Raw genomic sequence first — 288358 nt, 5'->3', positions numbered from 1 at the left:
CCATCGTAGAAGTAAGAACTATTGGAAGACAAGGAGGGCTGAAAGATGTGAAAGAAAAATGATCCCAAACACCTTCTGGGTCTGATTTAATTTACAACCTCATTCTGGGAGGAAATGAAAAAAATGCATAAGCAATTTTCTGATCAACTTTAATGGAATTAACACTTATTCTGAGAACCAGTTGTCCCCCACTTAGCTGACTATCAGTCAAGAGTCTTGTGACCAATAATCAAAACTTCTTTTCTTTCTCTTCCTTGTTTAACAATGATGATTTAACATTCTCTTTACCTACAAAATGCCCTGCCAAGACTTACTCTTTGAAATGATCACAATGGGCCTTTTCTTTTGCAGCAAAATCATGACAAGATTCCAGCACATGCTTGTAACTGGAGGGTTGTAGAGGAGGAGAGCGAATGCTTCATTTATAGATATTTTAAGTCCTAGTTCTATGGAGCCTTTTGTAACATAAAAATAATAATTAAAAAATAATTACTAAAGTAATACATGTCCACAGAAAGTAGAAAGCATAGGAATCTTGTTTTCAAATCATCTTTATGCATTATTTTTTTCATTATTTGTATTTCTTTCTGTGAATTTTCTGTCCTTGACAATTTTTCTGTTGCTTTGCTGTCTTTTTAAAATTCAGTGGTTGGAACTTTTTATAAATTAAGGCTATTGCTCCAGATCAGTTGACCTTTCTAGGTGGGAGCTTGCTTTGTTACTAGGACCTCTGCTTAGATTTGGGGTCTCCTGTATTTCCCCTCGTGGACTTGTTTTACTACTCTCAAAAGCTGACTGCTCTTCAGCAGTTGCTATGCATCAGGCACTGGTCACCTTGGCCTCCTAAGAAGACCATCTTCTGCTGCTGCAACCTTGGGGGTGAGCACAGTACCTGCCACATCGCAGGGAATAAATACCTGATGAATAAGGATAGCAATAAGTTTCTCGAATGATGACTATTTTTCAGGAGTTACTAAGTATGTTGCAAATATTATTTCATTCAAATTCCTCATAATAATTCTATGAGGTAAGTGCAGTCACTGTCACCATTTTACAGATGAGGAAACTGAGCATAAATATTTCACCTGAGATCCCACAGTTGGAACTGAGATTAAAACCCAGTTCTGTCTTACTTTGGAGTTTAAACTTTTAATTATGATGCTATCAAGAGAATTGTATCTAGAAGAGAACTTTTAGACTTGAGGCATAGACATTTGATCCTGTGAAGAAATCAGCCTTAATGTGGTCTCACATCAAAAAGTTTATCCCCCAAAGTTATTTTGAAGCAGTTTTTTTTTAAATGAAATTGAGAGCATTGCATTATACAGCTAGAAAAATTCCAGACCATAAATTTCATGTTTCTAAAAACTCCTGAATTATAATGCCAGGCTGAATTTGGCAGGGAAAGGACCCAATGGAGGCTGAAAAGACCCTACAGGTAATAAAATGAGCTAATGATCCAGACTAGCGTCATGAAACTACCCACGAGTGTAAAAAGGCAAAGTGAGTTTTGTGGAATTAGCTCTTACTTTGTTGAGTTTTCATGGTGGCGCAGACTGAAACCTTGGTCTTACGTTATAATCAATTTTTGTAATACAAGTTCACTGAGATCATCTTCCACTGATGAGTGCTGATGTGTAAAATCCTCTTCCTATAGGTAGAATCAAATTCTTAATTGACTTGGCCAATTTAGATTGAGTTCACTTCTGTAAGCAGAGGGCCACCTTCATGGTCACCTGCCACTTTCTCAGCTCAGCCCTGGCTGACTTGATTCTGGGATCAAGCAAAGAGAGGCCTTATTCAGAGCCAGCTAACTCCTGTTTCCTGGGATACTTCCAAGGATGGCTCCATTTGCACTGCTTTGCAGCCCAGGGGGAAAAAGTGATTGGCCACACAGACAGGACCTACAAACTAACTCAAAAATAGGAGCACTGCTTTGGCTACTGACAAACAGCTGCATTTTGCCCATCTTCTTTTCAACTCATTTTCTTTATTGCTAGTTGGTTAGAATGTATTTTGTGTGTTTTGTGGAAAGAACACAGGGCTACGAATCAGAAGATACATGTCCTTATCCTGTGTGATTTAGGACATTTCAATTTCCCCTTTTTAAAAAATTTTATTTTATTGAAGTATAGTTGATTTACAATGTTGTGTTAATTTCTTCTGTACAGAAAGGTGATTCAGTTATATATATATATATATATATATATATATATATATATATATATATACACACACATATATATATTCCTTTTCATATTATTTTCCATTATGATTTATTACAGGGTATTGAATATAGTTCCCTGTGCTATACAATAAGGACTTGTTGTTTATCCATTCTATATACACTAGTTTGTATCTGCTAATCCCAAACTCCCACTCCATCCCTCCCCCCTCTCCCTCCCCCTTGGCAACCACAAGTCTGTTCTCTATGTTTATGAGTCTGTTTCTGTTTTGTAGGTAAGTTCATTTGTGTCATATTTTAGATTCCACATATAAGTGATATCATATGATATTTGTCTTTCTCTTTCTGACTTACTTTACTTAGAATGATAATCTCTATGCCCATCCATGTTGCTGCAAATGGCATTATTTCATTCTTTTTTACGGCTGAGTAGTATTTTATTGTATATATGTACCACATCTTCTTTATCCATTCCTCTATAGATGGACATTTAGGTTGTTCCCATGTCTTGGCTATTGTAAACAGTGCTGCTATGAACATAGGGGTGCCTGTATCTTTTTGAATTATGGTTTTCTCCAGATATATGCCCAGGAGTAAGATTGCTGGATCATATGGTAGTTCTATTTTTAGTTTTTTAAGGAACCTCCATACTGTTCTCCATAGTGGCTGTACCAATTTACATTCCCACCAACAGTGTAGAAGGGTTCCCTTTTCTCCACACCCTCTACAGACTTTTTGATGATGGCCATTCTGACTGGTGTGAGGTAATACCTCACTGTAGTTTTGATTTGCATTTCTCTAATAGCAATGTTGAGCATCTTTTCAAGAGCCTGTTGGCCATCTGTATGTTTTCTTTGGAGAAATATGTATTTAGGTCTTCTGCCCATTTTTTGATTGGGTTGTTTGTTTTTGTTATTGAGTTGTATGAGCTGATGAAGACATTTCAATTTCTGAGCATCAGGTTCCTCAACTGTAAATTAGGGATAATAATATCTTCTTTGTGGGATAATTGCAAAGATCAAATGAGAGTGTGATTGAAAATACAGCATAAAGCTCTATGCACTATATGAATTTTTTTCACGCATAATTTTATTCCAGTTTTACAACTAGGAGCTTGAAATTCATTGAGGTTAAGGCTACACCTCTAATAAGAAACAAAGCAAGGATCTGAACTAAGTCTAATTCCCGAACCTCTGATCTTTTTTTTTTTTTTTGGATCATTTTTTAGCATGCTGCCTCCTTAAACAAATTCAAGTTGTTATTGTGACTATAATTTTTTTAACCATGTATGCTAGAAATGTTTAACCCTGACTTCAGGAGTCCCATACAACACTCCACAGAACTCAGCCTCAGTTCTCCCTAAAACCCAGCAAAGAGAAGGTACCCAGGTCTAGACCTCCTTTGGTTGCCGATTTCTCATAGACCTGAAAATGGGGCACAACGTACATGTGTAAATGCCTGTTACAGTGGCACCAGTGGCTATTACTCAGTGTGCTATTTTAACACTAAACAATTCAGAGTGAAGAACACATCCTGTGTTTATTCTTTGCCCATTGTACTCCTGTGCCCCTACAAATCAAGATCTTATAACAATAAGTGGTTGCAAGTGGCTTTAGAGAGTCCTTTTACCAAGATGATACAATCGGATACTGCAGCCTCCTGACCCTAACAAAGAAGAATATGCTTGTTGTGTGTCCGATGAAGTTACTTATGAAAAATAATATCTACTAGGAAAACCGGAAAAAATACTTCAAAAGGGGAGGAAAAGAATGAGATATTTACCTGCTTTCTTGCCTGACAAATCTCCTCCAAGAGTTGACGTATATCTTAAATTTGGGGAATCACAGTTTCTTTACGAGGAATAAACGCTTCTTTGTTGATCTGGTTTCTCATTGGGTATTTTTCTTGCATCTGGCTGTACAAATTCTATTAATTAACTGACTCCTTAGTCATTCCTCAATTGTTGCAATATGGAAGGTTCTGATTAGAACAGCTATAACTAGCAGGGTGGGCAGGGCAGGCAGGCATACAGTTTACACATGCAGCTTCTAAAATGTAAAAACGGAAGGTAATGCAGTCTACTACTGCTGGGCGAGCGTCTTCAGGCAGGTCCTTTCCCTCACCGGCGACGACCTGAGCTCTCCTTCTGGGCCAGCACCTGGTGCCTGGTGCACGGGAGAGTCACCCAAACCTCCTTGAAAGGGGCCACTGGTAACAGAAGCTCAGAGGCCAGAGCAGGGCCATGTGGCCAGCTCAAGGACTGACACGCAAATTCGTGAAGCGTTCCATATTTTTTACCAAACGTAAAATAGATAGCTAGTGGGAAGCAGCCGCATAGCACAGGGAGATCAGCTCGGTGCTTTGTGACCACCTAGAGGGGTGGGATAGGGAGGGTGGCAGGGAGACGCAAGAGGGAGGAGATGTGGGGACATATGTATATGTATAACTGATTCACTTTGTTATAAAGCAGAAATTGACACACCATTGTAGAGCAATTATGCTCTAATGAAGATGTTAAAAAAAAAAAAAGTACCCATTTCACTTCTGCCAGCTGGATGAATGAGTGCCAGTCTTCCCTTACCCTTGCCACTGTCATATTATTCTTTTTAATACTAGTCACTGTCTTGGGTTTGAAAATGGTATCTCATTGAATTACTTATAAAATTTCCTCTGTTTTAAGCGAATAGTGAGGTTGAACATTTTTTTATATATTTATTTAGTATTTGCCTTTTTAAAAATAATTTATTTATTTTTATTTATTTTATTTTTGGCTGCATTGGGTTTTTGTTGCTGTGCGCGGCTTCCTCTAGTTGCGGTGAGCAGGGGCTAGTCTTCATCGCGGTGTGTGGGCTTCTCATTGCGGTGGCTTCTCTTGTTGCGGAGCACAGGCTCTAGGTGCGCGGGCTTCAGTAGTTGTGGCTTACGGTGCCTAGAGCGCAGGCTCAGTAGTTGTGGCGCACGGGCTTAGTTGCTCCGCAGCATGTGGGATCTTCCCGGACCAGGGCTCAAACCCATGTCCCCTTTCATTGGCAGGCGGATTCTTAACCACTGCGCCACCAGGGAAGCCCCTAGTATTTGCCTTTTTCTCTTAGAATTTCTCCTTTACGTTCTATGCCCATTTTTCTATTGATGATTTCCTCCTTTCCTTATTAATCTGAAAGACCAGTTTTATATTTTAATAATAACCATTTTTCACAAATGCTACAAAGATTTTCCCCTAGAATATCATGTATCTGTTATTTTGCATGTGTGCATATTTAATCAACAAAAGTTTTTAACATTTAGATTGTGAATTTTATTAATCTTTTTAATAATATTTTTCACCTTGGTTGTTTTGGTTATAATAGATTTCTCCATCCGAAGAGTGATTAGCCAGTTCTTTTGTTTTTATTTTGGACACTTAATTTATTTGGAATTTATTTTGGATTATACTTAGAATTGAGTAAGGATCTAACTTCATTCTTTTTTCAAAGAGCTAACCAATTTTCTCAAGATCATGTAGTGAACAATCTACTTTTATCATATATTAAATACTGATGAATCCTCAGGTTGTTGGGTTTTTTGTTTTGTTTTGTTTGTTTGTTTTTAATTTTTTTGCTGCTCTGCACGACTTGCAGGATCTCAGTTCCCCAACCAGCGAATGAACCCAGGCCCCGGGCAATGAAAGCCCGGAATCCTAACCACTAGGCCACCAGGGAACTCCCCTCAGGTTTATTTTTAATACAGAGGCAAAGCAGGGCAGATAAGCCCTTCAGGACATGGCAAGGGCTGTTGTCACAGCCATGTCTCTTCCTATAGAGTATGACTACAGACTAGAAATGAAGGGATGAAAGAGGTACAACTTTAAAATGTAGATTAAAAAAAATGTAGATGGTTATTTTCAAGTGTCTAAAAGATGCTGAGATATAGTTTTCTCCCAAATTTTCTTTGATGTGTGGTTGGTTTTAAAAATGTGATCCCAATTTAATGATTACACATAAATTACATATACATTTTAAAATTCTTTTTCTTACTAGTCCACACTAGCTCTCCTCATAAATAATGTATTATTAAGGAAACTCTTCTAGTATAATCCGTTTGCACTTGGTTACAAATGCATAACAGATAACTAGGTTAAAGCTAGAGAATCATTGTTGGGATTTTTAAACTCAACTGAAAATAGGGGAGAATATATCCCTTCTTCCTTCCATTAGGACCAGTGCTAAACTACCTAGTAACTGACAAGTTTTATTTTAGTGACCCTTAGAGAAGATTCCATATCATCTCTTGGTTTAATCCATTTCAATACTGAATGATTTTCATTGATAAAGAAATCTCTCATGCAGCAATTTAAACTGTTTCTCCTTTTTTAAAAACAAGATATTGAATATAGTTCCCTGTGCTAAACAGTAAATCCTTGTTGTTTATCTATTTTATATATAGTAGTGTGTATCTGTTAACCCCACAATCCTAATTTATCCATGCCCCCCCCCTTTCCCCTCTGGTAACCGTAAGTTTGTTTTCTATGTCTGTGAGTCTGTTTCTGTTTTGTAAATAAGTCCATTTGTATTATTTTTTATATTACACATATAAGTGATATCATATTATATTTGTCTTTCTCTGTCTGACTTACTTCACTCAGTATGACAATCTCTAGGTCCATCCATGTTGCTGCACATGGCATTATTTCATTCTTTTTTATGGCTGAGTAATATTCCATTGTGTATATATACCACATCTTCTTTATCCATTCACCTGTTGATGGACACTTATTTAGGTTGCTTCCATGTCTTGGCTATAGTGCTATAGTGCTGCAATGAACGCTGGGATGCAGTCTAATTTTCAAATTAGAATTTTTGCCTTTTATGGGTATATGCCCAGGAGTGGGGTTGCTGGATCATACAGTAGCTCTCTAATTTTAGTTTTTAAAGGAACCTCCATACTGTTTTCCATAGTGGCTGCACAAATTTACATTCTCACCAACAGTGTAGGAGGACTCCCTTTTCTCCATTCCCTCTCCAGCATTTATAATTTGAAGATTTTTTGATGATAGCCATTTTGACCAGTGTGAGGTGATACCTAACTGTAGTTTTGATTTCCATTTCTCTAATAATTAGTGATGTTGAGCATCTTTTCATGGGCCTGTTGGCCATCTGTATGTCTTCTTTGGAGAAATGTCTGTTTTGGTCTTCTGCCCATTTTTTGATTGGGTTGTATGTTTTTTGATATTAAGTTGTATGGGCTGTTTGTATATTTTAGAAAAAGAGCCCTTGTTGGTCACATCATTTGCAAATATTTTCTCCCAGTCTGTAAGTTGTCTTTTCATTTTGTTTATGGTTTCCTTTGCTGTGCACAAGCTTATAAATTTGCGTAGGTCCCATTTGTTTATTTTTGCTTGTATTTCTTTTGCCTTGGGAGACTGATCTAATAAAATATTGTTACAATTTATGTCAGAGAATGTTTGCCTATGTTATCTTCTAGGAGTTTTATGGTGTCATGTCTTATATTTAAGTCTTTAAGCCATTTTGAAGCCATTTAAGCTTTTTTGTAAACTGAATACTTAATAGTGACTTTCTTCAGGCTATTGTCCCTCAGACTTCACTTCTTTAGATTGAAGAATCCCAACCCCATATGCAGACCAAATCAAGATACTTTCTCTTATATTTATCTGGTGTTCAAGAACATCTGAGGAACTAGTGACACTAATTGAGACCCAGCACACACACACACACACACACACACACACACACACACACACACAAGCATGTGCACATGCAACACTCTCTCATTTAAAAACTATTTAAGATTGACTCCAAATTTTCCATTTTAATTTTGGCGAAATGTCTTTTTTTTGCCTAACCAAAGACCAACTGTAATACACTGAATTGGCTTTTCATCTTAGTGAAAAATCTGAGCAAAGCCCAAGAGGATCCCTTACTGTAGAGGGGGCCTGGGGTTGGCTGTGGGGAGGCGGAGGATTGCCAGGCCATGTTTGTGGTGAATATAAGCTCCTAGCACTTGCTGTCATCGTGCACGGAGCTCTGCTCTGAGCCCAAGCTTTCAGGAAGGAGTTTATCCTTTCCCGGGGAGAGAGAGCAAACAAATGACACATCCATGTTAACAGAGAGGATGGATCCATAAATAAAGAGTCACAGCTGTAGAGCTAGGTGCTTGGGCATAGGAGTGGCAAATGACATGAGGCAGAATTCATGAATTCCAACTTGAATTTGTTGTAAAGACAGATTCAGTAGGTTTAGAGGCTGTATTGTAGGTCAAGGGACCTCAAGCCAAGAACTGGGCACAAGGGAGGTTAGTCACATTTAGGCTGTCAACAGCGTGCCTTACCCAGGGCCCAGACGCCTCGCCAGCCTCGTTGAGAAATGATTTCATTCCCTGGGCCAATTTTCCTTCACCTCAGCTCTTCATCCATAGCTGCCTGCCTTCTTAATTCCTACGAGGGTGCGGGGGAGCTTTAGGTTTGGGGCCCAGAGACTCTCTATGTGGAGCCAACTCATCTCAGGTGGGTCTTGGCTGAAATGGGACGATGCCTGGGGTAAGAGAACTAGGGAGTTCAGTAACTTTACACTCATTGCCCAGTGAAAATTGCCTGAGCGACTGCACAGGTGTCCTGCTTCCCGTTTTATCCCTAAAGTATAGATGTTCCTTGAGAGCTCTCCAATTACACCCACTTCCCAAGAGGTAAGTCTGGAACCAGCACACACTTGAATCACCTAGTTTAAAAACTGTCCAGATGAACATATCTCCACAGTATGAACCGTGAGAGCTCCAAGGTGGCAAGCTCCAAGATGGCAAGCCAAATGTGTGGGTTTCTTGGCAAGCTAACATTTTGGCACTCCTTCAACTAATATTTAAAAAATGCTCTAGACTTTTCAGTTCGCTGGTTGAGGGAGATGCCAAAAGCTCTGGCAGAGAAGGAGGACACGGGTGGCAGGACACAGCATCTCCTCTGTTGACCCAGCAAATCTGCCCTGGCTGCACTTCACTAAGGAAAACAAAAGCTTAGTAATTAATTGCCCTTGTCTTCCTTAGAAGGTGGTTAGTTGGCCAACTATTTTTATTCTATTTATAAAGACGCCTCATAGAGGTTCTAATTCCCAGCCCGGGTGGCTATACAAGAACTTTATGCCTTTGAACCATATACAGCACTTTTTTCTCTGAGAGGAGTTTGGTGAATACAATTTTCACCATCTTATTATATTTCCAGTTTTTTTTTTTTTCTTCTTCTTTAAACACATACATTGGGTCTCTTGGAAATTACCCTACTGGCCCATGTCTTGGTGTAATCTACATGGGTAGAGCTTCACATGGGTCACCTATCGCTCTATTACTTTTTGAGCTAGCTCAGTGCAAACAGAAAAGAATACTAGAACAACTTACTTCCTAGCCAATTCAAAGCAATTTACAGAACGCTCAATTCCAGGTTTTGTTCTCAAATTATATCAGACAGGCAGGAAGTGTTTTTTAGCAGGTGGCTTAGACTCTGAGGGATTGTTTTCTTTTAGGAAGCAATCTCTTATCATCAGTAAGCTCGAGGCCCCAGAAGAGGTCTTTGTTACTTTAACTTGGGCACGTGGTGTTTGTCCAGCTGCTCTGACCTTTCATGGTGTGAGGAAGGCAGTGGGGAAAGGGAAAGGCAGCAGCCCTTGAAGGCAGACCTAGGGAGCCCTCTGGAGGGGGAAGCAGCCTCTGGACAGAGCCAAAAACAACAAAGCGTGTCTGTGTTTTCCCATCCCTAACTGATGAACCCACTTCAAGGTAGTGACAGCAAAAGAGCCACCCAGTAGGAAGTTTGTTGCATGGTCTTCAGGGAAATAAGGAGATTGTGTGGGCCCCATTTCATCAAGAGAAGGACTCAATACTTAACGTGGCCAGATCTCCAAGTTTACCTGAAGGACAGACACCCCCAGGATGTCGTGGATGTCCAAGCCCTTATCCTGGAGGCTGTGTGGATGGTTTTCTGGGCTTTAGGGTTCAGGCCTTTTCAAAAGCATTGTAAATAAACCAACACTGCAAGAGGTCAAAATTATTTCAATAGGGTCAAGAATTCCTAGTTCAGGCAAGTCAGTTAGGGGTCCTAAAACTGGTGATCAGCGGGGTGAATTCAGTCTGTGATTGGCTTGGTTTGCAGGGTGCTTAAAAAACAAAAAATTGCAAGCCCTGCACAAAGACATAATCATAGTCTTGCTGAAGTTCAGGATTTCGATGGAGACCCACAAGGCGTTCCTTGAGGAAACACATGATGGGGCAGGTTTTCTGCTAGAACGGTTGTTCAGCACACTCCTAAGCCCTGTGGCCTTAAAATAAGTCGCAGAACAAAATAGCAGTGGGCTCCACCTTCGGAGTATTTGAGCCTCTCCCCTCCTGAGCGTGGCTCAGAGCAAGATTAAGAGAATCTCGTGTTGGCAGCAGATAAAGGGATCAATGGAGGCAGGAGCAGCTGAGGCCTCGCGGAAATTTACAAAAGCCTGTGAGACGTGGAGCGAGCCTCCGGAAGGGACAGGAGGGAACCGGACCAAAAGAAAACATCTGTAAAGAGCTGTGAGGGCAAGTGAGCTGCGGAGGTTGGAGCAGGCGCCTCCCCGCTTACAGAGCAACCAAGCAGCTGCCAAAGCAAACCTTTCTCCACTTGGGATTTCTTTTATTGTCAGGCTTCCCTTTCCAGGGCTGCCAGCCTTTGAAGTAATACTCAGTGTTAAACGTTAGGGGGATGCACACGTGAGACGGCCTTTGAAAAAGCCTTGGGGAAGTGGCTAAGCTCGGCAGGGAGCAGCTGCAAGGTGAGTAGGACAAGGAAGCCGGGAAGGCTTGTAGGGAGACCGTACTGTGTTGGAAGAGAGAACAGGTGGCTGAAAACTTAGCCATGTCGGGGCTTCTTAAAGCACCAAGCCCTACAGCCCGGCCCAGGCGTCCTACTGCAGCGTGGCCCTAGGGACCTCATTCCCGTGCCTGCCAGGGTGGAAGAAGAGTTAAAATGACCTCAATGACTGTACCCCAAACTACTAAGGATCCTTTAGAAACAAGATCCTTTGTTGGTCTATGTTCGTGAATAAAAAGTAATTATTTGAACTTTTAACACTAGCAAAATCTAGTGAGTAAGGTATAGGTGGCAGAATAATAATAAGGAATTCAATATTAGTTCCTGCACTGCTTTCCCATCGGACTCAGAAACATGGAGCTTATACTTGCTCCACTGGGGACTTGCAAGAAACAGAGCAGAGAGGCAAAGAGAAAAGCAACTTTGCTTTTTAGGGCAAACCCTGGGCTCTGATGTAACACTAGAGAGGTTTACAAAGGGGGTATGAATAGACAAAGCAGGTACCTCATCGGCCCTGCCACTAACCCCGATAAAGAGCTTTGAGCCTAAAAGAGGGAGAAGAGTTTGCAGTTGAGGAAAATGAAAATGTAGCATGAAGTCCTTGTACTGTGCCCCTATATGCTGAAATAAACCCTGTGCAAAGGGTGACATGACCAAATGTTTCCTGATGCTTGGGGGATCCAAAAGTAGAGAAAACTCACGCCCTGATTTGAGGTCCGTATGGGGAAGGCCAGCAGGACAACGGCGTGGAAGAGCTGAGCAGGAGAAGGCTGTAGACTGGCCCCATCTGAAGTGCGGGTGGAAGGCGCTCCAGAAGGTTTTGAGTGTAAGGAAGTTAACTCAGAAAGAAAGAGAGGGAGCAGGTCTGCCGCAGTCCAAGTGAAGGACCAAGCAGCAGAAGGGGGGAGGGCGCTGCCAGGGAAGGTGAAGGTCACTGCTGCGGTCTTGGGGGCATCACCAGCCCAGGGTGCTGAGTGGCAGCAGGATGGGTACCCATATGCCGATGAACTTTCCCCATTTCCAGGAGCGAGACCCATGGGTGGTAGGCCAAGAACTGGACTGACTCAGGTGACCCTGGGTGGGTGTTGGGACTGCTATAGAAGGAGCCCAGAGTGGACCCACTTTCCTCCCCTAAGGATCCCACTCAGTATTTTGTATAAGCCCCCCGGGAGTTTAGGATAGCCATCAGAAAGAGGAAGGGGGAGTTCCCGAATAGAACGAAATTCCAAGTTAGAAAATACTGCAAAGTCACTGGCCAGGCCTGAGAAGGCCCAGAAAGTAGCCCTCGGGATGTGGCAAAGAGAGTTGGCTCAGCTCTAGGAACCAACACTCTTCAGGGCCCCAGGGCAAGTGGAGGAAGTACTTCAGTAAGAGAAAATACAAATGAACTTGTCAGCCTTCCTATTAGATAGCGCTAATGCAATAAATCGTTGCATAATGAAGAATCATTTAGTAGTAATGGCAAGTGCCCATTTTCTTGCTTCTCTTCAGATTCCAATTCATGGATGCAAAGGTATTCACGGAGTATTTGCAACAGTGGCCCTGGGGGAGCAAGGATCATGTTGCAGTATTAGACGATTCACATTACTTTTAAATTTATAATACGTTGTTACAGGTCAGTGGTTCTGGGGAACCCTGAAGTCCCAGAGACCCTTTCAGGGTCTACAGGTCAAGGTGTTTTTTTCTTAATACTACTAAGACTTTATTTGCCTTTTTCATTCTCATGCTTTCTCAAGTATACAGTGGAGTTTTCTAGAGATTGCAAGACAATGTCATGTCATCATTGCTCTGGGAGCTAATGGAATGTGTGCTTATATATTCTGTGTTTTAAAAACTTCCCAATATTAATTCTAACATGTAAATATTGATAACCCACATTAACAAAGGTGTTTTGGAATCCTCAACAACTTTTAGTAGTTTAAAGGAGCCTTGAGACCAAAAAATTTAAGAACCTGTGGTCTAGGTATCACATGAATGAAAGTAAGATACTAATTCTTACATTGGCAACTTGATGGACATTTAGTACTAGAACTGCAAATGGTTTTATTTTTATAAAAGTATTTAACATAATTGAATTAAATTTACAAAATATTTTCAAAATTCAGCTATATTTAAATACATTTTAAAAATTGTTAGTTGTTTGTTATAATTTATATTTCCCTTTCAATTTAATATCTGCTTTAAATATCTTAGAAGAAAAATAAATTTTTAAAAATATAAATAAAAGTACCTAACACATTTTTTGTATTTCCACTAAAGTACTTTTAAAATGAAACTGTATGCAAATTGTGCACACTTTGAATAAAATTACATTTTAATTTTAATCCGTCAGGTATTTGCTGTCAATAGAACACAAGTTAAGTAAGAATCTTCTTTATAACAACAGATGAGGTGGTCACCATTGTAGAAATAAGCATGAAATAAAGGCAAGAAGAATACATTTTATGGAATAATGTAAAACTAATTAATTATTAATTACATGTATTTTAAATTTATTAGTCATACAGACATGGCCAACTCATCATCAGGACACCTGTACATATGCAATAATAACTAAATTCAGTAGTTGTTGATATTTTAGCAACTTTCAGATACTTATAAAACATAACTTTATACCCAAATTTTGGTTTTGTCATTATGAAGGTACACTTGCTACATGAATGTATACCTGTGAAGAGCAGTAGCATATTCTGTTTAACACATGAGATGAGGACATCTATACTCTTCCCTGGGCCTCACGGAAGTTAGGGCAGCCTGTGTATTTTCAGCACCTCACTGATTCCTCTAATAACCCTCTAACATAGATTTCCTATCCCTCCACTACAGATAAGCCAACTGAACATTAGAGAGATTAAGACTCAACCAAAGGCATCCATCTCATCAGTGCTGGGGCTTGAATTCTATCACGGGTCTGTCTGAATAAGAACCTATAATGTTTAACAGTTAGACATTTGTATGGCAAACAGAAGTAGAATCTGGGACACCCCAGAGGGTAAGATGTACATCACAGGTGGTGGGGTTTTTGTTTTGTTTGGTTTGTTTGTTTAAGCATTAGTTTTTTCTGAGTGTAATGTATAGCTCACTGAAAAAATTTAAAAATCAAATTAAGGAAATTATAGAAAGAAAAACTGCACAACCACCTGTAATCCCACCCTCTAAACTGAACTACTTTAAAAATTGTGGGGTGGTGGACATTTCTTCCAGAGGTTTTTTTCCTCTGCTTTTGTACACACATGCACACACACACACACACACACACTCACACACACACACTTTTTAAAATGTGATTGTGTTGTAAATTCTGTTTTATAACCCGACCTCTTCTACTATTTTGTGACCATCTTTCCATTTGAATAATTATAGATTTACATAACTATTTAAGGATTGAACAGTATTCCACTTTTGTAGATTTGCCAGCATTTACTTAACCTCTCCCATATTGATGGATATTTAAACAGTTTCCAATTTTCACTATTACAAACAATACTTTGAGTCTTTGTGCACTTGTTTAATTCTTTTCTTTGGAAAAATTTCTGAATACAGAAATTGGGTAGCACATCTTAAGACTTTTGAAATATTCGCCAAATTGCCCTTTGAAACCGTTGTACAAATTCGTGTTCTCACCAGCACTGCTTCTGAGCATGTTTCCGCAAACCCTTACCAGCTCTGAGCATTCATTTTCTCTTTAATCTTTGCCAGTTTCACAGACCACTGTGAGATCTCAGGATTAGTTTAATTTATATTTCTTTGATTACTAGTGAAATTAAACATAGTTTATGATGCTTATGGGCCATTTTTAATTCCTTTATGAACTGTTTTTTAATACTCCTGTCCTTTGCCTATTTTTCAGTTGGGATAACTGGCTTTTTTTTTTTTAATTTAATTTTATTTATTTTTTTATACAGCAGGTTCTTATTAGTCATCAATTTTATACACATCAGTGTATACATGTCAAATCCAGTCTCCCAATTCATCTCACCACCACCCCCACCCCCTGTCAGTTTCCCCCCTTGGTGTCCATACGTTTCTTCTCTACATCTGTGTCTCTATTTCTGCCCTGCAAACTGGCTCATCTGTATCATTATTCTAGGTTCCACATATATGCGTTAATATATGATGTTTGTTTTTCTCTTTCTGACTTACTTCACTCTGCATGACAGTCTCTAGATCCACCCACGTCTCTACAAATGACCCAGTTTTGTTGCTTTTCATGGATGAGTAATATTCCATTGTATGTATGTACCACATCTTCTGTATCTATTCGTCTGTTGATGGGCATTTAGGTTGCTTCCATGACCTGGCTATTGTAAATAGTGCTACGATGAACATTGGGGCGCATGTGTCTTTTTGAATTATGGTTTTTCTCAGGGTATATGCCCAGTAGTGGGATTGCTGGATCATATGGTAATTCTATTTTTAGTTTTTTAAGGAACCTCCATACTGTTCTCCATAGTGGCTGTATCAATTTACATTCCCACCAACAATGCAAGAGGGTTCCCTTTTCTCCACACCCTCTCCAGCATTTGTTGTTTGTAGATTTTCTGATGATGCCCGTTCTAACTGGTGTGAGGTGATACCTCATTGTAGTTTTGATTTGCATTTCTCTAATAATTAGTGATGTTGAGCAGCTTTGCATGTGCTTCTTGGCCATCTGGATGTCTTCTTTGGAGAAATGTCTATTTAGGTCTTCTGCCCATTTTTGGATTGGGTTGTTTGTTTTTTTAATATTGAGCTGCATGAGCTGTTTATATGTTTTGGAGATTAATCCTTTGTCCGTTGATTCATTTGCAAATATTTTCTCCCATTCTGAGGGCTGTCTTTTCATCTTGTTTGTAGTTTCCTTTGCTGTGCAAAAGCTTTTAAGTTTCACTAGGTCCCATTTGTTTATTTTTGGTTTTTTTCCCATTACTCTAGGAGGTGGGTCAAAAAAGATCTTGCTGTGATTTATGTCAAAGAGTGTTCTTCCTATGTTTTCCTCTAAGAGTTTTATAGTGTCCGGTCTTACATTTAGGTCTCTAATCCATTTTGAGTTTATTTTTGTGTATGGTGTTAGGGAGTGTTCTAATTTCATTCTTTTACATGTAGCTGTCCAGTTTTCCCAGCATCACTTATTGAAGAGACTGTCTTTTCTCCATTGTATATCCTTGCCTCCTTTGTCATAGATTAGTTGACCATAGGTGTGTGGGTTTATCTCTGGGCTTTCTATCCTGTGCCATTGACCTATATTTCTGTTGTTGTGCCAGTACCATACTGTCTTGATTACTATATCTTTGTAGTATAGTCTGAAGTCAGGGAGTCTGATTCCTCCAGCTCCGTTTTTTTCCCTCAAGACTGCTTTGGTTATTCGGGGTCTTTTGTGTCTCCATAAAAATTTTAATATTTTTTTCTTCTAGTTCTGTAAAAAATGCCATTGGTAATTTGATACGGATTGCATTGAATCTGTAGATTGCTTTGGGTAGTATAGTCATTTTCACAATGTTGATTCTTCCAATCCAAGAACAGTCCATTTGTTGGCATCATGTTCAATTAATTTTGTCAGTGTCTTATAGTTTTCTGCATACAGGTCTTTTGTCTCCCTAGGTAGGTTTATTCCTAGGTATTTAATTCTTTTTGTTGCAGTGGTAAATGGGAGTGTTTCCTTAATTTCTCTTTCAGATTTTTCATCACTAGTGTATAGGAATGCAAGAGATTTCTGTGCATTCATTTTGTATCCTGCAACTTTACCAAATTCATTGATTAGCTCTAATAGTTTCCTGGTGGCATCTTTAGGATTCTCTATGTATAAGTATCATGTCATCTGCAAACAGTGACAGCTTTACTTCTTCTTTTCCAATTTGGATTCCTTTTATTTTTTTTTCTTCTCTGATTGCCAAGGTTAGGACTTCCAAAACTATGTTGAATAATAGTGGTGAGAGTGGACATCCTTGTCTCGTTCCTGATCTTAGAGGAAATGCTTTCAGTTTTTCACCATTGAGAATGATGTTTGCTGTGGGTTTGTTGTATATGGCCTTTATTATGTTGAGGTAGTTTCCCTCTATGCCCACTTTCTGGAGAGTTTTTATCATAAATGGGTGTTAAATTTTGTCAGAAGATTTTCTGCATCTATTGAGATGATCATATGGTTTTTATTCTTCAATTTGTTAATATGGTGTATCATATTGATTGATTTGCATATATTGAAGGATCATTGCATCCCTGGGATAAATCCCACTTGATCATGCTGTATGATCCTTTTAATGTGTTGTTGGATTCTGTTTGCTAGTATTTTCTTGAGGATTTTTGCATCTATATTCATCAGTGATATTGGTCTGCAATTTTCTTTTTTTGTAGTATCTTTGTCTAGTTTTGGTATCAGGGTGATAGTGGCCTAATAGAATGAGTTTGGGAGTGTTCCTTCCTCTGCAATTTTTTGGAAGAGTTTGAGAAGGAGAGGTGTTAGCTTTTCTCTAAATGTTTGATAGAATTCACCTGTGAAGCCATCTGGTCCTGGACTTTTGTTTGTTGGAAGATTTTTAATCACAGTTTCAATTTCATTCCTTGTGATTGGTCTGTTTATATTTTCTATTTCTTCCTGGTTCAGTTTTGGAAGGTTATACCTTTCTAAGAATTTGTCCATTTCTTCCAGGTTGTCCATTTTATTGGCATAGAGTTGCTTGTAGTAGTCTCTTAGGATGCTTTTTATTTCTGTGGTGTCTGTTGTAACTTCTCCTTTTCATTTCTAATTTTATTGATTTGAGTCTTCTTCCTCTTTTTCTTTTTTTTTTTTTTAAGACTTTCTTTTCATTTATTTATTTATTTATTTATTTATTTATTTATGGCTGTGTTGGGTCTTCGTTTCTGTGCAAGGGCTTTCTCTAGTTGTGGCAAGCGGGGGCCACTCTTCATTGCGGTGCGCGGGCCTCTCACTATCGCGGCCTCTCTTGTTGTGGAGCACAGACTCCAGATGCGCAGGCTCAGTAATTGTGGCTCACAGGCCCAGTTGCTCTGCGGTATGTGGGATCTTCCCAGACCAGGGCTCAAACCCGTGTCCCCTACATTGGCAGGCAGACTCTCAACGACTGCGCCACCAGGAAAGCCCCTTCCTCTTTTTCTTGATGAGTCTGACAAATGGTTTATCAATTTTGTTTATCTTCCCAAAGAACCAGCTTTTAGTTTTATTGATCTTTGCTGTTGTTTTCTTTGTTTCTATTTCATTTATTTCCACTCTGATCTTTATGATTTCTTTCCTTCTGCTAACTTTGGGTTTTGATTGTTCTTCTTTCCTAGTTCCTTTAGGTGTAAGGTTAGATTGTTTATTTGAGATTTTTGTTTCTTGAGGTAGGCTTGTATTGCTATAAACTTCCCTCTTAGAACTGCTTTTGCAGCATCCCATAAGTTTTAGATCATCGTGTTTTCATTGTCATTTGTCTCTAGGTATTTTTTGATTTCCTCTGTGATTTCTTCAGTGATCTCTTGGCATTTAGTAACGTACTGTTTAGCGTCCATGTGTTTGTGTTTTTTTCGTTTTTTTCCCTGTAATTCATTTCTAATCTCATAGCATTGTGGTCAGAAAAGACGCTTTTTATGATATCAATTTTCTTAAATTTACTGAGGCTTGATTTGTGACCCAAGATGTGATCTATCCTGGAGAACGTTCCATGTGCACTTGAGAAGAAAGTGTAATCTGCTGTTTTTGGATGGAATGTCCTATAAATATCAATTAAATCTATCTGGTCTATTGTGTTATTTAAAGCTTGTCCTTCCTTATTCATTTTCTACTTGGATAATCTGTCCATTGGTGTAAGTGAGGTGTTAAAGTCCCCCACTATGATTGTGTTACTATCAGTTTCCTCTTTTATAGCTGTTAGCAGTTGCCTTATGTATTGAGGTGGTCCTATGTTGGGTGCATATATATTTATAATTATTATATCTTCTTCTTGGATTGATCCCTTGATCATTATGTAGTGTCCTTCCTTGTCTCTTGTAACATTCTTTATTTTTAACTCTATTTTATCTGATATGAGTATTGCCACTCCTGCTTTCTTTTGATTTCCATTTGCATGGAATATCTTATTCCATCCCCTCACTTTCAGTCTGTATGTGTCCCTAGGTCTGAAGTGGGTCTCTTGTAGACAACATATATATGGGTCTTGTTTTTGTATCCATTCAGCGAGCCTGTGCTTTTTGGTTGGAGCATTTAATCCATTCACGTTCAAGGTAATTATCAATATGTATGTTCCTATGACCATTTTCTTAATTGTTTTGGGTTTGTTTTTGTAGGTCCTTTTCTTCTCTTGTGTTTCCCACTTAGAGAAGTTCCTTTAGCATTTGTTGTAGAGCTGGTTTGGTGGTGCTGAATTCTTTTAGCTTTTGCTTGTCTGTAAAGCTTTTGATTTCTCCATCGAATCTGAATGAGATCCTTGCTGGGTAGAGTAATCTTGGTTGTAGGTTCTTCCCTTTCATCATTTTAAGTATATCATGCCGCTCCCTTCTGTCTTGTAGAGTTTCTGCTGAGAAATCAGCTGTTAACCTCCTGGGAGTTCCCTTGTATGTTATTTGTTGTTTTTCCCTTGTTGCTTTCAATAATTTTTCTTTGTCTTTAATTTCTGTCAATTTGATTACTATGTGTCTTGGTGTGTTTCTCCTTGGGTTTATCCTGTATGGGACTCTCTTTGCTTCCTGGACTTGGGTGGCTATTTCCTTCCCATGTTAGGGAAGTTTTCAGCTATAATCTCTTCAAATATTTTCTTGGGTCCTTTCTCTCTCTCTTCTCCTTCTGGGACCCCTTTAATGCAAATGTGGTTGTTTTTAATATTGTCCCAGAGGTGTCTTAGGCTGTCTTCTTTTCTTTTCATTCTTTTTTCTTTATTCTGTTCCACAGCAGTGAATTACACCCTTCAGTCTTCCACACTTATCTCTTCTTCTGCCTCAGTTATTCTGCTATTGATTCCTTCTAGTGTAGTTTTCATTTCAATTATTGTATTGTTCATCTCTTTTTTTTGTTCTTTAATTCTTCTAGGTCTTTGTTTAACATTTCTTGCATCTTCTCGGTCTTTGCCTCCATTCTTTTTCCGAGGTCCTGGATCATCTTCGCTATCATTATTCTGGATTGTTTTTCTAGAAGGTTGCCTATCTCCACTTCATTTAGTTGTGTTTCTGGTGTTTTATCTTCTTCCTTCATCTGATACATAGCCCTCTGCCTTTTCATCTTGTCTGTCTTTCTGTGAATGTGGTTTTTGTTCCACAGGCTGCAGAATTGTAGTTCTTCTTGCTTCTGCTCTGGCTTTTTAAAATTGATTTTTAAGAGTGTTTCTTTTTAATTTTATTTATTTATTTTTGGCTGCGTTGGGTCTTCGTTGCTCTGTGTGGGCTTTCTCTAGTTGAGGCAAGTGGGGGCTACTCTTCATTGTGGTGCACGAGCTTCTCATTGTGGTGGCTTCTCTTATTGCAGAGCACGGGCTCTAGCTGCATGGGCTTCAGTAGTTGTGGCATGTGGGCTCAGTAGTTGTGGCTTGTGGGCTCTAGAGCACAGGCTCAGTAGTTGTGGTGCACCGGTTTAGTTGCTCCGTAGCATGTGGGATCTTCCCGGACCAGGGCTCAAACCCGTGTCCCTTGCATTAGCAGGCAGATTCCTAACCACTGCGCCACTAGGGAAGACCAAGAGTGTTCCTTTTTTAGAGTTACTTTAGCCTTTAACCTGCTTTAAAGCTTTAGAGTTACTTTAAAAAGATGGGGGTTTTTTCTTTTGATAAACAGATTAGTAGTGTGTGTTTATTATAGAAAAATTAAAACCTGGAAAATACAGAGAAAGTAAAGTAAAAATGGCCCATTGTCCCACCACATTTTCTTCTTTTTTAAAATGTACAAAGTAAAAAGTGAATGTTCTCCCTTTCCTCTTCTTACAGCTCTGTCCACCTTCAGAATTCATCCTTTAGACAGAATACTTATTTGTATTTTAAAGATAAAGATAAGCTTATAATTTTTCTTTCAACTTTATCATTGTCATCATCATTATGAACATGAAGAAACTTTAGAATCATTTCTGTGGAGTTTTTCTATTATAATTGCTGGCTTTTCTTAGAAAGGCCACTTATACTCCCAAGGATGTATAAATAACGAACTCTATATTCTTTAGAAAATGGCTTCATTAAAAAAAAATTAACCCTTTAATTCTTCTGGAATTTATTCTGGCATATGGTGTGATGTAGTCATCTAACTCTCTATTGGTTAAATGGTTATTCACATCATATATTGAATTGTCAGTCCCTTCTGAACTGATTTCAAAAGTCACATTCATCATTTAATTTTTTTTTTTTACATGCTTTTGGACTTTATGTTTTGGCACCAGTTTTGCAATTTAAAGATCTGGCAGGGCAGTTATAATTTATTACTCTTGTTTTTGGAAGTATTATGGCTATTCTTACTAGTTCATTTTTCAGATGAATTTTTATTGGTAATTATGTTAAGCATACATATATTAATATGGGGATAATTGATGTCTTTTCATTAATGACTGTCCCCATTCAGGAACACAGCATTTCTCTCTAGTAAATTAAATCTTGTATGTTCCTCAGTAAAGTGCACCTGGATGTTTTTTGCTAAATCTATCCCTGGGAATTTTGTAATTTTTATTATTTAGGTCTTTTTTTTTTTTTTCCTACCAAGATATCTAACTGATAATTGTTGGAAAGAAATGGAAAGTGTTTTAGAAGAGTGAATTTGGGGATATTAGTCAAAGGAAGTGAAACAGAGCCAGGGCACTGTCACAAGTGAGTGTAAACATACCTTGCCATATGGCACATCCTGTTATTGAGGAAAGGTAAGTGCAAGCTTACTGGAAACTGAAATTTATGCCCTTCTAATCTGAGCCATCAGCTTCTGAAAAACAACTTTTTTCAATGTTCTCTAGAGCATAATATAATTTGAAAAAAGTTTCAGGTCTTCTTTGATGCCTGAGGGTGTGTTTTTCAGCAATTTCTTTTCAGGCTGATGAGAAGGAACTTCAGATCCCCAGGTGCTGTAGCCCACTAGGCCCCTACCCCAGGCTGCTCTATGTAGATAGTCCTGAAGGCAGGTTTATTTCCTTTGCCCCATCTAATGTCTCATCCCAAACTTTACTCTCTCAAGAGTAATGAAATTAGCAAAAGGAAGATTGTGTTTATCTAACAAAAAGTAGGAAATATGTATCAGTTGGGTGAGTTTTGTCTTATTTTAGATTTCAGGGTTGTGTCATTTGAAACTTCTGTAGACCAAAGATACCACCAGTGTTTTTTAAAACAAGTCACAGACGAGAGAACATATTTAAAATTTATGTAATCCAAATATAGATTATAAAAAGACCACAAAATGGTACTCATGCAAATCAGTAGGGAAAAAAATTACCAGTTATGAAAATGGGTGAAGGATTTGTTAAGGCAGTTCACAGAGGAGCATACCTGAATGGCCAAAAAGCATTTGAAAAGATAAAATTCTTTACTCATAATCCTGGAAATCAGAACAGTGAGCTATGGGACTTCTTTGGTGGCACAGTGGTTAAGAATTCACCTGCCAATGCAGGGGACACAGGTTCGATCCCTGGTCTGGGAAGATCCCACATGCTGCAGAGCAACTAAGCCCAAGCACCACAACTACTGAGCCTGTGTTGTAGAGCCTGTGAGCCACAACTACTGAGCCCGCGTGCCACAACTACAGAAGCCCGTGTGCCTAGAGCCTGTGCTCCGCAACAAGAGAAGCCACTACAATGAGAAGCCTGTGCACCTCAACAAAGAGTAGCCCCCACTCGCCGCAACTAGAGAAAGTCCGCGTGCAGCAACGAAGACCCAATGCAGCCAAAAATAAGCAAATAAAATAAACAAATTTTTTAAAAAAGAAAAGAAATGACTATGTGAAGTTTAATTTTTCATTGTCTAAAAACTGGGCTTCACTAAAAATATATGCTAATTTTCTATTAGACTCCAGGAAGAAAAATCGTGTCTTACCTAAAAAACTAATAAAATTTCTTTCATTAGGCATTAAGAACTACACTATTCAGATTCCCTTTATGCCTGGGCTTTTAGGAAGCTAAAGCTAATGTAATGTTTGAATTTACCGTCTTATTCTAGATCCTGATCCTAGATAATTGCCTTTCCATTTCCCCTATATGGTTTTTGATTTTCATTTCTGATTTATTTGCTGCTGTATTTGCAGTAAATAAATGTACATGTTTTGTACATGTTTATGTGTTCTTAGATCCATCTAGAAGGAAATGCATTTTAAAGTAATAAGCAAGTCGATTGAGGAATGCATGAATGGACTGATTTATAAACCATAGATTATATTAATTTACCCTGAGAAATATGACTGCCAAATAGGCATATTTTGTCAGCTGGTCACTGTACTTGTTTGCCAGTATGAGAATCTACTTAAGAAAAAAATTTCCAGCAAGAAGATTTCTCAGTGAGTGCAAAGTCAGTCTTTCCCAGGATAATTTATACTATGTGACTTCCAGATGACTTTTCCCAAAATACAACCCCAGTTTTATTATATACCTGCTCAAAAACCTTCAATTAAGTAGACATTCCTCAGCTTGGCATCTTATATGATAGTCACCAAATATTCTAGCTTCTGTGTCTTATGTTCCTAACATGTACCCTCTGCCTCAGCCAAACTGGAAAACCTGTAGTTTTCTGAGCACCATCCACTTTCCCATATCCATCCTTTTTGAATACTGCTTCCACCGCTTTCATACCTCCCCTACCATAGAATCTTACACGTACGTAAATGTCCATCTCAAAAGTCGTCTTTTGAGATGACTTTATGTTATAAAATAAAATAACATTTCATTTTTTAATAAATTATTTCCATCTGCCTCTGTTCTTTTCTTGAACAAATAGCTCACCCTTACTTCTAAAGTCTAGTCTCTTTTCCCCCGTTAATTATATTTGGCATCACAACAGCTCAGGAACCCAGCTGACAGAGAAAGAATTTTTCTTGGAATGGGGCAGGGGAGGGAATGAGATGGGAGTAGCTTGGAAGGCAAAAGCAGAATTCTCTTTGATTGTTGAAAGAGTGAAGGAAATTGCTATATTGCAATTAACAACTTTTTTTCCTTTTCCATTCATCACACTTTTATGATTATTTGATTATTGTATAGCATGCCCCACTGGGCTAAGCTCTCGGAGAACAGAATCTGTGTTCATTCCCTGGAACACAGCAGCCCCTCAGAAGTCTGATGCATGAGTAAATGAGGGAGGTCATGATGAATCAAAGAAATCATGCTGATTAAGCACTTGATACGGTGCCTGGCACATAGCACCGAGCACAGACTCGCTTTGGGTATTATATCCTTCCTTTAATCCACCTTCTTCTCTAGAAGAAATCCTTCCTGTGCCAATTTTACATCTGTTTCCAAAGCTCATCCTCAGGGCCCCTTCTCAGGAAACCTTCCCAGAATATCCCTTCTGGACTAGGAGTTTTACTCAGGTGCCTCCACAGCTGGCTGCCCTTCTCACTGTCATAGGATTAGCCAGTAACATATCTCTCTCCTCACCGGATTGTAACCCCTCCGGGGGTCAGTGACCAAGTCAGATTTGACTTGGAGTCTCCAGTGCCTGGCACACTGCTTGAAACATAGCAGGTGTTCAATAGATGTGTAAGGAATATGATTAAATCACAGTTTCTCTTAGATATGTTGCAACATGGTTTCCATTCATTTCTTTATGAAATTTGGGAAATACTACATTTATTAGTAATATTTGCAAACCAGCTCGGAGTTGCATTACTTCAGCATATGGCTAATATCATTCATTTTATGTGAAATCTTTCTAGCTTCAGAATGAAAGATGATATATTCTGGTGACCTTGTTCCCAGGTGAGGGAAATCTGGTCTCCCCTCTGCACTGGGTAAATCTTTTAACCTGGCTTTTGAGAATTCAAATACATGGAAGCATAGGAAAGGGATTTCCTTCTCCAGTGAGTTGCCTAAACTACCCATAGCTAAGGGTTGTTGAACATATTTTCAAAGCTCTCCAGTGCTGGTAATGACAGAGTTTAATCACCTTTGCAGCTGAGTTCTGCCTTAGGTCAAAGAGGACTCTCTTGTTGCATTCTAATCCAATTTTGTCTGGTTTTCATCTTTGTAGAGATGGAGAAAAGCCAGCTAGCCTCCTCCTCCAAATAAACCATCCTGTTCTCGAAGAAAGTTATTAAATCAGTCCTTGGCCTGCAATTTTCAAGGCGAAGCCAGTTCAGTGTCTTTAACATTTCCTCAGAGGTCTTCTCCTCCATCCTTTTAATGGTTTTTGTTGTTTCTCTTTGGACCTTTTCCAAGTCCTCTACAGCTCTCTAGAAATTCAGAAACCAGAACTTGACTCAACATTAATAGGGGCCTGACCAATATTAAATATAGAAAAAAATGATAGGTTCTCAGACTTTGCGTGTCATACTCTGTCAGTACGTGTCAGGGCAAGAGACATTCATTAATCCAGACATCACTAAAACATCATTTGAGATATTTTAAAACACGGTTGAACAAGGATTTACCACTTTAAAAATATCTTTTTCTTCACAGAAAATGTAAAGAGATGCACAGAAAGATATTTAAAATGCTTACAACAAAATACTATTTTAAGCATTCATTAACTGAAAAATAACCGCTATCACACATTATAAGCTGTTTTTAACTTTTTACTAGACCGAGTTGTGTAAGGAACTCTTTTAAGCATTGGTTTAGTAAACTAGATTGTATTTCTGTGAGTATTTGAAGGTAATATTGTATTTTGACACTCAAATATATATCTGTACCTTAGAGCTTTTATTGATTAAAATTGCCTTCCAAATTTCTTAAAATTAGTGATCTTTCTGAATCAAAAATATTTATTACGTCATATTTATAAAAAATTTTATATCACTTATCTTATACATTTTTCCCTCTTTTCTTATTTTGAATGTTTATTTGTGGAAGATTGCTCCTCAGAATAGATTTTCACATTCTAGTTCCCTGATTTACCTGGAGATATGATCTAGTGTGAAAAGTAACTAGCCTTTGTTGGCATCTCTCTGAAGAGATGAGATGAAGAGAGATGGAGAGAACCAACGAGTGGTTGGGTTTTAAGGGTCTCCCTGGTGTAACTTTGCACTGTTCTCCAGTGCCGCCCACCCACTTTTTGACTTTTTCAGTTCCCAGGTGGATAAGAAATGGATTCAGAGACAACTAACCTCTTTTCTATAAGATTCCTAAATTTTGCTACTGATTTCTAAATTTCCACATCAATTTCTTTTGTTCTTCTGAGGATGACTCCCCCCAAGTATTTCTGTTACCAGATCCCTTCCTGTTCTTTTAAAGTCATTGTATATATGTATATCATATTATGAAGGCTTTGTTTGGGTTCATGAAATAATTTCTTTAGATGTGTTTTTCCTTAAGTCAGTTAGATTCTGCTTCGTTTAGATTCTCTTTTAGTTCCCCTAAAATCAGAGTCCCACCCAAGGACTTGGGTGCAGGTATTTTGTTTGGTAGGTTATCCCAAGGAGCAGAAGGGAGGGAAAAGGGAGAGTGGGACAAGGAGAAGGGAAAGTCAGCGTAAGGGTGTATTATCAAGGTCCAGCTGCAGGCAATGGAGATTCAGTTTCTGAGATTCAAGGGCCTTTGAGGAGCATGTGAAGTTCCTCCTGGGATTGTCCCTTGAAGGACAGGAGGCTGGAGTATATGTCCGTCAGCATCCATCCCTTCTTCTTTGAGGATTGCTCCCAGGAGGGTTAAGTGCACAGGCAGGTGTTCTGGGCTGACAGATGCACAGGCAGGTGTTCTTTGGCAGATATTGGGCCCTGAGGGTACCACAGGTGGGTACCTGAGGAGGTCCAAGCCTGCATGGAACTGTCCATCGGCCTTGCACTAAAATTAGAGGTGGGATGAGGAAATGCGACCCAAAGCCCAGGCCCCTTACCTTAACAAGCCTTCCGTATCATGAATAGGTATGATTTATAAGAGCCCAGAACAAGTGGGGCCACTTGATGGGAACGTGTGCCCATGATGGGCTGCCTAATGAACAACTAATTGCGCTGGGAGTTGACATTTGGGGAGTGGCTTCTGATCTCCTTGGAATTAAAAATAATCAGCTTTAATATGAATCTACACCAATACAAGGGCACTTTCACCAACAATGCGATGAAAATAAACCTCTTTTGCCTCCTCCCCTCATGTCAGCATAAGAAGCAAGAATCACATAGAAACCAAAGATGTTCAGAGAGACTCCTGGGAGAGAACGCAAGAGCGAGCTCCATGGAGCAACTCAGCCTGACACCCAAGGACCTTGCAAGGGCTCACCTGTAGTCCTGGTCCCCTGTTGTTCCATGCATCTGGAGCACCATTTTTATCTGAGAAGGAAGATTTTATTACAGTCACATGAATAGAATATTTTTTCATTAGAAAAGATGTTAAATTTATTTGTATAATTAAAGCAAATCAACCAGTCAGTGCTGGTGGTTTAGAGAGCTGTGTGTAAAGAGAGATGGTCAGCGTCTCTCTGTATTCTTGGATAGTATTTCTCAAACCTTTTTGGCCATGACCCACGACAAGGCACACATTTACATGGTGACTCAGCAGACACATACATAAGTATAAAATGGAAACAAAAGGTCCACAAGGTAATAATCCTTACTATGTGCTCTGGTAATTTCTATTCTATTCTTTTCTATTCTGTCCTATTTGTTCTATTTCATTTTTTAAATGCTAGTCTAGACTCACTAAATTGTTCATATGACCTATGGTGAGCAGGTCACATACTGCAGTTGGAAAAACACTGCTCTAGGGCACTGTAGCTTTGCACTCACAATTCCTCAACTGATTTGTTTCCTTTCATGTCATAAATCAATGTATGTATAATTTGTTGCCTGCTGTAACTGTGGAATTGGTTTCCTATCCAGCCTTTTCCCTCCTATCAAATCTTTTTCCTCCAGCCAAGAGTGTAATAATGTAGGATATATTGTTTTGGACACACTGGAAACATTTCTAAATCCTTTGGTGCTTCATTCTAAAATGAAACCTGTAAAACCGTAAAACTTACAAATGAGGGTCCTGCATCAGGATGCTTTAAGTTGTAAGTAACAGAAATCCTGCCTTAAACTGTCTTAAATAGTATACAAATATAGCATCTCATAATGAGGAAGTTCAGAGCTAGGCTTGGTTGACTCAGGGGACTTCTGATGTCACCCAGGATGCTGGTTCTTTCCACCTCTCAGCTCTGCCAGTCTCCAGGTTGGTTTCATTCTCAGGCTGGTATCAAGATGTTACAGATGTTCCAGGTAACGCCTCCAGACACAACTCATCCAGAGGAAAAAGAAGGTGACTCTCTTCCTGTGGTTCATTTATGGAGATGCTCCCAACAGATGTCCTGCCGTACCCCGTTGGCTATCGTGAAGGTCACATGTCTTTTCCTAAATTAATAGCTGTCAAGGAGGATGTGATGACCCTTAAACAAATCAATTTATGGAGGCGAAAGAGACACCTGCACAACTAAGTCAAAATCCCTGAAGTTATCTTCAATTTCTCCCTTTTTCTCACCTCCGTATCTAATTTGATACCAAATCCAGGTGATTCTTCCTCTAAATATGTCCAGTATCAGAACATTGCCCACCGTCTCCTGTGCTTTCACCCTGATCCAAGTCACTATCATCTCCTGCCTGGATATCGCCATAGCCTCCAAATTGGTTTCCTTTCTTCCTCTCTTCACCCCTTTGATCTCTTCTCAACACAGAGTAACCTTCTTGAAACAGTAAGTCGGGTCACGTGACTCCCCTGCTTAGAGCTCTAACTGCTCCTCAGCTCACTAAGCGTGGCCTTGAGGCTTTGTACCAAGAGCTGGACACGGAGGAGTGAATGAAACAGACATGGGGCTTACCTTCTTTCGAGGGGTAGGGATACACACAAGCCAATTAAATAAGTAATATATGTAGTGGAGTAGATGGTGATAAGTGTTATGGATAAAAATAGACAGGTCCCTCACATCACACGGTTTATATTCTAATATACTTGAAGGACCTGGTACAGAGTAGGTTTCTGATATGTGAGAGCTACATTAGTTACCTTTTCATTTAAAAGTGACAGGAACCTAATTCATACCTAATTAAGCAAATCTGGAGAAACGTAAAAGCGGGTCCAGCTCCAGGCCCAGCAGGATTTAGAGGTTCAAATATCTTCAGGAGCCTGTTTGTCTCCACTTTTCCCTGCATTGGCTTCATTCTCAGATACACTCTTACCAAACAGGGGCAATGATGGACACCATGGCTCCAACTAACGTTTACTGTCCTAGCAACCTGGTAGGAAGAGAAGCTACCACAACTTTCTAGCCACACTCAAGCCAAATTTTAAAAACACAGCCCCAAATAAATTATTAACCTGAATGTCAATTTCCTTTTCTGTAGATTGAGGGCATTAATAATAATACCTATTTCACAGATCACTGTAAGGAAAGTTTGCTTACTGTATCTAAAGGCCACTTGCATAGGATTTGGCCAGAAGAGCACAAAATAAATATTGACTCATTGTTAATTTGTTTTCAGGTGTGGGTGTATTGATCCTAATTTCTGCTTCAGAGAGCTGTCGGAAATCAACAAATTTTATCAATGCTTAAAATTAGTACTTTGTTATGCATTATCCTGCCCTGTGGCTGTTTTATGAGAACATTTCTTCGGTTGTATTGCAAAGTCTTCCTTATGAAGTAAGGTAGATAAGAAATGAATTCGTTATCTGAAAAACCTGGGTTCAAATCCTGCTCTGGCACTTAAACTTGTGGGATCTTGTGCAGCTGATTACCTTCCATGAGACTCACTTTGCTTATTTGTAAAGTAGGGTTAGTGATACCTACTTCACTGGGTTGCTGGAAGGATGAAATGAGATGATATTTATTATTTCCCTAGCACCGTGGCAGGTTCAATATACAGTAGCTTGAAGCTATGAGCCTAGGATGGTGTCCTCCACACAGTGACTATTCAGTAAATCCATACTTGGAATTAGACACACATTCTAGACCCTCAGGTTTGGTGACCCACGCCTGAACTCTTGGGGCAGCTCTGCTTCAACAGATATTTTTGCAAACTCATTCTTAAGAATTTCCTTGGACATGAGTTCTGAACAGTCAAGGTTTCAAGCCACTTCTTTGGTTTAATAACTATCAAAAAGATGTTATTTCACTCTAGTTTTTCTTAAACTAAACTCTATCCCACGTCAATAATTATCCTTCCCTGTCATTTCTCTCATATACTGTACTTCATTTTCTTTTTTTATCAAATTAAGCTAAGAGGCTGTTTCTAAAGGGCCCCAGGGTGAGGGGTAAGTGCACTCGTGCTCTGACTTCTGAAATCACGAAAGGGTGGCTTTGAAAGGGGGCAAAGTGATAAGATGGCATTTAAGGACAACATGTGACTTGTGTGCGGACTGTGTGTGGAAGGGGCTCGTGTCACCAGGCAGAAAAGCAGCACTGACATTTTGGCACCAACTGGTGATATTGTCATCTTCTCCATTCACTAGGTTTCTCTTTTTGTCTATTTCGTCTTATTCAAAAAAGTATTTGTCGAGCCCGTATTATGTACCAGGCTGTGTGCTAGATTTGGGGCAACGCAGAAACACAAGGCACAGCCTCTGCCCTGAAGAAACCTGGAGTTCTCAGAGAGAGAGTTGACAGGCGGATGTAGACAGAAGGGGATCCTCATGCGAGAAAGACCTGGAGTGAGAATGCTGGGCACGCATGGGGGTCAGCGAACATGGCTCTGTTTCGGCTGGAGTCCACGGACTGCAGGAAAGGGAGTATAAGAGAACAGGGCAGACAGTAGGGTGGGACCCTATCACGTGTCAGGAGTTGGGACTTTCACAGCGAGGATACTCCTCCAGGGCTATCAGAAAACATCTACTGCCCGCTGCACCACCCTGGTCATTGCCATGATGAAGCTGAGCAGAGGACAAGCCGAAGCTGTGGCAGCTCTTCAAGGGCAGTCAGTTTGCCATGTGCTGGGGCTTTATTCCTCTTGTGATTTGCTTGGGATTTAAGAGGCATGCAGATCCTGAGATGTCTAAACCAACCATTTTGAGCCTGCTTTGGTGATAAGGGACAATTTGGTCTTCTGGATGTGGAAGCAGTCAATAAATAGGAACAACATGGAAGGTGTGTGCTCTGATTAGGATAAGAAATGGCACATTGTTCAGATGTTCACCACTTGGATGGCACAGGGATCTTACTTCACAGATACATCTGTGGCAGAGTGGAACTCCACTGACTTCTTTATGATGGATTGTATCAAAACAAATATTTTTGACAATGAAAAACCAAATAAAAAACCCATCTACCCAGCCTCCCTGTCTTTAGGCTAATAAGGAATTGTCTCCATTTGACTAACACAGGCAATGAGGTTCAGAGATGTTAAGTGACTTTCCCGAGGTCACACAGCTTCCATGGGCCTTCTTTGGGAGAATGAAGCAGCTCCCAAAGCCGTATCTTTTTTTTTTTTTTGATTAAAAAAATATATTTATTTATTTGGCTGTGCTGGGTCTCAGTTACGGCATGTGGGATATTTAGTTGTGGCATGTGGGCTCTTAGTTGCAGCATGCAGGATCTAGTTCTCTGACCAGGGATCGAACATGGGCCCCCTGCATTGGGAGTATGGAGTCTTAACCACTGGACCACCAGGGAAGTCCCCCAAAGCCACATCTTTGATTCCGCTTTGTTCTAAAAGAAAGGGTATGTATGAGTTACAGTGGGATTTTTATAACCTAATTGACCAATAAATTTCATAGATAATGACAACTACAAATATTTCTGTATTTCTTTAATATATTTGCACTCAGCTCAAGGGATAAAAATCTCAACAGAGACACTGTTTAGATTTCATTCATTCATAAACACCCATTACATAGAAAGCACAGGGCTAGGATTCTTCAGTGAAGAATAAACAGTACATGCTTTCTCTTCTACTTGTATGCATACTAATGCAATCCTAAATTGAGTTCTGTATTCCATCAAGGTAATAAAACCTATCCATTTTGACATTGAGCTGCCCATTATCCAATACAAAGCAATTTCTTTTTTAAGACAATTTTTAAAAAGTGGTTTTAGGTTCACAGCAAAATTAAGGGTAATGCACATGAAACAGGAGGGAAGGGGGCAGGGCACAACCTTTAGAAGAATGACACAGCCCAAGGACATGACATAAACTGATTAGAACCAAATAGGTCTAAGATGGTCGAAGAGTTGACTTCCACTAGACCTTGAGCCTCAGTATACCCTCATTGTAACATATCAGCAAGCTAAATGACACATCCACAGGTGCCATGACAGTTGCAAGGCTGACCATAAAGGTCAAAAAGTGGGTGGTGGCCCAATTTCTGGAAATCCCCACCCCTTCCCCAAAATAGCTGAAATATTCCTCCCAGTCATTAGCCTATGAAATTACCCACACCTATAAAAACTGACAACCACATACCCTGGTGCAGCTCTCACCTTCTGAGATGGCCCATACTTCCTGTGGAGTGTGTTTCTCTCTAAATAAATCCACTTCTTATTTATCACTTTGTCTCTCACTGAATTCTTTCTGCGATGAGACATCAAGAAACTGAGCTTCATTAAGTAATAAGACCAGGTGTGTGATCTCAATTAAAAGACCGTGGGTTCAAGTCCCAATCCGAGTTACACGGTTTCATACAGAGATTATACCCTGCCCCTAAATACACATAGTTTCTTTGGTTATAAACTTCCCCCACCAGAATGGTACATTTGTTATAATTGATGAACCTACATTGACACATCATTCTTACCTGAAAAATGGGTTCACCTCTTGGTGCTTGTTGAGCCAAAAGACACGACCAAGCCAAAGATCAGGAGAAGGAGGATTTATTACTTGCAGCCAGTAAGGAGAACACTGGGGATCTTTCCCACAGCAGTGTCTCCCGAACAGCAAAATCGGGGAAGTTTTAAGCTAGGGGTACATGCATATTCATGAGGGGGCTTGGCTGGTCCACAGAGTCCAAGCTTTAGTTGATTGAAGTCATGAGGATCAGAGAAGGCCTATATCATTATCCCTTAGCTTCTGTTGTTCTGGTGGTTGAGCACTTCAGGCTAATCTTTACCATTGAAATAGAACTGGGAGTCTTTACAACTGATATATTATCTTTGCTATTGTTACTTCTCTTGCCTGATTGCATTCTTTTGTTCCCTAATATCATTAATTACTGAGATTTGTTCAAAGGCAAGCATTGAGGCCAGATTTAGCTCACAAAATGGCTTAGACCAAAAATGGCTTCTCTTATGTCAAGCCATAAGAGAAGTGGTTCTCTTTCTCTGGGACCCCCTACCTTACCTGCTTACATTATCACTCAAAGTCCATGGTTTACATTAGGGTTCACTCTTGGTGTTGTGCATTCTATGGGTTTGGACAAATGCATAATGACACATATCTATCAATATGATATCATATAGAGTATTTTCACTGCCCTAAAAATCCTTTGTGCTTCGCCTATTCATCTCTCCCCATTCCCAACTCTTGGCAATCAAAAGTCTTGTTACTGTTTCAATAGTTTTGCCTTTTCCAGAATGTCATATGGTTGAAATGATATAGTATGTAGCTGTGATATTGTGATTTATAATAAGAAATATATGTTTGGTCTTCATCTAGTTTCTGTCACAGGGCTCCTAAAACCCTTGGAATTTGCTAAGTGATAAGAGCAACAAATGGATCTTTTGTTATGTTAATGAAATGACCCTCGGACTGCACCTAAGGCTGGTTACCAGGAGAACCAGCCATGGGATTAGAGGGTTGGAGCTTTTAGTGCCACCCCTGACCTCCAGGGAGGGGAGAGGGGCTGGAGATTGAGTTCAGTCACCAATGGTTTAATCAGTGGTTCGATGGTCAATGATTTAATCATTCATGCCTACATAGTGACGCCTCCATAAAAAATCTCTAAAGTACTGAGAGCTTCTGGGTTGGTGATTATGTGGAGGTGCTGGGAAGGCGGCTGGAGAGGGAATAGAAGCTCTTCACCTCTTCCTCCATTGCTTGCCCTATGCATCACTTCCATCTGGCTGTTCCAGAGTTACATGCTTTCATAATAAAACAGTAGTCTAGTAAGGAAACTGCTCCTCTGAGTTCTGTGAGCCAGCCACTCTAGCAAATTGATGGAACCCAAGGAGGGGTGGCTGGAAGCTTCAATCTCTAGCTGGTTGGTCAGAAGCACAGGTGACAACCTGGACTTGCAACAGGTGTCTGAAACAGTGTAGGGGATGGTCTTGTAGGACTGAGTCCTTAAGCTGTGGGATCTGATGCTCTCTCTGGGTAGATAGTGTCAGAACCGAGTTGAATTGTAGGACATCCAGCTGGTGTCTGGAGAATTGCTTGTTGGTGTGGGGAACATCCTCCCCGCCCACTTTCAAACTGGTACCAGAACCTGGAGTAGTCTTTTCAGATTGGCTTCTTTCCCTTAGCAATATGCATTTAAGATTCTTCCATGTCTTTTCATGGCTTGATAGCTCATTTCTTATTAGCTTTGAGTAATATTCCATTGTCTGGATGTACCACAGTATATTTATCCATTCACCTACTGAAGGACATCTTGGTTGCTTCCAAGTTTTGGCAACTATGAATCAAGTTGCTATAAACATCTGTGTGCAGGTTTCTGTGTGGATATAAGTTTTCAACTCCTTTGGGTAAATACTAAGGAGCACAACTGCTATATCAGGTGGTAAAAGTATGTTTAGTTTTGTAAGAAACCAGCAAAGTTTCTTCCAAAGTGACTGTACCATTTTACATTCCCACCAGAAATGAATGAGAGTTCCTGCTGCTCCACATAGCCACCAGCATTTGTTGTTGTCAGGGTTTGATCATTCTAAAAGGTGTACAAAGCAAGTTTTAATGTAAGGAAAACAAAATTTTATCTTATCTCTATCTCCATCTACCTATATATCTCCAAAGATTTAGTGGCAAAAAGATAAACTTAGGAATCTGACTGCTAAGGATTCCTGCTCCATCACTTCCTAGCTATATGGCCTTGGGCAAATTATTTAACTTCTCCATTTCCTCTTTTATAAACAGGCCATGGTAATGGAAGTCTCATAGCATTTTGAGAGTATTGTATAAAACAACATATGTAAAGCACTCAGCAGTGTCCAGTCACACAGCAAGCACTTAATGAGTACACATCCTTGTCTCCTCCCCTTGGAAAACACGTGGTTCCGGTCATCTCTCTGTATTATGATAGCACTTCTCTCTTATCTCACCATTGCTGTCAATTACTAACATGACTAGACTGGACCTTCTGATTTTTCAGGATTTTTTATTTTTTTTATTTTTTTTATTTTTGGCTGTGTTGGGTCTTCGTTTCTGTGTGAGGGCTTTCTCTAGTTGTGGCGAGCGGGGGCCACTCTTCATCACGGTGCGCGGGCCTCTCACTGTCGTGGCCTCTCTTGTTGCGGAGCACAGGCTCCAGATGCGCAGGCTCAGTAGTTGTGGCTCACGGGCCCAGTTGCTCCGCGGCATGTGGGATCTTCCCAGACCAGGGCTCGAACCCGTGTCCCCTGCATTGGCAGGCAGACTCTCAACCACTGCGCCACCAGGGAAGCCCTCAGGATATTTTTTAACTTATTTTACAGAATAATGGTGAACTTAATCAAAGCTATTGCCTTTTATTTTACTAGTGGCTACACAGCCCATAGAATATAACTTAAAGCAGTATAGAATCTAATACTAGATGCTCATTTCATGTAGTATTCTTTTAAATGAATTAATGAACAACTTCTCCAATTTGAAGAAACTTCTAGATTATTAAAAACCCATCAAGTAATAACATTGTCCTGACAGTTTACAGATTCCTGCTTAGATCCCCTATCCTGAAACATGTTAGAACTCATATTTTTAAGTTTCCGTTTCTAAATGTGATATCCTTTGAAGGGAGATTATTAAGTTGCTTCACATTAGGAACATAGTACGTAAATAAGTTATGCCCACATGCAGAATGTTTTCCATACAAGAACTGCAAGAGGCCTACCAGAAACGATCGCAAAACCTCCATAATTATAACAAACCAATGGAATGAGCAATGTTGGTGGCATAGGAAAGGGAGCAAAGAAGGAAACAGAACTTAGAGAATTGGTTCAAACCTCAGCCAAAGGAATTAGGAAACTGGAAACTTGATGGTCAAAGCAAGATTTGCCTTTGTTTACTTCTCAAATAAAAGTAAAGGAAATCATGAACAGTGGGAAAATTCCTTCCACCTCCCCAAAGGGAGATAGAAGGGGCCTAGGAAGGCTGTCATCTGGATTTATAAATAAGAAACTGCAACACAGCCAGTTTTACTGCCATCAAAATGTGAGCTCTTTCCAAATGTAGCTAATGATGGGTACATTGAGCTGAGACAACTTAATTCTAATTCCAGAACAGACACCTCAAATGCTTAGTTTTCCTTATCCTGCTTTTCTGTTACTGCCATAAATGGTGTAAATAGTACATTCTCTTCTTTGGGAAGAGTAACAGGAGTGATGGTGGTTTGTTTTTCAACTCTTCTGTTTGTGTTGATACCCTTGACCAGGGAGAAATCTGCCAAACATGTAATGTGTAAGGAATTCAACACGCAGCTTGAGGCTGCAAGTTCCTTGAGGATAAGGACCGATCTGGTGCTCTTTTCACATCCTTCAGTCTCTAGCTTGTGGATGTGGGGGAAGAGTCCATAGAACCTGGCATTCAAAAGAGAATTAGGGAGGGGTTCCTACAGGCCTGGGGCCATCCTCACCCCAAGGATCACAGAGAGTTGTTTCTACCAACCGAAGGAGGCAAATTAAGATGTGGAGTCAGAGGAAGGCCCTTCCCTCACCTGTGCACTTCACAAGCAAATTGCAGAGAGAAGGTGGTAATTAACCCTTCAAGGAAATCCTTTCCTGAATTTTGGCATCCTAGGTATAATATCCTATATACATTAAACATTTAGACTGATTTCCATTGACTTTTCTGCCTTGGTCCAACATGTAGCTAGCTGTGGATCCTGGGACCACCATGGTGGCAGACTGACATCCTCTCTTCTTCATCCTTCAGAAGATCCATCTTTGGGGCTCTTTCTTCTCCTTCCACCCCTACTCTTCTTTTTCTTCCTCCTTTCCCTCCTCTTCTTGCACACTCATCAAATTCAGCATTACCATTCACTGTTTTTCACTTAAGATGCATCTTCATAATTGTAGACTGTCATAATTCAATTGGACTTTAGGGTGGTCTTAACAGATCAATGGCAGTCAAAGTAAATGTGAGAAATTAGTCATTAAATGCTGTTGTATAAACACCTCTGGTGGCAAAAGGAATAAATTGTGGCATAATAGTTAGGATTTTTTGAGACCCTCGTAGGTGCCAGAGAGGCAATGTGCTAAGTATCTATATTTATTGTTTTATCCAGGCCTCACATCACCTGATCAATTAGCTACAATTATTCCTATGTCACAAATGGGAGAACTATGGCTTAGAAAGAAACGCAAAGTCACTTGCCCAAGGTTGTGCAGCTAATAAGTGATGGAGCAGGTTTGAACCCAAGAATTTTGATTCTGCAACTTAGACTCTTAATTACTACGCTATGCTGCATTACTTCCTTGAGGGGAAATTAGGGGCACCATTCTTGTTTTATTCCCTTGAAGTTTCAGTTTTTTGTGTTCAATGGTCTTGTCACATCAATTTTTTTTTAAAGTAATGTGAACTTCAAGTCTGAAAAGTTGTCTCAAAGTTCTTTAATTATGAAAAAAATCCTTGTTTGAGGATGCACTTCTGTGAATCTTTTCAACCATTTTCTTTTGACTTAGCCATCTTACTTTATTCAACACAAAATCTATAATTTAATACTCTGCTTCAGCTTCTTCTAAACGTTCCATAAACTGTGATGATTGTTAGGACAGAAACAGGAAGAAAACTCAGGATCTTAAAATTGTTTTCTTTGTAACGTGATGAATCAGACTTGCAAAGTCCACAGCACAAAAGCTCCTGATAACGCTAATTCTGTGGAAGGGGTGCATACCACCCCCTTTTTGAAAACAAAACTTCCTCTAGATGTTTGTTCTATTTGTGGCAGATTTTCCAAATTTAGACTAATGTTCTCATTCCTTACTGATGTGTGGGTGGAAGCTTTCTTAAGTCATACAAACCATGATAGTCCCATATCTATCACTGGAAGACCTTAAGTCAGTCATTTAATTCTTTGAGTCTGAGTGTTTTTACTTTTCGAATGAAGTGTGGTATAATGAAGGCACCTCTAGATCCGTTCTCCGCCTTTCCCCCTCTACTCTGTGTCCTGGGGTCTTTATTGACCACATCGGTGGTTCTCTTGCCTGCTGACTTCCTGTTGGGCTCAACCAATGGGAGGTACCAGCAGAAGGTCAGAGGAGAGGAAAGCATATTTATTTGACCAGCTCCCTTGTTCACAGTGCATGGCAACAGCCACATTCCTCTCCCAAAGGTCGTCGCCTCTCCTACAGCCTCAGCTCTTAAGTTCCAGGAACCACTCCCTCCCTTCACCCTTCCTCAGCCAGGTCAGCAATGGCTTCCTGCCTATGTTAACCCTATCCTCACCGGGCACTCTGATACAGAAGATATGGGTTTAGGTAAATTCTAACGTTTCTTCTAATCCTAAATTAAGTAGAATCCCTTTTTGATATGTCCTAGAAAGATCTTTTCTTTTGAGAAGGGAGATGGTTTTCATGCCTAGTTGATAGAATGTATTCTGATAGGAGCCAGCATATGTAAATGAGAGGATATTGGACTGGGAGTCAGGAGATCAGCAGTGCTACTAAATAGGATACAACTTTCTTTCTCTTTGTAAACAATTGTAGTAAAATAACACATAACATAAAAATTACCATCTTAACTTAAGTGAACAGTTCAGTGGCATTAAGTACATTCACATTGCTGTGCTACCATCCCTACCATCTGTCCACAGAACTCTTTTCATGTTGCAAAACTGAAACTCTGTGGCCATTAAAGAATCACTGTTTTCCCTCCCCTGAGCTCCTGGGAACAACTGTTCTACTTTTTGTCTCTTTGAATTTTTTGACTCTAGGTACCTCATATAAGTGGAATCATACATATTTGTCTTTTTGTGACTGATTTATTTCACTTAGCATAATGTCCTCAGAGTTCATCCATGTTGAGCATGTTTCAGAATTTCTTTCCTTTTAAAGGCTGAATAATATTCCATTTTTTGTATACACCACATTTTTTGTATCCATTCATCTGTCTATGCACACTTGGATTACTTCCACTTTTTGGCTACCACAAATAATAATGCTATGAACATAGGTATCCAAATAATCATATTCAAGTCCCTGCTTCCAATACTTTTGGATATATAACCAGAAGTGCAATTGCTGGATCATATGGTAATTCTACTTTTAATTTTTTAAGGAACCACCATCCTGTTTTCCATAGTGGCTTCACCTCTCTGCAGTGTACAAGGGTTCTGATGTCTCCACATCCTCACAAACACTTGTGATTTTCTGTTTCTTGTTTTTTGTTTTTTAAATAGTAACCATCCTACAGGTATACAGCTTTGAATCAATATTTATTTAGCACCTGTTCATCCATTCACTGTGTTAGGTACTGGAAATACGACAAACAGACTCTGCTCTAATGGAGTTTATAATTCTAGAGGGAAGAACAGACAAAAACAAACAAATGAAATAAAATAATTACAAATCTTGAGAAATGCTATGAAGGAAACAGAGATGAGGCAGATAATGATGGAGACCTACTTGTGGGGAAAAAAAACCTTTTATGAAGAAGTGACATTTAAATAGAGATATGAAAGAGCTAGCTAAGAGGAAAGAAAGCATATAGAAAAGAGCAAGCCAGGCAGGGGTGGCAAATGTGCAAAGGGCTGGAGTGCGGGAAGAGCTTGGGGTGTTCAGGTTGCGGAGGGGGCAGCAGTGTTACTGGATGGTGGAGCGGGGAGGCACAGACGTGGAGAGGACAAGGTAGGCACCTTGTTGTTCAGGTCCTTATAAAGCCACTTTTCAGATCTGGGATTTTATTCAGTGTTCAGTAGGAGGCCATTGAAGTGTTCCATGGGAGAATTGCATGCTCTGAGCTTTGGACTAAACATTGACCTAAGCTTCCGCTCACTAGGTGTCTTCCCAGGAGCCCTTGCAGCTTCGGGGCTGTGGGTCACTGGCTCCTGGAAGCCGCGTTGTGCAGGGTTAAGGACTTATGCTCTGGGGTCAGGTATACTTGGATTCAAATCCCCCTTCTACCACCTACTTGCAGTGTGACTTTAAACAGGTTGCTTAAGTTAGCGGTCCCCAACCTTTCTGGCACCAGGGACTAGTTTCGTGGAAGACGCTTTTTCCACGGATGGGGCGGGGGCAGGGGTGGTGGGGGCTCAGGCGGTAATGGGATTGATGGGGAGCGGCAGGTGAAGCTTCACTCACTTGCCCGCCGCTCACCTCCTGCTGTGCAGCCTGGTTCCTAGGGGAACCAGGGGGTTGGGGACCCCTGATTTAAGCCCTCAGAGCCTCAGTTTCTTCATCAGGAAAATGGGAAAAAATGGTACTTTCTTCATAAAATTGTTTAAGGATAAGATGAAAAAATATATGTGAATCCCTTAACACAGTGCCTGGCACACATTAAACTCTAATAAACATTAGGTATTATAATTATTATAATCTTTCATTCACTCATTCAACAAGCTTTTATTGAGAGCATATTGTGTCCCTGGTTCTGAGCTAGGTGAGAGGGTTAAAAAGATGAGACCATTGTCCTGGTTTTCAAGAAGCAGCAACACATCTAATTATAACACAGAATGCTAAGTGCAATGGGAGACGTAAGGATAGGACATTATAAATGCACAGAGAAAGTGCACTCAACCTAGACTGGGGATGGGGACGTAGAAGAGTCCCCCTACAGCAAGTGATAACTGAGCCATGTCTTAGAGAATGAGTTGAGGGGGGGTGAAGGACATCTAGACAGAGAGGACCACATGAGTGAACGGAGGGAGACAAGAAGCAGCATAGAGTGCAAGAGGGGAACACGCTGCAGTTCGGGGGCTGCCAGGATATTAAGCATTGGGATAGGTGGCCCAGAGAGCCAGACAGAGGTGAGATCATAGAGATCCCTGTATAATAGGCTGAGGAACTTGGAGTTTACCCTGTAGGCAATGGTGAACTATTGAAGGATTTCTAGCCCTGTACAGATTTGAGTTTTAGATAGTTCATTCTTGGCATGTGCAGAAAATGGATGTAATTGGGAAAAGAATGAAAGAAGGGAGAACAAGTAGGAGACAACTGCAGTAAACCAGGCAAGAAAGAGACAGTGTGAGTCTGAATAAGATCATTGGACATACGGATGGAGAAGACGAGGCAGATTTTTTTTTGTTTTTGTTTATTTTTTCACACACACTGTATTTTATTTTTACAAGAGATAAATAAACTGACACCAAGCATTGTAAATGGATGACCAAAACAAAAGCAACAATGATTGCAATTACCAAACACGAAACACACTCATACTATGTCATAATATTGACATTCAGTCCAGTAATCCTCCACTGTAACAGCTCCTTTACTTTGCAGTGAAAATTGATTTGTATATTTTTTGCCTCTGAGTCCTTGTGGGATTTTTTCTTTATTCAAACAGAAAGTCACAAAAATTATAATCATTCTCATCAGTTCACTCAGTCCCATGTAATTAATTTTTTTTATCTTGATCTTTTGTTAACACTTTTATGAATTCATCAGTTTTCCATTAGAGTTCTGAAAATGCTTATTCATTCAGTTCAACAGTATAGTCAGTTACCAGAAACCTGTACTTGTCAGAGTCTTTTCAATGAATTCCTTGAAGATGAAACCCTTTTATAGGAACATTTTTGCGAAAGCATCAGAGTACACCCAGAACTATCTGTAAATGACAAAAGACTTAAAAATGACCACGGTTAAAGATTTGATGAAAGTTCATAATAATGCAATTGACAAGGAATTTGGTTATTTCTGATATATACAGTTTAAAGTAATAACTAGAATTATGACATAACATTAAACCAGAACATATAAGATTTTTAGAAATTTGATGTCATGTCTGAAACATTTATATTAACATATTTCCATACAAATAACCCAAAGAAAGTTTAGTATTAGTTGTTTTATTCTTTGTTTGTTTATACTGCAGGTTCTTATTAGTCATCCATTTTATGCACATCAGTGTATACATGTCAATCCCAATCGCCTAATTCCTCACACCACCATCCCCACCCCACCACGGTTTTCCCCCCTTGGTGTCCATACGTTTGTTCTCTACATCTGTGTCTCAACTTGTGCCCTGCAAACTGGTTTATCTGTACCATTTTTCTAGGTTCCACATACATGCGTTAATATACGATATTTGTTTTTCTCTTTCTGACTTACTTCACTCTGTATGACAGTCTCTAGATCCATCCACGTCTCAACAAATGACCCAGTTTCGTTCCTTTTTATGGCTGAGTAATATTCCATTGTATATATGTACCACATCTTCTTTATCTATTTGTCTGTCGATGGGCATTTAGGTTGCTTCCATGGCATGGCTATTGTAAATAGCACTGCAATGAATATTGGGGTACATGTGTCTTTTTGAATTATGGTTTTCTCTGGGTATATGCCCAGTAGTGGGGTTGCTGGATCATATGGTAATTCTATTTTTAGTTTTTTAAGGAACCTCCATACTGTTCTCCATAGTGGCTGTATCAATTTACATTCCCACCAACAGTGCAAGAGGGTTCCCTTTTCTCCACACCCTCTCCAGCATTTGTTGTTTGTAGATTTTCTGATGATGCCCATTCTAACTGCTGTGAGGTGATACCTCATTGTAGTTTTGATTTGCATTTCTCTAATAATTAGTGATGTTGAGCAGCTTTGCATGTGCTTCTTGGCCATCTGGATGTCTTCTTTGGAGAAATGTCTATTTAGGTCTTCTGCCCATTTTTGGATTGGGGTGTTTGTTTCTTTAATATTGAGCTGCATGAGCTGTTTATATATTTTGGAGATTAATCCTTTGTCCGTTGATTCATTTGCGAATATTTTCTCCCATTCTGAGGGTTGTCTTTTCATCTTGTTTATGGTTTCCTTTGCTGTGCAAAAGCTTTGAAGTTTCATTAGGTCCCATTTGTTTATTTTTGTTTTTATTTCCATTACTCTAGGAGGTGGATCAAAAAAGATCCTGCTGTGATTTATGTCAAAGAGTGTTCTTCTTATGTTTTCCTCTAAGAGTTTTATAGTGCCCAGTCTTACATTTAGGTCTCGAAGCCATTTTGAGTTTATTTTTGTGTATGGTGTTAGGGAGTGTACTAGTTTCATTCTTTTACATGTAGCTGTCCAGTTTTCCCAGTGCCACTTATTGAAGAGACTGTCTTTTCTCCATTGTATATCTTTGCCTCCTTTGTCGTAGATTAGTTGACCATAGGTGCGTGGGTTTATCTCTGGGCTTTCTATCTTGTTCCATTGTTCTATGTTTCTGTTTTTGTGCCAGTACCATATTGTCTTGATTACTGTAGCTTTGTAGTATAGTCTGAGGTCAGGGAGTCTGATTCCTCCAGCTCCGTTTTTTTCCCTCAAGACTGCTTTGGCTATTCGGGGTCTTCTGTGTCTCCATACAACTTTTAAGATGATTTGTTCTAGTTCCATAAAAAAATGCCATTGGTAATTTGATAGGGATTGCATTGAATCTGTAGATAGCTTTGGGTAGTATACTGATTTTCACAATATTGATTCTTCCAATCCAAGAGCATGGTATATCTCTCCATCTGTTGATATCATCTTTAATTTCTTTCATCAGTGTCTTATAGTTTTCTGCATATAGGTCATTTGTTTCCCTAGGTAGGTTTGTTCCTAGGTATTTCGTTCTTTTTATTGCAATGGTAGATGGGAGTGTTTCCATAATTTCTCTTTCAGATTTTTCATCATTAGTATATAGGAATGCAAGAGATTTCTGTGCATTCATTTTGTATCCTGCAACTTTACCAAATTCATTGATTAGGTCTAGTAGTTTTCTGGTGGCATTCTTAGGATTCTTTATGTATAGTATCACGTCATCTGCAAACAGTGACAGTTTTATTTCTTCTTTTCCAATTTGTATTCCTTTTGTTTCTTTTTCTTCTCTGATTGCCGTGGCTAGGACTTCCAAAACTATGTTGAATAATAGTGGTGAGAGTGGACATCCTTGTCTTGTTCCTGATCTTAGAGGAAATGCTTTCAGTTTTTCACCATTGAGAATGATGTTTGCTGTGGGTTTGTCATATATGGCCTTTATTATGAGGAGGTAGGTTCCCTCTATGCCCACTTTCTGGAGAGTTTTTATAATAAATAGGTGTTGAACTTTGTCAAAAGCTTTCTCTGCATCTATTGAGATGATCATATGGTTTTTATTCTTCAGTTTGTTAATATGGTGTATCACATTGTTTGATTTGTGTATATTGAAGAATCTTTGCATCCCTGGGATAAATCCCACTTGATCATGGTGTATGATCCTTTTAGTGTGGTGTTGGATTCTGTTTACTAGTATTTTGTTGAGGATTTTTGTATCTATATTCATCAGTGATATTGGTCTGTAACTTTCTTTTTTTGTAGCACCTTTGTCTGGTTTTGGTATCAGGGTGATGGTGGCCTCATAGAATGAGTTTGGTAGTGTTCCTTCCTCTGCAGTTTTTTGGAAGAGTTTGAGAAGGAGGGGTGTTAGCTCTTCTCTAAATGTTTGATAGAATTCACCTGTGAGGCCATCTGGTCCTGAACTTTTGTTTGTTGGAAGATTTTTAATCACAGTTTCAATTTCATTCCTTGTGATTGGTCTGTTCATATTTTCTGTTTCTTCCTTGTTCAGTCTTGGAAGCTTATACCTTTCTAAGAATTTGTCCATTTCTTCCAGGTTGTCCATTTTATTGGCATAGAGTTGCTTGTAGTAGTCTCTTAGGATGCTTTGTATTTCTGCGGTGTCTGTTGTAACTTCTCCTTTCTCATTTCTAATTTTATTGATTTGAGTCCTCTCCCTCTTTTTCTTGATGAGTCTGGTTAATGGTTTATCAATTTTGTTTATCTTCTCAAAGAACCAGCTTTTAGTTTTATTGATCTTTGCTATTGTTTTCTTTGTTTCTATTTCATTTATTTCTGCTCTGATCTTTATGATTTCTTTCCTTCTGCTAACTTTGGGTTTTGTTTGTTCTTCTTTCTCTAGTTCTTTTAGGTGTAAGATTAGATTGTTTATTTGAGATGTTTCTTGCTTCTTGAGGTAGGCTTGTATAGCTATAAACTTCCCTCTTAGAACTGCTTTTGCTGCATCTGATAGGTTTTGGATCATCGTGTTTTCATTGTCATTTGTCTCTAGATATTTTTTGATTTCCTCTTTGATTTCTTCAGTGATCTCTTGGTTATTTAGTAACGTATTGTTTAGCTTCCTTGTGTTTGTGTTTTTTACGTTGTGTTCTCTGTAATTGATTTCTAATCTCAAAGCGTTGTGGTCAGAAAAGATGCTTGATATGATTTCAGTGTTCTTAAATTTACTGAGGCTTGATTTGTGACACAAGATGTGATCTATCCTGGAGAATGTTCCATGCACACTTGCGAAGAAAGTGTAATCTGCTGTTTTTGGATGGAATGTCCTATAAATATCAATTAAATCTATCTGGTCTATTGTGTCATTTAAAGCTTCTGTTTCCTTATTTATTTTCATTTTGGAGATCTGTCCTTTGCTGTAAGTGAGGTGTTAAAGTCCCCCACTATGAATGTTTTACTGTCGATTTCCTCTTTTATAGCTGTTAGCAGTTGCCTTATGTATTGAGGTCGTCCTATGTTGGGTGCATATATATTTATAATTGTTATATCTTCTTCTTGGATTGATCCCTTGATCATTATGTAGTGTCCTTCCCTGTCTCTTGTAACATTCTTTATTTTAAAGTCTATTTTATCTGATATGAGTATAGCTACTCTGGCTTTCTTTTGATTTCCATTTGCATGGAATATCTTTTTCCATCCCCTCACTTTCAGCCTGTATGTGTCCCTAGGTCTGAAGTGGGTCTCTTGTAGACAGCATATATATGGGTCTTGTTTTTGTATCCATTCAGCAAGCCTGTGTCTTTTGATCGCAGCATTTAATCCATTCATGTTTAAGGTAATTATTGATATGTATGTTCCTATGACCATTTTCTTAATTGTTTTGGGTTTGTTTTTGTAGATCCTTTTCTTCTCTTGTGTTTCCCACTGAGAGAAGTTCCTTTAAATTTGTTGTAGAGCTGGTTTGGTGGTGCTGAATCTCTTAGCTTTTGCTTGTCTGTAAAGCTTTTGATTTCTCCATCGTATCTGAATGAGATCCTTGCTGGGTAGAGTAATCTTGGTTGTAGGTTCTTCCCTTTCATCACTTTAAGTATATCATGCCACTCCCTTCTGACTTGTAAAGTTTCTGCTGAGAAATCAGCTGTTAACCTTCTGGGAGTTCCCTTGTATGTTATTTGTTGTTTTTCCCTTGTTGCTTTCAATAATTTTTCTGCCTTTAATTTTTGCCATTTTTATTACTTTGTGTCTCGGCGTGTTTCTCCTTGGGTTTATCCTTTATGGGACTTGCTGTGCTTCCTGGACTTGGGTGGCTATTTCCTTTCCCATGTTTGGGAAGTTTTCGACTATAATCTCTTCAGTTATTTTCTCGGGTCATTTCTCTCTCTCCTCTCCTTCTGGGACCCCTATAATGCGAATGTTGTTGCGTTTAATGTTGTCCCAGAGGTGTCTTAGGCTGTCTTCATTTCTTTTCATTCTTTTTTCTTTATTCTGTTCCGCAGCAGTGAATTCCACCATTCTGTCTTCCACGTCACTTATCCATTCTTCTGCCTCAGTTATTCTGCTATTGATTCCTTCTCATGTAGTTTTCATTTCAGTTATTGTGTTCTTCATCTCTGTTTGTTTGTTCTTTAATTCTTCTAGGTCTTTGTTAAACATTTCTTGCCTCTTCTCGCTCTTTGACTCCATTCTTTTCCCGAGGTCCTAGATCATCTTCCCTATCATTATTCTGAATTCTTTTTCTGGAAGGTTGCCTATCTTTGCTTCATTTAGTTGTTTTTCTGGGGTTTTATCTTGTTCCTTCATCTGGTACATAGTCCTGTGCCTTTTCATCTTGTCTATCTTTCTGTGAATGTGGTTTTTGTTCCACAGCCTGCACGATTGTAGTTCTTCTTGCTTCTGCTCTCTGCCCTCTTGTGGATGAGGCTATCTAAGAGGTTTGTGCAAGCTTACTGATAGGAGGGACTGGTGGTGCGTAGAGCTGGGTGTTGTTCTGGTAGGCAGAGCTCAGTAAAACTCTAATCCGCTTGTCTGCTGATGGGTGGGGCTGAGTTCCTTCCCTGTTGGTTGTTTGGCCTGAGGTGACCTAGCACTGGAGCCCAGAAATGCTTTGGTGGGGCTAATGGGGTTATACCAAGGAGTACTTCCCAGTGTCCTTGTCCCCGCAGTGAGCCACAGCCATCCCCGGCTTCTGCAGGAGACCCTCCAACACTAGCAGGTAGGTCTGGTTCAGTCTCCCCTGGGGTCACTGCTCCTTCCCCTGGGTCCCAATGCGCACACTACTTTGTGTGTGCCCTCCAAGAGAGGAGTCTCTTTTCCCCCAGTCCTGTTGAAGTCCTGCAATCAATTCCCACTAGGCTTCAAAGTCTGATTCTCTAGGCATTCCTCCTCCCATTGCCGGATCCCCAGGTTGGGAAGCCTGACGTGGGGCTCAGAACCTTGACTCCAGTGGGTGGACTTCTGTGGTATAAGTGTTCTCCAGTCTGTGAGTCACCCACCCAGCAGTTATGGGATTTGATTTTACTGTGATTGAGCCCCTCCTACCGTCTCATTGTGGCTTCTCCTTTGTCTTTGGATGTGGGGTATCTTTTTTGGTGAGTTCCAGTGTCTTCGTGTCAATGATTGTCCAGCAGCTAGTTGTGATTCTGGTGTTCTCACAAGAGGGAGTGAGAGCATGTCCTTCTACTCCACCATCTTGGTTCCTCTGATGAGGCAGATTTTAAAAGTTTATCTAAGAGACTAAATTGGTGGGATGTGATGAGTTACAAGATGTGGAAGTTGTATGGTGTGGAGAGGAGTCCAGTACAACTAGAAGCTATAAAGTTGGGTGTCTGAGTGGATGGCAGACACAGAAACCAGGGGGAGAGCTTGCAATGGATTCTGCAAGATGGTGCACCGTGTTCAAGATGGAAACCATCATTTCCTCAGCCTTCAGGAATAATGGCTGCTGATGGCTCATGGAGGAGTCCTCTCTGGCCTAAGGGAGCTACTTTGCTCAAGGATATGCCCCGTTGCCAGGTGAAGCCCATTTTCAACGACTGGTTGATGTAGGGACACAAAGACTGGGTCTCCTTTTCTCATTTCAGGAAAACTCTGAAGGGCCATTCCAGCCCCAGAGCTCCGTTGAAGATCAGCTGAGGCTCATGTTGTGTCTGCAGCACACTTCAGCTTCTCCCTGTGCCTAATCCTCCTTCCCTCACTGGCCTCCAGGTGCTACACCCTAAAGCACTCCTCAGTAAATCTGCTCACAGATACCTGTCTCAGATTCTGTTTCTCAGGGGACTTGACCTGAGGCAGAGGGGATGATACTCAGTTTTGAATGAGTTGAGCTTGATATGTCTATAAGACCCCCAGGTGGAGATATCTAACAGGTTTCAGACAGCTAAGCCTAAACCTCCATATAATGCTGCAGCCTGGAAATAAAGATCTGAGAGTTATATCAGCACACTGGTGGTACTGGTCTGCAATCCCTTACCTGCAATTTCCAAATCCAAAAAAAAAGTCTAAAAATCAAAAGTCTTTAAAAAAATTCATTTGCTGGCAAAAGCTGATATGATCTGAGCACTTTTGACAGTAAAACATAACCTAAATGTACATGAAAACTATTTCTAGCCCTGGGAGTTCTCTGGTGATCCAGCAGTTAAGACTCCACGCTCCCAATGCAGGAGGCCTGGCTTCGATCCCTTGTCAGGGAACTAGATCCAGCATGCTGCAACTAAGAGCCCGCATGCTGCAACTAAAATATCCTGCATGCGGCAACGAAGATCCTGTGTGCCGCAGCTAAGACCCAGCGCAGCCAAATAAATAAATATTTTTTAAAAAATCAAAAACTATTTCTAGCCCCTTTAAAAATCCTACTTAGTGTGACTATTTCTGTGTTTTGCTACAGAAATATTCTTGTGTTTGATTAGAAGGTGCTATCCCAGGCTCTACTGGGCCCAGTATATAATTTTCAGCATATTTTCCTTATAACCTTTCTAAAATCTGAAAAATTCTGGATTCTTAAGCCACCTGGTCCTGAGAGTTTCAGATGAAGCACTGTAGACTTATAATTGGGAACATGAAAGAGGATAAGATCACCTAGGGAGAAAGTATAAATAAAAAAGCAAGCACTAGACAGGAAACAGCAGCATTTTGAATTAGTCAAAGGAAGCGTGGCCAACAAAAGAGAGAGAGAAGAAATGTTCCTAAGGTATGGTTAGTCAGGAGAGTGAGGAGTCCCGGAGGCCAAGAGAACGGAGAGCTTTAAGAAAGAGGAGAGCTGTCAGTGAATTCACATGCAGCAGGGGTCTAAGAGCCAGGAAGTTAAGACTTATCCTCCAGAGTTGGCAACTGGTGGTTGATTGATAGTGAGTGCAGCTTCAGAAGAGTGGTGCGGGCAGAGGCTCAAATGCAGTAGATTGTGGAATGAATGGAAAGTGAGGAGAGAGAGCATACAGTTGCTAGATGGCTAAGGGCATGTTATTTTAGCCTGAAGAAAGCCTTGGGCATGTTTATAGGGAGGTGGAGAGGAGCAAAGAGTGAGTGAGAGGTGGAAGGTAAAGGAGAGAGAGGAGAACCAAAGGGACAAGATGTAGGAGGAGGCAGGGAGAACTCAGGTGGGGTTGGGGCCGGGATTCATGTGGAGGAAGGGAGCATGAGGGTTGGTCTAGAACTGAAGGAGGGACTACTCACATTCTGAGATGAGAAGAAAAGGAATGAGAAAGGGATTAGATAAAGAAAAATGGGTACGTAGAAAGGGATAACATGGTTGGTCATCTCTGATGACTTCCATTTCTCATTGAAACAGATTGAACCATCTACTGAAAGTAAAGGGGATACAGGCTGAAAATGGATCTTGGGGAGAGGTGATAGTTTGGTGTAAAGAGAGGGAGTAACCAAGGAGAATTAGAAAGATGGGTAATTGGTGGTGTTAAAAAACCCAAAATTCAACTGAGTGAATTTGAAGATCTAATTGGCCTTATTAAACAATTCATGTATCCATCTAGCAAACAGAGATACTCCAAGGAGTTATACAGAATGGAAGGCTTTTATAGAAAGAAGGGTGGGACAAGGAAGTCATTAGCAAAAGAAAAATTAAAGTTTATTGGAGGAAACTAATAGTTCAGGGTGATGATGGCTTCTTATTGGCTGAGCTGTGGTGTTTTCCATTGACTGGGCTTGTTGCTGGGCAAGAAGAAAATCTTCCTTCCTTCTAAGGTGGTAAAGTAGAGACACCTTCCTGTTGAAGATGCAAGGTACTTCTTTCCCGTCTGGGGGAATTGATGACAAGTGGCAGGGCATGAGATCTCCTCTACAGTCTTTCCCAACTCCAATTTTAGTTGTGGTTTCCTCTATTAATTTTCACAGTTGTCTAAAATTAGAGAACATGGGCAAGGCATTAATGGATACAGTGGTGTGTGGTGTGATTTTTCCCCCCAGCCCTCAGCTTTATGCACAGAGGTGTTAATTAAACAACAAGATATCTATGTAACCATTAAAAGTCATCACAAAGAATATTTAATGGCAAGGAAAAATGCTTAAGATACGCTGTAGGGGATAGTGTTGGTAGCTTCCTGAGAACCCCCTGGCATTCATCTCTGTCCAGATCTCTGCTCCTGAAAGACTGCTTGCTGTGATCACATGAAGCTCTCTGCCTGAAGCTTTCCTCTGGCCAAGGAGCATGCTTAGAAGTCAATACTAGGGGAATGCCCATCGATTCCTAGGGGAATTATTGTTCCCTCCCCAAACTTCCCAGCCCTAAACAATTACTAATAGGAAGTTGGAGGTTAAATACTTTAGCTTCCTCTGCCTTCCTTGGGGACAATTTTGAGATGTTTTGTACTCTGTTTCTAAGTGTCCTCCAGAAGAACTCAACTCCAGTTGCAACACAGTGCCAACTGGATTAATTACACACAACTTATTGGCTTCCCTCCTGTGGTGATTTTTTTTTAAAGGTCCCAACTTCTTTGGCATTACTCCCATCAAGTGTATGGCTATGTGAGCAGACCATCTGGATCACCCAGCCCAGCAGAGCCTTCAGATGCCTGCAGCCCCAGTGGATATCTCTCCACTGAGCCCTTCCTGAATTCCTGATGCACAAAGTTAAATGCAAAATAAATGGTTCCATTGTTTTATACCATTAAGGAATAACTTATTACATAGCAATAGTGACTGGACATTCCCCTTCCCTGTATCTCTTCCCCATTTTCCTTCTGGTGTTTCCTGGGGTTGCCTTCAAAATACAGTATATGCTCTTTTTATCTTTTCTTTTTTAAAAATTTATTTATTTATTTATTTGTTTCTTTGTTTATTTTTGTCTGCGTTGGGTCTTCGTTGCTGTGCGCGGTCTTTCTCTAGTTGTGGCGAGCGGGGGCTACTCTTCGTTGTGGTGCACGGGCTTCTTACTGTGGTCGCTTCTCTTGTTGCAGAACATGGGCTCTAGGCGCATGGGCTTTAGTAGTTGTGGCGAGCGGGCTCCATAGCGCAGGCTCAGTAGTTGTGGCGACGGGCTTAGTTGCCCTGCGGCATGTGGTATCTTCCCAGACCAGGGATCGAACCCATATCCCCTGCATTGGCAGGTGGATTCTTAACCACTGTGCCACCAGAGAAGTCCCCACTATGTGCTCTTGAATCTTTATTTCGGAATTTGTTTCTGGGGAACTCAAACCCAAACCAAAACTAAACCCAACAAATGAACCAAAAAAACCCCCCAAAAAACTGTTACAAAATAATAGTATATCATAACCGTGAAAAAACAAAATAACAAGGGAAAAAAGGAAGAAATATATAAACATGTTAACCAGATTAATTTCTAAATAGGAAGATTGAAGTTGACTTTTATCTTTAATATTCTTTTTGTATATTCTCTAAGAGTTATAAGAGTTTCTAAGAGTCATATATCAATTTTAAACAAAAAACCTGTTTTATAAACATGGGAACATGAGTAATGTATTATGAATACATTTTTCTACAAAAATTAAAATTGAACAGTTTTCATGGTTAAAGTAAAATTTGTGTTCTGAAATTTTTACTTATGGTAGAACTCCTCCATCTAGCTTAATGAGCCCAACCTACATCCCTTGGACAGAGTGATTCTTGTATTATGTGACCAACATTTGCCAATCACAGCCGATTAAATCATGGGTTACCATATCTGACCCTCAAAGAACCAATCCATGATCTAGCCAAAATCCAGTCATCTTCTCTCTAGAATTTGGCTGGGAAATACAGTGCCATGTATACAGTGACAGGGCCATGGAAATTAGACATTTGAGGCCCAGTGGTGTCAGGATGGGAGTTGGCCTATGGTGAGCTAATGCCACATACAAGTTGAAGTTGTGTGGAGGGCAGAAGCCATGAGAAAGAGGGGATGCTGAGCTGCCACGTGGTGAAGGGCAAGTGCAAAGAGAGAGACAATGGTGAAAAACTCTCTTTCTATGTATGTGTGTGTATGTGTAGGAAGAGAGGTAGAAAGACAGATGGGTTTCCAGTTCCCATGAGGTTTGGCTACACTTCCTGCATTACATTTCCCTGAGATTCTATCATATCTCTTCATGATCCTTTTTACTTGCCTTTGTTTAAGGAGCTTCTGTTCTTCGTAACCAGTGGAACTAAACAAGTTCATTTCCCAAGACCAAAAAGCTAAAATAACACCAATGCTGATATTAATATTGTCTTAGTCCCTTAGGGCTGCTGTAACAAAAATACCATAGACTGGGTGACTTAAACAGCAAACGTATGTTTCTTACAGTTCTGGAGGCTGGGAAGTCCAAGACTAGGGTGCTAGCAAATTTGGTGTCTGGTGAGGACCTCTTTCCTGGTTCATAGAGAGCTGTCTTCTCCCTGTGTCCTCACATGGTGGAAGGGGTGAGAGAGCTCTCTGGAGTCTCTTTTATTAGGGCACTAATCCCATTCCTGAGGGTTGCACCCCCATGACCTAATCACTTCTCAAATGCCCCACCTCCTAACACCATCACATTCAGGGTTAGGATTTCAGCATTTGAATTTGGGGGGAACACAAACATCTAGTCCATAACAAATATTAATGTGAATTACTTAACAAGGAAGTATTAGTCGTATTCCTGTCTCATACATGAGACAGCTGAGACATAAGGACGTTTGGCAAGGCCAGTGGTCTGCTGGCTGACAAGAGTAGGGCAGGATTCGTGAGTGGGCAGTCTGGCTCCAGAGCACTTAACCTCTCTGCCATTCCATCCCACGTTCCTGTGATTCCACGCACTCTAGCTTGGGGGGCTGAGGCCGTGGCTCTTTGTTGAGAGCTCATTACAGGGTGCCGAGGAGGTAAAGATTCAAGGTTCCCAAAACCGCACAGCAGGTTGGAGGTCGCCTTAAGATACCAGCATGTGCATAGTGTGAGGACTGGCAAAAACCTCACAAATGGCATTTTGCTTTCCGTCCCCGCGCTTCCACTTTTCAGTAGTGCTTATTCATTTTCTACCCATCATCTGACCTGCAAACACACGATCACTCAAGAATATTGAGAATGAGAGGAAACTACAAACCACAAGAGGCCCTAGGCTGAGAGAAAGGCAAGGCAAGCTAACTAAGCATGGGACAGAGCTGTTGTGGGCACTATGTCATCATCAGTTAAGCCTCAGGAGGGCTAAGCTGAGCTTCCAGCCCCAGCTTAAGGGAGTAGGTGGGAGGCCCCAGGGCTTTCACGCATATTCTCTCATTTCACCCTTGTTACAACCCTGTGAAGTAAATATCATTAAACTTATTTTGGAGATGGGGCAAATGAGGTTCCGAGAGGGTGAGTGATTTGGCAAAGGACACACAGTGACTAATGGCAGAGCTGAGATTCTAAATCCTATGCGGTTTCCATTTCAGGATACTGTCTCTTCAGTCTAGTCTGCTCACATTTGATTATACGCTACCTCTTAACTCCCAGATTAATAGCATGGGAGCCAGGGTAGCAAATCTGACCCTAACAGTATTAAAACTCAGGTAGTTGGTTTTCAGAATGAACCTCAAACTGTGCCATATAGTAAGCAACTGCTTCATCCACCAGCATACAAGGCCAGCATGATCAGTTTCTTACAGAGGCACATATTTTCTGAACTTGGTGGCAATTTTTAAATTTGTAAATTGAGAGCTATGGTCAACCAGCTCAGATGTTTGCAGGGCTTTTCTACCCATTCCTAGCCTCACAGACAGGCAAACAGACGCACACACACACACCAAACAAGAAAGGGCATAGTAGGCGAGGAGGATGATCAATTCCTATCTGATAGCACCGGTTCCATAGCTAGTTAGAATAGCTCGGGCTTCCCTGGTGGCGCAGTGGTTGAGAATCTGCCTGCCAATTCAGGGGGACACGGGTTCGAGCCCTGGTCTGGGAAGATCCCACATGCCGCGGAGCAACTAGGCCCGTGAGCCACAACTACTGAGCCTGCGCGTCTGGAGCCTGTGCTCCGCAACAGGAGAGGCCACGATAATGAGAGGCCCGCGCACCGCGATGAAGAGTGGCCCCCGCTCGCCGCAACTAGAGAAAGCCCTCGCACAGAAACGAAGACCCAACACAGCCAAAAATAAATAAATAAATAAATACATAGAATAGCTCATCTTTTTCCAAGGTATCCATAACACTTTCTCCTGTTGTTAATTTTTTTTTGAAAGTAACAGAAATGGAATCTCAAAAATATGTAACATTAAAGGGTGAAGATGGAAATTTCTTTCCAGTATTTATAGTGAGGAGATAGGTTCTCTGCATAAATAACGAGCCCAGCATTTTTATGGAGTGAAATGAGGTCAGTCGTTTTTAAAAGATATGTCATTTCATACTTCAGCAGCTCCTGGGCCATTAAAAATGCAGCGCACGATGGTGAGTTAACGCTTGTACAGGACTGCCTATCTTTTAATCCAGCCTGAAAGTCAGCCCTGAAAGCAGTGCATTTAACAGGGGACATCAGTGACTCACGAACGTTCAGGAAAAGCAGAAACCTGCTGACATGAATGATCAGGAAAAAGAGAATGCAAAAAGAGGCTTTCTGACTTTTTTTTTTTTTTTTTGCGAACAATGACAATAAAGGGAAAAGACAGGCCTGAGGGATAATGAGGGAGGGGAGTGTGGTTTCCACACTTCTATGGCCTCAATCGGCTATAAGACAGAACTTCTGAGGTGCTGTGACATCCACAGCCAGGCTAAGCCACATAAGTATAACTTTTTTTTTTTTTTTTTTAAAAACCCAGTGCCTGGGCCTCATGCCTAGAAATTCTGTTTTAATTGATGTGAAGTGGGGTTGGGATCAGCAGTTTTTTTGTTTTTTGTTTTTTCACTGCACATTTTTTATTTATTTATTTTTTAAATTAATTTATTTTTGGCTGTGTTGGGTCTTCGTTTCTGTGCGAGGGCTTTCTCTAGTTGTGGCAAGCGGGGGCCACTCTTCATTGCGGTGCGCGGGCCTCTCACTATCGCGGCCTCTCTTGTTGCGGAGCACAGGCTCCAGACGTGCAGGCTCAGTAGTTGTGGCTCACGGGCCCAGTTGGTCCGCGGCATGTGGGATCTTCCCAGACCAGAGCTCGAACCCGTGTCCCCTGCATTGGCAGGTAGATTCTCAACCACTGCGCCACCAGGGAAGCCCCCACATAAGTATAACTTTTAAGGGGACTTCCCTGGCAGTCCAGTGGTTAGGACTCCGCACTTCCACTGCAGGGGGCATGGGTTGGTTGTATCCCTGGTCTGGGAACCAAGATCCCGCATGCTGTGTGGCGCGGCCAAAAAAATAATAATAAATAAATAAATAAATAAATAAGTACAACTTTTAAGAGCCATATTTTGGTCCCTGGGTGTCATGGCCCTCACCTCTCAACCATCAAGACCCTAACAGTACTGAGAAGTTTCTTGGGAATGGGAAATGACTGGGGATGGGAAATTCAGTGTGAAATAGTGGGAAAAGCATGATTTAGCTTCAGAGAGACTTACTTTGAAATCCCGACCGTACAACTTGCCAGCTGTACGTGGCGATGGGTTTGTCACTGGAGCTTGCTGAGCCTCGTCTATAAAGGTCACCAGACAGTATTTATCTAGCATCGGAGTGGGGAGTTTCTGGAACACTGTAGGTGGGCTTACTAGGCATCAGCTCTTTCATTGTGAGCAGTTGATACAAGGGTTGTTCCTGGATCTCACTCAGTGGCCAGTGGCAGAGCAGGCCCCAGGCGTTCATGCCCAGATATGGAGCTTGGATGTCTCCTACTTTCTGAGAAGGTTGCAACCTGCTGCAAATCTCTGCGTTATCAAGCTTTAGAAACCTGGCCTTGTCATGAAACGTGGCAAACTCCTGTTGGCTGTCTGAGGTGGGCCACTCAGAGGTGCATCCCTTGACCCAGGGGATCAGGTGCAAAGCCCAGCCTGGGGGACCAGGTACAAATTACTGGGTTCCAAAAGTTCCTTTGTCCGTCTGTTCTCAGGAGCCCAGAGTCGGCTTGGGGTTGGGGAAGTACCGACAAGGTAGGCCTGACCCTGCCCTCTTAGGGCCTACTATCTAATGGTTTGTTTCTGTGAGTGGCGGGGCAAGGGAGGTGCTGATAAACAGGCATTAAAGAAGCTGTTAGGTACACAGACCCCCAAGTCAGACTGCTTGGGTTGAAATGCCTCCATTTCAATCAGGGTGACCCAGATTGATTGTTGTGAGGATTAAATGAACTAATATATATATAAATCACTTCGAACAGTGTCTGGAATGCACAAACGCTGTGTAAGTGATTACAATGGTGTTGAGTATTACTGAGAGGGATGTCAGTGTGGTCTAAGGATTAGGGAGTGTTCTTTGAGGGAGTGCCATTCAAGCTGCGACCTGAAGGATGAGTAGAAGAGGGAAAGTTGGGTGGCTTCTCTTCCAGAGAGCAGGACTGTCAAAGGGGTGACATTAAGGGGACACAATAGAATCGTTTTGGTTGTTGTTGTCTTGTAGAAACAATGTTGTGAACTGAGTACCTCCCTTGTGCCGGGCACTGTTGGAGACGCAGGATGGCAATCTCAGCATCCCTTCCTCAAGGAGCTTACTAACCGGAAGAGAAGAATGGCAGGTAAGGAGGCAGGTGCATGAACTGAAGGCTGTAGGGACAGCAAGGGAGAAGCAGTTAATCACTTGGGGTATGAGTTAATAATGGCTTCACAGAGGAGGTGATGGCGATGGAGGAGGTGTGGTCACCGAGTAGGGGAGAGATGTTTCCTTGCGAGCCAAGGGATCAGTGTGGGCAAAGGGACGTTTGCTTACCGTGGCACGTTTAAGGATTAACGAGGACTTTCGGGTGACTGGAGCGAGGAGGGGTGCGGGAGAGGTGCAGCTGGAGTGTGGGGCAGGCTTGGTTAGAGAGGGCCTTGGAAGCCAAGCCCAGATGCTTGGATTTTATCCTGGAGAGAGTTTAGAAAGAGCACTCTGTCAGCAGTGTGGCGAGATGAATTGATGGTGGGGAGACAGGGAGCAGAGAGGAGAATTAGGAGACTGTCGCCATAGCCCAAGCAAGACATTGTGAGCGGCTGAACCCTGGGAAGAGAGGGCAGAGTGAAGAAAGGGGAATGAAAACCAGAGGCCGATCCTAGAGGGTTTGGCGACTGGGTGACTGAGGGGTGACTCTAGGTCCTGATGGGGTGACTCAGTGAATGGTGGCCTACTGCACAGCGCGGGCCTGGGTCTCAGTCACCCTGGGGAGGGCCGGACAGGCACAAACCAGAGAGAATGTACGCCTTCCAAAGGGCATAGCTGTGCTCACTGAATTAGTTACCTATTATTACTATGTAACAAATTACCCCAAAACTTACTCTCTTAAAACAAATATATATTTTCTTGATTTATACACGTATATTGTGGGCCAGGAATCCAAACATCATTTAGCTGGGTCCGCTGGTCCAGGTTCGCTCATCAGGCAATAATTAATGTGTCAGCTGTGTCCGTGATTTCATCTTAAAGCTCAGTTGGGAGAGGACACACATCCAGACTGATGGCGTGGCTGTTGGCAGGCCTTGGGTCCTTGTTGGCTGTTGGCTGGAGGCATCAGTTCCTTGCCACGTGGGTCTCTCCTTAGGGCAGCTCCCAACATGCCAGCCAGCTTCCCTCCAGGGCAAGCAAAGAAGAAAGAGAGAAAACAAGATGGAAATTAGTCTTTTGTAAGCTAACCTCAGGAGAGACAAAAACCAGGTTCAGCCCACACTCAAGGGGAAGAGATTTCACGGGGGCATGCATACCAGGAAGTGGGATCACTGGGGACTGTCTTAGAGGCTACATTATTTGCCTTGTGGGAACATTACCCAGTATTGCTAGTGCTTGATTTTTCAAGAAAAGTTGAAAAGTCAAAATTTTATGTGAAATCTTCCCATTTTTAAATACCGGCCTTTAATCCAAAAAGAAATTTTTTTAATGCTGTTGGTTAAATAAAACAGATCTCTCAAGCAAGACCCATGAGACAACCCACCATTCAGAGACCACAGCAGAAGGAGCAGGATTGGAAGGGAGGGAGCAGAGGTTTCCCTTGTCCTTCTATTTGGAAAACCAAGTCATTGTTAAAATGATTGGAGCCTGAGAAGTACAAATGCCAATCATTTGATCCAGATAGCTGTATTCATAGAGATTCTACAGTCATATTGGTAAAAAATGACTTGTTTTCATTAAAAGCAAGGCTTTGATCCCTGATCTGACAGCTGCACATCTATATAAAATGAGACACTTTGACACGCCCAGCTCTGATCTCAATTGGACAGGTGGTTTCCTGCACACTGATGGGACAGAAAGACAACTGAGCATTATTAGACAGGAGAGAATGTTCTCACACACAGGAAAACAGCTTTTTCCTTTGAAAAAAAAAAAAAAAACCCACACAATAAAGAACAGAAAATGACTGACAGAATCAGAGCTTCCCAAACGTCAAAAGAGCTATTTCAGCTTTACTCTGGCCTCTGTTAGGGAAGATTAGGGTAGTTTTTAGACAAGTATTGAACATACCTTGGCATTAGCTGACTCAGGGAGCAATTTGCTGGTAAAATAAGCCTGCTCTTGGAGCATGTCAAAAAGCTAAGATGCAGCTTGGGCTTTTTGTATTTAAACAAAGCAAACACCTTGGTAAAGCTTAATTTGCACACACTTGCTGAAAATTTTCGTTAAGCAGGAATACTTTAGTGTAAAACCTTCCTGCTCCTTCATTCAACAGATACCTACAGAGCGCACACAAGTGCTGGACGCTGGGGGTGTCAGGGGAAAGATAGCCAAGGCCACTTTGCCCCAATGCTCTACAGACTAGAGGAAAAAACAGATATTACTCTGATAATGAAAATATTATACAATTAGAAATATTTTAATATGTATACTCTGTTGCATGTTGCATCGGAGGAAGTAGAGGCCCAATGGGAGCTTTGCCCCAGGTGACCTAATTCAAGCCGGTGACTTGGGGAAGGCACCCACGGGACCAAAAAGGAGTAACAGGTCACCAGTTCAAGGTGGTGGGGTGAGAGCAGACTTTGGGTTGTTTATTATGTAAGTGGTAATATAGGAATTCGTTTTTACATAGTTCAATCCAGCTTTGGGTTTTTCTTTCGCTATCCAAATTATTATAGCACGCTGAAAAACAGCTCACGGCTGTAAAGTAGAAAATCAAACAACAAGATCCTACTGTATAGCACAGGGAACTATATTCAATATCCTGTGATAAACCCTAATGGAAAAGAATATGAAAAAGAAGTATATATATGTATAACTGAATCACTTTGCTGTACAGTAGAAATTAACACAACATTGTAAATCAACTATACTTCAATAAAATAAATTTTTAAAAAAAGTAGGACATTGGCATTTCTTTGAACACTAATAATAGTGGGCTCTTTTGCCCAAAGAGTGTTTTCATCTCACTTCTTTTATCACATAGAAGAAGCTATTTATTTTTTAAAAATTTATTTTTTATTGGAGTGTAGTTGATGAACAATGGTGTGTTAATTTCAGGTGTACAGCAAAGTGATTTAGTTACACATATACATGAATCTATTCTTTGTCAAGTTCTTTTCCCATTTAGGTTATTACAGAGTATTGAGCAGAGTTCCCTGTGCTATACAGTAGGTCCTTGTTGGTTATTTATTTTAAATATAGTTGGATGTACATGTCAATCCCAAACTCCCAATCTATCCCTCCCTCCCACCCTTCCCCCCAGGAACCATAAGCTTGTCCTCTAAGTCTGTGAGTCTGTATCTGTTTTGTAAATAAGTTCATTTGTATCATTTTTTTTTAGATTCTGCATATAATAGCAATATCATATGATATTTGTCTTTCTCTATCTGACTTACTAGAAGAGGCTATTTAAAGCCAAACGATGAGAGTAAATGGCAGGTGAGGTTGTGGAGCAACGTCCTATGACTGCTGGTAAATATGTAAATTGTGTAGCCTCTTTGGAAAACAACCTGACAGTTCCTCAAATCGAGTTAACACATCGAGTTAACATATGACCCGGCAATTCCACTCCTAGGTGTATAACCAGAAAACTGAAAACATAAGTCCACACAAAAACTTATGCATGAATGTTTATTCATAATAATCATAATAGCCAAAAGGTAGAAACAATGAAAATGTCCATCAGTTGACAAATGGGTTAACTCCTGTGGTATATCCTTACAGTGGAATATTACTTGGCCATAAAAAGGAATGAAGTACGGATACATGCTACAGCATGGATGAACCTTGAAAACACTACACTAAGTGAAATAAGCCAGACACAAAACAACATATTATATAATTCTATTTATATGAAATGTCTAGAATAGGCAAATCTATAGAGACGGAAAATGGATTAGTGGTTGCTTAGGGTTAGGGGAGGGAGGATGGGAGGTCATAGCTAAAAGTCACAAAGTTTCTTTTTGGAGTGATGAAAATATTCTAAAATTGACTGTGGTGATGGTTGCACATATCTGTGACTATACTAAAAACCTTTGAATTGTATAGTTTAGGTGGGTGGCTTTTATGGTATGTGAACTTTATCTCAATAAAGCTGTTGAAAAAGAAACCAAAAGCAGAGCACACGACAGGCACCCCGTTCTTCCTCGCCTGGTGTTGGAGCCAGCCAACCCCAGCCCTGCTCTTCCCTGTGAAGGTCCTTGGCCTTTGCCTTCTTTTCCTTCTCTTCATTTTTTTCCTTCTTCATCCATAAACACCAGAAATAACACTTAAGTGTCATTTTTTCCCTTGTTTTGAAATCTTTATCCATCAGCCTCTGGTAATGTATTTGAAGTGCGGTATCTTTAATTCGGTTTGGAATTGTGATGCCTTCCCTTCTGGGCTATAACCTAAGACCCTCAATTTCAACTTTCACTGCTTTTATTAACCATCCCCACGTATTTATATTTCAGCCTTTTTCCAGTGGCTTGAACCTTGCTCCTTCTCTATTTATCTATGGGATTCAGCTCCATGGCATGGCTGGTAACTCATCAGCCAGCCACAGTGATTAGTCCTCTTCTCTGGGGGCCCAGAGAGGGGATTGAGGTCAGATGTGACTGATCTGATGATCTCAATGGAGCCAGTGACAGCAAACATTTTAGATGTCACAAAAGATATTTGCTGAAAATTAAAGTTGGTGTTTATACAATAGACATGATCTAAGAGTGTTAAGTAAAAAAAAAAAAAAAAATTAAAAATTTACAAAACCACACAATTATTTAGCCATCCTATCCCCCCATTTAATACAATGAAATTCAAAATTTTACACGTGGCTTGTTCAGCAGTCTTGGCAAGTAACTGCAAGCTAGAGAATCCAAATGTCACAAATGTTTGGTTTTATAATGTATCCCATTTGTGGCCACAGATTTACCTTTCTACTCATGTATACGTATCTTATTCTTAAATTGAGTGCATTTTATAAACACGCACGAGATTGGTGATGGGAAGTCAGCCAAGAGTAAATGAGGAGTTCATGGGAAAATCTACTTACTTTCAAAATTTTGCTGAAGCTAATTTGCAAAGAGAATAACCCGCATGTGGACTATTGAGTGTTAGCTGTGTAATCCCCAAAGAGCAAAACACTCGGTAATGATTCCTATTGAGAGAGATTTTCTGCCAGTTTCTGTTATTTCAGGGATTTTACATATATTATCTCAAATTCTTACAGTAAACGTACACGGTGGGTATGATTACACACATTTTCTAGATGGAGAAACTGAGGCCCACAGAAGCTAACCTGCCCAATGCCATAGAGATGTTACCAGTGGAGCCAAGACTGGATAGACCTGGGTTTATCTACAGCACAACATCGTCTCCTTTGTCCATTCATTCATCTATCTGTTCAGTCCTGATTGTAGTGTACAAAGAACTGCCTCGATTGTGGGATAGTATCTGTGGGTAACAATTAACAAAACAATTCAAAGGAAGAACAAGTAAGAGGTTAACATCTTGATTGTAAACAGTTTAAAGGCAAGGCATAAAAGGAAAGGATTACTTCGCAGAGGCCAACGTCTCTATAAGAAGCAATCATTTTCTAAAATCAAAGATTTCTAGTCAGTAGGTGACAGCCTGCCTGAACATCCCATTTGGGTCTCTAAGTCACAGCTGTGACATCTCTCTCTCCATGTGTGCTGAGCTGCTTTAGATGTTAGTCTAAAAAGGTGATTTTTCTTTGATATGTAAAGTTCAAAGGAACTTTGTTAGACTGGAGTTTACTTACAAGTTGAATAATAGCATACAGGTGAAAAGAACTCTGGGTTGACTGGTAAGCTGTGGCTCCACCCAAACTGCAAATATTTGGGCAAAATCAGGAAAGTGCAAAATGACGAAGCAGCAGTGAAGGGAAATGGACCGCCCAGGAGTCTGGGTATGGACTTTGATGCCCTTTGGTTTTATTGTATAATCAGCCAAGACAAATAATAACCAAAGTAGTATTATTTTATCTCTCAGTCTCCTGTGCAGGCTAGATAGCCACTCAACTCATACAAACTACAGCTCTCAGAGTTCTTCTTAAGAGGACAGATCTCACCAATGAACTTTTTATTATTGTTATTATTATTATCACGACAGGCGTACTTCGTTGTATTACAATTTGCTTTATTAAGCCTCGCAGTTATTGGGTTTTTTACGGATTGAAGGTTTGTGGCAACCCTGTGTCAAACAAGTCTATTGGCACCATTTTTCCAACAGCATTTGCTCACTTCGTGACTCTGTCACATTTTGGTAATTCTTACAACATTTCAAACTTTATTATTATTGTTAATATCATTATTATTATTATTTGTTATGATGATCTGTGACCAGTGATCTTTGATGTTACTACTATGATTCACTGAAGGGTCAGCTGACGGCATTTTAGCAACAAAGTATTTTTTATTTTGAATTTTATTTTATTTATTTCTTTATATAGCAGGTTCTTATTAGTCATCCATTTTATGCACATCAGTGTATACATGTCAATCCCAATCGCCCAATTCATCACACCACCACCACCACCACACCCCATGGCTTTCCCCCCTTGGTGTCCATACATTTGTTCTCTACATCTGTGTCTCAACTTCTGCCCTGCAAACCAGTTCATCTGTACCATTTTTCTAGGTTCCATATACATGTGTTAATATACGATGTTTGTTTTTCTCTTTTTGACTTACTTCACTCTGTATGACAGTCCCTAGATTCATCCACGTCTCAACAAATGACCCAATTTTGTTCCTTTTTATGGCTGGGTAATATTCCATTGTATATATGTACCACATCTTCTTTATCCATTCGTCTGTTGATGGGCATTTAGGTTGCTTCCATGACCTGGCTATTGTAAATAGCACTGCAATGAACATTGGGGTGCATGTGTCTTTTTGAATTATGGTTTTCTCTGGGTATATGCCCAGTAGTGGGATTGCTGAGTCATATGATAATTCTATTTTTAGTTTTTTAAGGAACCTCCATACTGTTCTCCATAGTGGCTGTATCAATTTACATTCCCACCAACAGTGCAAGAGGGTTCTCTTTTCTCCACACCCTCTCCAGCATTTGTTGTTTGTATATTTTCTGATGATGCCCATTCTAACTGGTGTGAGGTGATACCTCATTGTAGTTTTGGTTTGCATTTCTCTAATAATCAGTGATGTTGAGCAGCTTTTCATGTGCTTCTTGGCCATCTGTATGTCCTCTTTGGAGAAATGTCTATTTAGGTCTTCTGCCCATTTTTGGATTGGGTTGTTTGTTTATTTAATATTGAGCTGCATGAGCTGTTTATATATTTTGGAGATTAATCCTTTGTCCATTGATTTGTTTGCAAAAATTTTTTCCCATTCTGAGGGTTGTCTTTTCATCTTGTTTGTAGTTTCCTTTGCTTTGCAAAAGCTTTGAAGTTTCATTAGGTCCCATTTGTTTCTTTTTGTTTTTATTTCCATTACTCTAGGAGGTGGATCAAAAAAGATCTTGCTGTGATTTATGTCAAAGAGTGTTCTTCCTATGTTTTCCTCTAAGAGTTTTATAGTGTCCAGTCTTCCATTTAGGTCTCTAATCCATTTGGAGTTTATTTTTGTGTATGTTGTTAGGGAGTGTTCTAATTTCATTCTTTTACATGTAGCTGTCCAGTGTTCCCAGCACCACTTATTGAAGAGACTGTCTTTTCTCCATGGTATATCCTTGCCTCCTTTGTCATAGATTAGTTGACCATAGTTGCGTGGTTTTATCTCTGGGCTATCTATCCTGTTCCATTGACCTAAATTTCTGTTTTTGTGCCTGTACCATATTGTCTTGATTACTGTAGCTTTGTAGTATAGTCTGAAGTCAGGGAGTCTGATTCCTCCACCTGCATTTTCTTCCCTCAAGACTGTTTTGGCTATTCGGGGTCTTTTGTGTCTCCATACAAATTTTAAGATTTTTTGTTCTAGTTCTGTAAAAACTGCCATTAGTAATTTGATAGGGATTGCATTGAATCTGTAGATTGCTTTGGGCAGTATAGCCATTATCAAAATATGGATTCTTCCAATCCAAGAACATGGTATATCTCTCCATCTGTTGTTACCTTTAATTTCTTTCAACAGTGTCTTATAGTTTTCTGCATACAGGTTTTTGTCTACCCAGGTAGGTTTATTCCTAGGTATTTTATTCTTTCTGTTGCAATGGTAAATGGGAGTGTTTCCTTAATTTCTCTTTCAGATTTTTCATCATTAGTGTATAGGAATGCAAGAGATTTCTGTGCATTCATTTTGTATCCTGCAACTTTACCAAATGCATTGATTAGCTCTAGTAGTTTTCTAGTGGCATCTTTAGGATTCTCTATGTATAGTAACATGTCATCTGCAAACAGTGACAGTTTTTCTTCTTCTTTTCCAATTTGTATTCCTTTTATTTCTTTTTCTTCTCTGATTGCCATGGCTAGGGCTTCGAAAATTTTGTTGAATAATAGTGGTGAGAGTGGACATCCTTGTCTTATTCCTGATCTTAGAGGAAATGCTTTCAGTTTTTCACCATTGAGAATGATGTTTGCTGTGGGTTTGTTGTATATGGCCTTTATTATGTTGAGGTAGTTTCCCTCTATGCCCACTTTCTGGAGAGTTTTTATCATAAATGGGTGTTGAATTTTGTCAAAAGCTTTTTCTGCATCTACTGAGATGATCATATGGTTTTTCTTCTTCAATTTGTTAATATGGTGTATCACATTGTTTGATTTGTGTATATTGAAGAATACTTGCATCCCTGGGATAAATCCCACTTGGTCGTGGTGTATGATCCTTTTAATGTGCTGTTGGATTCTGTTTGCGAGTATTTTGTTGAGGATTTTTGCATCTATATTCATCAGTGGTATTGGTCTGTAATTTTCTTTTTTTGTAGTATCTTTGTCTGGTTTTGGTATCAGGGTGATGGTGGCCTCATGGAATGAGTTTGGGAGTGTTCCTTCCTCTGCAAATTTTGGAAGAGTTTGAGAAGGATGGGTGTTAGCTCTTCTCTAAATGTTTGATAGAATTCACCTGTGAAGCCATCTGGTCCTGGACTTTTGTTTGTTGGTAGATTTTTAATCACAGTTTCAATTTCATTCCTTGTGATTGGTCTGTTCATATTTTCTCTTTCTTCCTGGTTCAGACTTAGAAGGTTATACCTTTCTAAGAATTTGTCCATTTCTTCCAGGTTGTCAAATTTATTGGCATAGAGTTGCTTGTAGTAGTCTTTTAGCATGCTTTGTATTTCTGCGGTGTCTGTTGTAACTTCTCCTTTTTCATTTCTAATTTTATTGATTTGAGTCCTCTTCCTCTTTTTCTTAATGAGTCTGGCTAATGGTTTATCAATTTTGTTTATCTTCTCAAAGAACCAGCTTTTAGTTTTATTGATCTTTGCTATTGTTTTCTTTGTTTCTATTTCATTTATTTCTGCTCTGATCTTTATGATTTCTTTCCTTCTGCTAACTTTGGGTTTTGTTTGTTCTTCTTTCTCTAGTTCTTTTAGGTGTAAGATTAGATTGTTTACCTGAGATTTTTCTTGTTTCTTGAGGTAGGCTTGTATAGCTATAAACTTCTCTCTTAGAACTGCTTTTGCTGCATCCCATAGGTTTTGGATCGTCGTGTTTTCAATGTCATTTGTCTCTAGGTATTTTTTGATCTCCTCTTTGATTTCTTCAGTGATCTCTTGGTTATTTAGTAACGTATTGTTTAGCCTCCATGTGTTTGTGTTTTTTACGTTTTTTCCCCCTGTAATTGATTTCTAATCTCATAGCATTGTGGTCAGAAAAGATGCTTGATATGATTTCAGTTTTCTTAAATTTACTGAGGATTGATTTGTGACCCAAGATGTGATCTATCCTGGAGAACGTTCTGTGTGCACTTGAGAAGAAAGTGTAATCTGCTGTTTTTGGATGGAATGTCCTATAAATATCAATTAAATCTATCTGGTCTGTTATGTCATTTAAAGCTTGTGTTTCTTTGTTAATTTTCTGTTTGGATGATCTGTCCATTGGTGTAAGTGAGGTGTTAAGATCCCCCACTATTATTGTGTTACTGTCGATTTCCTCTTTTATAGCTGTTAGCAGTTGCCTTATGTATTGAGGTGCTCCTATGTTGGGTGCATATATATTTATAATTGTTATATCTTCTTCTTGGATTGATCCCTTGATCATTATGTAGTGTCCTGCCTTGTCTCTTGTAACATTCTTTATTTTAAAGTCTATTTTATCTGGTATGAGTATTGCTACTCCAGCTTTCTTTTGATTTCCATTTGCATGGAATATCTTTTTCCATCCCCTCACTTTCAGTCTGAATGTGTCCCTAGGTCTGAAGTGGGTCTCTTGTAGACAACATTTATATGGGTCTTGTTTTTGTATCCATTCAGGAAGCCTGTGTCTTTTGCTTGGAGCATTTAATCCATTCACATTTATGGTAATTATCGATAATTATGTTCTTATGACCATTTTCTTAATTGTTTTGGGTTTGTTTTTATAGATCCTTTTCTTCTCTTGTGTTTCCCACTTAGAGAAGTTCCTTTAGCATTTGTTGTAGAGCTGATTTGGTGGTGCTGAATTGTCTTAGCTTTTGCCTCTCTGTAAACCTTTTGATTTTCTGTGGAATCTGAATGAGATCCTTGCCAGGTAGAGTAATCTTGGTTGTAGGTTTTTCCCTTTCATCACTTTAAGTATATCATGCCTCTCCCTTCTGGGTTGTAGAGTTTCTGCTGAGAAATCAGCTGTTAACCTTATGGGAGTTCTCTTGTATGTTATTTGTCATTTTTCCCTTGTTGCTTTCAGTTATTTTTTTTTGTCTTTAATTTTTGCCAATTTGATTATGATGTGTCTCAGCGTGTTTCTCCTTGGGTTTATCCAGTATGGGACTCTCTGCACTTCCTGGACTTGGGTGGCTATTTCCTTTCCCATGTTTGGGAAGTTTTCGACTATAATCTCTTCAAATATTTTCTCTGGTCCTTTCTCTCTCTCTTCTCCTTCTGGGACCCCTATAATGCGAATGTTGTTGCATTTAATCTTGTCCCAGAGGTGTCTTAGGCTGTCTTCATTTCTTTTCATTCTTTTTTCTTTATTCTGTTCCGCAGCAGTGAATTCCACCATTCTGTCTTCCAGGTCACTTCTCCGTTCTTCTGCCTCAGTTATTCTGCTATTGATTCCTTCTAGTGTAGTTTTCATTTCAGTTATTGTGTTGCTCATCTCTGTTTGTTTGTTCTTTAATTGTTCTAGATCTTTGTTAAACATTTCTTGCATCTTCTCCATCTTTGCCTCCATTCTTTTTCCTAGGTTCTGTATCATCTTCCCTATCATTATTCTGAATTCTATTTCTGGAAGGTTGCCTATCTCCACTTCATTTAGTTGTTTTTCTGGGGTTTTATCTTCTTCCTTTATCTGGTACATAGCCCTCTGCCTTTTCATCTTGTCTGTCTTTCTGTGAATGTGGTTTTTGTTCCATAGGCTGCAGGATTGTAGTTCTTCTTGCTTCTGCTGTCTGCCCTCTGGTGGATGAGGCTATCTAAGAGGCTTGTGCATGTTTCCTAATGGGAGGGACTGGTGGTGGGTAGAGCTGGCTGTTGCTTTGGTGGGCAGCTCAGTAAAACTTTAATCCACTTGTCTGCTGATGGGTGGGGTTGGGTTCCCTCCCTGTTGGTTGTTTGGCCTGAGGCGACCCAGCACTGGAGCCTACCCGGGCTCTTTGGTGGGGCTAATGGCAGACTCTGGGAGGGCTCACACCTAGGGGTACTTCCTAGGGCTTCTGCTGCCAGTGTCCTTGTCCTCACGGTGACACACAGCCACCCCCCGCCTCTGCAGGAGACCCTCGAACACTAGCAGGTAGGTCTGGTTCAGTTTCCTGTGGGGTCACTGCTCTTTCCCCTGGGACCCATTGAGCACACTACTTTTTGTGTGCCCTCCACGAGTGGAGTCTCTGTTTCCCCCTGTCCTGTCGAAGTTCTGCAATCAAATCCCGCTAGCCTTCAAAATCTGATTCTCTAGGAATTCCTCCTCCCGTTGCCGGACCCCCAGACTGGGAAGCCTGTCATGGGGCTCGGAACCTTCACTCCAGTGGGTGGACTTCTGTGGTGTAAGTGTTCTCCAGTTCGTGTGTCACCCACCCAGAGGTTATGGGATTTGATTTTATTGTGATTGCACCCCTCCTACCATCTCAGTGTGGCTTATCCTTTGTCTTTGGATGTGGGGTATCTTTTTTGGTGAGTTCCAGTGTCTTCCTGTCGATGATTGTTCAGCAGTTAGTTGTGACTCTGGTGTTCTTTCAGGAGGGAGTGAGATCACGTCCTTCTACTCTGCCATCTTGAACCAATCTTGCAACAAAGTATTTTTAAATTAAGGTATGTACATTTTTTAGACATAATGCTGTTGCACACTTAATAAACTACAGTATGGCATAAACATAATTTTATGTGCACTGGGAAACCAGAAAACTTGTGTGATTTGCTTTATTAGTATTTGGTTTATTGTGGTGGTCTGCAACTGAACCCTCAATATTTCTGAGGTATTCCTGTATCATTATTATTATTATTATTATTAATTTTAAAAGAGAAAAGCCATACCTATCTATCTCACTCTTGCACTGCCACTTGGGAAAACCTTTCCCTTTGACGGATTAAGAATGGAGATATTCCATGAAATGTTCCTTGCAGAAAAGTGGGAAGGCTGCTGACCTCTCACCCCACTCCATGTTCTAGGCTAGGGAACAGTGGTAGACAGAATAAAGACTCCCTTGTAAAGACATCCCGATTTTAATCCCCAGAACTTGTGAATAGGTTACCTTTTGTGGCATAAGGGACTTTGCAGATGTGACTAATTTAAGGACCTCAAAATTGGAGTTTATCCTGGGTTATTCAGGTGGGCCAGATTTAATCACATAAGCCCTGAAAAGTGAAGAAACTTTCCCAGCTGTGGTCAGAAAGAGATGTGCTGATGGAAGAAATGCTACATTGCTGGCCTTGAAGATAGAGAAAAGTGGCCACAAGCCAAGGAGTATGAGCAGCCCCTAGAATCTGGAAAAGCCAAGAAAGTGAATTATTTCCTAGAGCCTCCTGAAAGGAACATAGGCCTGCTGACACCTTGATTTTAACTCATGAGCCCATGTTGGACTTCTAATCTGCAGAACTGTAAGATAGTACAGAGGTAATTTGTTCCAAAAGCATGCGAAAATAAATACAGGCGAGAACAAATCAAGGCATTTAGAGAATTGGACCCCTTTATCAGCATATTCCTCAGCCTTACAGCTCCAGCAGCGGGATACTTCTTGGTGGGGAAGAACACCCCATAATCTCCAGCTGCTTAGACCAAAGTCAAAACCTATTAAAGTCGTTGTTACTTGTATTGATCTACTAGAGTCTTTGTTTTTATACTCACTAAAAACAGATCACATGTTAATGCCTTTGAGATTTATTTATTTGCCTTTCCTCTATCTGAAGATTTAATAGTGTAATTTAATTATTAACCAGAAGAGTACTCCTGTTATTATAAAGAAATCTACCCAATAGCTAAGGTCTCTTCTTATCTTAATGCCGATGCCTTCAGTTGAACCAAAGAATAGAAAACCAAACAGAATTTAGTGGGCCTACAAACATTATCGTTATTGTCACTGTGACAAATACAGACTTAGGCATTTTCCAATTTATTATCACCAATGCTAAAAACAAACCTTGTGTACTTTCCATTTATAAACATGTTAGGAAAATCATTTGGTCTGAAGCCCACATGAAAATAAGATACAAAGTAATAACTCATATTAATTTCAGTGGATAGGTTCTTATATCACAGACCTTTCTGGATTGAACAAAATGAAGTTCTCTGACTCCCTTGGTTAAAAAAATCAGGTAGACATCTTGTCTTTGAGGATCATCTTCTAGCCTTTATGTTAGACATAAAGGACAGAGAAAATGCTTATATTTTGGACTCATAGCTTATTATTTCCATCCACACTACTGAAACTGCACTCCTTCTCGGATGGGACTCGCACCCATTCACACCTCAGATTGGGACTTGAACCCATGATCCCTGACTTAGGAGGGGACTCAGACCCACTGTCCTTTTTTTAAAATTATTTTTTATTATTTTTTTATTTTTGGCTGTGTTGGGTCTTCATTGCTGTGCACGGGCTTTCTTTAGTTGCAGCTAGCAGGGACTACTCTTCGTTGCAGTGCGCGGGCTTCTCATTGTAGTGGCTTCTCTTGCTGTGGAGCACGGGCTCTAGGCGCATGGGCTTCAGCAGTTGTGGCTCACGGGCTCCAGAGCACAGGCTCAGTAGCTGTGGCGCACGGGCCCAGTTGCTCCTGGAATCCTCCTGGACCAGGGTTCGAACCCGAGTACCCTGCATTGGCAGGTGGATTCTCAACCACTGCACCACCAGGGAAACCCCAACCCACTGTCTTTTAATTGAAACTGCTCACCTGGTGTCAGGATTTACTGAAGCTCAGCTTCTTTTGTCTCCGCAGAGAAAGAATTCAACGTGAGGCAAAGTGATAGGCAAAGAGTCAGTTTATTAGCATAGGATGCTTGTGAGAGATACAAGTGGGCAGACAAGGGAGCACAGCCCCGAGAACAAAGGGGGCTACGTTTTTATAATCAAAGAAAAAGTGGGGAGAAGAGAAGACCATCTTCCTCATTTTGGGTAGATGTCAAGCCTTAGATCATTAGTTTCTCCTTTGCCCCTATATGGTCTAACTGGACTGTCGTGGCACTATTTAAATCATATGTATATTAGCAGAAGGGTGGTAACATAAACTAAAATGTGGTCATTCATCTCAGGTTTAGGTATAATGTCCCCTTTCACCTAGTTTCTTTCCCCTTTCACCTATATTTCTGTCTTGGCTACATGCAGAAATGCTATTCTTCAAGGACCATTAACTCCCTGACTTCGTGTAACAAGACATAGACCCCATATGTACTGTCTTGTGTTTTAACTATCAGGATTTGTGGCTTGAGTAAGCCTGGTACTTGAATGCGCCTGGTCTTCATTCAAGGTAGAGTAGATTATTGCTGGGTTACTGGATCTTTTCTGGATTGGTCATTAGCTTACAACAGTCTCCCAAACTCTGTTAAAATTCCCTTTCTGTCTTTAATCCCCTAGTGGGATTTCTAAACTATTTAATTATTCTATCACTATCAGTACCACTTTGCAATTCTTCTAACGATTCCTCTCTCATTTACCCACTCTCTTTCTACTTCATCACAGCCAACCATTGCCCCAGAAGGGTTGTCTAAACTTTATTCCCTGCTGCCAAAGGACAAATGATTAAAAATTAACTATGTAAAAAACGTACCTGTGATGAAGCTTTTGATCATTCATTTTAGCATCGTGAAAGGTAGGTTTACCATGAAGCAAATGAAATTTAAGCTTCCCAGTCCCTCTCATGAAGGGGTCCTTTCATGTATGGGCTCCTTGTAAGGTCCTGGGAAAGATCCTGATACATTGACACAATTATAGATTTTTGTGAACTTTGTAAAAAAGTTAAATACTTTTAGGTATCACACTGCAGTCAAGGACACAAGCATTTTGGGGATCTGGTTACGGGGCAAGTTGAGTTGGGAGCACAGTAAGTTTTGGCTCAGTGGGATATATTTATGAGGTCCCAGTCACTCCTTTATATAGTTAAGCTATTCCTGGCTGACCTGGTATAGAAATGGCTTCTGGATACTCTTCATGCCCTTGAGCCAACTTACCAGGCATTGTGACTTGAAGGACCAGGGTCAGAAATCATGTCAGGGTAAGGATGTGTCCTGCAGCACCTAACACTGGAAGTATGTGGGGAACAGAGAGAGCAAGGCTTGCAATGATCAGAGCCAGAAGCAATTCTGTGGAAAATTCCTGCAAGCATCAGATGTGTAAAATTATAAGCAGAGGATTCAGTTATCATCAGTGCCTCATCAAGGCAGAAATTCTCTCCTGTCAGGAATATATATGCTTGATAATACATTATATATAAACTCCAAATACGTTTTTTTCTGGAAATAATCTAAAATAGATTTATTAGAATTCCTGTCTTTCTTTCTGGCTCAAAATCCTGTAGCAGTGAGTACATCTGTGTGTGAAGTTGCATGTTTTATGCATCGCATTGTCAATAATGAAACACAAATGCTAAAGGAAGAGAATTTTCTTTTCTCTCTATTGAAAATCATGTTACTAACTTGGTGCCATATGAAGAGGTGATCAAAAAAACATGCAGTCAAAATATGTAGAAAAAAAGCATTGTGAAAGGGTGTGAGATAATTAAGAAACAAGAATGTTATATATTTCAAGATTTAGGGGTATTTGTAGTGTTTATCATCTTTCTAATATTTGTAATTTGTTTTAATTCCCTTTTATTATAAATAAATATTGACCTTTGTACCTAATTTTTAGTTTATCATTTGATGCTTTTAGAGAAGATTAACTTCAATCCCCACAAAACCTAGATCCACTCCTGCATCCCATTCTAATCATTGAGTACCCAAATTTGGCAGTCTGTGGTGGAGACCTTTATTGTTGATTGAAGGCCTTTGGTTTGCTTGGTTATCTTTTAGGTCTAAACCCCCTGGGAAAACAAGAGAAAACAAACTAACAAAACATTGCGATACCTCTGAGAGCAAGGTTTATATCCCGTGCACAGTTGTCAAACAACATTGATACACCCAAGTCCTTTTCTCAATCTTTGCTTTTAGGGGAGCCCAAAGTAAGAAATATGCCTGTATTTGTTTGCTAGGGCTGCCATAACAAAGAACCACAGACTGGGTGGCTTAAACAACAGAAAGGTATTGTCTGGAGGCTGGAAGTCTGAGATTGATGGGTTGGCAGAGCTGGTTTCTTCTGAGTGTTGTGAGGGAGAATCTGCCCTACACCCCTCTCCTATCTTCTGGTGGTTTGCTCTGGTCACTGTCATCCCCTGGCTTGTAGTTGCATAGCCCTGATCTCTATCTTCATCTTCCCATGGCATTCTCCCTGTGTATAGGTCTCTGTGTCCAAATTTCCCCTTTTTATAAGGACACCAGTCATACTGGATAAGGGCCCACCCTGATGACTTCATGGTAACTAATTACATCTACAAAAACCCTGCTTCCAAGTAAGGTCACATTCTGAGGTAATGGGGGTTAGGACTTTAACATATCTTTTTGCAGGGACATAGTTCAACCTGTAACAATGCCCTAATTTTTTTTTACTTTTCTTCATTATAAAAGCAAGAACAATAATGCCCAATGCAATACAATGAAGTGGTCATCCTATGTATTGCTATCGGGAATGTTAATTAGAACATTAGAAGCATAGAATTTAAGTTCATACTAGAATGTGAACTCCATAAAGTCAGGGGCCTTTTCTGTCTTCCTTTCCACTGTAACTTCAGCTGCAAAAATAGAGCTTAGCACACAACAGGTGCTCAACACATATTTGTTTTAAATGAAAGTATGATCTTAATAAGCCTATACTAAATGGTTAAGGTTTGGTAATGGTTAGAAACCCAGACAGAAGTGCTGCTAAATACCAGAATCTTGACTAAATAGATGGAAAGGGTCACACAGCCTAAAAATCTATCCAGATGAATAATTTAGGTCTTTATAAAAATAATAGAATTTGTTGAATATGATGGAATTCATACAATGGAACAAAAGCTATAATTACACTTAATTTCACTGTATAGAAAACATATGTGCACCATATATTCAGTAAACCACAAATAAGATTTCCAATTCCTTCCCCACTAAGGAATTGGTAAAAATCCTTACCCTAGCTAAATCTTTTTTCATTTTTCAAACTTTACTTAAAATTTCAAATCTCATAGAAACCCAAAGAAGGATTCTCTGATCTTCTGAGTTAGATTAGGTTCTCCTGCTACTTACTCTCACAGATTTCAAAACTTCTTCTTTGTTAATACTTATCACATTTGAACTTAAATGATAATTTGTGTTATTATTATTTCAGTCTTAGCTTTGCAACTATTATGTGTCCTATGAAAGATCTTCTTTGTCTTTTTCACTAAGGTAACCTCCAATACTTGCTTAGTGCCTGGCATATATTTGCTGCTCAATAAATAGTTGATGAATCAACTCATAAATTAATGAAAGAGTGAATGAGTGAATAAAGGAATATGCATGGAAGTGTGACTGAGGAAGCAGTCTCCCGTCTGGTCCGGATTCCTCTACTTTGAACTTCACCTGAGTTCTGCTACTGATCGTCACCTTCTTTCCTATGCTAGTTTTGCAAGAATGTCATTTTCTTTTATTGTAGCCCTTATTTCTCTGCAGAAAGTCTGTCTTTGCTTTGAGTTTGCTCAAAATAATAGTCTTTATCAATTTTATCACAAAAACTTGAAGGAAACTTTGTTTTCCTTCAGTAAACTCTGCAAAATGTCTCCTGCTGCTTATTTGTTATCAGAGGAACCTCCCTTTCAATTGTAACACCCTGGAGCTTTCTAGTCCTTTAATCTGGGTTCTCTGTGTTCCCTGGTCCGCCCACATTGTGTGGATGGAAGTTAAATTCTTCTTTTGGTGGACTGACTTACTGATTAGGGTCAGAGCTACAAAGAGATCCCCACTGGGCAGAAATATGCACACAGTGAAACTTCCTTTGTAGCATTAAGAACTGCTTCTGGCTGTAACAGGGAAAGCTGTTTTTCTAATTTAACCATTTCATGTCCACTGTATCTGCAAAACTTTTCTATTATTTCCATTTTGAAGCTATTATAAATAATCCTATTTATTTATTTATTTATTTTTTTGGTAAAACGCTTTCTCCATATAAGAATTATTTCTTTAAGATAGTCTACAAGTAGAAATGCTGGGCCATCTATTGAGTATGGACCTTTTTTAAGGATCTTGATACAAATTCAAGTTGCTTGTCTAAATGTATACCATCAGAACAAAAGAGGGCTCTCTTAAAGACATATTGTATGATATCACTTATACGTGGAATCTAAAAAATAAAATAAACTAGTAAATATACAAAAAAGAAACAGACAGATAATAGAGAACAAACTAGTGGTTACCAGTTGGGGGGAGGGGCAAAACAGAGGTATTGGAGTAGAGTTGATTTACAATGTTGTGTTAGTTTCAGGTGTACAGCAAAGTGAATCAGTTGTGCATACACATATATCCACTCTTTTTTAGATTCTTTTCCCATACAGGTCATTGCAGAGTACTAAGTAGAGTTCCCTGTGCTCTACAGTAGGTCCCTATTAGTTATCTATTTTTATATCCTATTGCTTTTCTTATCAGTTTGCATAAACTCTTTATGTAGAAAATATATCAACTTTGACATTTTATTGAAAACATTTTCCCATTTTAACATTTACTGTATGGTTTTTCGTGCATAGCATTTTTTATTTTTATATATTCAAATCTGCTGGTCTTTTGCTGTATAACGTCTTCTGTTATTTCTAAGCTTAGGAAATCTTCCCCCTTGTCGAAGTTTTATAAATAGATGTTATATTTTCTTTTTTTAAAATTTTCTCTCTCTCTCTTTTTTTTTTTTTTTTTACTTATTTTTAAATTGAAGTATAGTTGATTTACAGTATCATGTTAGTTTCAGGTATACAGCACAGTGATTCATTTATATGTATTGAACCTGGGCCATGGCAGTGAAAACTCAGAATCCTAACCATTAGGCCACCAGGCAACTCCCTAAAGAGTTAACTTTTAATCAGTCTAGAATTTACTTTGGGGTGTAGAATGAAGTGAGAAAACAATTTAGTTTTCATATTTCTTGACACTTGTCCCAACACTATTTATTGAATAATTTATGCCTGCCCAATGGTTTAATATGCTTTCTAATGGCATAATAGATTCTTATATAAAATAGGATCAATTTCCAAGTATCAAAAGCAAAATTTTTTAGACAAATTTTTCTCAAACTCCTGCTACATTTTATTAACTTGCTGCAAGGACACCAGCAAGGTGACTGAAACAAGTGTGCCAGTATAAAATGGAGGCATTGTATAGTGGAAGACAGAATGCTTACATAAGCAAATAGATTATTTTTAAGCGAGAAAGATTTCCTTTTCATTTTACAAGGTCATAAAAACATCATGTCCATATCAGTTGTTAAAAAAGAAATATGTGGCAAGATGGTCCATTATCCCAGGTGTGCATTAAGCTTTGCTGATATGTTTTAGAATGATGCTGTCAGTTAATAAAAATAAATCATTGATATTTTTGATGGGAGTTATATTAAACTACTTATTTGGCTTCTGAGACTCCAAATTCTCCCTGGTTCTCCCCTATTTTATTAGCTGCTTCCTTTCAGTCTTCTCTGCAGGATCTTCTTCCTTGTCTCAAACTCTAAACACTGGTGGGCCCTGGGTGTCTCTCTGTGCATTCTCCCCATGGATGACCTCATCCAGTCTTCTGCCTTTACATTCCAGCTACAGGCTGATGGCCTGAGAAGTTCCCCTGAGTTTCAGATTCATGGAAACTGCCTGCTCAACATCTCCACTTGGAGTTTGATGGAGGTTTCAAATTTGACATCTTCAAAACACAGCTCTTGATTTCAATCCCCCAACGCCTGCTCCTTTTCCAGTCTTCACCTCACCTCATTAAGTAACACTATGATCCAGCCAGTTGCTTCAAGACAAAAACCTAGTGGCCAACCTTGATTCTTCTGTTTCTCTTACCCCTCTTACTCAACCCATCAGCAAATCTTTTATGTCTACCTCCAACCTATATCTGGATTCCACTTTTGATTACTCTACCCCACTACCCAATACAGGCCTATTTTTTCCAGCCTGAATCATTGAAATACCCTCCTCATTGATCTCACTATTCCCCCCTCACCTCTACCTTAACCATTCTCAGCACTGAGGCCAAACAAATCTTTTTTAAAAATGTAATTATATCACATTCTCACCTGATCAAAATCTACCAATGGCTACCATCAGACTTAGGACAAAACCCAAAGTCCCTATGTGGTCTACAAGGCCCACATATGATCTGTCCCTCATTACCTCTGTCCTCATCCCCTACCAGTGACCACCTCACTCGCTCTGCTTCAGCAACACTGGATTACTTTTTATTCCTGGAAGACGTCAAACATGGTTCCATGTCTGGGTCTTTGCATTTGCTGTTCCCTCTGCAAGAAACACTATTCCTCGGGACAGCCACATGGCTCTCCACTGCACTTTATTCAAATATCTGTTTAAATGTTACTTCTTCAGAGGCTTTTAACGACCCCTCTATTCTAAACAGCATCCCTGCCCTTCATTCTCACTTGACCCTGTTTTATTTTTATTCAATGCATGTATCATTTCCTGACGTTGTATTAAAGTAAGACTTTGTTTGGTGTGTCAACTCCATAAATATCTAAACACCATGCGGGCAGAGTCTTTGTGTCACTTACTCCTTGCATGGTTATCCTCGGTACCTAGAATTTTGTTAGGCATATAGTAGGTTGACTGATGACAGTCGTGATTAAACCTATATTATTTTGAAAATACGTTAAATATTTATAGCAATGTCCTCCTGCTCAGAAACACAGTCTATTTTTCCATTTTCTCAAGCTTCACTAAATATATCTCAATAAAATTTTGCTCTTTTCTTTGCATAGATGAAAGAAATTATGCATTAAGGCTATTTCTAAGATGTTTTATATTTTTGTTGTTACTGTGCATGGGCTCTCTATATTCATTTTTTCTCACAACCATCTCAAATCGTTTTTTAGAATTACATATAAATATATATTTTAAAAGTTTCTAGCTTATAATTTCAATTATATTAGAATGCTTTTGATTTCTGTGTGTTTATCTTACATTCATCCCCTTGCGTTTAATCAATTTTTAAATTATTTCTTTGGACCTATATAATGACTTCATCCCCAAATAAATGTCTTTTTATCTCTTCATTATTAATAATATACTTTTAATTTTGTATTGTCATATTGCATTGGCTATAACTTTCAGAACAATATTAAGTAACATTCCTTCTTTTGTACATATTTTTTTTTAAATATATTTATTTATTTATTTATTTATTGTTGGCTGTGTTGGGTCCTCGTGGCTGCATGCGGGCTTTCTTTTAGTTGCGGTGGGCGGGGGCTACTCTTTGTTGCCGTGCGCGGGCTTCTCATGCGGTGGCTTCTCTTGTTGCAGAGTACGGTCTCTAGGCGCGTGGGCTTCAATTGTTGTGGCACATGGGCTCAGTAGTTGTGGCGCATGGGCTTAGTTGCTCCACGGCATGTGGGATCTTCCCAGACCAGGACTTGAACCTGTGTCCCCTGCATTGGCAGGCAGATTCTTAACCACTGAACCACTAGGGAGCCCATTTGTACATATTTTTAATGGTGATATCACTAATGTTTTATTATTACATATAATGCTGGCTGTTCGTTTTAATCTTATACTTTTTCTTTTTTTTTTTAGAACACTATCCATCAATAGAATTTACTAGTCATAATTAGACACAAAATATGAAAAAATGTCAAAAACATAATGTTGAAGAAAGTAATTCAGATAACATGATTACATCTGTATAAACCTCAAAAAGAGATACATTTATTCAATGTTGACAGAAGTCACGTCTTTGCATGGATGCAGCTAGAGAATGGAATGGAAACATGAAGGCAGCAGCTTAAGTATAGAGCATTATCTGTCTTTTATTCTGGATTCACGTTTAATTTTTGAAAAATTTATTGAGCTATACATTTATCATTTGTACACATTTCTTTTTTAATGTAGCTTTTCTACAAAAAGCTGAATATTAAGAGTCAGATTTTCTTCTATAACATGTGTTAGAGGAATATCAGACTTATTTATTTATTTTCTTATTTTTATTTTTTTGAATTTTTGAATTTTATTTTATTTATTTTTTAATACAACAGGTTCTTATTAGTTATCCATTTTATACATATTAGTGTATAGATGTCAATCCCAATCTCCCAGTTCATCCCACCACACCCCTTCCCCTGCCCACCACTTTCCCCCCCTTGGTGTCCATAAGTTTGTTCTCTACATCTGTGTCTCAATTTCTGCCCTGCAGACCAGTTCATCTGTATCATTTTTCTAGGTTCCACATATATGCGTTAATATACGATATTTGTTTTTCTCTTTCTGACTTACTTCACTCTGTATGACAGTCTCTAGATCCATCCACGTCTCTACAAATGACCCAATTTCGTTCCCTTTTAAGGCTGAGTAATATTCCATTGCACATCTTCTTTACCCATTTGTCTGTCGATGGGCATTTAGGTTGCTTCCATGTCGTGGCTATTGTAAATAGTGTTGCAATGAACATTGGGGTACATGTGTCTTTTTGAGTTGTGGTTTTCTCTGGGTATATGCCCAGTAGTGGGATTGCTGGGTCATATGGTAATTCTATTTTTAGGTTTTCAAGGAACCTCCATACTGTTCTCCATAGTGGCTGTATCAATTTACATTCCCACCAACAGTGCAAGAGGGTTCCCTGTTCTCCACACCCTCTCCAGCATTTGTTGTTTGTAGATTTTCTGATGATGCCCATTCTGACTGGTATGAGGTGATACCTCATTGTAGTTTTGATTTGCATTTCTCTAATAATTAGTGATGTTGAGCATCTTTTCATGTGCTTCTTGGCCATCTGTATGTCTTCTTTGGAGAAATGTCTATTTAGGTCTTCTGCCCATTTTTTGATGGGGTTGTTTGTTTCTTTAATATTGAGCTGCATGAGCTGTTTATATATTTTGGAGATTAATCCTTTGTCCGTTTATTCGTTTGCAAAAATTTTTTCCCATTTTGAGGGCTGTCTTTTCATCTTGTTTGTAGTTTCCTTTGCTTTGCAAAAGCTTTGAAGTTTCATTAGGTCCCATTTGTTTCTTTGTGTTTTTATTTCCATTACTCTAGGAGGTAGATCAAAAAAGGTATTGCTGTGATTTATGTCAAAGAGTTTTCTTCTTATGTTTTCCTCTAAGAGTTTTATAGTGCCCAGTCTTCAATTTAGGTCTCTAATCCATTTTGAGTTTATTTTTGTGTATGGTGCTATGGAGGGTTCTAATTTCATTCTTTTACATGTAGCTGTCCAGTGTTCCCAGCACCACTTATTGAAGAGACTGTCTTTTCTCCATTGTATATCCTTGCCTCCTTTGTCATAGATTAGTTGACCTTACGTGCGTGGGTTTATCTCTGGGCTTTCTATCCTGTTCCATTGATCTAAATTTCTGTTTTTGTGCCAGTACCATATTGTCTTGATTACTGTAGCTTTGTAGCATAGTCTGAAGTCAGGGAGTCTGATTCCTCCAGCTCCGTTTTTTTCCCTCAAGACAGCTTTGGCTATCTGGGGTCTTTTGTGTCTCCATACAAATTTCTAGTTCTGTAAAAAATGCCATTGGTAATTTGATACGGATTGCACTGAATCTGTAGATTGCTTTGGGCAGTATACTCATTTTCACAATATTGATTCCTCCAATCCAAGAACATGGTATTTGTCTCCATCTGTTTTGTATCATCTTTAATTTCACTCATCTGTGTCTTATAGTTTTCTGCATACAGGTCTTTTGTCTCCCTAGGTAGGTTTATTCCTAGGTATTTTATTCTTTTTGTTGCAATGGTAAATGGGAGTGTTTCCTTAAATACTCTTTCAGATTTTTCATCATTAGTGTATAGGAATGCAAGAGATTTCTGTGCATTCATTTTGTATCCTGCAAGTTTACCAAATTCATTAATTAGCTCTAGTAGTTTTCTGGTGGCATCTTTAGGATTCTCTATGTATAGTATCATGTCATCTTGAAACATTGACAGTTTTACTTCTTCTTTTCCAATTTGTATCCCTTTTATTTCTTTTCCTTCTCTGATTGCCGTGGATAGGACTTCCAAAGGTATGTTGAATAATAGTGGTGAGAGTGGACATTCTTGTCTTGTTCCTGATCTTAGAGGAAATGGTTTCAGTTTTCATCACTGAGAATGATGTTTGCTGTGGGTTTGTTGTATATGGCCTTTATTATGTTGAAGTAGGTTCCCTCTATGCCCACTTTCTGGAGAGTTTTTATCATAAATGGGTGTTGAATTTTGTCAAAAGCTTTTTCTGCATCTACTGAGAAGATCATATGGTTTTTCTTCTTCAATTTGTTAATATGGTGTATCACATTGTTTTGCATATATTGAAGAATCCTTGCATCCCTGGGATAAATCCCACTTGATCATGGTGTATGATCCTTTTAGTGTGGTGTTGGATTCTGTTTGCTAGTATTTTGTTGAGGATTTTTGCATCTATATTCATCAGTGATATTGGTCTGTAACGTTCTTTTTTTATAGTATCTTTGTCTCATTTTGGTATCAGGGTGATGGTGGCCTCATGGAATAAGTTTGGGAGTGTTCTTTCCTCTGCAAATTTTTGGAAGTGTTTGAGAAGGATAGGTGTTAGCTCTTCTCTAAATGTTTGATAGAATTCACCTGTGAAGCCATCTGGTCCTGGACTTTTGTTTCTTGGAAGATTTTTAATCACAGTTTCAATTTCATTCCTTGTGATTAGTCTGTTCATATTTTCTATTTCTTCCTTGTTCAGTCTTGGAAGCTTACACCTTTCTAAGAATTTGTCCATTTCTTCCAGGTTGTCCATTTTATTGGCATAGAGTTGCTTGTAGTAGTCTCTTAAGATGCTTTTTATTTCTGTGGTGTCAGTTGTAACTTCTCCTTTTTCATTTCTAATTTTTGATTTGAGTCCTCTCCCTCTTGATGAGTCTGGCAAATGGTTTTTCAATTTTGTTTATCTTCTTAAAGAACCAGCTTTTAGTTTTATTGATCTTTGCTATTGTTTTCTTTGTTTCTATTTCATTTATTTCTGCTCTGATCTTTATGATTTCTTTCCTTCTGCTAACTTTGGGTTTTGATTGTTCTTCTTTCTCTAGTTCCTTTAGGTGTAAGGTTAGATTGTTTATTTGAGATTTTTCTTCTTTCTTGAGGTAGGCTTTTATTGCTATAAACTTCCCTCTTAGAAATGCTTTTGCTGCATCCATAGGTTTTGGATCATCGTGTTTTCATTGTCATTTGTCTCTAGGTATTTTTTGATTTCCTCTTTGATTTCTTCAGTGATCTCTGGAATTTAGTAACGTACTGTTTAGCCTCCATGTGTTTGTGTTTTTTACGTTTTTTTCCCTGTAATTGATTTCTAGTCCATAGTGTTGTGGTCAGAAAAGATGCCTGATATGATTTCAATTTTCTTAAATTTACTGAGGCTTGATTTGTGACCCAAGATGTGATCTATCCTGGAGAACATTCCATGTGCGCTTGAGAAGAAATTGTAATCTGCTGTTTTTGGATGGAATGTCCTATAAATATCAATTAAATCTATCTGATCTATTGTGTCATTTAAAGCTTGTCCTTCCATATTCATTTTCTATGTGGATGATCTGTCCATTGATTTAAGTGAGGTGTTAAACTCCCCCACTATTATTGTGTTACTGTCGATTTCCTCTTTTATAGCTTTTAGCAGTTGCCTTATATATTGATGTGCTCCTATGTTGGGTGCATATATATTTATAATTGTTATATCTTCTTCTTGGATTGATCCCTTGATCATTATGTAGTGTCCTTCCTTGTCTCTTGTAACATTCTTTATTTTAAAGTCTATTTTATACTCCAGCTTTCTTTTGATTTCCATTTGCATGGAATATCTTTTTCCATCCCCTCACTTTCAGTCTGTACGTGTCCCTAGGTCCGAAGTGGGTCTCTTGTAGACAGGATATATATGGATCTTGTTTTTGTATCCATTCAGTGAGCCTGTGTCTTTTGGTTGGAGCATTTAATCCATTCACGTTCAAGGTAATTATCAATATGTATGTTCCTGTGACCATTTTATTAATTGTTTTGGGTTTGTTTTTGTAGGTCCTTTTCTTCTCTTGTGTTTCCCACTTAGAGAAGTTCTTTCAGCATTTGTTGTAGAGCTGGTTTGGTGGTGCTGAATTCTTTTTGCTTTTGCTTGTCTGTAGAGCTTTTGATTTCTCCATCGAATCTGAATGAGATCCTTGCTGGCTAGAGTAATCTTGGTTGTAGGTTCTTCCCTTTCATCACTTTAAATATGTCATGCCACTCCTTTCTGGCTTGTAAAGTTTCTGCTGAGAAATCAGCTGTTAACCTTATGGGAGTTCCCTTGTATGTTATTTGTCATTTTATCCTTGCTGCTTTCAATAATTTTTCTTTGTCTTTAATTTTTGCCAATTTGATTACTGTGTGTCTCGATGTGTTTCTCCTTGGGTTTATCCTGTATTGGACTCTCTGTGCTTCCTGGACTTGGGTGGCTATTTCCTTTCCCATGTTAGGGAAGTTTTCAACTATAATCTTTTCAAATATTTTCTCTGGTCCTTTCTCTCTCTCTTCTCCTTCTGGGACCCCTATAATGTGAATGTTGTTGTGTTTAATGTTGTCCCAGAGGTGTCTTAGGCTGTCTTCATTTCTTTTCATTCTTTTTTCTTTATTCTGTTCCGCAGCAGTGATTTCTACCATTCTGTCTTCCAGGTTACTTATCCTTTTTTCTGCCTCAGTTATTCTGCTATTGATTCCTTCTAGTGTATTTTTCATCTCAGTTATTGTATTGTTCATCTCTGTTTGTTTGTTCTTTAATTCTTCTAGGTCTTTGTTAAACATTTCTTGCATGTTCTCGATCTTTGCCTCCATTCTTTTTCTGCGGTCCTGGATCATCTTCACTATCACTATTCTGAATTGTTTTTCTGGAAGGTTGCCTATCTCAGCTTCATTTAGTTGTTTTTCTGGGGTTTTATCTTGTTCCTTCATCTGGTACATAGCCCTCTGGCTTTTCATCTTGTCTATCTTTCTGTGAATGTGGTTTTTTTCCCACAGGCTGCAGGATTGTAGCTCTTCTTGCTTCTGCTGTCTTCCCTTACTTTTTCTTCTATTAAAGAAATATTTTTTTCTATTTTTACTCTTAAAATAATGTTACTATGGATTGGTGTTGAATCTTATCAAATACACTTTAAGCATGTATAGAAGGAATTTTTTGTGTGTGTTTGATGTAATGATTTGATGTATTATATTAATAACTCTCCTTTTATTTAATGATTTCTACCCCCCTGACTATGGTGGCTTATTCCTTTACCTGCTGCATAATGAAACTTGATAATATTTGCTTGGCAAAATTGTGGCCATTTTATATCTCTCGATATGTATTGCTGGTTACCTTAATCCAGGGTTTTCTTGCTGCTCTTTCTTCCCTTTCCTGTGTACCAGCCATTTCACTATTTCTACCAACCCTTATTATTATTGGCCAATAGATAAAAGGGAAGAAACCAATACTCTGCTTCAGAACCTTGTCTCAAAATTTAAAATAGCCTTGTTATTATCTTAATGAGTAAAAAGTACCAGGTGGTGAATATCTATAGAGGAAGTTTCCCATCAAGCCGGGTTAGCAGGACACCGCCTTCCATTACAGATGAAGGCCTGTCCAGCCTCCATTTGACATTTGCTAATGGGAGCCACAATTTGTTGAGGGCCTTTCTTGTGTCGGGCACCTTACATGTACTATATTATTAAAACTTCACACCAATCATAGGAACTGCATATTAATATTCCCATTTTACAGATGGGGAAACTAAAGGAGGGAAGGGTTAAATAATACGAACCAGTTCAAACAGCTGTTGGGTGGCAGAGCTGGAATTGCAACACAGGGCTCTCTGGCTTCAAAGTCCACTCTCTTTCTATATAGCTACAAGGCTCACAGGACATTCTCTGAAAAAGCAATGGCTCAGTAAACGGGATAAGATATGGCCATAGATAACTACACTACAAGACAGGATATAATGACTGCCATGAAAGAGGGCCAAGCACAATGTTTTCCATTGTGCTTCAGATTCACTTGGAGTCTGGAGAGCCTTTAGGAAGGCAGTGGCATAGAATGGTGAGGAGGGTCTTCTGGGCTGAAAGAGTGGTTAAGGGTGAAGGCACGTAATCAGGAAAGCCTAGGACATGTGTACAGAAGAGAGAGCCATGCTCTTTGGTTGGTGTATTGTGTTCATGCTTCTATGTAATTGAAGATGAGGCTGGAAACTTAGATTGGGTTCCTACTGTGGAACCTAAAAAATGAAGGGGTTTATTTTTTTAAGGGTAGGCCATAGGGAACCATTGTAATTATTTAAACAAGGGGTTAACAAAGTCAGATTAATATGGATCGAAGAGGGTAAAGATGGGAAAATGAGAGTACTGTAAGTGGCTATAAACAATATAGACAAGACATAAAAGGAATGTGGTTGAAGAGTGGCAGTAGGAATAGGAGGCTGGGATCTGATTTAGGGTCAGATACAGGGTAGGTTTGTTAAGTTTGTGCAGATAGGATGCTGGGAGCACAGGAGTGGCAGAATCAAAGATGCCTTCAGGTCACTGGAAGATTTAGACACTCGAAGAAGGGCTGGGCCACTAACAGAATGAGAGATATTGGAGACAAGGCTAGTTGGTGGGTGAAGAGCTTCTGAAACACCAAGATGGAAGATGGATGGATGTCTCTTGAGAGTTCAGTTTGGGGTCATCTGCCTAAAAATGATAACTGACATTGTGGGAGGTCATTAATGTCTTTTAAGGGAATGGTCTTATGAAGGTTGGAGAGCTGAAGCCAAGCAGAGATTCTCAGTCCTAGTTGCACACCAAAATGACCTATGGATCTTAAAACAAAACCAAACTAAAATGAAGTAGCTGAAAAAACTCTGTCGCTACATCTGTTGACTCAGAATCTCAGGAGCCCAGATCCCTGAATAATTTAATAGGCTAATCTGTTAGACAGTTAGAATTGAGAACCACTGAGTAAGGGGTAGATATTGGCTGTAAGTAGGGAAGGAAGAAAGAGTGATACAGGTCTCCTTCCTAACCTGGAAAAGAGATGCGCCATCTGGGTTTCTCTAAATTTCCTCTTTCACGTCCTTCAAGCATCTCTTCAATTTGCAAATTTGATCAATATCTAGGTAATACTCTAACTGAGAACCTTCTGGTTGCTTTAGCAGGCATGCATCCCTCTTATCATTGAATGTTAAAGAATCAGAGGGTGTGGGAGCTGGAAGGAAACAGTTGTTTTAGTCCAGGGGTTTGCAAAGTTTCTTTAGCATGGGATACCTTTCAGAAAATGAAATCTTATATGAAACACCAACGTGGAAACAGAGAAAAGTAGAAGTGTTCTGAGAGAACCACAGCCTAGAACCCGCTTAATTTTCCCGCTCGCCCCAAGTGGGGACTTTAGAGAATTCTTCCAGATCAATATCTTTATTCCACCGGTTTGATCTAACCTCCCCCATTTCAGGTAAGGAGACAGGTTTTTGAGTAGTGAAGTAACTGATCTCACATGGCAAATGAGTTGGGGTAGATTTCCTAAGTCCTTATACAGTTTTCCTTCCTTCACAGGGTCTCCCCCTCTAACATCACCCTAAAAATCCATGTTCCATTTCAACAGAGAAAGGTGCGCAGGGAATCAAATTACCCACAGCAGCTTTGGTACAAGGTTAAGTGAGGGAAGAGGCTGCAGCTGCTGACTGCCCTGAATGATGTGCTTTATCTGCGAGGACCTCGTCTGTCTGTACTGCTCCAGTTTCTGCTCTCTCTGGTGATTCTGAGTGGCCTGTAAACTCGTTATCTCGCCAACTCAGGGAGATAAAAAGCCTTGTTTATTTTAAAGGGAAAGTTTCAGTGGTTGAAATTTTGTCAGCAGGATGGGCATGAAAAACCTTTTTTTACACATATCTGAGGAAAAAAGTGATGAGACCTAAGGAATTATAATTGAAGATGAGAATGGTTAAGTGTCTCTTGCATATTTTATGTGACTCTCAAAAGAGGCTACTCTGAGGTGTATTGGGCATTTAATATACTTTTGGCATCTAATGTATTCCTAATTATCCCAAAGCCATCTCCTGGCTGCAACTCAACTCCTTGGGAATGTTTGTCACAACAGGAGGAACCAAAAATTCTAAAGAGGCTGAAGTACTTTTCTGACTTTGAGGAGTGTTAACTTTGAAGTCCTGTATCTTCTAAAATTTATTCAGAAACTTGAAGGATTCTTCCCAAACAATTGCATCGAGGAGATTTAACTGTTATGCTATTTATTTGTACTATGCACCTTTGTTGAGTTGAGTTGCTAATATTTAGTCGTATAATCATGGCTTTAGATGAGATCATGAAAAGCTAGTCCATTTCTCTGTTACTATGCAGGAAAATATTCAATCACAGAAGACTGCATTCATCTTTTTAAGGAGGCTTGGAGCATGATGTTCCTTTTCTTAGTGCCAGGTGATTCTATAGGCTGCTATTTAACTCACAACTTCTTGTTCAAGTCTCAGAAAAGAGTGGTTGTTATTTCTAAATCATCTCCCAGCATCCTGTAAGAATATGCACTTCTTTCATTTCTGGCATCATTGCAAATTTTCTTCATCAATATTGTAAGGAAGGGCCTGGTCTTTGTGTCCATGGGGGAGGCAGTGCTCTAACTACAGATCCATCTTTAATTTATGGTAAGTCAGCAGCAAAACTGCCAGCTTAGAGGCTTTTCCCCAGCTGTGGCAACCTCATGTAGATGACTAAACCTCACAGGCTACTTGGCGTGGCGACTCATCATGCAGGTGCTTATCTTAGTACTGAGTTGTGTCTCTGAGTCCAACTAACGTTTATTCACGTAGTAGTACTAAAAAATAAAATTAAAAGTTTAATAAATGAATAATTCAGCTAACACATTCAGTCTTTAATATCTGGAAAATTCATGCTGTTAACATTTTCTCCCTGACTTTCCCTCCTTCTTCCTTTAATTTATATCAGCAGCCAGAGCAGCTGTGGATTGAAATACATATGTATTAATTTCCAGATTCCAGCCTTTGCTCCTCCTCCTCCCTTTCTCCTCTGCTTTTGGCCACTCCTTATCCACGGAGACTGGGGTTGGTGCCTGAGCCCTGCACACTGAGGAGACGTTTACCCCAGCTATACATGTTGTCCGGGGGCTGTGGCTAGAGGTATATAATTATGATAATGATAGCACATCTTGGATTTACAGAGACTTCCCAGCGTACAAAGTACACTCACCTTCATTATCCCCAGAGATGACAAGGCTTGAATCCACACAGGGCAACTCCCTCCTACCAGGAGACTCAAGGAACACTTTGAAGAATGTGCTGAACTTAGAATTTCCCCAAATTCCCTGGTGATGAGCATTACCTGAGCCCTTGTTAAATAATCAGATTCCTGCACCCCGTATAGACCTATTAAAAATGAACATCTAGGGCAAGGGCCTGGGAATCTGTGTTTATGACAATAGCCCTAGATGGTTCTCATCACCAGACAAGGCTAGAAAACACTGCTCTGGAAAGATTTCCATTGTCCTCAGTGGCTCAGTGCTGGCAGTCCTGGGAGGACCCAATGACCAAAGTGCTGGGCATTTATATGTTGCCAGAGGTATGCCAACAGCCGGGTGCAAAGAGAGGCTGGGTGCCAGAGATTCTACCCAGGCTACATCCTTGGTCCTAGAGCAGTACTCCAGATGGTGGTGAATCCTGAGGGACTGAGGAGTTAAGAGGAAGGGGCAGGGTGTCTCTCAGTAACAGCGATTGACCCCCCTTTTTTTTGGCTGTGCCACGTGGCTTGCAGGATCTTAGTTCCCTGACCAACTAATCGAACCCGGCCCCGGGCAGTGGAAGCCCAGAATCCCAACCACTGGAGCACCAGGGAATTCCCTTGACCCCCTCTTGATTGTCTTGGGCCCAACCTAGGTTTGTAGTTTGGAGGTGTTCTTCCTCCCGGGAGGGTTGACAGGTCCATTAGTATAACAGTATACAGAGCTCTTCCTCTACTTCCCAGAGAATCTTCCCTGTTCCAGATAGTCTTGGAGAGAATGTGGTGGCGACAGACCCGTGGGAGCAGAGGGGCAGGTAGAAGCTGAAGTTCTAGAAGCTGCAACTTGAGACCTTTCACATTTCTGGGGTTATATAAGGCAGCAAGGTGCTAGGGTTCAACCTGTTGTACTTTGGTTAACCCTAATTCATCATACTGAAGGAGGATGGTTCCTGTTCTAAACCTCAAATTTTAGTTTCCCATGGTGATATTAGGTATTTATAGAGCAAATTTGAGCATAAAATTTTAGATTCCCAATGACCTTATGCCTGTTTTATTTTTAGAGGATAAATGACCATTGAATTGAAATAAAACAAAAGTTAGCTTTTAGTTATAAACCATTACTGTGTATTTTATTTCTAATCACAATCTTGTCACTCTGGGATTGACGAATTTGAAGAAACATGGAAATTTATTGGCTGTGGCTGTGAATCTAGTGATGTGGAGGTGCTGGATTTATGTATGTTAATTTGATTCATATGCAAGTCAAAACATGCATATTTTTAATCAGCAGATGGTTTAATATGCTTTCCACACTTGTAAAAAATGAAAAGTACTGCGAGCTATTTTTTGCCTTGTCACTCATTCTGTTGACAGTATTTATGGTGAACCCAGTGAATGTGGTGCATTTGGGTACAAGACAGAGTTACAAACACAGTAGAAATTAAGTCCCTTTTGTAGGAGAAGATATGATAAGCGTGGACACAGATTTTGCTCACTTTATGCTTTGAGGAGTGTTTCTCTAAGATTGTATGTGTCGTTTGAACTTTTATGACTCAAGTGGATTTCTTGTATATTAGAATTTCAGAGCTGCTTTATAACTATTTTTGTTTGACCTTCCGTTGCCATTTTGTACTAAAGTTATTCATTCATTCACTCATTTATTCAGTAAATAATATGATACACCCAGCACATGTGGCATACTTGCAAGGCAATACACTACACAGAAATTTGATCCCTGCCCTCAAGGAGTTTGTGGTCTAATAGAAAAGGTTGCTGAGTGATTGATATAAAACCTCAGGTCATCAGCTTAGAAGGTAGCTAATCCTCTCACCACTGTATCCCCAGCTCACCTCAGCCATGTTGGATTCTCCTAGAAGGCTTGAGAGGGCCCAGAGCTCCTCTGGGAAGAGAGAAACACAGGTGGCTGGTCTCCTGTGTGAGACTGTGCACTAGAGAGGGGCCCCAGCTTCCTGATACGTCTTTCCAGAGAGTGTTTCTGCTCTCAACAGCCTTTGTTGTGTTTCTCCTGAACAATTAGCAAACAATTAAGTCTACAGGGGAAGCTCCTTGTTTAAAGGTATGCTTGGATAAATCCCTCTGTAAAACAGATCCTTTTATATGCAGTCATCTCTACATTTATTTTTACACTTCTATTAGATTTCCTAAAGTGAGGACACACACAACTCATAGCCTTAGAATGCATATATTGGACATTTAATTTTGATCATATTTAGACTTGAGTGAGTAACTTATTTCTATATTTTGAACTATTCTTCAGTTTGTTATTTCTTATAAGTGTAGACTTTTTTTATTGTGCTAAAATATATAGAACATAAAATTTACCATTTTAACCATTTCTAAGCATATAGTTCAGTGGCATTAAGTAGTCACAGTGTTCTGCAACCATCACCACTATTCATTTCCAGAATTTTTCATCATTGCAAACAGAAACTCTGTATCTATTAAACAATAACTCTTCATTCTCTTTCCCCTCAATCCCTAGTAATCTCTATTCTACTTTGTGTCTCTATGAATTTGCCTTTTTTAGGTACTTCATATAAGTAGAACCATACAATATGTGTCTGTATGTGTCCATCTTATTTCACTTAGCATAATGTTTTCAAGATTCAGCCATACTGTAGCATGTATCAAAATGTCCTTCCTTTTTAAGGCTGAGTAATATTCCATTGTATATATACTGTATTTTGTTTATCCATTCATCTATTGAGGGACACTGGGCTGTTTCCACATTTTGGCTCTCCTGCTGCTATGAGCATTGGTAAACAAGTATCTCTTTGGTTCCCTGCTTTCATTTCTTTTGGGTATATACCTGGGAATGGAATTGCTGAATCATATGTTAATTCTGTTTAACTTTTTGAGGAACTGCCAAACTGTTTTCCACAATGGTTATAGCATTGTGGTTAATTATAAATTTTAAAACTTATTCTTTCAGAGTCCTGAACTCATCCAAATAAATGATTCAGATATAAGACATTCAGTCTTCATAAATGGAACTAGTTTTTGTCCCTAGTAGTTGCACCTTAATGCTACTACTACAGAAAAGAAAGAAAAGAAAGGAAAAATAGAACTAGAAGAAGATTTTTTATGACTCTGTATCACACTGTACTTCATTGGAATTGTAGCACTTAGTCCATTCTGACCTGTGTCCTTACCTCTGTTTGTCCATTTCTTCCATTTCACTCTTAGGGCAGAAATTATGACTATAGGTGCCTTAATGGGAGATGTGCTCAATAAATATTTGTTGTTGAATCGATTGATTTCTGCCTAATAAAACCTAAATGGATATCTGATGAATCTGCTAATATCTATTCCCTGCTTCTGGACATTAAGTTCAATGTTCCACCAATTATAGTTCTATTGGAAAGAGATATATCACAGAAGCAAAGTTTTTAGACGGCAAAAGAAACCAAATGGTGAAAGAGGAAATTACTAGATATGATTAGCATGCCTAGTGTTAAATGGGGGCAGATTTTTATAAGGAGGTGAAATGCTTAACTGCAATATAATTTGATTTGGTGATGGATGAAAAGAAGGGTGGAGTTTGTGAGGTGGGAATGGAATTTTGAGATTGTTTGGAGGTAGGAGCGAGTTAGGAATGTAAGGGAGCATGCAAGAATGTTTGCCTTATGAGAAAGGAAACAAAGACCGATACGTGGTGGAAAAGGAAAACACTCAAGGGTTAGAGATACAGGGCAACGAGGTTAGAATCTTAACGGATAACCACAGCCTGGAAAATGAGATGGACTTGTTTCTATTCTGATAGAGGATTTCTCCGCACTATTTGGGGGCACTGGCAAATGGAAAATGTACTAGGTTTAAGTTTTTTTCTCTACAGAATGAGATCAATCATACAAAAATATTTGTTAATGAAGAAAATATATCAAAATATTGACAGTAGTTTTCTTTGGAAATGTTGTCATGCGGGAGTCTTTAAAATTTTTTTTCTGAATTTTCTAAATATTGTATAATAAGGATATCCTACTTTGGAAATCAGAAAAAAAGTTAACATTTTTCTCTGAAAGTGCAGTTTCAGAAGTTCACCTAGGACTTCCCTGGTGGCGCAGTGGTTGAGAATCTGCCTGCCAATGCAGGGGACACGGGTTTGAGCCCTGGTCCGGGAAGATCCCACATACCGCGGAGCAACTAAGCCCATGCACCACAACTACTGAGCCCATGTGCCTAGAGCCCGTGCTCTGCAACAGGAGAAGCCACTGTAATGAGAAGCCCGTGCACCACAACGAAGACTAGCCCCCGCTCGCCGCAACTAGAGAAAGCCCATGCGCAGCAACGAAGACCCAACGCAGTCAAAAATAAAATAAATAAGTTATATAAAAAAAAGTTCACCAAGTGTTGATTAGGAGTTTTTTGGTCTAAGCCATTGAAACAGGCTGATTTAATCAAGAGGGAAATTTACTTGGAGGAAATAAGCTAGCTTCCGGAACTAGAGGGAGGGCAGAAGAACCAGGAGGACCCTGAAGGTCCCAAGGGCAGCCTCAGACTTGTCCAGGGGCTGCAATGCATGAACTCCAGGTAGTTTTTGGTCTTTTCCTCCCTCTGTGCAGTAGCATGGAGGGAGCTTCTGACTGGCCAAATGTGTGTCATGCACCTGCCCCTGGTAAGGTGAGGGTAGGGCCTGGCACCTTGATTCAGAGGGAGGCCTCGCTGACTATTTCCAAAGCAGTAGGAAATTGAGGTGATATTTCCAAAAGGTGGAACAGCAACATCAACAAAATCAATGCCTGCGCTGTCATGTTTTGTGAAAGATAGAATTCATTTTATTACACAAGCAATTATAATTGATTTTTAAAAGTGAAACAACTGTGTTCTACATATGCTTGTTTAATCATATTTATGAGACAGATATGCTTTCTTTTTATGTTCTTCCTGGGGCCCTGAAAACTAGACTTCTTTAATGGGTATGTGTGGGCATGGGGCGAGAGGGGCACGGGGTGATACTGATTCTGGGGGATCCTTTGTTTTTTAGAGAAATATATATATTTTTTTAATTAATTAATTATTTATTTTTGGCTGTGTTGGGTCTTCGTTTCTGTGCGAGGGCTTTCTCTAGTTGCGGCAAGCGGGGACCACTCTTCATCGCAGTGCGCGGGCCTCTCACTATCGCGGCCTCTCTTGTTGCGGAGCACAGGCTCCAGACGCGCAGGCTCAGCAGTTGTGGCTCACGGGCCTAGTTGCTCCGCGGCATGTGGGATCTTCCCAGACCAGGGCTCGAACCCGAGTCCCCTGCATTAGCAGGCAGATTCTCAACCACTGCGCCACCAGGGAAGCCCAAAATATAATATTTTAATTTACTCACTTTTTGATGAAAGAACAGTAGGCACAATATTTGATTCATTAACTACAACAAATATTTATATTATGGCCAATTAAAAATGTTTTCAGTTGACCTCATTAGATAATGGATTTGAGGTGGGATGACTTGTTTTAATCAAGGTTCTTTGATTTGCAAATATGAGATGCCCACTCCAAAGTAGCTAAAGCCAAAATGGGGTGCAATGGAAGAATTCTATCTAAAAACTTCTTAAACCTCAAGGATAGGGTCCTCTTGAAGAAATCCAGAAATAGAAAGCCTTTAGCAGGGCCGGAAGCTTTTCAGAGCACAAAATGCACAACAGTTTGCGTGGCCCACGTTGTCAGAGGCTCTGCCCCTGTTTCTCTTGGTGTTCGTGCTTCCTTCCTCTTTCTGCAGAGAGAGTGTGAGAGCCTTCCTCCTGGAAACACAGGCCCCTCAGCTCTCCTAAAAAACATCGCCTCCATTTCAGCCACATGCAGGGATTCCTTTGTTAAGGAATCCCAACACGGAGAGAGACAGACTCTGGCGCTGGCCTGGCGTGGATCCACCCAGGCCTGTCAGCCGTGAAGTATGAGTGTGGTTGGAGGTGGGGAAGCATTTTGTGGTTGAGAAAGTGAGAGAAAGGGGTGGGTGTAAGCTGGTCAGACTGTGCTAAAGGTTCCCCCTGTATTGTTGAAGACGGACAGGAACAGTTGGGGAAGAGAGGAGAGGGGAGGGAAAAGGAGAAGAAGGGTGGTACTGAGAGAAACGTGGAAACAGTGGTGATGATTCAAGAAGAGAAAATCAAAGGGTCAGGAGAGAACACCAAAAGGAGAGTGTTTAAAACAGAATACTTTGAGCTGCATGAAACTGAAAACCTCTCTCACAGTGCCTTAACTAACAAGTTCTCTCCTGTGACAGGAAGTCCTGAATAGGCTGAAGTCAGCCAGGCAATGATGGCATGAAGCCTAGGTTCTTTTCACTTTCTCACTCTGCCATGCTTGGTATGGTCTTTCTTATCGTCAGGCTGTAGAGGACCCAGGTGTCACATCCAAACACAATTACATCCAAGGCCAAAAAGAAAACATCTCTTAGATGTGAGGAAAAACCCAGAAGATTCTCCTTATTGGTCAGAATTGTATCTCATGCCCATTTCTGAACTGAACACTGGCAAGGGCCAGGTTTGGCTCACCCATTGGAGCTGACCTTCCCAGGCCTATGGCTGTGAAAAGAGGGGGGACATTGGAACATTAGGTGGGTAGACAACCACCAGTGCTGGCCATAGAGAAGGAAAAGAAAAATACAGGACTAGAGGAACAGAGAGACAGACAGAGAAAGAGAGAGAGGAGGGAGGCAGAAAGTCGGTGGGGAGAGTGAAATAGAGAGAGGGAGTCAAGCTCACTCAATTTGGTGTCTTAGGTTAAAACGCTCTTGTCATATCTTGCTGTTCAGGCAACTATTAGAAGAACGTGCTTTACCTGTTCTTACTGCCATTTGAAAGGCTGATTAACTTTTCAGTAATTAAACTTATTAACCATTTTTTCAACCTCAGAATTATGAAGGAGATGGCTGTAGCTGTCTCCAGGGGGAAAATTACTCTCCTTTTTTTTCCTCCTTAAAATAGGCCAGAATTTATTGAGTCATGAAAGGTGGTGCTGAAATAAATATAATGATTACTTAGTTATTTGTTTATGTCTTTATTTATAATTTTATCTTTGTCATTGTAAAAGTAGTATAACCACATTAAATAAAAAAGAAACCAGAAACGTGAAAACAAAATCACCCACAATCCCACAGTTGAACAACCATTATTTGTCAAGAATTCACGCTTAACTTTTTTTCAGATAATTGCATACAATTTTGTAGATTGATTTGTTTTCAAAACAGGTATATCATATACATGGTACAAATTTTGAAAACAAACAAAATACATATATATTTTTTATATATTGAAAAATAAAGCAGGCCTCCCTCCCATCATATCTTTAGGTCTCTAGTCTGCCCCCTGCCCCCCAAACCACTACTACCAGTTTATTTTCTTCTATACATAGCCTACCCATTAACAAGGAAATATGTGCATATATAAATTTTCCACTCTCCTTTGCCAACATGCTTTATTATTATTATTTTTTACAAAATGGTAGCCTACTCTGTATACTATTTTGCACCTTGCTTTTTTCATCTAACTTTTATATTACTTTGAGATATTTCCACAAAATTAAACATTATAATGTATTCACACATTGCCACATACTCTTTAAATCATCCTCCTTTTTTAAAATTAATTTTTATTGGCATATAGTTGCTTTACGATGTGTTAGTTTCTACTGCACAGCAAAGTGAATCAGTTATATGTATATATATATCCCCTCTTTTTTTGGATTTCCTTCTGATTTAGGTCACCACAGAGCACTGAGTAGAGTTTCCTGTGCTATATAGTAGCTCTCATTAGTTATCTATTTTACACATATTAGTGTATATATGTCAATCCCAATCTCCCAATTCATCCCACTCCCCCTTCCCCCCTTGGTATCCTTAAGTTTGGTCTCTATATCTGTGTCTCTATTTCTGCTTTGCAAATAAGTTCATCTGTACCATTTTTCTAGATTCCACATATAAGCGATTAGAATCATCATCCTTAATGTCTGTAAAAGTTTTGAGTAAATGATTTATCCTTTTCTTTTTTTTTGGCTGTGCCATGCGGCATGCTGGATCCTAGTTCCCCGACTGGGGGTCGAACCCATGCCTCCTGCATTGGGAGCCCACAGTCTTAACCACTGGACCACCAGGGAAGTCCCTGATTCATCCATTTTTAAATAAATATTTATCAAGCACCTGAAACATTGGCAGGATGCTAGTAATTCTAAGATGAAAAGGAAATGGAGCACACCCTTGAAGGAGACGTAGCAGAGTGGAAGAGACAGGGAGGGAAACGAGTAATTACAGGTAGTCTCCAAGGGCCAAAATGGGAGAGTGTAGGAGGCCTTGTGGGGATGAAAGAGGGAGCCTGGAAAATGCTGATCAAAAGTGTTGAGGATAAGTGAGAGAAGAGAGCTCAGCTCACAGACACAGGGCAAGGACAGTCTTTCAGGTAGAGACCAGGAATGATATGTGTAAAGCAGAGAAACATGAAGTAGCATCGTGGTCCAGGTGGCTATAGGGAGTTGGGTATAGCCCCTACCTCTAGCATCTTTAATTTGTGGCCTAGTCTTCAATATAAATAATGCTGTGATATACAACTTGCAGCATATAACTTTCCCCATATTTTGGAGTATGTCTCTGGCTAGATTCCCAGAAGTGGGACCTCTGAATCAAAATGTAGGAGCACCCTGACCTACGACATATAGTCAAAATGCTTTCCAAATGGACAGTATCATTTTATAATGACACCCTCAATGTATGAGCAAACCATTGCTTATTATCTCTATATCTTTATCACTGGTTTGTTTTAACATGTATTTCTTTAATTACTATAAGGTTAATTTTCGCCATATTTTTATTACTATTTGATGTCTTTGTATGTGATTTGTTTTCTGTTTATACTCAATAACTGAGATTCTATATTTTACTTTAACTGTATGAGCCCTACTTATAGATATTCATACTTTTTTTTTTAATATTTGCTGTCACTTTTTTTCTTTTTTTGGTTTAGGTTTCTGTCTAAAACAATGTTTGACACATAGAAGTTTTAGGTATTACCCAGTCATATCCATTGATCATTTCCTTCTATTGCTTCTAAGTTGAGGAATACTTCTAGCCAGAGGTTTAACAAATAGTATTTTCTGGTTTGCTTTAAAAAATACATTTAACTCATAAATCCTCCTTGAACTTGCTTTTGACATATGAAATGAGAATTCAACTAGCCCCCCTGCCCCAAATTACCAGTGAGTTATCTGAACTTCCCCTTCTCTGTTGAGTTTTATTTCAAAGGTAAATCCTGCTTAGGGATCAACTCAGTCATCAATTGGATCTAATTTCTAGTCCTTTTCTGAGTTGTGTCATATCAGCTTAAGATAGACCTTTCCTTTGATTTATCCAGGAATCTGCAGGAACTGTTTTATTTATGTACAGAAAGAATTACAATATAGCACCAGTAGGCTTAGGTAAAGCTTGTCAGTGCCTTCCTGTTAGTAGGGAATCTGCGGCTAAGGGCAGACTTTACCTTTGAAGCCCACCAGGTTGGTGGTAGTACTATGCTGCGTGTTTTGGGTGGGTGGACGACACCTTTGAGGTAAAGAGGGTTATTTCATCCAAAGGGCTCAAGTCACTGTTAACCAGTGTCATAATTCTAGAACCTCCTGGTTCTTCCACCTTTGTGGGGACCCTGGCTCTTACCTGTGGCCTCAGTATAGCCCCAACCCCTCTCAAGGCCAAGCCTACTTAAGTGCGATTTATTGCAAGAAAAAGTAACTTCTTGCTCCTCCACGTAACAGGTTGTCACCTAGCTAGCTAGTTTTTGAGAAAAGTGAAGTAGTTAACCAGGGAAGCCCTACGACAAAGGTTCTCAAGCATACTTAAGTATCACGTGAGAGCTTAGGAAACATGCAGATTTCTGTGCCCAGTACCAGGTTACACGGGGTGGTACTGGAAAAATTTCCTGATCTCATCTCTTTGTAGCTTTCTGAAGCCTAAAAAAAATTCCCACAGATGTTTACACACAGTTCTGAGCGGTTCTTCATTCTTTTTCCATGAAATACTGGTACCCGCTTGTCAGCACCTGTGAAAGTGCTCCAGGCGGGAGGCAGATACACAACTAACGGGCACACCTTCTCAGGTAGGGCTCCAATCTAATTTCCAGGCACGTTCCATCCTTCCTCAGAGGTCAGAAGCTTAACCGTTCCTGATCTATAAACTCAATTCGGATTCCCTGGAAGACCGTCCTGGAACGCCTTGCTGGATTCCTTCTTAGAGTTAAGACCAGTCAAGTTCCTTCGGCACTATTCCGGGTTTCTGTTGTTGGCAACTGGCCCTAGGGCAAGGATTGTATCCCGGGTCAGGATTCCTTTGGGCCATCTCTCCTTCCTCGTCCCCATTTCTAGGATAAGCCTATTTCTCCCGCAGGTGGGGAGGTTGGGTTGGAGCCGCATTGGGATTCGGGGGCCTTTCCTATGCAACCCTCCCGATTCGCTCCCCCCCATTTCCCATCTCTCTTTTTTCCCCCTTCCCTAACACCTTATCCTTCCCCTTTGCTCCCAGCAAAGTCTACGACCCCTTTCCTCTCCGGCTCAGTGGCCCGGCGTCTTCTCTTGCCACAAAACCGGGTGGTGGAGCAGGGGGCGTGAGTGTGGCTACACCCAGGACGGAGGCTCGTCCGGGGGTCGCGGGGAGGATTCTCACTCAGGATCCCTACTGTCGCCCCAAAGCGACCCTTTCCCCCGCGTCCCTCCAGAAGCTGCCTGCTGCTGCCGGTGGCAGAGGGGGACCCGCTGCTCATCAACCCCCGTCACTCCTCCAGGCTGCTCCCAATGGGCGTGCTCCCCGGGCACCCGTACTTCGCCCTCCGCCCCGCCATCCTCCCCACCTACCCCGCTGCAGGGCTCGCGGGTCGGCGGCGCTCCGGGCTGGCCTGAGGCGGGGCGAGGATGGAGGGACCAGCAGGAGCGGAGAGCGCTGGAAGGAGGGGGCGGCGCGCACACTTCGTCCCACCGCCATCCGGGAAAGCCCGGGCCCGTGCGCGCGCGCACCTCGCCGAGGCTCCGGCGGCGGGAGGCGGGCGGAGCTGCGGGCGGCGCGGGCGGAGCGATCGGCGGGCGGAGCGAGGGGTGGGAGGGAGCTCGCGAGCCGGCAGGCGGGCGAGGAGCGTCTCCTCCAGCATCTGCCGCGGCCGCGTTTGCCCGGAGACTGACCGACGGACAGATCGTCTGGCGGACGGGCTTGGGAGCTCGCCTTGTGCTCGGGGCCAGCTCCAGCGAAGCTCGGGGCTTGCAGCACGCGCTTCCCCGCCCGCTCGCGGCCACCCCGGCTCCGGCGGCCTCGGCGCGCGAGGGGCTGGAGGTGCGGGAGCCGCTCTCCGCAGGTCGGTCCCTGCGCTGCTCAGCCCCGGCCGCTGCGCTGCGCCGCGGTCCCCGAGCGGCGTCCCTGAGCCCCAGCTCCCCAACGTGCTGCTCCGAGCAACGGTGCTCCGGGGCTCCAAACTCGGGCTGCCGGGGCAAGTGTCTTCATGAACCCAGAGGATGTCCGGGAAGCATTACAAGGGTCCTGAAGTCAGTTGTTGCATCAAATATTTCATATTTGGCTTCAATGTCATATTTTGGGTAAGTTGGAGCGCTTCTGGGATTTCGGCTATCGTGGCCGATCGATTCGCGACGATTTCCCCCACGTTGCTCTCTGCCTTTACTTTTCGCAGCCCCTCGGGCGCTTGTCGGAGCACGGAGAGGCATCTGCCTTCCGCCTTTTCAGCCTGCGCGTTGGAGAGATAAACATTTAATCCTTTCTAGGAACGCGAAGAGGTAAAAAGAAAAACCGAGCCGGAAAGGGGGCACCCAGGCCTTGGGGTGGCTTTTTAAGGGAGGAATAGCGTGGATGCAGATGAAAGAAAGGGCTCGGCAGTTTGAGAGATGAGCAACCACTCGAATGAGATTTGCTCCCGGTGGGATATGGATGTTGGGCTGAGCGTGGTGTCATAACAGGGAAGGCTAATCGGGCAGACCCGACCCTGAGGTCCACCTTCTAACAAGGATCTGATTGGACGAGGGCTTGGCTCCGTGTTGCCGCGGCTGGTCTGTGCCATGTTCAGCGTGTATCTTCTTGCACCATCTCGGGCTTTGTGTAGGATGCAGATGCGGTGGTATATCGTTCTGTAATGTGCATGTAAATAACGCTTCCTGCACGCTCTTCGCCTTCATCTGGAAAGCGCTCCTTTTGCGTAATGGACTGACCAGTGGGCGTGTGGGGTGGAGGGATTTATTTCTCTCTCTGTATTATTGTCAGGATAATAAGAAGTCACCATCAACATATGTTTCAGTGTGTTCGTGCCTCACGTCCTCCTTTTTGAGGAGTGACATAGAGCGGGCCGTTTTGGGGAAACCTTGGAGAAATGCAGAGGAGAAGCTGTACGAGACATGTTTTATGGGGCTACCGGGAGAGCAAATGCTTGAAGGAAAGATTCAAACCATGCTCTGCTGGCACTACAATGTGCTGGGCACCTATTGTAATTAGGCTGGGTTGCCTACTCTTTTGTTTTGTTTGAATTCTTTTCCTTGATCTCACAAGCATGTTCAGCAACCAGACAAAGAGTTCACTAGGACAAGAGGAAAACGTTGGTTCAAAGACCGTGTTATTTTTCCTTTCCATCCCATCCCGTCCCATCCCGTCCCATCCCATCCTTTTCCTTACTGGGCACTCCTCCTGCCCCCCATTCTTCCCCCCATGGAAAGTAAAGATGGTGGCTGTCTGGGGGGGGAGTGGTTCTCCAAGTTGCTGTTCAGTGTAGGTTCAGTGTGAGATAAACAATAATCCAGTGGTGGGATCAATAATAATCCACAACAGTCTGAACACAGGGTATATTTATTTTGATTCTCCTTTAATTTTGGCCATACGATGTAAACATATGCATCGATGAGAATAGTTGTCAATATAGCTCTTTATATTCTTCTTTTTTCTGCCACACATTTACTAGGCTATTTTATTTTTATTTTCTGTTTTCTATAGGAGTACCTTGCACTGCTCATGCATGTTTTGCAAAAGGAAATGGAAGGGATTGGAGACCACTTTCTGTGTCAGCATGTCATCTGGCCTCAGGACTGATGATGAGGGGGGACACATGAATAAATATCAGATCTAGTCTTTCACAGGCCATTTTTGCCAGGGATTGGACATGATTCCTGTCAGCAGTCACCCCCCTCCCTGCAGTCAAACACTGCTACAAATATAGGAAGGAGAAATTATTTTCTTTCCTTGCTTCCTTTTTTTCAACCCTTGTTGGAAATGTTTAAAAGTCACATTTCTGGGTGAGGCGTTTTGATTTTATCTGAACTTGAAACTTTCATGACTTTGAGAGTCAAGGACTACTGAATTGAGACTGGATCTTGTTGGCGTAGTGAGTCCAAGCCTCTTGATTCTACTTGGACACTTCCAAAAGTTGCACATTTCAGCTACTAGGCAACAAAAAGTACCCAGGGGCTTTCTCTGCAGTTTCATAGCAGGAGGTGGAAAAGAAATGAAGGGATTTGGGCTCGTTTCCCTGACAGTTTGGTGTAATTTTGTAGTGTACAGAGGCATATTGAGTATTTTCTGTGGATTAGGTTGTAGCAAAACCTCTGGAATTGTGGAGAGCTTCAAAGAATTGCAGAGTGCTTGCATAGAGAGTTCCAGAAGAGAGTCATGTCTTGTCTCATTTTGAAGGTCTTCATCTCTTGGGGGAAGTTTTATGGGAAGCCTGAAAAGAGATGTAGGCTGTGGAACTAAACCAGCTGCCTCAGGCAGAATTGTTATGTAGATGCCTCTGTTACAAGGGCCCTTCTCTTACTCTGCTTTCTACACACCTTGTCCCTCCTTTCTGTGCCTAAAGCCTTCCACTCATATACGCCCTCATACCTTTCCTATCCTGCTGTCTGCTTCAAAATTACCCCATATTGGAATCTCTGAGTTTTTAGTACCATGGTCTCTGGAGTGTTGATCAGCAGGAAGGTAGTCATGATACTTGATCACAGTAACTCAGACTAAGATGTTATTGACTGAAGAACTGGGGTCAGGAATGGGCAGCCTGCTTCTGTAAATTTGTTATTGCTATTACAAATTCTGTAAATTTGTTTTTGCTACGTAACAAAAAACCCCAAAGCTTAGTGGTTTAAAATAAAACTTTATTATATCTGACAGTTCTGTGATTTGACCAGGCTCATCTGGGTGATTTGCACTTGGAATCGCCCATGCAGTTGCAGTGAGATGTGGCTGGCTGGGCTGGAGTTAACTGAAGGCTCACTGCAGGGGGATACCCAAGATGGTACCCTCACATGACTGGCAGTTGATGCTTGCTGAGAGCTCAGCCAGATTTGTTGGCTAGAGCACCTAAACGTGGCTTCTTCCTGGCTCTGAGACTGGCAGAAGAAACTTCCAGCCGGTGAAGGCTACTCCCGGAACTGGCCCAGTGTCAGTTTCATCTATTCCACCGGTTTAAGCTCGAGTGGAGCCTGCTCAATTTCAAAGTGCTGAAGAAGGAAATTCCCTCTTTTGTCAGACAAGTGTCAGGGTCGTGTGGGTTGTGGCCATCTTTGGAAAATGCAGTCTTCTGCGCTGAGCCTTAATTTCATTTATAAAGGAAAGATAACATTATCCAATAGAGTTGTAGATTCAAGGATGCAATCAGATAAGATATTACCCAGCACAGTGTCTCAGTATTTAACAAATGGTGAATATGGTCTGTGTCATCGTCTCCAGATTTTATACTAGTTCCATCCTGGCTATAAAACTTCTAGAATACCTTAGCCTGGTACTTTGGCATCATTACTACCAGGTAATTATGCTCCTCTTAATATTTGCCAAGGAGATGAGGCGAATGGATTCCATAGATTGGATCGTCATGTATTTGAAAAAAGCACTATGTATCAGTGGAAGCCTTGAATAACTTGGGAGAACCAAGTCATTTTTCTCTTCTCTTTGCTGTACAAAGATTAGAAAGCCTTGGATCCTTGAGGCCAAATTTCTCTTTGATGTGCTTGCAAATATTACATTGTATCTTTAAGTGGAGGTTTATCCAGGTTTGATGGCAGAATGTTGCATCTCATTTGTTTCCACAGGGTTTAAATTCCGAGAGGAGAGAGATTTAGGGAACCTGGCCGGGGGCATAAGTAGGAAGTCTTATCTTATGATTCACTATAAATTGTAAGATGTTCTGGAATGATGATACATCAGCAGTTTATAAGTCATAATTTTTGTTTTAATTTGCTAGACATCTGTTAGCTTCGATGGCAACCATATGGGAGTCTAAACTGCCTTTTGAATTACAAGGAGATGGTAGGAAGAATGCTAAATATGGTTATGAAAGTGTCAAATGGGAAGAGTGTAAGAAGGGTGTATAGACCTAAGTGGGGAAAGTAATTGAATACTGACTTGCTTGCTCTGGCCTCTCCCTCCTGCGTCAGTGAGAAGGCACTGAAGCATTGATGATATGCCTGGAAGATTGAAATAAAGCCAGGGGGAAAAGTTGGAAAACCAAATAATGTTTCACCCACCATAAAATTGCCGAGGTGAGCTCATTTAGATGGATCACTCTGTCTTACTTAGTATGTCCACAGTAATCGTTAGTCCCTGGCAAAAGGTGACAGTAACCTGTATTTTAACAGAGCTTTATAATTACGACGTCTTTCTTCTAAGCATCTCAAAGCATCTTACAAGCATATTATGACATCTTTGTAGAAATTGGAGAACAGAGACGTGGAGTGCCTTTTGAAGAACATAACAGGGTTCACTTTTGGAGTGTTAAGTCTCTTTCAATAACTATAGCCCTAGCTTCTCATTTGAATCTTATTTTAGAAGATGCTTGTTATTCTAAAATAAAACATCAAGTAAGTCATTTACATCTGTTCATAATTGAAAAGTGATAAAGTTTTTGCATATGTCTCAACACCACCCGCAAGCACGCAAAAGTTAGGATGAAAATGTTAAGAGTATGATAGAATAATAAACTATTGTGTAGTCTACTGAAAATTCATAAATGAAAAATGGAATATTAAAGACTGTTATTAAAGTATTATTAAAGTATTAAAGTGTTCTTGAGTCACATGTTTCTTTCTATATGTAACACTGATGCCTGTCTTAAAATTCTAACTGCAGGCTTCTGAATCACCATCCTTCACTAGAATATAAGGTCTCCAACTACAGGGACTGTCTCTCAGTTATTTTCATAAGCTCAGTGTCTAGCATATTGTCTGAAACAGTAGGTGTTTAATAAATGTTTGTTGAATGAATGAATTATGAAATCATTGGAGAGTACATAGACATCATCTCCTCTAACTTACTATTCAGTGAGGCATTTTCTCTCTAACATCCTTCCAACCCTCCTTAGGATGGATCTGTTTGGGGACCACTTTAATCATTTGAGAGTTTCATCTTTCCTGCAAACTAGGTGTAGTTTTCCCTTGGAACTTCCATCTTCCTAATGTACTGTTGTTGATTTTTAATTTTATTTTGAAACTGTCTCATACCTGCAGAGAAATTGCAAGTAGTACAATTTGTTTTTATCCTGAATCATCTGAGAAAAAGTTGCCAGCATGATGGCTATAACACCAGTACTTCAGTGTATATGTTCTAGGATGTTCTCCTAGATAACCACAGTATAGCCATCAAAGCCAGGAAATTACCACTGATAAATTACCACCATCTAAATCTTAGATCTCATTCAAGTTTCCGGTTGTTCCAATCATGTCTTCTAAAGCAAAGAAATTCCGTTCAGAAGACACATTGTATTTAGTTGGATCTTTTTAGTCTCTTTCAGTCTTTCACTGTCAGTTTCTTGACACTTTGGAAGATTTTAAACTAGTTATTTTGTAGAATGTCCCTCAATTTGTGTTGGTCTGCCATTTTTTCATTCTTAGATTCAGGCTGTGCATCTTTGGCAGGAGAATTACAGAAATGGTGCTGCAGTCCTCTCATTGCATCCATCAAGTGGCACTGATTTCTGTTTGTGTTTGTTCCGTTACTGATGATGGTTACTTGATTAAAGTGTTGTCTGCCGAATTTCTCCACCGTAAAGTATGACTCTTTTCCCTTTTGTAATTTATACATATTTTGTGGCAAGTTATTGTGAACTTATGTATTAAAAAGCCCATTCCTCATCAGAATTTTGATTGATTAATTAATTAATTAATTAATATCAGTAAGAACTTTTGGTCTCTTTTTTTCCAGTATGTTTTAATTAAACTGTTACTCTCATTACTTACTTTGATGTTCCCATTAGTTCCAGGTTTGGCAGTCTTTTCATGCCCTTTAACTCCCATCACTCTTTGAGCCTTCTTTGCTTTCTGGCAGAACAACATGTTCCAAGCTCATCTTTTGTATCAGCCATTGTCCCCAATGAGCCCTGGTTCCTTTGCACAGAGAATGATATTTAGAAGCCAAGATCTGGTTGCTAAGTGTGCTCATTGCTTTGAGGCTATCACCACCCCTGGGGCCTCTCAGTGGACAGGACTATGGGATATGTGTATGTATATACACATATGTACACATACACACGTTTACATCTGCATTTCTATATCCAGCTACATATTTTGAAAACCACGAGTTCACACTGGTATCTCAAATCCCTCTCTGACACGACAGGGTTTATTTTAGGTTTTTCCTTTTCCATATTTATAACTACCTTCTTTGACAGTGAGAATCCTAGCTCCCATTGTTCTTAACGATTTACTTATTTGATTAAGTCTCCCCTTACGTAGGCAGTCTTCCACTGCTGCCCCTGCCCTCCCATGGTTGCCCTCCTTAACGGCTTTTGCTCCAGCATGCCGTGCCACAACCTGCTTCCCACCGTGAACACCTTTCTCTGATACCCTGCTCTGGGCTTCCACATCCCTCCCCATACCTGTTCCTGGACAAAGGCTTAACTTCCCTTGTCCCCACTTTAGGACTGAATTTTTCAGGAAGGAGAAGGGGAAGGGCCTAGGTTACTCTTATACGATACAATATAAGACTTATCTCCCTGTGCACAGACCTTCGTTCTTTAAAAATAGCCATGATGTCATTCCTAAACCCTCTGCTTTCCATCTTTAAAGGCTCGTGGTTTTTCCATGTCTTCTTCATACACTATTTCCAGATTGTTCTTTGCCCTGATTAAGGTACTCGGCCTATGGTCCCATTTGGACACACCTCCATTAATGTAGCGACCAGAATGAAACACGTTTTTCACACACCATTCCTACCATCCAGAGAGGGGTGGGTTGTTATTCTCAAACTCCCCCTTAAGTCTCTAGCCCAGGAGGCAGAAGCCTGGATTCATCTTTGAGTAAGTTACTCTCACACATTATTTTCTCAGTTGCTCATCTAAAATATGGCGAAAATAATTCCAATAGCCTGCAGAGCTGTTATCCAGTATTAAATGAGATCATGCATATGAAGGTGCTTTCCACAAGGTAAATCTCTCAGTACAAATAGTAGTTATTAACCCAGGCTAAACTGCACATGCTTTTCCTGGCAGCCAGAGAACATAGTTGGCTCAAGTTGCATTTCTAGTGAAATGAAAGCTTCACCTCTTTTTCAAGTGAACTTCTGTTAAACCCATCTCCCTAGACTAAGTGCTAATCAGAAGCCCGAACCCTCCAGTTAATTATTTGAATTTAGGTTTAATACTACATATTTATTCCATTTAAATGTCTTATTCTGACCCGGTGGTTTTCAAACCATGCTACCAGCTGCACTAGGCTTCCTTGAGGTGTACCGGGGCCTGAGTGGGTTTCTGCCCTCTTTCCCCTGGAGAAGCTCAGCCAGTAGGTTTGATATTTTGAGATATCCTGAAGGGTTTTGCTTGCAAAAAGGGGTCTACTGCTTAAACAAACAATTGAAAACCACCATTCCAGCCTTCAGATAATTTTAAATCTTGAAGGTCAAGGCATGTTTAGAAAAAATTATTCCTCATATGGGTTTTTCTCCTATGGGTTTTTCTTCATGCATAGGACGTCCCTCTCCCTGATCAGGGGTGACTTCTGTAGGATTAGTTGGTATTTCAGGTGCCTTTATAGACACAGCAGCATAATCAGTGAATTGTTAGGAAATTTCAGTCTGATTCTGATTCTGTAAGTCCGGGATGGGGCCCTGGACTTAGTGGGGATTTTTTTGGCTTTTTTTGTTTTTAATCCCTGCAGGTGATTTTGATGACCAGCTGAGGTGGAGAAGCTCTAGCTTGTTTTTCTTGGCAAGATGTGGCATCTCTTGCCATTACTCTCTGGAGGGGGAGCTGGGAGTGGGTGGTACAGGGCTATGACCAAATGGTGACTGATTTCACCAGCACATGAAGCTAGTGTTCTTTGCTTATGAGAAAAAAATAATGTGGCCTATTTTATCCCTCATGGAATTTTTTTTATTAATCCAAAAATGCCAGTTTATTTTTAAACCTGAAAGCCCTAAAAACAAAATGAGAAAATCTCTGCTAAAGAGAACCTCTTGTGCTGCAATTAGTAGGCTAAAAATTAGCATCATATAGGGATAGGAGCTAGTTATTTATTCGACAGGAACATTGAAGAAATAGACATTTGTTCCTTTGCCCTTGCTGTCCTGCACACTTCAGCACAGTGGGCTGGGTCTAACCACAGATGCAAGACAGTGAACGGTCCTCCCCTCCACAAACCAGCCTCCCTGTCCAAGGTGCCCTTCCTTGCAGGCTGTTTCCAGAGGCTTCCTTCTGTGCCCCCAGCCCTGAGTATCTTGATCTGGGGGTGGGGAGAAGGGGAGTTGCTTTCTGCACCTCTGTGGCAGTTCCGTTGACTTCCCTCTGCTGTCATGCCAAGCAGGGACATTTCTTCTCTCGTGTCCAAGTTTGCAGCACTGTCACAGAGAGCTGACAGTAAAGCAAACACAGGAGACTCAAACCTGATATTTGTCAGTTTTCCTTACAAAGAAAAGTTTCAATGTAGAACATTCAGAGTGTGCACAATAAAGTTTTTCATTTTTTCCCCTGATGTCTTCCTTTTCATCTACCTCCTTTAGAAACAAAAAAATTAGGTATTCAATTATGGCTAGGCACCTAAAGTGGAAATCTTTTGAAAGAAATAAAATTTTGAATAAAAATCTAAGCGATTTCTCTGAGATGTTTTACTGGGGCATAGTTATAAGCACTCCTAAACAAACATACCCAGAATGGCATACACACCCTGTGGTTAGCGCTACGGTATTATCTGTCTGTACATAAAGGATTGTTAATTATGAAATGTAAGGTATAATTTTTAAGTAATGTAATCACCGACCTCAATAACAAAATATCAATAGTATTTGGGAGTGTTTGGCCAAACATTTTGGCTCTTCTCATTGAAAAGGCATAGTGATGTTCTATACCTCTTCCAGCTACTATTTACTATTTGGATAAGTATTGCAAGACATAGGGCTCTTTTTACTTGTTGAAAAATTTCTTTCTAAATTATAGTTGGCACTTAGTCCCGAATTTCTAAAAATCTGGAGGGAACAGCTGTTGCTCTAATAAATATTCAGGCCAGCTATTTTAATGCTTTGTACTTAAGTCATCCTAATAAAAGAGGAATACTTGACTTAAGCATTTCTCAAAGTATAATGTTTTGCTTCCAACAAAAATTTCCCCCAACTGTTAATATTTCCCCCAAAGCAGCCGTAAAACTTAATTCTGCCAAGTAAGTAGTTCTAATCACTCCTGAAGCATTTAATGCCCAAACTCAGTTTTCCTGTTTTAAGGTACAGTCCTATCGATATAGCTCAGTCCCTTAACTTGTGAAGATTCCACAGCCACTGACCTTTAAGGAAAATTCTTTATAGGGTCTAGTATTAGAGAGTGATAAAAGGTTTATGCTGAGTTGGGCATTCTGGTGCTCCGGTGGTAGGCAGGCAGAAGTCTGGTGTTCAGGAGTTTGGATTTTGAGTATGTCTGGATTTTTACCCAGCTCCATTCGCAGGCTTGTGATCTCAGACAGGCTACTTACTCACCTTAAGGTTATGTCTCCCCAGCTGCAAAATGGCATTCTTAGCAGTAGTATTAATGTTGTTATCAGTAATATTAAGACCCAACATCTACCTCAGAGTCATGAGGATTAGAGGAGTTAATATGTATAAAATGCTTGGAATAATCAATAGGTATTAGCAATTATTACTCTATTCTCCTCAACACCCATAATTTCATTTGGTGGTTTTTTTCTTGACTTCTTTCAGAACCATTACAGTAATCTTACACTGTAACATATATTTTTTGTTCTCTGTAATGTTCTGCCTACATAAGTACATTCCCAAAATAACTAAAGGAAAAAAAAAGATCTAACAAATGTTCACAATGTTCTTTTCATTGTAATGAATAGCATGTAATTCTTATCATGGATACCAGACAATGAATTCATGTCTATTGTTTGTTGTTAATTTTCCCATTTTTCTTTACCCGTTAGCTTCACTCTTCTTCATTTTCTTTGCAAAATGAAACTGTCTCATATTGGTGTTTTGTACTGGGAAGTTGAGTTTCTGATGTTGGACTCTGGTATTAGGCCTAACACCTGGGAGAAATAGAAACAGTTTATTAAAATCTGTTAAATCTGGATATTTTGGAAATACCTAGATGGCTGTAAGTATATATATTTAGCTTTTATGGTGTCATAAGTCCTGTATATTTTGGTCATTGTTTTCCTCTGTATTTCCGACACATTCTTTAGTCTGTGAAGGTGAACACTGAGTCAGCAACACAGATAATTCAGGCTTTCCCCTTGGATGTCTTTCCAACTGATGAAGGAGTAGGATTTTGGCCTGAACTACCTGGATCATTGACTAACTGGGCCACCCATCTTGGGAATGAGTGACCGCCTGGCTTCTCCTTTGAAGCGTTACTGGGATGCCCTGAGCTGTGCTCCAGTACTGTCACCTGATGCGGAAGACCTGGGCTGCCCTATTTCCAAAGCATGATTCTCTCTCTAACGGGGCTCAGCTCTGGGAGAAAAGGCCAGGACATGCTAATTCAGTAGGTCCAAGGAGCCTTGGCACTCATTCCCATGCTGAAGATGTGCAGAAAGCCCCAGCCCTTGAAGGGGGAGAGGAGGGATAAAGGGGAGGGTTAGGTAGAATTTTTACTGTAGTACTCATTAGTAAAAAAGATGATTTATGTGGCATGATAGGACATTATAGGAGCGTATTTAAAGTCATTTTGGCTTACTGTAGCATCCCCAACGCTGCCACTTTAGGTCCACTCACTGACCTCACGATCCACTGATGGTTTGTGACTCCCTGTGGGGAGTTTCCTCCTCGTCCCCAGCCCTCTGCTAGCTGGTTTCGCTGAGTGTCTGAAGGATGGCCACCTGATTAGCCAAAGCAGCGAATCTCAAAGCTCAGTCATTTGCAAACTGCCTGCATGGTTCTGGACAAACTTTTATGCCACCCCAGAGTTTTGTAAAATTTAAGTCACGTGGGAATCTCGTTTAAAATGCAGATTCTGATTCGGTAGGTGTGAGAGGGGCCGAATATCCGGTACCTTAACACGCTCCCAGGTGAGGCTGGTATTCCTGGTCCACTGATCTCATTTTCAGTTTCAAGGATCTAGACCATATCAAACGTATTCTTTCCCTTTAAATCGACTCCGTTTTTAAACCTTAAATACGTTTATTTAAAAAGGAAACTTGAAAAATATCACTATTCAAATACATACAATGACAATAATATGGCTTGTTAACTTCTAGGTGGCTCTTGGTGCCTGCTGGCAGGCCTGACTCGGAGGCGTATTTTCCTTTGTTACAGTGGAAGTTAACAAGTGTACAAAGCATTCAACATCCTGGGATCAAACGGAGACTTACTCCTTGACTAGACCAGAGGCTTAAAAGAGAATTGAAAAGGAAATGACTTTCTTATTTAAGGTTATTTAATGCTGTATTCTAAAATTGTCTCCTCTGGCACCCCAGGTCACCAGGGAATCTCACTTTGGGGAACACTGCTTTTAAGTAATTTGCAGGAAGACATGCATTTATAAGCTGAAACCTATTAGCAAGATGGGCGAATCTCTAGAGGTAAAATGATTGGGGGGATGTGTTCAAATTCTTGCCTGCTCCAGGTTCTGTTTCCTATTGGGAAAAAAGAGGGGTACCCCCAATTTCTGAAAAATTGCTACCCCCAGGCCCAGTGAGTAATTACATCTTAGGTATAAAAGGGAAAATGCTTTGGAAAATTGGATTTCAGGCGAACAGAAAGTCAACCTGAAATACTTAGGAAATCTCTCTCAGTGGGTTTCTTCCTCTACTCCCCCCATCTCCTCTTCCTTCAAGTTACTATTGATTATGTTCAATTTGGAATGAATCCATTTATTTGATGCATTTTTTAGAATAGGGTACTTTCTTTATACTTTTTTATTGTAAAAACAATACAGCAACATTAATATACCTTTTTTTTTTAAGGAAAAGAAATTCACCACATTCCAATAACTTTCAGTTCAATTATATTAAAAGTAGAGACTCAGTCAAGTGCTCTGAGAGCAGTGAACAAACACCCCAAAACAAACAAACAAACAGCCCATTTTAGAGTTTCAGTGGTAGTCACTTACAAGGATTCAAATTTAGCAAACCGCAGTTACTTAACTTTGTAAAGGAAAAATGTGCTTTTCCATCACTAGCTTTTAAGCATTTCTTCTGACTTGTACCAGTATTTCCCCCCTCAGGACAACAATTAGAATAAGTGTTTCAACATACAGAACAAATACCTTGTGAATAAACATCAATTTAACACAACGAAAAAAAAAATCAATAAATCTGCTTTAGGCATTTGAAAAACCCTGTACTTTTAAAGGAAGGAGTTATACTGTTAAGTAACTGAAAAACAAAACCCCCCAAAACCCAGGCTCTTAGCTTTAAATGTTCTTCAGCATGACCTTTACTTAGAAAAATGTAGTTGGAACTTTCTGAACACCTGTTTCATTGTTGGCACCTGCTTATTCAAGGATGGATAGCAACTGCCCACATGGGAACTCATGTGAGAAGTTCTACTTAGTATTTTTTTTCTAATCTCATAACTGGAATCCTATGGAAAGTAGTGTTTTTTTGGTACCAGTTCTTTTTAGCTTTGTCTGTTGGGGTTTTTGAAAGAATAAATTGAATGAAGAGGTGGCTGGATGATATGTGGCATTTAAGGTTTTTGCAAGTCTGCAAAGATTTAATAATCCCTAATATTCTTACTGTATGCTTTGCGAGTTTTAAAGTTGCTCTCCAGTGAGGGTCTGAAACAATTGCATGAAAGTTTGAAAATAATGTTTTACTCATTCATCTTTCTTTAAGATAAAGAGTCAATATTTTAGAAATAAAAGGATTGGTTTCACTAAAAAGAGGACTGAAATATCTTTTATATTTTGTGAAATACATACATTCCATTTAAAATTAACATATATCCTTGGATATTTAAAATATATATTATCAGTGTATATCCCTCATGCATATTAAATATTGATTTATATCCTTGGATTTTTTTTTTTATGAGTAGATATATGCTTTTCTTTGGATAAAGAAAGAAAAACTACCTAAATGACCATATGCCCTCCAAACAATTTTATTTGTGATAAAAGATTAAAATTTCCTTATTACATTATCCTATAAATATGCAAACTAAATGAAACTTTTTGTAAGTTAAAAATAAAAACCAGAGATCAGTCTTAGTACCTAAGACATAAGCAGGAAAAAACACTCTTCTTGCTTTTTTGGTTCTTAGATGAAGACTAGAAAATAAACTCTTTTGAATTATGAAATTACTACAGCCTAGTTGGAGGCACCAACAGATCATTAATTATTGCTAAGAACCTTTCAGAATGCAGTTTTTAAATTTCAAATATCCTTGCTATTGAATCCCATCCTTCCCCCCGCCCCCCTTTTCCCGTGAATTTAATTCCAGAACGGAGAAGATAGGGCTTTTTGCTTTGGGGGTAACTAAATCTCTTTCTTACTCTTTAACAACGTTAACCTGCTGATGAAAGCACAGAAGGTTGGAATTATTTTGACCAGGAATGGCTGTGCAAATATTTAACTGAGTGTTCTTTGGCAAGTCTTTTCGTGCTCAAGTATTGGAACTATCCTTTAATTGGTCTTTTGCATTCTTGATTATATAATCTCAAAACATATGTTGAAACGGACCTCAAAAATCAGTTAGGCTTCTAGTTTTTACCCCCCTTCCTCACCTTTTTTCCCCTCTTAATAGTGGAATCCTTTTTTTTTTTTTTTTTCATCCACTTTTCCGCAAAGCCCCCAATTTATAAAGCAGCCACAGCTGGTGTTCTGGGCGCAGAGCGTCTCTTTGGGCTCCGCGCGTCTCCGTGGCCTCCGCGGTTCCCAGCCTCGCTGCGTGGGAAGAGCGTGCAGAGGGGACGGCGGGTGTCCTGGAGGATTTGATGTCGTGCTGAGGACGGTGGAAAAGGTATCTGTGTACCATTTACGCGTTGAACGACGATGAAGTCGGCATTTGGCCTAGTAGGCTGTGTGCTGGCTGAATTGCCCAAGTTTCCAAGTCCCAGTGCTTTGACCGCATTTGGTTCTACTAAACAGCTTTGGCGCAGTCATTTTGATTAACATCAACTTGCTTATGTTAAGTAAGTATTCAGGTTATTTATTATGCATTACTCTTGCCTTTGGAATGAGCAGACTTGAAAACTCCTGCTTCATATGGATTCCATATGTGGCTTTTAAGTTAGCAGAGATGCAAAGGCTTCCAATTATATTGCACGTGAAGTTGCATATTGAATAGATTAATCTTGATGGCATAGGTATTATCTGAAATTCTTTGTCATCTCTAATATTGTTCATATTTCATTGAAACAAACTATTAGGTGTTGGAAGATTCTGTGGTGATGAACTTAACCTACGAATTCACGTGTCCTATTTGGGTTTTTTATTACTGAAAGCAGATACCCATGGTATTTGTTATTTGGTTTGCACTGATGTACTCCAGATAGTACGAGGTGACATTTAAAAAGAAAAAAAAAACCCGGTACATTTGCTCTTTATCCCCACACCTCCACCCCAGCCAAGTTAGGTAGAGAATATTGCAGTGTTTAAGATAGTGGTTAAGAGTGAGACTACGTGGGTTCAAATTTTGGCCTTGGCACTTCCAAGCTGCGTGACCATGGACAGTTATGTCATCATTCTGGACTGTTTCTTTTGGGCAAAAAGTGGGTAACAGTAAGCCTATCTCTAGGATAACTGTAAAGATTCAATGCAATGACGCATGTGCCAAGCCTGAGCGGGGTGAGCGCTCCGTGACTGCTGACCTTGGAATCAGGTGTGGAATAGCTGAGTGCTTGGGACAGGTGCAGGCTTTTGAGTCAGTATCACCCGGGAAAGGTGTTATCGGAGTCCAGGAGCCTCAACTCTCCTTATTAGGGAAGCGCTGTCTGTATAATAGCACTTTTCTCTCACGTCAAACTTTGTTTCCTTTGGTGCTTCACCTACTGGAGGAGATTGCACCTACTGGAGGAGATTGCGTCTCCACACTTTCCTTCGGCAACTAGGTCTATCTGAGAGTTTAGTTTTCTAGCTGGGGCAGCTGCTCCATTCCCCTGCCTCCTGGACCCTGATTTCTTCTCACGTTTAGCTGCAGCTGTTCACCATGTCCATTGCTGGCATGACCTGATCAGCCCTCTGTTTCTTTATCACAAATGCCAGCATTTCTCGTGTCTTGCCTAGAGGGTCATTTTGAGGCCACGAACCTACCTGTTTTTTTTTTTTTAATGGTAGTATATGCAGAATATTACAGTTACAATAAAATAATAATTCTAGTAATAGAAATATGCCTGGAAAAATACCTAAAATATAGCAGGTACCCAGTAATTATTAATTGAAATAAGTTAGTTGAATCTAAAGTAATTTTCTTTTTTTAATAACCATTTTTTAATTGAAGTATAATTAATTTACAATGTTAGTTTCAGGTGTACAACAAGGTGATTCAGTTATACATATCTTGATATATATCTATCCTTTTTCAGATTTTTTTTCCATTATAGGTTATTACAAGATATTGAATACAATTCCTTGTGCTGTACAGTAGGTCCTTGTTATCTGTTTTATATGTAGTAGTCAGTATCTGTTAACCCCAGAATCCTAATTTATCCTCCCCCCTCCTTGCCATTCCCTTTGGTAACCATGAGTTTGTTTTCTATGTCTGTGAGTCTATTTCTGTTTTGTAAATAAGTTCATTTACATCATTTTTTTAGATTCCACATATAAGTGATAGCATATATTTGTCTTTGACTTACTTCACTTAGTGTGATAATCTCGAGGTCCATCCATGTTGCTGCAAATGGCATTCTCTTTTGTTGCTGAGTAATATTCCATCATATATAAATACCACGTTTTCTTTATCCATTCATCTGTTGATGGACACGTAGGTTTCTTCCAAGTGTTGGCTATTGTAAATGATGCTGCAGTGAACATTGGCGTGCGTGTATCTTTTTGAATTAAGAGTTTTCTCTGGATATATGCCCAGGAGTAGGATTGCAGGATCATATGGTAATTCTATTTTTAGTTTTCTAAGGAACCTCCGCACTATTCTCCATAGTAGCTGTACCAATTTACATTCCCACCAACAGTATAGGAGGGTTCCCTTTTCTCCACGCCCTCTCCAGCATTTATTATTTGTAGACTTTTTGATGATGGCCATTCTGACTGGTGTGAGGTGATACCTCATTGTAGTTTTGATTTGCATTTCTCTAATTAGCGATATTGAACATGTTTTCATGTGCCTGTTGGCCATCTATATTAATTTTCTCCGTTTAGTAACAAGGTTAGCATTCATCTGGGCCCCTCTGCAAAAATTTGTTGTCCACAAGTAGGTATGTTTATAAAGTTTAATTTATTAATATATAATTTATTCTGATTGTAATTACACATTTTCTAACTGAATTTATGTTTAGATGCTTACAAGTTTTTGTTACAAATGGTGTTTTATTGGCTGCTGAACTTTAAGGAATCTGGCATTTTAAATTGCTTTTCACTGTTTGGGAAATAAAAAAATATAAGTCTGAAAAATCATTGACATTATAGTAAAAGAAAGCAGCTTCCCTCCCCGAAGTTAGTTCTTTTCAGAGTGTAATTTTCAAGTGGATTTTTGTCTCGGTTTTCATTTTCTGAACTATCGTAAGTGGTTTCTCTTCCTTCAGCTATATAGATGAAGATTTCTGGAACTAAAGTTTTGCCCAGATTGAGACTAGCTTCTATCTTGTTCACTATATATATATGTGTGTGTGTGTGTGTGTGTGTATATGTAAATGTGTGTATATTTATGTATATGTATATATATATATAGTTTATGTTTTGATTTCTTGTGCATTTCTTAAATTTATTTATTTATGGCTGTGTCGGGTTTTCGTTTCTGTGCGAGGGCTTTCTCCAGTTGTGGCAAGCGGGGGCCACTCCTCATCGTGGTGCGCGGGCCTCTCACTATCGCGGCCTCTCTTGTTGCGGAGCACAGACTCCAGACGCGCAGGCTCAGTAATTGTGGCTCATGGGCCCAGTTGCTCCGCGGCACGTGGGATCTTCCCAGACCAGGGCTCGAACCCGTGTCCCCTGCATTGGCAGGCAGACCCTCAACCACTGTGCCACCAGGGAAGCCCCTCTTGTGCCTTTCTAAATATAGAAAAGTTTCAAAAAGTGGGGGAGGTGAAACAGAAAGGGAGAGGAGAAGCAGAGGTGGTATTGGGCCACTGTATTGAGGGAAGGATATGCTTGGGGGGATCCCAGACTGTGCTGTTGAACAATTAAACTCTGGAGTGTTTCAAAGTACCTTTCCAATGAGGGGCGTAATACTGCTGCTTTTGTAACCCATGACATGAAGAGTGTAGGGGGGCTCATGTGGAGGAGTTTCTGGGACCAGGAACCCCATAAGGACAGTCGTGTAAATTGAGGAATGTACACAGGTCGCTCAGAGACACTCCTCAGTTGGTCTCTTGTGCTTCGCCATGTCTTGCTGGGTGGGCGGAAAATGCTCTTCACTTGGGCCATTTCTTAGGGTTTTGTTTGTGGCGAGCAGCCTTGAAGGATGAGGTAATGTCTCTCCCTGGGGCAAAGAGCAAAACGTCACCTACACTTGTTGTAAAGCAGCAGGTCCCCAAAGCACAGGTTCCACAGCTGTGCCGCAAACATAAAGCAGCGCGTGCAGCTTGCATCTGGGCCCCTCAGTGCCACCGCTGTTGGACTTTGGGGTGAGGAGAACTGACAAGCATGGCGCCCATGCTGTCCGCTGTGCTGCTGCTAAGACTGTCCTTTGTCTGTGACCCAGGAGTCTTGTGTCTTCTGCCAGCTTCCGTGAAACAGTACTGAGGCCGATGCATTACCCTGGAAGGAGGGTAAAAGCAAATCGAGACCAGACACAGGTGTACTGTATATAAGTTGAATACATAGCCTGCTAAATGTGTTCAGATGTGTCCTGTTTAGAACATAATCACCTGGGCCTCACCTACAAAGAATGTGTTTAGGAAGGCGACAGTGGGTGGCTCCGCAGAGCTTCCTTCTCAGATTTCTAAGACCTGACGAGGGCTTCTCAGGCACTTCACAGCTGTGCCACTGGTCAGTGCGACTCCAGGGAACCAAGGAGGCCAACACATCCTTACCAAGAATTGTTGCATCCTGATTGAGGTAAGAGGCAGAGCTGACGCACGTGAGGGGCTGATTTTGAGAGTGCCGAGCAACAGGGTCCAGAATTTTTGGTGGCAGTGGGGGAGAGCACAGAATACTGGGAGCCGGGGCAGCCCCAGAGGGCGCAGACAGGGCAAGATGCAGAGATCGTCAGATGTCTGGCCCTGAAAGAAGAGAGGCGGCAAAGTCCAGGCCAAGGCAGTGGGCTGGAGCTGAGGAGGAGAAGCCTGGCCCTGTTGAACTGGACTGGGGAAGAGACTTTCTGGGTGCTTTTTGATACTTGTGCAATGAATTGTTTTCAAGCGGTCAGTTAACCAGCCTCTTGGAGAATGACACTGAGATCACCTCCAAGCTGGTGTAGGCAATGTAGAGAAGCGTTTATAATGAACAGTCGTGCAGCTGATGAGAGCCAAGTAAGGACATTTGTTCAGAACAATAATTTTTGTGTGTATGTGTTTTTTAAAATGTATCTGTAAAAGTGTATTTACTGGTTATCTGCAGTAGGTATTTAGTTCTTCCCCCATCAAAAGACTAATATGTCTGTGTGGTGATTAGGCCTGACATTCAGATTCTTGATGGAGAGAGGGCTCTCAGGGCTCAAATACATGAGATGTTGAAGCCCCACTCCTGGTGTTTCCAGTGTGAATCTTACTGGCAGTGAGAACCAAATTCTAAATAATATTTTTCATTCACTTAATGATATGTGAAAATGATTAACTTCCTGCAGCCATCAGTTGAGATCCATGATGACTGCTGAAATCTGGGGATTCACGGATTAGGTAAAAAAATTCATGGGTCAGGAAGTGGATTTTGAGGGGGAATTTCTGTGGGAGTGATCCCCTATCCCTGAGGGTTGCCACCACACATAGCTACACAGGTTGTGAACTGTATAACTCCCCGGGACGTGCATAGTGCTTGCTCCCTGGATTGTGCAATGTGGCAGCTTGTGGGCACTGGGCAGCCATCCAAAGGTTTAAATAAGTGGCCTACAGGATAGAAAGCCCAGAGATAAACCCACGCACATATGGCCACCTTATTTTTGATAAAAGACGCAAGAATACACAATGGAGAAAAGACAGTCTCTTCAATTAAGTGGTGCTGGGAAAACTGGACAGCTACATGTAAAAGAATGAAATTAGAACACTCCCTAACACCATACACAAAAATAAACTCTAAATGGATTAAAGACCTAAATGTAAGGCCACACACTATAAAACTCTTAGAGGAAAACATAGGCAGAACACTCTATGACATAAATCACAGCAAGATCCTCTTTGACCCACCTCCTAGAGAAGTGGAAATAAAAACAAAAATAAACAAATGGGACCTAATGAAACTTGAAAGCTTTTGCACAGCAAAGGAAACCATAAACAAGACGAAAAGACAACCCTCAGAATGGGAGAAAATATTTGCAAACAAAGCAAGTGACAAAGGATTAATCTCCAAAATATACAAGCAGCTCATGCAGCTCAATATCAAAAAAACAAACAACCCAATCCCAAAATGGGCAGAAGACCTAAATAGACATTTCTCCAAAGAAGATATACAGATTGCCAATGAACACATGAAAGGATGCTCAACATCACTAATCATTAGAGAAATGCAAATCAAAACTACAGTGAGGTATCACCTCACACCAGTCAGAATGGCCGTCATCAAAAAATCTACCAACAATAAATGCTGGAGAGGGTGTGGAGAAAAGGGAACCCTCTTGCACTGTTGTTGGGAATGTAAATTGATACAGCCACTATGGTGAACAGTATGGAGGTTCCTTAAAAAACTAGAAATTGAACTACCATATGACCCAGCAATCCCACTACTGGGCATATACCCTGAGAAAACCATAATTCAAAAAGAGTCATGTACCACAATGTTCATTGCAGCTCTATTTACAATAGCCAGGACATGGAAGCAACCTAAGTGTCCATCAACAGATGAATGGATAAAGAAGATGTGGCACATATATACAATGGAATATTACTCAGCCATAAAAAGAAATGAAATTGAGTTATTTGTAGTGAGGTGGATGGACCTAGAGTCTGTCATACAGAGTGATGTAAGTCAGAAAGAGAACACATACTGTATGCTAACACACATATATGGAATCTAAAAAAAAAATGGTTCTGATGAACCTAGGGGCAGGACAGGAATAAAGATGCAGACGTAGAGAATGGACTTGAGGACACGGGGAGGGGGAAGGGTAAGCTGGGACAAAGAGAGTGGCATGGACGTATACACACTACCAAATGTAAAATAGATAGCTAGTGGGAAGCAGCCTCATAGCACAGGGAGATCAGCTCGGTGCTTTGCGACCACCTAGAGGGGTGGGATAGGGAGGGTGGGAGGGAGACGCAAGAGGGAGGGGATATGGGAATATATGTATGTGTATAGCTGATTCACTTTGTTATACAGCAGAAACTAACACACCATTGTAAAGCAATTATACTCCAATAAAGATGTTAAAAAAAAAATAAGTGGCCTATAAAGTGACCTATACATTTTATCCTTAAGCTGAGTGGATTCAGACTTTCTGTTAGTGTGATAAGTATCACCTGTGCCTTTCACTCCTGGTGGAGAAACCTGGTGGTGATGGTGGTGAGGGTGGAGGCTTTTCATGTGGAGCTGGGAGCTCCCTGCCAAGCGAGAGGGTCCCCCTGGCTGACAAGGACTGCTCAGGGGCCTTGGGACCTTGCAGACTAAGCTAAGAAACGTCAGAGTAGTGTCTGCAGTCCAGCTGGTCTCCATTGAGCCCAGGGAGACCAAAAGACCTGCAAGTGCTGAACCCCTGTTACTGTCCCCTTGAAGCCAAGCAAGTCATTTGTTCACTTTTATGTTAATAAATGAACTCGATCACTCATGTTCAAAATAATGAACCCCATTTAAAAAGTAATTGTCTGCAGTTACCTTTGATTCTTTTTTAAAAAAGTTTATTTATTTATTTATTTTTGGCTGCATTGGGTCTTCGTTGCTGCGCGCGGGCTTTCTCTAGTTGCGGCGAGCAGGGGCTACTCTTCGTTGCGGTGCGCGGGCTTCTCATTGCGGTGGCTTCTCTTGTTGCGGAGCAGGGGCTCTAGGCTCACGGACTTCAGTAGCTGTGGCTCGCGGGCTCTAGAGCACAGGCTCAGTAGTTGTGGTGCACGGGCTTAGTTGCTCCGCGGCATGTGGGATCTTCCGGGACCAGGTCTCGAACCCGTGTCCCCTGCATTGACAGGTGGATTCTTAACCGTTGCACCGCCAGGGAAGCCCCTACCTTTGATTCTTGAATCCGGTGTGTTTGTTATCAAAATGAAGAGGCTGCCAACCAAATTCTTTTCAGTTTCTTAATACAGGTACTTTACTTTCTTTTAATTATGTATGTGAAGTGTTAGCTAGTTTAAATGCACAGATGAAGAGAGATCATTTTTATATGGAATGTTATTTTATTGCATACCTCTGTAAGTAGTTTTAGGAAATAAAGGCCAAGTATTCACATATAAACGTTTCTTCACCATTCTGAATGCATTCTCACTTAAAAGTTAAAATTTTGCTGGGTGGATTTAGGAAGGGGCTAACGAAAGACTTGGAGTAGAACTGTACCGCCACATAGAGATGCACCACTGCTGTCTCCTATAGCAGCCTAGTTCTGTTCTGTCATTCGAGTTTTGAGCCCTATGACCCAAGGAGAACCTATATCCTTATAGCTAGGCAGAATTACCAGCTACTAGTATGTCCCTTTTCCCTTCCCATGTGAGCTGACAACCTCCAGGAAAACCTGGAGGACCTATTTATCACCCCCATACCCCCTTCCCCTAGCAGAAGCCCGTATGTTTTCCGTGATAGGATTTTGAATAATGAAGGGTAGTGGGACTTGGCATCATAAGATCTGGGTTTGAATCTCACCTCTGTTACCTTCTGGCTATGTTACCCTGACTCATCTTAAGCTTTTTGAGTCTCAGTTAATCCTCACAGGCAAAGTGAGTATGTTGGAAAACAGTTCTCCATAAATCTCTCATGTTTCTGTATATCTTGCAAGCTGAGGTACTGACTGCCTTTGTTCTGGACCACCTTTTCAAGGATATTTGTAGAGTGAAAAGCCTTGGAAGACAGACACACGTGAAAAAAAATATTTGGGCTCCCTAAGTTCAAGGGTCCTCTCTTGCAGTGCAGTTCATGGTGTGATCCCTCTGCATGGTCCTGTGGGAATTGTTGCTCGGGGAACTGGTGCAGGTGCTGATACTATGGCTACTGTATTGCTGTGAGTAATAAACCAGTCTTTGCCTTTGACCCAGGAATTGCACGAGTCCTGCCAGCATCTGTGAAACGGTGGTAGGCTGACTTGTTAGCTTACTGGTATGTTGAAATCTCAGACCCTGAATATTACTGTCAGCAGTAATACCTGCTCAGTCTTAACTCAGTCAGTGTGTTCTCTCATCCTCCTCTCCACCACATTTCCCTTCCTTGGTTCAGGCCATCAGCATTTTTCACTTGCAGGATTGCAGTACTCCCTTCCTTCCCCAACACTCCATTCTCCTGCGGGGAGAGTTCTCCAGTGGTAAATCTGATTGTGTCACATTGCCTGCTTTAAATTCTTAAATGGCTCTTAATTTGGTCAGGATTAAAGCTAAACTCCATTATAGGGACCTTGCCTATTTCTCACCTCTCATCCACAGTCTGTTCCCCAGCCATACTTGTATGGAGCAAAGGGATAGGCATATATGATGTCCGTTATAAAATTCGGGTTCCCTAAGTTCAGGGGTCCTCTGCTGTGATGCAGTCTGTGGTGTATGCAGGTGTCACTGGGTTCTCTCCCCGTCACCCTGTGGGACTAGGGGCTTGGGAGCTGGCCCCAGGTTGTGAGCTTATTGATGTTTTCTGACTGTAACTTTGCACTTAACCTCTGCTTTCAATGATGTGTCCACCATTTCTGTCTACCTTCTACCAAAGGTGTGGTATCTACCATTAAAAGTTGTAAAAAGCAAAGAGGCCATGAGTGCAAAGCACTTATCTCGGGGCCTGGGTAGCTGCTGCTAGTGTTGCTGTAATTGTTCTTACAAGAGCTGGTTCTAGAATTACAACCTTTGAGAGCTCTTCGCTAAACTTCCTCTACCCCCGCCCCACCCCATCATTTAGCTATATTCCATTTAGCTGTTTTGTCTTCAGCATAAATTCCTTATAGTTCTTTTTCAGAAACATTTTCAAAACCATTAAAAATACACCAAAATCTACTATAATACTGAAAAGAAAGAGCTTATATATCTTGCTTCTGGCCAGTTGGATGGCGTACATAGAGGAGGGCTGTGGGATGCTCTTAGCCACAGAGTTCCAGCCTGGCACTCTGCCTTTCTCAGTTTGAGTGGTTCTGGGCAATCTGTTTTGTTTTGTAGTCTTTTTTTTCCCTTTTAACATGCTGTTTTTTCCCTCTTTGTCTTTTTTTTTTTTTTTTTTTTTTACCTCATTGTCTTTGATTCACAGCAAATTGTTTGTCTTTAAAAGGATACATCAAAGGTGGGTTTAAATGGTTAAAATACAAGCTGGCTACTGTGAGTTTTACAAGCTATCAAATCATGTGGATTGTGTTCTGTCTAGCTAGGTCCACCCTTGGAACCATTTTAAACAATGGTGAGAAGATGAAGACAGCAGGCAGTAAATCCCTCCCTTGTGTAGGGATTAGGCTGGTGGAATTGCACCTCCATGGGGTGCTTGCCACAGTGGTTGTCTTTGGTGCCAATTCGGTTAGGGGGCCCGTTTCCACTGGTCTTTGAGGTCCTTGTGGGACAGCACCTGAATGGAGTTTCGTTCCAGGTCTTGACAGGGCCTGGCTCTTAGAAGGCATTCCAGAAATTGTTTTGAATGCATGAATGACTCAATAAGAAAATGTGAGAGTGCTTAGTTAGCTGTAAACCATTAGCCCAACGCGAATTAATTTGTTCCCACTTCTCTGATGTGGAAAGATGTGCTGGTTCGGGAGTGGGGCCTGACAGCGGAGATTTGGGGTGATGGGAAATGCCTGTTTTACTTGGCTTTCTGTCTGCTGTGGACTCCTTTTACCCCTCTCCCTGAAAGCTCAGCAAGCCTGGCTGTGGAGGAAGGCCTCAGTGCTGTCGTCCTGACTTCTGTGATCCGTTCTAGCTCAGGCCTACAGGACTTTCCAAAGATTGGGCATCTTTTGTCTCTTCTCCCACTCCTCCCAGTTGGGTTTATAGCCACTTTAGTCCCTTACTTCTCTCCATCTCTGTTCTGACCTCCACCTGCAGAGACTCTGATGCCGTTTTGCGTGTCCCTTCCAGAACAACAGAGCCCTCCTTTGTGTTCTAGGGCCTTTCTGTTTCGCAGTGAGTTAGGGTATGTCTAGTAAGATAAGAGAGTGGTGACTATATATTTTTAAAAATTCAAATTGGGACAAAGCATCCACACAGATTTTTTCCCCTCTTGTCTGTGGACTGCTTTTATAACAAACACGTTATAATCACATACAGATTAAACCGCATTTAATGAATTGGTATTATTGCAAAGAATACAGTTACTCAAAAAAGGGAAAAAAAAAGTGCACATATGTATGTGTCAGTTGACAGTATTTGACTATTTGAAATCTGGGTCACAGCACTCTCAGATAGGGAAACTTTATGTACTGTAATCCAGACTTTGGTCCCAGACAGTTTTCCTTTGTTGGCTCATGTAGGGCCCTTGTGAAAAATCTTGACAGTCAAGTGCATATTTGCCTGCTTGTGCTTTCAAGGTAACTGAAAAAAGTTAGAGCTTTGCAAACTAGAGGGTATGACATGAATATAAGTTGTAAGTAATTTTTACTGTGATCATTTTTAGTTATGTGCATGGGAATTCTTGACATACAGGAGAGGCTAGGCACTGTTCTATTTTCTATTTGTGATATATTTCATGAAAAGCTAATCTTTAGGGGTAGTGGTACAGGGCGGTATAACCGCTGTAACCAAAATGATTCCTTTCCATTTATTTATCATATCCTCTCAAAGGGTGACTACCAGTCATTTTTAATTCTGTTCATCGAAGTGATGAACATAGAAATAAATGGGGACCAGATGTGATTTCACAGATTTTCAATCCTAGAAAGGATCTGCAATTTGAACACCATCTCTAAAGATGAAAGGCAAACTTCCCGTGTCAGAACTCTTAATAACTTCATTTTCAATTGTATTATTGGGTGACATAACTGAAGAGGTCACGACAAACTGAGAATATTGAGTTGTTGAGATCTGTCTTGTTTAGATTTGTTGAAAGATTCATTGATTTGTAGGAGAGAGAAAACTGTGGTAGGGTAGCTTTAGCATTTGCATTTCATTTTAACATTATGTTGCTCAGGGTTTTTGAGGCTGTGTGAACAAGGTTACAAGGCAAGCCTAGGCAGTTTAGGGTTGTGTAAGGAACTGGCTTTGCTGTCTTACGTTCAGGCGCATTTTTTTTCTGGCTGAGCCAGAATCTTGGCAACCTTCTCCCCCATCACCAGCATTGTTTGACGTTACATCTCAATTCTTTTCACATCTGCCCTCATTAATCCATCTGTACAACCATTGTCCTGGTCTGAGCCTTCATCCTCCCGACTGCCCTGGCCTCCTGCTGTCTCTTACCTGCCTGTGGTCCACTTTGCCCTGAGCCAGAGTGGTCCAGTCCCAGGTCTGATCATGACACTCCAGACTTCGAGTGATCTCCCCGGCTTCCCACTGCCCTTGGTCTCACCTAAAATCCTCCCTCTCAACTTTTCCTTCTCCAGTGCCCTCCTTGCAGCCTTATCCCCTCCTTCCTCCTCTCCCACTCCAGCCCTCTGGCCTTTCTTGTCTCCCTGGTATTCCTTCCTACTTCAGAGCCTTTGCATATGCTCTTCCCAGAGCACATGGGATTGTGCCCCGCCCCCCCAAATCGGGTTAAGCCTTGAAATGTTCTCTCATAACACCCAGGACTTTTCCTTCCCAGCACCCATCATAATTAGGTTAGATCATCATTACTTATTTGGGTGATTATTTGTTTGTATACTGCACTAGTCAGTCAGCTTTGAGAGGGTGAGGGCTACCCATTTAATGTGACTTTGATGGTAACCTCAGCACCCAGGGTTGCATCTTTAAAGTGCTCACTGGGTCTTGGTTTTCTGTAACAGTTTTGGTTTATACCTGTAGTCCCCAGGTAATGATTAATAGTGTCCCCTTTGACTTTGAAAATTATTCATTTTGGATGACAGCATACATAGTGATCCTACTGGAAGCCCAAGGATGTTAAGTCACTCCAGGAAAGGGTTCCACTGTCAGGCTCCTAGAGCAGGAGACCCTCGCGCAGGGTGTGGGCAGGAGGGAGCTGTTGCTGAGTTCTGATTCTGGCTGAAGATAATTTATGTTTTTGAAACCCGGGCAGCATATACAGATGTGCATGTTTGTTGTGGTTTTTTTTTTTTTTAACATTTTGAAGAAGTGAGAACATTCCCTGTGCACCTGGGATTTTAGAATATGATAGCAGAGGCATCAAGGCTGTTAAAGAAATGGAAAATAAACACAGGGTAGCGACAGGTAGGTGCTTCCTCCGGTCAGAGGCTGACAAACTTTTGATCGGAAGGGGTTGAGGATGCTTTTACCTTTTGTTTGGCCAGCAAGCGAAGTCCTTGCTACCCTCAGGTTAGGGTGAGCTGGTCTCTAGTGGGCAGTGTGTCTGGGGGGACCTGGTGGGAAGCAGAGATTGTCTGTGCTCCAGCTTCCCTCCCCATCTGTAGACTCAGCAGCTGACCCGGACAGTGCCAAGCGATCTTGTTAAATTAAAAAAACCAAAACCTAAAAGGCAGCATGAGGGAGGCCCTGGTTTGTTGTACGGTCTGTTATGGGCCAGGCCCCCGGAGACTCAGTATCCTTCTGTCTGACTTGGAGCTACCACATGCCTGCCTCAGGGAAGGCTCTGAAGACTAGAGCAAGAACATGCTTTGCAAGACACTTTCAGATTGCTGGGTCCCTTTAGGGGAAAAGGGCTTTATGTGACACTAGACTGAAGAAAATTTTTATCAGATTCCATAGCCCGAGGTCTCAAAACAAAACAGCTAGGAGGAGCCCCTCTCAGGCCTGGCTTCTGCACAGTAGACAGGCTGAACCTTGCAGCGGTGGCTTCCTTCATGCCGGCCCCGCAGGGCCGGGCAGCCCCTGAAGACCCTCAGAGGCCCAGGCAGGCAGCGGTGCCGGAGAACGAGACAGACAACGGAACCACAGAGGAGAGCGCAGGTGGGGTCCTTAAGGGATGCAGGCACAGTCAGCCAGAGCCAGGGGTGGGAAATGCGTGTTAAGGTCCCAGGCTTCTGGGATATTCAGGTGGACCTAACCAGAGTCCGCCATGGGCTCCGTGAAATTGAACACAGCCTGCCTTGCTTTTCTGCTGTCTTTCAGTTGGAAGGTTGTGTGCAAGGGGTCTCTCTTTGCTTGCCCAGTCAGCTTAGGCCTGACCATCAGAATGTGGGAGATGTGAGGCCTTGTGGAGATTTTGCCGGTTGAATGATTTCAGCAAAGCACTTGCAAGGTTTCTCTACTAGTTACCTATCTACAACAGGCGGAATTTGGATTGGCTGGAAAGAAAGGTGAAATAAGGTAATCGGAATTATAGGATTTATTTTTCTTTTTTTAAAGTTCTGGCATCCTGTGTTCTCTGCCTACCAGAAATATTCCAGCAGAACCGTGATAATGCCTTTCATGTGCTAAGCCTTCCAGATGGCAGTTGCTCAGCCAGTAAGCAAATGAGGGAGTGGAGCATTGGAGATTTATGAGTAAGTTGATTCCCTTCCTTAGTGTGACCCAGTGAACTCTCACTCGCTCTTTGTATGGTGTCCTGAAGTCCTCAGCCCTGCAGGGTCTTTGAAAACCACTACCCCTCATTTTAAGGGGAGGGTTCACATTCTTCACGTTACTGGTGATGAATGGCTGTCTCGAGAGAGCGCTTACGGCGCTTTCTCAGACAGCTTTGTGGAGGCTAAGGGGACTCTAAGGTCCTTGAGGACAGAGGCTCTCCCTTCCCTGCGCAGCGCCAACGTGCAGGGGAGCTTGGCGCTGGAACCCGTGGGCCCCACCCCAGTGCCTCCCCGTGTGTGTAGGACCCTTCCCTGGCTGAGGCGTCCTCCCCGTCACTCTCTCACTCCAGGGATGTTCGCTGAGCCTGCAGACCTGGGGCTGCAGTACCAGGTGGTTTCACATCATTCTTGGAGCTCTCGGTCCAGTGGAGGAAAGACGTGTAAATCAATACACATCAAGGGAAGCGGTGTGTAAGCCCGAGGAAGGAGTGGTCAGGGAGTGCTCCCAGGAGGTGGTGTTGCTGTGTGTTTTGAGAAGGGTTAGGGAATTGCGGAGCAGAACAACGCTTGCTGTATTTTTTTCCAAAAATAACAAACACCCCCCAGACCCCCACTGAGCCGCCCCAGCTTGCTAGGATACAGCTTGAGGAACGCGTGTTACACTTTGCTGTGTGTAGCCTGGTGGACGGGGACGGCTGCAGTGCTGTTACTCTGGGAGCCTCCTGCTTTGTGTGGATCCGGTTCCCATTCACTCTGAGGGCGCTTGCAGCATCCGCTGGGTGCACCTCTCTGAGAACTCTTATAGCGGATACTCAGAGGTTACAACTTGGTCTCTGTTAGTTTTGCTCCCCAACTAGATTTTAGATTCAGAGCGGGGACCACGCCATCAACATTAAGCACAAATGCATCAGTGCATACGGGAAGCATTGAGGGAATGCTAATTGAGTATTTTTCATACGTCATTATTACCTGGCTCTGTAAGTATGACAGAACAGTTCGGCATTGACTCTTAAGTATAAGCAGTGTTTTTTTTTTGTTGTTGTTGTTGTTGTTAAGGATAGCACAAGTTTGTGATCAGCAGCATATCACCAGTTTGATGTTCATTCATGGTCATTCATTTACTTTTTAATTCATTCATTCACTTACAGGCTCTACCTTTGAATAATACTTGTCTTTTCCTGCATTGAGGCTTTTTTTTTTTTTTTTATTTTTTGTTTTTACTGCGTTGGGGATTTTATTCTTCAAACTTCATAATTGTTTCAGTAAATCTCTATCTCTTGGATACTGGCTTAGACCTAATTCTTTTCTATTAAGTACTTTTGAGAGTGGTTTACCATAAACCATTTGAGATATCAGTACTTTTATTAATGACTTTTGAGATTTGGCAGCAACTTAAATTGATAAAAATGGAATGTGCTTTGGGTAGAAAACTGTATCAGACAGTGTTTCACTCTGCAAACCAGGGCAGAGATGAGGATGCTTCCGGCAAGAGAACATAACTTATCAGTAATTTAGGTCATTGTGTCAAGTAATACAAGGCCAGGCAATAGTGACTGTTTCTTTTTAATTCTTACATGGCGCTTACGACGTGGTAGGCACTGTTCTGAAGTGCTGCTTGTGTATTAACTCATTTAATCTTCCCAGTGACCCCATGCGGTGTCTGTGCTGTTCTTCACATTGTACTGATGAGGGCACTGGGGCACAGAAAGTGCGTGACTTGTCCGTGGGCATGGTTGTGTGCCCACAGGCAATCCCTCTGGGACTAAAGACGTTCTGATTTCATATAGTATGCAACTGGAAAGTTGGGAAATATTCAGAAAGAAATTAAAATAGTCATTCTTGGGACGTCCCTGGTGGCGCAGTGGTTAAGAATCCGCCTGCCAATGCTGGGGACACGGGTTCGAGCCCTGGTCCGGGAAGATCCCACATGCCACGGAGCAACTAAGCCCGTGTGCCACAACTACTGAGCCTGTGCTCTAGAGCCCGCGAGCCACAACTGTTGAAGCCCGAGTGCCTAGAGCCTCTGCTCTGCAACAAGAGAAGCCACCGTAGTGAGAAGCCCATGCACTGCAATGAAGAGTAGCCCCCGCTTGCCGCAACTAGAGAAAAGCCCGCGCACAGCAACAAAGACCCAACGCAGCCAAAAATAAATAAATAAATTTATAGTAAATAAATAATCATTCTTTTGACAGTTTAGGACAATTATGTTTGTTAAATTGTTTCCATTACAGTATGTATGTGTTTATGATGGTTATTATTTTTTCTTTTCTAAATTGTGGTAAGATATACATAACTATGATGGTTAGTTTTGAACTCATGTAGAGGGCTCCTAAAACAAACAACTTCACGTTTTGATAAGCTAAGAGACTTTCAAAGCATTCCTGTTTCCACAGCAAAGTGGTTTCAAATGATAAACTTTGCCTCTGCCAGTGATGCTTGTGAGAATGCCTTTGGAAGAATGTGAGTGTAATTTATTATACATGATGTTATTAACGTATGCTTTCTCTCTGAAGTCTTATTAGAGCAGAATGTGTAAGATACGGTTCAGTTTTGGTATCCTCTGAAGTGGGGTGTTTTGTCGTCACTGTCGTTGTTCTGGATTATTTCAAAGCTGGGGTTGCAGATTCCTCTGCTTTGAGGGACCAGGCAAAAGACAAGCCATTGAGGGTCAGAGGTGGGAGTGTGGTAAAGGGTCAACCATGCTTCTGCCCTGTGTGGGTGGAGCTGCTTTCCTCCAGCTGTTGGTTGACCAGAGAATATGAGCCGGTGTTGTCAGATCTAACCATTTCCCAGGACCAGTTGAAACTTCATGTTTTTTAAATAAGCAATTTCTCAACGTTACTGCTTCGGAAGAAAATTTAAATCAAAACCAACCAATCCCAGAGAGCATGATGGACTCCACATACAGAGGAGAGTAGGGAACTTGGAAGGGGCTCTGCATGTCTCCGTAGACCCCTGCTGTGGCACTGAACTTCTGCTTTCACTTGCCTGTTGATGTTTTGGTTGTACAGTGCGTAGCTGCATCCCTGAGAAGTTGTATGTAAACTAATTTCATTTCTTTTCTGTATTTTAAAATAGACTTGTACCTTATTATGGAAGATCAGGGAACTTCTGGTGAGTCCTTTGTATAGTCAGTGTATTTCTTTTGTATGTTTGTACTAATGTGTTTAAAATGGGGAACGCTGTTAGCTATCATACACTGCTTGAGTTAAGGAAGTCATTAGTTAGGTATGCTTTGGGTTACACAGAAATTCTTGTGGCTGTGGTGTTTGCTGTAATGATATTTGACCTGTCACGGGAGCTGTAGCCGCTTGGAAGAGCGTTCGGTCCTTAATACTGGTATCTGAATTCTAGGCATGTTGCCTGTAACTTCCAGTTTCAAAAAAAAAAAATCTATGTCAATCTGTTTCTTTATATCCCAGTGCTATTCCCGCTCGCCCCCCCCCCCTTCCCCGTTTTATATTTAATCATTCTCTTTGGCTCACAACAGCAATCCAGTCCAAAGATTTACTTTTTCTATTTCCAACCCCATCATTATTTTTATGTAAAAAGTATGTTTTGAGTTACAGCAATTCATGGGGATCAAGCCTCTGCTCTGTAGGGAGAAGAGAGATGTCATTTACTACAGAGTTTATACAGACAGATGTCCTGCTGCATGCTGTGTTTCCACTGTAATCCAAGGGGTTTATCTGTGTTACATTAAAGAAAAATGACCATATTTGGCCTGACTCTAAGCCAAGATGATATAGGCCCAAAGTTTTTCTTGGAGGAATGGGGTAGCAAGGGGAATAGAAACATTTGGAAGAAGTAGTCCTTTTTCCTCGTATTTTATTCATTGGGCATTTAATTCACAGATTATTTAGTGCATTACACTTACTCATATAATTCTGGTTCCTTTTGTGTTTTCCTAGCCTCCCTCTCCCACCATGTTTCTTCTTTTGAAACAATTTCAAACTTATAGGAAAGTTGCAAGAATACTAAAAAAGAACTGCTATATATACCTTTAACGATGGACTCCAGGTTTCTCTAGTTTTCCCAATAATGTCCTTAGAGCGAAAGGATCCAGTTCAGAATCGAGCACCACACCCAGCTGTCACGTCTTTCTAGTCTCCTTCAGTCTCGAAGAGTTCCTCGTTCTTTCCTTGTCTTTCATGACATTGACTTTTTTTTCTTTTTAAATTTTTAATTTACTTATTGTATTTATTTTTGGCTGCGTTGGGTCTTTGTTGCCGTGCGCGGACTTTGCTCTAGTTGCAGTGAGCTGGGGCTACTCTTCGTTGCGGTGTGCGGGCTTCTCATTGCGGTGGCTTCCCTTGTTGCGGAGCATGGGCTCTAGGCACGTGGGCTTCAGTAGTTGTGGCACGCGGGCTCAGTAGTTGTGGCCCACGGGCTTAGTTGCTCCATGGCACGTGGGATCTTCCCGGACCAGGGCTCGAACCCATGTCCCCTGCATTGGCAGGCGGATTCTTAACCACTGCGCCACTAGGGAAGTCCGACGTTGACGTTTTTGAAGATTGCAGGCCAGTTGCCATGTAGAATATCCTTCCTTTTCTTAGGGGGTGTTCTCCGTTCTTCCTTCAAAACCCAGCTTGTGTTACCTTCTGTGAGAGGAGGTGGGCTGTTGCCATGAGGAATTGGTTGTCTCTCTTCTAGATTCCTACAGCTCTCCATTGATACCTTTATTCGAGCATTCATGATATTCATTCATTCTTTCAATGAGTACTTTTTGACTTCTGCCAAATGGGTTACATTTAAGAACAAAAGAGATTGAAAAAAAAAATCCCTGCTTCTTTTGAAGCTTACATTTTAGTGAGGGTAACAGACAACTAATAAAGATACAGAAGTATTGTACATGGGTAAGTATTTCAGTTACTGGTAAGTGCTAAAGAGGATACAATCAGGAAAGAGTGTACGTGTGGGCATGGGGGGAGTGGTCCTTGATAGGGTGGCCAGGTGATGCTGGAACAAGACTCCCCAGGAAGTGAGGTGACAGGCCGTGCAGGTACCTGCAGGAGAGCAGTCTGGGCAGAGGGAACCTGCAGGGCACAAAGGCTCCGCCTCAGGTGGCCAGGTGTGAGAGGAAGCAGGTCGGTGACTGGCCGAGGGGAGGGGAGCGTGGTAGGAAAGGGGTCAGAAAGACAAAGCGGGAGGTCATTCAGAGCTGTGGCTGTGAAGGGGATGAGAAGCACTTGGGGAGTTTTGAGCAGAGAAGCGACACGACCTGACCTTTAAAAAGGAGCCCTCTGTTTATAGAGAATAGCAGGTGTGTGGGGATAGGGAGGAGGGTAGAACCAGGGAGAGCAGTTAAGGGGCTGGGATAAGCGCTGTGCAGAGTTATTTGAATCCTGTCGATGTGCCATAGAGGACCGTGGTTCTCGAACTTCAGGATACCTAAGACTTGTGTGCGCTGTTTGTGAGCGGCACAGAATTCTTCACCGGGAATAGAACTCATTAGGCCTCACCTGTGTTAACAGCAGCCTCCAGGTGATTGTCATGTGGATGGTCCTTGAACCACAGGTTGATAAATAGAGTAACAAGTGATTTTGGATTGAGTGAATAATTGGTTTATGGAATATCCTTTAGAGACACTTAGATATGAAGTGTTTCCACTCTTACTGATTTATTTCTTATAAACATACTACTCCAAAAAATTATATGTGGTAGTATAAGTCTCCTCTTATGACTTATCTGGTATGTAAAGATCTAACTAGGCAAGGCTATTTTTTTCTTTTAAGAGAAGTTGTGTATTGTATGAAATAAACATAATATTCCAACAAGCTATTTTTCTGCCTCCAAACACAGGGTTTCAGAAGGAATGAATAAATCGTGCTAATAGGATTCATTCACAAAGAAGCTATTAAATGTATTCAAGAGGAAATTGCATTCAGGGAGTAGTAGGTTGGATGAAGCCATTAAAGTGTGAATGAGTATTTTTGATACAAATGAGTATTTTAGAGCTGGAGTGGACCAGATCTGGCTTGGCATTTTATCGTACCAGAGGTCCACGGGACGTGTGTCAGAAGGAGCCCTGGAAACAGGGTTGAGTGCAAAGCATTAAGGGATTTTTGTTTCCTCTCCTCGGTGAAATAAGTTCAATCTTGTGTGGTTAATCCCAGGTTGAACGTGAAAACAAGTTGTGCCTTGTTTAACTGTAGAATGGCGTGGTCAAGAGCATGGACTTTGGAGCCGGACTAACTCTGAATCCTGCTCTGAACTCTCAGTGTGACTCTGGACAACTCCCAGATCCAGGAGGGAAGTAATAGTACCTGCCTCACAAGCTCATAATGGGCATTAATGTGTTAGTCCTCACAAGGTACGTAGAATGAAATGGTGTCAGGCAGATTGTACACATTCAACGATTATTAACATTTTTCCTCCACCCTCTATTATTATTACTATTATTATTATATTTCAGTGCTTTCAAATCATATTTTGCCTTCTGGAATACCACAGATTTTCAATCACTGTTGTTTGGGGATGAGGGTAGTTTTTGTGTCTAAAGAGATGCTCACGCATGCCTCTGTATATATGAAGAATTTAAAGTCTTCAGTGGAGTGTTTGTCCTTTGTATTGGGGACAACAGTTTTCTGGGTGTAGGTTGCCATCGTTTTTGTAACGTTGTTTTTTTTTCCCTCTGTGAAAGAGGGATGCTCATACTTGCTTCAGGGACATGTGGTGAGAATTAATGAATGAGTTAATATTTGTGGCTCTACCCCATTCAGTACTAATTAGCCTTAGTTACTGCTCTCTTATGGTCTAAGTACCAACATCAAACTGATTCTCTGAACTAGGGGCATCGAGAGGCCTTCTCCTTATGTACTGTGGGAAATGGTGTTTTATAACAGGTTGGCTGTTTCATTATTTCCCACATCTAAAACAACATGAAAATGACTCCCCATATCTAAAATGTTTATACCTCCCAACAGCAACAACAAAACTTAAATCATGTAACAACTTCTTGTAGAACTCTTAGTAATAAAATATTACTTTATTAAATAAGTATTAAGTCATTATTTTTTCCTCTGGAAGACCACCGTCTTTCATTTTTGACTTTATTTTCTCATCGTCATGCAGCAGTTCTATTTGTACTTAGCAATAACATTCTGAAAATTCCCACAACAGGTCTTTGAAGGCCTAGTGTGGTAGGGGCAGTTGTATTCTGGTTTAAAAAAAAAAAAAAAGTTTGTATTTCAATTCTGTGTTACCAGAGGCAAGATTTGGAGTTTCTGCACTTCCGGACCTTTGTCTGTAAAACAGGGATAATGATACCTTTGGAATAACACATGTCAAGTACCAGGCACAAATACCAGCGTACGTAGCTGATTGTGGTTAATACTTGCAGTGATTTTATTACTTTTTCCAATGTGATTCATTTTTCTAATGTAACTGGAACCAATTTCATAGCTTTTATACAAAGCAAAAGAAGATATCTTCTAGGTCCTAATGTCAGTTGGATTTCTGCCTGACATGGACTTATCTTAAATAGCTAGTTTCCAAACTTACCCTGGGAGGATACATCTTCTATCAATCGATAACATTAAATCTTTCAAAGGATGTGAATATAGAGTGAACATGGGAATTGTGTGTTTTATTCAAATAAAGTAATTCAGTGTAATGCAATTTTACATTCCCCTATTTTGTATTAGTGTTGCAGGTCACCAAAGGTGTAGCTAACCTAGGGCACAGGCCTGTATTCAGATGTATCCAAAGAGGGCCATGGCCTCAGCAGAGACTCATTCCTTTGCTCCTCTAAAGGCAATGTTTATTTAACCGTGAAAGTCCTTTGTTCACCTAGTTACAAAGTTAAAATTCAGTTCCTTGCAATGTAGGCCTGAAAGGATTAGCTGCAAGAGAGTTTTATAATCTCTGGATATGGCTTTTGAGGAACAAAATAATCTAAACTATAATTTTGAAATGGGACAGAAGATGTTATTATAGGTTTATTCTTAGGATTCTCATCTTTTGATTTGCCTCTGTCATTAAATACGTACTTGTCGGCAGGGAGAGTGTGTAGGGGAACGATTTTTCTCCCACTTTAATCTCTGTGGATTTCTTACTTTGAAGTGGTGTGCGACTGTCTTCCGTGGCTTGCAGATGCTTTGATGAAATAGGAACTTGGTAAGTACCTAACCAGATTCTTTCCACGCAGCTCCCTTACAGGAGGTCTATTTTAAATTAGGTTTGATGTCCAGACTGAAAAGCACTTATTCACCAGTTCTGATAAAAGGTCAAGTAGTTTAACCTCTCACAACATTAAGACTGAGGGAACTACACTGCTTCCTCTCCACCATGCTCCCCTTTCCAAAAAAAAGGAAAAAAAAGGAAAAATGTAGGAAGAAGTAAAATGTAAAATGGTATTTATCTGATTCTTAAAGTATCAGGATTTAGTCTCTTTTCAGATCTTCTGTTTCTTATTACAATTTTGTCTCTTTTTTTTTTCTTTCTTTCTTTTTTTTGGTGGTTTGTTTGTTTTGTCTTTTGTCTCCTTCCTCTTTCTTAATCTACCAGTTTTACAGTTTTGTTCCATTGATTTATCCTGCTCCTTTTTCAGACTCAATTTTCCTCTCTCCCACCATTCATTTGGAGCTCCTAAAAGATCAGACCAAGCTTCTCTTTTTCTACGTTCTGTATTTTCTCTTAAGGAATCTTGTCCATGCTCTAGGTTGCTGAGTCTCGAATTTTAACTCAGAGCTGACTGACCTCTTGTCTAAGCCTCTCCTACCTGACGTTTCCACTTGCATGTTTTAAAAGGCATGTCAGACCCAGCAGTACCAAATCAACTCACATTCTTTCGGAAAAGCTGATTCCTATTTTTTCAAAGCACAGTTCTGATGTTTACCCCTTTTGCTTAAAACTTTCCAGGGAACCCTAAGACATTGCTGGTGGCAATGAAAATGGTGTAGCCACTGTGGAGGACACTTTGGTGGTTCCTCAAAAAGTTAAACATAGAGTTGCCATTTGACTCGGCAATTCCACTCCCAGGTATATGCCCCAGAGAACTGAAAACTGATGTTCATATAAAATGTGTCTAGGAATGTTCAATAGCACTGTTATACATAATAGCCAAAAAATGGAAACAATTCAAATGTCCATCAACTAATGAATGGATAAATAAAATACACACAATGGAATATTATTCCGCTATATAGAGAAATGAAGTACTGATGTATGCTACAACATGGATGAACCTTGAAAACATCTTTCTTGTGAAAGAAGCAAGACACAAAAGAGCACATGTTGTATGATGCCATTTATATGAAATGTCCAGAAGAGGCAAATCCACAGCGACAGAAAGGAGATTAATGGTTGCCACGGCTGGGGAGAGAAGGGAACAGGATTTCCTTTTCCAATATGAAAATGTTCTGGAATTGGATAGCAGTAATTGTTGCACTATATTTTGAAGATACTAAAAAATCACTGAATCACACACTTTAAAGTGGTTTAAAATGGTGATTATATTAGTTCCCCAGGGCTGCTGTAACAAAGTACCACAACCTGGGTGATGTAAAAAGCAGGCATCTATTGTCTCACAGTTCTGGAGGCCACACGTCTGAGATCAGGGTTGGCAGTTTCCTCTGAGGGCTGTGAGGGTTCATCTGTCCCATGCCTCTCCCCTGTCTTCTGGTGTTTGCTGGCAGTCCTTGGCATTCCTTGGCTCGCAGACCCATCACGCCAATCTCTGCCTTCATCTTCACGTGACATTCTCCCTGTGTGCTTGTCTGGGTCCAAATGTTCCCTTTTTATAAGGACACAGTCCTATTGGATTAGGACTTACCTTAAGTACCTCATCTTAACTACTTATATCTACCGTGACCCTATTTCCAAATAAGGTCACATTTTGAAGTTCTGGTTTTGACTTTGTATGCATTTTGGGGAGACATAATTCAACCATAAAAGTGACTTTTATGTTATGTGAATTTTGCCTCAATTATAAAAAACCAAAAACCAACCCTTCAGGAACTTGTAACTGCTGACGAGTAAGAGACCAGAGCCCTGAACCCCGTCTGGCCCCTGCCTAGCTCGCCAGCCTTTTGCTCTCTTCTCCCTCTGTGCTCTGGCCAGCTGGCTTCTTTCCTGTGCCAGCCGTGCTCCCTCTGACCGCAGGGCCTGTGCTACAACCTACTTTTATTCCTTTTGGACCATCCCCTCCCCTTCTGTTTGTTGGAAGCCTTTTCACCCTTCAGCTCTCAGCTCCAGTGTTACTTTCATCGAGAGTGCTTGTATGACTTGCCAGGATAAGGCAGGCTCTTTTATTATAGACACTACCTTTGATTGGGTTGTCTACCGCTGGGTAGCAAAGCACTCCAAAGCTTCCTGGTGTTAAACAACCATTCTGTTATGCTTCTGGATTCTGTGGGCCAGGAACTCGGACACACTGAAGAGGGCTTGTTTCTCCTCTGGGAAGACAAGCCTCAGCTGGGAAGATCTGAACAGCTGGGGGCTGCAATAATCTGGGCACATCTCCACTCGTGTGTCTGGGGCCTGGACTGGGGCGACTCAAAGACCAGGCTCGGCTGGGACTGTTAACCAGAGCTCCTACCCAGGGTTCCTTCATGTGGCTTAGACCTCCTCACAGCAGGGTGTCCTCGGGATACTCAGACTGCTTACACGGCAGTTCAGGGCTCCAAGACTGAGCATTAAATAAAAAGGAGTGAGAAGCAACATGACTTTTGTGACCTTGCTTTGGAAGTTACATAGCATCGTTTGCACCCTACTCTAATGATTGAAGCTGTCGGAGCCTACCCAGATTCACGAGGAGGGGACACAGACCTCCCCTTTCAGTGGGAGGAGTATCAGAATCTGCAGCCGTGTGTAAAGGCCGCCACGGTACTCACCGATCTGTGTTCCTTCGCAGTGCTCCTTTGTAAATCACTCACTCCTTTGTGTTCTTATTGGGTTCATTTCTGCCTTTCCAACTAAGCAATAAGCTTATTTCACTCACCGTAATATTCCCAGCCTCTAACACTGCAGACAGCACAGAATAGGTGCTTGGTAAGACTCTATGAAATGAAAGTCAACTGTGAAGAATTAGAAAAGGTAGAGAGCAAGGAAAGACATTGGCTTAGATCGTAAACATCACAAGCACGTGACCTGAGCATGCTCACCAGTAAGTAGGCCCAGTGGCCTGTAGCTTTATTGTTCCGTCCTTCTGATCTGAGTTGTTCAGCAGTAAATCTGTGGCTGCCTTGTGACTATCGATATTGTCTGAGAGCTGCTACCCAGGAGAAAGTCATATTGACGCCTGCAGTAAAACATAGCGACAGAAGTAAAAGTGAAGCCAAATGTTTGTCGAAGGAATCCCCCCAAAGAGAATAAACAATTAAAAATTTAAGGTTTAAATAGGCTAATATTAATAGGGTTTGTGTGTGTGTTCATGGACTTCTGTGCTCATTAGGGGAAGAAGGGAAGGTTAGTAAGGGATACGGTTTCTTATTTTTAACCGACTGCCTGTCAGAGCCGTATGGGGCCAATCATGTTTATTTAACATTCTCTGCAGAATTTAGAATGAGAGTCTCCCTCCCATCTCCTTGGCTTCTCATTTCTTTTAAAAATTTCAAGCCTGAGACAGAGGCGCATATAACTTTGCCAGGCACACAGTTCACTCGTCCCCCCAGCTCCTGCGCAGCTGCTTGACATCTGTGCTACAGACTTGGTAGAAGAGTGCCAATTTCCCTTCCTTGCCTATAAAAATTTTCAGGGCAGTCATTTACACAGAACCTCTTAAAATGCAGAGGGATGCGGTTCAATAAATTAAAATGCAGTTTTAGTTTTTGCTCCTACACACCAAAGACCCCAAGCCCGAGTGGAGTAAAGTTAAGTACACCAGCTTTGGAGTCACGGGGACCTAGGTTTGAACCTTGACCCTGCTGCTTTTTATTGATGTGACCTTTGGCAAGTTAGTTACCCTACATATGCCTCCTTCACTTAAAAAATGGGGGAGATGATAATAGAGCTGTTAGAAAAATTCAGTGAGATCATACATATAAAGATGCTAGTGCAGTCTGGCACATAGTGAATGCTCAATGTTAGTTATTACGACTATTATTATACAAATGTAACTGCTTGGGGTTTACTTGGAATTTAAATGTAATACGATTGGAGTGGCTTTCAAAGAATGCTCAATCTCATTCTGGTTTTGCTCTTAATTGGAAAGTTAAGTTTTTGCTGTTTTAGGTCTGGGATATTAGTGTATAATTAGTGTGATCGTTCCTACCTTGTCTTTAATACTTGTGACTTTTGCTTTGACAAGTGACTATTAAAGAAAAATAAATGTAAATTGAAATGGAGACATGGGTCAAATTCTAGGACTTAGCAAATTGAATGTATTTTTCTAGCATCTGCTGTGGTTAATGCCGCCAGACAGAGTACATGAAGGTGTTTGTTTCAGGATGTCTGATGTAAAACTGGTGGCTCCCTTGTTTCTGGACAAGGTCATCGTGGGTGGTGTCCTCTCCAAGGTCGCCCGTGAGAGCTCCACATCCTCGGTTCACAGGGCTCTCGCTAATTCCCACTTGCGTAACCAGGGACGGTGGGAGATGCCGTGGTGTGTGTTTTTTTTTTTTTTTTTTGTGGTGTGTTTTGACGTGAAGTTGGAGGAGGGAGGGTTTTGTAACAGATGGTTTCTTGGATGTCTGGGGCCTATCCAGCTCTAAGCTTTGAAAACGATGGGCCAGACCCCGAACAGGCACAGATACAGTCCCAATTGCCAGAACAGCAAGTGAGGGCCTAGGGTGATGTGTTCGGGCAGCTGCTGCCGCTAAGCTGGTGGGCTGGCACGGCAGCACTGGCTTCCTGAGGTTTGGTGAGGTCATTGTATGCGGTGTGATAACAGCGATGAGGTGGGAAACCCAGCCTGGAACCTGAGAAGGTCATAACCACTTGGGAGCTGTTGGCCTGTTTTGGAAGGAGTGTCAGCTACTGGGCCTTATGGGACTTGGGCCACCTTTGGCACAGATGGAAATGTGTGACTATGGGAGCCAAAGATACATGTGTCCTGCACCAATCAGCCCAGTGTTCTGGCTTGTGCGGAACGGTAAGCGGTGCTTTGTGGGAGGGCTTGCGTGTCCTCTTTGACATTAGCCTCCAGAGACTAGGAGCTTACCCCAGACTCTGCTAGCATCCTCTGATACCTTTTTGGAATGATTAGATCATTCTTGGCTGGGTTCTAGTATTTGGCCTGCCTTTCACTGGCTGGGTGGCCTTGGGAAAATTACTTAATCTTTCTGTGCCTAACTTTATCCATAAAATGAAGAGGCCAGATGAGATGAAGTCATAGGTATGAGATGACCTTTAATGTCCAACTCTGATTAAATCATTTTATGTATCTATTCATATATTGTGGTATTGGCTTCTTTGAATAGTGGGCTCCACAAATTTACTTTGGTACAAAGTGAAAACATACACCTTTTCTTTTGCCCTTTAATTCTTCCTTAAAGATTCAGGTGGTCCTTCCCCATATCTAGTATTCAAGAGTTTGGAAATTAGAGTCTGTATCATTATCTCGTGGAAAGAGGGACCCAGATTTTATCTCTTTCTGCAGCCTGGAAATGATCTCTTCCCATTTGTTGTTGGGACAGTACTGATCAAAATTGCCATTGGGGAGGTAAAGGATAGAAAGCATGGTATAGAATGATAGAGGTGTCTTATGGCAATGGCAGTAGGGGTCATCTGATCAACCCTATCATGTTGAGAGAGGACTGAGGCCCAGAAAGGTTTCACCACCTGTGTGAGACTGTGCATCTGGACCCCATGAGGACCGAGGCTGTACTTGGTTCATCTTGACATCCCCAGTGTCTCTTGGGCACCACATCCAGCTAACTTCTTTATCAGTGCTTGTCAGAGTGACCTTAGGTAAAGATGCTTCACAATAAATTCTTCCCTGACCCATCAGGTTCTGAAATGTCAAATCACCCATGTTCCAAAGAACTATCTCAAGGTAGAGCCAATTCCAGGAGCCTTGGGTTTCCTCTTCCGTATGGTCTGTGTAAACATGGGCTGCTTCTCGGGAGCTGGGCTCAGGCCCTGGAAGTGCTCTTCATGAGAGGTCACTTCTTACCTCCTCCTCCTCCACAATTCCTTTTTTTCTCTGAGGTTTCAATTTGTAAGAGGAAAGCAGAGGTGCAATTCTGAGGAGTGATGCAGATTCTATGGAATGCAAGAGAAGCAAGAGCTAAGTGGGTTGGGTCAATATGGAACTAAGAAACCATTGTGAGGGAAAAGTGCAACCAGAAAGGCCTTGCAAATCTACCTAGTGTTTGGATCAAGTTCTTGTGCAGGGCTCTGGGAAATTGGAAACATTCTCTAGAGATTGCACGTGCATTGTCTAGAGTTCCAAGGTCTTTGTCTTGCTTCCTTTTGATTCTCATTGTTTTACTTCTTACCTTGCTGCAGCCGTCAAATGCCCTGCGTGACATTTCCTAGGACTCTGCTGCCAGCCAGATTTGGTCATTCCTGCTTTAATTCCACCCCTCCTCCCTAACTGAAGTAGACACACTTACCTTATTTTCTTCATTCTAAGACATTAACTGTAAAAAAAACATGTCTGAAATTCCGGTGAGTCTAAGAATCAATGTGTATATTTAACGTAGTGTTTTTCTTGTCCCTAGAAACACTGTTAGGAAATCTCTGCACCTGAGAATCCGGAAATAGCAAGAGTTACGCACTGGACTTTCTTAGTGAAGAGAGAAGCTGGGGGATTGAGAGCAAAATGATTAGAAGGAAAGGGCAAGAAAACCATAAAGGTGGGGATGATCTGCTAAGTGAAATGGAAAAGCACCGTGTTCTGTTTGCCCCCTGAGGTTTTCCAGCTTGTGTAAATTTTGCAAAGGGGCAGCCTCTCAAGGGTTTTCAGAAAAGCTGTGGCATTAGGCTCTCTTGGTCCCAAGGCACCTGGGTTATCATACAGGTTACATGTGGCAAGGGAGGTGGGACTCTCAGGACTGTCTAAGGGTATAAACGGTGTTACGGTACTGGGCTGACAGGTTGTTCAGACCCAAGGCAGCATTGGGGATGTCATCAGCAGGGGTTTGTGACTAACGTTTCCTCCTTGAAACCTGCTGGGATGACTTATGGTGCGTCTCGCTAATTACCAGCATCTCCGTGTAAGGAGAACTTTGACTTAAATGCGTTGTCCTCCGTTGCTGGCCATGGGGGCCTCAGCGCGTGTGTGTGTGTGTGTGTGTGTGTGTGTGTGTGTGTGGTCAAGGAGGATGGTGGAGGTGGTTGGCTGCAAGACCATTCAGCTGGGGCTTCACATTCGTGAAGGGCCTCAAATTTATCCCTTTAGTGTCACCTCCGCAGGAACTTATACATTCAGTCACAGAGACAAACTGGCAAGATTGAAAGAAGATGGCATTCATCATCCAAATTTAAATTTGTTTCTCATTAATAGTCATTCTGCCTGTAGTGCCCTATGAATTAATGTGTTTTATAAATCTCATAACTGTCTTATGAAGAGCATAATTAGTCAGAAGTGTTTGGGTGTTAGAAATGTTAATTTATTCAATGTAGGCATTAAAATGTCTTGTCATCTCTTTATTTTTAAAGTAACTGGGAGCGTTAGCAGTTGAGCGTCGCTCCATCCTCTTGACTCTGAAAGGCCCTGCTGAACTGTCTTCACATTGGCTGTCCTGGCCACACACTCACTTCTGGTCCAGTCAGCTGGGAGCAGGGCCGTCACCTGATACAGAAAACTTTGCCTCCTGGGTACATGGACCAGCCTGGGACCTTTTTCCCTCCGAAAGTGCTGTGGGTATGGCAGGCTCATGACTGAACTGAAGATGAGGAACCTGGGAGTCTGACTTACAAGACTGAAGAATAAGGCCCTCAGCAGAACTCTGATTTAGGCAGGAGATTCTTAAAGTTTCAGGCAGCTCAGCTCATTTCTCTGCTTCTCCTCTTGTAAACTACAGATGAATGACACCAAATGACTTCTGGAAACTGAAGACTGTAAAACTCATTTGTGCTTTGAGATATCAAGCCACTGCTAAAATACTTTCTTGAAAATGAAGTAATTGTTCAGGCAGTTGGCAGTTGTTTTGGTAAAATTTCAGAGTGAATGGCTCTATGAGAAAAACAGTTCCAGAAATAAAAAGGGGATAAAGAGATGCAAGGGGCCATTTAGTCAGCTAGATGAAGGCTGGAAGTGATAATTTGTTGTGCTTAGGGAGGGATAAAATTGGAAAGCAGGGACTTCCCTAGTGGCGCAGTGGTTAAGAATCTGCCTGCCAATGCAGGGGACACGGGTTCGATCCCTGGTCCGGGAAGATCCCACATGCTGCAGAGCAGCTAAGCCCATGCGCCACAACTACTGAGCCTGTGCTGTAGAGCCCGCAAGCCACAACTAGTGAGCCCGTGAGCCACAACTGCTGAGGCCCATGCACCTAGAGCCTGTGCTTTGCGACGAAGAGAGACCCGCGCACCACAGTGAAGAGCCCCCACTCAACGCAACTAGAGAAAGCCTGCACGCAGCAACAAAGACCCAGTGCAGCCAAAAATAAATAAATAAATTTATATTAAAAAAAAAATTGGAAAGCAATGTAAAAATGCAGCTTGAGTCATTGTTGGAGGGAACTCTGAAATGACAACCTGGTATTTAATAGTAGTAGTGACCGTGTATTTTAAATTCATAAGTCTGCCTCCCCACCCCCATTTGTCTTTATCAACCTGTAATGATTTATGTTGTAGCGATCACCACGAGATGCCGTAGGCAGGGCTGGATTGCATCAGTCACCATTTCTGTTGTTGTTACACCAAAGCTTTGATGTCTATAGTAGGGACTAGAAGTAGAAAATTTTATGGGGAAAAATTGGCATGTTAACAGACGTTGAGGTAAGCAGTCTGGGACCTTGTTGCATTACGAAGGAAGGGATTTTGGACCTTGGTGTTTTGCAGAGACACATTTGCATGATTAGGGAGCACAGGATTACTTATGGGCAAAACGGTTTTAAGAACTAAATTAGCCAGTATATGTGGATTCTTGTTCATTCACAAAATAGGTTTTCAGTGTGCTTGTGGAAACTATAATATCGTGGGTAGGTTTTATTACAGTCATTTGTGGTGTAGTCAACATGTCTGGAAAATAGTATAAGAGAGTAGAGCATAGGCACCACTTGTAAGCCTGCTGCTTTCTGGACACATTGTGCTTATCAGAAATTGTTGCATTACTGTAAATTTTTCTTCAGACTTCTTTCAAATAGAGCAATTGACTTGGTATTTCAGTATACTATTTTGCCAGGATAAATGTCAGGTTAGTGCTCCTCTCAGTAGGGCATTATGCATCTCAGACACCTGTGGAACTTAAAAAGGGGCTCAGCCCTGAGCTGTTTGACTTAAATCTCTAGGGCTGGGCCCATCACTGTCCTTTTCATTCTCAGCTCTCTTCCGGCCTCCGTTCCTTCAGTGAATACATACTTACTTGGTGACTGTCACTGAGCTGGGTATAAAACGATAAACAAAACCAAAATGATTCTTGGCTTATTGGTGTTTACGTCTCCAAGGGAGCAGGGAATAAATACATAAATACTGCAGGAAACAAATTTATTCATTGCGATGGAGAGAGAAACAAAGCACGGGGGCAATGAAAGAGAATGACAGGAAGAGCAGTTTAGGCGGGAGGGAAGGCCTCTCTGAGGAAGTGATACCGGCAGCTAATCCGGGGATCCAGAGGTTTAGCCCTTCGAGGGGAGGGGTACCCTTCTGGAAGGCCCTGAAGTGGGAGGAGGCTCAGGGAGTTAGAAGGGCTGAGATGGGGGCCTTGTGGAGGGAGAGAGGGGAGTGAGAGAGGAGTGTCTTTCTGGGAGAGATGGCTGCGCTGTGCTTATTCTACACTCACCATTTAGGTCCGTTAAGCAAAATTCTAGGTGTCTGTTGGCTTTGTTTTGGGAGTTGTAAATGGATTTCACTTGAGAACATTACAAGACCTGAAAGATTAGTTTAAGCAAAAGAATTTAATTGAAGGACGCATCATTGTTCTTGCAAATACTTTGATGCTTGGCCATTGTCTTCTAGCCTTTTCATTCAGTGTTCACTCTGCTTGGAGTACTGGGCTGTAAGCCTTCACCTCCAACCTGTCTTTTTGTAATGCTTGCAGCTTTCCTTTTTTTTCCCCTAGCACACGGAAGGGAGATGGAAAAAAGCGTTCACTCTATTCCATTTCAGAGAAGCTATTCTTCTTTGAAATGGAATATACCTCAGTTTCCAGTGAAGGAATTCTGGCAGATTTAGTGACAGGTAGTGGATTCCCTCCAGAATTGGGATCCCCAGGAAACATTAGGTACAACTACATTTATTGATAATGATGCCATATGCACTTTAAATTTGCGACAAGGCCCTGTGTACAGTTGTAGGGTGTTTCTTGGCAAAAGGGCCCCCTGGCTGAATCCACTGAAACGTAGCCCACTCTCCAACCTCCAAGGCCGTGGAGATGGGTCAGCCTGGAGGAAGGGGTTGCCTTTTTCTATTTGTCATGAAAGCAACCAAGCAAGCCAAGCCTATTTCTAAAATGCCCCAGAGATGCCATAAGGGCTGTCAGTGGCCCTGACTGGGAGAAACCTCAGGACACTGCCTTCCTTCCCAGGAATGCCCTGCCCTGACCTGGTGAGAGGGGGCTAGAACCATGTTTAGTTCTCATTACACCACACAGGGCTGCCTCACTTATCTCTCCTGGTGTGTAACTAGTTTTAATGGACATAATTGTGCAGTCAGTGCATACAAATCGTATTTGTAAGTATTCAATATATTTTAAAATATTTTCATCACTATGCTGAACTCCCATTTTAGCTTGTCCAAAATTGTAGTAGTGTGGTATGACTCAAACCTCATTTCCTTTGGGGCAGTACTTTCCACAGGTGTGTCGTGCCTGGATTCCAGTTATATCATCTTCATTCAAAGGCTGCCTCATATAACTTTCCAAAGCATTTATACTTTAATATTGCATTTGATTCTTCTTATTAATAAGATTGAGCAGGTAGTTTTGTCCCCTTCTTTATAAAGGAGGAAACTGTGGAAGGGGGGAGGTTTAAGAGGCTTGCCCCGAACAAATTAAAGGTTGGAGTTAAGGCTAGAAGATGGGTTCTCTGCTTCCTTCTGGAATTAGTCATGATGTGGTTTAATACCTTTTTGTGACAAGGGTACCTCCAAGTACAGTGGTCCTCAGATCATGGTGCAGAGGTGAGTAGTAAGGGCTGGAGGGGTGGCTCTGCCTTCTTCCACTCCTGGCGCAGATAGCTCCACTTGCTACCATGTCTCAGCCAGTGGTGCAAGTGGCTGTGTCTTTAAGAAAGTGACCCCGAAGATGACATATCACTTTAAGTCATATCATATCACTTAGTCATAGGAGCTACCCAGCTTCAAGGGAGCCGGGGAAATGTAGCCTTTACCAGGGAGGCCACGAGCCTGATTAACAGTAGGGGGGCTTATTACCAAAAGGAGCAAGAGGAGGATGCTGGGAGGCCATCTCCCACATTAGTCCTCATCTCCTTTTTTTATTTTATTTTTTAAAATTAATTTTTGTTGGAGTACAGTTGATTTACAGTGTTGTGTTAGTTTCTGTATAGCAAAGTGAATTGGTTATACACATACATATATCCACTCTTTTTTAGATTATATTCCCATATAGGTCATTACAGAGTACTGAGTAGAGTTCCCTGTGCTATACAGTAGGTCCTTATTACTTATCTATTTTACATATAGTAGTGTGTATATGTCAATCCCTCATCCCTTTTTTAAAATTGAAGTATAGTTGATTTATAATATTGTGTTAGTTTCAGGTGTACAGCATAGTGATTCACTATTTTTGTAGATTATATTCCATTAGAGGTTATTACAAGATAATGGGTATAGTTCCCTGTGCTATACAGTGTATCCTTGTTACTTATCTATTTTATATACAGTAGTTTGTATCTGTTAATCCCATATCCCTAATTTGTCCCTCCCCCTTCCTCTCTCCTCTTTGGTAACCACAAATTTGTTTTCTGTGTCTGTGAGCCTATTTCTTTTTTGCATATACATTCATTTGTATTATTTTTTGTATTCCATATATGATATATAGTATTTCTCTCTCTGTGTCTGACTTATTTCACTAAGCATAATATTCTCTCTGGGTCCATCCACATTGCTGCAAATGGCATTATTTCAGTCGTTCTTATGGCTGAGTAATATTCCATTGTGTGCATATGTGTATGTATATATGTATGTACATATATGTATACACACACAAACACACACAAACATATATGTATGTACGTGTTTTCTTTTTCTTCTGGATATATGCCCAGGAGTGGAATTGCTAGGTCATATGGTAGCTCTATTTTTAGTTCTTTAGGGAACCCCTCCATACTGTTCTCATAGTGGCTGTATCTATTTACATTCCCACCAACAGTGTAGGAGGGTTCCTTTTTCTCCACACCCTCTCCAGCATTTGTTACTTGTAGACTTTTTTTTTTTTTTTTAAAGCTTTTTTTGGATGTGGACCATTTTTAAAGTCCTATTGAATTTGTTAAAATATTGCTTCTGTTTTTTTATGTTTTGGTTTTTTGGCCGCGAGGCATATGGATCTTAGCTTCCCGAGCAGCGATCAAACCCACACCCCCTGCATTGGAAGATGAAGTTTTAACCACTGGACCACCAGGGAAGTCCCCCACTTGTAGACTTACGGATGATAGCCATTCTGACAGATGTGAGGTGATACCTGATTGTGATTCTGATTTGCATTTCTCTAATAATTAGTGATGTTGAGCATCTTTTTTTTTTTTTAACATCTTTATTGGAGTATAATTGCTTTACAATGGTGTGTTAGTTTCTGCTTTATAACAAAGTGAACCAGCTATACATATACATATATCCCCATATCCCTCCCTCTTGAGCCTCCCTCTCACCCTCCCTATCCCACCCCTCTAGGTGGTCACAAAGCACCAAGCTGATCTCCCTGTGCTATGCGGCTGCTTCCCACTAGCTATCTGTTTTACATTTGGTAGTGTATATATGTCAATGCCACTCTCTCACTTTGTCCCAGCTTACCCTTCCCCCTCCCCATATCCTCAAGTCCATTCTCTACATCTGCATCTTTATTCCCGTCCTGCCCCTAGGTTCTTCATGACCTTTTTTTTTTTTTAGATTCCATATATATGTGTTAGCATACTGTATTTGTTTTTCTCTTTCTGACTTACTTCGCTCTGTATGACAGACTCTAACTCCATCCACCTCATTACAAATACCTCCATTTCATTTCTTTTTATGGCTGAGTAATATTCCATTGTATATATGTGCCACATCTTCTTTATCCATTCATCTGTCGATGGACACTTAGGTTGCTTCCATATCCTGGCTGTTGTAAATAGTGCTGCAGTGAACATTGTGGTACATGACTCTTTTTGAATTATGGTTTTCTCAGGGTGTATGCCCAGTAGTGGGATTGCTGGGTCGTATGGTAGTTCTATTTTTAGTTTTTTAAGGAACCTCCATACTGTTCTCCATAGTGGCTGTATCAATTTACATTCCCACCAACAGTGCGAGAGGGTTCCCTATTCTCCACACCCTCTCCAGTATTTATTGTTGGTAGATTTTTTGATGATGGCCATTCTGACTGCAGTGAGATGATATCTCATTGTAGTTTTGATTTGCATTTCTCTAACGATTAGTGATGTTGAGCATCCTTTCATGTGTTTGTTGGTAATCTGTATATCTTCTTTGGAGAAATGTCTATTTAGGTCTTCTGCCCATTTTTGGATTGGGTTGTTTGTGTTTTTGATTTTGAGCTGCATGAGCTGCTTGTAACTTTTGGAGATTAATCCTTTGTCAGTTGCTTCACTTGCAAATATTTTCTCCCATTCTCAGGGTTGTCTTTTTGTCTTGTTTATGGTTTCCTTTGCTGCGCAAAAGTTTTTAAGTTTCATTAGGTTCCATTTGTTTATTTTTGTTTTTATTTCCATTTCTCTAGGAGGTGGGTCAAAAAGGATCTTGCTGTGATTTATGTCATAGAGTGTTCTGCCTATGTTTTCCTCTAAGAGTTTTATGGTGTGTGGCCTTACATTTAGGTCTTTAATCCATTTAGAGTTTATTTTTGTGTATGGTGTTAGGGAGTGTTCTAATTTCATTCTTTTACATGTAGCTGTTCAGTTTTCCCAGCACCACTTATTGAAGAGGCCATCTTTTCTCCATTGTATATTCTTGCCTCCTTTATCAAAAATAAGTTGACCATATGTGCATGGGTTTATCTCTGGGCTTTCTATCCTGTTCCAGTGATCTATATTTCTGTTTTTGTGCCAGTACCATACTGTCTTGATTACTGTAGCTTTGTTGTATAGTCTGAAGTCAGGGAGCCTGATTCCTCCAGCTCCGTTTTTCTTTCTCAAGATTGCTTTGGCTATTCGGGGTCTTTTGTGTTTCGTACAAATTGTGAAATTTTTTGTTCTAGTTCTGTGAAAAACGCCAGTGGTAGTTTGATAGGGATTGCATTGAATCTGTAGATTGCTTCGGGTAGTATAGTCATTTTCACAATGCTGATTTTTCCAACCCAGGAACATGGTATATCTCTCCATCTATTTGTATCATCTTTAATTTCTTTCATCAGTGTCTTATAGTTTTGAGCATCTTTTCCTGTGCACGTTAGTCATCTGTATGTCTTCTTTGGAAAAATGTCTATTCAAGTCCTCATCCCTTCTTGATGTAACATGAGGGTGAGTGAGAGACACTAGGTGAGTGGTTCGCTAATAAAGATATATAATGAAGGGCTTCAACAGAACATTTTATGATGGTTGTATTGTAGCTGTAAATTTAGCAGACTGCTTTTTATACATATACTTGAATGTGTTTCTTGGGGTCCAGTTCATTCACTCAACAAATACATGTTAAGTATTGACTCTTCCTGAAAGGTCCAGTGATTTGACGGTACCTGTAAGATAGCCTGGAACAGTGACTCCTGACAAAGGTCCTGCTTTGGCAGCTAATTTTGAACCTTAGGAAGGAAGGAGGTTGGCTTACCTGTCATCAAGTTTTAAAAGAAAGATTTTTGCAACTGATAGCAGCTGAGTGGATCTTGAGAAGGAGGGAGGGCTGTGTCGGCCTGGGGCGTTTCCTGTACTGCAGCTGGGCTAATGACTGCAAATTCTTTTAGCTTGTTTGTGTTGAATGCGGGGCCCTCCTGCTTGTTCCATGAAGGCAGGGTGCTCACAAAGCCACAGAGATCAGGGAGTTAGCCTCTGACTTACTGCACGCGCCTTTTCTGCTCAGAACCCTTAAGCTGGAGCCGGCTGTCATGCTCACTTTCCCTCATTCTTGGCTCTGTCTCCCCTGGTCTGTCCCAGGCCTGTGTTTTGGGGGGCGGGGGGGCTTCCTGCCTCGTTAAGGTAGGGGACAAGTTCCACCTTGACCTTCAGGGAGGGGGAGTTTGGGGCATCAGGAATGCTCTGAAGTGAGAGGTGGTAGTGATGGTGAACAGCTGCTGGAAGTGTTGTCCTTTATCACACCCATGAGTGAAAGGGACATCTGCACCCAGAACCCCAGAGGGTGGAGACTAGGTTGGGGGCCATGTTCTTGACCCCTGTGCTACATGGGCTGCTGTCTGTCCCCACGATTGCTCAGAGAACAGATGCCCTGCAGACACCTGGCGTTGTGTCAACTTAGTGATTGTTACTGGGAGGACCAGCAAAAAGGGACACACAGGGACAGTCTGATTTTTCCCTTTAGCCTTCCAGGCACCACCTCTGCTTTTGCCCTGATGCTCTTTCCTGCCCCCCACTTCCCTTAGCAAAAGGGCTGGGTTGGGTGTTTCTCTGCTCTGGCCTCCACAGTGGAGTAACACAGGAGCTTTAAAATATCCAATGTCCAGCTCCCACCTCCGGCAATTCTGAGTAAATTAGTTACAGATGAGACTTGGGCAACAGTATTTCTTTAAAAAAAAAAAGTTCTTTTTAGTTGAATTTAATATTATGATTGGGATTGAAAATTCTGGTCTAGGTGGACTGTTTAGTGTTGGTGGTTTTTTTCCTTTCTTTGTCTCCCTCCCTCCCTCCCTTTCTTTTTGCATCCATTTGTTTTACTACCCTCAAGACCATTGTGATTTACTAGTCTACCCTAACATGCTATATAAAACCCTCTAAATTTATGTCTTACACGAGGGAGTGATGTAAGCTTTGATTTATGGTAAGAGATACCTTGCTCAATAAAAAGAAATAAGTACCATTTATTGATAACTGCAATTGTATCTGAGGGAACAACAGGAAAGATTTTAAGGCAGTGATGGGGTAAAGAGGAAACGAACAGCTGTCTTTGAGGGCGAGTACTAAGGTTTCGGACTTAGTGGGAAAAGTCCTCAAAAAATTCAAATCATTGGTGAATTTTATCAAACATTTAAAGAAGAATTAACCCCAATCCTTCTTATACTCTTCCAAAAAATTCCAAACTCATTTTATGAGGCCACTGTTATCCCGATACCAAAACCACGAAAGGACACTCCCAGAAAAGAGAACTATAGGCCAATATATTTTTATGAATATACAATGGAATATTATTCAGCTATAAAAAAATGAGGAAACCCTTCCATTTGCAACAACATGGATGGACCGTGAAGGCATTAAGCAGAGTGAAATAAATCATACAGAGAAAGACAAATACTGTGTGATCTCATTATATGTGGAATCTTAAAAAAAAAAAAAAAACAACCCAAACTTAGAGAAAAAGGATCAGACTTGTGGTTACCAGTGGCTGGGAGGGAAACTGGAGGAGGGTGGTCAAAAGGCACAAATTTCCAGTTATAAGACAATGAGGTACTAGGGATGGAACGTACAACATGATGACCAGAGCTAACGCTGCTATATATATATAGGAAAGTTGTTGAGAGTGTAAATGCTATGAGTTCTCATCACAAGGAGAAATTTTTTTCCTTTTTTTTTTTTCCTTTTTATTGTATCTGTGTATGAGAAGTTGCATGATAGTTGAACCTATTGTGGTAATCATTGACATATGTAAATCAAACCATTATACTGTAGGTCTTAAACTTATACAGTGATGTAGGTCCATTATTTCTCAAAACTGGAAAATAAATGGTTCAAATCAGGGAGAAATACTCAGGGGAGAGACTGAGGGAAGCACTGTGTGAATTTTTTTGTGGTTAAAAATAAGATGCTGCATATATCTAATCTGTTTCTTCCACAACAGCGGTAAAGTGTTAGAATGCATCTCTTCAGGAAAAGAAAATCTATATCACTTAATGGTAAAGATGGTGAAAATCATTAGAGCTCCTGGTGGGGTCAGGAGACCGGGGCTTCATTCTGCCACTGTCACCCACCAGTGTTGGGACTCTGGTCTCTCACAGAAGACTGGTCCTCTTGGTGGTGATTCACTGGGACAGGAACGGGGGGTTAGCTCCACGTGCAGCTGTACTGCTGGGCATGTTGAGTGCGGGAAGGACTCCATGTGGCTTCCTGCAGTAGAAACCGACTATCTTCCCTGTCATTTCTCTGGCAAGAAGGAACCCAGATGGGGTGAGGGGGTCTGTGAACACCTTAAATTATGTGTTAAACATTGTGTGTGTGGATTCGAGGGCTCATGTTTTTCTGGGGAAGAAGTCACATGGCTTTTAAAAATCGGAATCCTAAAGGGGTTCAACTGACTTTTAAGAGAAGGATTCCTATCATAGGTGTGTTTGTCTGTGTGGGGAGAAGGGGATGTCTGTATAATGTAGTAGAGAATCCCGTGAATTCAAACAGGGATTTTTTTTTTTTTTTCCTCAGTCACACACTGGCAGCTTATGTCTAGCATGTTACTCTGTAATGGATAAGGTTCCCAAGTTAAACTCTTTCTGACGCTTTCTCAGAAAATAAAATGCCATTTTATTAATAGTTACAGTGTATATAAATTTTATTTCAGGTGTTACAAAAATTTTTCGAACTGTACTCTTATTGTAGGCAAAAAATATTTAAGGAAGAGTATAACAATGTAACTGTAGACAAAAGGACTGATAAAATACAAATAAATGATAAAAACCACATAGAGGAAGGGGGAAATAATTGTACCAAGTAACTTAGGCTAGTGAAGTTATTGCAAATGAGCATTACATTTAAATCTGACCTTCCTGGAAACCAAGGTAAAAAGAGAAACATGGTGGGTATTAGAATTTTCTTATTTAAAGAAAGCAAATTATTTCAGTAGGTGAGACACTGCCTGTGGTTAATGTCTAAGATTTTACAGCTTGTCTCCATGCATGTGTCATCCTTTGCACTTTTACCAAACATTTGGAAATGCTTCTTTTTCCACTTCAACAGTTGTTTTATAGGGAAAGTCTTTGTGTGGGATACCTAGCTAATGAGATCCCAGCATGTGACTCTCTGAGTTTTCTCTCTCATCTTCCTGAGAACTTAGTTGTCTTAGCTGCCAGCAATTGTAATAGCTGACAGTGCAAGATTATACTCTGGAATTGCCCAGGGCGTGATAGTGTGCTTTCCTTCAGGACCTACCAGCATCAGTGATGGTTTTCTGCTATGGGAATTCAGGATCTTGACCAGAATATCAGGGAGCTGAGCTGCGTGAAGGCCCTTTGTTATGGCCAGTCTGCCCCTTGCCCCTTACGAAGAACTGTTTCTCTCACCTTCTTGCAAAGGACATTCACTTCATGACTGTTCATAAACGCCTCATGAAGTTGAAAATAGATTTTAAAATTTGGAGTGTGAATCACAATAAAGCCTCTTTAGAATCAAATTACCGAACTTCAAGGCTTTCTTTTTCTGCTCCTTTTCCTCCTTACAAAAGTCATAAAAATTCAGGAATACAAAAGATGTTTTATTCAATTCCTCATTTCCTTCCGTATGTGTTCAATAGTTGGGTAAACTTTGGCACTTAAGCCATTACTAATAATAGCTTTTATGTTTTTTTGGAAAACTAAGAAAAAAAATTTCCTAATACATAAATACTTCAAAATGTATTTCCTTGATAATAGTGTTTGATCTGGAGTGAGAGGTAGAGAATGAGGTGGGGAGTGGAAAATATTTAAATACTTACATAGTTTTTAAGTATTATCTGTCTCCCTTATGATTTTATCCAGAAATAGTATGTGGTGCAGACAGATGTTTCCTTATCTTCCTGGAGTAGCTCATGAGGAGAACCTAATATTGCTTTGGAAGGTTTTGTTGTGCGAGTATTTTGTGTTTGTCCTGTTTGTTTGTTTGTTTTGCCACCCCACACAGCATGTGGGATCTTAGTTCCCCAACCAGGGATGGAACCCATGCCCCCTGCATTGGAAGCGCGGCGTCTAAACCACTGGACCGCCAGGGAAGTCCCCAAACAGGAGGCATTTTAAATTAGTTCATTTATAAATGAAGTGCGGTGTCCTGTAGAATACTTTGCTTAAAAATTGTGTGCTTGTTGTCTTCTGGGTGTTCTTCGTGTTAAAGGCTCCAAGTGTCCTACAGGAGAGCACGGTGAGAGCAGCTGCCATGGGAAGAGGTAGGAGGACAAAGGGGCCTTTGCTTTTCTCAGCTGCTGTAGCTGTATGTCAGGGGCATTGTCCACAAGTCGGTCCTGGTACCAGCTTTGGAAGAGTGATGCAACTTTTTTGGGGAGAATTAATTAGCGTCCCCACAGTTGAACTTTAGCCAAGTCGTTGCTTGATAATTGGCATATTTTTTTCCCTGACATGCTGATAATCCAGTTATTGCTTCGAGGTTCTGTTAAAATGTTTGTTTGGCTCTTTCAAGCCTTAGGGTTTATGATGATGTCAGTAGATCACTAGACTTTGTGAAATAGTTCTTTGTTTTAAACTCCCCCCCCCAAAAAAAATCACCAAAAAATTTTTTTGAAAACCCATACGTGAAGACACATTAAGCAGTAACCTACTATTATTGATTGTTAAACCATCGTGAACTGTCTTCTTTCATGGAAATATTTATTTAAAATATTTAGTATACATCCTAATTAAAATGTGGAGCAAATGGGATGTGAATTCCGTTTTGGACCTGCTGAATTTGCACTGCCTGGGAGCAGCTGGACGTTGTAAGAGTGAGTCTGAGTGGGAGAGAGGGATGAGGAGTCCTAGTTGGGTGTCTCTGAGCAAGCTGCTTCATATCTTTGAGTCCTGGTTTCCACAGTTTGTACAAAAAGCATGAAGACTGCTTTTTAGGATTGTATTAGAGATTAAACAGAGTCATGTAAAGAGTACTAAGCACATAGTATGTGCTCAAGAAATACACTCTTTTCCATTTCCCTTCTCTTTGGGTTTTGAGGATTGTTGTAAACTTTTTTACACATTTGGGAACACATCTTTCTCTAAATGTAATAAGCCTCCTGGGCTTGTCCCAGTATCTTGAGAGTTGGAACCTCAGACGGCATGTGGTGTGGTAGGGCGATTGCTTCCTAGTCCTTGCATGCCTTCTTCCTACTGATACGTCTGATGTCACGTTAGCTGTTTTATAAGTTGATTCATTGCTGATTCATCTCAGCTCTTCAGTTCCAGGACGGCATAGTGTCAAGGATGCAGTGACTCTGTCATTTTGATGAGGAGATGTTAGAATGATTTTTCAGTGTGAGAATCTGCGTAGCATTACAAAACACTCATTTTTGTGGACAGAAATCTTCACGAAGCCCAGGAATTGACTAAAATAACTGTTTTGGTTTAGACTTAAGAAGAGAACATATTTGAAGTTCGGGTGGTTGGCGATGGGGAGAGTGATTACGTGAACTGTTCTGGCCTCGTTTCCTGGAGCGATGGTAATGAGCTGACCTGGTGCTGCAGCACCCCCGAATCACGGAGCCACCCGGAGCTTGCGCGATGCTGGATGATTGAGGGTGCTAATATCCTCTCTCTTTTCATCCTGGCTCACGCTAGTTTCATACAGCTCCAAGGGCTAAGTAAGCGTCACACAGGGAAAAGGAAATGGTAGGCGAACTGAGTGGTACGCCAAATAATTCCCCAAATTCAAGAAAGTAATTGTTTCTCAAGTGCCTGTAAGGATTGGGCTGCCTGAGAGTCTGCACAACTTGGAAGTGATTGGAGGGGTTTTGTGGCTTTTCTGTTCTCTGCTGGCTGGAGCTGGCTTCAGACTCCAGACTAAGCAGTAGGGGAGGGAGATAAGAAATGCTGAGGAGACAGTGCGGCCCGACTGTCTTTGCCGTCGTGAAGGAGAGCTGTGTCAGTAACCTGCCACAGAATCAGCCTGCCACATTAAACTGGACTCCCGTGTGGTACGCTCACTTCACACTGTTTAGTTGAAAGAGTTCTCATCCACTTGAAAGTGTTTGCTCCACTAGAACTCTAAGACGGTTGCGTAAGCCAGAAGTGGTTTATCCATTTCCTGGCTGTCCATCTAAGCTCTGTGGGTAACTTTGTTCATGAGAGTTGAGGTAGGAGAAGACAAAAACCACAGTGGCATGGGTGTATGAAAGGCACTGGGTTTTTCTTCCGTGCCCTAGTGCCGAGCTGGCTACCTAGAAATGGTTTCAGGCTTGCCATCTATCGATAACAGACTTGTTTGGATAGTAAAACTGCTTTCAGGCTTGAGTTTCTGAAATCTGATCCTTTACAATAGGCCCATGGCAAATGTCCTTTCAGAACATCATGAAAACATGTGATGTTAATGATGTGGCTGGGGGATTCTTCAACAAGGTATGTGTGTATTTGTTGCAAGAATGCCATAGAGCAAAGTACCTGGGAGGATGAAGGCTAAAGGAACTGGTAGGTAAAGTGATTGTTCAAGACCTTATTCTAGTATAGATAGCAGCATCCAGCTTACAAATGACATCCCCTTGCCACCATCATGCTTGCTGTTACTACGGGTTTAGCGTAAAAAGAATCTGAGACTTGTTGAGAATTTGTGAGTTCAGAGGTACAGAGGAAGGAAAGAAATGGTGAAAACCAGAAATAATTTTGGGGGACAGAATATCACTAGGCAGGTCTAGTTTATAAACACGGTGAACTTTCTATCCTAAAATGATAAAATATCTTCTCCTGCCTTAACTTGTACACCCACCTTTTGTTATTTCACTCTACTTTATTGCACTGCTGTTAGGGACTCATTTGGAATAAGAACAATATTGTAGAATTATAGACAGCCATCTCTAATCTTTTTTTTTTTTTTTTTTTGCCTATTTATTTATTTTTATGGCTGTGTTGGGTCTTCGTTTCTGTGCGAGGGCTTTCTCTAGTTGCGGCGAGCGGGGGCCACTCTTCATTGCGGTGCGCGGGCCTCTCACTATCGTGGCCTCTCTTGTTGCGGAAGCACAGGCTCCAGACGCGCAGGCTCAGTAGTTGTGGCTCACGGGCCCAGTTGCTCCGCGGCATGTGGGATCTTCCCAGACCAGGGCTCGAACCCGTGTCCCCTGCATTAGCAGGCAGATTCTGTGCCACCAGGGAAGCCCTCTAATCTTTTTTTGAACATCTTCATTTAAGCAGTCCTTCATGCAAAGGTCCGTTGAATGAGATTGCCTTCCTAATTCCTAAACGCGAGCAGTTAAACAGAGGAGCAGAAGTTTTGATTTGTAATGGGAGAGGAAGGCAAGGGGAAGAATGTAGCTTTGGAAAATGGAACACTTTGGAAGTGAGCTGGGCCAGTTCTGTAGCTTCATCAGGGATTTAGAGTAAGGTTAGTATAAGGGCTGTGAGCACTAAGGCATCTATGGAGAAGGAGTGAGGGAGAAGTGCATAAATGGCGCTTTGTCAAAAAAAAATTTTTTTTTGAAATGGGCGAAGTGCTTCTAGTTTTGCCAAAAGAGTTTTGCCAATAGAAAAATAGGGAGGAATTTCTTCTCAACAACTCTCTTATACTGCAGACCTTTTTTTTTTTTTAAACTAGGATAGTATCAGGCACAGAGCAGATTGAAAAGACATTTGTGGGTCAGCTTTTAAACTTCACCATTAATTGCAATGTAAAATGGTACAGTCATGTTGGAAAACCATTTAGAGTTTCCAAAGTAATTAAAACATATGTCCACAAAAAGACTTGTGTGTGAATATTCACAGCAGCATTATTCATAATAGCTCAAAACTGGAAACAACCCAAGTATCATCACCCAGTGAAACAAATTATGATATATCCATACAACAGAATCCTGCTCAGCAAAAAAAAAAAAAAAAAAGGACTGAACTATGGGTATAGACAGTGACATGCCTGAGTCTCAGAAATGTTGTGTGCCTAGTCAAAGCAGTGAGGCATAAATGAATACATACTACATGAATCCATTTATATGAAGTTCTGGAATAGGCAAAAGCAGCCTGTATTTATAGAAAGCAGATCAATTGTTGCCTGGGGCTTGGCATGGCAGAATTAACAAAGGAATTTTTTTGGGTGGTGGAAATGTTCTATATCTTGATGTGGAATGACTACATGGTGTATATAATTGTCAAAACACCCTTTACTGTGCATCCTGAATGAGTGTATTCTAAATAAATATACCTCAGAGTTGCTGTTTTAAAAGTTTCTGTTAAAAAGTGAAGACATTCACGGGGTTTTTTTTTTTTTTTTTTTGTAAATATTACTACTCCTTATTACCTTGCTCTATAGACGTATTACTTCCCAAGTCAAAAAGTCAATTTAAAAATGACTTTTTAGATTATAATCTGTATGAAATTGGGGATTGTCTGCACTTTATATTATTGGTCCATTTTGATTCTTTTTAAATAGCCTTCTGGATTATGTGCTATTTTCAGAAAGCTTTTGGAGACTTTTTAAAGTGTATGTTTTAACAGGATTTTCCTGTAGGTCTTTGGCAAATGTTACACTTCTATTGTTTAAGGAGTATAAATAACAACAGGACAGAATCATTTGCTGGCACATCTTCCTCTTGTCCTGATTCTTTTCTGTTAAGTAACTCTTCAGTTCCTGTTGCTCCTGCCTTTGAACTCAGAAAAACAGGCCATCTCTCATACCCCTGAAATTAAGAGAAAACACAAAACACAGGAGAAGCTTGGCGGGGCAGAGATGCTGGTTTCTAATGAGCTATCGCTGACGGCAAAAAACAAGGGAAGTTGATTTCCTACCTGATCCACACACAGATATTTGAGGTTTACTGAATTTCCCAAAATGTGTGTCCCTTCTTGCCTTCTCCGTTTCCTGCACTGATGGCTGGTTATTTGGAAAGTCAGTTATTTGAAGACCTCAAAATTTCATAGCTGTTATCTTGTCAAGGTAAACCTAAATTTGATGAACCCCAAATTAAAGGGAAATGTCGGAAGAAATCAGTATGTTGTATGTTTGGCATGGAAAACATGAGTTGAGGTGGATTGGGACGGGTTGTTGAATTTTCAAGGGGATGAGGTCTGTTGATCTAGATAATATTTGGCGTCCAAGACCAAGTCCAACTGTATTGCCAGACTGTTTATGGCCCGGAGTTATCCTACCCTCATAGAAGCAGATTAGATCACAGGCAGTTCTCAGCTTCTTCAAGATCAACTCCAGTCTTTCTTCATGCTGGTCGCTAGGTTAAACCACTTCACCCTGGTTTAGGAAATGAGTAGAAATTGCACTAGACCTGGAGTTTGACCCATGTTCAAATCATGACACTGGCCAGCACTGTAACTTTGGACAAATTAATTCATCTTTTGAGCCTCAGTTTCCTCATCTGTAAAACGGGGATATCAACTTCACAGAGTTTTCTGGAAAATGAGATGCAAGAAGAGACAGTGCTTGGTGGTGTGCCTGGCACACAATAGGCAGTTGGTAAACCTGAGTCTGTTTCCGTTCTTTGTTGAGTAGCTCTTTCTGACTCTGGTCCCTGTTACATACGTACAACTATATGTCCAGTAGCACCATATTCATTTTATAAAATGCTTGAATGATGAGAATGAAGTGAGAAGAGTTTTAGACCACGTGCTAAATGTTTGTTAATACGTAGTACCTTTGGAAATGGAGGTGGTGCACCTTCATTTCCTGGCCTGTGTTGTGTACTTCGCCTTCACGATATGCAGCGATGTGACTGGAATTGCGGACAGCAGGCTGGGATGCGGAGAATAAATCCGATCATTGGAGGCTCGTTACTTGTGACTGCAGTGCAGGAGAGAGGAGGTGCGACTGTGTAAATGGAGCTTGATGTGCTAATGAAATAACTCAGATTCTTAAAAGAAAAAGAGGGAGGAGAACCTCACCTTCCATGGCAACATTTTCTTGATATGCTTCTACTGACACTGCAACACCACATAGAGATTCAGTGTATTTTGCTCCAACATTTTACAACTTGGTCAGAGAAAACACACTTAACACAAGGTAATGAATATTTTTGTGCCAGGGCAAAGTATTTGTAAAGAAGTTAATTATTAAATCCATCATGGGTGTTTCCGTTCTGAGTCTAAGTCTGGTAGTCCGCATGTGGATGGCGTGCCACTCCCTAGTTGTGGGTCTAGGCAATTGGAGAACGGAAGCAATTATCCAGCTAATATAAAGAAATCCTGCTACGGAGGAAAGAAAGGCGCCCCTCACCCTCTCATCAATTACTCGAAATTCGTGTTTCTAGAGAATTAAATTCTTTGATAATCGCCTGCTCTCTTCCTTTGTCTGTTAGCGCCATCATCAGAGGCCTCAAGCGAAAGCCCTGGGAGTATTTCCGGTCTCTTCTCTAAGTCAGGCCAGCGATCAGGCTGTGAAACACACACTTGGATGGGGATGGGGCCGGGGGCTTCAGTGGTGCTTCCAGGCCAGGATTGGTTTTAGTTCTAGGGGATTAGTTGACCCTTAAGAAATATTATAATGCAAACATATGCCCACCCTAATTTTCCGATCAGTGTGCAGGAATTCACAGTGTGGTGGCCTACAATTGGCCGGCGTTAAAGGTGAGGTGCGTCTTGTTTCCAGCATGGACCAGTCCAGGGTGATTTCTCCCCACCTAGAGAGCATTGCTGGTGGTGGTGGAGGAGTTGTTGCAGAACGAGCTCTGGATTAGGGGTCAAGGGTGTGAAGTTGAGTCACCTTCTAGCTGTGTATCATTTTCCAGGCCTCTTACCTGTTCTGGGCCTCACTTTTCTCATCTGTAGAAGGTGATAGTAGTAGCTTACTTTCCTGCCAACCTTCTAGGCTTTTTATCAAAAAATAAATGTGACATTTATAATGATACATTATAAATGAAGATACCTTAAAAATCAAAGCACTCTACAAATGTAAGATGTTATTAAATGTAAATTCAATGACCTTATTTCAATGCTCACATTGGAGAAACAATATTTGAAGACTTCTGAGAGCACACAAATAATTGTGAAGTTTAAATTTCCCTTTGGTGAGGCTCTTTTAGGACAGATCGATATGCTGTAGGGCAAACTCATCTCTGTGAATATCATAACTGAATTTTCTTTGGCTTTCTTTTTCTGTTGTTTAATCCTATTATCTGTGTCCTTTATTTCCAAGCATTGGGAATAATGGGAAAACTGGAAGATTTTTACAAATAGTGAAGAATAAGTTGAAAGACCTCTGGGAAGAGAAAAGAGATTTTTTTAAAATGGGCAATGGTAATTAAAAAATTTATTTTTTCAGAAGTGACAGACTCAGGAACAGAGTTGATTAAAAAAAAATTTTTTTTTTAAGTCAACACCCAGCACTGCCTTTTCTTTACTTAGTGAGACATATGGTAGAAACAAATTTTGTGATCCTCTGCGGGCTCCGTTACCGGTCACCGCATTCATGTGACTACTGGCACAGTTGGCTCATTTAAAAGACTCAGTGATGTCTTGGAAGCCTTATGACTCTCTATTTTATTTTTTCGTCCTGCAGGATATGGTGAAGCTAATTCCTTTCCAACGTTCGACCACTTTTTTACAAAACAGGAAAATGAAAGGACTTTCAAAAGTGAGACACAGAATATCCAGTTTGCAGAATAGACAGTACAGGCCTGCGCTCGGCCGGAGGCCGGCCGGCCGTTGGGTTTCACTTAAGAACTCCAAGTAAAAGGACAGGGCGGAAAGTGTAGGGAATGCCTTCAGGGAAATGCCAACGGGGCTGATGATTGTTAGAAAAGTTGGAAATGGCTGGGCCGCGGGGACCAGGGTCCAAGCGCCCTGGTCTCTGTGAAGATGGCGTGAGCGCCTTGCTTCCCTGAGGTCTGGACGGAAGGCGTTCCTCTTCCTGACTTGACCGTGTCTCCCCGACCCCTGCCCACCGCCTTTAGAGTAGTGAAATATGCTTACTCTTCACGAAGCTGAGAAAAAAGGCAGACAGCCGAGGAAGAGACTAATAATTAGGCCTCTTTGGAAGGTGTGAGACAAATTGGCATCATGGCTGCCCGGGAAAACACAACGGGTCTTTGTTTTCAACTGAGAACACTAGAAATCATGGTGTCCCAGTGCTTCGGGGTCCTGTCGCGGTGGGGGGGGGGGGCGGCCCTGCCTGTGCGAAGCAGGGCCCTCTAATTGGTACACACACACGATTCTTCATCATCTCTGCCCCCGTCTCCCCAGAGCAGCTATTTGTTTTTGTTGCTGCAGTATTGCGAATTGACCCATCGCGCCCAACGCCCCCCTTACTTTCTGTGGCTCCTTTCATTCTTCTGGAAGGAGGGCTGGGAAGCAGCCGTTGGCGTGTGTGACGGCAGCGCTGCAGGCTGGCCATCGGAGGATATCCATCAGAGGAAAAGCTGCGCCCCCTCGGCCCCTCACCCTTGGCTTTGGGCCCCCCTCTGCCTCCCAACTGCCAGCGCATTCAGCTCCCTGCCTTTGTGCAGGCGCAGGACACAGCGCCACCTCCTTGGCTCCCCTTTCCCATGTGGAAGCCAGAGTCACTCCTCCGGCTCGGGAACTGTGAGTCTCTTGTGAATGCCGCTGGCTTGGTGGGAAGAACAGGATTCTGGCCGCCTGCTGTGTGGAGAGTCGGCGAGGATGCATGTGCTGTGCCGTTGTTTGTTATCTGTAAACAAACTGCAGAAACAAGTGTCTAGGATTAGATCCATTGCTCCGGGACCCCCGTTCCTTTTTCCATTTAGACTTTCTCAACAGAAGCTCCTTTTCACTTGATTAACTGTAACAAACTCTCTTTGGAGTTTTGTGTTTCGGAAACAACGTTGCCAGAGAAGAATCACTGTGTCTGTGGTAAATGCCTCAAATAAATTCTTCCTCCTATAAATGGAGAAGACAGAATAGAAGGCTTTAATCTATCGTCTTGCCTGTTAGTGAAATACTACTGAGGGACCTAGTTCATCTGCATATTAAATGTGCTAGACCTATCTCTGTTTTTTTTCCCTTACTTGTTACCTTGGAGACAGTGCCCTGGCTCAGGAATTGTGCAAGGCATGCTGCAGACCTTCCATATGGCTTCTGTGTGCTGAGAAGGCAGTTAATGGGGAAAGGTTGGATTTTTCCAGAGTGTCTTCAGTGGTTAATAGAGAAGAGAGAGGAAGGAGAAGAAGTGAGAGAGGTTTATTCTTCTGGTAATATTTCCAGAATACTACTTTTAAATTAATTGTAGGCAGTTTACCTAGATTTCAAAAGAAAGTCAGATTATGGCCTCTGATCACGTGAGACTGCTTTTAAAGAAGAACCTTCCAGTGCCTTTGGCAGCACTGGCATAGGAAGATCAGCTACCAGTTGACACTGGATTCCAAACCTACCATGAGGGAGTCTCGCCTCTCACTGCTTTGTTTAATAGCACTGTTCTTCCATATTGTTTCATGGCATCTTATTTTCTCGGGCCAACTTTTTCAGGAGACTGAGAAGCAAGATTTAAAAATAGGATTCAGTCAGCAGCCAGAGAGCAAAACTGGCCCATTTTCCCAGCTGAATATGTAGGCCGCATGTCATGGTGCAGCAGGGAGCCTTCACAATCTTCTGCGGTCTCAGCACCCAGGTGAGGAGATCGCCCATGGCACACCTCTGGTTGTGGCAGAGTCTGGATTATACATCAGACTTCTTGACTCCACGTGTAGGGCTCTTTCAGCGTCAGTCCTGACCTATTAAATCACTTGCTCTGAGTTCTGTCCGAGGTAAAGTTGTGAGAAGGAAGTGTGAGAAGGAAGCCGGCCACCAGTCAACTTGGGAAACTTGGGAAGGAGGAGGCACTGTGTCCTCAAATTTTAAATCTCTTCCTGTTGGTATTTGTTGTTAATAGACAGAATTAGATCGAGTCTGGAACCATGGGTGCTCTGAGGATGAATTGTCAAAAGTGTGCCTTGCTATTCAAGGCACATTTGGTTCTCTTGGTAACTCTGCCTTCCCTGAAGTCCCGTTGACCACGCTTTGCCATGGCCGTAGTTTGAGGAGACAAGATGTCCCTTAGGCTTTTTCTCTTGAAAACTTGAATATGGACAAGTTAGCCCGAGGCAATCACAGAATCTTTAAAAAGAGACTTTTAGCTAGGAAATGGTTTTTTTCAGTAGGACACAGGATTCTGGTCTTTGACTGTGAACTGGGAAGTCTGCAGGTAAGAGTAGGAACCGTGTATAATACCTTTCGTATATTCGTTCCTCATTTGTAAATGTTTTCTTACCTGCTGGTTATTTATTCATTCAACAGGTATTCAGTTTGTATTGATGTGAAGTGCTACATACCATGAAGGTGCTTGGGAAGCAGAGTTGAGTATTATACACAGTCTCTGGCTTCAATAATAGGGAGGCATATGCTTGTTCAGTAACTGGACAATTTTAAAAAGAGATGAGCGTTTTGACTGCTCACATTTAATGGGAGGGACTGAGTAACTTTTTAAAAGATGGGAGTGGTTCAGGCATCTTTATGATACCGAGAATTATTCAGAAGGTCTTTCTTTGTAAGGTCTCACCGCTCATTTTCCTCAAAACAAGATCTGGTGCCACAGGGTATACGGGGTCCCATGGCCTTTGGCTGAGGAGGTTATTTGAGGTTGGAAGGTAGGGGTATGAGGAGCAAGGGCCAAGTATGGCAGAGTTCCCGAGGATGTACGAGTGTAAATGCCACAGAGGTGGGAACAGGGGCGGGGAAGCGATGCATAGAGGCAACGTCCAGTGCCATTTACTCTGACACCTGCCATGATCCAGGCTCCATGCTAGGCGCTTTATATATATATTCTCCCACTTCTTTCTCTTAACAACCCTGTGCGGGTGAGCTGGTTGCACATTCCTGTATTGCTGGTGAGGACGCCGGTGCTGTGAGGACCAACAACATGGACGGGGTCCTGTGGCTACGTGGCGGAGCAGGTGTTTAACCCGGGGCTCTCTGCTGTCCGAGCCCACCAGCTCTTGCCTTCATACAACACTCCCAACTCTCTTAATAAGTTGGAAGTTTGTCAGGACCATGGGGCTAATTTTTTCCCTCCTTTTAATCATTGAAATGGGATCTCTGTGGACCCTCAAGGGGAAACAGACTGAAGGAAAATGACACTGCAGTGTCAAGAATAGAAGTGAAAATCTAAGACCAAACTGGTAAAATGAAGTAGACATTGAAAGGAATCACATCCATAGCTTTGACTTCCAACCCACTTTGCCTGAAGTTATTTCAGTCAACAGGGAGCTGGTGAGTTCTGGATAAATACAACTTTCTGTGTTCTAGATGGAAGTAGGTCCGCCCCCTCTTTTTGTATGGTCCCAAAGACTGTGTTTTGCTTTCTTCTCACGTAGGGAGTTCATAATTAACGGTAGTTAATTTTACCTCTTCAGTGGGTACCCTGCTACCATGCACACTTTTCTTCATTCTAGGGACTCATGCTTTGATACAATAAAGCCAACATAATCCCTATCTTTAGAGAGTTTGTAGGGGATGTGTGATTACAATGTAGTGGGATTAGTGCTGGGGAGGCACCGATAAACATAGTGTGAATTCATATTTAAACTTTAGTGATGTGGAAAACAAGCTAGTGGAAAGGTATTTTGGACTTCATTTTACAAGGAGCTTGAGGAACTCCTAAAAAAAAATTGTTCTGCAGACTCGTTTGCCCTAAGCCTTGTGATTTTCAGTTGTGATTTAGGGTTGATCATGGTGAGATTTCTTTGTCAGTGAGGCTTCTCTTCAGGTCTGTGTGGTGGATGCCTTCCTACACTTACTATCAGAACTGCAAACCCGTCTCTTCTGCACCCTTTTCTGTCTCATTTCCTGTGTTAGTGCATATGTAGTGTGCATTTATTCTCCTTGCTGGTTTGCATGAGTTTGGTCCTAGATGGCATCACAATTTGAACCAGATTTTAGTGGTAGTCATTCAAGGCATCTGAGTCATCCTGATCAGCATTTGAGTTTTTCCCTACTGGGCCCCTAAGTGACCTCAACTGCTAACCAGTCTTATGAAAAATAGTATAATTTGGTTTCACACAGCAGGTCTCTTAAGCAAAAATCACATGTATAGGCAAATTTACTGGCTGTGCAGGTTACTTTGAAATATTTTTAGTGCTTTAAAAAAATCAGAAAGCCAGTGGAGCTGAAGGCAAAGGGAAAGAATTATATTTTTCTTTTCAATGTCCAACAAAATATGCACTAATGATACAATTACAGTATATTAAGTTAATACAATAAATACAGTGTTAATCCATTTTGGACTTTCTTGTGTTGTCCTTGTTTGTGGAGTAATGTAATTGTGACAGAGTAATTAATACCCTACAGAGGGATTAGCGGTAAAGATTGAGATAAAAGAACAAGGAGACAAGAAGGACTGAGCTGTCTAGAAGACAGGGGAGTTTAGAAAGTGCTGAGACATGGAATTTCCTGAGGGTGATTTTAGGCTTTCCTGACTCTAATTACCGTATACATTTTCCTGTCTGCTAGTGATAATCAGCTGGGCTAGACAGGTAAAACGTATTAGAAATGATGGCGTCCTGGGATGCATCAGCAAGAATGATGTTCCAGCCAGGCCACCGGCCCTCAGCTGGGCCTCTGCTATTGTCTCAGAGGTTTTCTCATCTCTGTAATTTACATGTTTTTGTTGTTTTGTTATTAAAATATCTTTTGGGTCATTATCTCCTCTACACAAATCTTAGAAAATCAGAAGGAGTTCCCCTAAACAAGTACTCGGTCCCTCGGTTTTCTCTCAGAGCATGCTGGGCCTCTCAGGGCCAACAAATTGTTCCAGTTAATTTTTCTTGCCCCTTTTATTGGCTCTGGAGTTTCTCATGGTCAGCCTGTACTTCACATTGAAATCATTAACTTGGACCCAAACGAAAGGTATTTGAGAAGAAGCAGCAGCAGTAGAGAGGAGAAGGTGGAGATCTAGCTGGAATTTCTTGTTTTCCACAGAAATAAGTGCAGTTGGTAGAAACTCTAGGAACCAGTTTAGGTGAGCCTTGCCCTTCCCTCCCAGCCCCTGTGCAGGCAGCAGAGGGGAAGTTCTTTCTATATCTGTCTCCACCTGGTTGACATGGTAAATATTTTTTTTTAATATTTTTTTAAATTGAAGTATAGTTGATTTACAATGTTGTGTTAGTTTCAGGGGTACAGCAAAGTTATTCAGTTATACACACAGATATATGTGTGTGTATATATATGTGCATATATTCTTTTTCAGATTCTTTTTCCTTATATGTTATTACAAAATGTTGAGTATAGTTCCCTGTGCTATACAGTAGGTCCTTGTTGGTTATCTGTTTTATATAGTAGTGTGTATATGTTAATCCCAAACTCCTAATTTATCCCTCCCTGCCCCCTCCTTTCCCCTTTGGTAACCGTAAGTTTGTTTTCTATGTCTGTGGGTCTATTTCTGTTTTGTACATAAGTTCATTTTATCATTTTTTTTAGATTCCGCAGATAAGCGATATCATATATCTGTCTTTATCTGACTTACTTCACTTAGTATGATAATCTCTAGGTCCATCCATGTTGCTGAAAATGGCATTATTTCATTTTTTTATGGCTGAGTAATATTCCATTGTATCTGTATGTATATATGTATGTGTGTATCTATCTATCTATCTATTTCTTTATATATCTCATGTCTTCTTTATCCATTCATCTGTCCGTGGACACTTGGGTTGCTTCCATGTCTTGGCTATTGTAAATAGTGCTGCAATGAACATTGAAGTGTATGTATTTTTTCAAATTATAGTTTTCTCCAGATCTATGCCCAGGAGTGGGATTGCAGGATCATGTGGTAACTCTGTTTTTAGTTTTCTAAGGAACCTTCATACTGTTCTCTGTGATGGCTGTACCAGTTTGCATTCCCACCAACAGTGTAGGAGAGTTTCTTTTTCTCCACACCCTCTCCAGAATTTATTATTTGTGGACTTTTTTTTTTTTTTGGCCACGCTGCACGGCATGAGGGATCTTAGTTCCCCAACCAGGGATCGAACCCATGCCCCCTACAGTGGAAGCTTGGAGTCTTAACCACTGGACCGCCAGGGACGTCCCATATTATTTGTAGACTTTTTTTTTTTTTTTTTTTTTAAATTTTATTTATTTATTTATTTATTTTAATGCTATTCTTCTCTGCTTACATTCTTTTTATGTATGTATGGCTTCGTTGGGTCTTCGTTTCTGTGCGAGGGCTTTCTCCAGTTGTGGCAAGCGGGGACCACTCTTCATCGCGGTGCGGGGGCCACTCTTCATCGCGGTGCGGGGGCCACTCTTCATTGCGGTGCGCGGGCCTCTCACTATCGCGGCCTCTCGTTGCCGAGCACAGGCTCCAGACGCGCAGGCTCAGTAATTGTGGCTCACGGGCCGAGTTGTTCCGCGGCATGTGGGATCCTCCCAGACCAGGGCTCGAACCCGTGTCCCCTGCATTGGCAGGCAGACTCTCAACCACTGCGCCACCAGGGAAGCCCTGTAGACTTTTTGAAGATGGCTGTTCTGATTAATGTGAGGTGATACTGCATTGTAGTTTTGATTTGCATTTCTCTAATAATTAGCAATGTTGAGTAAAAGAGTGGGTTTTTTTAATAGATTATTATTTTTTTAATTGAAGTATAATTGGTTTACCATGTTGTGTTAGTTTCAGGTATACAGCAAAGCATGGTAAGTATTCTTTAGTGGCAGGATTCTCATTTTTGAATTGAAAAATAGGCTTTCGTATTAAATTATTAAAAATTCTGTGGTTTGGCTTTAAAATCAAATGACTTGTTCACAGATGAATTAGACATTAGTTTTAGCTTTCGGTTAATTTTTTACCCTTCCTCCCCGCCGTGTTGTTCATCTCAGCCTTTTTGGCGACCGTCTTGATGTTCGGGTGTCTGCACTCCTCCTCTCCTTGGCACTGCTGCAAGCAGCGTTCTCCACGTTGGTTGTTGTTGTGCTGTCCCCCACTGCTCCGTGCAGGAAGGTTGGGGCAGGTACAGGTTCAGGGGCTTCCCGCCTACCCTGGAAGTCTCAGCCCAGAGTAATTTTACCCTCAAAAATCTTTCCACAGTTGGCATCAGAGTCAAGGAGGTCAGCTGGACAGCTCACCCTCACTGGACCCAAGCAGTTCAGCCAGGTGATACTTCCGTGGACTGTTTTGTTGGGTCAGATGGGCTTGTCTGTCTAGCCAGCCTCCTCAGCCCCCACCTTCACTAGCCTGGTCATAGTGGGTGGTCACTACCTATAATATTTCTCAGAGACTTCTGCACGTAAAACCTACATCTAGACATGTATGTTTACAATCGTGATGGACAAGAGCTTATTTTTCTTAAAAAGGATAATGAAAATTTGTTTCCAATTTTTTTTTCCAATTGTTTCCTATTTTCCTCTGGGAAAATAGGTATGAATTTTTTTTTTCCTAGACAAAAACCTGGAGGGAATCACTGATGGAAAAAAATGCTGTTGTGTACTGTTAAAATGTCACAAAGCAGATATCCTAGCCAGTTATCATATATACATATAAATTCTTTTAAAGGATGATTTAATCATCCCTTTGGATTTATAGTGTTTTAAAAAATATCTTAACCTGGCACCTAAATACAAATGTGTGAACAATTTTACATACATTCTCACATAAAATTTCACATAATAATTGCAACTAAATTATTTGCTTTTTTTTTTAAACGTCTTGCCTTTCACATTGTTTCTGAAGATCTGACTTGAATAAACACAACCTTGGGAGCTTTTGCTTTATATAGATAAGCCGAAATGCCATCCTGATGCTGCATGAAATAGCTAGGATTAGAAGAACTCTTGAAAAGCAAGATTGGTAATGAGGAGCGATAGCTGTGTGTGAAAGCCTTAATGTTGAAGTATGTTCTTGTAATGCATTTTTCTTGTCCTCCTTGTTATCCTACAATTTTAGTGGGAAAACTACCAACAATGTTATTTCAAAGATGTGGTTAAAAAATAATCAAATTTAACAGAAAATGGAGCTCTAGCCTTTGGTTAAACATTCATTTACTTCTCTCTCTCTCTCCCTCTCTTTAAAAGACAGAACCATGGATCGTTTTTGTGCACAGTTGCATAGATTGGTGTTAACTCTTTCTCAGGTTGCTCTTTGGTTTGGGACTCCAGAGATTTAACTTGCTCCTGGTTCATGTGTGAAATGCTGCACTTGGTATAGGTTTGTCGGGTTGAGAATTTATTTCCTTCCTCCAATTTTTTTTTTCGTTTTAAATTTTTATTGGAGTATAGTTGATTTAAAATGTTGAGTTAGTTTCTGCTGTACAGCAAAGTGAATCAGTTATACATATACATATATCCACTCTTTTTTAGATTCTTTTCCCATATAGGTCATTACAGAGTATTGAGAAGAGTCCCCTGGGCTATACAGTAGGTTCTTATTAGTTATCTAGTTTGTATATAGTAGTGTGTATATGTCAATCCCAATCTCCCAATTTATCCCTCCCCCTACCCATCTTCCAGTTAGGTTTATGGAGGTTCTGACATGGGAAGAGGATGCTGGAGAATGTCAAGATGAAGCCAGGAGCATGGAGGGACCAGAGCCAGCTTCGGCTCCCTGGGAAAGCAGTACCATTGTAGATGTCCTGTGGCAGTTGATGGTGCCCTTTCTGGGGACCTGGGGAGGCAGCTGTTCTGCTTCAGCCACTTTATGAGAAGGAAAGCTGCCCCCCACCTCAGCACATCCCCTCATTGTCTTGACATTCATACCATATCGGGGATATATATTTATGTATGAAAGAACACAGGACAATGGGGTCCGTGTTATGTGGCATACAGAGGTGAAAAAATAGACATCCTTACCCCTTTGAAGCTTTCAGCTGGTGTGTGTCGGGGGAGGTGTGCCTTAAGGAAGTGCTATATTTGGATGAGAGGAAAGGATTCCTGAGGAGGACTGGGGGAGGAGGTGAGAGCTTGCAACAGATCTGGAAGGAAAGAGGTGGCACTGTCCACCTGAGAAAATGGTAGCAGAAACAGATATCTTCCATGGTCGGGTGGGTCCCTAACAAAGGGAACATTCCCTTCCTCAAAGGGAAGACTGGGGACGAATGTTCAGGTATGTGTGGACGTATAGTTTGGGATGTATAGTTTTGTATGCCATGAGGACCCTTTTGTCAATGCTTGTTTCACCCAATAGCCCAGCAGTCCTATCTATTCCACATAACTTCACATTACTCTGAAGTGAATTTTTAAAAACTTAAATCTAGTGGGTATGGGTTTTCTAAAGGGGAAAATTCTTCTCAGCTTTCAAAAAAGGGAAGGGACTGTGGCTGTTTGCATCCTATCCCCAAAGCCCAGCACAGGGTTTGACATATAATGAGTGCTAATAAATACTGGTGGAAAGAAGGAAAAATGTCTAGGGGTTATAATTTGGGAAAGAGCTAAGAGAGGAATTCAGTTTTGAGTAGATAAACTGAATATAATTTCAGGGTTATTTTCTCTTTAAGCATTTGGGGGACTGGGATGAACTTCCTTTGCAGGTGGGTTGGCTCCGCAGGGATAAAGGGGGTGGGGTTTTCAGCTCATGTTCCAAGTTCATGTCTCAGGGAGAGGTTCAGTGAGACTGAGGGCTGCCTCCTCTGACCACACAGCTTTGCATAATTGATTAACACTGCAGAGCTGTTTGCATTTCTTTCCTAAAATAAATTTCATTTTGTAATGGACTATCTGGAATTAATAAGTGCCAAAAACCAGGATGTGTGTTGAATCTTGTGATCTGATGTGATACACCCCAGCTCCTCGAAAAGATGTAATTAATGATCTTGAATCTCGGGGCATTCTTAGTTCCTGAGTTGGTAAACAGGTCTCTGAAAAAGCTAGTATTTATTGTTTACCATGGGCCAGGCATTGTCCTGAGGGCTTCACCTAATTACCTCCTTTGATTATCTTTTTTAAAATCATCTCAGACACTCTAAGAATTAGCACCATGAGTATCTCCATTTCTAGCTGTGAGAACAGACTCTCAAAGTGACGAAGTCACTCCAAGTTGACACGGCCAGTAAATAGTAGAACTGGATTTGAGTTGAAACCGTCTGGCTCCTAAAGGCCAGGCGACATAGCTTCTTTCTCCTGGGCATTTCTGTTTTCCTTAGAGCTTCCTCATAGCTTCTGTCATTCTGATACTCCTGTCAGATGTGATAAATAGCATTTAAGTGGGTATGGCACAGGTCCTACATTAACAGACCCCCGAGGCCATAACACAGTTTAAGAAAGATTTTGGCAAATCACATCAATTGTATAAAGGTAGGTCATGATCACGTAGTGCGCTGGAGGCCAGTTTTGGGGCAATACTGTGAGGAAAAGGTGTGTGATTTACACCTGCAGAGACCTTTGGGCTGGGAGAAGCCACATGATGAGGGGACTTGGGGTTTCAAGGGGGAAAAGATTAAGGATTCTGGTTGGCAAGTCTCTTGGAAAATTTAAGAGTAGTAAACATTTTACATTCAGTATATCAGTAACTTTTGAATGAGGTGTTCCAGGCACTTCACAACACTTAAGTTTAATGTGTGAGCATTGTGGTTGGTAAGTGCGGATGACACCAATTCTCTCTTCTGTGTTAACAGAAATGTGAAATGACAGAAGATGAATTTTTTAAAATTGAGTTTTAGATTTTGGTAAAGCAGAATATAAAACAATTGAATACCAGGATAAAAGACTTAATAAAAAGCAATAACTAAGTTTATGCTAGAAAAAAAATCATTAGTCATGACATTTTTGGGATCAAAGTGTCTAGATAATCAACGATAATCAATGTATTCAGATAATCTAATTTGATGTGCGACTTATTTTCCTTTTTTTATAAAAGGCAAATTTTGTGCATGTTATAGACTTGGCAGTACAACTTTATCTTTTTATTTTATTTATTTATTTTTTATTTTTGTCTGCGTTGGGTCTTCGTTGCTGTGTGCAGGCTTTCTCTAGTTGTGGCGAGCGGGGGCTACTTTTTGTTGCGGTGCCCAGGCTCATTGCGGTGGCTTCTCTTGTTGCGGAGCACGGGCTCTAGGCACTCGGGCTTCAGTAGTTGTGGCTCGGGGCCTCTAGAGCTGAGGCTCAGCAGTTGTGGTGCACAGGCTTAGTTGCTCCCCAGCATGTGGGATCTTCCCGGAACAGGGTTCAAACCCGTGTCCCCTACATTGGCAGGTGGATTCTTAACCACTGCGCCACCAGGGAAGTCCCGGCAGTACAACTTTAAATAGCTTTTCTAGCATTACAGGTTGATTTTGAGTTAATTGAACAGTTTGAAGTTTTAATAACATTGGGAAAGTGGATATGTGCACTTAAATTCAGGGGAAAAGAAAAAAATAATACCGTTTGGTTTTTAAAACAATCCTCTTGTAAATAATGTGAATATCCAGAAGGTGAGAAGATCACCTGATCACCTTCAGAAACAAAATGACATTTTTTTTTCTTTCAAGGGGATGGCATTGGATACAATATTCAGGGTATTCTAGTTTTGAATGAAAGAGAAGAAGTTCCCAGAATATTCTGTAAATATTGTTTTAAGTGCTGATTATTTAGAAAAAAATTTAAATGCTAAGGAGATTTTTTTTTTCATTAGTTAGGGTATGTAAAAGAGTTTAGATATTATTCCTGACCCACCTTTGCAATCTGAAGAAACCCAGGGATAAACCCCAATGGCTCTGACTGGCCAAATCACTCAGTAAGTAATCACAGACACCTTTGTAAGTAGGAAGAGAAGAAATAAGTAGAAGGAGCAAGGGAACAACATGCTCTGAGGGCTCGCAGACTCTTAGGTCATATGTGTATTGAAGAGTTTAGATCTCAAAGATGAGCATTTCTCTTGTCTCATTGGGAAGGGGAATGACAGCGTGGGCTCTTTCTTCTTTCAAAACAAACTCACCCCCCACCCCCATTATAGATAATACTCTGTGTTCAGATCATTCCGGAAAACTTCAAACTTGTATATAAATATGACAGAGAGAGAGAAAGAGAGAGAGAGAGAGAGTGTGTGTGTGTGTGTGTGTGTGTTTATAGTGGTTGTCCCTGTTGATCTATATATTTTTTTTTTCTCAACAGCTCCTGTTTATTTATTTATTTTATTTATTTTTATTTATGGCTGTGTTAGGTCTTCGTTTCTGTGCGAGGGCTTTCTCTAGTTGCGGTGAGCGGGGGCCACTCTTCATCACGGTGCGCGGGCCTCTCACTGTCGCGGCCTCTCTTGTTGTGGAGCACAGGCTCCAGACGCGCAGGCTCAGCAATTGTGGCTCACGGGCCTAGTCGCTCCGCGGCATGTGGGATCTTCCCAGACCAGGGCTCGAACCCGTGTCCCCTGCATTGGCAGGCGGATTCTCAACCACTGTGCCACCAGGGAAGCCCGATCTATATTTTTAAACACTTTTCCATATTTTTTGTTTTTCAAATATTTGTATACGTGTATCCACACCTTTTTATATTTATATAAAATATAAAATTATATTTATTTTTAGACATAAAATTATATATTTTATATTTGTATAAAATATATATTATATTTTGTTATATATAATAAATATATTATTTTATATTATATATAAATATATAATTATATTATAATTATATAATATATATAATTATATGTAATTATATATATAATTATATATTTTATATAAGTTTAAAATTATATTTATTATTTATAAATTTATAAAATATAAAATAATATTTATTTTTATACTTAGTTTGTGCTTTGCTTTTCTTCACTGTACCAGTATGTAGTGAGCTTTTCCCCGGTGTCACTAGATATTCTTTGAAGAAGCGATTTGTAAGCTTTGCAGTTGTGTGAGTTTGGTGAGCCCTGATTTGTCCATCTCCACTCGGCACTCAGTGTTCCAGCGTCTACTCTGCTCTCAGCTCCTGCATTCTCTGCTTTTTTTTTTTAATGTCTGAAACATTTATATTAACATATTTCCATACAAATAACCCAAAGAAAGTTTAGTATTTGTTGGGTTTTTTTGTTTTTTTATACTGCAGGTTGTTATTAGTCATCAGTTTTATACACATCAGTGTATACATGTCAGTCCCAAATAGCCTAATTCATCACACCACCATCCCCCCCCACCGCGGTTTTCCCCCCTTGGTGTCCATACGTTTCTTCTCTACATCTGTGTCTCTACTTCTGCCCTGCAAACCGGTTCATCTGTACCATTTTTCTAGGTTCCACATACATGCGTTAATATACGATATTTGTTTTTCTCTTTCTGACTTACTTCACTCTGTATGACAGTCTCTAGGTCCATCCACGTCTCTACAAATGACACAGTTTCGTTCCTTTTTATGGCTGAGTAATATTCCATTGTATATATGTACCACAACTTCTTTATCCATTTGTCTGTCTATGGGCATTTAGGTTGCTTCCATGACCTGGCTATTGTAAATAGTGTTGCAGTGAACATTGGGGTGCATGTGTCTTTTTGAATTATGGTTTTCTCTGGGTGTGTGCCCAGTAATGGGATTGCTGGATCATATGGTAATTCTATTTTTAGTTTTTTAAGGAACCTCCATACTGTTCTCCATAGTGGCTGTATCAATTTACATTCCCACCAACAGTGCAAGAAGGTTCCCTTTTCTCCACATGCGCTCCAGCATTTGTTGTTTGTAGATTTTCTGATGATGCCCATTCTAACTGGTGTGGGGTGATACCTCATTGTAGTTTTGATTTGCATTTCTCTAATAATTAGTGACGTTGAGCAGCTTTTCATGTGCTTCTTGGCCATCTGTATGTCTTCTTTGGAGAAGTGTCTATTTAGGTCTTCTGCCCATTTTTTGATTGGGTTGTTTGTTTCTTTAATATTGAGCTGCATGAGCTGTTTATATGTTTTGGAGATTAATCCTTTGTCTGTTGATTCGTTTGCGAATATTTTCTCCCATTCTGAGGGTTGTCTTTTCGTCTTGTTTATGGTTTCCTTTGCTGTGCAAAAACTTTGAAGTTTCATTAGGTTCCATTTGTTTATTTTTGTTTTTATTTCCATTCCTCTAGGAGGTGGATCAAAAAAGATCTTGCTGTGATTTATGTCAAAGAGTGTTCTTCCTGTTTTCCTCTAAGAGTTTTATAGTGTCCGGGCTTCCATTTAGGTCTTGAATCCATTTTGAGTTTATTTTTGTGTATGGAGTTAGGGAGTGTTCTAATTTCATTCTTTTACATGTAGCTGTCCAGTTTTCCCAGCACCACTTATTGAAGAGACTGTCTTTTCTCCATTGTATATCCTTTGTCATAGATTAGTTGACCATAAGTGCATGGGTTTTTCGCTGGGCTTTCTATCTTGTGCCATTGATCTATGTTTCTGTTTTTGTGCCAGTACCATATTGTCTTGATTACTGTAGCTTTGTAGTGTAGTCTGAAGTCAGGGAGTCTGATTCCTCCAGCTCCGTTTTTTTCCCTCAAGACTGCTTTGGCTGTTCGTGGTCTTTTGTGTCTCCATACAGATTTTAAGGTGATTTGTTCTAGTTCTGTAAAAGATGCCATTGGTAATTTGATAGGGATTGCATTGCATCTGTAGATTGCTTTGGGTAGTATAGTCATTTTCACAATATTGATTCTTCCAATCCAAGAACATGGTATATCTCTCCATCTGTTGATATCATCTTTAATTTCTTTCATCAGTGTCTCATAGTTTTCTGCATACAGGTCTTTTGTTTCCCTAGGTAGGTTTATTCCTAGGTATTTAATTCTTTTTGTTGCAATGGTAAATGGGAGTGTTTCTTAATTTCTCTTTCAGATTTTTCATCATTAATGTATAGGAATGTAAGAGACTTCTGTGCATTAATTTTGTATCCTGCAACTTTACCACATTCATTGATTAGCTCTAGTAGTTTTCTGATGGCATTTTTAGGATTCTCTATGTATAGTATCCTGTCATCTGCAAACAGTGACACTTGTATTTCTTCTTTTCTGATTTGGATTCCTTTTATTTCTTTTTCTTCTCTGATTGCCGTGGCTAGGACTTCCAAAACTATGTTGAATAATAGTGGTGAGGGTGGACATCCTTGTCTCGTTCCTGATGTTAGAGGAAATGCTTTCAGTTTTTCACCATTGAGAATGATGTTTGCTGTGGTTTGTCATATATGGCCTTTATCATGTTGAGGTAGGTTCCCTCTATGCCCACTTTCTGGGGAGTTTTTATCGTAAATCAGTGTTGAATTTTGTCAAAAGCTTTTTCTGCATCTATTGAGATTATCATATGGTTTTTATTCAGTTTGTTAATATGGTGTATCACATTGACTGATTTGCATATATTGAGGGATCCTTGCATCCCTGGGATAAATCCCACTTCATCATGGTGTAGGATCCTTTTAATGTGTTGTTGGATTCTGTTTGCTAGTATTTTGTTGAGAATTTTTGCCTCCATATTCATCAGTGATATTGGTCTGTAATTTTCTTTTTTTGTAGTATCTTTGTCTGGTTTTGGTATCAGGGTGATGGTGGCCTCATAGAATGAGTTTGGGAGTGTTCCTTTCTCTGCAATTTTTTGGAAGAGTTTGAGAAGGATGGGTGTTAGCTTTTCTCTAAATGTTTGATAGAATTCACCTGTGAAGACATGTGGTCCTGGACTTTTGTTTTGTTGGAAGATTTTTAATCACAGATTCAATTTCATTACTTGTGATTGGTCTGTTCATATTTTCTCTTTCTTCCTGGTTGAGTCTTGGAAGGTTATACCTTTCTAAGAATTTGTCCATTTCTTCCAGGTTGTCCATTTTATTGGCATAGAGTTGCTTGTAGTAGTCTCTTAGCATGCTTTGTATTTCTGCAGTGTCTGTTGTAACTTCTCCTTTCTCCTTTCTCATTTTATTGATTTGAGTCCTCTTCCTCTTTTTCTTGATGAGTCTGCCTAATGGTTTATCAATTTTGTTTATCTTCTCAAAGAACCAGCTTTTAGTTTTTTTGACCTTTGCTATTGTTTTCTTTGTTTCTATTTCATTTATTTCTGCTCTGATCTTTATGATTTCTTTCCTTCTGGTAATTTTGGGTTTTGATTGTTCTTCTTTCTCTAGTTCCTTTAGGTGTAAGGTTAGATTGTTTACTTGAGATTTTTCTTGTTTCTTGAGGTAGGCTTGTATAGCTATAAACTTCCCTCTTAGAACTGCTTTTGCTGCATCCCATAGGTTTTGGATTGTTGTGTTTTCATTGTCATTTGTCTCTAGGTATTTTTTGATTTCCTCTTTGATTTCTTCAGTGATCTCTTGGTTATTTAGTAGCGTGTTGTTTAGCCTCCATGTGTTTGTGTTTTTTACGGTTTTTTCCCTGTAATTCATTTCTAATCTCATAGCATTGTTGTCAGAAAAGATGCTTGATATGATTTCAATTTTCTTAAATTTACTGAGGCTTGATTTGTGACCCAAGATGTGATCTGTCCTGGAGAATATTCCATGCGCACTTGAGAAGAAAGGGTAATCTGCTGTTTTTGGATGGAATGTCCTATAAATATCAATTAAATCTATCTGGTGTATTGTGTCATTTAAAGTTTCTTTTTCCTTATTTATTTTCATTTTGGATGATCTGTCCATTGGTGTAAGTGAGGTGTTAAAGTCCCCCACTATTATTGTGTTACTGTCGATTTCCTGTTTTATAGCTGTTAGCAGTTGCCTTATGTATTGAGGTGCTCCTATGTTGGGTGCATATATATTTATAATTGTTATATCTTCTTCTTGGATTGATTCCTTGATCATTATGTAGTGTCCTGCCTTGTCTCTTGTAACATTCTTTATTTTAAAGTGTATTTTATCTGATATGAGTATTGCTACTCCAGCTTTCTTTTGATTTCCATTTGCATGGAATATCTTTTTCCATCCCCCCACTTTCAGTCTGAATGTGTCCCTAGGTCTGAAGTGGGTCTCTTGTAGACAGCATATATATGGGTCTTGTTTTTGTATCCATTCAGCCAGCCTGTGTCTTCTGGTTGGAGCATTTAATCCATTCACGTTTAAGGTAATTATCGATATGTATGTTCCTATGACTATTTTCTTAATTGTTATGGGTTTGTTTTTGTAGGTCCTTTTCTTCTCTTGTGTTTCCCACTTAGAGAAGTTCCTTTAGCATTTGTTGTAGAGCTGGTTTGGTGGTGCTGAATTCTCTTAGCTTTTGCTTGTCTGTAAAGCTTTTGATTTCTCTGTTGAATCTGAATGAGATCCTTGCTGTGTAGAGTAATCTTGTTTGTAGATTCTTCCCTTTCATCATTTTAAGTATATCGTGCCACTCCCTTCTGGCTTGTAGAGTTTCTGCTGAGAAATCAGCTGTTAACCTTATGGGAGTTCCCTTGTATGTTATTTTTAGTTTTTCCCTTGCTGCTTTCAATAATTTTTCTTTTTCTTTAATTTTTGCCAATTTGATTACTATGTGTCTTGGCATGTTTCTCCTTTGGTTTATCCTGTATGGGACTCAGTGCGCTTCTTGGACTTGGGTGGCTATTTCCTTTCCCATGTTAGGGAAGTTTTCAACTGTAATCTCTTCAAATATTTTCTCTGGTCCTTTCTCTCTCTCTTCTCCTTCTGGGACCTCTATAATGCGAATGTTGTTGTGTTTAATGTTGCCCCAGAGGTCTCTTAGGCTGTCTTCATTTCTTTTCATTCTTTTTTGTTTATTCTGTTCCGCAGCTGTGAATTCCACCATTCTGTCTTCCAGGTCACTTATCTGTTCTTCTGCCTCAGTTATTCTGCTATTGATTGCTTCTAGTGTATTTTTCATTTCAGTTATTGTATTGTTCATCTCTGTTTGTTTGTTCTTTAATTCTTCTAGGTTTTTGTTAAACATTTCTTGCATCTTCTCGATCTTTGCCTTCATTCTTTTTCCGAGGTCCTGGATCATCTTCACTATCATTTTTCTGAATTCTTTTTCTGGAAGGTTACCTATCTCCACTTCAGTTAGTTTTTTTTCTGGGCTTTTATCTTGTTCCTTCATCTGGTACATAGTCCTCTGCCTTTTCATTGTGTTTATCTTTCTGTGAATGTGGTTTTTGTTCCACAGGCTGCAGGATTGTAGTTCTTCTTGTTTCTGCTGTCTGCCCTCTGGTGGATGAGGCTATCTAAGAGGCTTGATGGGAGGGACTGGTGTTGGGTAGAGCTGACTGTTGCTCTGGTGGGCAGAGCTCAGAAAAACTTTAATCCGCTTGACTGTTGATGGGTGGGGCTGGGTTCCCTCCCTGTTGGTTGTTTGGCCTGAGGCGACCCAACACTGGAGCCTACCTGGGCTCTTTGGTGGGTCTAATGACAGACTCTGGGAGGGCTCACGCCAAGGAGTACTTCCCAGAACTTCTGCTGCCAGTGTCCTTGTCCCCACGGTGAGCCACAGCCACCCCCTGTCTCTGCAGGAGACCCTCCAACACTAGTAGGTAGGTCTGGTTCAGTCTCCCCTGGGGTCACTGTTCCTTCCCCTGAGTCCTGATGTGCACACTACTTTGTGTGTGCCCTCCAAGAGTGGAGTCTCTGTTTCCCCCAGTCCTGTCGAAGTCCTGCAGTCAATTCCCACTACGCTTCAAAGTCTGATTCTCTAGGAATTCCTCCTCCCGTTGCCAGACCCCCAGGTTGGGAAGCCTGACGTGGGGCTCAGAACCTTCACTCCAGAGGGTGGACTTCTGTGGCATAAGTGTTCTCCAGTTTGTGAGTCACCCACCCATCAGTTATGGGATTTGATTTTACTGTGATTTCGCCCCTCCTACCATCTCATTGTGGCTTCTCCTTTGTCTTTGGTTGTGGGGTGTCTTTTTTGGTGAGTTCCAGTGTCTTCCTGTCAGTGGTTGTCCAGCAGCTAGTTGTGATTCTGGTGTTCTCACAAGAGGGAGTGAGAGCACGTCCTTCTACTCCACCATCTTGGTTCCTCACATTCTCTGTTTTTAATCTTCATGGTATTTTTTTTTTAAATTTAGATGGATTTTAATGCGTTGGGAAAGTGGGTAAAGATCATTTTCACTGGATGACAAAAAGTAGGCTTCTTTGGGTAGAATAATCTCTAACCTCTTCAATAATGTTATCATTTATTGTGTGTCCCTTTAAGGGGTGGTCAGGCCCCTTGCTAAGCACCCTTCATGCTTTCGCATTATGTTCATAGTTACCCTGGCTGGGAGGTGGCCTTCTTATTTTAGAAAAGTTGAAACTAAGGCTGAAAGTAAGGTATGAGGCAGAGCCAGGACTGGAAGCCACCTCTGTCTCTTTCTCATTTGATCCTATTATTTCTTTTAATTGTGACTCACTAGGACATGGCCCTCAGCAGAGTGGGAGAAATCTTGATAGGGGACTTGATGAACCACCACAGCTGTGCTAACCATTAACAAGGCTCTGTTGGAGTGGAAATGGTGTTTGTTAAAAGATCTAGTCCTGAAATACCTTAAGTTAAGGAGGTCTCTGGGAGAATGTTGAAGATCTCTGAGGGGTTAATAACTGTTAAAAATGTAAGAATTAGTCTTATGCTACTTGTGTGTAAGGTAAATGATCTTGGCATAGAAGGGAAAATAGCCTTTAACAAAATCTCTGCTCTCTGAGGAGAAACCCTACCCCTCGTTAACAGTTGGTACATTTAAAAAAATAAAGAAATGTACCTCCAGTTCAGTAAGTCCATGAAATGTGATGTACTAACCTTTAAAGGTTGAATAGGTTGATTGTTTTGGTGACAAGGGTTAACTTAAGGATTAATGAGTCAAGAGAGCTACAAAGTGAAAATATCTTTGCACCATTCAGTTCAGTTCAACAAATACTTTACTAGGCCAAATGTAATCATTAGCCTTGTAGGAAGGTCTTGGCCTTTTTTTAAATGATGAAATTGTGGCCATTTTTGTAAATATAATTTATGCTTGACTCTGTAGACCATGGATCAGATGAATTTTGTGATGCCCTAGGGGAAGCTGGTTGATGGAGAACTGGTTTTTCTGCATCTTACCGGCAGCGTTAATGACCCATTTCTGCCATGAGATTCTGACGTTCTTCAGTTATCTAAATGCTTTAGTGTTCCCTGCCATATAATTTTAAATCATAGGCACATTTTGGGGATAAATCTTATTCATATTTTGCTTAAAAAATAAACTAAACCAAACTAAAATCCAGAACATTTTGTACGGCTGCTTCTTATTAAGATTGTTTAGTCATTGGTGGGGGATATGAAGAGAACAGTATTCAACAGTTTGAGAATTCTCTCATAAATCAAGACTGTTGGATGACAGATTTTGTGCTGCTTCATATGATGATTTAAAATCATTTATAGTCATTACCTACTTTAGAGTGGAGTTACTCTGATGGAAAAGTTGATATTTGGTGACTTGGAGTTCTACAATGCAGCAGACAATACATATGAAGGATTGTTTGTAAGATGCATCTGCCTGTGTGTGTTTCTCTTCACATGACCAGGTCAAACCACAGAAGAGAACCAAAATTCTGGGGCTCTAAGCCTGTTCACCCTGTGTCTCCTAGAAGAGCCTTTACAGAAATTCCTAGAAATTGTTGGGGTTGTTTGGGTTGGTAGCCATGGACAAAGCATAAACAGAACAAAATAACAATTTTTTAAATTAAAAAAACGTGGTAAAGGTGGAGTAAGTGTCCCCCCAAAACCCCCTGCACTAGAGGAAAAATGGGTCTGTAGCATTTTTCTTGGGGAGGGGCGTATGTTGCCCTGGTTCAGCCCGTTGATGAAAACAACATATGGTTAGTTTTATGAAGACTTAGAGACAGATGGTGACCTATGGGCTAATTATGCAGTGGGCAAGATTCTTTAAACAAATCACCGTGATTGTGACATGGCTCTTTCTCAGGAGTTAGACAATCTGGACTGTTTATTGTCACACTAGGTAAACATGTTCCAGGTGAATGGGGAAAAGGTGCTACAAGAGGGGAGTATATTTGCAACTTCTTTTCATCTTCATATTCATTTTAGTGGCTAAAGGGAAAAAAGCAGAGAAGAGGTTAAGAGAAGCAGTTAAAACAAAACCTCAGCTTATGCTACCATTGCACTATTTCGGACAGCTGACTCTGGAGAGCTTAGGGTTTTCCTCGTTAAACATCAACATTTGTCTTTTCTTTTATATATTTATTTATTTATTTATTTATTTATTTATTTATGGCTGTGTTGGGTCTTCGTTTCTGTGCGAGGGCTTTCTCTAGTTGTGGCAAGCGGGGGCCACTCTTCATCGCGGTGCACGGGCCTCTCATTATCGCGGCCTCCCTTGTTGCGGAGCACAGGCTCCAGACGCGCAGGCTCAGTAATTGTGGCTCACGGGCCCAGCTGCTCCACGGCATGTGGGATCTTCCCAGACCAGGGCTGGAACCCGTGTCCCCTGCATTGGCAGGCAGATTCTCAACCACTGCGCCACGAGGGAAGCCCAACATTTGTCTTTTCATCGCTTTGAACAGAGCCCTTTTTGAAGGCTTTGCTGAGCTCTGAAAACATACCACTGGGAGCAGAAGTGAGTTCTGAGACGAGCGCCCCACCCCCTGGAGTGAGCTGTGCTCCCGAGGGTCACGGTTCCCTTGGGCCCATCGCCGCTCTAAGATGCACCCACTTCCGGCTCTCCCTCTCCCTGACTTCAGTTTCCTTAACCACACTTTTCAGTCATCTGACAGATTATATATATACATTTTTTTACTTAAACGTGTGTGAATTTTACAGCTCTTTCCCCAAATGTAAGCTTCATGAGGACAGGGGTCTTGGACTGCTCTCTGCTGTGACCTCGAGCCCTGGAACGGTGCTGGCACATAGCAGCTTTTACATATTTGCTGAAAAAATTAATCGATTGATTAAAATCCTGTTAACCTTCACCACGGTGCCACACAGTAGGCCTTGTTCTCTCTTGTCTGTGCGCTGGTCAGATGACCCTGTCATGCAGTGCTTCTGTGCTTAACGGTTCTCGTGTTCGGCTTACTATATTGCTAATGCCTTTTCTGGTCTGTCTCCCTCGTTGGACTATCTCATCCTTGACAGTGGAAATTGTAGAGGTTCACCATTGTGTTCACAATGCCCGGTGGTACTGGTACTTGTTTATTGACTGTATGAATAAACTAATACACCAAGGGAAATAGTCACTACCCTGGGCTCTTTCCTTCACAAAACCCTATGCGATAGGTGGTTTCATGCCCATTTCACAGATGCTCAACTGAGAGAAGCAACCATGATTTGAATCCAGATTTGTCTGACTTCAGGGCCCATCTTTGAATATGTTGGTAATTCCCAGCCTTTTCAAGCACAAGGACTCTCTTTTCATTGTCAAATTTCTGAAACCTCACACATGATGGCAGATGTACTTTGTCTTAATTTTAATTTATTTATTATTATTTTAAAATACTTTTATTTTTTTAGGACAGTTTTAGGTTTATAATAAAATTGAGAGGATGGGACAGAGATTCCCCATATACCTCCTGCTTCCCAACATGCCTTTTGATAACCTCCTCTGTTATCAGCGTCACTCACCAGAGTGGTACATTTTTGTGTTTGTGTGTGTGCGTGTGTGTGTGTGTGTGTGTTAAGTCCCTTCATTACGGGTCTTTTTTTTTCTTTTTCTTTTTCAGAGTGGTACATTTTTAACCAAGGATGAACTTACGCTACCATAGCACCCAAAGTCCGTGGTTTACCTTCAGGTTCACTCTTGGTGTTGCACATTCATGGGTTTGAACAAACATATAATGACATGTGTCCATCATTATAGTAGATACAGTTTTTCGATCAGATAAGTAAAAAATATAGCAATGCTATAAGATCAGTAGTGCTTTTACTTAATAGTTTTATGAGTTACACTAACCTAAATTTGGAAAGTAGACGGCCTACTACGTGGGAAGCCTTCTCATATGTGACGATGCTTGGTGCTCCCTGAAGTCCGCCAGCTTCTTGCAGTAACTCTGTGTCTGCCTGGCAGCCCGGGGCCCACCTCGCAGCCACCTCTGCACCCCCTGTGCGACTCCCCTCCATGAGCGGCCACAGACTTCCGGGCCAGCTTAGTCTGTGCACCGCCTTTCAGGATGTGGTGTCTCCTCGACTGTCGGGTTTCCTTTTCTCAGTATAGCTCGTGCCCGGCCCCTTTTCTCACTCCTGATTTGCTGCTCTGTCATAAGCCTCTGGTTTGAAAGGCAGGTAGTCAAGCCTGCTGGAACTTGTAAGAATGAGGAAAACAGACAGGTGGGCTCTGAGGGAGCTGCAGGGACCCGTGCGACATGGGATTTGTTATGTCGAGTCTGGCTTCAGCCCTGAGAGGCCCGGATCTTGCGCCCTTTCAGGGTCCCTGCTGCCAGGGGTCGCCCGGGCACTCACCGCACACCAGCCAGTTCTGCTCGGTTCTGTGGGAAGTGGGCTCTGCACCTAAGGGAGATGGGTAGAAAGAGAAGAGAGGGAGAAAGGCGCGGTGAGATGAAAGCGCACGGCCCTGGGCAAGTCGGCTTCATGTCAATGCCGCCTCAAACCCCTCTCCCTCCGCCTAAGCTGCCCTGGCTCTCAGCAGTGCAGATGCTGTCTTGTGGCTTTTCAGATACACGCTTTTTTCCTCTCACCTTGCAGAGGGCTGAAATTTGCAGTCAGGATTTATATATGCCCTATAAACAAGGCAAGTTAGGGGTACAAATAAGATGCTGCCGCGCATTGTAGCCTTTCTACTACAGGGGAGTGGTAGCTTTTGTTTTGCTTTGTTCTTCCTCTCAGACCAAAGCTAAAACTGCCATTAATGTGGGAGTCTCCGCTCTGCAGCCCAGGATGTACCAAGTCCTACCTGGTGTATCTAGCCGTTTGCCAGCGTTAGTGCCCTTTCTCCATGATTTGGTTGAAAAGCCACCACAGATGTGAAATACTGATCTATTTCTCCACCTTTCAGTTCATTCATCCACCTGCCATCTCTTCGCACCTTGACTTTTCCAGAAACAAAATTTAATGTATTTAAATATATGAAATTTAATATCTATTAAAAATACTTACATGGTTTAAGGAGTCATAACATAAGGGATGTGTGGATATTAGAATGTCTAATAATAAGCACTCCATAAATATTTGCTGTTAACTCTTACACTTTTTTTTGCTTTTGTTTATTGTTTTTAATTAGGAGAATATGTGTGAAGGGAAAATCAGGGATAAAGGTAATACTTTTACACTGGCAGGTGACTGAACTTGCTGCAAGTGTGCTGCAAATGTTTTCTGAGCTTCCTATTAGCCAGTGCAAAAAGGGAAACATGTCAGCCTCATGTTACAAAATAATGTGATACTGCTTAGAGAAGTCACAGGGCCTGGTAGAATGGATACTTTGTGATAAAGTGGAAAACAGCTTTAGCAAAATCCCTGCAGTATACACAATAAGGAATTTTTAGAGCAGCCTCCTATAATATCCCTCAGTGTTGGCCATTGGGACAACCAAAAAAATGCATCTCAATAAGAGCAGTCCACCAGGGACAAAGTAGTTTGGAAGGTGTGTTCTATAGATTGTGTAATGGAAATATTTGTTCCCAGATCTTCCAGTTTCATCCTTCTGCAAACAGTACGTTATACACAGTAATTAGTACTTTATACTAATATAAGTATATATTTATATTTTATACTAAGACTGGTGGAGTGTGGGGATAGGGGAAAAAATGTAGGCAGGAGATATGAGCTCTAACCAAGACTGTCTTTATTTCTGCTTTTTGACATCTGTCTCCGCATTTTTTTATGTCTGTCATTCAGTGCTCTTAGCTGTGTATTTTCCTATGTACCTCTGTCAACTCTATCATGGTGATTGAGGAAGATCCTATGTCTTTCCAAAATTTCCGGTTTTTGGTGACCCTGGAATATTTTCTTTGGTTTATACACTGGACATCGTTACTTTTTTGGAAAAGTCCATTGGGTTGCAAGATAATAATATCCTGGAAGATTAAATTGTTAATATGAATTGCATTTGGGAATTTTGTACCAGATGATGAAACTGGATGGGTGTGTGGTCTTTACGTAGGCAGTGTCTTACAGGTTTGGTTTTTGGCCTGAATACTGGATGTTTGCCTTTTCATGCACTGTCATAGATCTGGCATCTACCTTTATTTTATTATTGGGAGTTTTCTACACATGTTGCTGCAATCTCTCAGCTAAGGTCATATTTTTCAATCCTCTTGCTATTTCTTTTTCACCACTTATAAGATGAAAGGAAGTAAAATTAGATGTGATTTGACGTCTGATTTAAAATTCAACATTTCAGGGGATTCAGAAATACAAGAAGGTGAAAAAACAACATTGATTCTTTTCTTTGAAAAATGGTTTATCTCTTTTGGCTGAAAAAGTTAGGTGTTCCTCCCCCATGGTGTTCATTATTTTAGACGTTCCCGTCATAATCTGTGCGTACCCCCATCATAGCACTTAACATTTACTAAAATAGTAAATTAACCTGTCAACACCACTAGACTGTAAGCTTTTTGAAGGCAGGAATCCCTGGTGACTGATGGAGTAATACCTGGCATATTGTAGACAGTCAGTAAACCTTTGTGGAGTGCAGAGTGACCAGCAAAGTAATAAATACCTTTGTGGTCCCAGCCAGTCATTGGACTGGACATAGCTACTATCGTGTCATCTCAAAGGAACATCTCAAGCCAAATCCAGTTCAATAAACCTTCATGCTGTGTTTTAGAAGCGGGGGCCCTACTCTGAGTTCCTCTGAGTTGAAAATCTTAGAGTCATCTTTGTATTTCTTTCGTCCCCTTAATTTTCTCTTGTATTTTCCTTCCCTGCTTCCCATCCCATTCCTATTGCCTCTACTCTAGTTTACACTTTTGGTCACCTAACTTCTGTGGCTTGCAGGCTAGCTTTGCTGACACAAGTCTCCCTTGCTCACCCCACCACAGGCCGACTAGCTGCCTCTGATATCCCTCTCTGAGGTCGTCCCCGGAGATGGTCGAAGTGGGTTTTCCCAGGAAGTTGTGCAAAGCAGCCTCTCCCAATAGGCACCCTTGTTCCCTTGATGACCCTCAGCTCTGAAGGCTCCGAAACGGATTTGAGGAGCGTAACAAGGGTTCATCTCTGCATCTTGTTAACCCGGTTCAGGAAGTGGATATATAAAACCAGATTGCCAGCTTTACTGACTTAAAATGAGAAGAGAACTGTTGCGATTTCCATTTCATGGCCTGGGATTCCAGTGTGGGAACAACTGGTACATATTCTCTTCCTGTGGCCAGGCCTGTGTGGGAAGCCAAATCATAATCAGATGCTTCGCTGGCCAGTATGGAATAAAAACAAAGAGAAGTTAAGTGTCAAATGGCATCAGGTTAAGTCCGAGGCGTCCATTTCACGGTCAGAAGGCTTGCCAGCGGGCGTACCCAGAGGGAGCTGGCTTTAGCCACCCGCGTCCTGCTCCGCAGTGAGGCTGACTTTGCCAGTAGGTCCTGAACCCTCCAGGGACTAAGGAGGTTGCCTGTGGCTCTCTCTGTCTATTGCTTGGAGTGGCGAGGCCATTGTGAGTCTCTTTAAATCTCCCCTTTCAGGTCTGACCAGGCCCCATCTGATTGACCTTCTTGGCCCTGGATTTCATGCTTTCAAGTTTGTTGGCTTTGGAGCTGTTTCTCTAGGATGTCTTTGTGGATCTTGACTTTCAAAGTTTAGCTCTGAGAACAGCACTATTTCCCTAATTTCAAAGCCTTACTGTTATCTAACCGCCCCCCCCCCCATAGCTCTTTTCCTCAGAAACCTTGTAAGCTCCCTGCCTCTTGTTGGTGGAAGTCCGAATTTCTCTTTTTTAAATATATCTTTATTGGAGTATAATTGCTTTACAATGTTGTGATTGTTTCTGCTGTACAACAAAGTGAATCAGCTACATGTATACGTATGTCCCCATATCCCCTCCCTCGAGAGCCTCCCTCCCTCCCTCCCTCCCTCTCTGAATTTCTGTGCTTCGCCTTCCAAGTCCTTCAGCCTCTGTTGCACCATTATCTGCTCTTCTCCCTGTTGAATAAGGGCCCAGAGCAGAAGCCCCAGCGCACATCCTTCTGTGTCTCTGCTGAAGTTTCTTGAGCTCTAAAACTGTCTTGTCTGTTTCACAGAAGTGCTGTCATGGCCAAATAAAATAATGTCTGATCATTGATTTATCGGTGCAGGATTCTGCATGGGTGAGGCGACTTCTTTTTTTAAGCTATCATATGTTGAGCACAAGCACTTTATATACACAGTTTCACCTAGTAGGTACTATTATAATCCCCATTTTACAGACGAGGAAGGTAAAGCTCAAAGTCTCAGGACTGACAGGGGCTGCCAAAATCTGTCCAACTCCTTTAATCCACTCTGAACTTCCCGTATTGTCTGCTACATCAGGCCGGACTCTCCACTCACCCCCGAACCAACCCAGCCTATTTCTGCATCTCTGCCTTTCCATCCCAGCCAAGAGCTAGTCACTTTTCCAAGTCTCTTTCAGATTGTACCTTCTCTCACTCCCTTCCTTTCCTCTCCAGCCCTCTTTGCTCACCATTACCCCTGAACTCCTGTGGTACTTGAGGATGTACTAGAGTCAGACCATCTGGGATTACATCCAGGCTCTGCTGTGCCGCTTTGAACAAGTTGGTTAACATCTCTGAGTCACTGAAAAAATGGGCAGTTTCCTTATGGTGTTTCTGGATGATTTCATAGGACTACGTGTGAAAGCTCTTTGTAAATGGCTAGCTGTTCCCGTCTTCCTCACTAGATCAGCTACTTTCAAACGTATTTTTATTTTGACCTACAGGAAGGAGTATATTTTAACACTAGGACTTGGTGGTGGTGAATACACACATTTGAATCAAAAGTTCCACAAGAGTTTTCTCTTTTATTCTTGTATGTGTGTGTGTGTGAAAAACAATGCTGATTTTGACCCATTTAATTGACTTTGACTACCCACTAGGGAAGGCCACCCACCGTTTGGAAAAAACCATCCGTCCCAGATGACAATAAGCCCTTTGAGGGCAGAGAGAGTATTTCGTCAATCTGTATTCTCACAGGCCTAACAGGCTATGAGAACCTCAGCCGGGTCTGGTTGATGGGTTTTCATCTGAGGGGGAGGGAGGAGGAGACCTGAGCCAATCATACGATCATTTATTGAGTGCCCCTTTGCCAGCCTCAGCCAACAAGAGGCTGGGGCAGCTTTGTTTCTGCTCCACCCGGGAGCCTGCACCCTCTTGAAGACATCGTGCCGGCGTCCCCCCACTTGGCCGCCTAGGCCGCAGCACAGCTGTTTCTGCGACAACCGACTACAGTGTTTGATTCCTCCTATCCCGGCCCAGGCACGTTCGTTGGCCTGGGGGGATGTGCTGTGCTGGATTTCGGATCTCCTGCCCTGCAGGCTCTGCCTCTGCTCAGGGTCCCCCACCCACCCATCTCCGAGGCTAGCATCTCTGCTTGCATCGTGTCTTCCCTGCTGGGCTGGCGGGGACAGCCTCCCTCAGCCTCAGCAAGGCTCAGCTGTGTCCATGCCGCCTGCTGGTCTCCCAGCATCCAGGCTTCCAGGGTGAAAGCCTCTCACCACAGCTTACATCCTCGGGCCGGAGAAAACAAGGCTGCCGCTTGTGGTGCCCCTGCACCAATCTGTCACCCACTTCACTCGGCGCCGGCCCCCGGCTTCTCCTCTGTATGCAATCTTTCTTTCCCTGGCTGCTGCAGCTGGGCTCTGGCCTGACTTTGGAATCACATGTTCTGGCTCCAGCCGCTGGTATTGTTCTCAGAGCTGTCGGCATACATCCCTACGGCCGTCTTTCTCTGATGCAAAGGTATTTTCATTGACAGACGCTTTTCCCTTAGAGACCTGTTGCTGAGGGTCCCCCACCCCTGCCCTAGCCCCGCAAGGATTTTCCACGCCAAGTCGAAGACTGATTTGCAACCACCTTCAGAAAACTGCTTTGGCTTCACTTTGGTTTTGGCACAACCAGCGTACATAACTCTTGTTCTTCTTCAGTTCCGTTAAATGTCACTTGCTTCTGACCCTAGAAAGAGTTTCGAATTACAGGTTTAGGATCGATCCTAAGCACTCAGAATCTCAGGAGCCAGAGTAAGGAAAACTGTTTTAAGCCATTTGCCCCAAACAGACCGAGCAGACAGCTGTTGCCCCACCTCTCCTCTCATTTCCCATCCAAATGCATCCAAGATGCTCTCTGCCTCTTTTTTCTTCTCTTCTCACTAAAGCCAAAGAACTTCCCCCTGTGTTTCCTTTCGGCTTCTAAGTTGCTCACTTAGCTTTGTATCCGAGCTTGTATTAAATTGCTTCGTGATTCCGTGCCCGGAGAGCCTTTGGCGTAACCTGGCTCAGAGAAGTGCTGTTTTTTTGCGTTTGGACCACTTCACTGCAGAGGCATCTGCTTATGTCTGAGCTGGGCATGCAGGTGAGGTCTGTGTGCTCCGGGCCAGTGGAAAAGGAGAGAGTCCAGGCATCCAAGCTGACTGCTGGCAGCTGTGACCTACTCAGCAGAGATGTTGCTTAGGTGACTTTCAAACAGCCCCTGGGGTCCTCAGCTGCTTGCGATAAGGGCTACAAAAAAGCAGGCAACTTCCGTCCCTCTGGGAAGTATATAACTTTCCTACTTTAAAGCAGGCTGAATTTCATGCAGAGCAATGGAATTAGATGTATACGAATGATGTCACATCAACGATGGTATCTTTAATCGTTATTCTCAACAATTCTGTTTCAAGAGGATTAAGTGAATTTTGGAAATTCATATGGGGAAAAATTTCTCAGCCAGTAAATGTGAGGTCTGCTGTGTGTCTGTATCCTCCTCAATCCTTAAAGACCCCCAAAAGGGGATGAAAAGTTGCTCAAAAGTTCTCACGCAAACTCACAAGAGCAGGAGATCTGATCCACATGGAGATATATTAGGAAATGATCAGATAAATATGTTTCTAAAATCCTATTAAAATGCTCAACAGTTATATGAACCATGCAAGTACTTAGATATTTTAAAATTTAATTGGCATGGGGGAATTAGATGTTCCTGTGATTTTAATTTAAAAAATTTCACTGCACAAGGGGAAAAAAAAAACTAAGTGTCAAAAGGAAGAAATACCCTTTATCTACTCATGCAAACAGTTCCCTTGTTCCTAGCTGTCACAAAGGACACGATTAGCCATATTGTGCAGGGTCCAAGGTTCATGAGAAGCAGGTTTGTAAGTGGCAGGTAGTGGGAAAGTGATTTATGTTCCATGAAAATCCATTCAGCAGTTGTAACACGCTCAGGGCATCTGATGCTTAAGGGAGCCATTGTCTTGACATTGGAGGGACAAAAAGCCTTCAGTTACCAAAGGGTGCTGGTTTGGGGTAATGATATCCTGTCTCCTTTTCCACAAGGGCAGGAGCATGATTGTCTAGGGTTTTTAAAAGAAAAAAGCTTTTGTTCGTTCTCATTTAGTTACAGTGGAAATTAAAATAGAACCTTAAGGGCTTCCCTGGTGGCGCAGTGGTTGAGAATCTGCCTGCTAATGCAGGGGACACGGGTTCGAGCCCTGGTCTGGGAGGATCCCACATGCCACGGAGCAGCTGGGCCCGTGAGCCACAGCTACTGAGCCTGCGCGTCTGGAGCTTGTGCTCCTCAACAAGAGAGGCCGCGATAGTGAGAGGCCCGCGCACCGCAATGAAGAGCGGTCCCCGCACCGCGATGAAGAGTGGCCCCCGCTTGCTGCAACTAGAGAAAGCCCTCGCACGAACCGAAGAGCCAAGACAGCCTAAATAAATAAATAAATAAATAAATAAAGTAGCTATACAATTAAAAAAAAAAATAGAACCTTAAAAATTAGGAACACAGTTTTAGTGTCAGGACCCAAGCAAATGGTGGAAGTTAAATCAGCTGCCTCATTACAAAACGTGTGAATGTTGTTTACTTTCATTTAAATTTTGGGAAAACAAATGAATGGCCGTTGAGGTTAGGCGTGGGAAGCAGTAATTAGTAATGGGGTAAAAGGACTCCGAATAGATTAACTTAGATCATCTATATTTAGCTTCCACTTTTATTTCACTCTTTGGTTTTTTAGTCAATCTAAATTAACTGCCAGAATTGCATTTCTCAATATGTAGAACAATGATGAAGAGGTGTTTGTTTGTATTTTATAGTGGACCATTATTATTCTTATTACTTAGGTGACTCTTTGAAAAATAATAATGGAATTTTACATAGGAAGATTTATTTGCTCTTAATGATTTTATTCGGGGCAGAAATTTAATATATTCTATAGGAATTTGGCAGAAATTATAGACTTTGCTTTATCAGAAAGCACTTAAACTGTGTATATCACTTAGCTTTCTAACACTTCTTATTGGCTTTTTCTGTAATCTGAATTGGGAGCCTAAACGGAAGGCAGTCACAGCAGGAGAGAAAAATAAACGAATTTGTTGCCCCTTTCTGCAATATAGTGTAATAACTGTCTTCCAATTTATTTTGTCTTATCGAACACTTTTGGGCATCAGAAGTACTTAGTGGTCCTAGGCCTCAAGAAGCTTATAGTTTAACAGAATTTTTCTCAACCTGGACACCACTGACATCTTGGGTCAGCTGATTCTTTGTGGTGGGGGCTGAGCCGGGCATCGTAGGATGTTTAACAGCATCCTTGGCCGCTACCCACCAGGGGCCAGCAGAACTCCCCCCACCCCGTTTCCCCGTTGTGACAACCAAAAAATGTCTCAGTACAGTTAAATGTCCCTTGGGGAAGAAGCAAAATCACCCCCACTGCAGAACCACTGGTTTGACTCAGAGCATCTTGCTGTAGAAACTCAGCAGCATACCATGCCATTACAGGTTTTCAGTTACTTAGGTTTATTTCTAATTTTGGAAAAGCCATTTGGAAATACCCTGAAGTGATTTTTTATTCTAGGCCAGAGAAGAATTGTTAATCGTGTGTAGGCGAGTGTATATGTGTAGGCGTGTTTTCTTTATCATCATCATCATCATTTTACATGGAAAATGCAGCCCTGGAACCCGTGAGCTGAAGGAAGACCCAAATGAGATCTCATGAGCAAGCAGGGCCATGATTGTTTTTTAGTAAACTCTTGGTATTCCCTATAGTAACAGAACCCAGTGAGACCATGAAAGTTTAGAGGTTAATAAAATTGTTGCAATCTTCAATGTAGAGGATATAGAAGATTTTTAGAGATGAGTTTTGAAATGGAACCGAAACAAAATGGATTTGCTTTATCCCTTTTCTCACCCCACCTGCCTTCTTTCTTTTTGTTCTCTTTCCTTCCTCCCACCTCTGCTTGTTCAGGAGCAGCTCTTTTTTGGCAAACCCTTTTGCTCATCCTCACAATAACTCTGATGAATTAGAGAACGATGCCCTTCTCTCCAGATAATGTATGACAGTTATCTACCAGAGAAGCGCCATGATAAGGGTACAAAACTGCAGTGACCTGGGGTAACTGGCACCTCAGGAGTTGTGCAGTGTGCAACTTGTGCAGCAGTACATGCTGGCCACGTTTGGGCAGTTTCTTTCATTCCCATGACATTAGCTGTCACCTGGATGCTGTTCTTCCATTTCTGAGCCCAGACCAGACCTCTTCCTGGAGCATCACACCTGCATGCCCAGCTGCCTTTTGGACATTTCCTCTCGGAAAACCCTCAAGCATCCCAAATGTAACATATGCAAAATTGGATTACTGTTTTTTCTCCCAGCTTGCTTTTCCTTAAATATAAGAGTCATCTTAGACTCCCCTTCTTCCTTTATATATAAAACCATCACAAGCCCTCTGAGTCCCGCTCCCCCCGTGTATTGGGTTGGCCAAAGAGTTCGTTTGGGGTTTTCCAGAACACCTTATGGTAACACCCGATCGAACTTTTTGGCCAACCCAAATAGTCCCTGAATCCTGTGATTTTCATTCTACACCCCCCCACCCCACCAGCCCCCTTATTTCAATTTTCATTTCCTCTCACCTGGGGCCCAGGCCATTGCAGTCATCTCCTGAGGAACTCCTCTGGTGTCACACCCCTTCACCCACCTTTCAACCAGAGTGTTTTTGTAAAATGCAAATCTGATCTTGTCCCCATCGGGGCTCTCTGATCCCTTCTCTTATCCAGTCCCCACCTCCTCTCCAGCCTTGTTTCTAAACCTACCCTCTTTCCCCAAATCTTCCGGCATTCCCGATCTGCGAAGTGCAGGTCCTGTTCCAGGCACTGGGGATTCAGCAGTGAAGAAAACCAAGTCCTTGCCCTCCTGGAGCTTCCTTTCTCAGGGGCTGGGCTAGTTGCAGTTCCAGGAGCTCTCTCTAGCTGCATAAGCCTCTGCTTCCTCCCTTCCTCTGGAGTGCCTCCCACAACCAATCTGCCCAGAGAGTATCCGCTGCAATTTCAGGATCAGCTACAGTGTCACAGTCCTCACTGCAGTGTCCCACTCCTTTTTATGTCCTCTTTGCGTCCTGTACTTCAAGATTCCCCTCGAGCAGGGCCTAGCCTCACCAGGCTTCGTGCCTCTAGTGTCTTCTATAGTGCCTGGCACGTAGTAGTTGCTTAAAAATTGTTTACTGACTACAAATAACTCCATTTCGTTTCTTTTTATGGCTGAGTAATACTCCATTGTATATAGGTGCCACATCTTCTTTAGTGAGGTGGATGGAGTTAGAGTCTGTCATACAGAGTGAAGTAAGTCAGAAAGAGAAAAGCAAATACCGTATGCTAACACATATATATGGAATCTAAGGGAAAAAAAAAAAAAAAAGGTCATGAAGAACCTAGTGGCAAGACAAGAATAAAGACACAGACCTCCTAGAGAATGGACTTGAGAATGGGCCTCCTAGAGAATGGGCCTTCTAGAATGGGCCTCCTAGAGAATGGCCCTTCCATGTGGCTCTGCTGACCTCACCGTGCTCTACTTCATGGAATGCAAAAGAGAGCACGGAGTAGACATGCCTGCCTCTGAAAGCCTTGCCTCGGAAGTGACACACACCGCTTCTCTCACGTTCTGCTGGCAAAGACGAGTCACAGGGTTGCCCCAAACGGCAAGGGCAGCTGAGACCTGTGGTCTCACTGGGTGCCCTGGAAGAAGAGATGGGGTTTTGGTACACAACTAGCAAATACAGTCACACCCCTCATGATGCTGGTTGCAAATTGTGTCATCATGAGTTGCCTGCATATGAGTTAGTTCTCTCTGTCTAGAACACTTTAACCCCCAAATTTGCAAGACTTGCTCCCTCACTTCATTTAAATCTCAATCTCATCTGAAAGATCTTCCAAGTATAAGGCCACCAGTCTAGAAAAGCTCCCCAGCCTCTTACACTGATTCTTTTTTTCTCTTTAGAGCCTCTGTCACCCACACTAGATTATATAAATTATGTATATTTTTATTATACATAATCTATTATAATTTATAGTTTACATTTCTATATAATTTATTATTATTATATATAGTTTTAATATCTCACCTTTCACCTCATCCCTCACTAAAATATAAGGGCCTTGAGGGCACGAGGTTTCTTTGGCTCACTGCTGTATCTGCAGAGCCTAGAACAGTGCCTGGCACTTCAAGGATTATGAACTCCTTGAAGACATTTACATTTCAGCAAATACTTTGTGATACTGCCTTGTTCTGGGCAGATCTTGGAGACACATGCTGAACAAGGTATTTAAGCCCCTGCCCTCCTAGAGCGTATAGTTTACTCCATATCTTTTTCACCTTTCTCTTGTGCTAAGCATTTAGAAGTGTTTAAATATGTTTGTGGAGTGAAAAAACTCATTCACAGCATACTTAGAAAAAAAAATCTCCCTGTAGTAAATATCTTATTTAGTTTTAGGAAATCATGATAATCTAAGTGAACTACTGTGCAGGTCATGAGAAAAAAACTTGGGTGAAAATCTACTGTGCTCTGCTCTAGCCTTTGAAAGCATCTGCCTCTAAGTCACTCTCTTCATTGCTAATAATATCACCAGTGGGGGGGACACTTGAATAAAGAGGCATTTGTCACCAAATGGTAAGTTAGCAGCATGTCTTGTTATCTGGGTGGAACACGTAGTCATTAAGTGGCATTTGGACTGAATCTGATTAGAATTTAGAATCTACCTGGGGACAAACAAATATGTTTCTGCTTAGAAAAATTGCTTTTTTTCCACCTCAAATGTTTTGGATTAGAAAAAGATTAAAATTAATTTTTAAGGGAATGCCGGTCTTTGAAAGGATGGTTGTATGTTGATGGAAATTGTTCAGGAAAGTGACATCTCAGGAGGGGGAAACACAGAAACAGTTCAGTACAGTCAGTCAGTTCATTTTACTTTGAAGAAAAAATAACTGAAAGTGCTTGTTGGTTTTCTGTAAGCTGTAACAGTTGGTCGACTCAAATTTTTACTTCCTACCAGTTGTGAAAATTCAGCCTTAATTTGAAGAGTGGCTGAATGTTCAGGTTCTGTACGAAGATACAGGGGCTAAGGAATATAGCTGTGGCTTGTGTGTGGTTAGATTTCAGCAAATGTAGAAAAGCTTTTGGAGCCTACTTATCATGTTATGAAGTATTTCCAACTAGTCGTTATGAAAGTAATTCAAGCAAAATCAGTATCTAATGATAGTAAAAAGCTGCTTTAAAAGTGTTCAAGAAAATAGTGTGTGTATAACTTAGCATATATGAAGCCTTAAAGTCTCTTGTGAACTCCTAATCATCAATTTCTATATTATCCTATTTTAATTCACATTTATAAATTCTCCTTCCTTTCTGGATAAGGACAGGAATAAATAAGGAGAGATATAAATTCCACTCCCCCTCTTCATTGTAGCGTCACATTAGACTGTTAATGCCAGCAACACATTTTAACATCTGGTCATGTTTAGCCATTTGTATTATATTTAAAATTATTCTTGATGATTCCCAAATTTGAGAGACTTGGAAGGGAGATTCTAGGCTGTTAGACATTTTACCAAACAGGGATGCCCTTTTGCTATAGAGAGCATAAGAGACACACTGTCTTCCTGTCTTTACTGATGCTGTTCCAGTTCTTGAAGGGCTGTTTCCATCTGTGTGCTGCTGCATTATATTCAAAGAAGGGAACACGTGAGGCAGCAAGAATACGGGTTTGGGGCAAAGAGGCGTGGCTTAGAATTCTGCTCTGCCATTCCTAGAGGGAGTTTCTTTTCACTGCTGATTCTGTGTCATTGCCACTAAGGTGGGGATGTTTACAGGACCTACTCCATAGGGTCCTGGGAGATTGAACAAGAAAACATACCGAGGCCCAGCACAGGGTAGGCAGGAACTCTTGTCCCTGCTTATGTCCTGCTGCTAAAGAAAAGGAATGAAACTTTTCCATTTGTTGTCTAAATGACGGTCTGACAAATCTTGCGGTCTCTCAGTTAGACTTTGGCCCATTCCAATCAGATCAGCTTGCCCACATGGCTGAGTGCCTGTGTACCGGTGATCGTAAACATGGAAGGCTAAGGTAGAAGCTAGAAAAAGCTGAAACTAAATTTCAGAATTCAAACACTGCCTTCTGGAGTGTTCAGATGATGGCAGGGTTGTTGCGGGGGCTTGAAAGGCACTTTGAAATACTCTACATATGCTAATCAGGAGCCTCAAAGCTGATCTGGCAGAGATTTCTCAAGTCGACCCCCATTAAATCCCCCGTGGGGACTGTGCATGGTAGCTGGCAGCGCTGCACAAGCCCTTTCTCTGCAACTTTTAAAACTTTCTGCTTAATCATCTCAGTTGTGCATTGTCTGGACTGACTTCGTCAGCTAGGAGATTGAGGTCCCAGGGCAATGCAAAACATAGAGTTTAATTGTTAGTTTTATTAAAAATGACTTTTTCAAGCTTTTTTTTTTTTGAGCTTTTTAGTTTTCTAATCTGACACTCCAGGAAAATTTGAAATGCTTTCATTGTTGAAAGGACTTTTAAAATATTATAGTATTCTAGTATCTGAAATTTCAGAGAAGACTATTTTTCCTTTTAAGTTTGTTGTGCTCAGCTCTCTGAGAAAAACATACCTTTTATTTTTGTTAGTCTTTTATTTTTTCAAATGGCTATGTTTTAAAACTGGTATTTGAGTGATCAATACAAAAGCCCAACCCCAAAGAGGATTCTAAGGCAGGTTCCTGTGTCCTGCTCAGGGACTTAGCCAGCTGAAAAGTTTGGGTAAATAAAACCCTTCATCAGCCACGTTTGATGACAGACATACTACAGTGTAACTATGTAAGTTACGTTATAACTATGGCTAGAACTGCTAGGAAGGGAGATGATTCCTTTCAACATTCATTAAATTAAATCTAGTTAATATTTTGGAGTGCCATGCAAATCTTCTATCTATAAACTTACTTGATTTTTTAAAAAATAAAATCATTCTGTTTAGTGAAGAAATTAAGTAAAGAAGAATGAATAAATTTGAGTAGAAAAATGTTAGTTTTTCACCATGAAGAGGTCACACCTCTTCAGCTGTTCTTAAGTCCTCAGACGATCAGCTTAGAAGGGAACTGCAGGCCCTGATTCCGGGCTGAGAAAGTTTCTGTTCTTATCTGCAGTGACTGATCCACAATTTATGAAGAAGTTTTCCCAGAGTACTATAGCTCTTCCTTCCAAATTAAAGTCAGTAATCATATCTGTGGGGTGCACAGCAGTGAGAAAATATACTTTGTAAGCTTCTCTTTCTCCAGATGAAAGCACATGTTATACCCTGCCACCCCCAACTTTTAAATTGTAAGCTTAGATAGAAAGGTGGAGAAGTAAGATAGAAATCCATCTGCTTCAATAACTAAAAATAACACCTAGTGGTGAACACTGTGGGGTGGGTAGATTCACAGTGTCAGGAAGCTAAGGCTCCTTCGAGTCCTGGGTGCCACGGGGCAGGGCGGCTTGCCAGGTTGTTACAGGAGCTGTGGTAACACTGCATTAAGAATTATGTTTTCCAAAATTGTACCATGACACCTAGTCTCTGGGGATGCCCCCCCCCCTTCAGCCCGTAAAAGTTTTCTGGTTGAAGAAGTTTGGAAAATGATGCGAAATATCATCTTTTTCACTCTGCACGTTGGAATTAGAAACCCTAAGATGTTCACCCACAAAGGAACTTATTTTACCTTGACATTACTGAGCTTGCCAAGAGATCGTGGTAAGAACTTGTGCAACACACACGCACATTTGACCCTTCTCCGTAATGGCTCTGTGGAACTGGCAGTCCTGCATCTACTTTGGACAGGAACTAGGGAGATGCCTGTCAAATTTAATAGTGTAAGAGACACCACTGCTCCCTAAGAGGGGAGTAGTAAGAACGAGCTCATCTTAGTCTTCCGTTTTTGGATGATTTTATTAGAATCTCTTTTGTTCTCATTCTCTAGAACAACCACCTTCTGAATAACCATAGAAACATTTTAAAGGTTTAAAGAACTTTCATCATCATATTTCTATCTTGTCTGTGGGTAAAAGGAAACTGAAACATCAAACTCAATCATAGTTTTTATAATAAACTTTATTTTTTGGAAGAGTTTTAGATTTATAAAAAAAGTTGCAGAGATAGTACAGAGTTCCCTTTTACCCCACACCCAGTTTCCCATTATTAACATTTTATGTGCAAATATGGTATATTGGTTACAATTAATGAACCAATATTGATACGTTATTATTAACTAAAGTCCACACTTTATTCAGATTTCCTTAGTTTTTACCTAATGTCCTTTGCTATGCCAGGATCTCATCAAGGATACCACATTACATGTAATCGTCATGATTTCTTTGGCTCCTCTTGTCTGTGACAGTTTCTTAGACTTTGTTTTTGATGACCTTGACAGTCTTGAGGAAGGTCTCAAAACTGTTCAGGTGTTTTGTAGAATTTGTCTGATGTTTTTCTCATGATTTGACTGGAGTTAACGGTTTTGGGAGGAGACTACAGCGGTAAAGTGCTATTGTCGTATCACGGGTACCTACTAGCCTCAGCGTGACTTATCACTGTTGATGTCGGCCTTGAGACCTGGCTGATGGAGGGTCTGCCGTGTGTCTCCACTGTAAAGTTCCTCCTCACCCCCAACATCCCCACTGTTCTCACTGGAAGTCACTATACAAAACCCATACTTAAGGAATAGGGAGTTATGGCTCCCCTCCCACTGGGGAGAGAGTATCTACATATATTACTTGGAATTGTTAAATATATTTCGAAGTGTGTGACTTTAAAAACTACTTGGATGGTAGAACAGTTACTGTTGAATTCATTATATAGTTACCTACAAACTTGTTCTGATAAACACTTTATTCTAACTAAGAGAGAAAAATAGGCTTCCCAAATTGAAGCCACCCAGCCTTGATCAGAGGCTGTAGAATTTGTGTCACTGCCAGTGTTTGTTCTTAGTAGCATGCGAGAAGTTCCAGATGCTGCCCTCTCTTTTTTTCTGTGTCAAGATTTAATCCTGTTTGTGCATTTTCTTCTGCTTCAGTTGTGTTGGTGTCATTTTTGGAGCCCACAGACCTGTTTGTGCTGTATGTTACTGTCCAGTGTGGACCTTGTTTAGAAAAGAGCTATTATGACAAAACTTACTATTTTAACATCTTTATATATTTTAAGGGCAGGCATTCCCATCAAAGACATTTTTTCATGTCTATTAATTGCTTGGCTTTAGTCACCCCCAGTAAGAGTATATAATTTGAGATTTTCTGTGTAATCAACTTTCAAATTAGTTCATATTTAGTATTTGTGCACATTTTAATACAATGTAGTTGTAGGGATCGTTTTGCTTCTTGGTTCTTTCAAAATATTGGTATCATTTTTAACAAACTTATTTTAGAATAGCCATTTCACTTTTTGATAAGTATAAACTTGGTGAGAATTGGAAATTTCTTCCCACCATAGAAGTGTATATAGGGACTTCCCTGGTGATCCAGTGTTTAAGACTCTGCACTTCCACTGCAGGGGGCGTAGGTTCGATTCCTGGTCGGGGAACTAAGATCCTGCGTGCCGCGTGGTGTGGCCCGAAAAAAAAGTATATATATATTTTTTTTTCTATGTATATTTCATTCTCTTTATATAGATATTAAAGATTAAAAAGATAAGATTTTAAAATATTAATATGAATATACATGTATTATATATAAAGATGAATATATATATTTTCTTTAGCAAAAAATGATAATAATTGGACTTTAAGAGAAGCTGTCTCTTAAGGCAGTGATTCATGGATACTCCTCCAACCCAGCAATTTTATTGCTAAAAATGACTAATGACCTATCCCTATCCACAGAAGAAAAAAAATGGGTTAATAAAAATAATTTTTTCAGTTTCAAGTTTTTCTCTTGTCAACTTAAGCCTTTGGTATCAGCTACCACATACCTATTGAATATTAGTGGATGTGAATAAATAAGCTGCGAAAGAATATTAACAGAAAAACTCAGACAGCCAATGAGTTCAATAACTATTAATTTTGTTGAGAACCCATGGGTTTAGGCTGTGGTTTTACGTGGCATTCATATGCTGCCTCTTCTGCCAGAAAAAGTGTTCCTGGTTCATAAGAAGGAGCAAAGTATTTCAGTATTGCATGCTTTTCCTCAATGGGCAGCGTTCCTGCCAGGTGCTCCATCATCTGAGAAGTCTGAGACCCACTGCACTGATGAGTAAGAGGTAATTAGGGAGCCTCTGGGAGCTTCCTGAGACAGGAAGGCACGGGTCATCCCAAAGTTGTGTAATAATTGCCTGTATATCCTTCTGCAGGAAGGAGAGAATTGGCTTTCCCACCCACAGATTTGGCATAAAATTTCTGTATCTCAGGCCAAGGCCGTGTGTAAGGATTATGAAGTCTCCAGTGGGTTGGGTTGTAGGTGAAGATACCAGTCCAGTGCTGGAGAGCCATTCCCGACAGAGGTGTGTGTGCGCGCGTGCAAATGCCTGAAGTGTTTTTCCAGTCTTTTTATAGGAAGGAAAATAATGAATTTATAGGATTGCTTTTTTTTTCCCTAATAACATCCTAACAGCGTGATAGGTCTTTTTAATTTAAAAGGGTGGGTTAAACTACTGAGAAGTTGTTAGCTTATTGTTTTGTCATTAGCATTGCGATGATGCTGATGGTGGTGGTGAGTAAAGCAAGGTACGTGAAAGCAGCCTTTACATAGTTTTTATTCTACCTCATTTCAAACTAATTCTTAATTTTTAATTACTTTTTTATTTTTTAAATCTACCTTTTTACATAATAACTGGAAAAATTTTGATGTGAGGTACCATTTATTCATTCAGCCAACTCGATTTTGAATACCGATGTGCCAGGCACTGTGTGGGGAAACACAAGTGGAAATGATATGTATGGTCTCCATCCTCATGAAGCATACATTCTAGTAGGGGAAACAGCTGAAAAACAGCTACAAAAACAAAAGAGATAACTTCAGGATGTGGTAAGGGAGGTGAAGGGGGGAATAAACAGGTGATGTAGTCAAGATTAGCAAGGGTGGGCAAAAACAGACTTCTCTGAGGAGGTGTCATCCGAAATGAGCCTCTGGGGGATGGAATACCACATCTTTATAAAACGAGAAGGAAGAGATTTAATTAGCCCTGGGGTTGAGATGGGAAATTTTGTGGTGTGTGGTCAAGGAGTTGAAAGTAGACCTGTATTACTGGATTGAATGGTGAGAAGTGAAGTTGGAGAGGTGGTAGGAAGGAGAACATGGAGACCTTCATGGGTCATGAAGTATGATGGGCCTACAGAAAAGTGCTCATAGTGATGGGTTTTCACAAATTGAACATAACTGTGTCACCAGCACTCAGATGGAAAAACTAACCATCTCCATTGGGACCATTGGGAAGCATTGTTTGGGGTTATAGCTCACCCCGTGTTGTTACTTGTGTGTGTGATCCAATCAGGTGTCAGGGGCTTGGTTTGAGGAAACTTGTAGTTTTCTCAGGCTGTTTCTTTTATAACTACCCAATGCCTAAGTGCTTCTAGCAGCACATAGGGTATTTTTCTATGGGATTTCATCATAATGCCACATCTTCCCCCCAGCCTTCACCATGAACATGGACATGGAATTATTTGGTAACTAGGATACACATATGTTTTCCCGAAGTCTTTTCTTTAGAAAGTAAGAATTGTTCTTTCAGAGGATTCGTTCTCAAAGTATTTGTAGATTTGTCCTTTAGGGCCAAGCTGAAACTTTTCATTTGGAATTTCTGTATGTTAACAGAGTTTATATTTTCTGTGGTAATGGAATATTTTAGGGTTTGTTGCCTCATTATATTTATAATTTTATATAAAAAGCCCACAGGGGCATCAGGCCAAATTTAAGCTAGAAGTAAATTAAGGATAATATAGTAATTTCAAATAGTTTTATGTTCAAGATGAAGATTTTAAAGTGGTGATTCCAATGTGAATTTTAATGATTACTGTGTACAATGGCATTTGTGGATATTCAGTCACCAAATGAATATAATTAGTGTGTTAGATTATGGATTTGTAATGTGGAATGAGAACTCTTAATAAGCTTTCTCTGTAATGGTTCATGCTGTGAACACACAAAGTATGAGACACTGAACTTCACTAAATCATAGCAGGGTTTTTAGAATCAGTAGGCTCATGTTTCAAATCGAGATGAGTTTCAAATTTTTAAAAACACAGCTAAAAAGTTAAAAGGCAGTTACATAACCAGATATTTTATATCCTTTTGGGGATTTGGGACAAGATGTTTCTTTTTATAATGCAAAGAAAATTTTACTTTTGAAGGGATCAAGCATAAAATGGAATTGAAGTTATTACACTTTGAGAAAAACTTGTTGATTGCAAGACCCTGTTATTTAACACATCACTGAAAATGCTTTTGGCATTTTCTTTGGGAGACTTTTGGAGAAGAGCTAGCTGAAGTCTGAAATTTGGTTTGGTGTGGTCTTGTCCAAACTGGTGGTTAGTCATTTTGACCCCCGCCCCCCCGATCTGGTGATCCTGAGAAGCTTTCTGGAGACACTTGAAAATGCATAAATGCCTATTTCACCATTTAAAGGTTCTTTCAGTAAAAGCATATGAATAATATTTTTATGAAGTGAATCCATTCTTATGACATTTTGAAGAAGAAGCATATTATTATTTTCACTCTGTATCATTATCTTGTCTTTTATTTTTAAAAGCTCAATTTCTTACCCCGTATCAAGACAATATGATTTGGATGGACAATTTGGGAGAGACACAAGATTCTTTTTGTTCTACTTTTCTGTAGTACCACCACCTAGGGATAACAGTTTTCAAACTGCCTAGTACTTAGTGTATTGTTTTCACTTCCTTTAAGATGCATTTTAACGTTTTAACCTTGGACTTTAATTTTTTTTTTCCTCTTGGAGATTTTGGTTGGTCCTAAAATACTATCATACTGTTTCAGCTTTTATTTAATTCACTCTATTACTTTTGGACAACAAATCAGATAATTTTATACTAATAATGTTATCTAGCAATGTATTTTGCTTACTGTTACATTTTAAGATGTTAGCTCACAAAAAAGTTTTAAATATAAATACATATTAAATAAAGTATTGAAAATACATGCCTGTAATTAAAGACCATTGTGTTGTTGACTAGCCTTGTAGTGGCATCAAGTAAAGTAACAATAAATGGGTCATTCATTATTTTAAATCTTTCATGTTACATGACAAACAGTAAATTCCAGGTAGTCCTTGAGAGGTAAACTAGTTATAGGGAAAGGATGGAGAAGTACAGAACCTGAACTTACTTTGGAGATCGATGCACTCCATGAGGTTGGAGTTTATTAGCTTATACACTTGAAAAGAGCTTCAGCCACAGCTGTATCCAATAATCAAACCACGTCATAAGGGATCCATCCATTTCTTGGCTCTACTTTCTCCTGGGTTGACTTCATTCTCGGTCAGGGTACCCCCATATGGTTTCAAGATGGCTACCAGCAGCTCCTGGCATCTTTCCTACCAGTTTAAAAACCCTAGCAAATGAGAGTTTCTCTTGCCAAATACTTAAGTAGAAGTCCCAATACTGAGTCTCATTAAACTAGCTTTGATCACTTGCTATTTTTAAACCAATCATTGTGGTAAGGTAGGTGGAATGCTATGATTACCAGTGTTGGGTCACATACCTCCCATCTCACCCTAGGGCACCAGGGTGTTGCCCTAACAAAGATCAGGATGATGTAACTAGAAGAGAAGAAGGAGACTCTAAGCAGGCAGAAAAGCCCCTGGCTGTCTGCTAGAATGATCAATAGTGAAGTCTAATTCCCATTAAACCTTTTGCTGGTGCCATATGATTTAGCGTATAACTGTGTGTGGACTTCTTTTTCCACCATTGCTTCATCTCACTGGTTTTGTTAAGATGAAGGATGGAAACTTCTATTGTTTTACCCTTTCAGCACTAAGAATGGTCCTGAATAACTGACCCTAAATACTTAACTGATTATCAATTTCTGAAGTATAATAGAGTTAAGTAGGAAATGTTGAGATCATTGTTTTGTTTGTTTCGTTTTTTGGTATGTGTTTGAGAGACATCGCTTAACTCCATAAGTGGGCAGATTTTTTTTTGCTACAAGGATGTGGGAAGATTTTTTGCTACCAATATATTTAATACTGTAAAGGTGACAGATGAGGACTGAGAATATTAACCCTGGGGTTCATATGCTTTCTGAGAGACCATGGAGAGCTTTCTGGGTGTTGGTGAACCCCCTAAAATCCTAGCAAATTTGTATGTGTGTGCACATCTCTACACCTGTGTGCAGTTTTCTTGAGAGAGGGTCCATAGCTTTCATTAGATCCTCAAAGGGGGACCCGTAACCCATAAAAGGTTCAGAGCCGCGGAATGAAACTATCTTACCCTGACCAATAGTTCCTGACTTTATGAGCTTAAACAATTTAGTGTGAGTGGGGGGAGTTAAAGGAGTAAAGCAACTTTGGGGAGACACAAAGGAGTTTAGGCTTTAGGCTGCTCTGTTAACTTATGTTAACAAGTTCAGTCTGTGCAAGGTTCAAACGAAATATATTCTGGAAGAGCCTGTAATAAAATGGGCTTCCTCGGCGCTGCCCGTTCGATGGTTAATGATTGTAGCTGTGCTGGCAGCTGATTTTGGCTCAGGCTCCGAAGCAGGCACAGGCCCACCTCTCGCCACTTGGCAGTATAGGGGAAGTGATAAAACACATTACTCTGCTCTCATAAGCAATTTATGACAATCGTTTAATAAAAGTGTAAGAAGTATCCTTTCCCGGAGTGAGGAGGGGCGCTGGGAAGCCTGGCTGGGAGTTTAGTGTCAGATGTGAACTTCCCCCCCACCTCCATCCCCTGCATCTCTTTGTGGGAAAGAGGGAGGGGGAGTGAGCCTGATGTTGCTTTTCGCCCAGTCAGGGCTGCTGGTATGCTTGTCCGTTTTGATGTTCTTTCCCCCCCCAAACTCAGGTTGGCCCAGTGAGTCTAAGCTTCAGCCTCAATGCCTGCAGGGCTGCCTGGAGCCGGGCCCATCACTGCCCGCGGTGTGAACCTCCCTGGTTTATGCACAGGGCGTTCTGTGTTAATATCACTGGCATCAGTCTTTTCAGTTTTGAATGACTACATAAACATCAGATACTGAGGGTTCTGTGAAAGGATTCATGTAGTCTCTCCTATTTAGTGAAGGAAAAAGAGTTCTCCCAGGGAGTCCAATGGATTCGTGGGTTTCCCCATGAAAATGTAGTGCCGTGTTAGTCAGCTTAAACTTTCCTCAACTCTCGAGGCCATGTGATTTTAATGTCTCCCTCTCTCCCCACCCCGACCCTGTGGGTCCTGGTGTAGGTTAGTTCACACCCAGCCTGCACAGAGCCGTTTGCTTACTAATGGCTTCAAACTCTTTTGACAATGAACTATAGTATAAGAAGATATATTTTACATCATGACCCAGTATATACCTGTATAAATGTATATGTAGATACTCTTATACGCTGTGTTCTGATGCTGTATTTTCTATTCCGTGGGGGAAGTACTGCTGGTCTCTACTCACTAAATCAGTTTCATGACCCGCTAATGGTTTGCTACCTGTAGTTGGAAAGCCACCTCTCCCAGGGAGATGCTAGGGCATACTGACTTTTGCATGACCGTGGCGAAGGGGGCCCAGGGCACACGGAGCGGCTGAGTCTCTTTACGTGGCAGAAGCGAGTTGTGTGTTGTCCGTGGCACTTGTGATCATCTGGAGGCTGTAGCACATAGTGGTTAAGCGTGGATGTTCTAGTTAGCGTGCCCCGTTCCTGCCTGGCTTTGTGACATCACCCTTTGTCTCTGGTGCTGGGCAAGTTTCTTAACCTGAGTTAGTTTCTGCATATTTAGAATAGAGATGATAAGAATACTTCCTTTAAAACATTGTATGAGTTGAGTTATAGAAAGCATGTAGCATAAGCACATAGTAACATTTAACAAATGTTTGCTATGAATGTTGTCAGCATAACTTAATATTTAACATGGGTCCCCGACTGGATTGCATTTTCCTTCTGCCCTTTGGAATAATTTATACTGAGCCCATTTAGAGTATGTGGCTTATGTGTAGGGATAAACCCTGTGTTCCAAAGCGTAGATTGTAAGCAGTGTGGTTAAATGGAAACAATACATTGCGGCTATTTACACCTTGAATTAGTCAGGGCTGATTTCAATTACAAGTAACAGAAACCCCAATCAAACTGGCTTAAGTGAGAACAGGAAATTATCGATTCACATAATGGAAAAGTCTAGGGGTATTGCTCTCGGCATTGGCCACATCCAGCTGCTCTGACAGTGTCAGAAATGTCTTTCTCTTCCTTTCTTGCTCTGCCTTTCCCTGTTGGCTTCATTTTCAGGCAAGCTTGCCCCAAGCAGTGGCAGAAACAGCCACCAGCTTCTCTAGTTTTATATCCCACTAGCGGAAAGAGAGAGCCTCTTCTTTTAGTGCTTTCAATTTAGTGCTACATCTGATGGGCATTGACTCCGATGGACTCAGGTCACCCCTCCTGACCTCTGCCACCTCAGTCACTGAGTCAAGGGGGGCAGTGGTACCTACCCTGGGTCCTATACCTGCCTGCCCCACTCAAACCACACAGGAATAACAGGGCAGGGCTGCTGCGTGGGGACATCACAGCAGGTGTCCACGCTGCACCTCCACCGTTGCTTCTTGGAATGTAGGACTTTCTGCGTAAGGTATTGTCTTTGAATAATCCAACTGAGAGTAGTGTTGACACTTAGGTACTTCTCATTGCAAACTACATTTCATTTCCACTCGTATAGTACAGCCGTGTTGGAAGATGTGCCATCCCTTCTTTTCTGATCACTGCTAAAAAAAAAAAAAAAAAAAAAGTTCTTTCCAGCCACCCCATCTTTTTGTTACAACTTAAAAGTTATCATTTCCCCCTGTCTTGTTTTATGCCTCCCTCTCTAATCCGCTTTCCCAAGCTTTTAGCACTTGTTACTCTCCTTATAAACAACCAAATACAGAAATGTGACACCTCACCTCCTCAGTGGTCACTCCCTTTCATTTTGTGGTCTGGCCGGTCTGAGGGTCAGACGGTGTTTGCAGCACCCTTTTCATCCGTTGGCTGTGAATGAGGATCACCCGTTTGCCAGAATCTGTGAGGCTGGGTCTCTGAGTTGGTGGACCGCCCCTGACTCTCCCTGTGCCTGCATGCACAACACAACACAACACACACACACACACACACACACACACACACACACTCATTCACGCACACAGGCACAGATGGGGCCAGAGACATTGGGCACTGTGGTTTCAGTGGGGACTCCAGATGGTGAATTGTGTCAGCCAGGTTGTTTAACAGAATTGTGCCTCTGGGGCCAGCAAAGTTGAGGACACACCCCCAGAGCCTTTCATCTGCTGTGGGCAAGATATGTGTAACCCACTAATTAAATTAGAAATAAGATAAGCACTCCTTTATTTTTTATTGTGTTAAAATACACATAAAATTTACCATCTTAACCGTTTAAGTGCGCAGTTAGGTGGTACTGAATACATTCACATTGTTGTGGAGCTATCACCACCATCCGTTCCCTTCATGCTTTGCATCTTGTGAAACTGAAGCTATGTGCCTGTTAAACAGTAACTTTCCATTCTCCCCTCTCTCCAGCCCCTGACAACCACCACTGTACTTTGTGTCTTGATCATTTTGACTTTTCTAAGTACCTCATGTAAGTGGAATCATGCAGTATTTGTCTTTTTTGACTGGCTTGCTTCACTTAGTATAATGTCCATCCATGTCGCAGCATATTACGGAATTTCCTTCCTTTTTCAGGCTGCATGGTGCTCACTGTATGCATATACTAACGTTTTGCTTATCCGTTCATCCACTGATGGACGCTGGGGTTGTTCCTATGTTTTAGCTGTTGTGAATAATGTTGCGATGACTATGACTGTACAAATATCTCTTCGAGACCCTGCTTTCAGTCCTTTGGGGTATATACCCGGAAATGGAATTGCTGGGTCATATGGTAATCCTATGTTTAATTTTTTGAGGAACCTCCATCCTGTTTTCTGCAGCAGCTGGACCATTTTGCATTCCTACCGACTACGCAAAAGGGTTCCAATTTCTCCACATCCTTGTCAACACCTGCTGTTTTCTGGTTTTTGGATAGTAGCCACCCTGTTGGGTGTGAGGTGGTACCTCATTGTAGTTTTGATTTACATTTCCCTAATGATTAGTGATGTTGAGCATCTTTCCATGTGCTTATTGGCCATCTGTACATCTTCTTTGGAGAAATGTGTATTCAAGTCCTTTTGCAATTATTTGCACTCCTTTATTTTTAAAGCCCAATATTGTGCTGTAATACTTTATGACTGTGTAGAATAGATACCAAATGTTGTGAAGTCCACATATACACAAAGATACGAATTCAGTTATTCCCAAAGTATTACTTTGGGGACAAAATTAGGACATTCCCCAAAGACATTTAAAAACTCTTTTTAAAGTCACAACGTTTTTATGTGTAAATTTATACGTGTGTGTATGTAAAACATAAGTATATTAAATACCAGGCAAGAAACAGATGTGATTTGCATATGTTATCTGCTGGGAGCTTTGTAACTCCAAGCACGTCCACTTGTGTGAAAACACATTCACACACAGAGTTGCAGCCCCGTTGTCAAACTCAGTAGGACTGGTCACTGGTTAAGCTGGAGAGTCCATTAAAATGATGAGGACACATGAAAATTGACACATACTTTAAACATTTTATTTTAAATGAAAACATAATTTCTAAGCCACATGTTGATCAGCATTTTGATTTTTCCCGGCTAGTAGTGTACACATAGAGACCCTGATATTTTCCTCCTAGTGCTCTGTCACTTGCTGTAAAATTTGGAGTACCAAAAAATGTTCTGATGTTGGCCCAAAGCCTTTTCCTTGAGGAAGGCTCCTCTGACTGCGGTGTCTCTCTTACATAAACTCAGCCATAATCTATCGCCTACAACTTCCATTTATATTTCTTTAAGGCGGACCTAGAATTTAGCAATCCTTGCAAAGTTCATCTACGTTCAGGATCCTTCCAGACTCTTTCCAGTCTTTTAGAGTTGTCTCTCGCACACCTAATTCACCAGCAGACTTTTTCATGATTTGCCTTCACTGAGCCTTTACAAGGTATTTGACTTAGTTTTTAGAGAAATGACTCCTTTTTGACATTCATAGTTAATTGCTTTTACATGGTGCTTGGAGAGTATAAATGCAAAGCAAATACAATTGGCACAGAAAGGCAACCCAGCCCACCTGGCATGAACACGCGGCTCTATTGGTGGGAGCAAATGCGAGTAAGTGTGTTGGCGCTTTGACCACTGGTGACTGACACTCATAGGCGACTGACTGGGAGTTGCTGTGTCTTCTAAGCTCTTCGCATGAGTTGACTCATTTTATCTTCCCAGTACCCCCATCGGGTAAGGCACTGTTATTTCTTTTTCCCAGATGAGGAGAGTGATGCCCAGAGAGGTTGAGAGATTTGCCAAGAGTAGCCTGCTAGCTGTCAGCATTCAACCTGCCTTGGTCATTCTGTTTTGCAAAGGGAATGAGAGCATTTTACATGCAGGTAAATTAAGATCAGGGAGAGCGAGTGAGAGCGAAACTGTGTAGAGATATTTATCCCTTAAACAAAAACCCCCTTCATAACACAGAAAGCCTTCTGAAACATTCTCTATAGTGCCCTAAAATTAGAATCTAGGCTTTTAGAGGTAGGAATGACCTACATAATCACTTATCCTATCTCCCACATATCCTGACAGGATAACCAGGGCCCAAAGGGGTGAGATGATTTGCTTTACAGGGACCCAACTAGTTAGTGGCAGGTTCTTCGTGAGATTAAGCTTCCTGGCTTAATCCACATTTTCTTCCAGGAGAAAGGGATGCGTGCCTTCCTGAGAGAAGCATTCAGGAAATGAGTCAGAGTCTGCCAAGAGAGAAGGAAGATTGGTAGATTGGTAGATATGAACACCTTAGTGTTAATCGAATCCACACCTGTCTATCTCAAGCCAGTGTAAAGCTTGTACCAGAGATTCTTAGGGCTGGAAAGGGTCTAGTAATGTGGTTTTATCTGTCCTGTCTAGAAAAGGAAGGAATGAGGCCGGCTGAGCCCCTCCAAGGCACATGATGCTATCACTACTTTACAGGTGAGGAAGCTGAGACTCAGAGAGGTAAAGTGATTATCCAGAATCACACAGCCAGAAGGAAATGGAAGCTGGAGGTGAATCTCCTCTTGCTGAAGCCGAGGCCCGTGGTCTTTGTGCTGCCTCGTGATGCCACCCAGGGGGCAGGGCAATTGTTCATCTGGTACAGTTGTATGACAGCAGGTTTTCTTGGCAAGAAGTTCTTCCAAAAGCTAATCCTAAATATCTCTTTAATTTAAATCTGTATCCTTCTGCAGCCCTCAGTCAACAATGAAAGCAATTGGTCATAGTGTTTTGGGTAATAATCTTTATATATATATATTTTTTTTTTAATTGGGATATAATTGACAAATAACAATTGTATACACTTAAGGTGTACAATGTGATGATTCAATATATGCATACATTGTGAAATGTTTTTAAGGCTTTTTTTCTGTTATTGAACTTTTAAAAATTGAAATATAATCGACTTTTAACAGTTCCTGGTGCACATCATAGTGATTCGTATTTCTGTACATTACACAATGATCACCACCATAAGTCTAGCTATCGTCTGTCACCGTACAAAGTTATTACAATATTGCTGACTTATTCCCCATGCTGTACATTTCATCCCCGTGACTCATTTATTTGTAACTGGAAGTTTGTACCTCTTAATCTCCCTCACCTATTTCACTTATCCCCCACCCCCTTCCCTCTGGCAACCACCTGTTTTTTCTCTGTATCTATGACTCTGTTTCTGTTTTGTTATGTTTGTTCATTTGTTTTGTTTTTAGATTCCACATATAAGTGAAATCATATGGTATTTGTCTTTCTGCTTGACTTATTTCACTTAGCATAATACCCTTGAGGTCTATCTATGTTGTCACAAATGGCAAGATTTCATTCTTTATTATGGTTGAGTAATAATACATTATATATGTATATACCACATATTCTTTAACTACATCTATTGATGGGCACTTAGGTTGCTTCCATATCTTGGCTGTTGAAACTAATGCTGCAGTGAACGTAGGGGTGCATATATCTTTTTGAATAAGTGTTTTTGTTCAGAAAAATACCCAGAAGTGGAATTGCTGGGTCATATGGTAGTTCCATTTTTAGTTTTTTGAGGAAGCTCCATACTGTTCTCCACAGTGACTGCACCAATGTACATTCCCACCAAGAGTGCATGAGGGTTCCCTTTCCTCCACACCCTTGTCAATACTTGTTATTTGTTGTCTTTTTGATAGTAGCCATTCTGATGGATGTGAGGTGATCTCTCATTATAGTTTTGATGACATTTTGTGAGTGAAATTGCATCTTGGATATTTTTGAGCCTACTTGAGGGGGGAAAAGAAGACTGATTAGGGGTGTTTGGGTACTAGTAGAATTTTAAGGTTGAAGGAATCTCTTTCACATCACCATTACCCATGCTCACATCTGCTGTGTAGCGTCTCCAACAAGCCTGTGCTGGGTGGTTTTCAGCCCAGTAATTAAGAGACATAAGACAGAGGGACCTCACCACCTTAGACAGCCAATTCCATCTTTGGCCAGGAAGTCACACTCACATATAGTCTTTTACAGGATGAAGCTTTTTAAAACATTACTTTAGATTTCTCTTATGTTTATAAAAGTAGTTCATGTTTAGCATGGAAACTTGGATAACTGAAGAAAGCTCAAGGAAGAATATGAAAAACTATGCGTATTAGTTATCTATTGCTGTGTAACAAATTACCCCAAAGCTTAGCAGCTTAAAGCGACAAACTTTTATTATTTCATATGATTTGAGAGTCAGGAATCTGAGAGTGGCTTAGCTGGCTTAGTGGCTTAGTTCTCTTATGGAGTTGCAGTCTAGCTGTGAGTTGAGGCTACAGAAATCTAGAAGTTTGACTGGGGCTGGCGGGTCTGCTTTCAGACCCAGTCACGTGTGTGCTGGCAGGAGGCTTCTGTTCTTGCCATACTGGCGTCTCCATAGGGCTGCTCACGGTACGGTTTCCCTCCCCACCATGTGGATCTGAGAGAGAGTCAATTTGCATTAGAGAGTGACCAAGATAGAAGCCAGAATCTTTTCTAAGCTCATCTTAGAAATGACATTCCATCACTTCTGTTGAATTCTGTTGGCCACATAACCAACCCAGGTATAACATTGTCAGAGGGACTACCCAAGGCTGTGAATACCAGGAAGTGGAGATCATTGGAGGCCATCGTGAGGCTGCCTACCACTGTTTGTCAATTAAAATTTTGTTAGAATAAATTACATACGTTTTTACTCACTGTTTTTATTCCCCCAAGAGTATTACAAAATACAAAAGATCATCAGGAAAAAAAAATCTGAAGAGAACACAATGTTGAGGGATGAATGCACCAATAAACTGTTTATTGCTCTCCCATCCTGGAGACACTTGCTGATTTTATTCCAAGTCGGCCGTATTGAGATGTGTGTGGTTTGGGCTGGAGGGGTGTAATGGGAGTAGCGTGAATGGAAGGGTCTGGATGTGCCTTGATCCTGAGGTCGTTTGTGTTTTGGGGAACCAGAGGTCCTACTGCCTCTGGGATGGGATAAGGAATTTAGGATTCTGTCCAAGCTGAAACACGGAGAGGCTCTTGGCTCCTGGACCCCTTCACTCTGCTGTTTTGGATGCAGTATAAGAAGCAGAGGTTTGTAAGAAATATTCCAACTTTTACAAATAATTATTTGAAAAAAAAGGTGCAAGTACTTAAATCATAAATGTATAGATAGTGACTTAAAAGTGTTTTGTGGTGGAAAGAGTTTTGTTTATGCAAAAACAGTATACCAAGATCTAATACGAAATCATAACATCTGGATAAACAATAATGTTCTATAATCCCTTCTCCCAACTATTAAGTCATACAGATAATATAGGAAACGCATGGGTACACAGTAGGTAGTACACACTTACAGATATGTGACATTTTAAAAGCATACATGCAGAGCTTTAAAAAAAAAATAGCACATACCTGTATAGTATTTTGGTGACTAATGGTAATGCAGCAGCAAACGTTAATATCAAGTAAATTTGAATGAATTCTTTTATAGTCAGAGGAAATTTATCTGCAAAAATTGGCACGAAACAAACAACACAATGGAATAAATTTGAATAAATACCTGCATAGGCAGTCACAGGACATGTTGATAAATATTTCAACATTAACTGATACAAGGTATAACAAAATATTAATTTTGAAGGGATTCCTATGTCATGCATTCAACAGAAGCTAATATTTCACTGAATGGCAGTGTGCGCGTACAAAGCAACAGAGGGGAAACTGAATCCGTTTTCCCAGGGTGGCTTGAGTCTAGAGTTTATGACTGTGTGTGTGCTGCTTTGAGCTGCAGGTTGCAGTCATCATAGTGCTGTGGATCCTAGATGTCAGGGCGGGGGGAAGCCTCCGTGGCCCCCGCTCCGCCCCTCTGGGGACCCTCTGGCAGACAGGGCGCGAACACAGCAAGCTGGTGTGGCCTCCCTGCGCGGCCTCCCTCAGCCAGAGGCGACCCGTGGGTTTCTCCATCCCGGGCCAGACCTACTGGCGGCCGCAGGTGCATAGCGGGCGGGACAGCCACGAAATAGCTACTCCTGCTCTTCGGCTGGACCCTGAGAGAGCAGAGGTGCTCGGAGTCGTCGTCTTGAAAAGGGAGCAACTTCACAACCAGCGGTTGGCTCTGAAGCCCTTTACACGTCCTCTGTTTCAGGCCTTGAGCTCTGTGGCCTTGGAACAGTCTGCGTCCTATGTTGGATCCAGATGTGGTCCCCCCGTGAGAGTGTGAGGAACCCGAGCCTTCGCGTGAGCGGGTTTTCCCCTGTTACTGCTCATACTTTAGAAAATTCTCTGCCAGGCATCAAGCTGAGCCCCTTACAGATGGCTACGCAGCCCCCTTTGTCCTGCAGTCAGCTGAGATCCAGCCAGCCCAGCCCGGAGCACGGGAGAAGGTAAACCCTGACATCTCTCCGCGGGGAGCAGTGCTGGGCAAAAATAACAGCGCCACCGGGAAAACGGCGCAAGAGCCCGGTGACGGGATGCAGAGGGATGTGTCTGCGGACGGAAGCCACAGCTAGGCTTGTCGCCTGTGGGGTCCTTACCACCTCCTGGCAGGAAGAGGCGGCCCTGGAGACCTGAATGTTGGCTCGTTGATGAGCACACTGGGAGGGGGATGAGGGCTTTGTGGGGAGCACAGGATTTGGCAGCAGAAAGATCTAAAATCAATTACGTAACCTCCTTTACACCTTAGCTTCCTCATCTGTAAAATGGGGCACCTGCCTGTTGGGGTCGTGGTGAGGATTGAATTAGATAATGTATTTAAAGGCACAAGGATCGTTTCTGCTACATAGTAAGGGTTTAATAAACCTAGTTAAAAATTTAAAAAGCTGTGTAATCCTGTGTGAATCTAATAACCTCTCTAGTTTACTGTAAATGGAGAGACTAGACTCTTTGTTGGGTCTAAATAGCTCTTCCTCAGATTAGCTCCCGTTTCTTTCTCCCCAAGTCCAGCCGCCGCCGAATCGCCTTGCTCGGAGCGGTAGCAGGAGCTCGGGTGGGGAGGAGCATGCAGCCAGGAAAGTGGAAGCGGCTGTGAGTTTAGGGGGCTCTGGCCTCAAGCTGCTTCCTAGAGCTGCCTTGCTTCTAAGCCTCAGTCTCCTCATTTGTGTGAGGCGGTGGGGAGAGGGGGGGAATAGCATGGTCTACTTCGTGGGGAGATGAGCATTCTTACTATATGGAAGGCACCTGTAGTGCCTGGCATACACTGATGACCAATTCGAGGTAGCTGTTATCACCGTGTCTCAGTCAAGGGACCTTTCATCCCTGGGCGTCTCGGGCCATTTCACAGGGTGTGCTCATGAGCCCTGTCTGCCGCGGAACTTTCCTCTGCCCTGGTCCCAGTGTCCTCGTCAGCCTCTGGCAGGACACATCCATCATGTCTGCCTAAAGAGTGAGGAGATGGCTGGGTGAAGCAGAGCAGAGTGGGCCATGCCCGAGGCTCACGGGAGTCTCCAGCAGTCCTTTGCCTGCCAGGTAATATGTGCAGGAGCTGATGCCCAGGTGGAGGAACTAACGGTGGTCTAGCTTTCTGACCAAAGCCGAGGTTTGTGCCTCCAGGCCATTGTGGATCTCTTCACTTGAACATTCTCAGACTCTTCATCTTTTTTTTTGTTTTAGTTTGATAGCGCCATGCGGTTTGTGGGATCTTAGTTCCCCAACCAGGGATCGAACCTGGACCCTTGGCAGTGAAAGTGCGGAGTCCTAACCACTGGACCGCCAGGGAATTCCCTCAAACTCTTCATCTTTAATTGCAGTTCTTCTTAGGGTCACACTAGTTTTTGGTCTCAGAGCCAAAATGTTCAGAATTATCGCAGATCTGTGCTCTTCTGACAGAGTAATGTCTCTTGACCAACCAAATAGGACAGGCAGGTTACAGGTGAAGCTGGTTGCAGAGGTCCCAGGTTCTTCTCCAGCTGTCATGTAGAGGGGGTTCAGGTTCTGGAGTCAGATGCCTGGCTGCCTGCTGTAGTTCACGTCACTTATATCTTCTACCCTTGCAGAGTGAAGGTGGTAATGGCGTTCACCTCGGAAGGTTGTTGCGAAACGTCAGTGGGATAATACAGATAAAGTGCTTATCTGTACCAGGTCCATTTCAAGGACTCGAATAAATGTTAGCTCTTGTTTTTATTTATGATGGGCATATCATTTTAAAACTTTTTACCTGCATCTGGCAGTTTTTTATTCTTTAGAAGTAATGATTTTCGAATCCTGAATTAGACCCTAGCAGTTTGCAGGAAAAGTCTCTGATCTTTGAGGGCATCTGTCTTGGTTGAATGCAGAACAACCAGATGGAGATATCTAGTGGGCGGATAAAGATATTAGCATCTTCTGGATCATGTGCTCAACCACATTATAAGATAATGCTTGGATGTAAGGGCATTGCCGGCCTCTGTGTGTGTGTTCTCAGTGTGTGGATGTGGACCACGTGGCAACTGCAGTGGTCAAGAAGCATTTGTGGTTTAGAGCTTGGGGTCTGGAGTAAGCCTTCCTGGTTTTACATCCTGACTTCACCACTGTCAATCTGACCATGGTGACCATGGGTGAGTCACTTAATTCAACTGTTTCCTCATCTGTTAAATGTGGATAAAGTACATTTTCCCCTAGGGTAAGTGCAAAGACTGAATAAGATCAATGAGAAGCAGTTTGCACTAAGGTCATGCTGAACTGGGGGCAGTCAGACCATACTCCCATTCCCTGCAGGAGAATGGGCAGGACCAGCCCTCGCATGTGCACCTTGCACTGTAGTTCATTGGTAGCGTCGCTGGTAGATACGCAATGAAAAAAATGCCTGTTTCTCACTTTAGCAGTGATTGGATTAGATATCCATTTAATGCATGATCTCACTTATACGTGGAATCTGAAAAAGTCAAACTCGAAATCAGAGAGTAGAATGGTGGTCGGCAGGGGCTAAAAGAGTGGAGGAAATGGGGGGATGTTGGTAAAGGGTACAGTGTTTCAGTTATGCAGGATGAATAAGTCCTGGAGATCTAATGTACAGCAATGTGATTGTAGTTAATGATACTCTATAGTATGGATGAAATTTGCTAAGAGAGTAGATTTTAAGTATTCTCAACACACACACACACACACACACACAGAGGTAACCCTTTGAAGCAATGGCTGTGTTAATGAGCTTGATTGCAGTAATCGTTTCACAATGTATATCAAAACATCACGTTGGGGACTTCCCTGGTGGCACAGTGGTTAAGAATCCGCCTGCCAGTGCAGGGGACACGGGTTCAAGCCCTGGTCCGGGAAGATCCCACATGCCGCGGAGCAACTAAGCCCATGCGCCACAACTACTGAGCCTGTGCTCTAGAGCCCGTGTTCCGTAACAAGAGAAGACCGTGCACCGCAACGAAGAATAGCCCCTGCTCGCCGCAACTAGAGAAAGCCTGCACACAGCAATGAAGACCCAACGCAGCCAAAAATAAATAAATAAATAAAATAAATAATTTTAAATAAACATCACGTTGACGAGTAAAAATTCTATTTAAAGTGTACAGTTATACCTCAGTAAAGCTGGAAAAATGCAAATTTCAATAATGCTGCAGTGCTACCTCTGAAGTGAATAGGAGAGCTTTGCAGAGTTTTCATTACTCCTCATTATAATAATTGGCTGACTTTGGGTTAAGTATGAGGTCTGATCATCCCAATCTGGCCTCGAGGTTTTTTGCTGTTTTATTCAACATACTTTCATAAACAAGTGTTCTCTAGGTAAACATCTGTGAAAGTCAAAATACCATAACAGATGAAAGCTAGAACCAGGCCGGATGCTACATCAGTGTTTTAGTGGCAGCAAAAAAACATCATCTGTTACATTTAATTATTGTGTCTAGTTTGAGTTCCGTTGGTTTGGTAGAGTTTGGAGTTGATTTCTAAATATACTGGGGATAGGGCTTCCCTGGTGGCGCAGTGGTTAAGAATCCGCCTGCCAATGCAGGGCACATGGGTTCAAGCCCTGGTCCGGGAAGATCCCACATGCCGCGGAGCAGCTAAGCCTCTGTGCCACAACTACTGAAGCCCGTGCACCTAGAGTCCATGCTTCACAACAACAGAAGCCACTGCAATGAGAAGCCCGTGCACCGCAATGAAGAGTAGCCCCCGCTCGCCGCCAACTAGAGAAAGCCCTCGCACAGAAACGAAGACCCAACACAGCAACAAAGACCCAACATAGCCAAAAATAAATAAATAAATAAATTTATTTTTTTTTAAAAATAAATAAATATACTGGGGATTTTATACCAGTTTTCTGTTTCTGCACATTTAAGGAATATTTTAATAAAAGTAAATGAAGTCAACATTGAAAGTCATTTTTTTTTTTCTTTTAAAGAGGGTCCATACTTCAGTTAAGAAACATTGGCTAGATCATTCAGTGTGCAGAATATGTAATCAGCTGATTTTTCTGATTTGCTGGATACTTAGTAGACATTTCTCTGTCTAGCTCACACATTGGACAGGGGAGCACTTTTACCATCCTGGTTTCTCTGAGCATTGGGTGACCGTGTTATTCTGACTGTGTGGAGAGCTTCTTCTATTCTTGTTGTGTGCTTTTAGCAGCAAGGGGGAAGCATATTTTCTCTCTTTTACCACTCAGTATTCCTACCTTCCATATTCTGTTCATCGGATACAGCCACTTCCAAAGTCTTATTTTTTCACCATGAAATGAGACACACCATTGTTCTATCGACTTATTTCTTTTTCACATTTTTATATTAGGAAGTTGACTGTTGGCAAGTTCTCAGTGCCCGCCCCCCGCTGCCCCGCCCAGTGATAATATCCAGGCTTTCTCCAGCCTTTCTTTCCCTGGGAGCTCTGTACTCTTCACAGATGACACCATTAGTCCTCACGGTTGTCCCCAGAGGTAGGTAGGATGAGACAGAGCATCTGGGTGTGTGAACAGAGGGCCGGAGTGAATTGAGTCTGAGGAAAGCAGTGGGTTACTTCTTTTATGTCAGCGTTTCAGCTTTAGGCAGACTTCTGCATTTGCACCTATTTTCGTGTTTTCTACAAAGAATTTTTCAAGTGATAACAGTCATTAACTTCATTGCTGCAGAATGAAATAAAAGGGATACTAATGTAGCTATTGAGAAATACGAACCTTCACTCAAATCTTTTTAGGGTCATTAAGAAAGTGCAGTTTTAACTGTTGATTTTGGTGTGATTTTTTTTTCTCCCCTAGGATTTGGAGTGTATTTAAATTGATCTTAAATTCTGAAGCTAAATGATCAAAACAAACCCCTTTAATAATACAGTTGTCTAAAACCTATTCAGTTTAGCTGTTTGAAGGTGCAAGATTAACATGCCTAAAGCCTAGCTCTGATCATTTCATAATTTCGTTTTGTTTCTTTTTAAACATTATGAGCTTTGAAGTCAAAAGACCTGGCTTCCTTTTATGGGCTGGTTATATAATCTGTCTGATTCTCACTTTCTTTCTCTAAAATGGAGATAATAATACCCACTTCAAAGGACGGTTATGGCAATTAAGTGAGATCGTGTGTGTGAGATACTAAGCACAGTAGGTGTCAATAAAACTTAAAAGTAAAAAAGGTGGGGCTTCCCTGGTGGCGCAGTGGTTGAGAATCTGCCTGCCAATGCAGGGGACACGGGTTCGAGCCCTGGTCTGGGAAGATCCCACATGCCACGGAGCAACTGGGCCCGTGAGCCACAATTACTGAGCCTGCGCGTCTGGAGCCTGTGCTCCGCAACAAGAGAGGCCGCGATGGTGAGAGGCCCGCGCACCGCGATGAAGAGTGGTCCCCACTTGCCGCAACTAGAGAAAGCCCTCACACAGAAACGAAGACTCAACACAGTCATAAATAAATAAATAAATAAATAAATAAATAAATAAATAAATAAAAGAACATGAATTTCTTAAAAAAAAAAAAAAAAGTAAAAAAGGTGGAAAGCTAAAAACCTATAGGGACCTCTCTGTCTTTACAATATAAAATCCAGATTCTCTGATGCCATGTTCTAGACCTCCGCATAGTCTGGCCTACAGTGACCTCATAGCCAAGTTGTTATTTTCCAGCCAGATAGACAACTTCACTCTTCATTTTCCAGAAAACTTCCAAACTTTTTGACCAAGACCCTCAATAAGAAACACATTTTACACATGAAACAAAAGTTTCATGAAGCAGTACCTCACCTTGCCACGTGAAATACATTCTGTTCTACATAGAAAATGCTGGTCTGACCATTAAGCTGATATCAGCAGGTTTTCAAACTTGCTGGTTGAAAACCCCCTGATCTAGAAGACTCTTCATCTCCATTTCTTGAAATTCTCACCCTCCCTTGAGACCCGTGCCCCCATCATGAAATCTTCCCTCATCTTGGCAGCTGGTGGCCTTCTCTGAGCTTACCATTTTTTCTCAATCTCATTTATGGAATTTGCTGCAAATTGGCTTTTATGTTAATTGTTGACTTCCACCATCTCTGTGACTAGATGGCAAGTGCGGTCAGGGCTTGGTCCCTGTGGTCATTTATCAACCTGTGCGTGTAGCAGGAGTCCTGCCCATTGCTCTGAGGTCCAGACTCCGAGGTGTTTGTTAAATTGCGTGGTGTCTTGACTGCTTCGCTGCCTTTGTGCTGACGTTTGAAAGCCATAAAATCAGGTTCGCGTGTGGACGCAGGAGCTTCTTGCCATGACTACTGCCTAGATCAGAGGTCTTCATCTGTCGGGCTGCGTTGGATTCCTGTGTATCTGGAAAAGAATGATACGGGTTGCCATTGGGGTTCCAACTTCTAAATGGAGATTCTCAATTTCCGGTTTTCTGACATGACTTTGCTAGACCTGAGGCTCCTTTCAGCCCCAGCAGTGTGTGAGCAAAGATCAGTAACAGCGTCCTCTCTGATTAAGCACAGCCTGGTATCTTTAAACCTCAGGCCTTTGCAGCATGGAACAGATAATGATTTTAGCCTGTGAGACTCGCATTTTATAACATAAGACGTTTTTAGATATGTTTCCATGTGTGGATATACTGTTCTCTCGATCCTATATGTGTGGGTATTTATACACAGTATTAATGATGTAGAGCCTTTCATCTACAATGAAAAAATATTATATAAACCAGAATAGAATGTTTATATCTTAACTATGCACACTTACCTCATGTTGGGAGCCCAGTTTTGAGAGCCTGACTAATGATGAGATTTAGGGGAGTGCAGGACTCATTTTATGTTTACACAAATTATCTACCCAAAGGTCAACCTCATTTAAAGGCACTGATTTAATTTATGAAAGTTATTTTTCTCTTTTAAATCTAATTTAAGAAGCTTGACTGAAATAGTAATAGATAGCAGAGAACTGCCTGTGCAGCAATGTAAACCAGCAGATCTGGGCATAGTGACATCTCTCCACGGTGACATACGGGGACAAAATACATAGCAGAAATATCTAGGGAATTGTGGATTAAAAACAAATTACTTAACAGCTAATGAAGCAAACAGTAAAAAGATAAATAACCCACTGATAACTGCATCATAATATCTAGTAGAAGTTACTGATGCACAGTTTTTATAATGACTTTCTTTTTTAAGAGGCTGGTGGACCCTTAGGTTTTTATAGTAAATCTGTTCATCCATAGGCGCATTTTTCTCTTTTGAGCATCACACACTTGTAGGGACTTATAAAGTGAGTTTAGTTAAATTCGGCACTCAGAGAATTTGCGCACAAGCTTCCTTATTTTGATTCTTCCCCATCCAGTGTGCCATTTACCAGAGTTAAAATGTGTGTCGAAGGAAGCGAGATTTGTCTTAAAAGAGATTTGGAGAAAATCTTCCTTCAATATTTAAAGCGCTTGACAAAGTCATGTTCACACGGAAGTCAGTATGGAGATGAGGAAGTTAAAATCAGGTGGCTTATTTTTCATTACTGGCTGAAAGCCCATCTGATAGGACTGACATGGAGCACTAATTAATTACCCAGCGTCTCCTCATTCACTAATCACATTGCATGAAACTTCCCTCCTGGCTGAGACTCAAGGGCAAACCATAGGCATCCAGCCAGCTTATTTTCCATAGGCATTATGCTACCTCTATAAATTAATGTGAACCTAATATATACTGTCAGCGGTTTACTTTCCCATGGCGACCCTCTCTGGTTAAACAGCTTTAAATGAAATCTTATATTGAGAGTGAAAGGTTTCTTGCAAAAGGGGGGGGGGAAAAAAGGAAGATTTAAAATCCTCTTTGTAATCTTTTTTCCCACAGTGTATACTATTTTGGCTCCAGTAAAAAATCTAACGCACAGATGACATGATGATTGCCTTTTGTTATCTGAAAAGTGAGCCTATATAATGCTTAAGGAAGAGACTTTTTCCATGATATTTTTTAACTGCAATAATAATCTGTTCATTGAGCGCATACTATATGCAAACACGTATCTTAACTCGTATATTCTCACATCAGTCCTATGAGGATGCTATTATTGCCACCATTTATGGGTGAGAAAATTGTGAGTCTGTCAACTTGTCCAGGGTCACATCTAGTAAATGCTGGGGCCCAGATTTGAACCATGGTTTGTCACCAAAGACCATGCTCATTTGATTGTGTTACTGTTCCTGACTCATCTGGTCCCTTTGTACTATTCCTTTTAACTTCAGGAAAATATGAATGGTCTTAGTCTTTAAAAATATTCCTGTTTCCATATTCGTTTTTTACATTCATCTGGATTAGTAAATCATTTTACAAGCATGTTGATCTCTAGCACATTGTTTTATGTCTTCAAATCACTTTAATGTCATGCAGCTTTTGTTCAGAGAGCAAAAAGTTGTGGGCATCTTTAAACCAGAGGAAATAGGTACAGCTTATTCACACATCACTCACGCTGCTGTCCTTCTTGAGACGCTTCCAAACAATTCCAATAGAAAAGGGAAATTCCAGAGTGCACGTACACGGACAGTTTCCAAGGCAGTGCCTATTGAGAATGCAGCCTTCCATCCTGAAGCTGTGAATGGTTCGGCTACAGCTTGTCCTATATGTAAATTAATTTCCAAGAGCGTGTGTAATAAACTCTTCTATGAAAGAACATACAAAAGAGTGTTTTGTCACAACCCAGTTGCCCTGTTAAAAATACCTAACTAGAGAGAACAGGTTGATATTCAGTGGTTTATATGGGTCCTGTCTTAAGCCAACACTTTCCTCCTTAGTATGCAGTGCTGATGTTCTTGATTGAAAAGAATCCATTCCATTTCTTTTTATAGGGTCATGAAAAGTTGGAAAGAGGAAAAACTGAGCTGAACATACAGAATAAATAGCTAAATGGTGCCGGCAGTCGGCCCTTTTGTTTTCAGACGTTCTCCCTCCCCTTCCTTTGTGAGTCATTGAGCCAGTAAGACCTATCAAAGACGCCTCAGTGTATAGAACGTGTTATGTGGAGCTTTAGTTGTCGTCCACAGCAAAGGGCCAGTTGCCTCTAGGCCTCCTTTCAGGTGATAACCAACGGATTTGGACCTCCTGGCTGTGCTCCATGTATCCTGCATTCATCTCTCAAGATGTTTTAGGTTGTGATTGAATATAAAGCATCAGAAAGATGATGTCAATCCAGTAAAAACATTAAGGGGATTTTAAACATGAGTGTGGAAATGTAAAAAATGAGCTTGAAATGAAGGTACCTACTGCTAGTCCTTTTGTGCATGGTTAATTGGATTAGAATTACACCGTCTGTGATAGCTATTAAGACGGCTATATGGCATTACTAGGGTGTAGCATGTTTCTCTTAGAACTTAGCATTTCAAAAGGCCCACTGGGAGAAAATTCGGTTCCTGTTTTAATATGAACTTGTGGTTCTCAAAGATGATTTCTTGGATGCCTTTGTTACTAATGTTATCAATAAGATTTTGTTTTACACATTCTGAATTCTAACAAGAAGTCAGTGCACTCTGAATGTAGTTTCCTGTAGTGGTTTTGCCCAAGTGGGGTGGGAGGAGGGTATGCAAGTGGGTGATGAGTGGGCGATGGGGGTGGAGAGGGTAGGCACCACCATTCCACTCACTCTGTATAATGCCTGAAAAATTGGAGTTACATCCCCCTGGCGTTCTTTAACAACTATTTCTAAGTAAGGCATGTGATTACTAAAATTCACCTGAAACATGCAGTTATTTCTTAGAAGAATTTTTAATATTTACAGTTAAATGAGAACATTTTTAAATGAAAGCATTATACATTGACTATAGCAAAGACATTTGTTTAGTAAGAGAGTCACCTTTTCCCCCAGAAAATGTGTAAATGTCTCTATATTTCTTTGAAAAGAAAGGAGATATATATATATATTTGGATAAAGAAACACATTTTTTTAAAAGGCATAACAAAATTTTAAAACACACAGATACATAGGCACAGAGAGTATTTGCATTAGGTTAAAAAAAAATAGAGTACTAGAAATAGCTCTGACTTAACTGCTCCTCTGCCCCCTCATCTCTGACTGAGCTGACTTCCAACAGGGCAGACCAGGGCAAGCTGTGGGTGCCAGAGAACAACCTGCTGGGTGGGAGGGAAACACCCACCCTTCTTCTGTAAAACAATAACACTAAATGTCAAGAGCTGTGAGGGATCTGAGATTTTGCCCTACCTGCCAGCTAACAAGTTACCCTACCACAGTGTCGTGGATGCTGGCAGAGATGCCAGACTCCTGGGTCAGAGATATAGGACTTTATTAATCACAGCAATACTAGTAGCCAGTGTATCAATATTTTTCACTCTTTTCCTGAGCCCCAGTTTCCGTAGGGTGATGCAGAGAGGGCCAGTCAACACCTGTATACGTAGTGAGTTGTGTTATAGGAGGGGAACCCTGTGTTTAGGGAACCCAAACTTTTCTAATGGGCAGCAAGCCTGCTGGATCCTTTGTAGGATCTCTGTAAACACTATCTCTGTCTTCCAAGGCTGTCTGCTATACACATCTCCTTGAAAAGATAGTCTGTCACAAATGACTCATTTGTAATTCCAAGCGATTCATAGGAAGTGCAGAAACTCGAGAAAATTATCTTCTAACATAAAATACTCTGGAAACAGACCCAGATAAGCACAGATTCCATGAACAGCTACTGTGCACTGATTTTTAGGGCTGCATATGTTCCGATGATGTAGCCAGTAGCGACAGCATGTATCTCACTGTTATTTTATCAGGTAGATAAAATGTGATATTTTAATTACATTCAGTATCTGTGTCACACATCCTTTTCAAAGTGTCTTCCCTCCCCATGTGTTGGTCACAACAGTCCTGCGTAGCTGGGGCAGGAGTTGTTATTCTGCATTTACACTTGAGGAGACTGTTGTCCAGAGTGACTTGACCAAATTCACACGCTAGTTAATGTCCTGGTTGGCACTAAACCTGGGGTTTCCTGATACCCAGTCTGTTAGTCTTTGAAACATGTTGCCTAACTCTGTTCCCATTTTGTCTCTTACACAAGGCAAAGGACATTACCAGCCATTCTAGAGGTGACCCAAGGCCAGTCCCAAGTTCCTTCTTGGTAGTTGCCATCCCTCTCAATTAACCTTGGGTGTTGCCCAGACGTCCTGGGGGGATTGTCTGGTGGTGATGCCAGTGGTGTCCGGGGTCAGGAAGGAGTTTGAAATAAGGGAAGCGATTGTGTTGAATGTTTCCTCGTTGCTCTACACTTTATTTTCAGTGTAATTGAACACAAGCAGTCTCCACTGTTTCAGCCCCTTTGCTTAGTAGAGCAGCCCCTGGCTCTCCTGGACTTAATGTATAATTACAGGTGTCAGACTCTCCATCTGTGCTTTTGGGGGCACCTGTCTGTCTTGGTTTCCTGCTGCCCCTGTGTCTGCTTCTTTGCAGTCTCCCCTCAAGTTCCCTCTGTGCACTTCACCATGAATCTTACTGTTCTCTGGGATGATGGCTTGGTCCTGTTCTCTACAAAGTCTTTATGTGGCCTTAACGATAACCACAGGAACAATTATTCATTGAGCGTGTCCCGTGTGCCAGGCCCTTTGCAAAGCACATTATATGCATCATCTCATTCAATCTACCCCAGTGACCCTATGAGATGGATACTGCTATCTCCACGTTTTATAGAGGAAGAAATAGAGAACTGAGAGAGTAAACTGTTTGTCTGAAGTCACACAGTTAGTAAGTGATGGAGCTGGATTTCTAACCCCGAGTCTGCTGTCTGGCCTCCTGGCCCTCATACAATTGTGCCAGGACACTTTTACGTGCATGTCTGACATTCATCTGAGTTTGTAATGTGTCTAAAACTGAATTCTAAAATTGATCTTTCTCCTAAAATCTTCTCACTGACCCGTATCCCTAACTTTGAAAAGGACACCGTAGCCTATCAAGTTAAAATCCTGGGAATTTTCTTAGATTCTTCTCTCTTCCTCATCTCCCACAACTAATTCACTGATTTATTTGACAGATATTTATTTAAGACCTACTGTGAAGCACACATTGTTCTAAGTTTGGTGGGTACAGAATGAACTAAACAGACAAGAATCTCTGCTCCCATGGAGCTTGTTTTCATGGAAATTAATATCCCCATTTTATGGATTTGGAAACTGAGGCATAGGGAGATTAAGTGACTTGCCCAAGGTCACATATTTAGGATTCAAACCCAGGCATTGTGGTTTAGAAAACCATGGTTTTGACCTTATACCCTGTGCTTCCTGTCACCAAGTCCTGTAGCGTCTCCTCCTTAATCTTCTTTTCTGTCTTCATCTACTGCCAGTGCCTCTGCCTCTGCCTTTCAGGGCTGGTGTCAGTGTCACCAGGATGACTGCAGGAGTCTCCCAACTTGTCTCATGGCCTGCAGTCTCACCTCCCTTCAATTTTATTCTCTATGCTGTACTGGAATGATTTTTCTAAAATGCAGTCTGATCCTGTCACTGTTTTGCTAAAAATCCTTGGTTGGCTTCAAGTAACTTGGTGGTACCTTGGTCCCCAGGACACAGACAGCCTGCCGTGATAAGGTCCCTGCTTAGCAACCTCTAGCCCAATGATTCTCAGACTTCACTGTGTATCACAATTAGCTGGAGGGCTTCTTAAGAGGGGCTTGCTGGGCCCCATCCCCAGAGTTGCTGAGGAGGTAGATCTGGGGCCACCTGAGAATGTGCATGTCTAACAAGTCCCTGGAACAGGACCCACGGTGTGAGAAGCACTGCTTGGCGGGGGCCTGGCCTGATGTCTCTGCTCCAGCCCTGGGAGCATTTACGGATTCCTGAGGGACATGCTGTTTCAGGCTTTGATCCTTTTGCACAAGCTACTTCCTCTGCAGGAGATGGTCTTCCTCTCTCCTTCCCTTTAAATCTCAGTGTCACTTCCTAGGAAGCTTCCTCTGACTCCGCACAGCGATCCCAGAGCCTCGCCTCTGTGTTTCTATGGCAACGTGTCTCTGGGAAGGCGTCATTCCGTCCCCTGTGCTTGAGCCTTGGTTTTACTTATCTGTTCCCCTCACTGACCCTCGACAGTTAGCTCTTTAAGAAAAGAGATCATCTGTTTTGTTTTTTTCTTTCTTTTCTTCTTTTTTTTTTCTTTTTTTCTTTTTTTTTTAAACATCTTTATTGAAGTATAATTGCTTCACAATGGTGTGTTAGTTTCTGCTTTATAACAAAGTGAATCAGCTATACATACACATATATCCCCATATCTCCTCCCTCTTGCGTCTCCCTCCCACCCTCCCTATCCCACCCCTCTAGGTGGTCACAAAGCACCAAGCTGACCTCCCTGTGCTATGCGGCTGCTTCCCACTAGCTAGCTATTTTACATTTGGTAGTGTATATATGTCCATGACACTCTCTCACCCTCTCACATCTAACCCCTCCCCCTCCCCATATCCTCAAGTCCATTCTCTAGTAGGTCTGTGTCTTTATTCCCATCTTGCCACTAGGTTCTTCATGGCCTTTTTTTTTTTTCCTTAGATTCCATATATATGTGTTAGCATACTGTATTTGTTTTTCTCTTTCTGACTTACTTCGCTCTGTATGACAGACTCTAACTCCATCCACCTCATTACAAATACCTCCATTTCATTTCTTTTTATGGCTGAGTAATATTCCATTGTATATATGTGCCACATCTTCTTTATCCATTCATCCGATGATGGACACTTAGGTTGCTTCCATGTCCTGGCTATTGTAAATAGAACTGCAATGAACATTTTGGTACATGACTCTTTTTGAATTATGGTTTTCTCAGGGTATATGCCCAGTAGTGGGATTGCTGGGTCATATGGTAGTTCTCTTTTTAGTTTTTTAAGGAACCTCCATACTGTTCTCCATAGTGGCTGTATCAATTTACATTCCCACCAACAGTGCAAGAGGGTTCCCTTTTCTCCACACCCTCTCCAGCATTTATTGTTTGTAGATTTTTTGATGATGGCCATTCTGACCGGTGTGAGATGATACCTCATTGTAGTTTTGATTTGCATTTCTCTAATGATTAATGATGCTGAGCATTCTTTCATGTGTCTGTTGGCCATCTGTATATCTTCTTTGGAGAAATGTCTGTTTAGGTCTTCTGCCCATTTTTGGATTGGGTTGTTTGTTTTTTTGTTATTGAGCTGCATGAGCTGCTTGTAAATCTTGGAGATTAATCCTTTGTCAGTTGCTTCATTTGCAAATATTTTCTCCCATTCTGAGGGTTGTCTTTTTGTCTTGTTTATGGTTTCCTTTGCTGTGTAAAAGCTTTTAAGTTTCATTAGGTCCCATTTGTTTATTTGTGTTTTTATTTCCATTTCTCTAGGAGGTGGGTCAAAAAGGATCTTGCTGTGATGTATGTCATAGAGTGTTCTGCCAATGTTTTCCTCTAAGAGTTTGATAGTGTCTGGCTTTACACTTAGGTCTTTAATCCATTTTGAGTTTATTTTTGTGTATGGTGTCAGGGAGTGTTCTAATTTCATACTTTTACATGTACCTGTCCAGTTTTCCCAGCACCACTTATTGAAGAGGCTGTCTTTTCTCCACTGTATATGCTTGCCTCCTTTATCAAAGATAAGGTGACCATATGTGCGTGGGTTTATCTCTGGGCTTTCTATCCTGTTCCATTGATCTATATTTCTGTTTTTGTGCCAGTACCAAACTGTCTTGATTACTGTAGCTTTGTAATATAGTCTGAAGTCAGGGAGCCTGATTCCTCCAGCTCCATTTTTCGTTCTCAAGATTGCTTTGGCTATTTGGGGTCTTTTGTGTCTCCATACAAATTGTGAAATTTTTTGTTCTAGTTCTGTGAAAAATGCCAGTGGTAGTTTGATAGGAATTGCATTGAATCTGTAGATTGCTTTGGGTAGTAGAGTCATTTTCACAATGTTGATTCTTCCAATCCAAGAACATGGTATATCTCTCCATCTATTTGTATCATCTTTAATTTCTTTCATCAGTGTCCTATAATTTTCTGCATACAGGTCTTTTGTCTCCTTAGGTAGGTTTATTCCTAGATATTTTATTCTTTTTGTTGCAATGGTAAATGGGAGTGTTTTCTTAATTTCACTTTCAGATTTTTCCTCATTAGTATATAGGAATGCAAGAGATTTCTGTGCATTAATTTTGTATCCTGCTACTTTACCAAATTCATTGATTAGCTCTAGGAGTTTTCTGGTAGCATCTTTAGGATTCTCGTATAGTATCATGTCATCTGCAAACAGTGACAGCTTTACTTCTTCTTTTCCGATTTGGATTCCTTTTATTTCTTTTTCTTCTCTGATTGCTGTGGCTAACACTTCCAAAACTATGTTGAATAATAGTGGTTAGAGTGGGCAACCTTGTCTTGTTCCTGATCTTAGTGGAAATGGTTTCAGTTTTTCACCATTGAGGACACTGTTGGCTGTGGGTTTGTCATATATGGCCTTTATTATGTTGAGGAAAGTTCCCTCTATGCCTACTTTCTGCAGGGCTTTTATCATAAATGGGTGTTGAATTTTGTCGAAAGCTTTCTCTGCATCTATTGAGATGATCATATGGTTTTTCTCCTTCAATTTGTTAATATGGTGTATCACATTGATTGATTTGCGTATATTGAAGAATCCTTGCATTCCTGGGATAAACCCCACTTGATCATGGTGTATGATCCTTTTAATGTGCTGTTGGATTCTGTTTGCGAGTATTTTGTTGAGGATTTTTGCATCTATGTTCATCAGTGATATTGGCCTGTAGTTTTCTTTCTTTGTGACATCTTTGTCTGGTTTTGGTATCAGGGTGATGGTGGCCTCGTAGAATGAGTTTGGGAGTGTTCCTCCCTCTGCAATATTTTGGAAGAGTTTGAGAAGGATAGGTGTTAGCTCTTCTCTAAATGTTTGATAGAATTCGCCTGTGAAGCCATCTGGTCCTGGGCTTTGTTTCTTGGAAGATTTTTAATCACAGTTTCAATTTCAGTGCTTGTGATTGGTCTGTTCATATTTTCTATTTCTTCCTGGTTCAGTCTCGGTAGGTTGTGCATTTCTAAGAATCTGTCCATTTCTTCCAGGTTGTCCATTTTATTGGCATAGAGTTGCTTGTAGTAATCTCTCATGATCTTTTGTATTTCTGCAGTGTCAGTGGTTACTTCTCCTTTTTCATTTCTAATTCTATTGATTTGAGTCTTCTCCCTTTTTCTCTTGATGAGTCTGGCTAATGGTTTATCAATTTTGTTTATCTTCTCAAAGAACCAGCTTTTAGTTTCATTGATTTTTGCTATTGTTTCCTTCATTTCTTTTTCATTTATTTCTGATCTGATCTTTATGATTTCTTTCCTTCTGCTAGCTTTGGGGTTTTTTTGCTCTTCTTTCTCTAATTGCTTTAGGTGCAAGGTTAGGTTGTTTATTCAAGATGTTTCCTGTTTCTTGAGGTAGGCTTGTATTGCTATAAACTTCCCTCTTAGCACTGCTTTTGCTGCATCCCATAGGTTTTGGGTCGTCGTGTCTCCATTGTCATTTGTTTCTAGGTATTTTTTGATTTCCCCTTTGATTTCTTCAGTGATCACTTCATTATTAAGTAGTGTATTGTGTAGCCTCCATGTGTTTGTATTTTTTACAGATCTTTTCCTGTAATTGATATCTAGTCTCATAGCGTTGTGGTTGGAAAAGATACTTGATATGATTTCAATTTTCTTAAATTTACCAAGGCTTGATTTGTGACCCAAGATATGATCTATCCTGGAGAATGTTCCATGAGCACTTGAGAAAAATGTGTATTCTGTTGTTTTTGGGTGGAATGTCCTATAAATATCAATTAAGTCCATCTTGTTTAATGTATCATTTAAAGCTTGTGTTTCTTTATTTATTTTCATTTTGGATGATCTGTCCATTGGTGAAAGTGGGGTGTTAAAGTCCCCTCCTATGATTGTGTTACTGTCCATTTCCCCTTTTATGGCTGTTAGTATTTGCCTTATGTATTGAGGTCCTCCTATGTTGGGTGCATAAATATTTACAATTGTTATATCTTCCTCTTGGATCGATCCCTTGATCATTATATAGTGTCCTTCTTTGTCTCTTGTAATAGTCTTTATTTTAAAGTCTATTTTGTCTGATATGAGAATTGCTACTCCAGCTTTCTTTTGATTTCCATTTGCATGGAATATCTTTTTCCATCCCCTCACGTTCAGTCTGTATGTGTCTCTAGGTCTGAAGTGGGTCTCTTGTAGACAGCATATATATGGGTCTTGTTTTTGTATCCATTCAGCCAGTCTGTGTCTTTTGGTGGGAGCATTTAATCCCTTTACATTTAAGGTAATTATTGATATGTATGTTCCTATTCCCATTTTCTTAAATATTTTGGGTTTGTTATTGTAGGTGTTTTCCTTCTCTTGTGTTTCTTGCCTAGAGAAGTTCCTTTAGCATTTGTTGTAAAGCTGGCTGGGTGGTGCTGAACTCTCTCAGCTTTTGCTTGTCTGTAAAGGTTTTAATTTCTCCATCAAATCTGAATGAGATCCTTGCTGGGTAGAGTAACCTTGGTTGTAGGTTTTTCTCCTTCATGACTTTAAGTATATCCTGCCACTCCCTTCTGGCTTGCAGAGTTTCTGCTGAAAGATCAGCTGTTAACCTTATGGGGATTCCCTTGTGTGTTATTTGTTGTTTTTCCCTTGCTGCTTTTAATATGTTTTCTTTATATTTAATTTTTGATAGTTTGATTAATATGTGTCTTGGCATGTTTCTCCTTGGATTTATCCTGTATGGGACTCTCTGTGCTTCCAGGACTTGATTAACTATTTCCTTTCCCATATTAGGGAAGTTTTCAACTATTATCTCTTCAAATATTTTCTCAGTCCCTTTCTTTTTCTCTTCTTCTTCTGGGACCCCTATAATTCGAATGTTGGTGCGTTTAATGTTGTCCCAGAGGTCTCTGAGACTGTCCTCAGTTCTTTTCATTCTTTTTTCTTTATTCTGTTCCGCAGCAGTGAATTCCACCATTCTGTCTTCCAGGTCACTTATCCGTTCTTCTGCCTCAGTTATTCTGCTATTGATCCCATCTAGAGTATTTTTAATTTCACTTATTGTGTTTTTCATCATTGCTTCGTTCCTCTTTAGTTCTTATACATCCTTGTTAAATGTTTCTTGCATTTTGTCTATTCTATTTCCAAGATTTTGGATCATCTTTACTATCATTATTCTGAATTCTTTTTCAGGTAGACTGCCTATTTCCTCTTCATTTGTTAGGTCTGGTGTGTTTTGACCCTGCTCCTTCACCTGCTGTGTGGTTTTTTGTCTTCTCATTTTGCTTATCTTACTGTGTTTGGGGTCTCCTTTTCACAGGCTGTGGGTTCGTAGTTCCCATTGTTTTTGGTATCTGTCCCCAGTGGCTAAGGTTGGTTCAGTGGGTTGTGTAGGCTTCCTGGTGGAGGGGACTAGTGCCTGTGTTCTGGTGGATGAGGTTGGATCGTGTCTTTCTGGTGGGCACGTACACGTCTGGTGGTGTGTTTTGGGGTGTCTGTGGCCTTATTATGTTTTTAGGCAGCCTCTCTGCTAATGGATGGGGCTGTGTTCCTGTCTTGCTAGTTGTTTGGCATAGGGTGTCCAGCACTGTAGCTTGCTGGTCGTTGAGTGAAGCTGGGTCTTGATGTTGAGATGGAGATCTCTGAGAGATTTTCGCCGTTTAGTATTATGTGGAGCTGGGAGGTCTCTTGTGGACCAGTGTCCTGAAGTTGGCTCTCCCACCTCAGAGGCACAGCCCTGATGCCTGGCTGGAGCACCAAGAGCCTTTCATCCACACGGCTCAGAATAAAAGGGAGAAAAAAATTGAAAGAAAAAAAAAAAGAGGATAAAATAAAATAAAATAAAGCTATTATAATAAAAAATAAGAAAAAAAATTTTAAGAATAAATGTATTCCGAAAAAAAAATTTTTTTTAATTTTTAAAAATAGATTTATTAATTTTTATAGTAAAAAATAAGAAAAAAATTATTAAGAAAAAAAATTTTAATTTTTTAAAATAAAAAATATGAAAAAACTTATTAAAAAATTTTTTTAATTTCTAAAAATAGAAAATAAGGAAAAAATTATTAAGAAAACATTTATTAGGAAAAAAATTTTTTTGTAAGTAAAAAAAAAAACCAAAAAAAACACGGACGGACCTAACCCTAGGACTAATGGTGAAAGCAAAGCTATACAGACAAAATCTCACCCAGAAGCATACACATATACACTCACAAAAAAAGGAAAAGGGGAAAAATTAATATATCCTGCTCCCAAAGTCCACCTCTTGAATTTGGGATGATTCGTTGTCTATTCAGGTATTCAACAGATGCAGGCACATCAAGTTGATTGTGGAGCTTTAATCCGCTGCTTCTGAGGCTGCTGGGAGAGATTTCCCTTTCTCTTCTTTGTTCGTACAGCTCCTGGGGTTCAGCTTTGGATTTGGACCCGCCTCTGCGTGTAGGTCGCCTGAGGGCGTCTCTTCCCGCCCACACAGGACGGGGTTAACGGAGTAGCTGCTTCGGGGGCTCTGGCTCACTCAGGCCGGGGGGAGGGAGGGGTACAGAGGAGGCGGGGCGAGCCTGCGGCGTCAGAGGCCGGCGTGACGTAGCAGCAGCCCGAGGCGCGCCGTGCGTTCTCCCGGGGAAGTTGTCTCTGGATCACGGGACCCTGGCAGTGGCGGGCTGCACCGGCTCCCGGGAGGGGCGGTGTGGAGAGTGACCTGTGCTCGCACACAGGCTTTCTGGAGGCGGCAGCAGCAGCCTTAGCGTCTCCTGCCCGTCTCTGGGGTCCGCCCTGATAACCGCGGCTCGCGCCCGTTTCTGGAGTTCGTTTAGGCGGCGCTCTGAATCCCCTCTCCCTGCGCGCCGCGAAACAAAGAGGCAAGAAAAAGTCTCTTGCCTCTTCGGCAGCTGCGGACTTTTTCCCGGACTCCCTCCCAGCCAGCTGTGGTGCACTAACCCCTTCAGGCTGCGTTCACGCCGCCAACCCCAGTCCTCTCCCTGCGACCCGACCGAAGCCCGAGCCTCAGCTCCCAGCCCCGCCCGCCCCGGCGGGGGAGCAGACAAGCCTCTCGGACTGGTGAGTGCTGCTGGGCACCGAGCCTCTGTGCGGGAATCTCTCTGCTTTGCCCTCTGCACCCCTGTGGCTGCGCTCTCCTCCGTGGCTCCGAATCTTACCCCCTCCGCCACCCGCAGTCTCCGCCCGCGAAGGGGCTCCTAGTGTGTGGAAACCTTTCCTCCTTCACAGCTCCCTCCCACTGGTGCAGGTCCCGTCCCTATTCTTTTGTCTCTGTTATTTCTTTTTTCTTTTGCCCTACCCAAGTACGGGGGGAGTTTCTTGCCTTTTGGGAGGTCTGACGTCTTCTGCCAGTGTTCAGTGGGTGTTCTGTAGGAGCAGTTCCACGTGTAGATGTATTTCTACTGTATCTGTGGGAAGGAAGGTGATCTCCGCGTCTTACTCTTCCGCCATCTTGCCCCTCCTCTCCATCTGTTATGTTTTTCACCTTTCTGTCCCTGGCACCTAGCATAGTGCCCAGTATATATTGAAGGTATGTACTTACTAAATGAGTTGAAAGGTATAATCCTACTTGTGCTTTAAAAAAGAGTAATCCTATTTTAAGTTTTCTTTGCATTAACCTTTAAGTCTTGCCTAAGATGTTTCTTTAAAACTTTAAGGTGTTTCAACACAAAAGCAGTATACATCTGAAAGTATTAAACTTTCAAAGCTGCTGCACTGCTTGGTTGTTTAATGCAAACAGCAGGAGCTTATTCCCACAAAGGCTGATGTTTGTCTACAGACAACTTACTTGTCGTACCTGTGGTTTGAAATACTTGAGTTATCCCTCAGTCCTCCTCAGCCTTCAGAACACCTCTCTGGTCTCTTCTTAGCCTTGGTCTAATCGAATCAGAGAATTACAGATGGAATAGCGCAGGTGGTGTAAGCCTGGCTTTTACTGAGACAAAGATCAGTGGGCTGTAAATTTGCAGCCTCCATGTTTCCATCCAAAATTACATAATCCCCCACGTTCCTTTCTGTGTGCCTGTGTTGCATGAGTAATTTCCAAGAGGAATATGGGTTTTATTGCCTGTATAGCCCTCCCGCTTTCTTTCCCCTCCCATCTCAGATGACTAGTTCTTGCCAAAATGTTAAGCTCCAAATTCTAACACAGGAATTTCTGAACAAGATTGTCCCTGGATTGTAGACATTTCTTCAAGAGGTGCTCTGACCTGCTGGTGCAGAGCAAGCTCAAAGGCGGAGAGAGCCTTTCCATCCTCTCTGGGAGAACAGGAGGAGGAAACATGGGTCCATCATGCTTGGGAACCACTGCTCTGCTTTGGGAACCATTTCCTGGGTTCTGGCTGCTTCCAAAATTCAACAAGCAAGCAGAGGGCAGCCCTTTCCGTCAGGTAGAGTGTGGCTGAATCATGTCTAACTTGTTGTTGAACTTCATGTTCACCAAGTCACAACAGCTTACCCGGTAGTTCAGAACCACTGGAGTCTCGACTCAGCTGTTTGGAAAGGAACAGCACTTTCCACCAGATCATTAGTCTCTCGAGCCCCATCACACTCATGCCTGTTCCACACATTTAACTGTTTACAGTGATCTTGTCACAGGACTAAATATGAGGGAACTTAATCTGGTTTCTTATTTGCGTCTTAGGACCCTCTTGGTTGCAAGTAACAGGAAGCCCCCAAAGTAGCTTGAGCCAAGATGGGAGGGGAAGACGTACAATAGGAACCCAGGGGCATTACGTGGACCCCAGGATCAGGAAGTGCGGCCAGGGGTCCTGGGGATAAGGAGCAGAGAGCAGACAGGAACAGAGGTTTTCCTTGGTCTCTTTTCTGCTTCTACGTGTTCATGCTCTATCCACAGCACCCCAGTCTGTTCTAGCATAAGGGAGACTGAAGCTGACAGAAGTCACTGCGTCCAACACCCGATTTCTGGGGAAGAGAGCCTCTGGCTCAGCTTCATATTTAATAAGTGACTTTTCCTGACACACAGCCCACCCTAGCCTGCTCCTCAGTCTAGAGAGAGGGCTGGGAGGGAGTGGGCCCTCCTTGGCAGACGTGGCTGCAGGGTCTCACCCTTGAGGGTAGGGGACAATTTTCAGAAAAAGGGGCGTGTCGATGGAGAAGTTGTCCCCATCAATATTGCTGATAATTTATATCCCACATTCTTCCAAAAAGATTCTGTTTTTAAAAATGGATATAATGAAACCAAAACACATCACAGAGGATATAAAATAAAAACGAGGAGTGATAAGATTAGGGAGAGGGACGATGCATCAAGAAGCCCTGATGGGGAGAAACTTATTGTAATGTGAGATTTCAGAATTAGTAGGTTTTCAAGTTCTGGGGCCAATTACACCCAGAATTCATGAACCAGATTGCTAGGATAAGAAAGAGAAAAGATTTGCGGTTAAACCTGATCTTGGTATTCTGGCTAGAGTCTGTTTCTTCTAAATGCACAGGGATATTGTGTACACTGTTCCTGGAAGGAGCCTCCAGCCTGCGTCAGGGGAAGGGGATGATTAATTGGAGGGCAGGTGCTGCTGTCCCTTAAACAGGCACATGCTCTCTGGTTAACACAGCCCCCAGCGCTCCTGGAGTCTGACCTCAGGCCACATCACTCCTATACAATCCCGTGCGTGTAAATGTCAAATTAAGGGTACATGCAGTGAGAGGTGCGCAAGTTGCGAAGAGAGGGCCCTCTGGTCACTGTGAACGAGGATGCTTTCTCATCCTCAGAGTAGGCAGGAGTGGAAGCAGGGTGCCACACTGACCCGTGGTAGGTCCAGGGAGGCGGGGAGGAGGAGGCTGAGAAAGGCCTGAGGACAGGGAGGGAGCTAAGGCGTAGGAAGTACCAACTATTCTGGGCATGTGATTCGAGTTTTGAATCTCACCCAGTCGCTCGTTGTCACGTTGACCCCTGTAGTTGTTTTGTGCATTTCCTCAGGTGCCCTTAGTATCTCCATTGGACAGATGAGGACCAGGGGGCTCTAGGAAGTCAGGAGACCCTCCAGTGGTTCCTTCTCTGTCTGGGAGAAATCACAGTCACCACCCGCCATGGCTTCAAAGCCCAACCAGCGTGGCTCCTGTTACTCTCTGTCCTTTGCATCGGCCCTGGGGTGGCTGTGCCTCCCACGAGCCTGTCCACCTCAGCTGTAGCGCCTTAACCTGTACGCCTCAGCCGTAGCACCTTAGCCGGTACGCCGCAGCCGTAGCACCTTAGCCCGTCCGCCTCAGCCGTGGCACCTTAGCCCGTCCGCCTCAGCCGTGGCACCTTAGCCCGTCCGCCTCAGCCGTGGCACCTTAGCCCATCCGCCTCAGCCGTGGCACCTTGGCCTGTACGCTCAGCCGTGGCACCTTGACCCGTACGCCTCAGCCGTGGCACCTTGGCCCGTACGCCTCAGCCGTGGCACCTTGGCCCGTCCGCCTCAGCCGTGGCACCTTAGCCTGTACACCTCAGCCGTAGCACCTTAGCCGGGCTGCTGTTTTGCCTGGAACACAGTTCCCCGACATACATCAGTCAACTCCTTCATGTCCGTCATGTGTTTGCTCATGTAGCTTTCTTAGTGGAGACTTGCTTTGTCCGCTCTATTTCAGTGTCACACCTCCCTCCACCCTGGACCATATTTCATTCCCCTTATGCTGTTCTCTTTTCCTGCAGTGCTTCTAAAATTGCCTGTTATCTAGCTCATATATGTTTCTCTTTATTGTCTTTCCCTCCCCCCTCGCCCCAACTAAAATGTCAGCCCCAAGAGGAGGCACATTTGTCTGTTTTGCTTCCCAATTTATCCAGGGTCCCTAGAGGGCTGCCTGGCTCACGGTAGATGCTCAGTAAATATGTGTTGAATGAATGAAGAACCTTTCCTGAGATTACAGAACCACAGAGTTCCAGGGCTGGGCTTCTGCAAGCTGTGTGTGTTCAGGCCGCTTGGAGGAGGCCGTGTGGGTGAAGTGAAGTGAGAGGTTGACCCTGGCTCGGATGGGGAACGTCCTGTTTACAAGTTCGAACTTTGTCTGCCACGCCATCTTATCATGAGGATTCCAGACAGTTTGAATGTACAAACTGGGATGTGGAGACCCAGTGGCAGAATTGGGATTGCCTTTCTGTGCATTGAATTTTCCACCAGCCCATATTTACTCCTCGGACATGGCAAGGATTATGCCAGAGACATTTTGTTCCTGCAGTCAGCCCCTGCTTGATAGAGAGAACATGGATTTTGTTAACAGAGGTATTTAGCACACTTGTGTGGACTATTCCACCTCACCTACCCCGCCAGACCTGGAGTGTTGGTCATACTCAAGTGTCAGAAAAACATCTTAATGAAACGTACATGTGTTGCAGGCTCAGGAAAATACATCTTTCCTAATGGCATTCTTTCTCTTTCCTCTCTTCTGTGTCAAATGTTTTAAATGCATCTCTCCTGTTTATTCAGGCAGAGCTTAAAACTTTTAAAAACAATGTCATCAGGATGATTAAAGAATAACAGTTCTTTCCATTGTTATTTAGGATAATATTTTCGAGATTCCAATTAGGTGAGAAGACTGACCTGATTTTTATCTTCCTCTGTTGTGTTTACCTTGCTGCATTGTTATTTTGAGTCTGTTCACAGGGTGCTGGGCAGATGCCATTGACGTAATTATTATTTTTTAAGCAAAAAGGATTGAAGATGTCTGTTTAAGAACTGCCTGTGAACTTTAACGTACATCTATACGTAACTGCTTCCTTTTATGAATAAAAGTCGTAGGAGGTCGTAGACATGTATATGGATTTTAAATCATTTATTTTTTAAAAGTATACAAGCTGAAACTTGTTTCCAAGAGAATTCAGATAGCAGCCAAAATACCCATGAAAGAAAACTGTCCTTCAGAAATGCTGCTAGATCTCAAGCTAGTTATGAAATTGACACCCGAGAGTTATTTCTGTCAGAGGACATAAGATGGATTTAGAAGAGCCAGAGTCTCCATGTAGAAGATGCCAGAAACACAGGCATTATCCTTATACCTCCCTCTCCTTCACCCTTACCCCCACCCCTTCGCCATATCCAGGCATCACTGAAAACGTCAGTTTTACTTCTAAATACTCTCAATTCCGTGTGCTTCTCCAGCATATTTCAGTCCAGGACACAATCGGGTCTTGTCTGCATGACCAAAGTGCCCTCCTTCTAGCTGCTGTGCATCTACTCTGAACTCTCTTCCAACCTTTTCTGCCACTCAGATCATTTTTCCAAAGCCCACATCTGATAAAGACCTGCCTTCTCACCCCACCTCAGCCGACTACATACGTACGGCCCTGAATGCCTTCCCGTCACTCTTAGGGAGACGACTGAATTCCTTAATGTGGCTTAGGAGGCCCTGCATGGGCTGGTCCTGCTTGCGTCTCTCATTGCAAACCTGCCACACCTTCCCCCCTTCCCCCATTCTCTGTGCACCAGCCATAGCGGTCACCTTTTAGACCCTTTACTTGCTGTGCTTCTTCCACCACAGGGCCTTTGTACATTCTCTTCTCTCTGCCTGAAACTTCCTTCCTTTCTTTGCCAGTTAACATCATCTCATCTTGCAGACCCCAGTTCCTACATCCCTTACTTAGGGAAGCCTTCCTGGACCGCTCTCTAGGTCAGATCTCCCTCTTATAGTTTGTATTGGCCTTATTTTTTTCTCCTATAGAGCACCATCAAGGGTGGTTTTGCCTTTTACACTTTATTTGATAAAAATCTATCTTTTTTTTTTGTAAACATTCAAAAACGTATTGTATTTTGAATAGGCGATACATTAAAATGGTTCAAACTTCAGAAGACCCAGAAGGGTTCTTAGGAAGAGCCTTCCTCTTCTCCCACCCCCCGCCCCCTGCCCCAGTTCTCTTTGCTGGAGGCAACTAGTAACACCCCCGCTTCCTTCCCCCGAGAAATCTGTTTTCTTACCTCCATTTATCCCAAGACAAAAGCAGTGCCTAGCACAAAGTAGGAACTCGAGAATATTTGTTGAAGGTTGTAGATAGATGGATAAATGGCTTCTTGAAGTACCCATTTTTGTACCAGTTAGAATGGAGCACTGGTCCATTTCTAATCTGTTGGAGGCTCAGCAAGGGTGAAAACAACAGATTGAGGAAGAGATTTTCTATTTGTAGGCCTCAGAGAAAAGGGGGCAGACGTGACCCTCCTGGCAGAGAAGCCCCAGCACCCTGGTCACATCCTAGGGCCATTTTCCTCTCCAGCTTTTCCTAAGGATCAGCTCTGCTGGCTCTTGTCCTGCCCAGCCCGGCAGGCTTCCATCAGCACGCCACTCTCTGTTTCTACCTAGTGCCGTCCTTGCTCCCAGTCAGGAAAACATACCTTTGCCTTGAACACCTAGAAATTAAAGAAGAGATTTTGAGTCTTAGGACATGAGTTGCAGTATAATTCTCCATCCCTTATTTGGCTGGACAAAGATTTTATGCACATTAGCAAAGTACTATAATGGTTTTTAGCTTGGACTGAGAAGTCAGGTTTCCTGAGCAACCAGCTCAGGTGCCTATGTAATCTTGGGAGACTTACTCAATGTTTCTAAGTCTGAGTTTTCTTTTCTATAGAATGGGGATAATACTACTACTACTGCATGGGATTATTGTGGGACACTTTAGAACAGTGTTTTCCAATAATAATATAGTGCAGGCCACATATATAATTTAAATGTTCCAGTGGCTGTAGTTTAAAAATTATGTATAAAATAAATATGCTTCAAGGGTATATTACACAGCACAGGGAAATGTAGCCACTATTTTGTAACTTTAAATGGAGTATAATCTATAAAAATATTGAATCACTGTGTTGTACACCTGAAACTAATATAATATTTTAAGTCAACTATACTTCAATAAAAAAGTAAAATGAAATAAGTGAAATTAATTTTAATATATTTAACCCAATATATCCAAAGTATTATCATTTCAACATGTACTCAAAAATAAAACAACTGTAATATTACTCAGCCATAAAAAAGAATGAAATAATGCCATTTGCAGCAACATAGACGGACCTAGAGATTTTCATCCTAAGTGAAATAAGTCAGAGAAAGACAAATGTCATATGATATCACTCATATACTTTATATGTGGAATCTAAACAAGTGATACAAATGAACTTATTTGCAAAACAGAAATAGACTCACAGAAGTAGAAAACAAACTTATAGTTACCAAAATGGAAAGCGGGGGGAGGGATAAATTAGGAGTTTGGGATTAACAGATATACACTACTGTATATAAAATAAACAACAAGGACCTACTGTATAGCCCAGGGAATTCTACTCAATACTCTGTAATGACCTATATGGGAAAAGAATCTGAAAAAGAGTGGATATATGTATATATATATGTATAACTGATTCACTTTGCCATCCACTTGAAACTAACACAAGATTGTAAATCAACTACACTTCAATTAAAAATCAATAAATGAACAGTTGTTAATGAGATCTTTTACATTCTTTTTATTCCTATTAAGTGTTTTAAATCCAGTGAATATTTTACACCTACTAGCACATCTCGGTTTTAATTAACCACCTTTCAGATGCCCAGTAGCTGGGGCCTACTGTATTAGGCAGTGCTCTTATAAAACACAATACTTAGCACGGTGCTTAGTTCATACTTAGCGTTCAACAAATGTTGGCAAAATTAATATTCATTTTAAATCATCAAAAATTGGGTAGACTAACATTTGACTGTGTGTTTGCATATCCTGCCGCATGGGAAGATGCCTCAGATCTGGTTATTTCTGTTTCAAAGGAATAAAGAGCTGACTTTAATGTTCTTGGTTGTTCCCTGTAAGGTGGCCTCTGGGTTTCAGAATGAGGTCAGTCTGGGGGTTTATGGTTGCCTTTTCTTTGGGAGGTGGGAAAGGGGAAACTCAGTGTGCTTCAGGGGCTGCGTGCCTGTCTCTGTTTTTTTGGCTCTTCTCTGTTTAATTATTTGGAGCTGGATCAACTTGATTTTAAAGCAAAACATATGGGCTGAGAGTAATTGGGAGGACGTTTACTGGTGATGGAGCAGCAAAGGTATGTACGGGTTTAGGCCCTGGCCCTGCGGCACTCACTTAGCTATTGACAGCTTTCCTGGACTTCAAATTCAGTGTTCTTTCTCCAAATTCTCAAACCTTGTTTGGAAAGTCACAGTTAAGGCAGGAAATATTGGAGCAAGATTACAAAGGAAATTGTGAGTCTTCTTTAGGTCCTGATTTTTTTCTCTTCTTTGATGAAAACTTGGTTTCCAATCTGTTTATATATGATTTGGGAAAGAAAAAGGTTTTCCAAAGTGCCAGGAAGAGAGAGGAGAACTCCATACAAAGAGGAGAAAGTTGACCCACCACTGACGTTTTCTGTTTTCCGCTTTACTCCATTGATGACACCAGCACGGGGAACGTCTGTTCTACAACCAGTTCTTAATGTGAAGGCAAGGTTTTCATCTCTTTTTACCTCCTCAACTTCCCTTTGCTTCCTGGGGAGGGAATATATGATGCCCATGTCACATCCCATATAATTCTAACCTGAATGCCTCCACTTTCTGTCCCATAGGAGAAAAGGGGGATGTGTCAAAACTGGTAAGAACACGCATGTTGATGTTTAGACTCATCTTGGTTCAAATCTCTGCTTTTCCACTCGGAAGCTGTGTGCCTTTGAGAGGGTTAAACTGTCTCAGCCTCATGTTTCTCATTCTTAAAATGGGGTTAATAATAGTGCCTATTTCAGAACAAAATTATTGTGACGCTTAAGAGAGACACGGTGTACAAAGCACTAAGCAGAGTGCCTGGAAAGTAATAAAGAGAAGTTTAATGTTAGCGATGAGGCAGGGGCCCTCAGCAATGATACGTCCACCCTCTTTGACAGCAAGAGGGACAATGGACCACTATGTCCTCTGCCACAACATCTCACCCATTGCTTGAGGTGACACTGTGATTAAATACTGCATCAGGGAAGTGACCGAACCTTTGTCCACAAAGAGCTTTAGCATGAGAAAGTCTTGCATTTCACTGGGCTGTGTTTGATGTCAATGTGGATGAAGTCAAGCGCTCCGTGTCTTCTAAGGTCTGAAGGGCTCCTGTGTGTGCACTTGCCCCTTGTTACCCTACTGTGCCTAGGACCTGTGAATATGAGAGTGACGTGCTGAATTGCTTTATTTGTGTACTACAGAGTCCCCAAAACCTTTTGAGTCATTTGGGGGACTGGTGCATTTGTGGCTTCATATCAGAACTGTAAAGCAAAATAGCATTCTGGCCTGGGCAGTAGAGGGGCCGAGTGTAGTGGGTTTTTTTTGTTGGGATGTTGAAGACAAATTTTTCTGAACACTTTTCAAACCTCTGTGAGCAAGGGTAGGAAAAAAGGGGTCCTCGGTTTTTGCTAAATCAAGGACACATTGCTGAGCTTTTCTGTGTAGGGACTCAGAAGGCATTGAATGCTATCTCACTACAGTGTCAGATAATCGTCCGGGGATTTGGAAGGTTCTGCTTTTAAAAACACCACCACCTTTTCAGAGCAGTCGTTCCTTTGTGTTTTTTTCAGTCCCCTCTTTTCCCTCTGCTCCTGCTGTTTTCCCAGCCCTTTCGGATTTATTAGCCGTTGCCTACAAAGTGTCAGTAACTCCCCGCTGCGAATGGCTAAGACCTCGCCAGGTGGACCCTTCTCAGATTTCCCTGAAACTGGAGAGAGTAACCACCCTCACTCTTGTTTTCTCCACGCCCCCCCTCTCAGTGGACAGCTTCCCTGACATTTAACTTGATCAAGATGTTAGTAAAATAAACAGCTGCCGTGAGACTGAAACTGCTTGTCAACCTGCCCACCGTCTTTTCACTTCACTGTTTGGACAGGAAACTCAGAGCTGCTATGGATAATAAAGATGAGAACGAAGATGTGTCTTTCTTCGTGGCCAGTTACACCCAGTCCTGATGACTGAGCTCTTAGTGGGTGGACAGCCCTGTGCAACGTGTCACCAAACCTGTGAAACTCTGATTATAAGACACACTATTATTTTAGGTACAATCAAGGGGAAAAAAAGCAAACTATGAGCCATCATCGATTTTAAGACACATCCCAATTTCAGAGATGTTAAAATGTGGTGGGAAAATGTGTATCCTAAAGCTTTGAGTTGGAATACAGTGAGAACTAATTAAAATGGACCGTCCCCCTGGGTACTGACTGGTCCCCTCCCCAGCCCCATACTCAGTGCAGCTGATGGAAGGCTGAGGGAGTCTGTGTGTTTTTCAACTCAATCTCAGGTGTCAATTGTGTACTCTGTGTTATGCATGAAGTTATAGCACTGAGTTGAGACCAGGCCGAGTCATGGAAGCTCTCTCAACTGCAATATAAGTATTTTAAGTTTCCGACAAACAGAAGAATCCAGGTGTTTTCTTTGGGTCACCATGGACTTGATAAGGTTCACGGTCCCTTTTATTTATTTATTTATTTAGTTGCACCGGGTCTTAGTTGTGGCAGGCGGGCTCTTTAGTTGTGGCATGCGTGTGGGATCTAGTTCCCTGACCAGGGATCGAACCCGGGCCCCCCCTGCATGGGGAGCGCAGAGTCTTATCCACTGTGCCACCAGAGAGGTCCCTCATGTTCCCTTTTGAAGGAGTGATAAAGAGCTTGTGGAGGGACACTGGGGACTTCGGCATGCCCTCCGTGCCCCGGCCCATTCATGGTGGCATGATGGCGAGGAGAGAATCTCCAGCTCTTCTAAATTCATGCCCCTAGTTATCCATTTTCTAGTGAACATCATGCTCAGATTTACTCACTGTTTCCTCTCCTATCCAAAAGGCAGCGTTAAACATTATTGATGCCTTTAATTTTACTCAAGATTCTACCTAATTATTATTCTTCATGATCTGTTAAGCATTAAGCTTAACATTAACAGTAAGCAGGTGCCCTTCTTAATACTGTAATAACTTTAATCAAGGGGATGATGGTATTTCTTTTCCTGTTAAAGACTGTTAGTCAGGTTTTAGAGAAAACTATTTCTCAGCAGGTAAAGTAACCAAAAAATTGATTGAAAACTTTGTTTGTACTCGTAAAAACATGGCATTTACCTTCATACTTACACCACTTTCTCCCTTTTTTTCAGTTTTTGGGAATAGCATTTCTTGGAATTGGACTGTGGGCGTGGAATGAAAAAGTAAGTTAAACATTAAAATGCACACATTTTGGTTGTAAGAAGCTGCACATTATATGCTGTCTCTTTTTCCTCTTTGACAACTGCCAAGTATATGGAAACATGGCTCTTTAATGAAAAAGTACTCTTGGAAGATAACGTCACAGTTCAAAGACTCTTTAAGAATGGAGCCTAAACTGGTCACTCTACAAGAATTTCAGTAATGCTTATAAATAATACTTAAAGCACCTGTAGCCTTTTTTCTCTTTTACTTTTTAAAAAACCCTTTGGAAGATTATTCAAGCCATAAAAATGGTATTTTAGTGTGAGCATTAGGTGCTGAGTGTTAGCATGTGGTATGTATGAAGGAAGCTAGATATAATTCATGTTTGAATATCAGATAAACTTATCACTGTTGCTAAAGAATGTGAACACTTGTCTGCTGATTGAAAGTGTTAAGGAATATTCAAACTTTGTAATCAAATACAGCACAGAAAGGGTTAAATCTGGCAGGAGAAGGCTGCATGAAGATACAATGTTCTGGGTGGTTTATTCTGTAAACAGCACACTCAGGACACCACTGCCCTGTGTCCATTCCTCCACTTCACTTCCCATCCATACCTTTTAATTTTTTCTCTGCAACTTCTGCTGAAGCCAAGCAGTGGAATTCAAAAATAAACACAAACTCCTTTTTTCTTCCTTCTTTGGATGTGTGATCACTGGCAGCATTTTATCTGTTCTGGTATTTGGCTACACAGTGGAGCTTTATTATCTCCCACCTGTGAGAGTGAGTGAGTGGATGGATTGTTTAAAAGTTGTAAACTAAGACATTGGCTGAAATTTTCCCAGAAGACCATTCTCTTATCACTTTGGTATTTCACCCTCTGAGCTTGACCAAGGCCCAAAGTCAGGAATTCCTTTGAAGTATTACATGTACTAAGAAAGAAGAGAAAAACTACGAAAGTCCAGCAAACAAAAGCCCTTCAGACGAAGGAAGGAATTTCCACAAGTAAAACAATGTTTAGGTAGACTGCATCCAATAAATTCAAAATAAATCCAGAGTTTTGAAATTGAACCACCCTCTGTTTATTTACGTAATATTTCTACAGAGTGTGAAATGTTTTATGGAAAATGAACCACCTTCCGGCCACCTTATGAGGAAGGGCGGGGATTATACATCAAGGGAGACAAATTACGTTCCGAAAACAGAGATAATTTTATCTCTAGAAACTGTTCTGTTGAATACTGGCCTTCTTCTGGATTATGATCAGCTTCTGCCTCAATCCCCTTGTAAGCTTGGAGATCTGTATGGGCGGAATCTCAGAAATTCCACTTTTAGAAGCCCTCTGTTTGGTTCAGTGACAGATCATACAGCTCTTTATAACTCTCCTTTAATCATTCCATTTCTGTCAGCTTTGAAATGATGCTGGAAGGCATTATATGAGCTAATTGTCTATTCTAGCAATACATAGAAAATTCATTGTTTTGAAGGTTTTTTTTCTCTCTTTGTGAAATATAATTATCCTTTTGTTTCATCAGTTGCCCCAGATGTCTCTTCTCTGATAAAATCACAAAATTCTAAAACTGGCAGTGTCATACAAATATCAGCAAGGGAACGATGCGGTCTCCAAGGAGGGGTGAAATAGCAGTTCCCTCTTTTGTCAGGGCCAGTGGTATCAGCAAATGGAAGGTTTCTCTGGAGGGCTGAGGTAACTTGGCCAAGGTTAGCCAGCTAATGTGTAGCAGGGCTCTGTGAGCTGGGACCAAGCGGAGGTAGCAGAGGGTAAAAGGTGCGCAACAGCCCAACTTGGTGTGCGCTGGCTACGCGTCTGGGCCCTGAGCCTGGGGCTGAGGCTGCAGCAGTGAATGATGCAGAGTCCCTGCCCCGTGGGGCTTGCGTTCTAGTGGGGGCACCGGCAGCAGGCAGTCTACTCGCCGGGAATCCGCGCGCGGGTATGGTGAGTGCTGCTGAGAAACGTCAGGTGTAGCGTAAGGGCTAGTTAGAGAGTGGTGGGGAAAGGGGTCTCTTTCAGGTAGAGTAGTTGGGAAGAGCCTCCCTGAGGAGGGGGCACTGGAGCAGAGACCTGGATGAAGTCAGAGGGATCTGCATAGCACTAGGGGAACAGCTTTCCAGGCAGAGGGAATAGCATGTATGATGGCCCTGAGTCTCAGGGACTCAGCGATTCCAAGGAACAGGAAGAAGGCCGGTAGGACTGGAAGGGAGAGAGCCAGAGCGAGAAGAAGTAGAGGATGTGGAAAGAGAGGCAGGCAGAGCCCCGAGCAGGCAGCGTCCTGCAGAAGTTGGGTGAGAGGCAGTCACTGGGGCATTGTGGTAAGGGAGAGTCCTAATCTGGCCTTTGTTTTAAGATCGCTCTGGTTGCCGTGAGGGAAAAAGAAGCACAGCTCTAGGCTGAGCGGACCAGAGTTCAGATACTGACCCCTCCATTTCCGTCGGTGTGACTTCGGGCAGCTGCGCTAACTTATCTGAGATACCCTTGCCCTGTTTATGCAGGGGCCACTAATGTCACCTCATAGGATTGCTGTGAGGGTGAAATGAGATGGCTCCCAGCACAGTGCCCGGTAGGAGGTAAATGCTCTCTGGACACGTGGTTCCCTCCCTTGGATGCATTACTATAGTATGTCCACTCCTACCTGGGGAAGAGAGCAGAGCGGTGGCTTTGAAAGCTGCCTCAGATTTTAGGAGAGCTCCAGGCTCTGATCCATGGACCCGAGAATTGGCTTTGTTTTGGGGTATCTTAAGGAGGATGGGATGTGCATTGATTGACTTGGTAACTGCAGAGGCTACTCTACCGAAGCCCTTTGGGTTAACTTCTCAGCTAGACCAGGCCTCTGATGGCATGACGTTCTGAGGTGAGCCACAGCTGGCCAGGGGTGGCGGCCGCAGGCACCTGCAGGGCAGATCACACCAGCCCATGAGCCAGTAAATCCCCCCAGGGGAGATGCGGTGACATCTACTTGAAAAGAGGCCTAGAGGGTAAATCCCCAAACTGGGTCACAGCTGGAAGGATCAGATTTCCTTAACAGATGGGGTTTCGCACTTTTCTGTGTGGAGTACAGAAACATTGGAGGCAAAAGTTATTACCCCTCATACTTACTTAATACCAGGCTGAGCTTTAAACCTAGGACTAATATTACAGTTGAATATTAGACATAATAATTAAATAATTTATATTATCTAACTTCCAAATAGACTGTCAAGATGCAAAGAATGAGTGTTGTCTCCAGAGGGAACTGGTTTGGGTGCAGTTTTTCAGAAATCACAGGATCTGCTCTTTTGGAAGGAACATTAACAGTCACGTAGCATGAATCACCTCTACAGCAGGCTTGGCAACGTCCAGCCATAATCAACTCATTCATTCAAAGAACATGTGCCGAGCACACGGCATGGGGCAGGGCTTGCGCTGGACTCTGGGCAAGTAACTCCTCAGGGAATTTATGGTCTAGGAAAGGCATGCATATATCCATAAAACATATACATGTAGAAATAAAACAGTACATTGCAACAATGCTAATTTGGAGTGTATAGAAGTTTAACAATTCCTTTGGCAAAGTGCTCACGACTTCTCTCTCTCTGGGTTTCTCTTACTGTTAGAAAGACCTTCCTCCCACCCCATTAGGATCATGTCCTACTAGCCTACTAGTTTTCCTTCATTGAATGTGGGTCTACCCTGTTGGATCCCACAGTAAGTCCTTCTCCATATTAGTCCTTGGTTCCTTCTAAGTTTCCAGGCTGAACATTTGCTTCTCTCTGGGTGGAGCCCTTTCATGATCTTGGTCTTGCACCTCTGACCTCCCTCTGGGGTGTCCTCTGCACCAGGGAGAGGGTGCTTTAGGGGCCAAAGAGGGCATGGCTGGATCATGTCCCTTGTCTCCTGTCAGTGCAGCTTGAGATCACACAGTTCATCACAGAGAGTCCCAAATTGGTCTCAGATCCAGCTAGGTTTCCTCTATCCATCCCACATGTGGCTGATTTCCAGAGGCAAATGCAAGATTCCAAACTGACCCAGCTATATTCTACCTGCGTGTCTACCTGCTAAGATTGCTTTGGAGCCCAAAGCTGTCATCCAGCACATTCCCCATTCCATTTAGCTGGGTTTTAGCTCTACTTTTAATCAACCTCCTCCCTCAACTCCTTCTTTTAACTCAGGCCTTCCTTTAGCTCTTCGTCCCAGTGCCACCTGGCAAATTCAGGTTCAGTAGGTCTGGGGTGGACACCGGAAGGCTCAATTTTAGCAAGCCTCTTATATTGTTCTGATTGCGGTCAAGTGTAGTTATCACTGATAGAAGTCACTGATATGTTGAGCAGGCCAAGGGCAGAACCCAGTGACATGTCACTAGAACTTTCCTTTGGGGTTGACACTCATTCACTTATGTGTGCCCCTGGGTGTCATTAGTCAAGGAATTTCTAATCCATCTACTTGTCATTACATCAGACTGTCTTTCCGCATCTTGTCTTTTTCTCTGAATAACCAGCCTAGGACTTATTTGAACCTGGCACTTTCTTATTGAAACCATATGGGTCCTGAAGCACATCATTTTCTCACCCAGGTACCCCAAAAGTCTTACCAGTAAAGCAAGGACTAAGGCATGTTTTATCATTCCTCCCTTCTAGGAACACTTTCCTCACTTGACTTCCAAGAGATCACGCGCTTCTGGGTCTCCTACCTCGTAAGCACTGCCTTCTCACACTCCTTTGCAAGGTCCAGCTCGCCTCTCAGACCTCTGAATTTTGGAGAAAGCCCTCTCTCTCTTCACTCATGCTCTGGGAGCTCTCATCCAGGCTTGGAGCATTAGGTACCATCTGTCACTGATGACTTCCAAATTTAGATATTTGGTCCCGGCCTCATCTGAATCCCAGACTCGTCATATCCACAAGCCTACCCAGCATCTCTGCTTAAATGCCCACCGGGCTTCTGAAGCCTAATAATCCAAAGCAATGCTCCTGATTTCTCCCCTCAAACCTGCCTCTTCCCAATTGTAGGAAATGACAGCTCTGTCCTTTCACCCACTTGGGTGTTCGTGACACCCTTCTATCTTTTCTTCTCATACTGTGTTCAGTCTGTCAGCAAACACCATCCACTGTACCTTGAAACTACATTGAGAATCTGATGTCTTTGCACCACCTGCACTGCTATACCTTGGTCCAAGCTGCCACTTTTTGCCTGTGTTAGTACAGAAGCCTCTGTTGTTCCCCTGCCTCTGCTCTTGTGCCCCTACTCCCACCCCAGGCCAGAGTGATTCTTTTAAATATAAGACAGATGCTGTCATTTCTCTACTCCAAACCCTCCAATGCACTTACTGTCTCACTCAAAGCTATGTGTGGTGCCCCATTACTTCTGAGACCTTATTTCCCACACTGTGCCCTCCCCTGATGCACTCTAGCCCCCATTCATCATCTTGCTGTTCCTTTGACATCTCAAATGGACCCACCACCCCAGGGCCTTTGCACTGCTCTTCCCCTGCCTGGGATGCTCTCCCCCAGAGGTCCACATGGGTGCTTTCCTTTACTTCCTGGTCTCTGCTCAAATGCCACCTTTGTCTGTAGGCCTCCCTGGCCTGTTTGAAGCAGCTACTCTCACCCCAATCCCAGCCCTTTTCCCCTCTTCCCTGTGTTTTCCCCCCTCTGTGTTTTCATAGGACTTGTCACTTCTATGCTAACAAGGATTTTTTTTTTTTTCCCTAAAGAGGGACTTTTGTTTACTGCTACACTCTAGTACTTGGAACATTAACTGGCACATAATAGACATTATGTGAATGAATGAGCAAAAAAGGGAAGATGAAAGCATTCTTTTAAACCCTGGCTCTATCACGCAGTATAGAAGTCAGTAGTCACCTCAGATCTCTAGTAAGCATATTATCAGTTCTTAAAGCCTAAAAGGAAGTAAAATTACATGTGGTTTCTGATGTCTGATATGATAGGGGTTCAGTGTTAGAAATAGCAAATTCTTACATCCATTAATTCTGGATATCAGGGAAAAATTTTATTTCTGGTATAAAAGTGGAACTCTATATATGATTATCTTGATTTGTGGAAAAATTAGGGGTACCTTTCCTCTTCCGTTTTGCCCAATGTTTATGCCTTCCCCCACCCACCTTCTCGTGGCTTGTGGGATCTTAGTTCCCTGACCATAGATGGAACCCGGACCCTCGGCAAGGAGAGCTTGGAGCCCTAACCACCGGACCACCAGGGAACTCCCGTGTTTACGCTTTTTACTTAATTCTTAGGTCGGGGCCAGAGGCCTAGTGACAGATCACTGACGGTCGCCAGGGAGGCCAGCAGAGCTGTTGAGGGCTAGGGGGAGACTCGGCTTTTCCAAGTGGGAAGAGTGCGCCTCCCTGGTCCTCGGTGTGAGCTCCTGGTTCCCGCTGGGCGTCCTGCCACCGCTTCCACAGCACCAGCCCCCTGGGCAGAGGGGGTGCCCGGCCTGGCTTGTCTGACCTGAAGACTCCTTGAGGGCAGGAGCCCGTCCCCTTCAGCGCTTTATGCTCGGGTCTAGCACCGTGCCTCCTGTACTGCGGATGCCCTGATGCTAGTGACTAAGTGAATGAGAATATGCCGGAGCGCCGTATACATTGTGGAAGCCCCCCACGGGGTCTCCCTCCCTGAGTCCCCTCTCTGTTCCTCCATCCCCCTCGCCTGGCCGGGCTCTGTCGGCAGCGGCTGGAAGGAGAGAGTCGGTGCACAGTCCTGCCCCAGCAGGCAGAACGGCGATGAGAAGAGCTCTAGCTCCTATCGCTTTTCTCCCTGGCTGTCCTGGGGACAAGGATGAGTCTTCTTCCTGGAGGCTTTTCGCCCTGACCGCTGCCTGTAATTGTCAGTCTCGCTTCAGAACCCTCCAGTTGCTTGCTGTCATGATCGTACAGTAGACTCGCCTTGGAAATTCTTTCCCTGTTTTCCCAGGAAGGAGAAGTTAGACAAGGAGATTCCGTGATTCAGGCAGTTCTTAGCAGTAGCGGTCAAGGTAGCCAGAGGGAGGTGGTAGGTGGAAGTGGCTACCAGGTCACTTAAACAGAAAAAGGCATGCCTCGCCTGAGATACTACTTCAAGGAGACATTTCTGAGATGCTGAAAATACCTTTGAAGATTTCAGTTTATTACCTGCAATGTAGGAAGTTTGCATCTCTTTCTCAATTGTCCATGTAATCCCCTCAAGTTCTCTGTTGCAGCTAAAAATCTGAAAACCACAGCTATCGTTCAGTACCTGGAAAGTCAGCCTATGATCTGAGGTGCTGTAACCAGTATGGTCAGCAGACACATGAAATAACGTTGGAAAAAAACCTTAATTGTTCACTTTTCGTATGTCCCGGTAAACTTTGCAGAGGGATTTCTCAGGAATGAAAATTCAGGTGGGTCAAAAATTGAGTGTCTTTGTTGTTTACCCTCAGATACCAGAGTCCTGTGCTCATTTTAGGCACAAGTCCAGGCCCAGTTATTAGACGGGGCTGGATAATAAATCGGAACCCCAAACCTAACATTGCGTTAAAATGTCCTCCCTTGCCCAGCGCCGTTAGCCCTGCGCCCCTGAAGAGGGGAAGGGCTCAGGCCTTCACCGCCCCCTGCTTCCTCCTGCCACCCCTCCCCCGGCCCCCCTGAGGTTCCTCTACCCACTTCCTGTCAGGGCGCAAGTAGCGGGGGGGACTTTGCCCTCTGGGCCAGACAGCTGGGGAAGGGGATGCCGCCTTGGTCCTTTGGAAGCGTCCCTGCGAGTCCCCCTGCCTGGCGGTCCCCCTCGGCTTGCTGGACATCCCTGTTCTCCGTGGCCGCCTTGTACCCCTGCCCAGACGCGCCGTCCACCTGCGCCTCTCAACTCTGCCTTCTCAGGTCTCTTCTCACCCCAAGCTGCCTGTCCTGTGCTGCCCTCATGTTTTCTCCTGGGCACGCTCGTCTGGGGGTGAGGCCAGTCCCAGCGGGACAGCCCTTGTCTGCCCTGGAGCTCTCCTCACCCCCAGATTTCCAGGGCAGGGGTCAGACCTCAAACCACAGCCTCCTTCCTGGGCAGACTCAGGCCCTGATTGTGGCGTCTCAGAGCTTCCTCAGGGGTCCCCTTGAAACTTCCTTACTAGGTTTTGGATAAAAAGAAACCTGCTCGCCTACCCAGGAAGGAGAGTCGCACAGCACAGCAACTGCCTTCTCCAGAGAAATCTCAATTCCCTCACCCACTTTTTATCCACTTGGTTTCACTGAGATGTGCAAGAGAAGGAAGTCTTTGCCTGTGTGTGTGTGTGTGTGTGTGTGTGTGTGTGTAGGGGGAGGTCGTCTCCTACTCACGTTGGTTTTCAGATTGTTATCAGTAAAGTCTGAGGTATGACTACATTCAGACATCGCATTTCATATTTTTCCTAACGTTTTAGAAACAAGTATATGATGTTACATTGGAAACAAGAATCGGCCTGCCCACTGCTGGTTGCTCTCTTCAGACAGTAGAGCATTGTGGTTAAAACACCGCTCTGGGGTCGGGTGGCAGGGCTCAAAGCCCCTGCTCTGCCACTTTCTCACCTGGGTCACCTGGCAAGTTACTCCATCTCTGGGTCTGTGTCCTGCCGTGGATAGTAGCCGTACCTGGAAGGTTTACTGTGAGGGGGAAATAATCCAGGTAGCCCCGTGCCTGGCAGAGTCCGTGCTCAGTAGGGGAGCTCTTAACGTGGCTTTTGTCCCAGCGTTCAGCATCTCTCGCCTACGTCACCAAGGAACCTAGCGGCTCCTTAGCTGCTAGCAGCTGTAGCAGGTGTAAGTTTCCTTAGCACCTACCTGCTGCCCAAGGAGTAAGCTTTCTAAATGCACAAATGACCCTCCTCTGCGCAAAAGGTCTTCAGATTCAAACCCTGCCGTGCTCCACCAACCTCTGTCTCCTCTCACCACTTGTCATACTCACGGGTAGACCTCTCGGTGGGCCCGGTCCTGCCGCTTTGTCCCTCTACTTGCTGACATGACCTTCTGCCCCTCCTGTCTACACCCCCATAACACACACTGCTAATACCTCTGCCCAGCGCACTCCTGCTAACTTGTCTTCCCTCTTGACTAACTCCTGATGGTGTCACCATACGTTTACTCTGAATACCCATGACCAGCACAGCACCTGGCACCTCTCAGGTGATTCCTGTTTGCTCAGGAACTGAATGAGTTGTGTATCTCTGAAGCCCTAGAATACAGTGGTCACCTGCCACTAGTCTAGACTTGATTTTTTTGTTGTTTTTTTGCTTTAGTTGCAGGGCCACCGTGATCAGAGCCTCTATTACATATTTCCGTTTAAACTTTTTACTCAGGAATACTCCTGGGTGTGTCTCTCATCTTCTGAATGTGCAAATGAAATATCTGGAGAGTGGCTAGGAACATGCTGGATTTCTGAAAAGCGACACTTTTGCAAGTGGCTGTTTCCTTGTTCAGAGAGGCAATCGCTCCCACCACGGTGGTGATGGTGCTTTCCCGGCCTGAGAGTGGTACCAGCAAGGGGGCTTGGTGCAGCTGTCCTCCCCAGTGGCTGCTTGATCGCAGGAGTTTATGGAGCCCTGAGATATGACTACCCCTCCTCTTCTTCCTCACCACAAAAGCAGGTCATGGCTGTTTTTTATCTGCAAGAAGGGATTACTTGAATCTCACCGATGACCTTTTCTGACAAGGAAAAAATGGAAAACCACACACCTTGAAAGCGTCCGGTCTTCCTTTAACCTTACATCTCTTCTCCAGGCCACGAGTTATGCTGCCCCTACGCCCTCACATCTCCCTGAACTGCTCAGGTCCCAGCGAGCTCCCGTTCCTCCGCGTCCTCTCTCTGGATCCTGCAGGAATTCCTTAGATACATGGGTGTTTTGGAGTTTGCAGTGTGGCTTTGCCCTGTAACATTCCTTGAGGATCTCCGATGAATTGTTAAGGGGCACGTTTCCCTGTGCCCCTGTGTCCCAGCTTGGACTTCCTGTGGACATTGTTTCAAAACCCATCGCCAGCTCTCCAGGGCCATCCTCTCTGAGTAGCTCATTTTCTTGAAAATGTCCTATCTTGTCATCCTTTCTCAGGTAGAGAAATGCTTCTCCCCCTCTTACTCTAGGAGTGTTGCCAGTTTCACCCAGTGGTAGTTTAGGGAGGGTGGGTGAATCAGGGCCCAGGCTCATAAATCTCCAAAGGGTCCATCTGGCCTGGCTTTGGGTGCACATTCCATTTGCCTGTCTCTCTGTTTCTTATCCAGCAGTTGGAAGGAATGCGCCTGTATATGCCAAAGCAGAAGAGTCCCAGACCTTAGGGGCTTATTAATGCTATTTTTGCATTTCTTTGCTGAGTTGAGAGAGAAGAGACTGAAGCTTGCCAGGTGGCACACAGAGGCTGCTCTGTGCTGGTGGGGAAAACCACAGACACTCCTGAGGTTTATTGGTTTGAAACCCTTCTGGAGTTTTGCTTGCGTTTTCATTTCTGCATGTGTGTAAAAACCTCTTCCAAGAAGAAATAGTGACACTCAGAATATAGTCCTTTATCGCCGAACCCTGGGGAGGGGCTGCTTAAATTCCAGAGATTGCTGAATGAACGAGGGGTGCTGATGAGGAGATGGAGGATGGAGGGTGGAGTTGTATCCTTACGGAGACTGACCATGTTCATCAGACCATGGAAGGACGAGATCTCGAAGGGAATGGGACATGGTTTAGTAACTGGAACGTCATTCAGGAGCCATGAATCTTCAGCGACCAGCGCACCCAGTCGGCTTCGTGGCAGCACTGGTGCCCCTGGCCGGGTTCAGGGTGCAGCACCCCGGCCACGTGGCTGTCGGCTGCTGGATGTGCGCTGCTGGCTGGCTTCTCACTGCTCTCTTCTCCGCTGCACCGCTTCCGCGTACTCTCCGCTTCCACCCCTCATGGCCTCTGCCTCCTCCTGGCGTTTGCTTACTCGTGGCCTCTCCCTTCTGCCTTTACTCTGAATGCCTTTTAGGTGACTTCCAAGTTCTCAAGAAAGAAGATTGATTGGCACGTCGGTTCCTGCCACCTCCTTTAGACATGATCACCCAGTGTGGCCACGGGGTTTCTTAGAAGGGGGTCAGGCAGGGCAAGTGCCAAAGCAAAATAGATTCCCCTCCAAAGCCGTTGGGTTAGAAGCCCCTCCAGTGTGCGTCTATAGCATCTGATGTCTTCCTCTTGGTCCAGTGTAGTAGTGATGATAATGGCGATGCTGATAAACTTTGACTGAATTCTCGTTATGTGCCGAAGACTTAGCATAGTGTTTGGATTTAACTTAGATTATTTCCTACATCCTCATGATAACCTTATGATGTAGGCTACCATTTCATAGATGTGGAAATTGAGGCTTAGACAGGTTTGGTAGCTTAACCACGATCACACAGGTAATAGGTAGTGGAACTGAGATTCAACACAAGGTAGTCTGTATTGCGATGTCCCGTCTGTCTGTCTGCCCTACATCTAGCCCTTGTCCAGGCTGCCCTTTTTCTGGATTCCAAGGGAAATTGCAGCTGAGCCAGGTGGCTTGAGTACAGGATGGCTTGTGCCAGGAGGAGGCCGACCCTGGACTGCTCTCTGCCACACCCTAGCGCAGACTTGTCTAAGTAGCTGGAATTTCAGAGTCTCCCTTGTATGGTGACAGATACACATCAGTACATTTTTTGTTTGTTGGCTTTCTAAACTTCTGTTATAATGATATTGCCTCAGCCGTGTTCCATTAATGTGTCTTATTTCTTCTTAGACACATCTTGGTCTCCTTGCCAAGTTCTTAGAGATACTGTCTAGTACCTAGGGGTTAATGGAAATCTCCTATTTTCCTTGGCAGTCATCTCTTAAAGGCTCCAGATTGATATGCCAAAAGCTAGTTGTCTAACAGCCAATTTGTGGAATGGCTAATTTGCTGAAAATATTTGTTTTAACTTTTTAAATTGACTGCTCTTCATTTTGTCTTTATAGCAGCACTTGGTTACGGTCAATTTGGTTTTGCCTCTGCTGCAGCAACAGCTGTAGACTTGGAGGAGATGAGTGAGGGTCACAAGAGTACAGGTACAGGTGTATACAGTATGAACATGAAGAATTCTTATGGGTGTTCATTTATACTAGTTTTTCTTAATGTAATCTTAATGTATTAACAAAGGATATGTGTATGAGAAATCCTCCTTATATTCTTGACTCTATAGTATTCGAATATATTCTTCTTGTGCCCTGCAATCTTGGTCTCTGGCTCTCTCTCTTATTCTGACTCATTCCTTTTCTGTCTTTGCTGCTCCTGTTCAGAATTCCACCTTCACGTCAACCATAACAAATGGCTAAAGGAATAAGGCCATGTGGACAGCTGTTCCGTTCCTCATCCATTTATCCTTGTTCCGGTTAGATTCAGCTTCATAGGAGGCTATTTTCTGACCTTACACACAAAGGCCAGTACCCTTGACGTCTTTAACTCCCAGAGCGTTGCTGCAGATCCAGGCAGGAGGACTTATTACTGGGGTGCAGATTCAGGCTCTGTGTGTGCTCTTCTCACATCAGCAGCAGCTCTGGGTACAAAGGAGAGTAGCCACATAACGTTTTGTATTGGTTTATTTTTTTCAATAAGTTTGAGTTCTAAAAAGTTGTTATTTAAACCCAAGGACTGACCATTCAAGTCAACGTGGAGACCTGGAGCTGAAATCATGTACGTATTGTCGGTGACATAGACAAAACCTAAAAGTTCCTTCCAGAACTGATTGTTTCATTAATGATGCTGAATTGATAGTGAGTCAACGTGAAGGAGATTATTTACACTGGCTCAGTTGCTGTGTTGACTGGAAATATCAGCCATCTGAGTAAAGGTATCATTAAATCCAACACTTCCCTCTATACTCCCCACTCCGCCCCATCTGCTTCCCACCCCCGACCCAATACTTTCCTCCAGTGTAGACTGTGAGCTTTAGTTTTGGTCGTGTGTGTGCTCGCACGCACATACATGCAACACTAAAGCACAGTTTATTCGAAGCTGTCGTGTTGTGTGGGACTCCTCAGGTGCAAATTCAGATCCAGATACAACCACTTTATGCGATCGAGGGGTCTAAGGATCCTGAGTGACTCGCAGAACTCATGGTCAGGCCAGAGATTATAATACTGTCAGGATTTTCTTTCCCTACCCTTGTTCTTTGTTTCTCGCTACAGACTGACTTTCTCCACAAGGTGAAAAACACACTGCACGCGGCTCCAGAGTTGGGCCTTTTACAGCTTCAGCCACTAGAGACAGATGCTTATTCCAAATCCTGGTGTCTGAGTCAGGGAATTTCTGGCTTTCCGACTCCTACCGGGGCGGTGGGGTCATGTGAGAACTGACAGCGCTGGGGAGCTCATGGAGTGGGTTGGGGGAGAAGGAATCCTTACGAGAAGAGGGACGTGCTCTTCCCCGAAGGAGAGGGTGGTGCCCACAGGTGCCCAGCAGACAAGGTGTCTGCTGCTGGTGTGCTTGCACATTCCTGAGGATTTACCACGAATCTGAATGTCTATTTTAAATCACTTGGCAGACTTAACTGTAATCTTGGATTTTCTTTTTCTTCCGGCCTCTTGTCAACTACAAGCTTTAATTATAATTATTCTTCAGTTGGCATGTCCTAGCGCTTCTTACTCATTTGTCAAATTGAGCTTAACACAGTTAAAACGTCCAGTGAAAGACTGCATCTTTGAGACAACAGAAGGCTGAACTGTCAACTGCCTGTCATTTTTGTCCCCAGTCATCGTTGCCAGGATTATGTTCAGCTCCTCTCTGGTTTCTCTGTGTAGTTAGAAACAGTAAGACTACTCTTCAGTGAGTATTTGGAGACGTTGCACAGGTGAAAGAGTAGGTCTTTTTTCCATCCCCATCCAGGTTAGCCATCCTAATCCTCAGGAAAAGGAAACTGGGCCTTGACTGCCGTCCTTTGTGTTTTAAGATTCCAGTGAGTTTCCGACTGATAACTACCTGGAATCCATTAAAAATAAAGTTTTTGGTTGTCTTTTCTGTCCTCTGCAGAATATTATTTCCTACAGGCTCTCAGTATCTGTCTCCAGCCCTGTCTTTTGCCAGAACGTGGGATTAAGTGAGTAGAATCTGCAGTCCAGCTCGGCCCCCAGATGACTGTCGTTTCCATGGAAGCAGTTGAAGGCCTCTCAGTTAAAACTGCCCCTGCAGGCTGGGGAGGCTAAAAGTATGAAAATGAGTTTGAGGAGCCGAATTCTCATCCTCCAAATTAAACCCAGAGAGGACAGTGCTCCAGGAATCCACTGACAGTTGGGACCATACTTCTTTTGCCTTTTGGGGAGGGAGGGTCTCGGTATTTCAGGCACAGGTGTGTGTTGGTTGGCTTGCTTTGCTGAATTCCTCAGATAACTGTCCTGTTATCCGTGGAGCTCTTTGTGTACAGCCATGGATCATGGAAGAGTGTTTGGGAACAATCTGATTTTTGCTCAGACTTTGGTGTGAATCACAAATAAAAAGGCCATTAAAAATGGATGAAATCATAGAATGGTCTTAAAACTGGAAGGAACCTAAAGGACAGTAAGTGCCAAATTCCCCTCCACTTTGAGAATCCCTCCTGGAGCACTGCTGAGGGAGGTTCAGTGCTTCGGCTCCCGCCAGGGGAAGCCCATGTTTCTCAGGCCGCCTTCTCTGCCCCATTGCTGGAGACCTGCTGGTATTAGAAAGGCCTCTTTATGCTGGAACTGACATCTCCTTCTGTCCCTTCCAGCTCTGCTGCCTCTTTTTGGTGCCAAGTAAATTGAGTCTACTTCTTCTTCCATAATTATGTTGACTTTTTTAAGTTTAAGAATGTTATCACATACCCTCAAAGTCCTCTCCTCCGCTGGCCGAGCAGGTCCAAAACATTAAGACCTTAAATATTACCACCTATGTTTAAAGGCATTCTGAGGGGAGAAGTTGATTTCCTTCCAATTCTGGACCCTCACCACTGTCGCGTAGATTTTGTTTGACTTCTGGCAATTTTTCTTTGTCTCAGCATCATTTGGGTAGGTGGAGAATTGGTTACAGTATTTCTGGGTTTTCCTTTTTCCCCCTGGAGTATTCATAGTTCAGAGCTTGGAAATCTAAGAAACACAAGGTTGCATCAAACCATTGATCTGTGCAGTTTCACGAAGGGTGTGTTTGCCTCGTATGATGTCACCCCAGACATTAGTGAATACACCCTACATTCCTAAGTGTTTAATAATCTCTCAGCCCTTCATCTCTGACTTTATTTAACTCCGGCCTTTTCCATAAGGTTAAAGTTGTGCATTTTAGGAGTCCTTTGCGCCTCATACGTGTTCTATTATTAGTATCCTATTATTGTCTTTAAAGTGATTCCTGCCCACCCTGCGCCCGCCCCCGCAAGAAACGCCCCCTAAAACCTTAAAATGGGTTAAAACATAGAAACCCTAAACTCAGGTGTTGATTAGTGCTGACTGAAAAGTGCTGGGAAGCAAGTACATAGCTTCCACTTGGTAGAGAAAGATTATTGAAGTAGACATTCTGTTCTGATTCTAAAAAATCAATAGCTGTGTGACCTTCAGCAAATCACCAAACTTCTCTGGGTTCCATTTTCCTCAAAGATAAAATGAGATGAGTATTCCTGTTTTTCCAGGTTGTTGGGAATGCTTTGAAAACAAATTGTTTAATATTAAGACTTTACAGCAAACTATACCGTGGTACTCTCGGGGTATTTTGAGAGCTCAAAACAAATTTAATAAGATAAGAAAATAAAATACTGATGATATCGGGTATTTAAGACTCACATACCTCCACAGTTTCAAAATAGCAGTAGCTGGCCTTTGTAAGAATGAATAGTAAATATATACCTTCCATCGTAGAGGAAAAAATCTCATAAAATTTCTAACTTAGGTTCTGGGTGGTATTTGATGTGGTATCACACTTCAGGGAGAAAAAATTTCAGTAAAGAAATGGCATTGTTTGTGGAGAAATGAAATTACTCTGGGTTCTTTTGGCAGGAGAACAAACGGGTTGCAAGCCAGGGAGTAACCTTTGATTTATAAGTCATTTAAATGAGGCTAAGGAAATACCCTAATAACTCAATGTGGGACAGCCATCAGCACAAACCACCCAAGCGGGCTTTGGGGATCTGAGCCTGGTAGGGTCTCCCAGGGAGCTCAAGGGTGGACTGAGGTGAGTTTTTCCCTGGAAAACGTTTAGGGGCTTGTGGCTGGGACTGGCTGCCCTGTTAGCTTTAAGATTCCAGCTTTACCCTATTTCCTGAGAAGTGCCAGTGGTTTGAAGCTGGCCCTTGTGTGGCATCTGCATGCCCTGGGGATGTAAGGATGGCACCTCTTGGGTGTTGAGAGGTGTCTTTCTTACACATCTGATTTTCACTCAGACCACTTATATTTGGAGACATAGAAAGCAAAGTAACACCCATGTCTCCTCCATACAGGGTCTGCTGATGGTTTCTAGGGGTCATGTCTTTGCTTTATGTAGTTTTACCAAAAATATGAACCCATCTAGACCTTGGAAAGTAGTTTTTCTTTTCTATTGTTTTATCTATCTACCTATCTATCTATCTATCTTTCTGTCTTGTGGTGTTTCTTGATGTGACGTGACAGTCAGATACCTCTCAAGTTTTTCTTGGGGTGGGGTGGGGAAAGACAGTGGCAATCATCTGTTCATGATGGAAAACTGACCCCGCCTCCTGGCACCCTGTTGTGTGTTCTTTTCCACTTCCAGGGAGTTCTGTCCAACATCTCTTCCATCACCGATCTTGGCGGCTTTGACCCAGTTTGGCTCTTCCTCGTGGTAGGAGGAGTGATGTTCATTCTGGGATTTGCTGGGTGCATTGGAGCTCTACGGGAAAACACTTTCCTTCTCAAGTTTGTAAGTACCGCACTCTGCTCTCAGGTTGAGAGCCAAACTCTCATCTCACATCGAAAGGACACCCTGCCTACCAGCAAGAGTGAGCCGTACCGAAGGCACTGGCAAGAATGTGGCCTGGGTAATGCTTTTCTTTTAGGAGAGCTCTCTAGATACCCACCCTCCATCCTCCTCTGCCCCTACCTCCTTAATAATATCAGCAGCGACCCCTCCCCATGCCATCCATGGAGGTTTTGTACATGGATATCATGAGTTTGCATTCCAATCCCTAAAATCGCTTTAGGACTAAGGTAGGTCTATCTAGGTACCTAGTTTTCTTCTTTTGAATGATTTCTTGCCCCCTCTTTTAAGCACATAGTCAATAGAAAGCTGTTTAGGTAGTTGGTTTAGAGAAACCAGACCTAAGCACAGTGTCTCTGACACGTCCAGATTAAGTCTGTTAAGCAGTAGGTTCTGGTGAATAAAGAGAAACAGTAAATGCATATCTCCTGTGTTCTCTGCCAGCGCAAAGGCCGCCTTTGTGTGACCAGCATAATTTTTAGATCCCTTGCGGGGTATTTAGTGTGATCATTGTTAGCATGAATATTTTTGGAGGAGGCGTTTAACCAGGGGGTAGATAAGTACTAAAAGTCGAGAATGGAAAGTAAAAGCCTTTTCCTTTGGAGATTCCTTCCTCAGGAGATCAAAATGGCATGTGTTTACCTGTGCGTGTTTGAAATCAGTTTCGTAGGTGTAGCCAGTGGTCAGCTTCAGCTGAGTGTGCCTGTCTGTCTCGAGCCTGGCATTCTGGTGAGCGTCTGTCTCACAGCCAGTGTACGACAGCCTCCGCTCCCCTCTCCAAGAACAGAAAAATGATTTTTCAAAACCCCACCATCCTGTGGTGAGGGAAGATGGTAGGACTTTGGAAGAACAGCCTTAGCGTTATATCCCCTGTTCCTAGGGTCATTCTCTACCTCGGCTGACACATCATCATCTAACGACATTTTCATTTAAAACAAGAGCATTGACCAGAGCTAGTCCCAACAGCCATGCCCTATGTGATTCCCTTCCCCCGCACTTCTGCCACAGCTCCTCCGGCATCTTTTCTTGAATTGCCCTAAGAAGAGCAGACTTGCTGTCCCCTCGCTGTCCCCCTGGGCTAGCTCATCTTGCATTTGGGCGGCTCTGCCTCAGACAAGGTTCTGGAGGCTGTTCTGAAAGTTCATATGACTCATGCTAACAGGGAAAACCAAGGGATGCTTGGTCCTGTGTACAATTTAATGAGCAGTTGGTTCTCTGTTCTTTATACATAGGTCTGTGTTGGGAATAGTTTTCCAAGACTCCATCTGTCTTACACACACACACACACACACACACACACAAACACACCCCAATTACTTCATTCCTCACCTAGTCTTGACCTCTGGAGCCCTCAGGAGAGCTTTGTCCCTGATTGTGACCTACCAACCTGCCAGTCTTCTTGGTGTGAGATACTTCTAAATGCTTGAGCTCACCTCACTCAGCTTTTCTGTAGCCTCATTGGGCCACAGATCATACTTACTACTGGCCACTATTTTATCAGTGTTAGTCTCCTTGCTCCCCTTTAATGTGACTTACTTGCATATAGTTTAGTTTATAAGGGTAGCCTGTTTAATATAGTTGATGATTTTTGTAGTTGAAGATACCAGAGTTAACTGAACAGGCAGAAATATATACATTTCTCTAGATTGGCATCTTAATTTATAAAGTCCCGCATTGGAAATGAAGAGAACTGTGTTGTTTCTTGGCTTTTTTAAGTGTTGGAGAATATTTTAAATGCCCTCTCTCTCCATTTAGTACAAACAATCAAAACTGGCCTAGAATATGCTTTGAGCAGGAGCTATGAAAGAAGTAGGAAGTAAATGTCAACATGGCTCCAAACAGCTTCAAACATCTGATGTCATAAGGCTAAGAGAACTGCTGAGGGGCAAATCCAGGAGCTGAGAAAATGGAGCTTCCTGACTGACTGAGGCCCTTGGATGAAGCCTGTGAGTCAGTCTCTGCACCTTTAGAAATGGGGGAAATTAGCTCATAGGACCCGAAGGATGCTGATTTCTGCCAAATATTTGATAAGAATTTAATTTAGACTCAATTTCTGATACATATATTATGTAACATTATGAGAAAACTTACCAGGGTGACTGGGCCTCACCTTGATAGAGGTGAGAACAAAAATCTAATTAAAACCTTTGCATGACCTCTGTTTTGCTATTTTGCGTGTGTGCGCCTTTGAACTAGCTCTGATTCTCTCATTTCTATAGTCTGATAACTGTCGTATTTACATGTGTAGAGTGGTACCTGATAAAGGAGGGAGTCGTTTTATGTGGTGGGGTAGGCATTGTGTGAAAGTGATAGGATTTTTTTTCTTTCCTTTTTTCTAGATTGAGGAAAGCTCACTTTGAAATTATGGGTACTGCTGATGATTGTTAAGAACTGTTTAGATTCTATTTCTAAAGTGAACTCATCAAGGACAGATGACCAGGAGCTCTATGGAACCTGAGGGGCTGAGCTGGAGCATCTAGAATTGGGACCTAGACCTTGGGGTCCTAGACTTTGGCAGGCACTTCTTTCTTCCTTCCACCCCTCCCCTCATGCCCATGCTCCCAGAATGGCACTTGGCACCCTGGATAAACACTGCCAGATATACTGACATCTAATGTGGAAAGAGCTGACCCCACGGTCCTTTCCTACCCTCACATAAGACTGTGGGCTCTTTGGAGGCAGAGCTGTGGTCCTACTTATCCTTGCTTCTGCAAAGGCCGCCTAGGCCCGAGCCTGATCTCTTGTGGGCCATTCAGTAGGTGTTTGCTGAGTGAATAAACCTTTTTTGTCTTTTATTTTCCTAAGTAGCTGTAACTTCCTTTGCACCCGTCGCCAATATATTTTCCTCTTGGTTGGCTGCTTGCTGTCTGCTCGCTGAATGTAGGCACAGCAGACAGTAGCCCCTGTACCTCCTCAGCCTCTCCCTGTGTGGCAGGAGCCCTCAGGAGCTCGGCTGAGCAGGTGGCCCCAGTGCCACCCTTTCTGCCCTTGTCCACAGGAGTTTGCCCGCAGTTTACCCTCTGGTCCTTCACACCCTCATTTCTCGTAAATGGCTTGAGCAAAATAGTTTGAAAAGGGTGAGAACGTGGGGGTGGGAGGAAGTGGAAAGAACCATGGGCGTGATCGGGACGTTGATATGACTAAGATGAGACACTTCTGGGTCTTGTAGATGAAAGGGAAATTTCTCCAGATTTATGGGCAATTACCTTGTAACCCATGGTCTCCAGCATTCCTTTTAAATTCTTGTTGTCCGAGTCAACCGGAAGTCTTCCTCTGGCTGCGCGTTGATGCTATTTAAAATATTCTGAGCCTGGTGCTTCACAAAGGAAAGCTGGCACAGCTTGCTGTCCCAAGAAAGCCCTCAACCCAGTGGTTTCATTTTGTTTTCATCATGGGAAATTACTTTCATGTCACAGCTGCCCCCTCCTCCCCACCCAGTTCCTTTTTGACCTCTTCACCTAAAATGAACCCATCTGCTGGTTTACCCCATGTAGCAGGTGCAAAGGGGAAGTAACACAGTATCTGAATCCGGAAAAGGAATATATTGCATACAGAATCAAGGCCACAGTAACAAATGACAGGCGATCTTAAAATACTGGGCTAATTTATCTTTCAACGTGACAAAAGCTTACTAGAGGTAGGAGCAGGTCGTTGTTCAAGCGTCTGACAAATGCATTAATCAGGAGAAATTCATTAGGCCTTAATGTGGGTCTAATGAGGAATTCCTATTATCCATGTCTGCTTATGGGCTTTGTTGGTTAATTACCAACTGGAACACCAGAGCCCCTAAAATGTGATTATGAAGTGATTTTTAAAAATCCTTTCTTGGAGTGTAATATTCTATTAATGAATCTTAAGAAACTGAAGGTTATCTGCTTTGGACATGGGTAACAACCCAAAGGTATTATAAACCTTTTTAGAAGGAAGCATTTGACTATATAGGATCAAAATAGCCCTTATAACTGTTCTCTGTATATGTGTCTTTTGTTTTAGTTTTCTGTATTCCTGGGAATTATTTTCTTCCTGGAGCTCACTGCCGGGGTTCTGGCATTTGTTTTCAAAGACTGGATCAAAGACCAGCTGTATTTCTTTATAAACAACAACATCAGAGCGTACAGGGATGACATTGATTTGCAAAACCTCATAGACTTCACCCAGGAATATGTAAGTTTAAATTTGGTTTATTTTCAAGTTGAAAGCCTTCTCGGAAGGATGACCCCAATGAAAACTCCTCCTGGCTTCTGCATCTGCCAGCTGGAACCTACCTCTGACTTTTCTGCGTGGGTTTTTGTCTGTTTGCTTGTGTATTTATAATTTTCTGACTTGTTCTAGGGCATACACGATATGTACCCTAATGGGAAATGTCTTATTTTCACTTACCTCAATTTCTGCTAAGAACAAGGAAGAAAACTCTTAGGCAAAGAGCTTAGAGTCAAAGGTGCCCATTCCTATCGACATTTGAAGACTATTGTTTTGCTATAGGTTTAACCCTGTTCTTTGGTGTTAGATGTGGGTTCTTTCCTATTCTTGGCCCCCTTTTTGATCACTCTCCGCACTTCATAGCTCATAATAATATACTCAGTCAATAGAATGTTTTCCACAAAGTTCCTAGAATTGTGCCTATCCAAATATTATTATAGCACCTGCAGCTAAAACTGAAAGTCAAGCCTTGGTAGCTCCTCACAAGTGAAGAACCTGTGGAGGAGAGCCACCCGACTCAGGTTTCTCAGCATCACTACGTGACAGCCTCTGCGATGCAGACGAAGGAGCGGATGCCCTGTTGCACTCACAGCGCAGAATGGTATAAACAAGGGTTTGGAAGACACAGCTAGTGCCAGAATCTGATTAGCTAAGTGACCTTGGGCTAGTAGGACCTTGAACTCTTTCCTCAAGAGTAAAATGGGAATCATAGTAGCAACTACCTAACTCACGGGGATCACGTGACACTCTCATAAGACGTACACGGTTTTACATCAGGCTTCAGGTGTTATTGTCCTACGATCTGACAGGCCTTTAGTTGCATGCACGGAGAAACTGGATAAGGTGAGCAGACCTGGAGAGCCGTGTCCGTGACGTTCACGTATATGGCAGAACTGGAGGGCAGACAGAAACTCAGCGGACCAGTGGCTGTCTCCTGGTTGGACAGTTTTCCAGAGTGAGCTGGGGTCCCTTTGATAAAGGGAGGAGAGGGCTGCGTCGGCGCTCGCCGTGAGGGAGGCCCCCCGCCCTCCTTAGGTGCTCGGAAGTGAGCTGAATCGTGTCGCTTTTGTTCGGTGGCAGCAACGACTGTCCCGGAGCCCGCTGTCCCTCAGGTGTGAAATTAAGCCCTGTTTCATCTCCTCAGCAGGCTTCACTGTTTTGTTGGGTCATAATGGATGCAAGCTCACACCTTGCCAAGTATTATTGCTGACTAGTTTGCGTGACAAATCTGATGGAGCATTGTAGGCAAACTGGAGATGCACAACCCAAGCCCTCGGAGGACCCGATGAGTTGGAAGAACAGGCGGATACACGTTCTCTTGAGAGGCTGTGTCTGCTTTATATGGAGATTCTGTTATTTCATGTGATTTCACTTTTCTCTCATGGCCTTTAATACTTTGAAGTAGCTATTGGTTCTGAAACTCTTAAAATGGTCAAGGCTTGATGTTTATTTAACTTGGAGGAGCAGGGCTAGTCCAGCATGGGGAGTGTCAAAGGGGCTTATGATGGAGCCGCCCTTGAATCAGGCCTCGTTTAAGACCCACTGAACTTAACAGCTTGTTTGACTGTATTTTAATTAGATGATTGAATTTTTTTTAGGTTGAAAATGTAAATGCATGCTCTTGTTTATAAAAATTCAGAGTAGAAACAGATATAGAATGAAAAGTAAGCCTCTAAAACTTGGGGGAAGGTAATGAGTATTTTCACTATCTTGCTTGTGGTGATGGTTTTACGATGTATAAGTGTGTCAAAACTTATAAAAGTGTATACTTTAAATATGTGCAGTTTGTTGTATGTCAATTACACCTCAATAAAATGGATTTTTTAAAAAACCATTCAGGTGGAGAGATGGAAATTTTAAAAAAAGTAAGCCTCTAGATCTCCTACCCACAACCCCAGTTGCCTCCTTCAGACACTACCACTGTTTTCTGTCTTGCTTATCCTTCTAGAATGCTCCTACACGTACTCGAGCCAAACAGATCTTGCTCTGACTGGGCCCTGCTGTACAACTCCTGCTCTGCCCGTCTTCCACCTAACACCACGGGTCTCATCAATTGTTTTTTTAAGTCTCACGCCAACACATCCTTACAAACCTTCAGCCTTACCTTGGAAGCTTTTACAGGGGCCCTTTAGGTTCAGTTGGTTAAACATAAATTCTGAGACAGAGAGAAGGTTAGAGCTGGCGGAAGCTGGGTGTGGGTCGTCCTGGCGGGTGCGAGTGCAGGCACCTGGTCGCCTCCAAGTCGAGATGTTCTAATTCTCTCCTGTTTGCTCTAGTGGCAGTGCTGTGGGGCTTTTGGAGCTGATGATTGGAACCTAAATATTTACTTCAATTGCACAGATTCCAATGCAAGTCGAGAGCGATGCGGCGTGCCCTTCTCCTGCTGCACTAAAGACCCCGCGGTAAGTGACCGCCAGCAAGCCGTGGGCCCGCTCCGCGCATCACACCGAGAGCGTGCGTGGGGTGAGCAGAGTGGTGTTTTCTGGAAACCGCTTCTTACCCGCTTATTCCTAACTGTAGCCCCTGTAGGGGGGTTAGTGCTCAGATCTTCCCAGTAGGCGTAATCGTCCCTGACTATAATTTAGCCGTACATGCTGGTTCCTATTCTGAGCCTTTTTGTGTGTTGGCTTAAGTTTGGAACATCCCTACTGGCAGATACCACCGTTATCTTCCCTTTTCAGGTGAAATCAAGGCCCGTGGAGTTTAAGTAACTTTCCCAAGCTCACATTGCTGGCAAGTGATGGAGCTGAGCTTAGACTCAGGCAAGCTGCCTGTATTGCCTGTGGTTCCTTCCTTGCGAGAAGGATGGGCTTGTGTGGAAGCTCTCTGCATTGCTTGGGGTTAGTAACCCTTTTCTTGCTGACTTAGCTCCGAAGGAATACTAGGAATAGCAGAAGAGTTTGAGACAAGATAGGACGAGACCACTTGCAGGAAGACTGCAGCTGCCCAGACTCTCGGCCAGAATGACCACAGTCATTCTTTTTTTTAAAAAAAAACAAAAACATAAAACCTGTTCACAAGCCACCCTCTTCACCACAGGTTTGATTGTATTTTGAGTCAAATCATGTGCCTGGTATATAGAACAGCTTAAAATGCAGCACCCCTGCTGTAAGTTAAAAGCCAGAATTGAGGGTTAGAACAATAAATGTGAGGGAGAAGGTGCCCCTGGCCCTTCCGCCCTCTTCAGCCTCTCTCTGGCTGGTCAGTCCCCAGGTGTCCTCTCCCAGACCCGCCCTTCCCCACAAGGAGCAGAGCCGAGTGGGCGCTGATGAGTTCATGGCCGATTTTCCCCTGCAAGGTAGGGGGGGGTGCGGGGCTCTTTAAAAGGGGGCGTGGTTCGTCTGTAAAGATGCTGAATCATTATGCTGTACCCCTGAAGCTAATATAATATTGCAAATCTACTACACTTCGATTTTAAAAATGAAAAAAAAAAAAGAGAGAGAGAGAAGAGGGGACAGTGGTCTGAGGTAGCAAAGCACAGCTTCTCGTAGGCTGCCCACCAGAGGTGGTCTGAAGGAGACAGAGTCGGCGAGGACTGTCCTGCCCCGCTCTGAGCCCTCAGCGGCAGCGCCAGCCTTTCCCACTAGCTCACTCCTCCTTTCCTCTGAGGAGGCTGGGAGGCAAGCGAGCGCCCAGCACAGAGCCCAGGGCGCCCACCCAGGCAGTAGATGCAAGCCCTGCTCTCTCGTCTCCAGCCCCTGCCCTGAGTAACCGTTCCATCAGAAGAATTCTGAAGATTCTCAGGTGCTGTGCCCCGCTCTCAACGACAGATCCTCTGGGTAGAGATATCTCATTCCATAAACCATAAGCTAATAAAATCCACCCCATACCCTCCAGAGGGTAATATAAACAAACCTAAAGCAGCGGAACCCACATTTCTGATCAGGCCTATAAGATTTCAGGGCATCTGTCCATGTGCTGTGTGGTCAGGGTATCGTTTTTAATTATCAAAATAATTCATTCTCATTGAAAAATCATTTAAATCCCATACAAGTATATAGATTCAAAAGTAGAATTCCCCCCAAAAGATCATAAATGAAGATAGTCATTATGAAAGTAATTATAAGAAACCTTTAACTGTGGTTTTTACCTGTCTCCAGTTTCCTAAACCCATAAGCTTCTTGAGATTATCAACTTTGAATCTAGAGCCTTCCACATAATGGAATTACTAGTCTTTCTGATATTTCCTGAGTCTCAGTTTTCCTCATCTGGAAAGGAAGGGATATTTAATACCTACTTCTAAGGATTGTTATAATAATTCCATGGAATTACGTGTAAAGGTGTTTAACATGGTGCCTGGGACGTCTGTGTGCCCAAATAAACATTTTCTGACCAGCACTTAACAGGGGTCTTCTGCTGACCCCTAGGTGGGCTTTCTCTCTGACAAGAGTGAATTTCACTCTTCTGTTTCTTTTCTCCCCCAGGAAGATGTCATCAACACTCAGTGTGGCTATGATGCCAGGCAAAAACCAGTAAGTGGAAACTCATCTTGTCGCTTAGCACGAAGGGTGTTGGAGGAGCTTTTGAACTTGCCTAGTGATGCTGTGCTCTCCTCTTCCCTCTGAAGGAAGTCGATCAGCAGATTGTAATCTACACGAAAGGCTGTGTGCCCCAGTTTGAGAAGTGGTTGCAGGACAACTTAACCATTGTGGCTGGTATTTTCATAGGCATTGCATTGCTACAGGTAAGATGGATGTCGCAGGGAAATGATGCCCTGGGAGAGCCCTCACCAGGACAGGAGCTTTGCTTATTCACCATCATTTCACAGTTTTTAAGACACATTGGAGGGCTGGGGAACAGACCTCAACTATATTTGGTTTGTATTTTATTAAAGCTCTGATTTTAGATGCTACTGTCCTGAAAGACTCTAGGAAACCTTTTTTTTTTTTTTCCTTTTCAAGAAAGAGAAATTGACTGGGTCAGTATTTGCCTGCTGGCATTCCAACATTGCCATGGGCTCAGTAATGCGGCATTGTGACAACTGGTCAGACGGGAATGGTCAGATGTAGAGCCTTGCCCAGTGGCAAGGCTAAGGCTTTTTGGAGTTTCACAGCTACGCTCTGCTCCTTTCTCGCTCTGGGCCACCTTGCCAAAGTGCTAGTGAGGGAAGGGAGCACCTACTTTTCCTCCTGGGAAGTCCCAAGAGCTAGGCTTTGCGTCTTATGGTGATGTGATACCTTTAACTTAGAGGGTCACAAATGAGGCGCCATGGTTGAAAGAAATTAAAGAAGACCTAAATAAATGGAAAGCCATTTCGCATTCACGGATTGGAAGACTTAATATTGTTAAGGTGACAGTACTCCCGAAATTGATCTACAGATTCAGTGCAACCCCTACCAAAATTACAACTGCCTTTTTTGCAAAAATGGACAAGCTGATCCTACAATTCATATGGAAATTCAAGGGACCCAGAATAGCAAAACAAACTTTAAAAAGCACAAAGTTGGAGAATCCACACTTCCCAGTTCAAAACTTACTACAAAGCTACCGTAATCAAGATAGAGTGTACTGGCGTAAGGCTGGACCTACAGATTAGTGGAATGGAATTGAAAGTTCAAAAGAGCCTCTATATCTATGGTCAGCTGATATTTTGACCAGGAAACCAAGACCATTCAATGGAGAAAGAATAGTCTTTTCAACAAACAGTGCTGGACCAACTGGATATCTATATGCAAAAGATCGTATTTGGACCCGTAACTCACATCACATATAAAAATTAACTCAAAATTCCCTGGCGGTCCAGTGATTAGGACTCTGCACTTCCACTGCAGGGGGCTTGGGTTCGGTCCCTGGTCGGGGGCGGCTAAGATCCTGCTAGCCACATGGTTTGGCAAAAAAATAAAAATAAAAATTAACTCAAAACAGATCAAAGACCTAAATGTAAAAGGTAAAGCTATAAAAGTTTTAGAAGAAAGTATAGGTGTAAATCTTTGTGACCTTGAATTAGGCAGTGTTTTCTTAGATATGATACCAAAAGCACAAGCAACCAAAGGAAGAGTGGATAAATTGGGCTTCTTCAAAGTTAAAAACTTCTGTGCTGAAAATGATACTATCAAGAAAGTGAAAAGACAACCCACAAAATGGGAGGAAATATTTGCATATCCGTGCATCTGTTAAGGATCCTGTAAATAGAACATATGAAGAACAACTCAACAATAAAAGAAGACAAACCCAATTTAAAGGTGGGCAAAGGATTTGAATAGACATTTCTCCAAAGAAAATACACATTAGCTATTTGTAATGACATCGTTCATTGTGAAGGAAATTCAAATCAAAACCACAATGACATACCACTTCAAACATATCAAGATGGCTATGATAAAAAAGACAAACCAATAACAAGAGCTGGTTAGGATGTGGAGAAATTGGAACCCTCATACATTGCTGAAGGGAATGAAAATGATGCAGTCTCTTTGGAAAACAATTTGTCAGTTCATGAGAAAATTAAACAGTTACCATATGACCCAGCAATTCTACTCCTAGGTATGTGCCCAAAAGTACTGAAAACATGTTTACCCAAAAAGTTGTACACAGATGTTCAAAGCAGCATTATTTGCAATAGCCAAAAAGTGAAAACCATCTAATGTCCATCATCTGATGAATGGATAAACAAAATGTGGTGTATCCATATAATGGAATATTATTCAGCCATCAAAAAGATTGAACTACTGTTGCAACATGGACGAACCTTGAAAACATTTTGCTACATGAAAGCAGACCAACACAAAAGGCCATATATTATATGATTCTATTGATATTAAATGTCCAGAATAGGCCAATCCATAGTGATAGATTGTGGCATAGTGGTTGCCAGGCCTGTCAGGATGGGGGTGGGGTGGGGAAGACTGCTCATGGGTACAGAGTTTCTTTTTGGGGTAACAAAAATGTTCTGGATTTAGATAGCGGTGATAGTTGCACATCCTCACGAATATACCGAAAATCACTATAAATTATACACTTTAAAAGGATGAATTTTGTGGGATGTGAATTCTATCTCAATTTTAGAAAATCAAAGATTTTTAAAAAATGGAATTCAGTAGCCAAAGAAAAGCCTAATCTAAAGTGAAAAGTTCTACTGTTTGACTGTCTTTTCCTTCCTTGCTCAGATTTTTGGGATCTGCCTGGCCCAGAACCTGGTGAGTGATATTGAAGCTGTCAGGGCTAGCTGGTAGAGCGCCTGCAACAGCTGCCTCCAGACACTGGACAGACCCCGCCTTCCTGACCCTCCATGCGCCCAACTGATACCCATGCTGCACGGACCCTAATCACAGAGGCATCCTGCGATCCCACCTGATGGAGCTGCCATCAGAACTTAGTTTCTGGGGGGTAGAACTGGGAAATGCTGCTCACTGACAGAATTAAAAAAAAAAAAAATTAACCAGTATGAAAGTCGTTGCGCCGTGAATCTCTATTGTAGCCATGAATTTCTGGGTGGTTGGATACTTACCAAATGAGAAAAGAAGGGAGGGTGGGGGACCCAGATGTACTGAATTTGTGGAAAAGCCTTGTTCTCTGCTTCGGTAATTGGGGGGCTGCCTTCTGTGCCATGGCCTGAGGAAGTGCGTCTTTCTAAAACCCAGCCCCTTACCTGGAAGGGCTGTGGTTTCTCGGCATCCCTTCACTGTACGTTTCAAGGAACTGCTACAACCATGGTCCCAAGAAGAAAACAGCTTGCCTTTGGGTTCAGATTTTGTGACCGCATTCAACAAGGAACTTGGGTGGGCACGTCTGGTCTCTCCTGGAGTTTCTCCTCATAAGAGAAGTTGTATATTCCTTGTGTGCTGAGCAGGGGCTTTGGAATACTTCATGATGCTGAATTTTAGCAGGACAGATCTCTTTTCTAAGTAGGCCTGAGCTTTATTTATCAATGAAATCCAAGGAGAAAATGAGGTTAATGAAGAAGTAGTAAATACTGCAACCTACCAAATTAGTCGTTGGATTCTTTGGAAACTCTGGAATACTATGGGTTTCGTTTTGTTGTGGGTGTTTTTTTGTTTTTGTTTTTTTCTTCTTCCAAAAGTGAAAGCTATGATACAGTTTCTTAAATTTTAAAGATTTTTTTTTTACTCAGCTCGAATATTAATTTTTTATATGATCTCCCTGCATGACCTGTGAATCAATCCACCAACTCCTTTTCCTGCCATCTTTTCTACAAACCTTTAAAAACGTTATTCGGTCAGCATTTATTTCGTGGGTTCACAGCCTTAAGAGATGTGTCCTCCGTGTCTGCGAAGGGACCGTCTGGGCCATCGCAAATGCTTCTGTGGACTCAGCACTCTCTGAACCGTGTCGGTTGATCATCGTGGCCTCTTCTGCAGCCTCCCCGTCTTTCTCTTTGAAGGGAATCCAACCCAATTCTGAAATGATGTGGACACAATCAAAGCTTCTGATGGTTTCTTTCTTCTGGTTTTAGTTCGTTTTTATTAAAAACAAACAAAAACAAAAACAAAAAAACCCAGAGTGCATGGCCAGAGCTCCTTCTTTTCTTGTACAGACTCACCATCAGGATGGTGACAAAGCACAAACACTTTGGAGGGGAGAGCATTGATGGGGCAAGTGTTCTGTGACACAAGGTGGGAAACACTTCCAGATCCTGCCACCTGCCCCCATTCCAGGTGGGAGGGACGAGTTTTGCCCCCAGATTTTAATCATCCAGGTCCACCAGGATGTCGCCCCCCTGGGGAGTAGATGTTAGTCTGTGGAACACTGGGAAGACCACAGGTGTATTTTCTGGTGATGACACACTTACCAACACAGAACTGGGCAGCCAGCTAGCACAGCTGGTGGAAACTTAGCAAGGTTTTCCATTTCAGCCCCATGTTGCATCGCTGTGGCTGATGAATGTGTCCGTCTGCCCAGAGAAAGGACAAAAGTTCTTTGCAAATCTAGTCTCCAGAGTTAAGGTGTGTATGACTCTGCATGTGTGTGTTTCTGTGTCTCTGTGTAGTTAGAGATGTTCGTTCCATATTCTGGCTGTAAGATTATTTTGTTTCATCTCTGCCCCCACCACTGTTGTCATTCCATATTGTCATTCCAACATGGAGAAGACTTGAGCTCTCCAGCTGGCACTCTTGTCTTGTTTGTTACCTCAGTCTCCAGTGAACTCCACCTGACCAGTTGATTCAGAATCAGGCGAGCTTCCCACCCTTTGGCACATCCAGTGAAAGGCCAAACAGCAAGTCCAAGTGAGTTCTAAATTTTAATTAATCACCCTTTATTTTTTACACTTGAGAGTGGTTGTAATAAAGGTTGTCATTAATAAACTTGGTTCTACCTTATGTGGAGTTATGCCTGTCTTCATTCTCTCTTGCAGTTGTGAAATTCTCCAATCCAATGGTGATCAGACTTAAGCGTGCATTGCAATCACCTGGAAAGTTTGTTAAAACACAGGTTACTGGGTTTGCCCATCCCCAGAATTTCTAATTTAGTAGGTCTTGGGTGGAGCTTGAGAATGTGCATTTCTTTTTTTTTTTTAAATTAATTAATTAATTTATTTTTGGCTGTGTTGGGTCCTCGTTTCTGTGCGAGGGCTTTTTCTCTAGTTGCGGCGAGTGGGGGCCACTCTTCATCGTGGTGCGCGGGCCTCTCACTATCGCGGCCTCTCTTGTTGCGGAGCACAGGCTCCAGACGCGCAGGCTCAGTAGTTGTGGCTCACGGGCCTAGTCACTCCGCGGCATGTGGGATCTTCCCAGACCAGGGCTCGAACTCGTGTCCCCTGCATTAGCAGGCAGATTCTCAACCACTGCGCCACCAGGGAAGCCCAAGAATGTGCATTTCTGACACGTTTCCAGGTGATACTGTTGTTCCTTGTCCGGGAAGGACACTTGGAAAGGCACCGTTCTGATCAGGTTCTCTCAGAGGGGAAAAGGATAGGGGACATTTTGTGGCTGGGGAGGGGAAGGTCCCTTTGTGCTGCTGGACACGGACTGATGAGAGACAGGGGCAGAGCTGGGGATGGAGGAAAATCTCTGTCTCTGAAACCATTGTCTGCTGGTCACAATCACCTGGGCACCACATAGAATACAGATCAGGTCTTGCCCCGAGCAATTCTGGGGTGGGTGAGCCAGAGCCTGTATTTTTAAGAAGCTCCCATGAAAATTTAATGCACAGTGAGATTTAGGACCCATGGACCTAGGTAAATCTTAATAATATTCACAAGCCTTTTATGAGAAAATAATTTCTAGCAGTCTCAGAGCAGGAATCTTAAAAATCTACGTTTTTAAGATGAAAATGCCAATGTAAATGTCCTTTCATTGTGAGTTATCACTGCAGAAGGCTCCTTCAAACTATTAAAGACTATTTTCAAAGATCAAAAGAAAACAATTTTATGGTTCACATAGTATTCTCAGACCCTGACACTATGTCTCGATACTTGTTTGAGAAACAATGTGCCTCACTTCCCTGGATATTTAAGACAAAAATGTTATTTTGACTATAAGGAAATTTATCAGGGGTAACTGGAGATAACTAATCCCGATTTCTTGAGTTTTCTTAGCTGTGCTATAGAGATTATCTGTGCACGTGAGGTAATTGGCCCTCCTTGTTCAGAGCAAACTCTGGGCCAACAAAGGAGAAATGTTACAGCTCAGAAGTCAAAAGGTGCTTTGTCTACAAAACTCAGAACTTACAGGAAGTTTCTTCCATATTTAGAAGGTAGACTTTGGAGGATGATTATTACATTTCTCTATCTCTATTGTTTGATCAGTTCCCACAAACATCATTTGTTTCTATGATTTAAAAATAGCTGATAGTTTGGTTTTTTTTTTTTGAATGAATGCAGGAATTCAAAAGCAGAATTTCGTGTCATGAAGTACTTGAAAAAGAAGTGCCTTTCCTTGTTCTTCCTCCTTTTTCTTCTCCCAAAGAATAAACCTCTACTTCTCTTGCAGCTTTCTTCCTGCCCCAGGTCCCAGTCATCCTTCTCTCAAGGGGATGCTGAAAAGTGTGTCTTGGCTTGTTCTTATTATGCAGACTGTTGCCTCCTCCGTGCCCCGTGTGTGTGTGTGTGTGTGTGTGTGTGTGTGTGTGTGTGTGTGTGTAGGGGCGGGTGGACGCACTAATTCTGCAGTTTCCTGGTTCTGCGGGCTTGGACCAGAGCCCTGGGAAGCCGGTGGGCTGAACAATGAGAAGCCTGAGCCCAGCGACCTGGCAGGCCTTCCCCAGCTCTTTGTCATTTATTCCACGAAGCCCTCCTCCTCTAGGGAAATCCTGTTGAGACCTCCAAGGAAGAACTGGGAAGCTCTCCATAAACACTGGCCAATGAGGTTGGTGGCCAGCTCTCTCCAGGGAGGCCGGGGGGCTGTTTCTAAGTGATGCCCTTTCAGGAGTAGGAGGCCTAGTCTTTGAATGAGAAGGGAAAAGGCAGTGTTTGGAACTACTTTAGTTTTGGCCTTATCATGGTGACATGATAAAGTCTATACGTGACAACAGACAAGACAGACGTATCTAGGTGCGGGTAGGGGACAGAGAAGGGAAGCCAAATTCTGCACGGGACCGAAGCCATCTGTAGACTTGAGCATTTCTTTTTTTGGAAGAGTTTGCGACAGAAGAGTTTATAAAATTACGGTTTTTAAGACTTATTTGAGGAATTAAATACAGTGTCCTTTGGGGGGTGTTCATGCTGAGTATTTCTCTTGTAAGCTTGGCACCAAGGAGAGGATGGGTGCCTGAGTGAGTTCATCCTGGTATCCTTTAACCTAAACCAAACTCCTCAGGACCTGCCCCGGCCAGTAATTCCTTCACTTCCAGGAACCCCCAACAGAAGAAAAGCTGAAGGAAGAGCAGGTTAGTGCCTGGGCTTTACGCTGTAGATTTACTCTGAAAAGAAAATGGTAGCATGCAAACGAGGTAGTGCTTCGCATGCTCTTGCTCTTCATTGAATGTGTAGCTGCAGTACACGTAGCAGAGGGCCAGCTAGAAAGCCGCCTTTTAAACCTGGAGCTTGTCAGCTTGCATTAGCTTTTGCTTTTGCAGAACGACTGGTTTGAAAGGAACGTTTTAACAGCCTGCCCTCTAGTGGCGACCTTGTAGAACCACTCCTGACTTGAGTTGGAAGAGTCACTACAGTCTATTCAGAGGCCCTTGCTCTTTGGAGAAACTTGAGGGTGTACAGCTGTATGTTGCTTGCTTAGGGTAGGTAGATGTTTTATTCCTTTGACACTCCTGAAAAATGACAGTTTGTTTTGGAAAGTTAGGGAGCAGGTGTTAAGCTCCCTTCACCATCTAAGTCCCAGTCTTATGGCTAAGACTTTCCAGGGCACTGTAGCAATGTGTACAGGTTGAAGCTGGGCCCTGCCCTCCTGCCTAGGCTCAGACGAAGTTTCTAGAAGGGGTGGCGACAGTCTGAAACTGCTAATCTGCCAGGCAAGAGGCACTGCCTCCGTCAAAATGCCCAACGAGGAGGGGAGGTGCACTGAGCGTTTACACTTTCCCTCCCAGCTCACCCCTACTCTCCACTGGCACTCTGGAGGCTTCTGTGACCCAAGGCCCCAGTGTCCTGATCTGCGTCTGTATTCCTCTTCAAGACAAGCAAGTCTCCTGAAACAAAGATTAAACATTCCTTGTATTCCCTCTAAAAGCACCCCTGTGGAGTTTGCTTTGAACTGAGAATTTGCAACCTTGATTTTAAAGGCTGTGAAGACTGGTAGAGTGTTCCTGACTGTAACTTGTGTTTTAGGAGTTTGTTATAGGTTGAATTGTGTCTTCCAAAAATTCATGTGAACTCCTAACCTCCAGGACCTCAGAATGCGACCTTATTTGGAAATAGTATTGTTACAGATGTAATTAAGATGAGGTCATACTGGGTGGGTTCCTACTCCAGTAGATTATTGTCCTTATAAAAAGGGGAAACTTGGACACAGACATGCACACAGGGAGAAAGCCATGTGAACGTGAAGGCAGAGATCAGGTGATGCATCTGTAAGGCAAGGAATGCCAAAGACTGTGAACGAGTCACCAGAAGCCAGGAGAGAGGCATGGAATCGACGCTCCCCCAGAGCCTCCAGAAGGAGCCAACCCTGCCAACACCTTGATTTTGGACTTTTAGCCTCCAGAATTATGAAACAATAAATTTCTGTGCCTTAAGCCATCTACATTGTGGTATTTTGTTTTAATAGTGCTAGGAACCTAATAGAGTTTGAGCACCTATTGCTGGTTTTCAGGCTGGAAATGGTAGGACCATGTGCTGCTTTTAGCTGGTAGAATGTGTATGTGGCTTTTATTATTTGAATGGATGCCCCTGAACATGGCTAAGGACTTGCTCTCTGTATCTGCTTTCAGCTCTTTGAAAACAGCCTTGATACGTTTTGTGGGGCATTTAAAACAAGGGATGCTTTATTACGTGTTGATTAAAAACGGTCACACTGGGGTGGAGTCAAGATGGCGTACTAGGAGGATGCAGAATTTGCGTCTCCTCACAACGAGGGCACCTACCAGGCACCAGTGGGGGACCACGGACACCTAAGGGGACAGGAGGAACCCCCAGCTACCGGGTAGGATGTGGGGCGTGGGGGGAGTGAAGGGGGAGGAGAAGTGGAGGCGGGATGGGACTGGTGCCTCTGAGGGGCGGCTGGGGGAGGGGAGGGGTTCCTACAACCAGCGGGACCCACCCACTGTTAGGGGTGCACCGGGGACAGGGGAGACCCTGTGGGAGACAGTGGGGGAGGGACACGAAGGAACAGAAGGGAACATGGCCAGGGCTTTCCCTGTCCACTTAGGCACCGGGGAGCCTGTTTGGCTCCTGGGCCTAATCCTCTGCCCGCGGAGCCTCCCTCCTGCATGCAGACCCCAAGCCCCGCCCCTACACCCCCACCCAGGGCCCCACCTCTACACTCGGAGACCCCCTCTGAGACCCCCTCCAAGGTGCTGGGCCTAAGCCCCACCCACACACCGTCACTCAGGGCCCCACCTCCAAACTCCAGAACGCCACGCTCCAGAGGCCCTCCTTTCCATGTGCTGCCTCTCCCCTGCCAGAGGTCCTAAGCAGAGGCCCTGCCCCACGCTTGAACGTCACCCCGCCTAGACCCCGCCCCACCCAAACCCCACCCCTGCCTAAGTTCCACCCCCCAGCCTAAACTCCGCCCCCATAGCCAAAGCATTTTTTTTTTCTTTTTTCCTCTTTTAGATTGGGGTTCTGTTTTACCTTGTTGATTCATTGTTTTGATTCTTGTACATTTTTATTTTTTGTAACAAATCTTTTATTTTTCTAATTTTATTTTATTCTTTATAATTTGTTATTGTTCTCTCCTTTTGGCTTGTCCCCCCACCCTTTTTAGTTTCTTTTTTCTGTTGTGGTTTTATTTTACCTTGTTGCAGTTGTTTCAATTATAGTTTTATTGTTCCTAATATATTTTAACTTTTTCTAATTGTATTTTGTTTTTTATTCTTTGATATTGTACTGCTCCTTTTTTTCTTTCTTTCTTCCTTTTTTTTTTTTTAAATTTAGCGTGCCACAAAGCTTGCGGTATCTTGGTTCCCAGGCCGGATGTCAGGCCCGAACTCCTGTGGGGAGAGGTCCGAGTCCAAACTGCTGGACTAACAGACAACCTCAGGCCCCAGGGAATATTAGTCGAGTGAGGCCTCCTGGACGTCCTCATCTCAGAACCAACACCTGGCTCTATCCAACTGCCTGCAAACTCCAGTGCTGGATGTCTCAGGCCAAACAACCAGTAAGACAGGAACACAGCCCCACCCATCCAAAAAAAAAAATTGAAACAACAAAAAAATATGTTACAGACGAAGGAGCAAGGTAAAAACCTACAAGACCAAATAAATGAAGAGGAAATAGGCAACCTACCTGAAAAAGAATTCAGAGTAATGATAGTAAAGATGATCAAAATCTCAGAAACAGAATGGAGAAAATACAAGAAACATTTAACAAAGACCTAGAAGAGCAAAAGGGCAAACAAACAGTGATGAACAACACAATTACTGAAAATAAAAATACTCTAGAAGTAATCAATAACAATAACTGAGGCAGAAGAACAGATAAGTGAGCTGGAAGAAAAAATGCTGGAAATAACTGCCAGGGAGCAGAATAAAGAAAAAAGAAGGAAAAAAATAGAGGACAGTCTCAGAGAACTCTGGCACAACATTAAACACACCAACATTCGAATTATAGGGGTCCCAGAAGAAGAGAAAAAGAAAGGGTCTGAGAAAATATTTGAAAAGATTATAGTCGAAAACTTCCCTAACATGGGAAAGGAAATAGTCAATCAAGTCCAGGAAGCACAGAGAGTCCCATACAGGATAAACCCAAAGAGAAACATGCCAAGACACATATTAATCAAACTATCAAAAATTAAATACAAAGAAAAAATATTAAAAGCTGCAAAGGAAAAGCAACATACAAGGGAATCCCCATAAGATTAACAGCTGATATTTTAGCAGAAACTCTGCAAGCCAGAAGGGAATGGCAGGACATATTTAAACTGATGAAAGGGAAAAAACTACAACCAAGATTACTCTACCCAGCAAGGATCTCATTCAGATTTGATAGAGAAATTAAAACCTTTACAGATAAGCAAAAGTTAAGAGAATTCAGCACCACCCAACCAGCTTTACAACAAATGCTAAAGGAACTTCTCTAGGCAGGAAACACAAGAAAAGGAAAAGACCTACAAAAACAAACCCAAAACAATTAAGAAAATGGTAAAAGGAACATACCTATCGATAATTACCTTAAATGTAAATGGATTAAATGCTCCAACCAAAAGGCATGGACTGGCTGAATGGATAAAAAATTAAGACCCGTATATATGCTGTCTACAAGAGACCCACTTCAGACCTAAGGACACATACAGACTGAAAGTGAGGGGATGGAAAAAGATATTCCATGCAAATGGAAATCAAAAGAAACCTGGAGTAGCAATTCTCATATCAGACAAAATAGACTTTAAAATAAAGACTACTACAAGAGACAAAGAAGGACACTACATAATGATCAAGGGATCAATCCAAGAAGAAGATATAACAATTGTAAATATTTATGCACCCAACATAGGAGGACCTCAATACATAAGGCAAATGCTAACAGCCATAAAAGGGGAAATCGACAGTAACACAATCATAGTAGGGGACTTTAACACCCCACTTTCACCAATGGACAGATCATCCAAAATGAAAATAAATAAGGAAACAGAAGCTTTAAATGATACATTAAACAAGATGGACTTAATTGATATTTCTAGGACATTCCATCCAAAAACAACAGAATACACATTCTCCTCAAGTGCTCATGGAACACTCTCCAGGATAGATCATATCTTGGGTCACAAATCAAGCCTTCGTAGATTTAAGAAAATTGAAATTGTATCAAGTATCTTTTCTGACCACAATGCTATGAGACTGGATATCAATTACAGGAAAAAATCTGTAAAGTACAAACAGATGGAGACTAAACAATACGCTATTAAATAACCAAGAGATCACTGAAGACATCAAAGAGGAAATCAAAAAATACCTAGAAACAAAGGACAATGAAAACACGATGACCCAAAACCTATGGGATGCAGCAAAAGGAGTTCTAAGAGGGAAGTTTATAGCAATACAATCCTACCTCAAGAAACAAGAAACATCTCAAATAAGCAACCTAACCTTACACCTAAAGCAATTAGAGAAAGAAGAAGAACAACAAAAAAAAACCCCAAAGTTAGCAGAAGGAAAGAAATAATAAAGATCAGATCAGAAATAAATGAATAAGAAATGAGGGAAACAGTAGCAAAGATCAATAATACTAAAAGCTGGTTCTTTGAGAAGATGAACAATATTGATAAACCATTAGCCAGACTCATCAAGCAAAAAAAGAGAGAAGACTCAAATCAACAGAATTAGAAATGAAAAAGGAGAAGTAACAACTGACACTGCAGAAATACAAAGGATCATGAGAGATTACTACAAGCAACTCTATGCCAATAAAATGGACAACCTGGAAGAAATGGACAAATTCTTTGAAAAGCACAACCTTCTGAGACTGAACCAGGAAGAAATAGAAAATATAAACAGACCAATCACAAGCACTGAAGTTGAAACTGTGATTAAAAATCTTCCAACAAACAAAAGCCCAGGACCAGATGGCTTCACAGGTGAATTCTATCAAACATTTAGACAAGAGCTAACACCTGTCCTTCTCAAACTCTTCCAAAAAATTGCAGAGGAAGGAACACACCCAAACTCATTCTACAAAGCCACCATCACCCTGATACCACAACCAGACAAAGGAACTACAGAAAAAGAAAATTACTGACCAATATCACTGATGAATATAGATGCAAAAATTCTCAACAAAATACTAGCAAACAGAATCCAACAACACATTAAAAGGATCATACACCATGACGAAGTGGGATTTATCCCAGGGATGCAAGGATCCCTCAATATATGCAAATCAGTCAATGTGATACACCATATTAACAAATTGAAGAATAAAAACCATATGATCATCTCAATAGATGCAGGAAAAGCTTTTGACAAAATTCAACACCCATTTATGATAAAAACTCTCCAGAAAGTAGGCATAGAGGGAACCTACCTGAACATAATAAAGGCCATATAGGACAAACCCACAGCCAACTTCATTCTCAATGGTGAAAAACTGAAAGCATTTCCTCTAAGATCAGGAACAAGACAAGGTTGCCCACTCTCACCACTGTTATTCAATATAGTTTTGGAACTTTTAGCCATGCCAATCAGAGAAGAAAAAGAATTAAAGGAATCCAAATCAGAAAAGAAGAAATAAAACTGTCACTGTTTGCAGATGACATGATACTATACATAGAGAATCCTAAACATGCTACCAGAAAACTACTAGAGCTAATCAATGAATTTGGTAGAGTAGCAGGATACAAAATTAATGCACAGAAATCTCTTGCATTCCTATACACTAATGATGAAAAATCTGAAAGAGAAATTAAGGAAACACTCCCATTTACGATTGCAACAAAAAGAATAAAATACCTAGGAATAAACCTACCTAAGGAGACAAAAGACCTGTATGCAGAAAACTATAAGACACTGATGAAAGAAATTAAAGATGATACAAACAGATGGAGAGATATATTATGTTCTTGCATTGGAAGAATCAACATTGTGAAAATGACTATACTACGGAAAGCAATCTACAGATTCAGTGCAATCCCTATCAAACTACCAATGGCATTTTTCACAGGACTAGAGCAAAAAATTTCACAATTTGTATGGAAACACAAAAGACCCCAAATAGCCAAAGCAATCTTGGGAAAGGAAAACAGAGATGGAGGAATCAGGCTCCTGGACTTCAGATTATACGACAAAGCTACAGTAATCAAGACAGTATGGTACTGCCACAAAAACAGAAATATAGATCAATGGAACAGGATAGAAAGCCCAGAGATAAACCCACACACATATGGTCACCTTATCTTTGA

The 288358-nt window shown here is 41.8% G+C and overlaps 1 protein-coding gene across 3 annotated transcripts; it reads left to right on the top strand.

Annotated features, from left to right (window-relative positions):
* Positions 1-100179: 100179 nt before the first annotated feature.
* Positions 100180-277411, top strand: TSPAN5 (tetraspanin 5). Of its 3 annotated transcripts, none has more exons than XM_036853552.1 (8): positions 100180-100659; positions 248868-248918; positions 265554-265700; positions 269751-269921; positions 272234-272359; positions 274382-274429; positions 274525-274641; positions 277064-277411. In XM_036853552.1, the coding sequence occupies exons 1-8, from the start codon at positions 100579-100581 to the stop codon at positions 277127-277129; spliced, it is 807 nt and encodes a 268-aa protein (XP_036709447.1). In that variant the 5' UTR covers positions 100180-100578; the 3' UTR covers positions 277130-277411. The 3 variants fall into 3 exon arrangements, with proteins under 3 accessions (XP_036709447.1, XP_036709448.1, XP_036709449.1); XM_036853553.1 differs by lacking the exon at positions 100180-100659 and adding an exon at positions 168450-168612 and having other exon boundaries at positions 277064-277341; XM_036853554.1 differs by lacking the exons at positions 100180-100659; positions 248868-248918 and adding an exon at positions 256103-256261 and having other exon boundaries at positions 277064-277341.
* Positions 277412-288358: the final 10947 nt, after the last annotated feature.

The sequence above is a fragment of the Balaenoptera musculus genome, chromosome 5 (genome assembly GCF_009873245.2).
Source record: "Balaenoptera musculus isolate JJ_BM4_2016_0621 chromosome 5, mBalMus1.pri.v3, whole genome shotgun sequence".
NCBI classification, from domain to species: domain Eukaryota; kingdom Metazoa; phylum Chordata; class Mammalia; order Artiodactyla; family Balaenopteridae; genus Balaenoptera; species Balaenoptera musculus.
The sequence above is the reverse complement of the archived record's forward strand: the minus strand, read 5'-3'. Positions and strand labels throughout refer to the sequence as shown.

Excerpts from the sequence above, each read along its gene's own strand:
- TSPAN5 (XM_036853552.1), top strand. The coding sequence starts at position 100,579 with ATGTCCGGGAAGCATTACAAGGGTCCTGAAGTCAGTTGTTGCATCAAA. Across the intron at positions 100,660-248,867 it reads GCTTCAATGTCATATTTTGG|TTTTTGGGAATAGCATTTCT; the intron begins GTAAGTTGGAGC and ends CCTTTTTTTCAG. Across the intron at positions 248,919-265,553 it reads TGTGGGCGTGGAATGAAAAA|GGAGTTCTGTCCAACATCTC; the intron begins GTAAGTTAAACA and ends TTCCACTTCCAG.